The 282,368-nt window shown below is 55.4% G+C and overlaps 1 protein-coding gene across 5 annotated transcripts; it reads left to right on the top strand.

Annotated features, from left to right (window-relative positions):
- Nucleotides 1-52,070: 52,070 nt before the first annotated feature.
- ZMIZ1 (zinc finger MIZ-type containing 1) lies at nt 52,071-272,273 on the top strand. Of its 5 annotated transcripts, none has more exons than XM_052639371.1 (25): nt 52,071-52,210; nt 81,920-82,043; nt 101,520-101,609; nt 122,840-122,920; nt 161,330-161,438; nt 167,815-167,928; nt 175,436-175,541; nt 235,092-235,236; nt 246,426-246,540; nt 247,574-247,791; nt 248,596-248,794; nt 249,759-250,031; nt 252,695-252,877; nt 253,829-253,906; nt 254,601-254,775; nt 255,255-255,396; nt 256,919-257,129; nt 258,490-258,595; nt 259,459-259,619; nt 261,031-261,098; nt 261,402-261,470; nt 261,947-262,191; nt 263,238-263,404; nt 266,685-266,942; nt 268,374-272,273. In XM_052639371.1, the coding sequence occupies exons 5-25, from the start codon at nt 161,379-161,381 to the stop codon at nt 268,479-268,481; spliced, it is 3,201 nt and encodes a 1,066-aa protein (XP_052495331.1). In that variant the 5' UTR covers nt 52,071-52,210; nt 81,920-82,043; nt 101,520-101,609; nt 122,840-122,920; nt 161,330-161,378; the 3' UTR covers nt 268,482-272,273. The 5 variants fall into 5 exon arrangements, with proteins under 5 accessions (XP_052495331.1, XP_052495329.1, XP_052495330.1 ...); XM_052639369.1 differs by having other exon boundaries at nt 249,741-250,031; XM_052639370.1 differs by lacking the exon at nt 101,520-101,609 and having other exon boundaries at nt 249,741-250,031.
- Nucleotides 272,274-282,368: the final 10,095 nt, after the last annotated feature.

Genomic DNA, 282,368 nt, shown 5'->3' with positions numbered 1-282,368 from the left:
GTTGGTTGACAGGCTCAGACTTTGACAAAGTATGAGATGACCCTGCCTTCTTGGAACCCCATTCTAACCCTTCTTCTTTCTAAAGCCAATAGCACTGCATGTGCCCTGGGCTCCAGCTTTGCCATTTTCTTGATGGATCCATCAGTTATTCCCTCAAAGTTTCCCCCTTTCCTGAGTTACATTAAAGATAGCCCAAATGTTTCACAGTTCCTCCCATCAAGAAGAGTCTACCGCCCCCACCCTCTTGAATAGAGGCTGGCCTGCCACTTGCTTAGACCTATAGAATGTGGTGAAAGTGACATGGGGTAACTTCCACAACTGTGTCTTAAGATATCTGCAGCTTCATTGGAGCACTTGGAATACTCCTCTTGAAAGGCAGCTGTTATGCTGTATGAAGCCCAACCAAGACGGAAAGACCACACGGAGAAGAACCATGATGTTCCAGTCAGCAGTCTCAGCCCAAATCCTCAACAAGGACCAGCACCAGCCACCAGCCATGTGATCGGCCACCTTGATGTCCTGGTCAAACCTGCAGGTGACTGCAGCCCCAGGTGAGCCAGCAGAGCCCAGTCATTCCAAGAATTGTGAGAGAAAATAAGTGGTTGTTGTTTTAAGGCATCGCGACTTGGGCGGTTTGTTACACAGCCGTAGATAACCGGAATAGCCTTCTCTACGACCTGCTCTGCATCAGCGCTTAAACAAATCCAGGCTGCTCTCATCTAAAATTCTCCCTGGGTCCCACGTCCCTCACCAGCTCCAGCCTTGCCTCACCAGCCCCTACCCTTTCGCAACCAAACTGCAAGCAAAGACAGAGAGGCCATGCTCCAAGCCACCTCCCTGTCCACCCCTGCCACCTACTCCTCACCACTTCCAGTGCTCCGGCTTTTGCTCCTTCCACTCCTTTAAGTGGGTCATCTCTTAGGTCACCAGGGGCTGGCCACGCTTGAGTCCTGCCCTTTATCTGATGGCCTTGAGCAGCACCAACTCACCTTTCAACACTCACCCTCCAGCTCCTCCAACCCTTCTTGGTCTGCACTCCTATTTCCCACATTTCCTCCGGCCTCGTGTGGACACCGCTTTCCCTTCTCTTTAAATCCTGGTGTTCCTCAGGTTTCTGTCTTGAGCCCTTGGCCCTCCACACTCTTCACCCACTTACAGGCACACTCATCTGCTCCCTGGTCCATGCCAATGCCTTCCAGTTCTGCATGTCCAGCCAGTTCCCTCTCCAGGCCACTGCCTCCTGGACTCTCCACTTGGACTTCTTTAACCTCAACAGTGCCCACGTGCATGCATCATCTCTATACATCCTGCCCCTTCCTTACATGCTCCCCTTCCAGGGACCCAGTTGCCCAAGCCCCAGATCTAGTCTTAATACATTCTGCTTCCTCCCCACATAAAATTAGTGGCTACAGTCTGGAAAATCTACCCCTAGATTGATCTAAAAATCTCTGCTTCCCATTACCCTTGCAGGTCACCACCACCACTTACCAGGAATACTTACAACACCCCGACTGGTTTTCCTCTCTGCACTTATGCACAGTCTTTCTCCACTCTGAAGTAGAGACTCTAATTAACACCACTTTGCAACTTAACGTCTTTCAATGGATCCCCTTTGTCTTTAGAGGAAAAACCAAACTCGCTGATGCAACATATGAGCCCTAGGACCACCTCTCCAGCCCCAAATTTGACTACTCTCCACATTCACACTGGCCTCGGTCCTTTTGCCAGGCACACCCTTTCCTCCTCCACAATCCAGAAAGCACCACCTCCTTCAGACCTTGGCTTCCCCAGGAAGGCTTGTCCACCCCAACCTCCTTGCCCTGCTGTCTGCCTCACAATACCCTTGCTCTGCCCCCTGCCCCCATCTCCCCCTTGCTCTGTCTTCCTTTCTCCCAGCACTGATCTCCCTTGGTATTAACTGCTTGGTGAGTTATTTGTCCTCTCAGCTCAACAGTCAGCTCTGGAGTGGGCAGGGATTGTTCACTACAGCCTAGCACAACAGTTGGCACAGAGTAGATACTCAATAAGCATCTGTGAATTAACGAATGATAAATGAGTCTTGGGAAAGCATCACCACCTTGCCTCCTCCAATCCCCATCAAAGCCTGGCTTTAACAGATTGGCAAAGTCCTTGTCTCTGGCCTCCATTCACCTCCTTGGCTACCCAACATCTATCTATTGGGCAACCGTTGGGTACCCAGCCCTGGGATGGACAAATGAGTATCAGATGTGTGGATTAACAAAACATCGCCAAAATAAAAAGGACCAAACTACCAATATAGACAGCACATGGATGCACCTCAAAAGCAATATACCAACTAAAGGAAGCCAGACAACAGATGACATGCTGGATGATCCCGTTCATATAACATTCTAGAAAAAAAACTTCAGGGACAGAAAATAGATTGGGACTCCCAAGTCATGTGTCATAGAGAACAAGTGAGGAAGACATAGAGCTGTCTTTTTATAACCAACCTCAGAAGTCACTGGGCATCATTTCAGCCACATTCTGTTCATTAGAAGTGAGTCACTTAAGCCAGAAGTGGAGGGAGATTAGAGTCCACCTTCCCATGGAAGGTGCTGAAGGATGTGCAGACGTGATTTGAAGTTATCACAGGTACCACTTGACCACATGGCAATGCCTTGTCCACCAGGCACAGCGGCCACACACCCTAACCTTCAGTCTTTGCAGGGAATGGGGTACCACAGACACCTATGGCCCAAAGGCAGCTTTAAGAACATTATTGGAAATTCCTTTGGTGGTCCAGTTGTTAGGACTCCGTGCTTTCACTGCCAAGGGCATGGATTCAATTCCTGGCTGGGGAACTAAGATCCTACTAACCACAGGTGTAGCCAATAATAATAAACAAAATAGATTTATTTTGAAAAGATTATTATTATAATAATGTTAAGAGAGTACTTTGGCAGAGAAGAAAACCATCTCTAATCGCTACTTATTCTCTTTGTGGCCATCAGTCATTTACCCTTCCTGTGCGTTGGCTTCCTGATCTGTAAAATAGGCACAGTTATAGCCCCTACCACATAGTGTTATTCTGAGGACTAAATAAGGTGACTGTGTAAAGCGCTTAGAAAAACACGGGGCAGTTCCAAGTACCATTGTAGTCTTTCATGAGCTGGCAAAGGGGTAAATGAAATGATCCATGGAAAAAGCTTATAGCAGTGCCTGGCTGGCACACGAAGATAAATCAGTTACATTATTGTTTGTTAAGTTTATAATTATTACTTGCTGTAGCCTCCTGAAGACTTCCTCCAGGATAATGTGCAAACTCCTAGATGTTATTCCAGGTCCTTCACAAATGCATTCCTGCCTATCCCACTGCTCGCCGATAACCATCCCCACAAACATACCACAAATACCATCCCTGAACATGCCGCACACTCACAACTTTCCCCCATGCAGCCACTTCTCCTAGAATGCCCCTCCACATCTCTTCCTGCTGAGTTTCTGTTCATCATGAACGTTGGATGGGAGTCAATGCTCTCCACTCCTAACCATGGCAGAGTAACTGATAATCAGACTAGCACCAGCAACATGAAAAGGAAAAGGAAACTTGAAACTGAAGAAATACAGAAAGCCCTATTTTCACATAGAGGCACAGGTCAGCGATTCCCAAGAGAAGGGTAACAGATGAGGTAAGCTCTATGATCCTCTCAAATTGGACACACATTCCAGGCCACTAAACACAGAGAGAGAATCCAAGTAAAGCACAGCAGTCTCACTGAGCTGATGAGACAAAGGTTGGAGAACAGGGAGGCTGAGGCTGTAGGAAGTCGTGAGCAGAGTACCAGAGAGAAGGCAGATAGGAAGAGAAAACTCTGGAAATCTGCACAGAAGTCTTCCTGAGCCTTAGAATTAATTATAAACTGTGTGTGTTTGGGGTGAGATGTGATGAGGCCAGGCAAGGACCAACAATCAGAGAAATATTACTACCAGGGACTGATGGATTGAACAATTTGCAGAGCTCACACAGAGCTGAAAGACTTTGAGTTCCAACCAGCCAGAGCAGAGCAGAAAGCCCTCACTGATCAGCTTAATAAAGCTTAAAAATAAGCCTTAGAAGGAGCAACTTGATCCATAAGCAAACTAGCTGCCTGCCAAAGCAATATCTTTAATGCTCTGTAAAAGAAGACAATAAATTCCAAACAGCAATAGAATATCAAAATGTCCAGCATCCAAACAAAAAATCATAGACACACAAGAAAGCATAAAAATGCAATTCACAACCAGGAGGAGAAGAATTCAATGGAAACAGATCTATATGCCAGAAATTAGATGACTTGAAATAATTATTATAAAAATATTTAAGGATTTAAGAGAAAATAGCAGACAGATGAGTGAAAATCATAAAATGAACTGCAGCACGTCAGGCTTATCTGTCCATCACTATCTCCCTGAGTTTGCTCAAACTCATATCCATTGAGTCAGTGATGCCATCCAACCATCTCCTGTCGTCCCCTTCTCCTCTTGCCCTCAATTCTTCCAGCATCAGGGTCTTTTCTAATGAGTCAGCTCTTCACATCAGGTGGCCAAAGTACTATAGCTTCAGCATCACCATCAGTTCTTTCAATGAATATTCAGGGTTGATTTCCTCCTTTAGGATTGACTGGTTTGATTTCCTTACAGTCCAAGGGACCCTCAAAAGTCTTCCGCAACACCACAGTTCAAAAGCATCAATTCTTTGGCACTTAGCCTTCTTCATGGTCCAACTCTCACATCCATACATGACTACTGGAAAAACCACAGCTTTGACTATAAAGACATTTGTTGCAAAATAATGTCTCTGTTTTTTAATATACTATCTAGGTTTGTCATAGTTTTTCTTCCAAGGAGCAAGTTTCTTTTAATTTCATGGCTGCAATCACTGTCTGCAATGATTTTGGAACCCAAGAAAATAAAGTCTGTCACTGTTTCCATTGTTTCCCCACCTATTTGCCATGAAGTGACGGAGCCAGATGCCTGGATCTTAGTTTTTTGAATGTTGAGTTTTAAGCCAGCTTTTTTACTCTCCTGTTTCACCTGTATAATGAGCCCCAATAAAAATCCTAGGCACTGGGTCTCCAACGAGCTTCCTCGTAAACCGCATTTCACCTGTGTCATCACAGCTCATTGCTGGGGGAATTAAGAGCATCCTGTGTGGCCACTGTAGATGCTTGGAAGTTTGTGCCTTGTGTCCTTTGAACTTGACACCATGTGCCTTTTCTCTTTGCAATATTGCTTTGTATAATTCGTTGTAATAAGTCTTAGCAGTGATTATGACCGTTTGCTGAATCCTGTGAGCCCTCCAAGAAAATCACTAAACCTGAGGGTGGTCTTGAGGACTGCTAACACACCATTGACTCACCTGAGGAAGTTTGAAAATAGAGGGCTAAACTAAAACCAAAGTGAGTAGAAAAAGGAAATAATAAAGAGCAAAAAAAATCAGTGAACTAGGAAACAGACATATATTAAAGAAACCCAATGAAACCAATAGTATATGCTTTTGAAAAGATAATTACAAATCATAAACTTCTTGCTCAACTGATCAAGAAAAAATAAATAAAGCATAAATTATTAATATTAGTAATCAAAGTGAGTTTATCACTACAGCTCTTACAGATGTTAAAAAGACAGTAAAAAACACTTTAAACAGTTTCAAGAAAATAACTTTGGTCACTTAAGTGAAATGATAAAACTCCTTGAAAAGCAAAATTACCAAAATTGACACAAGAAGAAACAGAAAACATAAATAGTTCCATATCTGTGATAGATATGTTTTATTTCATAAAACCTTCCCACAAAGGAAATTCCAGACCAATATAGCTTCACAGAGAATCTTATCAAACATTTGAGTAAGAAATAATACCAATCAAACATAAAGTCTTTCAAAATACAGAGGAAGATGGAATCCTTCCCAACATTTTCATAAGGTTAGGATTACCCTGATACCAACACAAGACATCCAACCGGTCCATTCTGAAGGAGATCAACCCTGGGATTTCTTTGGAAGGAATGATGCTAAAGCTGAAACCCCAGTCCTTTGCCACCTCATGCGAAGAGTTGACTCATTGGAAAAGACTCTGATGCTGGGAGAGATTGGGGGCAGGAGGAGAAGGGGACAACCCAGGATGAGATGGCTGGATGGCATCACGGACTCGATGGACGTGAGTCTGAGTGAACTCCGGGAGTTGGTGATGGACAGGGAGGCCTGGTGTGCTGTGATTCACGGGGTCGCAAAGAGTCAGACACGACTGAGCGACTGAACTGAACTGAACACGAGACAAGTTCATTACTAAAAGACCAACAAATGAAAAATTAGAGCAGACTTTCTTATAAACAAGAATTAGCAGGCTGATTCTAAAACTAATATGAAAATGGAAAGAACCTCTAATGTCAAAAAACAAATTTGAAAAAGAAGGATAAATTTGGAGGACTTACACTGCTGATTTTATGACTTACTATACAATTACAGTAATCGATAGAGTATGGCATTGGTGTAGGAAAAAACATGTGGATCAACAGAACAGAATAAAGTCTCAAAATAGTCTCATATACTCGTGACCAACTGATTTTTTTTTTTTTTAACAAAAGCGACAAGGTTACTCAGTGGACCAAAGATTATTTGCAAGAAAATGTGTTAGGACAAATAGATATCAGAGTTCCAGGGTCCAGCCTGGCATGGAACGAACTTGGAAGTCCTGATTCCCATCTGCAAATCAAGAAAAAGGCAAAACAGACTGGAAGTCAGCAATCCTTCTTACATCAGTCAGAGAACTGAGGTCATAGGGCAAACCACTGCCTCAAAAACCTGGAGAGACAAACAGGCGGACAAGGCAGATACCGAGCATCACAACTTACTGGAGCAGAAACCTCTGTGGGAACCATGCCATCTTCCTTTTATCTAGTACATCAAGCCAGGCTCTCCGTGAAAAACAGAAAATTCCAAGATTCAATAAAAGGGGGAAAATAGTTCTGAAGAGAGAGCAAGCATTAGAACCTGCTTCAGATATGGCAGAAAGATTGGAATTTCCAGACCAGGAATTTTAAATAGCTATGATTAATATGCTAAGTCCTCTAATGAAAAAAGTAGGCCACATGGAAAAACAGATGGATAATACAAGCAAATGGACAGTCTAAACACAGAATCACAAAGAAATGCTAGAAATCAAAAACATTGACCTTGGATCTGCTGATAAAAAATGTGACCCCACCCACCGAATGTCAGGCTGAGCCGGCGGATGTCACTCCCCAGGCCCAGCGCCCATGGGGAGGGGGAGCCCACGGCAGGCCTGGGCAGGGCCAAGGTTGTGCCTGCTGCCACCTCTGGGATTGAGACATGGCTTCAGTGGGTCCAGGGCAGACTTTGCAGCAAGCAAGGGCAATGGGAAGCAGGTGAGGAGGTCAGAACTTCTTCATGATGGACAGAGGGTCTGGAGGCCTCGTGTGGGTGGCCCTAGGCTGAAGAAGAAGAGATACTGGATGGGCAACTTGGACTCAGAGGCGAGCAGCTTAGTGTCTAAGTACAGACTGGGTAGTCCTCACTCCCTGACTAGCTATGTCACTTGCCCAAGTTGGCCTTATTGTTCCATCTGTCCCTGCGGGGTAGTCTTGCCAGTCAAGGAGGAGAGAAGTCAAAAGCTGCAGAGGCTTTCACATCAACAAACCAAGGTTCTGGGGTCTGATCCACCAGCCCCAAGCAAGATGTCTCTGAACAATCATAAAGTCTCTTGAGCTTCACTTTCCTCATCTCTCCAGTGGGTCTGACAGAACTGTTACTAGGACACGATGCTATACCAAATGTACAGCTGCAAAAAAATAGCACATTCTGGATTTTTCTTTCAAGAAACTAAATTCTGACAACCTCACCTCCATCATCAATGGGCTATTACCCTTGGCCTCAGGAAGTGGGAGGCTCCATGGTGCCCAGGAAGTAAAAAGAGCTGTGGCCACTCTGTCCTGGACACTGAGGAGGCTCTCGTGCCCCCAGACTGTGTGCCTCTGATGTCCTGTGGCGTCTTGCTCTGCTGGATCAGGTTCAGGACTGACCTCCCAGGCAGACTGAGGCTTGGTCACACACTCAGGTCTGTCTCTTTTACCCACCTTCCTTCCCAGTCTGTCCTGCCCTCCTCAGCCTTGAAGACCTTCCAGGTCATCTTACAGCATCTTGTCCGAAATGATAAGAGAGCACTCTGGTCCTGGAGCAGTTTCTGCTTTAGCCCCCAAACCCCCAGGTAAAAGGATACAAAGGCCTGGCCATCATCCTATAAAATATCAGCAAAAATCCTCCTGCACAGTACCCCCTGAGACAACGGATGGACAGTAAGTGGTCCACAAAGCCCACTCTATGTTGGATGTCTAAGGCTGCTGTAAAGGCAAATTAAACATATAGAACGTGGCTTCCCAGTGTTGGCCCACAGAAAGGGCTTCCGATTCCCTGGACCCATATCCTTTCACCTTTTCCAGTCCTGTGGCCACTGCTGAGTTTTCCAAATTTGCTGGCATATTGAGTGCAGCACTTTCAGGATTTGAAATAGCTCAACTGGAATTCCATCACCTCCACTAGCTTTGTTCGTAGTGATGCTTTCTAAGACCCACTTGACTTCACATTCCAAGATGTCTGGCTCTAGGTGAGTGATTCACCATCATGATTATCTGGGTCATGAAGATCTTTTTTGTACAGTTCTTCTGTGTATCCTTACCACCTCTTCTTAATATCTTCTGCTTCTGTTAGGTCCATACCATTTCTGTCCTTTATCGAGCCCATCTTTGCATGAAATGTTCCCTTGCTATCTCTAATTTTCTTGAAGAGATCTCTAGTCTTTCCCACTCTGTTGTTTTCCTCTATTTCTTTGCATTATTCATAGTCAAGGCTATGGTTTTTCCAGTGGTCATGTATGGATGTGAGAGTTGGGCTGTGAAGAAAGCTGAATACCGAAGAATTGATGCTTTTGAACTGTGGTGTTGGAGAAGACTCTTGAGAGTCCCTTGGACTGAAAGGTGATCCAACCAGTCCATTCTAAAGGAGATCAGTCCTGAGAGTTCATTGGAAGGACTGATGCTGAAGCTGAAACTCCAATACTTTGGCCACCTCATGCGAAGAGTTGACTCATTGGAAAAGACCCTGATGCTGGGAGGGACTGGGGGCAGCATGAGAAGGGGACAACAGAAGATGAGATGCCTGGATGGCATCACCGACTCGATGGACATGAGTTTGAGTAAACTCCGGGAGTTGGTGATGGACAGGGAGGCCTGGTGTGCTGCGCTTCATGGGGTTGCAGAGTTGGACTGAGCGACTGAACTGAACTGAACTGAACTGATATCCTTTGATCCCTGCAATCCCACAAAGCAGGCACTGCTGGTGATGTAGGAGAGGCCCAGAGAGGGTAAGAGCCTTGGGGAAGGTCACACAGCAAAGCAGGGTGAACACTCCTTCCCTGCCCTCCATCACTGGGAGAGTGGGTGAGGCAGGTACATTCCTCCGGGTATCTGGTTGCCGATCTTGTAGGCAGTGCAGATCTTGATGAGAGTTAAAATTAGAACTAGCTAGAGAAGTATTTTATTACTGGGAAGAACATGTGGGCAGCAGAAGAGCCCCACATCACAAGAACAGGCACAGGGTCAGCAAGGACAGCATCCCTCCTCTTGTGCAAGAGACTGTGTGCCAGCCAGACGCTGAGGGCAGAGGAAGCAGTAGGGCAGCCCTGCTTTGGAGGCCAGCAGAGAGAGACTCTCCCTCTTGATCAAAAGTCCAAGCACATCTGGGCGCTCCCTTCAGGTCTTAATTTACCTGTCTTGGAAATGGGTACAAAGGCCACAACGAGGCTGTAAGGCTTAAACACTCTGAAGTGAAGTGAAGTGAAGTCGCTCAGTCGTGTCCGACTCTTTGCGACCCCATGGACTGTAGCCCACTAGGCTCCTCGGTCCATGGGATTTTCCAGGCATGAATACTGGAGTGGGTTGCCATTTCCTTCTCCAAGGGATCTTCCCAACCCAGGGACTGAACCTGGGTCTCCCGCATTGTAGGCAGACGCTTTACCATCTAAGCTGCCATGGAAGCCCTTAAACACTCTGCTGCTGCTGCTGCTAAGTTGCTTCAGTCATGTCCGACTCTGTGCAACCCCATAGACGGCAGCCCACCAGGCTCCCCCGTCCCTGGGATTCTCCAGGCAAGAGCACTGGAGTGGGTTGCCATTTCCTTCTCCAATGCATGAAAGTGAAAAGTGAAAGTGAAGTCACTCAGTCGTGTCCAACTCCCAGCGACCCCATGGACTATAGCCTACCAGGCTCCTCCGTCCATGGGATTTTCCAGGCAAGAGTACTGGAGTAGGGTGCCATTGCCTTCTCCTTAAACACTCTACTTTCCTGCCATTAAAGCACCTCTGCCAAAACAAGACTGCTGTGGTCCGAATGCTTCCTCTGGAAATTTATAGGCTGAAGTCCCAACCTCCAAAGTGATGGTATTAGGAGGTGAGACTGTGGGGAGGTGATTGTGTTCTGAGTGTGGAGCCCCCATGAATGGGATTAGTGTCCTTATTAGAGATGACACCACAGAGAGGTCCCTCATCCCTTCCACCATGTAAGGACACAGCCAGAAGATAGCTGTCTATGGACCAGCAAACAGGCTCTCACCAGACACTGAATCTGCCAGCTCCTTGAAGGCTTCCCAGCCTCTGGAACTGTGAAAAGTAAAGTAAATGTCTGGTTTATAAGCTCCCTGTTCCGTGGTATTCTGTTACAGCAGCCTGAATGGACCCAGGGAAACGGGCTCCCCCACTCCAGCTGACAAATTTCAGGAAAGGAGAAACAGTACAGTTTCCTCAAGGGTCCCAGCCTGCTCAGCGCCTCCAAGCGGTGGTTTATCCCCAGGGAAACCTGACACAGGTGGCCCGAGATTGTCCGTCTTTGAGAATGCCCATGTCACTCGTGGAGAGATGCACGCCAGGGGAACAGTTCACAGCACAAAAAAGGCGCTCCATTCACGAGAAGAGAAGCCCCTGCTCCCCCCTTCCCTGCATCATGAGCTTCCCTCCCTGTCCCGGCTGCAGGGGTGTGGTGGGGAAACTGCACACAGATGCACAGCTGCTGCCCTGCTCTGGGGGGATTTCTTCACCCATAAGGTGAGGAGTCGGAGGGAGTTCTCTCCAGGGCTCAGCCAGTGTGGGGAGACTTGGAGCAAGAGAGTTAGGAAGCCAGTGGACAGAGGTCAGTGAGAAATGGAAACCATGGTTCTCAGAAGGGCCTGGACTGAAGAACTAAAGAGCCTCTCATTGAAAGTGAAAGAGGAGAGAGAAAAAGCTGGCTTAAAACCCAACATTCAAAAAACTAAGATAATGGCATCCAGGCCCATCACTCATGGCAAGTAGATGGGGAAAATGTGGAATCAGTGTCAGATTTCATTTTCTTGGGCTCCAAAATCAATGCAGACAGTGATGTGGCAATGAAATTAAAAGACACTTGCTCCTTGGAAGAACAGCTATAACAAACCTAGACAGCGTGTTACAAAGCAGAGACATTACTTTACTGACAAAGGTCCATATAGTCAAAACTATGGTTTTTCCAGTAGTCATGTAAAGATGTGAGAGTTGGACCATAAAGAAGGCTGAGCACTGAAGAACTGATGCTTTTGAACTGTGTGCTAGAGTAGACTTTTGAGACTCCCTTGGATAGAAAAGAGATCAAACCAGTCAATCCCAAAGGAAATCAGTCCTGAACACTCATTGGAAGGACTGATGCTGAAGCTGAAACTCCAATACTTTGGTCACCTGATGCAAAGAGCTGACTCATTGGAAGAGACCCTGATGCTGGGAAAAATTGAGGGCAAGTGGAGAAGGGGATGACAGAAGATGAGATGGTTGTATGGCATCACTGACTCAATGGACTTGAGTTTGAGCAAACTCAGGGACATAGTGATGGACAGAGAAGCCTGGTGTGCTGCAGTTCATGGGGTTGCAAAGAGTGGGGCAACAACCCAAGAGACACTGGGATGGTTAGGGAGACGACATACCATCTCATACTTGGTCACCAGGGTGGGCTAGGGTTCAGGACCTCAAAACCTCAGGACTTGACAGCCGAAGCTGGGAGGATCCCAAGGGTGGGGACTCTGTCCGGGGCAGGAGCCTGGTGTACTATCATGGCCTGGCCTTCCTGATTCTTGCTCCTGGTTGTGGAAGCATGACTGTGGGTGGGGGTGGAGGGTGGGGAGAACATCACCTTTCTTTTTTGAAAAGGAAATCAAAGTCCTTCAACAGCTCCCCAGGCTCCACTTCTCCCCTGCAGTCTTCACCGACACTGAAGCCTACAGGATCCTCCGGGAGCATGGTCTTGACTATGGTGGTTGCTTGCTCACCCACCTTCAGAAGCTCCCCACCACCTCTGCCAGTCCTCCTGACCTGAGGGCCTGCTAGACAGACAGAGGCACCAGTCCCATGTTCAGCAGCCTTCAGGGTCCACCAAGCTCTCTCAGGGATTTCTCTGAATTTCTCAATCGATGGCTAAGCCATCTGATGCTCAGCGAGGTCAAGCAACTTGAAACTCAAATCCAGCTCTGGCGATGCAGTTAGAGTTCATGCTCTACCTACAGAGGGGCCACAATGCCAGAAAGGAAGCTTCAGGAAGCTGTGTCCCTCAGCTGGGGTAGAGCCTGGCCCTGTGTGGTTGGGGAAAGGCAAGGAAGGAAGGAAGAGGTTGAATGGTGAACTCTGAAGGCAGACCAGTGTGGTGGGCGGAGCCTAGACCATGAACCCGGGGATCTGGGGCTCAGCCACCTCCTGTGGGAAGTGGAGAATAAAGCTCCCTACAAGGCACAGGTTCTTGAGGGAGTGTGAACACCAGGTAGGTGCTGCCGAGCCGTCCTGGAGCTAGGTGCGCAGCAGGTGTCTATTCCACACTCGCTGCCTCTGCACTGGATTCAGAGGCTCTGGGCTGGGGGTGCAGCCTTTGGCCCCAAACCCACCCACAGCCACAGCCCACAGGGAGGCTTTGCAGGCCCAGTAAACAACCCCTCACCGCCCTCGCCAAAAGGAAACATTTTTTAAAAAGCAACAGAAACCAACATCTCTGTAGGCTGCGTGTTGGTGACGGGAAAAGGAGCTTCAGAGAGGAAAGAGCTACCGGGGGCGGAGGCCAGACCGAGGCAGCAGAGAGGAGGGAAACAGAGATCTGATAAGGAGCTCTGCTCTTCAGGGCCCGGGGAGCAGGGGAGGAAGGCTCAGCCCCTCCTCAGCCCCTGCAACCGGGGAGCTGGGGGGTGGGCATCTGAGATCCCCCGAGGTAGCACTCAGCCCCAGCTGCACTTGGTCCACAGGATTACAAAGCTCAAGCATCCTCCCCTGCCTTGGGGCAGGCCCTTACCCTGGAGGCAGGAACCAGCCAGATGCTCAAAGGTTGGTGGTCCCTTTGTAGGCAGGCATCCCTGGCCTGGGGCCAGTCTCTTGGAGATCCAAGGGGTTCAGTGTTTTCCCAAAAGAAGGTGCTGACTGTCTATAGGACAGCATTAGGACACGGAGTCAGCCTGGGAATCAGGAGGTTTAGGGCTGTGGGCTTGCCACGGGGCCCTGAGCAAGTAGCCCTAGGTGGCATGATGGAGATGTCCCAGTTTAGCACTGAAAGTCTACATCCCAGGGGACCCTTTGGTCCTGGGGAAAATGTTGGTCCCCTTTGCCCCTCTGGGCTGGGACTTCCTCTGCTGAGACTAGAGGACTCTCCCAGCTCCCTGCATGGCCTTCCTGAAGCCTGAGGATTGGGCCTGTCCTCTTGGACAAACTCACAGACTGCTTGAGAAGACGGGATATGACGCTGTCCCAGGGAACCCAGGTGGCCCCAGGATAGACAGGCGGAGGGAGCAGGTATCAGGAACCGGAGGGCAAGCACATCCGGCAGGCTTGGCATGACCTGGGCTTCGTGGAGAGAACAGCTTCACCCAGGCTGAGAGGCCAGACAGTGGAGTAAGCGGTGTGCCATGCCCTGTATTGGGCGCTGGTCAGATGGTCGGGCCCCAGCTGGCCCTCAAGAGCCCTGCAATTGAATTTCTAAATGTACTGCCTGCACTCTCTGAATCCCCCTACTGCATCCACTGCCAAATGATTTGCATGAAAAAACAAACACTTAAAAAAAAAATAACAGACCATAAAGATTTGTCTTTTTTTTTTTTTAAGTGAAGATGGGCTTTCCACAGAAATTAAAAGCACCCAGCGGGGCTCTAAATGCATACGCCCACACCCCCACGCTTTCCTGACTCCCTGTGCTGCCACCCCAGCAGAGGCAGGTCCCCCAGGAGATGCTGAAGGCTGTGCAGAGACAGTGCCCACTCACACCCCAGAGCACAGGGCAGCTCCACCTGGCCTTGTCCACCTGTCAAACCCAGTCCTTCAGAGCGTCTCACCAACAGTTTCAGGGATGGCATTAGTCCATCCTAGTTTCCTATGCCCAAGAGCCCTCATACTTTCTAGCTAGGCTGCCCTGAACAAGTCACTTGTGGAGCTCTCTCTGAGCTTCAGTTACCTGCTGAAAGAGGGCAACAAGGCAGTGTGCGGGAGGATGGGTGTTTGGCACACGTGCCAAGCTCAGGAGTGAGTGGGCTTCCAAGAAGCCAGTCGATGCATTTCTGACCCTCCTCTGGAAACCACAAACTCTACCCCCAAGAAGGGCAGCGAGAGGCAGGTGGGGGCGGGGGTACGCACTGTTACCTGCTGGGCTGAAAGCTAGGCCCAGTCCTATCCAGAATTCTCCACTGGGAGGAGGGGAAGGGCCGCGCAGAGCATGAGGGCAAGAAAGCTAAAAGTAAATGCTGTCATCGTCCCTCCGGCCGCCTCAGCTGATCTGGGGCCTTGGTGGGGTCCACGGCTGAATTCACCCTCCCTCTCTCCTCAAGCACTTGCTAAGCTCTTCTGACCTCTCACCAGGTCAAGTCACATGATTCCGCACCCCGTCCCGCCCACTATGTGAGTTACATGGCCCCTGGTTCACTCTGTATTCTCAGTGACCCTAGCCCAAAGGTCTCTGTGCTCCCATTTCCTTAATCCATCCACTGAGGCTCAGAGAGACAGGGCCTTGCCCAGTATAAAGCACAGCATCCTCAGAACCAGGGCCAACAGGAGATCCAGGCATCTGACACTGCAGGTGAAGGCCCCAAAGCAAAAGGCCTTGGCAGGAAAGGGGCCTTTGGGAGCCACCAAGAGTCCTGAGCAGAGGAGTGGTGTGATTGTGGGCGGTGGGAAGCTGGCCTGAGGGCCTTGAGCCTGGAGCCAGTGAGACCAGCAAGGAGGCTATGATAATGGTGCAGGCAACTGGGGGAGCCAAGAGGAGTGTGGGGGCAAGGGATGTGGGGAGGGCAGACCCCTGTGGCTCTCAGTCTCTGGGGACTCAGAGTTGGGAGGGGGAGGCACCAACGAAAGGGGGTGGGGTGGGGAGGGGAGGGCCGCTAGAGCGCGCTCATAGCACTCCAGGCACAGCGCTGGCTCCCACGCCTCCAGCTCACCACGCAGCAGGCTCAGCGGGGTCATCACCCCACTTTCCCGGTTGGGAGCAGCCGGGGCTGGGCTCCCTGAGTGCCCCTCGGCCAGTGTGGGCTGGGTCCGCTCCCCACTGCACATCAGGCTCCTATACCTACCTCTTTCTCCAGGCGGCTTCCCCATGCCAGATTGATGAACAACGTAATAAAGGGGGCAATCACATTATTCCTGAATGCATTTTAATAAAAATCAAATAAAAGCAATTATGTGAATTTTCAAGAGGATCACCTCTCCTCCTTTCCCTGAGGTAGGAAACAGAATGAATTCAGGAAATCATTAAAATCAGAAACCCGAGCTGCGCGCCACTGCCACGCTGGCGGCTGTCACACAAAAGCAGCAGGGAAACCCAGTCCCCAGGGGCAGCGCGGATGCCTTTCTTTAGCTCTTTGAGTGGAAATTCCACCTATGGGTGAAGAAGGGTAATTAAGGGCCAGGAGAGATGCTTTGAATCCAGGCTGCCTTTGCAGCTTCAAAAGGGCAGTCTGAGGACTCCCCAAGGGACGGCTCTCCAACCTGGTAGCTCAGGACTCAGAGAGGGTCCCCAGATGAACGCACTCTCACCTCTGTAAGGGATGTGTAGCTCTCAGCCCAGCCAGGCGCCAGAAAGAAGAGGTCTCTCCAAGGGGCAACAAGTACATGTTCCCTTCTCCCCAGCATCCCCAACATGGGCTTCTGCAAGGCCCTTCCCTTCCAATTAGTCTCAAACTGATATGCTCATCTGGGGCTGCGGATGGTGAAACCAGAGGGGACAGGTGACACACGCAAGGTCGCCCAGCTGTGAGGTGGCACCAAGACAGAACTTCGTTCTCCAGAGGCCCAGAGGCAAGTCCAAGTCCTGTGGATTAGGCAGTCTGGACACAGAGAAGCCTGGCCTTGCAGGGCTACTTCCAAGAACAAGCGCTGATCATCTGACTGCTATAACCTGGGCACTGGCCTGGGCCACAATCTCCAAATACCAAGAAATGACTGTGTTCCTCCTCTTGATACAGGTTCAGGACTTAGCTCCTGCCAGGTGAGACGGCCGGCGCACCCTGCAACTAGAACAAGGAATCCTCAGAGTGGACAGAGCCATCAGAATCCAGAGCCAGCTCCTAACTGATTGCCAGGCTATAGGCCATCCTCATCACAGAAAAGAGGCTTTCGTCCATGGCATTTAGGTGCTGGGCAGAAGGAAGACAGGGATGTTTCCTTCCTCCGGCCCCCACATTCATGCTGCGTAACCCATGTCCCCGTTAGCTGACGCACAAGCCAGCAGTGCTCCAGAAGCAGCACCTAACCACCCCTAAGATCCTCTCCCTCAGCCACAGGGCCCTAATTCTCAGATGGAGGCAAACCGGACCCCTGGTAGCCAGAGGTCCCCTTTAGGGCAGCCTGAGGTAAAGGTGAAAACACGGCCGGGAGACAGAGGGCCAGCACTGGCTATGTATGACCTTAGGTAACTCCCATGGCCTCTCTGAGCATGCATGTGTGTGGGTGTGCATCCGTGTATTTGTGTGTGCACATGTATGCACATGCATGTAACTATTGGACTGGGGACAGTGCCCAGTCCCCAGTTCAGACTCCTGGCTCTGCTCCACTTTGTTCTGACTCAGGTCAGAGTTGCCCTCGGTCCTTGCTGCTGCTAACAGTTATGGCGCCCTCCTACAGGGCACTCAGGGAAATATCGCCCAAAAAAGTGTGCTCTCCACCGGTTGGCAGTGGGGAGGAGAAGCCGAGTGATTGGGAAGATTCCGGGCGGCCCCTCCCAATCGAGGTTTCCCTTGGAAATAGGGGTTTCTGGCAAACCAGAACCCCTGTACCATCCAGCTCCCAAGACGGGGAACTGACCACAGAGCTTCCAGTCACATCCCCCCGTTTCCATTGGTGCCTCTTTCTGGTCTCCGATCCCCAGGGTCTGCTTAAAGGAAGTGGAGGCAGTGGCACCTGGCTTTAGGGCCAGTGCATGGGGGACAGCAGGACCAGGAGATGGTGCAACTCCTCTGTCATTCCTGTCCCTCAGGGGCCAGCTGCCCCCTACTCTGCTCTGGCCAACCCCTCAGGTCTTGCACATAGCAGGCACTCCATAAATGTGAGAGTGTGATGCTCAGAGAAAAGATGGGCTTGTCTAGCAGGGGGAGTTGAAAGCAGGAAAAGGAAGTGACCCTGCCCTCTCCACAGACCTGTGGCCTTGAAGCCACGTGCATGCACGTGTGCGCAAGCACGTGTGTGAACTTGTGCGTTCCTGTGACCACACATGTAACTATCGGAGTGGGGACACTCAGTTATGTACCCACTGGTCTGCACATGTGACTTGTACACACAGCAGATGGATAAACAGGTAAACAATATCCCCAAGCCTCTCCTCCCTGCCTTGCCTTCAAATCCCCCATTAAGACGGGTCTTGGAGCAAACAAGCTAAGACTTTGGTGGTCCAGGTCCACGGGGCCCAACGGGGAAATCCATCTGCTGTCATCTTCACCCAGATTCCTTCTTGGTCACTCTGGGAACATCTGCCTGGGTCTGAGACCAGCTGTGCCTGGGGTCTGGGAATGGAGGCTGCTGTTGGGAGCAACTAGAACATCTGCCTTGGGATAAGAGCTGACGGGGAGTGCCCACAGGCTCTGGCAGGGTAGAGGGCACATTCAACTCTGCTGGAGAGGGTGAAGAGATAGGGGTCACAGGGAACATCCCCCAGCAAACAGAACCTTGGAGCACGACCTAGAAGAAGCTGGGCTTCCCCAGCAGAATGGATGGATGGAGGGAACAGCTTAGGCAATGCCCTTATTCAGGCAATGCCCAGCTGCCTGGGTACCCACCTCGCTTCCGCTGGCTGTACCAGCAAGAAATGTCCTTTTCAGAGCACTCCCAGGAGGGAGAGCAAAACAGGGTACCACACTGCAGAGAGACCCTGAGTAGGGGACTAGTGCAGGAGGCAGCTCCTGTCACACCCCTAACATATGGGGTGTGAGTTGGCCCTCAGAACTCCCCCTCTTGCCCATTAAAGAAGTCACTTCCCAGGGAACTGCAGCATATAATTCAATGTCTCAGAAGTACAGTTAGCCCAGGGATCCCTCATGTGTGCTAAAACCTTGCATTAGAGAGAGGAAGGGAACAGTGAACGAATGTCAGGCAGCTTCTCTCTGGAAAACAAGGGACTGGGCAGGGCGGATTTTCACCGGTGTCCCTAATGCTCCAGTTCTTAAGTGCAGGGGTCATGAGCATTCATTTAATCTGCTTCATGGCTTGCAAATAGTCTTTTATATGTACGAAATAAAATGTAATAAAAGGCTTAATTGTGTTTATGCTCACCTTTATGAGGTTGTTCCAAGGCCAGGTTGGCTGAGAGGCCTCTGCATGATTGCCTGAGCTTGGCATCCTCACAGATGCCCTCTCCCCAGCTTAGGGCAGTGTAGGGGCTGGACTCTTGTCCCAGTTCCACTAAGTCCATAGAAGATTCCAGTCGTTCCACGTGCAGCTCGGAAGGAAGGGGACAAATGCCCAGCCAACTACCTCTATGGGCTTCAACCTTCCCCTCTGTGAGCCTCAGGGTCCTCTCTGTACCACGAGGGAACTGCTCAGCTCAGTCCTGGGTTTGAACCCAGATGTTATCATGCAGCACAACGGCAGGCAGCAGTTTCCTTGCCTGGGAAGTGGGCCCATGACAAAGCTGCCGTGAAGAATGGGCAGAATGATGCTTGAAGACACAGTTCCTGGCATGCACTGTGCTGACCTCAGTCTCTCAGTCCTATCTGACTCTTTGCAACCCCGTGGACTGTCGCTCTCCGGGCTCCTCTGTTCAGGGGGATTCTCCAGGCAAGAGTACTGAAGTGGCTTGCCATACTCTCCTCCAAGGGATCTTCCCAATCCAGGAATCAAATCGGGGTCTGCTGCACTGCAGGCGGATTCTTTAGCAGATAGTACTCCATAAAGCAAGGGTTTCTTGCTTTTGTTTTTCAATCACCAGAATAAACGAAGACCCTCTGTGGAACCAGGAGATTGGGAGACCTGCGCTCTGGGTCTGGACCCACCATTCCCTGGCCCAGAAGCCTCAGGAGGCCTTTCACCCCAGGCCTCACTCTGCTCCTGTGTAAAATGGGAACCCCAGGGCCCTCTCAGAGAGGAGAGAAAATGAGAAAGCTCTGGCAAAGGAGAGTGCATTGTGAACACCAGGGTCAGTAACCAGAGCTCTAATCCCCAAGACCCCTCCCCAGAGGAGAAACCCGTCTGCCTCGAGGGGGATATGCCCGGAGCTTCACCCAGGCAGCCCTAATCTCATGCCAGCCCAGCGCCAGCTCCCGCTCAGAGTTAGGGGCCTGGGCTGGATCAAAGGCGGAGGGAATTAGCATCACAGAGAGCCCGGGGGAGGGGAGGCCAGGATTAATTCATTCTCCTCTTCCTACTGTTTCTCCAGCAGCCTGTGGAGTTGGGGGAAGGGTAACCATCCACCCCCAAGCCCCTACCACACCCCCAGGCCAGTTCTCACAGAAGGAGCAGAGCAGGGGCAATGATTTGGGCGGGACCTGCTGCGAGAAAGGAGATGCTCTATGCGCACGTCTGGAGTCAGTGGTTTCAACAGACAAGAATTCAGATGCCTGGGCCAGAGGGACATCTTCAGAGGTTGGATTTGGGGAAAGGGGAGTGCCATGTGAGTTCACAGACCCCACTGTGTCATTTCAGGGACATAAAAGCAAGCGCGCGCGCGCGTGTGTGTATCTACGATGCTGAGATGGTGAGCCTCATGTGTGGATGTCCACGTGAATCTGGGTGACCAAGGCGTCAAAGGTGCGGACACATGGGCATATGCGTGGACAGAGGAGCCTGAAATGAACAGAAAGGGAAAGTGAGGGGACTCGCATTGCAGTATTTCTCGCCGGGAAACAGCTAGATGGTGTCCAGTGACAATCTCACAGGCCCTGCCTCTAAGTTCCATGGGCTGTGTGCATTCCTCAGGCTTTACCTGTCCTACCAGGGAACTGTCGTGGGACCAGCTAGGTTAACCTTTCTGGGCCTCGGTTTCCTTACTTAAAACATGGGTAATCATAGTGTGCGTTTGAGAATTCAAGTAGTTGATAGAAGGGAAGCAGTTAAAATGGCCCTGGGCACACAGTGAATGCCCTCAGGGATGAGTCAGTACAATTAGTGCTACCTGGAGGGGGCATGGTGGGGCCGAACCAGGCTGGCCAGAGGAACAGGGTCAGCCCAGAGCCTGCCAGGAGCTGTCCTCGCTGAAGCCTGGAAGGAAGGTTGCTTCTAAGCCAGCAGAGCTGGGCAGCCTCTGGCAGTGCTGGGAAAATGGAGCATGCGGTGTTGGAGGAATCATGAGGCACAGCCTCGGCCAACTTGGCAGGCTTGGCTCTCACTGGCCATTCGCACAGAGCTCTTCCTGCCCCCTCCCCTTCTAACTTCTCATCTTCCCCACTCTTGCACCTCCCACCCACATTCTGCCCCAGGAGTGTGAAGCACGTCCCTCCCACCAGCCCTGTTTCATCCTTCAACTGGCTCAAAAGGTCCATTCTTCATGCCCATTTTGCAGGTGGTAAAACTGAGCCTCAGAGAAATAGATGGACGGGAGCAGGAAGCAGAGCTGGACTCAGGAGTCTCCGAGTAGATTACAGAGAAATAAAATGCCAGCCTGGCCCCTAGAGCAGCCCAGTCGGCTCTCAGCTCTTCAGGGGCGAAAGTCCGTAAAACAATTCCCTCGACTGTTCCTGAACACAGACTGGGCAAAGACACCCCCTTCCCTGACGTCCACCTTGTCTTCTCCATCCCACCCTCAAGAATGAGGGGAAATGTCTAGCCTGACACCTAAACGAATCCTCCTGCGCCTCTCCCACCTCTGCACTTTTGCTCCTGCTGGTCGGTCTTGTCCATCCTGGCCAAGTCTTCTTCATCCGTCAAGGCCCAAGGCAAATGCCACCTCTTCCATGAAGCCTTTTCTGATTGCCTTGTCCATTAGTGGCCTCTTGGTCCTCTTCCCCCCAGGGACCTAGAGACATTCCTCTCAGCAGCACTAACCACTTACCTGTTGGGAGGTCCTAGAGGGCAGACCAGGAGCATCTCTGTACACACCCACTCCCACCCCACAGGTCAGGACAAAGATGTCCACAGGCTGTGGTGGACTGTGGGTTCACACCCTCCCACATCACTCTAGAAGCCCCTTTGGGCCCTTGGACTGTGAACATGTGATGTAGCATTAACAGCTAAGGCTGTGGGGCAGATTTTCCTGGATTCAAATCTCAACTTTCCCACTTACTAGCTGTGTGACTTTGGGCTTTTATCTGGCCTCTCTGAGCCTCAGATCTATTAACAGGAATAATAATTGTTATAGTTCCTAAGCCACTAAGTTGTTGCCATTGTTGTTATTATACTGTTATTGTTATAACCAGGATAATACAAAGAGACACTGGACACAACCTTTGTCCCAAAGAGGATGACAGTCCAGACAGAAACAGGAAAGGGGTTTACATTTCTAAGCTCATTTAATGGTCAAACCACCTTAGTAGTTATCATTAGCCCCACTTTACAGATAAGGAAACTGAGGCTCCAAGAGGTGGGTATAAGCTCCCAAAGGCTCACAGCCCTAAGCGGCAGGGCTGGGATTCAGGGCCAGGTCGTAAGGCTCCAAAGTCCAAGCTCTTTCAACAAGCCCGCGCTGCCTCTCAGTCTGGCAGTGAGATAAGCCGTGTACACAAATAGCTGTAATCCAAGGTAGAAAGTGATAAGTGCCAAACAGGGACTGATAAAGGCTCTGGGAGGGCGGGGCTCTGGGAGGGAAGGGAAGGGGTGGAGGTCAGGGCAGGCTTCTGAGAGTGGGTGGCATCTGAGTGTAGCCTCCAAGGTGGACAGGCTGAGCAGCAGGACTTTCCAAAGGGGGTGGGCAGTGTGAGCAGACATGGGTCCCTGGGCACCTGGTGCAGGTCCTGTCGTGTCATTGAGGAAGGGAAAGTGGGGAGGAGGAAGGGAAAGGTGGAGGGGAGACAGAAGGGAGGAACAGGGGATGGGAGGAGGGAGGGAGGCTGAGAGGGAGGGTGGATATACCCTGACCCCATTTGGCCCAGGAACTACCCCTCTCACTGGGAGACAGGGTCAATTCCTCCAATTCTCTAAAGAGCTTCAGGGAACCAAAGGACCCCTTGTTCTGTGACACTCCAGAGAAGTAGCTCAGCATTTCCAGGCTGGAGTTCCTGACAATTAGATGTTTTGCTCAATAACAGGAAGAACTTCCAGCAAGTAAAGCTGGACAGGGCTTCTCTGCGGGGCGGGGCAGTGGTGTGTTGGAGCCGGTTCTGACTGGCTCACAGGAGCCGATTGTTAAAATTTTCAGGAACTGCCTGACCTGGTTGATATTAAGGCAGCTTAAAATTGTCCATGGTGGGAGTATTTTATACCCTGAGAAATCGGCAAATACTACAAATCCGGTTTTCCCTACCTTGGAGAGCCAGCTGTTAAACATTTACCAGCGCACCACGGGGCATTGTCTGCTATGTAAGGGAGCAAGCTCCCTGTTTCCAGAAGGATGCAAGCAGAGACAGTTACTGCCTAGGGAGAAATGAGGCCACGGGGTTCATCCTTAGTGAGGAGACTTGGATTGGATGATATCAAAAGACCTTTTTTTTGGCTCCAGAGCCTATGAAAAGTCAGGTTTAAGAAAAAAAAAACTTAATCAGGGTAATTATTCATGCCAGGAAATTATTAACCACTTGACTCAGAGGCTGGGAGTAGGGCATGAGGAGCCACAAGCTTGCAGATTTCGCAGACGGAAAGTCCTGTCCAGCATCACTCGGGGCGTCAGCGGCAACACTGGGGCCAGAAGCCACTCTGCATCCTCCCGGCCAGAGCTCCTTCCAGGGCACATGGGCTGGGCCAGTGGTGGCACATGGGCACATGGGCTGGGCCAGCGGGCAAGGGAGACAGGCACAGCTTCTTGCACAGTTTGTCTGGGGTCTTTCTCCTCCACCAAAATATAAGCTCTGTGATAGCACAGATCACACCTATCTTGCCACTGTTGGATTTCCAGTGCCTAGTTTTGTGCCAGGCACTTAGCAGGTATTCAATAAATATTTGTTAAAAGCATCAGTATGTCTGAGATTCTTTCTCCTGGCAGCATTTAGAGAGCTGGGAATACGATCGTCTGAGGCTATTACCACTCGGGTCCCCACTCGTTTAGTGACATGGAACCAACAGACCAAAGGAAGGGTCTGCCCCTTCCTGCATGACCTTGACCAAACCACCAGGCCTCCTGAAGCCTCGGTTTGTTCCTCTGCTGGGTGGGTTGCACAACCTCTGCTTGCCTCCTGAGGCTGCTGTGGCATTCAGGTAAGAAAGAAAATGCTCTTTACAGACTGTCAAGCCCCGTACCCACTCAAGGCAGTTGGGAGAGCGGGAAGCTAGCTTTGCTAGCCGGGTCAAGCCCAGGGGCACTGGGACAGTGGACACTGGGTAGTGGCCAGGCTGTCACTCTCTCACAGGTGGCATCTGGGGAAACCTGCGCCAGACCAGCTCATGGTAGGGGTGGGGTGTGAGGTTACAAAGCGGAGCTCAAAGTTCTAAAGGGGCAAGTGAGGGTGGATGGAATGAAGATTAAGGGGAAATCTGGAGAAGGCTTTTTCTCCTAAGACCTAACTAGTCTCTTGAGCAGAGGGAACAGGAGGATCAGTGCGTTTAAAGCACGTGCATCTCTGCGGCACCGTTTTGTCGCCCGGACCCCAGGCTTTCCTGACTGCCTCAGTCAGTGGGTGAGCTGAGGGTTGGTACCTGACAAATCAGGTCGAGGGTGGGATGGAAACCCCTGGTATGTTCTGAAATCAAACCAGTGTTCCAAATGATTCCATGGAGGAAAGATTTCTGTGATTCTCCCATACAGGCATCCGCAGGCCCCTCCTGGTAGCGTGGGGGGCTGGGCTGGCAGGGAGGGGGGCCCGGCTCACCCCAAGCTGTGTGGGGCAGGGGGGCGGTTGGCGGGGGTGAGGAAAGCAGGCAGGAGGCGGCAGTGCCCCTACGGCCCTCCCAAGTGGCATCGGATTTTCACAAAGAGCATGAGGGCAGTGGGAGGCTCAGCGCTGGAGCCAGGGAGGCAGGTGGAGAGGGTGCCCGCAGAGCGTGAGCCTGGGCCCCCGGTGGGAAGCCGAAGAGAAAGGCCCTGTGTCAGCAGCCTGGCCCCTGGGCGGCAGGCTCGCTCTCGGCTCCATTCTGTTCGGCGGGATTCTAGTTGGCACCAGCTGCAGTCAGGAACAATGCCTGGATTTCTTTCTTTCTTTCTTCCTTTTTATAAAAAAAATTTAATAGAGGGGAGAGAAGGACCAGAGCCACTCACTGAACAGCTCAGCATCGTGGAGGCGTCTGGGACCATGTGTCCTTGAAAAAGCACAGACACAGGGACCTTACAGCTGGCTGCAAGGTGCAAGAATGCACGTCAGGCTGGCAGCCCTGGGTCTCAACCCGGCTGCTGCCTCAAACTTGCCGTGTGACCTTGGGCAGGTCCACGCTTCACTCTGGTCCATGGTCTCCCCAAGACCTCCAATAAAGCCTGCTTACCAGGCCTCACCTGGTGCCCATTAGTCTCTTTCTCTCAAACTATGAGAGAGGCATTTGGTATAGGCAGTCTCCTTCCTTATAGCCTGTGAGCTCCCAGAGGGCTGGGTCCAGTTCATCCTTGTGTGCCCCCTGCATCTCCTGAGACACTTGATCGCCTATCAGTCTTCAGCAGCGAATTGGGTGCTAGGATAAACCAGTGAGTCATCCCACGGCCTGCAGTCCCCAGGGAGGGGACATGGGTTCCCACCAGATAACCTCCCTGACTAGTGAAGTGTCACACCAGGCAAATGAAACGCTGTGCCTGTCTCCTCGTCTGTAGAATGGAAACATGAGTACTAATAATCAGTTCACGTGAGGACTAGAGAAGTTTATACACAGTGCCTGACACCTAGTAACAACTTACCAAGTCATTTCTATAATGATGACAATGCTATGGGCACAGAAGCATACAGGGGTAAGACCAGCTACATAGCAGATCTGCCAGAGTTATCTGAAGAAGCTTCCCAGCAGGTGGCTATAGATGTAGCCTGAAAGGCTGGGAGGGGTGTGTCCCAGGAGGCAGGCAGAGCAGCAGAAGGAGAGTGTGTACAGACAATTCTGGGAGCCACCCAGCATGGCTATAAGACCGGGTCAGAGCAAGGGGTATGAGAGGCCAGGGAACTTGCTAGCCAGGTGAGCAGGGCAGATGTTGAGGCTCTGAGACCTTTTCCCACCCCCTCCAGTGCCAGAAAGGAGGCCCCCTCAGGGTACTGGAACTGTCAGGAAGGAGGTAGGAGGTTTGACCTTCCTCCGGTCGCTTGTCCCAGAGTTCCCATACAGTGCAGGACGCATGAGCTCCTCCATCACCCACTCTGGGAGCACCAGAACAAGTGAAGAATTAGGAGACCCGGTTCCTGTCCCAGCTCTGACACTTTCCAGCCGTGCGGCTATGGGAAAACCACTGCCTCCATCTGAGGCTCAGTTTAGTCACCCATAGAAGGGCCGCTGCAAGGCTGAGAGGTAACCCGTGAAAAGAGGCGTGAAGGCTGTTACCTATTCACAGTCCTGGACAGCTCCCTCCACATACAGAAATTTTCCTGTCCCCACCGGGCCAAAAGAGGGCTACTGAGCACACTCCCCAAGGCAGCCACCGCCCCCACCCCAAACCCTAAAGTGGAAGGCTCAGACCTACAGAGTTGCAGGACGCTCCAAGGCAAAAGTACCACTGAACGTTCCCCGTGTGCCATGCAGATGGGGAAACAGAGGCACGGAGTCTGTGACGTGCTCAAGCCACCAACTAAGTTGGGCAGCAGGTTGGGTGCGTGGGTTGGGCTGGGCTGGATGTCCCAGCTCCTGAGGGAGGCTCTCAGCTTATTCGCTGAGGCCCCCGATGGGAAGAAGTGGATGGTGGAGGAACTGGAACCACGGGGCAGAACACCGTGACGGCAACTGAGAAGATAACAAGCCTTGCGGAAGGGTCTGGAGGCTGGGAAGGCAGGGCCTCAGAGAATGGAGCGGGCATCTGATTGGAAAACAGAAAGGAGGCAGGCCAGAGGAGCCTTCTGTGCATGTCTGCACTCTGCCAGACCTGACCGCCACCCACCCTTAGAGGCACAGAGCTGGGCAGGGTCCAGATGCCTCCTGGATCCAACCAAGGTGTGAAGACCAAAGGTCCTCCCCAGTACTCCACCACCCCCACGGGCCCCACGACGGCCTGGTAAACAAGTCTTTACCTCGAAGCACCCGGCAGGTCAACCTGTCTGCACCAGAGCCTGGGCCTGGTGAGGAGATGAAGACAAGTCTCCATTCTCAACCCAGAGGCCCAGCCCAGACCTCACCCACTGAGTAGCTGTGAGGTCCTGAGCAGGTCACTTAAATCTGTCTGAGTCTCTTTCTTCAGAGGCAAATTACACCTTCTGGCTTGTGGAGAGGATGTAACGAGAGACTATTTCCCAAGTGTTCCGTGTACAGCAAGCACTCAATAACTGGGACTTTCCTCCAGCGCCTTCAGCCCTCTGGCTCCCTTCTAGATGGGGGTGTGAGGAGTGGAGACAGAGGAGGCAATCCAGGATAGGCAGGAATTCATCCCCACTGGCGCCAGGCCCCTGCCCACCCCCAGCCCAGGGAGGGCCCCCTGTTCGAGGGCACCATAGTCAGGACACCCTACATAAGCCCTAAGCCACTGCCTTCCCCTGGGCCCCGGGCTCCCCTTACCCAGGCCTAAGCAATGACCTTCTTTTCTTGCTGGGGGATCCCTGGAGGGTGGAGGGTGAGGAAATTAATAGCACTGAAGTCTGTTTTGAAGGTGGGTGTGGGCTGGGCCCCACACTGGCGCCCATAGGCCAGCCTCCTGCAGCCTGCGCGGTCCTGCTGGCCACTGAAGCTGCCTGTGAAGCCAGGTGATTTATGGGCCTGCATGGGCTGAGTGGAATCCATCTTCCAGCTCCCAGTGGCTGGGAAGTGAAAGTACCATCTTCTCTGCTCACCCCAGGCCTCCAGGCCCACAGAGGCCAAGGCCATGAAGGTGGGGGTTCAGAACACACAGTCCCCAAAGAGGCCTGATTACCATCATGAAACCCTGCTCTTGGTTTACAGAGGCCCAGAGAGGGCTAGCTACTTGTCCCAGGGTCACACAGAGAGACTAGAGATGAGGATGTAGAGCTGGGACTGAGAGACCAGCAGGAAACTTTGTTAATGAGGACCTGAGTTCAGCTCATGCTGCCTTTGGACAAGTCCCTCACAGTGCAGTTTAATAGCACCTAACTCAAGGCAATGTGAGAATTCAATGAACTCATGCCTCAGAGGCCCTCAGCATGCTACCCAGCACACAGTAGACACATACTAAGTCACAGCATCTTCCAAGGGCCCATATGGATCCAACATGCCTTATTATTTCTCAAAATTGGAATAGGGACAGCAAGTGTCTGAGTCTCAAGAACTGGAGCCCAGGGTCCTCAAGAGGCTAGGGTAGACTCAAGGCTGAGGTGAGATTTCTTAGAGTTGCTGCCATCAAATGCCATGCTTGCCCAGCTGGGAAGAGCTGAGATTACCCCTGGTTCCATGCTATAGAGAGCTGGGCCCGCTTTGTGTGCTGGGCTTGGCTCCTCTGTCCTCTTCAGTCACTCCCTAGTTTCCAGATGCAAAAGGAACTGGCAAGGGAGGTGGAAGGGGGAGTTCTGGATAGGGCTTTTGAACATGAGTGGTCACCCTTCGGGTCACCTGCATCCCCCACTTTTTAGAAGTAGCTATACTTCGCCACTCGCTAAGAGATTTGGACAAAATATTTAGAGAACTGACTGAATAACCTGACCGAGGTGGTCATCAAAGCAATAGGAACTGGCCTAGTTCTTAGCTGGGGCTTGATTCTTGCCCTTCAGGTTCTTACACACCCAGAAACTCTGTCCTAAGGTTTTGGACCTGGGGTAGGGATGGCTTTCTGACTGCTGCAGTGCTATGGATTTTGGGGGGCAGGGCGGAGGGGTGGTGGAAGGAAGGCAGCTGTTGCTCCAGTCACCTTTCATCAAGTGAATCACGTTTGCAGCACCTTTCAGCACCGGGTCAGGCCTTCAAGGGTTTCTCAGCTTACTCCCATTTCCCAACTTAAGGAACCCAGGCCACCTTAATGAGGAGGGGTTGGGGTGCCCTCCCACAGGAATGTGCTGGGACAGTCCTCGCTGGTGTCCCTAGAGGTCTCAAAGGTTTTCAGACCATCCACCATCCCCAGAGCTGCTCAGCTGACACCTGTGTGAGAGCAGAAGCAAAGTAGCTGCCTGATAACAGCCCATGTGACAAGTGGAAAGGCTAAGGCCCAGAAAGGGGTACCTAATGGCTCCTATAGGGAGGCAGAATTTCCCATGGGAAGATCAAGCAGGCTCCTGGCATTCTCCCTTCTCCTCCCACCCCCAGCCCTGTGGACCTGAGCTGCAGTCCTCTGAGCTCTCAGGAATCCAGGCTGAGTTTGCTGGCTGTCAGAATAGCGTAGCCTTGAGAATGAATTCAGGGCTGGCAAATTCATTTTGCCTCTTCTCCCTCCGGTGGTGGAAGGAATGATCTCGCCGGCCCTTAAGGAGTTCAAGCCGAGGTCAGAGAAGCCCTCTGCAGGATGTTCTAAAAAGAGGGTTGAGGGGGATGGTACTCCGGCCTGCTCCCTCGTTGGCCCAGGGTCCGCGCTGATCCCTGCTCAGGAGGCCTGGGGCCATCCTCGAATCTGCTTGGCACGTCCGCTCTCCCAAGCGGGCCTCGTCAATCAGGCAACGGCCCCAGCCGGGCCAGTACGTCTTCCGCTAGTCTCAGGCCCCCGGGGAGACCCCCGCCCCTGCTCTCTCCGGGTGCCCGCCTCCCCCCCCCACCCCGCCCCCAGCGGCGGTGTCATTGTTCTCTGACGTCACGCAGAGGCCCCGCCCCTCGACCCCCATCCCGGCTCCCGGGTTCCGGCTCCTGGCGCCCGAGACCCAGCAGCCTCTAAAGCCCCGGCCGAGCAAGGCTCCCCCCGCGGCCCGGCCGGGGCTGCGCCCCCTTGCGCTCTCCCCAACTTGCCTTTGTTATTCCAGCTCCCTTCCTCGCCTCGCCTCCAACACCGCGGCGGATTGGAAAACGCGGAGCGCGGAACCGCCACTACACCTGGAATCCGAAGCCGGCGCCGGGCCGAAGCCTCCCCAGCTGGCGCGGGGAGGGGAGTGCGCGCGTGCGCGCGTGTTTGTGTCCAACCCGGGCTGCGCGGGCGCTGATTATGATTTGGGACTGAGGGTACCGCAGATCATGAGTAGGGGGGCTGAGGGGAAGGGTTATGGAAGAGGACGTGGAAGGATGTGTCTGCATGTGTACCTGAATGTGAGGGTTCAGTGCACAGGGGATGTTTTGTTTTTCGAATGTATGTGGGTTTGTACAGTGGTGTGTGCGCGCTTGCCATGTACACTGGCATATTTGTGAGCGCAAGTGTACATGTGTGTGGGTGCGTGTGCGTGTGGAAGCGTGTTAGTAATACTCAGTATGGGTGCAAACGTGTGCCGTTTGGGTAGGAGTTCCGTGTGAGGGGCAGCGGATGTGAGCTGAAGTGGGTGCACACTTAGATGCTCTCAAGGGTGGGTCTGCCTGGGGAACCTCGCGAGCGGCTGTATCCAACTACACCTTGTGAGTGCCATCATTCTCCCCGACTCCTGGGACAGTGCACAGCCCTAAGCCGGAATCCTGCGCCACCGCTCCCTTCTCGCCCGCCCACCCCTAGCCCCCGCCGCCCACCGCTCGCGCACTTTGGGCCTGGGATGTTCCCCGCAGGGCCTTGGGGAATCCAAGCGCTTTTGGACCGCAGAGAGTGCGGGGACAGACCTTGCGCACCGCTTCTACCCGGCGCTCCAGCCTCCTCCAACATTGCCTTTGGTGGGAGGGGGCTGGCGTCCTCTGCTCCCCCCACCCGCCAGCCCCCGGGCTTTAGGAGCAACCCCAAAGCCTTCTCCAGCGGAAGGCTTTGGCAATCTCTTTAGCAACTCGCTCAGCCCTAGTACTGGTACCTGACAGCTTTCGCAGCCCCGAGCGCACTCCTGTCGGGGGCGTGAGAGCAGAGCGGGGGACACTCCGCTGAGACTGGTGATTTCAGCCTCCTTCCCAGTATGAACACATCTTAGGTTCAGCATTTCTCTCCTGCTCCAAACTTGCTGGGGCAGCTGGGGGTGAGGTCGCAGTTAGGGAGGGGGTGGGTGGGAGCTTCCAGAGAGCAGTGGAGGGAAGAGAGAGGAGGCGAGTGGGAGTAGGGGAGTGGGTGACGCACGAAGCCTATCGGAGCCCTAGAGGGGAAAAAGCCTGGAGAGCGCCCAGACCGAGACGCTCGGAAAAAAGGGAGAAAAAGAGGGAAAGGAAAGGGAGAGAAAGACAGGCGAAAAGAGACCGCGAGAAAGGCGAAACCGCAGAGAGCGCTAGGGAAGCCGAGCTGAGCGCTGGCGGCGGCGGCGGCGGCGGCGGTGGTGGCGCTGCGCTCCGCTCCTCCCTCCTCCCCCTAGTTCCGCACCGGCTTTTGCGGCCGGCCGGCGGCGCGGGGCCCTTTGGAAATAGAATAGCCAATGTAATCTGACACTTCAACTTGCTCGGCTCCGGGCGAGTTGATTCACTTACTCACCCCCTAACGCCGAGTTCCTTTTCACTGTCTGTGGACATTAAAAAAGCGAGCGGCGGCGGGCGCCCGGGAGAGCGATCGGCCAGGCGGCGGGCAGCGACCGGGCGGCCGAGCAAGCGAGCAGCGCCGGCGCAGCGCGGTGACCCCAGCCCCGGTCGGCGCGGAGCAGAAGCCGGCGCGGAGCCCATCTCGGCGCCCTCGCAGCTCCTCCCGGCCGGAGCCGGCCCTGCCGGGCAGCGGTGGCTGTGGCAGCGGCGCGTCCTCCAGCGGCAGCAGCGGCGCTCGCAGCACCGGGTAAGTTTGGGGCCAGACCCGGGCGTCCGCTGGCCCCAGGCCTTCCTCCTGCTCTCCGTGTACTCCTGGGGTGCGACCGTGGAGCGCCGGGTTGCTGGAGCTTTTTCCCTTTTAGGGTCCGCCGGGACCTGGCGAGCCGGGCGAGTGCCCGGCGGCCGAGCTCCGCTGCGCTCTTCTTGGCGACCCGGGGCCGAGGCCCAGGCGACCGAGGAATGCCCGGCTGCGCGGAGCCGGCTTGGTCTGCGCGCAGCCGGCTTGGTCTGCGCGCGGGGTTCGGGGCTCTTCGGGTGTGCCGGGCGTGAGTGCAGTTGTGCGCGCGCGGACCTGGTGCCCGCCTCCTGCCGGCGCGCCTGCAACCCTGGTTCCGTACACCCGGGGGCCGGGCAGGACCAGGATTCGGGAAGGGAGGGAGAGAAGGACCGGGGTAGGATCATCTCGGTCTCCCTCCTTTCCTTTGGAAAGACGCGAAGTTGTGCGCCTGTGTGTAGGAGAGCCGCCCGGGAAGGCGCCGGATTTCGGGGCGGCAAGGGGTGGTGGTGTTAAGTTGTGCATCTGAATTTCCAGGGGAAACACACTTTTGTAAATGGGAGTGGGGGGCGCGGTTAAGTTGTTTGTGTGCGAATTGCCCGAGGAGACGCGGTGCTCCGTACTAGCGGGGAACGCCAAGGGGTGCGTGAAGGGTCTTCCGGTAGATCTTTAGAAACCCGGGGAGCCTTCAGGCCAAAGCCTGGATGGGGCTGCCCCGACCAGGAGGGGAGCCCAGGGGAAGATGAGCGTGTGTGTGCGCGCGCGCGTTGCAAATACGAAAGTAATTTCCCCGTGTTCTTTCTTCCTCTCTGTCTCCGGCGGCGGCGGCCCCGGGGGAGTGGGAGGCCGGCCGGGGCGGAGGTTGGGGGCCCGGGCCGGGGCTGGGGCTGGGGCTGGAGCTGGGGTGGGGGGCGGGCTCTGGAAGCTTGATTCACATTCCTGGCGTCTAGGCTGGGGGGAAAACAGTGGGGAGCGCGGCCTCGGCGTCTAGGGCGCGGGCAGCGGGCGCGCGTCGCCCCCTCGCCAGGGACATCTGTCCAGGAAGCCAGCCGGGCGAGGAGAGGGCGCGGTGCGGAGGGCAGGCTCCCCGCCCCGGAGCAGCGGGGGCGCGGGCTAGGGGCAGCCGCCTTCCCGGCCATTGTGCGCCAGCAGATTTTCACGGGAGACTGCCCCGGAGCCGCCGGAGAAGGCCGGGAACCGGCCTCAGCCCCGGGTTTAAAAGACACTCCAGGAATGTAAACAACCCGAGCCGGAGGGCGGGCGGGCGGGGGCGCGCCAGGGCTGCCGGCCGGGGCCCCCCCACCCCTCCCCGGGGGACAGCCGGACGGCAGGGCCGCCCAGCCCGACCCCTCTACCTACCACAAACTTTTTCCTCCCCTGCCTTCCCTTCCCACCTCGCTCCTCCGGCAGGGCACTGAGGGAGGGCCTCTCCGCGGGCGAGGACCCAGGGCGCCTGGCACCCGGCGCCTGACCCCGGAGGGCTGGCGGCCGGGCCCCTGCTTGGGTGTCCAGAGCCCCGGCTGGCTGCCTGGGAGCCGCAAGCTTCCTGGGCAGGCAGTGCCGGAGTAACTGGGGCTCTGAAAGCCTGCCCGCCTGCCTCCCTCCCGCTGCTTCTTCCCCCGCTCTCCCCCTTCTCCTCCCCCCTGACTGCTTTTCCAGTGCCCTGACATGAGGGAGGAAGATTTAACTTGGCAGCCCAAACAAATGTTCTCTCAGAGGTCCTCCAAGAAGCTGGCGGCTGGGCTGGCAGGGTGAGGGCACTGCTCGGCCAGCCTTTTTCTTCCTTCCCTGCCATGGCCATTTGGAGCCCCCTGGGTGGACAGCCCAGGGCACGGGAGAGTAGGGCCCAACCTTTACTGATTTAGAAGGGCAGGGGAAAGCTGCTTCTGGAAGCCCCTGGCTTAGCGTTGGGCAGGAGCTGCCTGGAGCTGCTTCCTGGTGCCAAGGGTTTTCTGGAGGATTTTCTTGAGCAACAGTTCGTCTCCTTGCCGCAACCCCGGGAACAGGGCCTGGTAGACCAGAGGGTTAACCAGTGCCGTCTCCTCCTCCCTCGTGGGTGTGAGGACAGGCTGGTTACACAGGGCAGGGCAGGAGGCCAGAGGCTGTTCCCAGAGGTGCCTGGGTTTGCTTATTATTGTTTCTTGAAGGGAGAGATAAAGAGGCAGGCGCTGTAGCTGGAAAATGGGCAGCCTGGCTGGTGATGAATTCTGACCGGCCTTTGCTGCCATTTGTACTATGGTCGCGGGAGTTTAAAAGTTGCTCTCAGGGAAGTTTAGATGAGGGAGTAAGCCAGTAACTTTCTCTGTCCTGGCCGCTTTCTGAGGGAGTCCAGACTGGGGGAAATTCCTGGTTTCTCACTTGCCCGCTGCCTGGCCCTCATGGCCCGGTTCGAGAATGCCCCGAGCCTTGTGCTGACCTTTCTGTCTTCAGGTTGAAGACACTGAAGCAGCGCATCAAACAAAAGACACATTGAAAGCCGCAGAGCACGTGTGACTTTGGGGCCAAGGGAAAGCATTTGGAGGGCGAGGGTGCTTTCTTCTGAGTTTTATGTTGTCGGTTGGGTTTTGCTTTACCCAACAGGACAGAAGCATCTCCTGGTCCCAAGTCACGAGGTTATGAAATGCTGTTTTCACATGTAAATCTTAGAACTTTACACTTCGGGGATGGTGGTAGTGGTGGCCTGGGTGGGATGATGCAGGGGGGCGGGGAGCAGTTGGGAGCTTTCTCAAGAGTTTTAAATGGTTTTGGGGTTGGGATTTCAGTCATTTGGGGTATGGCTCACAGAGAAGAGTTGGGAATAAGTAATTGCTGGACTTACGGGAAACTTTGATAACTAGTCCTCTCTCTGCATAAAAGGATTGCTGGCTTCTTTATGGGGACAAAATGTCCCTTTTTCCTCCTAAGGAAAGGGAGAGGAGGAGGAGCCTCATTCCTTTCTCAGCCAGGAGCAAAGAAAGATCCAGAGACTTGGGCTTTTCCTCTATCTGTCTCTCTCTCTGTTCCCCCCCGTGCAGCCCCCCCCCCCAAACACACTCCCCTAGTGACAGCATTATCTCCATCCCTGGTCCCCAGAGACATGCCCCAGCCTAGGACAGGTGTCTGCCATCGATGGAAAATTGCAGAGACAAGGAGCCCACTAAAAGCAGCAGACTTCACTTTTTTCCTGATTGACGGAGATGGGGGTGGGTAAAGAAGGTGGACACTTGGCAGCCTGCTGTGTCCTGAGAGTTTTGTCACAAGAGTCCCCATGTGTGTGAAGTTCTGAGTTCTCTGGCATGGGCCAGCATCCAACAGGCAGCCGTGACTCTCATCTCACGTGAGATGTTGCTATAAGGCATTCAGGCACCAACAAGTTAATTTCCGGAAGCTTCTCTGGGCACTCTGTCACAGAACCAGGAAGCAGGGCCTGCCAGGTTCTGACGGAGTCCCATACGTTTTCATTCATAACTTTGCTCCCCAGGGCTCTAGCCTGGCTCCTATCACCACCTCATCTTTATGAGGCTCCTTAGGTTTTGTGTGGACAACAAAGGCTGGGCTGCTGTAATTACCCTGAACCCTGCTGCAGCCTTGCCTGGTGACTGTTCTGACCTCTCAGCAGGACAGAGTGGCCTCTGTCCACGCCCTCTGGGAGGAGGTGGGGGGAGGCTCTTTATCCCTAGAGCTCTACCCTGATGACCGGGAGAGGCAAAGCCTGCCTAGGCTAGAAGCTCCAGGGGTGATCCTGAGGTTGGACCCTGTGGCCCTCAGGGAAGATGAGAGGCTGAGAAAACCAGTGCTAAGCACAGGCTCTGAGGAAAGAGTCCAGAAACCTGTCAGGATTATGCAAACATTTCCTATCACCTGAGGAGATAGGGGAAAGGTGTCAGGAGGCTGTAGCTGGCTGGCTGCCTCAGGCTCATTGCTTTACTCAGCTGGGCCTCAGTTTCCACATCTGTAAAATGGGTCCAAAGGTAGGGCCACCCCACCCCCAACTCTGATCCCACATGGTTGCTGTGAGGATGAGGCAGATATGGGTGTGAAATCCCTAGACATGTGTCCCCTGAAGGCCTGGCAGGCTGTGGGTGCAGAATGGATGGAGCACCAAGGGGTTAAATTGGAGGCGCTAGAAGCACTTGCCAGATACCGCTCTCCCATCCATGCCTCCTGGAAGCTTATTGTCCAGCTTTGGCTTGCATGCTCCCCATGACAGGGTGTTCACCACCTCTGGGTAGCTTCTGCCTTTAGTGGATAGCTCTGACTGTTGGCATGCTCGGCTGCATACCTTCTGGAAATCAACCCCTCCTGACCCTCGCTGGGCTTAAGGAACTAGAGGTTCTCCAGACCACAGACTCGCACTTTGCTGAATGATCCCAGATTTAATACCAGTGCCCAGGCAGGCCACACTTCCCTGGGGCAAGAGGACACCTTTCAGTTGGCTGCCTCAGCCCTTATTGGGAGCGACCTGTGGGGAGCAGAGGGGGGTCTGTCTTAGGGGCTCACTGTCACTTGTCTGCATGCCCGCCCTGCCTCCTGGCACTTGCCTTGGATCAGGTAGAAGAAGAAAGGAGATACGTAGCGGGGAATGGGGTCGGGTCAGGACCCTAGCACCGCTGCCGAAGATACTTCCTGAGAGTCCCCAGTGTGAGGACCGTGGCCTGTGAGGGACCCTGAAATGTGTAAGACAGTTCCTGTTCCTTAGGAGCTTCCAGTCCAGCAAGGGCAGGAAGATCAGTCCAAATAAATAATTAACCACCAGCGGCTGGCTGCCTGCCATGGGCGCATGATGACAGTAATAACCACAGCCCCTCGCCTTTGTACGGCGCTTGGTGGATTAAGAAGTGCTGTCCAACTTTGCCTAACTCCAAGAGCTGTGGCGGAAGCTAGCTGCTATTTAGAATCAGCCCCATTAGCAGAGAAGAAAACCGAGGTTCAGGGAGGTGAAATGACCCCTGCTGCAGCCAGGACTCAGTGTCAGGCCTTACAGATGGCGAGTGTTGGTACCTTCCCAGTGTACCAACCAGGCAGGGACAAGGGTGCAGAAAGCCATGTGGACCCCAGAGTGGGGAACTGGGGACTGAGGTTAAGTAGGAGGAGGTGTGCCCAGGAGGGGTTGGGGAGGCTCACTTGCCCCCCACTTTGGCAGCACATGGCCCACGCCCTGAGCAACTGCGCCCTTTCCTTAGGGCACAGTGTCTTACAGCCAGAGCTTGCTCTGAACCCCAGACCCTGCCATGACTGCCCAGGGCACACATGTCTGTGCATGGAGCTTCACCCCCATCCCTGGCCCTGGAGCAGGAAGCAGAGATGTTTCTAGGCCCCAGATCCCCATGCGGACCAAGGCTCTTCCCTGGGCTGTGATGGTTTCTATAGATACAGACATTGACTCAGCCTGCCCCTCCTCTGGCTGAGTCAGTCCCCAAGCTGTGGTGGGTAGCCGCCCTGTGGGGGCCTTGGATTCCTTCTGCCCCTTAGCACTGCCCCCCACTGCTGACCAGACCCCTGCACTGAGTTTTCTGGAGACCATCTGAGTGCCATCCCAGGACCAGGCTGCAGGTGGCGGGGGTCCAGAGCAGGGAGCAATCGGGCAGCTGAACTGGCAGCTCCCCAGGAAGCCTGGCCCAGCCTGGCACACCTGCACAGGTAATGACTGTGGCCCAGGAGGGCCCCAGGCCCCGCCTATCAGGCCCAGCTGCTGGGGTTACTGTGGATCGTGCTGGGGGGAGGCCGGGGTGTCTGAGCTAATTAGATTTCTTAGATTTCAATGCTCCCCTAATCCTGTTAGCCCGGCTGTAATTGTAACCACTCGAAGATTTCAGCCGTGGCAGGCTGTTGAGGACAGACGGTGTCGGGACTCCAGTTAGCCCCAGCCTTAGCCAGCCGGCTGGGGACTGGGGACTCCCTTCCCAGGTCTCCGGGGTGGGGGCCTGAATGATGTAGTGATGTGCTTTTCCATAGAATCTTAGCATCGTGGACTGTCAGAGCAGCTGTGGCCTTAGATACCATCTCGCTAAAAGTCTTCACTATGCCAGTAGGGAAACTGAGGCCTACAGATGGGTAGGGACTGGCCCAGGGCCTGGATGGCTGGTAGTGCCAGAGTGGCAAGGCCTTTTGTTCTGACTCTGTAATCTTTGTACCTGTGGCCTTCAGGACAGGTCTGGAGTTGTCCAAGGGCTAGTAAACCCTCTGGAGAAGTCTACTTTATTTGGCACTTTTTTGTCTCAAAGCTGACTCCCTAGTTGGCATTCTCGATACACAGACACAGTGTCATTGCCTCCGCTGGCCAGGGTTTCTGCTGAGGACTCAGGCCTGCCTTTCCCAGGCTCCCAGACCGCAGGGCCTTTCTCCTTCTTCTCTCATCAGTCTGTTCCAGATTCTTGATCTCTTGGAGGGTCCACCTCAGTGCAGATTAGAGCTTTGCCAGAGAGTGGCAGAGTTAATCTGAATGTCAGGGAGGGGGATTATTTAAAATATGTCTCTTTGTACTTTCAATGGCTCTTCTAAAATTATTTTGGAATTATTTTGATATCTGGCTTAGACGGTCACTGCACCTACTTTCTGTCCTTTCTCCTACCCTGCCCCCATTTTCCTTGCCCGACAGCTCTAGTCATTCACCCACAGAGGTTGGCACTTGCAGAAGAGGGGCCGGTGGATGGCAGCGATGCTTTCAGAACCCCTGCCCAGGAGGGTCCCCCCCAGCAGTTACACCCTGGTGCCTTCTCTCTGGAGCAGTGGGGAGAGGTGTTTGAAACCTCTTGCTACTCTGCAGTCTCCCTGCCTATGCATTGCACCCCTCAGTATGTGTTACAGAATCGGAGGGCAGTAAGGATTACTTGGTCTGTCCTTTTTTCTGGCCCAGGAAACCCAACTATGGAAAGAAACAATTGTCTGTATCCAAAGACAACAGCGAATTAATGGCAGATCCAACCCTGGAACCCTGTCTCTCCAGCTCATTAGATCATTAAACATTTATTGAGCACCTATTGTTGGCCTGGTGCAGTCCGGCTAGCCACTCTTTGGTGCTCAGAAATGAGTGATGTTCCATCTTTGAGTTGGGAAGGGCCAGGTGAACCCAAGGAGGACACTTTCTGTCTTGACCCTCAGATCCTACACAGCTAGGGAAGGATATGGCAGTGAGCCCCAACCCAGCAGCATATTTCTTGAAAGGTAATAATAGGTTGGTTGCATTGGATGTTTGAGGAGAGGAAAACAGAAACTCTTTAGGGAGAGTACAAGATTTCTCGTCTGCCCAGGCCTGTTTAGTCCAAGGAGATGGGTGACTTCTGCCGCCAGTCCCCCAGCCCCACCCGGCCCTCTGCAGGCCGACTTTTGTTCTTTGAAGGACTAGTGGTCTGCTCTACTGTTCCTGCGAACCGTTCTTCTGTGGATGGAGAAGCAGGGAGGGAGCCCGCTCGCTCCGCCCTGGGAGTCACCTGTGTCATCTCGGGACGAGGAAGCAGACCCAGGTGCCTGGACCTCACCCTGTGCACAGGCTCCTGTCCAAACTCCCATCCTGCTCCCTGGTAGACCGTGGCCAAAGCTGGGAAGCAGGGCACCCAGCTGAGCCCAGGCAGCACTCCAACTGAGGGACAGTTAGGGCATAGCAGCCTCTTGGGGAAGGGTCCCGAAACCTTTTGGCATTTGCAGGTGGGGAGGGCCTTCCCAGGGTCCCTGTCCCACCTTCGCGTTTTGCGGTGGGGAAACCCAAAGTCCAGAGAGGTGAGGGGGGCTGGCCGCGTTTCTCACAGAGAGATGGATCTCCTGCACCAGGGTGTCTCACTGAGGGGGCTGAGTGTTCTGAGTCCGGAGGGGTGGAATTTCCTTATTGATGTCATTGTTTTGGTGCTTCTGCTGTTTACATCTTTAAAGCAACTCACCCAAGTCTTGCATAAACATCCTAATACCCAGCATTTCCTGGGCAGCTCATTGGCTTTAGGTTCTTACGCTGCCTGGGATCAACTCTCAACTCCAGCCTCTGTGACATCTGTGACTTTGGGCAGCTCCGTGTCTGCAAAGCAGGTTCACTAATAGTATAAAAAAAGAACATGTGGCCTTCCCCTTAGGCTGAGAAGACGGAGCACAGGCAGGGTCTGGCACATAGTACGTGCCCAGGACGTGGTAGCCTCGGTCATTGTCTCGGCCGTTGCTCCGATGACCCCTGGCCAGCTGTTAGCAGTGCATCACCCCAGAGTGAAGTACGAAGAGACTCAGAGGTGTTGCCCAAGGCCACCTGGCACCTCAGGGCCAACCAAGGCAGGCTTGGGACCCAGGTTTCCTGACACCAGGCCCCTGCTGTGGTCTGCAGTCTCCCCTCTGGAGCAGGCAGGACTGCTGGGGCATCTCAGGGAGGCCCCGGTCCATGGGGCCTCATTCACCCTAGCAGGGAAGCCTGTTCCCCTGGGAGAGGTGTTCCAAAGGTGGAGATTTATATCTGGGTTCCTGCCTCAGAACTTCGTCTTCCTCCCCTATAAATTGAGGTGAGCAATGATCGCGTTTCCCCCGCAGACTCTTCCTGGGCAGGGGTGAGGAGAAAAGGACAGGCAGGAGGGGCTGAGTCTCATCAGCTGTCAACTTCTGTGCAGAATTGTGCGGGATGGTCACTGACTCTGGGACCCTAGGCCAGTCACGGGCTCTGCTGAGCCTCAGTTTCCTCACCTGAAAATCGTGAGCTGAGACCACATCCAGGTTCCCAAAGTGGGTCCTCAAGGACACCAGTCCACAAAAGGAAGGACAGATGGCAGAGCACAGCCTCTCCCAGGAAAACACCAGCCCCTTTGCCTCACCCAGGCTTTACTAAGCCATAGGGCACACCGCTCACTTCCCTTTTTAATGCAGAATAACTCGTGAAGACCCCAGTGGAACCTCCTGGTGAGGCTAGGTAGCCCCAGCTCTGACATCTTACAGCTCGGGCAGTGGATGGTTTCCCTGTTGAAATCCTGCCTTCCCCAGGCGGTGTCGTTGATGGGGAACATGAGGTCAGAAGCCCGCCAGTCTTCTCAGCAGTTCCACCCCCCAAAAACCTGCAGGCCTGTCACTTTTGCTGGCCTCCTTTTCTTTTGTTACCAGACCACAAATCCGTTTGTGGTTGGGCAGGCCCCAAAGCAAGGCCAGCTTGGCAGAGGGGTGGGACCCCTGCCGTGTCCCTAGAGATAAGCCTTGAAGACCTGCTGGCTTTGTGAGAGGAGAGGCCCTTGTACCCAACCTGCAGGGGTGGTGAGCCTGCCTGCACTCCTTGGCAATTAATGTATTTTTCTGCAGAGGTGGTCCCCAGCTTTGTTCCAATCCTTGAATGAGTTTGAACAGCTGAAAGCAGTGTAAGAACCACAGCGTTCATCCGAGGGTCTAAAATTACACTGGCTCTGGACTCTTGAGAGTCCCCTGGACAACAAGGAGATCCAACCAGTCAATCCTAAAGGAAATCAGTCCTGGATATTCCTTGGAAGGACTGATGATGAATCTGAAATTCCATACTTTGGCCACCTGATGCAAAGAGCTGACTCATTTGAAAAGACCCTGATGTTGGGAAAGATTGAAGGTGGGAGAAGGGGACAACAGAGGATGAGATGGTTGGATGGCATCACCAACTCGATGGACATGAGTTTGAGTAAGCTCCAGGAGTTGGTGATGGACAGGGAAGCCTGCTGTGCTGCAGTCCATGGGGTCGCAGAGTCGGACACGGCTGAGCAACTGAACTGAACTGGACTTAGTGGGCTTCCCAGGTGGTACAGTGGTAAAGAATCCACCCACTTGCCAATGCGGGAGATGCAGGTTCGATCCCTGGGTGCGGAAGATCCCCTGGAGAAGGAAATGGCAACCCACTCCAGTATTCTTGCCTGGAAAATCCCATGGACAGAGGAGCCTGGTGGGCTGTAGTCCCTGCGGTCACTGCAGGAGAGTCGGACGCGACCGAGGGAATGAACACACACTGGAGTTAGTGTGACTGATGGTTTGTCTTTCCTTTCCTCTTGTGCAGACCCTCTGATTCCCCCTCATTGGTGTCTCACCTCTCTAGTCACAGAGGCATTGTATTTAAACCCCCGCTCCCAAACCAGCTTGACTGGTGAGGAATCCGAGGCCTAGGGAAGAGAATGGACCTGACCAAGATCCCTAAGAACAGTAAGTCCCCTGGGACACAAGGCCTGGCTTGGAGTGGGGCAGTGGGGTGGCCCCAGGGGGTGGCGTCTTGTGCCAGCTGCCTCTGCCGCTAAAACCATTTTGTCTCATCCTCTGTGAACACCGGGATTCAACGTTGACAGAAAGAGCTAGGATCAGGGTGAAGGGAGGAAGTTCCCGCCCACTCCCTCTTCTAGGAAGGCTGAGCAGGACTGGTTTAGGGCTTACCTGCTGTGGGTCAGGAGGCCAGTTTCAGCCCTGCTGGCTGCACTGCCTGTTTATCCCGCCCTGGTTAATGTCTCCTCTTCCTGGGCTGAGGGGCCTGGCAACATTTACCTGGAGAGGAGTGCCCGGTGTCTTCTGAACGCTGGGCCGGCATCAGTCAGTTGTGAGCTGTTAGCTGGGGTGTCATGCTGCTGTTGGGGACGGGGGCGGGGGCAGCCTGGGGCCCTGGGGAGAGCCCTGGGCCCCAGCTGGTTTTCCACGCCGGCAGGCCCGCTCTGGGACTGCGGACATGTCACTTTCCCTCCCTGGCTCACACCTCTCCTGCCCTTAATTTTGTGGGACTCTGGGGAGTGGGCGTTGTGGCTGGCAGGGGGCAAGTCAGGGGGCTCCTGGGCACTCAGCCCTTCTGCCTGGTTTGCTCAGCGCCCCTGCAACTCCACCTCAAGCTCTCGGACCCCCTTGTGCTTCCAATCCTGGAAAAAGAGAGGAAACCTCAAGTGTGATTTCTTGCCTGGTGTTTGGTGATGGGGCCTGGCTGTGAAAGGAACTTCCCTGAAGCTGTGAGCTCAGCATTGATTTATTTCCTGCAAAAGGATCACTTTGTGATTCCTCCCACCGCAGTCCAGGTTGACACTTCCATTTCTGTGTGTGCTTTGTATATAGGGCTGATTTCTATAGGCAGAGGAGTGGAGCTGCTTTGGGGCTTGGAATCCACATGGGCCCCAGGATTCTCAGAGTTTTCTGCTTTGTGGATGGCTTCCCTCCTAGCCAGCTCCCTAGAGGTGTGGTTGTCCAGCCAGGGGAGATGGTCCTCCAGACCTCCCCCTCTGGGGGCTCCAAACACTACTGTTCTGGGTGTTCATGGGACCTTTGATTCTCAAGACTGCAAGGGAGCTTGGCAGCCACCTCATCTGATGTCTTGTCACACAGATGACTTCCCGTCCTTCCGTCACATCCCCACAGAGCACCGTCTGTTATAGGCTTGCATGCCTCCAGGGACAGGCTGCTCCCTGCCTCCTATCTATGAGCTTCCTCCTAGGAAGTTCCAGTTTGTGCGGCGCCTGGAAGAAGGCCTCTCACTATCTCTCAGGACTGTGCAGATAGGGTAAAGTCAGTTCTTGGGAACTCCCTTCTACATCGTGGGTGTTTCCCCAGAGACGTCTCCTCTCTAGCTGAGTTCAGGCTGGAGTGGGCAGAATGGGCTTCCTGGATGAGGTGGCCTTCCTCAGTTCTCCTGCTGCTGCTGCTAAGTCGCTTCAGTCGTGTCCGACTCTGTGCGACCCCAGAGACGGCAGCCCACCAGGCTCCCCCGTCCCTGGGATTCTCCAGGCAAGAACACTGGAGTGGGTTGCCATTTCCTTCTCCAGTGCATGAAAGTGAAAAGTGAAAGGGAAGTCGCTCAGTCGTGTCTGACTCCCAGCGACCCCATGGACTGCAGCCTACCAGGCTCTTCCATCCATGGGATTTCCCAGGTGAGAGTGCTGCAGTGGGGTCCCATCACCTTTTCTCCCCTCAATTCTCCAGGCCTTCTTATTATCTCTGCTTTCTGGTAAGAGCCTGGGCAGCTTGAAGACCTCAGGCCTGACCTGAAAATGGTCTAGGACATGGAAGCAGGCTAGGGATGTCCCAACAGTGGCTCATTGGGGTCCAAGGGAGAGAAAGTGGCCTGGCACCTGCTCTTTAAGTGTCAGGCATGCCGGTGTTTTGGGAAGGACATCTTTCTATCTTCTCCCAGCTTGCTCACCCGCTGCTGGAACTGGGGTCCCTTTCTAGGAGCACAGCCAAGGGGCTGTGAGTACTGCTCCCTCCCTGTCTGTCTCCATCTGCCTCTTCCCAAGCCTCTCTCTGCTCTGCTCTGTCCCCTGTCTCTCTGTCGGAACCTCCTGCCTAAGTGTCCCGAGGCCCCAGAGACCCGGCGAGTCTACAGAGTGCTGGATTTAGTCAGAACTTCTGGCATCGCCTGCCACCGACAGTGCCCCCCTAGGCTGTCAGAGGGGCGGGCCAGCAGTCCGCATGCTGCCCAGTGTCACAGCACCGGGGAGGGTAATGTTTTATTACCATGTGCTGTGATGACAGTGTCAGCACAGAAAGGTCTTGGAGATTATCCAGGCCAACCCTCTCATTTAGCTGCTGAGTCTGACCTCAGAAGAGACAGAGGCCTCCCCAAGGTCACAGAGCAAGTCCTTGGCTTGGAGAACTGGAGCTAAAACCCAGGCATCCTGACCATCAGCCTGTGCCCATCCTCTGCCTTGTCACTGGGCAGAAACCTTTAGCTGACTGAGCCTCAGAGGGAAACCCCACTGTGGCTGTGGTAGTGACACCTGGTTCACCTGGGACTTACCAGCCTCATCTCACAGAGCTCCTGGGCCTTGGCTCTCTCGCTGTACTCACAAGAACCTCTGGGCCTGGGTGTCTCCGTGACCCAGAGAGCCAGCTGGCTTCCCCAGCCGAGCTGCCCCCCATTCCCCACCCCACCCCCCCTACTGGGGCTGCTGCCCTAGAACAAGGCTCTCGCCTTCACTTCCTGACTCAGACAGGGCTGCCCTGCACTCTGCTAGCGGTCACCTTGGCTAGAAACAGTATCTTCAGGAGCTTACCTGAGACCCCTTGCACAGGTGTCCAGCTTAACTGGCTGCAGAATGTTACCCTGGCCTGGGACCATGGGTTGAATTTGTGACCGTTGTTTCAACCTGGTGCAGTCCCTTCCAGGTCTCTGAAGATGCAAAGATGCCCAGACTGTTGGGGCAGCTGGGACCTGGGCAACCAGCCTGTCTTATCCCTGTCTCATCCCCATTTCCCAGATTTGGAGACTGAGGCCCAGAGAGGGAAGGAAGCTGGCTGCAAAGCCAGCAAGGTACTAAATCCTCCGTGTGAGCCAGCCTGGCCTCCTTCCATAGCCTGCTGCCTGAGGCTAATTCCTTGGACTGCCCAGGTCGAGTGTGTGTGGAACAGGGACACGTAACGATAGCAGCTGCTGCTTTCCCTTCAGGGCTCGTCCAGACCCTGAGGCCAGGCTCTGCTTCCCTTCCAGGCCTGGGAGCCCATGCGCTGGGAGGGCAGCACCTGCTTCCTGCTGCCAGCCTGAGAACAAGGTTTCCTGGCTGGTCTGGAGCCTCCAGTCTTCTGTCCCTGAGGGGACAGGCCCTGGGATCTTTCTGTGCCTCCCCCTGCCCCGCTCTTTAAGAATGATGGATTACTCGATGACCTTGTATGTGAGACAGCAAAAGAGACACATGTAATGAATAGACTTTTGGACTGTGTGGGAGAGGGCGAGGGTGGGATGGTTTGAGAGAATGGCATTGAAACATATAGATTACCATATGTGAAATAGATCACCAATCCAGGTTCGATGCATGAGACAGGGTGCTCAGGGCTGGTGCACTGGGACGACCCTGAAGGATGGGGCGGGGAGGGAAGTGGGAGGGGGGGTTCAGGATGGGGAGGGAACACATGTACACCCATGGCTGATTCATGTCAATGTATGGCAAAACCACTACAATACTGTAAAGTAATTAGCCTCCAATTAAAATAAATTTTTTAAAAAAGAAAGAAAAATGGATTACTTATGCAGTCATCAAGTTTGTTGAGCACCTACTATGTGCTTGGAGGTATAGTGGTGAACTTGACAGAGGCCAGCTACATTCTCGTAGGTGAGACAGTCAATAAGTCTACAGCTTAATGTACAATGTCATGCTGAGTTAGGGTAAGTGTTTTGAAGAAAACAGAGGATAAGGTGATACAAGGAGATGAGAGAATTGGGCTTCTTCAGATAGAGTGATCAGGAAAGACTTCTCTGAAGAGGCCTACCTTTGAGTAGATATCTCAGGGAGATAAGGGAGTGAATCCCATAAACATTTGGGAGAAAAGCAGTCTAGACAGCAGGAACAGAGTGTGCAAAGACCCTCTGGCATGCTCCAAGAAAGGCAGGGAGGCCAGTGTAACTGGACGGAGTAGGATCAGGAGGAAGATAGGAGAGGAAGTGAGCAAGGTGGTCAGGGACCAGGTCACAGAGGGCCTTATGGAGCCCAGGAAGGGCTTCTGAGCTCACACGCCGTAATTTGGAAGTCACTGGAGGATTTTAATTAAAGGACTGAAGCTATCTGGCATATCTTCTGAAAAGATCCCTCTGCCTAGTGAGCTGAGTATAGACTCTAGGAGCCAAGGGTGGAAACGAGGAGAGCAACTGAGCAGCTTTTACAGTGACCCACGTGAGGATGCTGGGGACTTTGGCCAGAGTAGTCAGTGGCCTTAGCGAGGTGGATGTTAGTAAGTGGGTGTTAGTGGATGTATTTGAGTGCCTAGAAGCCCAGGGGGAATGCCTGCCTCTCTCTGCAAAGTGGGCTGAGAGGTTGGGACTGCAAAGCTGGCCCAGATCTCCAAATCCTGTGGGTATGTGCACTTTTTCTTTTGTGCTTGTCTCCTCCCATGTAACTATAAACTGTTTGTCATAAAGCGCCCATTGAGCAGCTGGGAAAATAGAGGCATGGGGAGGTGTTTCTCATACCCTAGTCTACACCTGTCACTTACCCTCTGGTTCCCATCTTGGTTTCCTGCATTCACCTTCTACTTTCATGCCCTCTACTCTGCACTGTCACTTTCTAACACACCATCAGCCTCAAGCCTTGGCACTTCTGCCTATGTCAGTCCTTACCCGATTCTACCTGGTGAACTCCTCTGCGTCCCTAAGAGCCCAGCTCCGGAGCTGCCACCTCTGACCTCCCTCCCCTGACACTTTCCGATCCTAGGATTTCTTCTTCCACTGAAAATTCTCCTGTTCCTCTCTCTTCTGCCCTGTATTGCCTGTGATCCACCAGAATGGGTACTGGGTCTGTGCCTCCCCCTTTAAGCCCCCTCTTTCCACTCCGTGTCCTCACAGCCTGTCCCAAGACTGGCACAGAGGAGGGAACACAAACACTACAGTGTATTCCTGAGCAATAGCTGGTCACTATGGAAACAAGGAAGTGTTGCAACTTCCCTGACTTTGGAGGTTGGGGTCACAGCAGGCAGCTCTGTCCGGGCCCCAAGGGGCAACCCATGATGACCATCCTGGGATTCTTATTGGTTCAAAGTCATCTTCAGCAGGTCCTTTCCCATCCCTGGGTCTCAGTTTACCTGTCAGTGGCACGGGGGCACTGGGACTGCTTGGCTCGCTAAGGTCATTTCCACCCTAATATCCCTTATCCCTGCACCTCCGATTCTGCCTTGTAACCACAGGCAGACCCTTCGCCCTCTTTAGGCCTCCATTTCTCTATTCTGTTCCTCTCTCTCCTCCAAGAGGATAACCTGCCTGAGTCAGGCCACTCCAGAATCCCAGGGTGTACATGGCCAGGAGGCCCTTGATAAGTAAACTGGGATTCGTGTGACTTACAGAGGCAGAGGAGGGACGTCCTGCCTCCCAGATGGCAACAGGGGCAGCGAGGGGTGGGTTTCACTCTGGTCTGAACCTGTACAGGCCCCTGGGTCTCCTTCCCTGGCCTTGAAGGTGGCCTCAGCTGGTGTGTGTCAGGTGGGCCTTGTCTCTGCTGGCTGCCATTCAACATACTGATGCTAAGCAGGGCTGGTCCTGAGCGGCCCCAGAGACTGCCTGCAGCAGGGTGAGTGGGTGGACAGTGCCTTCTCGCTATGACTCTCTTCTCTCCACTTCATTACTTAGAAGCCAAGAGTTAGCCAAACACAAAACCGCAGCCCGGCTGCTGGCACCCTTCATGGCCTTGCAGCGTCTGAGTGGGGTGGTTCCAGGGCTTGGTGACAATAAGGCAGGGCCCAGACCAGTGAGACCAAGGATCTGAGATGCCCAGTAAGGGCCTGACCCAGAGCCAGGTCCCCACCTGCCATTGGTCTCAGTGGGCAGAGGGCTTGGGCTTCCCAGGTGGCTTAGTGGTGAAAGAACCTGCCTGCCGTTGCGGGAGATGTGGGTCCAGTCTCTGGGTTGGGAAGAGCCCCTGGAGGAGGAAATGGCAACACACTGCAGTATTCTTGCAGGGAAATCCCATGGACAGAGGAGCCTGGTGGTTACAGTCTAGAAGGTCTCAAAGAGTCAGACATGAATGAGCAACTGAGCTTGCCTGCAGGCAGAGGACTCAGCCTGCACCAGTCTACCTCAGCTCCCGCCTGGCACTTAGCAGGGGGTTGGTCTTTCCCATCAGGCCCATAAGGAGGAACCTGGGATGAGAGGGCCTCTGGGCTCTCCAGGTCTGCTGGCTCATCTGTGAAATGGGTGGAGAGCACCCGCCTCCCAGGGCCGCCAGGAGGGGAGGCCGAGGAAGGTAGTTTGTACCCAATAAACATCTTTTTCAGGAAATGAAAGCCGGAAATTTTTTAAGGTTGAGAATCTGGTGCTGTGTGGAAATAACCCCCCCCCCCCCCCCCCCCCGCCCCGTGTCTACGTGGTTTCCAGTGGTTGGGAACTCATGTAGCCAACCAGACATGCATTCCCTGCCCAGCACTGCTCTGATGTTGGGCTGACTAGCACCCTCAGGGCAGCAAGGGGTCCGGGAAGTGGCTGTGGTCAGGGTCAGGAGACCCAGGGTCCTGACTCTGCCCTAGGTTTCCCCATGTGTGCATTGAGGCCTTTCCTAGCTGGGACTCTTAAAGAAGCCTGTTTGAGTATTTGTACCTCCTGGGTAGGCAAGGCTGTCTGTACAAGCCCCCCTACCCGCCACCAAAACTGACGGTGATCGTCTCACCTCTGCTCACAGAGTTCTCCCGTTTGCAGGACAGGGATCTGTCCACAGGGCTTTGGACATTGTTGTGAAGAGTGGCATAAGGTCTCTCAGCTTCTCCTTCCAGCACATCTCAGTTTTATCATTGCCTCCTCCCAGGGATCTCTCAGGTTCCCTCCTTTACTCCCCTAGCCCTCTGCATTCTCCCTGACTGGACTGCCACCTTCGTGAGGGTACCAGCTGGGTCTCATTCCTGTATCCCCAGACAGCCTGGAGCAGCCAAGGTGTTCAGTAAAGCTCTGATAGAAGGATAAAGAAATAGAAACCGTCAGTTATCCAGATAGTTCCAGTTTTCTCAGCATATGGGTTTCACTCAGCTATGTTCAATTGCTGGTGTTTTGCTCAGGATATAGGATCCTTTAAAAAAAAAATCTAATTTTTAATAAGCTCCAGAATAAGGCCAGAATTGGGCTTTCCTGGTGGCTCAGACAGTAAAGAAACTGCCTGCCATGCAGGAAACCTGGGTTTGATCCTTGGGCTGGGTTTTGGCGAATCCTGTCTTTCAAAACTGGTGCTTTCTGACTTGTATGCTGCTGCTGCTGCTAAGTTGCTTCAGTTGTGTCCGACTCTGTACAACCCCATAGACGGCAGCCCACCAGGCTCCCCCATCCCTGGGATTCTCCAGGCAAGAACACTGGAGTGGGTTGCCATTTCCTTCTCCAGTGCATGAAAGGAAAAGTGAAAGTGAAGATGCTCAGTCATGTTCAACTCTTCACGACCCCATGGACTGTAGCCCACCAGGCTCCTCCGTCCATGGGATTTTCCAGGCGAGAGTACTAGAGTGGGGTGCCATCACCTTCTCCCTCTGACTTGTATCGTTGCATGTATTTACATTGTTTGAGCAGCTACTCTTTTTTGAGTTACATAGAGTAAATAATCCTATCTCTCATTTCTCATGCCAAAAAAGCAAGGAGGGTTAGTGAACATTCTGCTTTGGTTGTTCTTTGTTATGTTTCTGCCTTCATGGACTAGATTTTATCTGTCTGTTCCTCCCTTCCGAGCTCCAGGTCTCCGACACACCATCTTTCCAGCGCTTGCTCCGTGCACTGTGTCTGTTGGGACCGTCGTGTTTGATCATACATGTTGTGCACTACACAGCTTAGGCGCGCTCACAGTGTCGTCCCCACAGATCACACATTTATTAAGTTCTGGTGGATAGTGGGGAAGTGTTTTGCAGAAGGGGAGCCTTGTTCTAGTTCTTGTAAAGCCACTGTCAGGACTAGGGACTGTCATTGGCCCATCGCCCCAGCTGAAACTCGGGAGTCATCCTTAGCTCCTCCCTAGGCCTGCTACCTACGACACTGGGTTTCCATGTTCCTGCTTCGCTGCCCAGAACTTGGCCTGTGGGAGTATGTAGGGAACTGACACCTCAGACTCCACCTTCCAAATGTTTCCAAAGCCACCTCTCCTTTCCACTCTTATGAAGCAGCCTTTCCCTCCAGTGTCTGCCTCCAGCTTCCCTTCTGCCCTCCCTCTACTTGGCCACCGGCATGACCTTAATGTAAGGCTCCTCTGATGCTTTCACCTCCGCTACTCTACCTAAAACGCCTTTGGAGCTCTCTAGCACCTACAGCCTGGCACTCAGGGCCCTTCTTTGGCCCCAGCTGAACTTCCACTTGTGTGTGCTGTACATATTCTGCCCTCTGCCCTGTCTGCTTGGTGAACTCCTAGGCATCCTGCAAAGCTCTGCCCAAGGTGGCGCTTGCCCTCATGCACCAGCTAGATCCAGGAGGTGGGTCCCCTGCCTTTGCCCCAGTTTCCCTAGCACTGTTGCAGCCCTCATCTGGCAGGATCCCAGCTACCTTCAAGGTGCCCTGTCCACGTACAGGCTCAGACTTCCTGATACCCAGCACCGAGCTTGGCATCTAGCAGACACTCCAAAATGCTTGTTAAAGAGGCAAATAAATAAATGATGGCTATACTTTACAAGGAGTTGGTAGGTTTTGTGGTTTGGAGATAAATATAAATTGTTGCTGCTGTTTTCATCTCTCAGTCATGTCCAACTCTTTTGCGACCGCATGGACTGTAACCCACCAGGCTTCTCTGTCCATGGAATTCTCCAGACAAGAATACTGGAATGGGTTGCCATTTCCTTCTCCAAAGTATCTTCCCGACCCGGGGATTGAACCCGTGTCTCCTGCATTGGCAAGAAGATTCTTTGAGCCACCAGGGAAGTCTAAATATAAATGCATGAATATACAAATATATATACATACATATATTTGCATTTTAGGTGGGTACCTTAGAAGAGACTTGCATGCTTTGCTTGAGAAAGAATTGAGTAACTTCAGTCCCAGAGTCCCAGCTGCCCTGTGTACATGGTCTGACCCCTCAGTCACTTCTTCTGGGCCCCCCACTCAGCAACCCACTCCAGTACTCTTGTCTGGAAAATCCCGTGGATGGAGGAGCCTGGTAGGCTATAGTCCATGGGGTTGCAAAGAGACACAACTGAGCGACTTCACTTCTTCCTTCTTCACTCCCCCAACACTCCACTTAGAGCCAGAGGGGTAGCCGGCCTGAGTGGTTTTGCCCAGGGTTGCCGCCCTCCTCGGCTTGGCTTCCTGGGAGAATTGGCTCAGCAGCTGCCTGGCCAGGCCTCAGGGCCTCTCGAGCAAGACTCCCTGGGCAGGGCCAGGGGCTGGAGCCTCATCCATGCAGCCTACGCACCAGGCCAGTCTGCGGCCGAATGAGCTCCAGCTTGCCACGGAGCTGGGGGCGGGCAGGAGGGAGGGACATCCTCTGTCGGGTAAACACGGGTGTCCGGGCCTGCCGAGGCACATTCCAGTGCTCTATTGGTTAGAGGCACTGAGCTGGGTGTTGCCAGGTGTCAGCCAGAGAGTGACAGGGAGGGAGACTTTGCTGGGACTCGGCCCCTGCCGCAGAGTGGAGGCTGTAGGAGGTTTGGGATCCCCAGACCCGTCTGACTACTGTCTGTCCCTTCCCTGAGGATCTTCTCACTACCTCAACTCGGGCAGCTCCTGGGGTCCCTGGGAGGCTGGGTGGGCCACGGGCAGGTGATTTCGCTAAGCCAAGACTGAGAGCAAAATTTCTTTTTAGCTATCCCCATTGCAAATACTGAGTTGGCCAAAAAAATTATTCAGGAGAAGATATTACAGAAAAACCCGAACAAACTTTTTGGCATACCCAGTACGTATTTTTTATTTATTTATTTTATTTATTATTTTTTTTAATTTTAAAATCTTTAATTCTTACATGTGTACCCAGTACGTTTTAATCCGTACTCAGTTGAGGCAAAGCTCATATCCTTGGAAACACCCACTGCACACCAGGCATGGTTATTTGGGACCTCACAGTTGTTACAACAACCCTCCGGAGTGGGTAGTGTTATCCCCATTTTAACCAGGCAGAAGCTGGAGTTCAAAAGGGTGAAGTTGCTTCAGGCCCCACAGCTATTAATACCAAGGCAATGTTGGTCTCTTTCTCCCTACATGTGAAAGTGAAAGGGTTACTCGCAGTAGTGTCCCACTCTTTGTGACCCCATGGACTTTAGCCCACAAGGCTCTTCTGTCCGTGGAATGATCCAGACAAGAATACTGGAGTTGATTGCCATTTCCTTCTCCAGGGGATCTTCCTGACCCAGGGATCGAACCCAGGTCTCCTGCATTGCAGGTGGATTCTTTACCAGCTGAGCCACAAGGGAAGCCCAAGAATACTGGAGTGGGTAGCCTATCCCTTCTCCAGTGGATCTTCCTGACCCAGGAATCGAACTGGAGTCTCCTGCGTTACAGGTAGATTCTTTGCCATCTGAATCTATTAATGCCAAGGGGATGCTGGTCTCTTTCTCCCTACAGATGGCCACTTCTAGAATTTTCTTGTCAAATCCTTCCCTGCTGGGGTGAGTAACCCTGCTGAATAACCCGATGGGCATGGTCACCAGCCTCTAACTGGGGAGCCTGGGAAGGTTCCTAGGTGGGCAGCTCTCTAGGGGAAGTGGACAGATGGCCAGAGAGCCTGGAGCCACTGGTAGAGTTCACTGCCACCAAAGAGAGAGTCTCTGTGGCCCATGGGTGGAGCACTGGCCTGCTGGATCCTTCCCCACACAGCTGGGTGCCTGTGACCCTGCTGCAGTGGAGGAAAATGGACCCTGTGGTACCCCTGTAAGCACAGACTGAGGGCCATAGCATTGTCAGGGAAACCCAGATGCCATCCGTGAGCCCAGCACTGCAGGCGGGAGCGTCCACTCACTTTCACTCTTGAACTTGTCGAAAGTGTTTCTTGATTTCCTCTTGGCTGGTCTCAGCCCAGTGCTGTTGGAGTCCTGCTTCATGCCAGGGGAAGCAGTGAACTCTTCTCCCTGAGCCCTGAAAACCCAGAGGACTGCAGCGTTGGATCAGACGGGGGTTAGATAGAAATCGGCAGTGCTGGGCCCCATGGGCACTTGAGGTGCCTGCTGCATGCTCCTGAAGGTGGAACCTGCCTCAGGGCATGTCAGTTGGGTGTGTCTGCACCTGTCAGTGGGGACAACCCCCTGCCTTTGGAGACCTGCCGGGAGCATCACCTCTATGGACTGTCCTTGGCACAGGGCACCCTCCAGCCCTTCCCAGCACAGGGGCCAGAGCAGCCACCTTCTTCATCCCTCTCCCAAGTGCTTGTGTCTGTGAGTGCCCACACAGGACTTCCTGGTTTTCGGAAGGGAAGGGGGACAGGTGGCAGAGAGACAGGATGAGCCCGAGTGTAATTTTATTTCTGTGGTTCGCCTTTCAAGCTGTCACGGTAAATCTATTTTACTTGTCACTTTGTAAATCATTATGCAGGATTAAGCCTTTTACCAGCTTTTAGGGCTTCTGCAGCCGTCAACATCCCCCGCCTTCCCCATCCTGCCTTCTGAACACCCCTGGCTGCTCTGGGCACTGGTCCCACCGCTGTTTCTTCAGGCGTGGTTGGTTCGAACGACAGTGGAAGCCTGGGAGACAGCTGGCCCATCGCTGACTTAAGCAGTCCCATTTCACTGACCGGAAAACAAGCTCAGGGGGAAGAGCAGGGACTCCCAGGCCCAGTGTCCAGGGTACTCAAGTGTTTCTGCTGCCCCTGAAGCAGTGGAGAGGGAAGCTGCTTGGGATTACCTGGGACACTGCAAATGGAGGATTTTCCTCATCATCCCACCCTGGCTGTGAGACCCACAGAGAGCACAAGCGCGGAAGAGGTTTTCGAAGGAAGCAGGGTCTGCTTGGAGCCAAAGAAGAAGCTTCTACCCCCTTCTGGGGTGCAGGGACTCAAGCTTGGGTGACAAGGAGCTGGACACGGGGGTATGGTCTGAGGCCCCCACACTGGCATGTAGCACTCCATTTAGTTCTCTAGAAACCCATGCGCTTCTCCAGAGAAAGCTTTAGGGTGGAAGGACAATGCAGCCGTTCGTTCAGAGGCTCAGAGCTGCACAGTGGCCAGGGTCCCCTAGGCCAGGAGCCAGCAGCGTGCAGTGGTGCACTTCCCACCGCCGGCCCATCTGGAGAGGCCTGCTCAGAAAAACAGAACCCAAAAAGGCCCCACCCACAAGGCTGACATGCCTTTCGGGCGCTGAGGTTTCGGGGGCACTGGCTCTGAGGGGTGAGGGATGTGCATGCCCCAGGAGCCCTGCCAGGTCAGGCTCGGCCCTCTCTCTCCCTGCCGTTTCCATCAGGCTGGACTGGCCTCCGCACCACCACCCCCCAGACCCGGGCCGTGGTGCTTCCTTCTTAGCACTTGGCGTCCGGCTCTTCTTCCTGCCTTTGTGCTGGGAGAGGCCCCGGCCTTGTGGGGCAGCATTCACCCACACTTCTTCCCTCACGCCCCCACCCAGACCTCCTTTGTCTTCCTTGTAATCTGACAGGTGAATCACTCACCTGCAGTTTCGTTCCAGCAGGAGGCCCGCTGGAGCATCTCCTTAGGGTAGGGCCCTGTGCTTGGCATAGTGAGGGCTCCTGATGGGGAACAAGAACCTAAACCGGGCAGTGGGCCCATAGCTTTCTGCTTCCCTGTCACAGCGCCCCCCACCCGACCCATGCTAGGTGCCAGCTGCTTGATTATGTTCCCATTTCTAGACATGAACTCCTTCTAGAAAGCCAGAACCCCATTTCCTGTATCCCCTAGCACAGTGGTCGAGGAGATGGCATGGGCAGATGGGCACAGGTGAAGGCAATATTTCTTGAGTGGAAGGATGGCCGAACAAAACTCCTGAGACCCTGACTTCAGTGAGTTTCATGGTCTAATTGTAAACTAAGCCTTGGCTATTTGACAGAATAGGAATGATACCTACTCAAAGTACCAGAGAAATCCAAGAAGTTCCAAAGAGACTTAGGAACAAATGAGCAATGAGAATGGGCTAAAGCAGTCAGGGAGGGGCTCCTGGGGGAGGGGGCATTTAAAGGCATTTAAAGGTGTTGAAAATGCCGAGAGTTTAGCTAGAACAAGGCGAGGAGGACAGGGGAGAAAGGGCACTTCCGGGAGGCAGAAAGGTGTGAAGAGAGGGAGACAGGTGTGCATGCCCCAGGGGTCCGGGGTTCCGGGGAAGCCCAGCCAGTGTCTGTGTCTTCAGGGGAGTTACTGAGGCCAGGTCTCCAGGGATGGCTGGAACCTCAGCGAGAAGGCAGTGTTGGGAGGAGACCTTTACTGTAGAGGCAAGGGAGGTCAGGGAACGGTAGTATTTGAGGAGAGTAATCAGGAGGCAGAGAACTGCTTAGGTTGGAGGGAGAGACTGGAATCTGTTTGTTAACACAGGTGGAGTCCCTCAGCTGCATCTCAGGGCCATTGCCCCTGTGCTGGGTGGGAGGGCTGGTGGGGACGGGGCCCAGGGGACTGGCTCCTCCTTCAGCTGGGCCCTCCTCGCTGAGCAGAAGAGAAGGAGGTGAAAGCAGCCAGTGTTTCTGAAGGTCTGAGTCTAGGCTTGGCCCAGCTCTCCCTTCATGGGGTGACATGGCCCCGAGCCTCTGCCCTCAACCGGCAGAGTGGGGAGATTTAACAACCCCAGCCTGTCTTCCCAGCTGCTATGAGGAGTAAATGAGGTGCAGGGAGGGGAAGGTCTTTGGGAGCTGACATCGTCCATCAGGTTTCATCCCATTCGGGAAAATCGGTGGCTGCAGTGGCACGGCCATTTCACGGCTGCTGGTTTCATTACCAACAAGCTGTGTGACCTTGGGCCGGACACAGCCCTTCTCCAGGCCTCAGCTTTCTCCTCCATAAAAGGGTCCGTCCTGGTAACCCCTGTCTCACCAGGTGCTAAACGTTGCATTGAATGCATGCCACATGCATGGGTGCTGGTGTTCCCTGCTGGGACACTGAGGCTTGGGGGGTCCCTCTGTGGGCAAGGCCCCACGTTGCCTGCCAAACCCAGTTGTCACGACAGCATCATGCCGCCTCCTTATAACCTCCACCAAGAGCTTCCAGTTCACATCTTGATCTCTGGTGACTTGATCTAGGTGACTTGATATAGGTCCATATTGCGGAGAAGGCAGTGGCACCCCACTCCAGTACTCTTGCCTGGAAAATCCCATGGGCAGAGGAGCCTGGTAGGCTGCAGTCCATGGGGTTGCCAAGAGTTGGACACGACTGAGCGATTTCACTTTCACTTTTCACTTTCATGCATTGGAGAAGGAAATGGCAACTCACTCCAGTGTTCTTGCCTGGAGAATCCCAGGGACGGGGGAGCCTGGTGGGCTGCTGTCTCTGGGGTCGCACAGAGTCGGGCATGACTGAAGCGACTCAGCAGCAGCAGCAGCAGGTCCGTAGCGAGTTCATTTGCACTTCCTGTCCGGCCCCTGGAGGCCCCTTATTAGTCTAGCAGGTAACGGGTTCTTATCAGTTCCCTGTTATCCCTCGGCAAGCCTTGAGCAAGGTGTGTGCCTTTAAGTGATGCTCACGACTCTTTGGACGTCCTGACACAAGCTGGTCACGTAGTTCGCTTTTCTATGAAACACGGAGAGGTTATTTTTTAAGAACAGATTGTGTTTTTCTGATAAAAGAGCCCTTGAGAGAGAAGAGATAGGGTACTGGAAAGAGCACCCCCAAAGCTGTTTGACTATGATGCAGGCAGTCGAAGGGCTGAGCGGCCACCCAACAGGAGAAAGGCTCCTGGGGCTCACTTTACAGTGGGGGAAACTGAGGATGAGAGGGCTAAAGGGGCCATCCTGAAGTCACCTAGCAAGTGGAACTAGGTGGCACTCGCAAGCTTCAGATAATAGTAATGGTTGTATTCCTCTTCACCACCACCACCGCCTCGTTCAGAAGATTTACCAGTGTTCAGCACTGTGCCAAGCAGCTTATGTACATTATCTCATTTAATTCTCCAAAGAACCCTATAAGGGAGAGACTATTTTTTATCCCCACTTAACATACACATGCGGAGAAGGCAATGGCACCCCACTCCAGTGCTCTCGCCTGGAAAATTCCATGGATGGAGGAGCCTGGTGGGCTGCAGTCCATGGGGTCGCTAAGAGTCGGACACGACTGAGCGACTTCACTTTCACTTTTCACTTTCATGTATTGGAGAAGGAAATGGCAACCCACTCCCGTGTTCTTGCCTGGAGAATCCCAGGGCTGGCGGAGCCTGATGGGCTGCCGTCCATGGGGTCGCGCAGAGTCGGACACGACTGAAGCGACTTAGCAGCAGCAGCAACATACACGTGGGCTTCCCTGGTGGCTCAGTGGTAAAGCATCTGCCTGCCAATGCAGGAGATGTGGGTTCGATCCCTGGGTCAGGAAGATTCCCCTGGAGAAGAAAAGGGCAACCCACTCCAGTATTCTTGCCTGGGGAATCCTGTGGACAGAGGAGCCTGCTGGGCTACAGTCCGTGGGGTCACAAAAGAGTCAGACACGAGTGAACAGCAACACCACACAGGTGAGCACACAGAGAGAGATGGTCAGAGGGATTAAGGCCGCAGAGCTGGGAACGTGTCAGGGGCAGAGTTTAAACACAAGTCTCAGAGCCTGGAACTTTCTCTCCCACTGCTCTCATTGACCACCCCCCCCCCCCCCACGCCCACCCTGAACGCCTCTGCACGGCCTGTCCCCAGGCCAGTCCCCTTGAAGCTGAGAGAAGACATCTTCCTCTTTCTAGGAGCTGTGGGACTTTCTGTATTGAGCAGATAAAAGAGCCCGTTTGGGATGATTTTTATCAGCTTGAGCAAGCCGGTTTGACTTACAGGAAGAAGCCAATTTGCATTTTGGGAAAGAGCTGAGTGTAAAGGCCGCGGTGAGCGCCGGGTGGATTTATAAATAAACAGTCGACCGAGAGCATGGTGTGTCCCCAGTCGCACAATGCTGGGCTCATGTTGACACCACAGACCATTCCGCACGTCACAGCTGCCCTTTGGACAGAAAGGGCCTAATTGAGTAAGAGCTCACTGCTGGAAACGCCACAGAGTCCGTCCCCCGACCTGGCTTCCCCAAGCACAGGCCAGCCGGAGGAAGCGGGCTGCAGCCGGGCCTGTTTACCGAGGTTGCTGGCATCACGTGCCAGGTGTAGAGCCCGCCGGCGGTGACACTGGGTGGCCCAGAAGGCTGCGAGGGTGCGGCCGGGTGGCCTAGAGGGAGGCGCGAGGGCCAGTTTCCAGGTGTTTGGTGGAGTGGCACAGGGTTACCAGACAGCCTCCCGCCTGGGTCCAGACCCTTGCTCTGCCCAGCGATCCTTTCTCTTTCTGGAGACTTAATTCTTTGGCCGTGAAATTGGTAGTACTCTCCTCCCAGGTTATTTTGAGAATTAAGTGAGGCGAGGTTCGCAGTGGATTTATCTCTTGTCTCTGCCCTACCTGGGATAACTGCATGATCTGGGGCACATCCAAGGCCTTTGGATGGGGCTTGGAGGCTGCTCGGGGGGTGGACCTTTGGTCCAGAGAGGCTGCTCCCTCCACACGGGGCCCAGGAGCTTGACTCTGTGATATACCAGGATTCATACCCATGTCCTTCCACCGGTGGAACCTCAGGTCCAGTCTGAGCACCTCAGTTTTCCTGGATATGAGGTGGGGAGACTGGGACTTATTAGGATGGAACATAATGTCTGGTTAGTGCTTAGTGTAGAGCTGGGCACATGGGAAATGCTCATAAATAAATTATACTGAAATATTTATCTCAGTAGAAAATCTATTTTCAAAACAGAACACTACCTGTCAAGTCAAACATTGTGATTTAATCTCAGAAAATACTAAACAATGCCAATAACCATAATATCAGTAGTTGGAAGGCCACCCCTTCAAGGACCATCCGTTGGCCCTGTCAGTGTCTAGAGCCTTCACGGTAACCCTCATTCATGGCTGAACGTAAACCAGTTCTCATCTGGCCTTCCAGCCTTTGGACGTCCAGCTTGCCTGTCTGCTCAGATAAGGATCTCTGTGTCCTTCTTAGCTGACTGCTCTGAGGGCCGCCCTGCCGCTTGCCCTGTCTTCGTATTTCACCTGTCTGTTGCCTCAGGGCTGGACTGCACCTAATAATCCTGCCACATAAACAAGGGCCCTTGGGACCTGTTCTCCAAGAGACACTGCCCAGGAACCCTGCACCCCATGAAGTACCTACTTCTTCTACAGGGTACAGGGGGTCTCTCTCCCTCAGAGTCCAGTCCTCATTGTTCCAAGCCTTTGGGGGATCCACATCTCATGGCCACCTGGGGTTCTTGCACCTCAGTCCTCGTAGTCACTTGGAACTGCTGTCATCTCCTGAGGTCCCAGGGAGGTGACTGGGCAGAACTTGATTCTGTCAGTTACATGCTCTGATTCGAACCTGGCTCCCGGCCGAACCTCCAGCCCTCAGCTTCCTACTGGCCCTGGGGTGGTGACCAGAATAGATAAGATCCCTGTCTGTGGGGAGCCGGAGGGGAAACAGGTCAAGAGGCCGACAGATGTCCCCTTTACACACGATGATAGGTGCTAAGAAGGAAACAAGTGAAGTGCTGGATGAAGACACCGAGGGCGTGGGGTAAGAGGCCTCCAGATGGGAGGGCCTTTCTGGGGAGGGCCCTGCAATGGTGGGGGTGGGGTGGAGGGAACCTGAGGGTAGAGGAGCAGCTTGTGCTAAGCAGACCCTGACTCCAGAAATGGCATGTTCTAGAACGGAGAGGAGCCTCATGTGGCTGGAGGAATCTCTCGGGTGGCCTGAGATGAGGCAGGGACCACCTCCCACCTTCCATCCTATCTTGGGTCTCCCTCCTGCCCCCAGAAAGCCAGCAGAGCAGCCAGGCCAGATGTGGACATGAGCCCGTATCTGTGTGTGGGTTCCATTCAGGGCAGCTCTCTACTCCAGCCAAGGGGCAGGTGGCCAGTAACATCAATGACTTATTTCTGCCTCCTGCCTGTTGCCTCCATCTTTGAATGGGAGACCTGACTTCAGTTCCTGATCTTGTCCCCCAGCTCTCCTCTCCATGAGGAAGCCACACTTGGCCCTCTCTGTCACCTGTCATTTGAGTGACCCCCTGCTCCCACAGAGGAAGAAGGCAGAGGGGTGGGAGGTCCATCACCAAGCGTCCCAAGATAAGCTGAGTTTTCCCACCTGAGGTCAACCTTGGCCCACAAACCTTTCTTTATTTCCTTTGGTCTTTGCTCCAGAACTCTGGTAGCAAGCTGCCTGGAATGAAATGTGAAGAACTCGAGATAATAATAAAATCAATTGGACTGTTTCCCCAGTAATTCTAGAGGCTGATGCATCATTAATGCTGGTAATACAGTGCCTGTCAGATCACAAACTTCTCAATAAATGTGCAGCTGGCAAGCTCTGATAGAAATTGGAGGCAAGCAGAGAATGAGATTTGGGGCCTTTGATATATGGGGTGTCAGCCGTGTGGTGAAGTTTTTATCAATTTCTGTCACTTTGGGCCTTTGTGCTCACTACATATGTGGTCTTCATGGCACCTCTGTGTGAGCTGCCTGGATGCTAACTGGCCCCCGACCAGGGTGAGGAGGAACAGCTGCTGGAGGGGCCTTGACATCCAGGCCTGGAAATTACTGAGAGCTGCTCAGGTGACAAGCACAGGCTGGATGGGCAAAGCCAGAGCCCTTTGGGCCTGACCCCATGGGTCACTCAGCCACTCCACAAGCATTTATTGCGTCCTGTTGGGTCCATGACACCACTGGGCCCTGCCCTGGGGGGCTGCAGGAGCTGCTATGCAAGTCTCCAGCTTGGGGAACGGGAAACAGTCAAGTGGCCATTTCTTCCTGAGATTGAGGGGCAGAAGGCAAGTGGAGGGAAGGCTTAGGTCAGTGGCAGTGTCTGCTAGAAGACAAGTGGGGCGGGGGCATGCTCAGGACCCTGGGGTTGATGAGGGAGTGAGGAGTTGGATGAGGCTGAGCCCCAGCAGCAAGGGAGAAAAGGTTGGAACCTTCCTGGGGACAGCGTCGCATGGCAATTAGTGTGTGTTCTCCAGAGTCAGCCTTCTGGGGCTGTATCTTAGCTCCCCTTTACCACGGGGAAACTGCAGAGAAGAGACTCCATCAAGGGGTTACAGTGGGCGATATGGTAGCAGAACCATCCAGCTGGAGGGATCTTGGGAGCATAATGAGTTAATCCCAGTATGGAGCCTCGAACAGGGCCTGGTTCCTTGTTTGCACCTGACCAGCACTGGCATTACTTCTGCTCGGTTATCAGTTAACCCTTGGGTGACTGAGAGCCTGACCGCTGAGATTCAGAGGCAGAGCAGGGCATCCCAGCTCACAGAGCTGATGGGAGCAGAGCTGCTGCTGAAGCCGGGAGGTGGTAGCGTGAGGACAGGGCCTGGGAGGTCGCTAGGTAACCACCTGGGGGTCAGCTCGCAGGTGGGCTGTGGGTGGGCTCAGGTCTCGCTTGCTAGTGGCCTCGGGGGCCTGGGGAGATTCTGAGTGGCCTCTGGGACCTGAGGGTGGAGCTTTGGAGTCTGGCTGGGGAAGGGCTGCCGCTTCTGTCAGACGAGCCCCTTTGTTTGCACATCCCAGCAGCGGGTTGGGATCCAGATGCTTCTGGGTGCCCCTTGCCAGGGGTCAGGCCCTGAGAGCCAATGACCTCCCTGACACCCACCCCAGAGCCACGGCCTTGGAAACCGGAGCGAGAGGACCCCTGAGCGGTGGGAAGGCTTCGGGGGGCGTTCTGATGCTGCCACAGGCCTGTTAGGGACCCCCACTGGAGGCCTGGGAGTTGGGTGTGTCTGTGCTCCCTAGAGGCTAGTGCTCTCCGAGGCCCCCTGGGCTCAGGACCCCTCACTCCACTGAACCGGGGCCCCCCAGTCTGCCTTGGCCATGCTCCCCCCTCGCGGCTTCACAGGCACCCCAGGACTTACTCACTGGTTCTGCACTGTTTGCTTTGAGAGGAAGGCAAGGTGGTGAGGTCTCCTGGGGCCTCAGGAAAGAGGAAGCAGTCTTGTTAGATGGGAGCGTGCAGATGGCCCAGGGGCCTGTACCACACTACAGGCAAGGAGAGGTGGCAGCTGGGCCCAGGCCTGCCCCAGACCCCCTGCCCCTGCCGGAGCCTCCATGACCCCTGTGGGTCCTCCTGTTGCTGAGCCTGGGGTACTGGCGCTTGTCTGGTTGGGGAGGAAGGCTGGCTCTGCATTTAGCAGGTGACTAGAAAAATCCTTCTCCATAACTCTCCCCGCCCCCCTGCCTGTGGCTTGGCGTTAGAGGAAGTGTCCCCTTGTGGGAGTGGGAGTGGGAGCTGGGGGTGGGGTGGTTGGGGAAGGCTGAGGGGAAGCTGTAAGATGCAGTAGCTATAAGTGTTTTAGAAGGAGCAGGTGGCCCTCTTTTCACTACCTGGAGGGCCTAGTCCCAGAAGAGCACAGGTGCTGGCTGGTGCCCCCGGTCGAGTCCCACCACTACTGCTTATACGGCCTTTACAGCCCGTCTGAGCACCACTCAGCTCCTCTGAGCATCAGTTTCCTTATCACCAAAATGGGGTCCTCCTGCCCACCTGATTGGAGGTATGGTGGGCATGCATGTGATGCTCAGAACCTCTTCGTTCCTGAGTGCCAACCTTGTCCCAGACTCTGGGTGACCTGTCCTGGCCTGACCCCAGGAGCTCAGAGCCTCACTGGAGAACAAGACAGGCCTGTGTTCCTATAGTAGGAAGGCCCTGTGGCCACCATGAGGGGCCTGCCGTGGGGAGTGGCTCAGGTCAGGCTGCAGGGGAAGGGCATTCAGTAAGGCTTCCCATAGGAGGTGACCTTTGAGCTGCACCCTAAAGAATGAGCCAGGGAATGTTCAGCAGAAAAGGAGCAGCGGAGACATGGGGCCTTGGTGGGTGGGAAGCAAGGCTAGGTTGCTCACCGGGGATCTGATCACACCCTGGAGGGCTTTAAATGCCCTCCATGCCTTAGAGTTTACCCTTGGAGCAGGGTTAGTGAGAAAAGATTTGGGGTGAAGAGTGATGGAGCCAGACCTGACTGATCAAATGATCACCATGGGGGCTGGCTGGAGGGTGTCCTCACAGGGGCCCTAAGGCGGTCTGGCTGCCTAGGGAAGGGGGTGCCTGGTGCTGGCTGGGCCTGGCTACAGCAGTGCTGTATGAAGGCTGGATGGTGGTTGGTGGTGGTATTCAAGGGGAGTGAATTCCAAGCCCCAAGCAATGGGGGAGGGGTACCCTTGGTCCTTGGGGCTTCTGCACACAGAACCCTCAGGCACTTGCTTAACTGTGCAGGTGCCGGGCCTCACCCCAGCATTTGGAAACCGGGTTGAGAACTGCAGGTCTGATGAGGAGCACAGAGGCAGGGTGTCTGAGGGGGTCCCAATAGGACAGGAGCCTCTGAAGGGAAAGAGTGGAGCTGATTGCAGACTCTTGAAAGGATACAGGGAGGAGCTGCATGGGGTGGAGCGGGCTGGGCAGAGGCGAGAAGAAGAGTTAATTCAGCAAACAGGTACAGAGTGCCCTTCCTATGCAAGCCCTGTAGGTGACAGGGGTGGGCAGCCCTCCTGACTTTCCGACCAAGGCAGGCACACAGCGCTGGCTACGTACTGAGCTCACACTACTGGAGAAGCCAACTGACTCAGTCGTCCGGGATGAGTGGGAAATTCCCAGGTCAGGAAGTGATGGAAAAGCATCTAAGGCATAGGGAACAGAACTTGCAAAGACTCAGAGTACCAGAGCAATGCTGTCAGAGGAACACAGCCCTTAAGTTCAGGCTAGTGGGCCTGGACTAAGTTTCCATCTAGGGACAGCAAGTCAGCCAACTCCCTAAGTCAGAGAAGAAAGGCCTGAGTCTGTGAGATCTTGGGAGGCCTGATGTCCTTATCCTGGTGGGTGTTTGAGGGTGAGGGGGAGTCATCAGTGGTTGCTGGGCTCTCCCTGCCTGAGAAGGGTGACAGAACAATGTGCCAGCCCTCTGACAGCCTGTGTGTTTCTTTCTGGCATGACCACATTCATGGGAGCTGGGGAGTCAGAGAAGGGCCTGTTTGTTTAGAGGGAGAGGCTGCCTTTAGGCAGGTGACTGGCACCTGCCCCTCCAATGCCAAAGTCCATCTGAGTGCACCAGGGCAGGGAGGGAGGGTGGCCAGGTGATAGCCTTCTTGGCAGGCGTGCCCTGTCATCCTGCATGAAAACAAACCAGGGGGCCCCAGGGGCCAGCACTGTCCCCACACTGCCCCCTCCTCCCAAAGACACACATACACACACACACACACACACTCTGAAGATGCACCGTCAGCCCTCCCCACTCTGAGGACATGATGTGAGGAACCAGGAAGGGTTCAATTACTGACTGCCAGTTGCCACAACATACAGAGGTCACTGAGGACCAGAGAGGGGAGGTGACCCCCTCCAGGTCACACAGCAAGTTAGACCACCAGTCTAACTTGACACCAGTCTCCCCATGACACCATGGCCCCAAAGCTTTGGGAGGAACTGATTGGACCCCCACATGGCTCAGGATCTGGCCACCTTCTTTTTAGCTCCTGTATTAGCTGTGTCTCCAAGCCCCGGGAAGAGGGATTGTCTGCCAACAGTAAGCACTCTCCTGATGGAATCAGCTTGTGCGGCTTCTTTATTCCGCACAACCTGAAACAACCCAGGGAAATAAACCCAGAAAAGCTCCAATCCTTGTATGTGCTGGGCCAGCGTTCCCCAGCCCGAGTGTAAGACGTACAATGGGAAGCGTGCACCTAGTAGAGTCCTGAACCCCTCCTGACAGGGAGGCAGAAATCCCAGTTCTGGAAGCGTGTAAACAGGGTTATTTTTAGCCTTGGGAGGGCTGTGGGTGCAGCAGCGTGACCTGCATTTGGCTCAGCCCCCTCCTCCTGCCCCACCCAGCAGAAGGGGCCTTCTTTGCCCCTCTGCCCTCCCTCCCACCAGCCTCAGGGCTGGGCCAGTGAATTCTAGGGTCCACCAAGAGACTGAGCTGAATGGGGGAGTCTCAGGGAGGCTGCCCACAGCCAGGAGCTGAGGCCAAGACCAGCTCACAAGGGGGCAGGATGTGGTTTGCAGAGAGGCGACATTTCACGTTACAAGAGAGATACTGGAGCCACACAATTTCATGCTTTTTTCCATGGGTTCTTAGTCCCTAATCCTTGTCCCTTCCCCAGTCTGGGCGTCGGGAGGCTTGGTCCCAAAAGAATGTGCTGCCACTTTGACCATGGTGTGCTCTGATGGGTGTGACAGCTCTCAACGTCTCATCCACGCCCTCATCCTTGAAGTGGGATCGTTCCCTACCTGGAGTTGAGCGTGAGCTTAACAAGGTCGTGGCTGGTCATTCATTCATTCAGCAAACACTCAGCCTTGATTTTGTGCCAGACATTCTTCTGGCCACTGGATATAAAACAAGGAGCCAAGCTGATATGGTACTGACCCTCCTGGAGCTAACATCATCAGGGTCGGGGCCAGAGGCAGATAATAAACAAGCACTTGCATAAACAATAATCTGCTTACAATGTGCAATATAGGAGTAATACAGAGTGATGTGTTAAGGAGTGATTGAGGTGAGGGAGGTGGGCTTCCCAGGTGGCGCTAGTGGTCAAGAGCCTGCCTGCCAGTGCAGGACATGGCTTCAATCCCTGGGTCAGGAAGATCCCCTGGGGGAGGGCATGGCAACCCAATCCAATATTCTTGCCTGGAGAATCCCATGGACAGAGGAGACTGGCAGGCCATGGGGTCACAAAGAGGCAGACATGACTGAAGTGATTTAGCCTGCACGCACACATGGGGTGAGGGAAGGGGGCACATATTTAAACAAAAGCAATTAGAAAGGAACCCCTGAGAAACAAATAAAACAGAGCCAGTCACAGTGGAGAGAGAAGGTGGTTAGAGGGGGAAACAGGTACAAAGGCCCTGGGGCAGGGAAAAGTGGCTGGAGGGCAAGCAGTGTACTTGGTGAAATGGGCAGGGGCCAGATGAACAGGGTGTGTGGTCCATGGGAAAGCCTTGGAGAGGACTAAAAACAGGAAAAGATTTGCTTTACAGCTATAGGGAAAAGCAGGAAGGAAGTGAGAATGGGAAGTCAGCGAGGGGCTGGTGCCCTCGCCCAGGGAAAGGAGCTGGCGAGCGGTGGGCGGATTTGAGCACAGGAAAGGTCAACCGTGGAGGGGGCAGATGGTTCTGAGAGGGAGCCTCAGAATCAAGGATGGCTCCTTGACTTGGGATTTGATGGCTGGACTGTGGGGAGGCGAGGGCAGTTGGTCAGAAGGGGCTGGTGCCTGGAGAATGGAGGGAGAGGAGGACCTGGGGGAGGGGAAAGCTCTGCAGACAGTGCACTGGGGACACCTATTCAAGCTCGAGTGTGGAGAGGGTCACTTGGGCAAGGGGGCGCCCCAGGCCCCAGGCTGGCACAGCTCTCCTCCCCAGGAGCTCTCTGCCAGCCTCCAGCCAGGCTGTGTGGGCGGATGCTCCCTTGGGGCCTGGCCTGGGGTTTCATCTCAGTGCCTCATGGACAAAGCCCTTCCAGCTGACTGGTTTGGGTGGGGGTGGGCAGCTCCTGCACTCGGTGCAGAGAGGCCTGAAGGCTCAGCCCCAAAGCCTCGGCTGGACGGACCAGAAGGCGCCCTTCTGGGGCACGTTGGCATACCTTTGCCTTTGGCTGAGCCCTGGGTGTCACTACCACGCCTCGTGCCCAGCTGGACTGACTTCTTATTGTGAAGTAGCAGTGGTCCCCTATGTATCTGGATCAGGATGTCCCGGACAGTGGAAGTAGCAACATGCTTAGGATTTCTCACAGCAAACTCAGTTCCCCTTCCTTTTGTCACGTCAGCTGTGTGACCCCAAACACGCCCCCTTCCCTCCCCTCTCTGGGCCTCGGAATTCCCATCTGAGACACCAGGATGGAGCAGGAGGTCCTCAGGCTCCTATAGCAACAATGCCTCCAGCTTTGATTGCAGAGGTTTGGTATTGAGGGTCGTAGTGTGAGCAAAGGTCTGGCAGCTGCACTGTGGAAACACTTTACAGGGACCTGGGGAGTAGACAAGTGTGGCATAGAGGTCACCGGAAGCCAGAACCCCCAAGTGCCTGTGGAGGGTCGAAGGGCCCAGCTTACCATACCAGTGGCTGTGCCTGCAGGAAGCTCTCTAGACTTTTTAAAGCCTTGGTTTTGCCATCTGCCAAATGGGAGTGATAAACATCACTGACCTCAGAGGGATGAATAACTGCTGCAGTACCATGAGGAGGCCTCGGCTCAGGCCTTGCTCATGGAAGAGCTTCAGTTTCTGGTGGCTGCCCTCTCCCTGGCCCTCTCCGGTTTGCAGCCAGCATCCACATTTCGGGGGCGGGCACTTTTGCTGTTGGGGCTTCCTGTGAGAGCCACAATCGTGGGCCTGGGAGTCCGGCCAGACCTAACTGTGGAGGCAGGGAAGCTCACTGTGGCCTTGAGGACCAAGCCGCTGGCCGTGGCTTTCTCAGCGCCAGGAGAGGCATGCTGGGGCTTTAACCCGAGGTGGGGAGAAGTTCTGAAATCACTCCAGTTTTGTGTTTATTTCTCAAAGAAGAGATGGGTTTTGATTTCCTATCAGCATTGATGTGGTTGCTGTTGTTGTGTGTGTGTGTGTGGTAACTGCTCCGGGTTTTAGAGCTGTGGTAGAAAGTGAGGAAAATAGCAGATGCTGTATCCATTTGCCACCAAACTGTCTTGAAATGCTATAAATATTTTCTAAAAAGACTAGCTTCCCGAGCCCGATGTGTTAGTTATCTCCTCCCCGAAAAACTGATTCCCCGAAAATTAAGACAAATCACCTCTTAAATCACTGTTGTTAACCTCAGGTGTAAAGACCGTTAACTGAGCCAGCCGTGGGCCAGGCCGACTCCGCGCCGCCTAAGCAACTCCACGTGCACTGAGGCCGCGGTGGCGGCAGAAGGGGAAGACCCTTGTGCTCAGTCGGGAGGCCTGGCTCGACCACTCACTGCCGGGTGACCTCAGGCTGGTGGGCTCACCTCCTGGAGCCTCTTGTGTCCTTATCTGTGTCACAGAGACATATCACCCACCACCTCTGAGAGCTGATGCCGCTGCTCCTCAGACGTACCCACTGGTGACCGTCAGGATTCAGCTGTGGCATCCATCACAGCTTGAGAAAACCCCTCAGCCCCCGGCCCCGTCCAGGCCCCTGGCTGTGTGGAGGGCAGCCTCCAAGTCTCAGGCCCCTTGCTGCTCTCTCTCTCTCCCACAGAGAGAGCTGGTGAGGCTTGCAGCCTCTAGCAGGCAGGCAGCAAAGTAATGCCAGTGTTTCCTCTCTCTGCGTTTGTTTTTCTGTTTAACTTCTGTTTGTGGTGAGTGAGGCTAATTTCATACTTACAGTAATCTTACAAAGTTTTTTTTTTTTTTTAAGAAATGTATTTTTGAAAAAACTGTGAGTGGATTTCAAGAGAAATATTAAGCGAATGGCAGGCCAGACGGCAGAAGGAAATGACAGAAGCCAGAGAGACATTAGGAAGTGTGGTGGGGCAGGGGGGTGGGTCTGCACCCAGAGTGTCCCTTTTCTTTCCTGTTCACCTGTGTGAACTTTTTATCTCCGTTACCTTTATGTCTCCTCGTAGAGGAGTGGCAGGGTGCTGGGAGAACTTTGGATGAGATCTCTTGGCGACGGCACAGTGTTTGGAGGTGACCACTAACTCCACAACGCAGTCCTCCTCTCCTGGGATCCAGGCCTTACCTCCACCAGGTGTGGACAAGCCCCAGCAGGTATCGTGGCCCCTCCCCTCACAGAGATGTCAGTTACTCTAGGTCTTGTGTGACTGTTCATCTGATAGTTCATCTGCTTTAAACTATCTCTGTGAGTGGAAGGCAAAATGGCCAGAAAATACGTGTCATGGGCTCAGACTAGGTATCTGAATTACAGGCAGTGTGGCTGCAAGCGAGTCACTTGCTAACTCTGGGCCTCGATTTCCTCACCTGTAAAGTGGTGGTAATTGGGGCTGCCTCATCTACTGGCCAGCTCTGAAAGCAACGGTAGAGCGAGAGTTCTGAGGCTCATGACAGGACACGACCATGATGTGTGCCTGGGTGCCTCCCACACCTCCCCCTCAATCATGGCCAGCCCAGGGCTGCACACAGGCTAGGTGCCCAGGAAGTGCCTTGACCAGACCCAGAGATCCATGTGCTGCCAAGTTTTCGGATCCCTTGTCCATTGTTCTTGGGGTTCCTAACAGAACATGTATACAGGTTTCTGGTTTGGAATCCTGGCTACTGTGTATTCAGCAGAGAGACAGGCTGGAGGGCTGTTTGGAAAAGTCACTCTGGGGTCACATTTGAGCTCTGAAGGGGAGTGTGGGGCTTCGTTGGAAAGGCCACCCTGGGTGTGAGAATGAGTCTTTGCTGCGCCTGCTTTTCTGTCACTCAGGAGCTCCGACTCCAATCCTGCAACTAGATTCTGCCCGCATCACACCACCAGCACCAGTCATGGACATCAGCCAGGAGCGGGGCCACAGGCTCCTGCTGGAACCAAGCAGCTACTTCTTAGATGACCCATGCCCGTTCTGCAGGGGGCATCTCCCCACCGAGTCCCGGGTCCTGGAGTGTCTTTCCCCGGCCCTGCTCAAGAGGCCCGTGTGCCTCCCGCACTCTCATCCCATCACGGCCAGCATAGGGCTGCGCACAGCGTAGGTGCCCAGGAAGTGCCTTGACCAGACCCAGAGATCCGTGTGGTGCCAAGGTTTCGGATCCCTTTGTTCTTGGGTTTCCTAACAGAACATGTATACAGGTTTCTGGTTTGGAATCCTGGCTGCTGTGTATTCAAACATCACGGTCGTGTCCTGTCATGAGCCTCAGAACTCTCACTCTACCGTTGCCTTCATAACTGGCCAGTAGATGAGGCAGTCCCATTTACCACCACTTTACAGGTGAGGAAATTGAGGCCCAGAGTTAGCAAGTGACTTGCTTGCAGCCACATAGCCTGTAATTCAGAGACCTAGCCTGAACCCATGACACGTATTTTCTGGCCATTTTGCCTTCCACTCACAGAGATCGTTCAAAAATCTTTATGTATCCTGCTGTTTAAATTTTATCCATTCATTCATTCATTTGGAATCTTTGCAGCCTGGTAGATAAGACCTCTGAAGCCAAATGGTCTGCTTTGCATTTCAACTGCTTCCTGGCCATATGCCCTTTGGCAGATTCCTCTCTTTGGCTTCCACTGTGGCTCAGATGGTAAAGAATCTGCCTGCAATGTGGGACACCCGGGTTTGATCCCTGGGTCAGGAAGATACCCTGGAGAAGGAAATGGCAACTCACTTCAGTATTCTTGCCTGGAGAATTCCATGGACAGAGTAGCCTGGCGGGCTCCAATTCACGGGTCACAGAGTCGGACACAAAGTGACTAACACTCATTTTGTTTGTGCCTCAGTTTTGTCCTCTAGGAAATGGGCTTAAATGTCACATGGGGCTGTTGTGATGATTAATGGGTTAGCAGTGCCTGGCTCAGGGTGAGTCTCTCGAGGGTGAGCTGACCATGCTCACCCCTTTGGGCAGTGCACGAGCTCCCCTGCTGCGCTGGGCACTGAGGAATCGTCGAGTCCTCTTGGCTCTGCTGCAGGCTGAGCTTAAGGTTGAGGAGAGATGGAAAGACCAAGTGGTCTGTCCTAGCGGTAGGCAGAGAGAGTTCTGCCCAGAGCCTTGGCGCAAGGTAATTGTCTACTGTTCATCAGCTGGTGAGCCAGCTCCCCACCGTCTGTCTGTCTGCCTGCCTGTATGTCTCTCCTCTTTGTATCCACCTGTGCAGAGCAGTATAAACAGCCCCTCCCCGACATATAGCCACCAAGGCTCTGCTTGCAGGCCTAGGCGGGACACCCTAGCCCACCTGGAAACCCATGTATTCTGCTGCTGGGGCATGGAGCCCAGGTTTAATCATCCGCACTCCACCACTAGATACAGATGGTTGTATTATTAATAGTCATAATTAATCAGCATCCACGGAGGCTCTTTTCCCTGGGCTTCAGATCCTCAGGGCAGGCAGCCCCAGGAGGTCTCTCCCCAGTCAGTCCTCACTTTACAGATTGGAAAGTGGAGCACGTGAGGCCAGGAAGAAGGAGGTAACTCTGGGGAATACAGCTGGGAGTGCCCCTGGGCTCACAGCCCAGGTCTGGTGCCGCACCCCAGTGTTCCTGCCCAGAAGTGGACTTTCCACAGCCCCCAGCCCCAGCCCTCCGAGGTCCTAAAGCATTAGACACTGCGAGAAGACTTTAGTGCTCGGAGTGGGAGGGCAGCACTCAACCCAGGGGGTGAACTCAGGAGTCTGGGGCCAGGAGCAGAGGAAGAAAGGTAGAATGGGAGGAAAGGCCAGGGGGAGGCAGGAATCGAGTGGGAGAGGAGATCTGACTGCGAGAGGAATGAGCCCCTGCCCTTAGGACAAGACGGGCAGACACAGGCCAGGAGAGGGTGGCGGCACAGGGTGGAGGGGGTGCCACATACCATGTCCCCTCCAGCCCCCACCCCAGCGGTGGGCCTGGGCCTGATGCCAGCTGCTTCTCTGTTCTAAGCACCATGTCCTAGAGGTAGTGATTTAGCGCTGGCGGCAGGCTGCTTCCTGATTTATGGGCCTGCTCTGGACAGGCCCAATCCCATGAGCGCAGCGGCCGCCACGGCTTCCTGCGTGGTTCCGCAGATGGCCACCTGCCCACCTGTTCCCCGCCCCCGCTCTCGTGGGCCCCAGAGCTACAGGGGCCCTGCCTGTGCATCAGAGCTGTCCACGCCCCTGCTCGGGCCCCCCAGATGCCCCGAGCGCAGCTGTGTGCTGTCCTGGGTGTGAGTGTGTACACTGATGAACACGTGTGCCCGGGTGCCTGCAGACACTAGCAGGGGAAGTGTACATGCACACGTGTGGCTCGTCTCGGGGTGTGATAGGGCATGCCTATGGACTTGCAGCTACCACCTTATCCTGTTTTCCTCGGATGGATGCCATCCACCCTCAGCACCTGTAGATGCTGACCCGTGTGGCTGGCGGAGATGTCTCAGCCTGATCACTAGACTCATCAGTAAGACTCCACCGTGGTAAACAAGTCCAGAGTGCCTCCGCCCAGGAGTCCTGCGGGGAAATGGAGGTGGGATCTTCCTCAGAGCAGCTCGTCCTTCTGCCATCCCCGCAGTGTGAGGCTGGGACAGAGGGACACGGCCCGCATCCCCAGGCCCCCACGTCCTGCTCCTCCGTCCCCTCTCTCCACCGTGCTCACAAGCCTACCCTTACTCAGGCCCAAGCCCTGGGGACAGCCCTATGTCATGGGTCAGGCAGATCAGGGCACAAGCCCGGGCTCCGACCCCAGCATGTGGGACACGCTCCCTCTGCCTCTCTTATTCTCAGCATTTTCCCATCTGCAAAATGGCTTTAACAACAGCCACCTAGTGGAGTTGTTGTGAGGATTAAAGGGGTGTAAAATCTGATAAAGTCAAGGCCTTGCCCCGTGAAGCCTCAGTTTCCCCATCCGGTGGCTCAGATGGAAAAGAATCTGCCTGCAGTGCCAGAAGCCTGGGCTCAGTCCCTGGGTCGGGAAGATCCCCTGGAGGAGGGAATGGCTACTCACTCCCAAGGACAGAGGAGCCTGGCAGGCTATAGTCCATGGGGTCACACAGAGTTGGACATGACTGAGCGACTATCGCACACACACACACGCACACACACAATGGCAATAATAACCCTCACTGGCCGTCTCATAGGGCTACTTTTAGGAGCAGATGAGAAAAGGACTTTATGAAGAGAGTGGGGTGGTGACCACAGGGCACCATGGCGTCTTCCATCTCTGAGCGCAAGACAAGGGGCCCAGGGTCCTTGGGGTTAGGTGCTGTGTGGGGATCCAGGTCAGATGCTCCATCTGAATCCCCAGCTGCCACACTCCAGCCTTGGGACGTGGGCACATCACCCCATCTTCATCCACATCTCTAGGAGCCGTGATTGCTCCTCTTTCAAGCAGTCATATTAATATTAATAGTGGGTGCCTTGTGGTGGGATGGAAGGACTCACGAGAAATGTGTGTTGAGCTCAGCACAGAGCTTAACACAAAGCAAATGCTCGAGTCAGCAATATTTGTTCCTGTTTTTGCCAGCTTTATGCCACGCAGGTGGACACTACGTTCAGAAACACAGGGGAATGATGTATTGGCATCATATTACAATAGAATCTGTGTTTCGAGACTTTGTCTCCATCAGTCCCTACCCAAGAAGAGTTCGGGCGCCTCTTTAGGGCAGTTTGGAGGGCCTATGATGAAACTGCACCCTAGCCTGCAGGATGGTGCCCTAAGGTGGAAGGTGGTCAGTGCTGACTTCTGCTGCCTCCTGGGAATCAGGGTGCCAGGCCCCCCACAACTCCCTGGCTCTCCAGTGGGAGTCCAGCGGACATGTCTAGACCTGCCTGAACTGCACCCTCACTGGCCAGAAGCCCTGAAAAGAGGCCTGCAGCAGGACTTGATGTTGTCGCTGAGCCGGGTGAGGACTGAAGACCCCACTGCCAGCCAGGTGCTCACCCTGCTGGCTGCAGATTGAGCCCATGGGCAACCCCATCACACATGGGCTCCCTGACCTGTGCTCCGCCTCGTACCGGCTGACGGGGCCCAGGAGAGGGGCCAAGTCCCCATCACACTGAACGAATGAGCCCCTGCACCCGGGCCAGGGTGGGCAGGCACAGCCAAGGCAACAGGCGCTCAGAGGTGGTGGACCAAGGTGGGCCCAGATAGGCAGGGCGGAGAGGAGGCAGGCCAGACTGGAGCCAGACCTTGAAGGACGAGGAGACTTAGCTCAGTGAAGGGACAGCACTCCAGAAGGACAGAAGTGTGTGGCAAAGCTTTGGAGTCATTCCTGGGGAAAGGCGTGCCCTCTCCCATAAGACATCTGGGCCGCTCCGGTCCAGATGGCCTCGCCTGTCAGTGACCAGTGGCCATGGGGTGAAGCAGATGGCCAGCGAGGGGGGGCCACCCTCAGGCCTGAGCCAAGAGAGGCCAAGTGGCCCACACAGGCCAGAGCCCGAGACCTTGGCACCGGCCACTCGGAGCTCTCGACTCGAGAGTTAATGATTCATTTGTGGCCAATTTCTGCTGGCCTTTGCCTGGAAATTCCCAAGCCTGCCCCTTCCCTTGGCTCCGGGAGCTCCAAGAGTACAGTCTCATTTACACTTGGCGGAGGACATCACCCCCACTATCAAGGGAATGGCTTTTACAATTACAGCAGTAGTGATGCTGGCTAGCCCTTAGGAGGAACTGATTCTGACCTACACGCTGGGGGCTGGGGTGCTTGTTGAACTGTAGTGAAGTTAGGGGCCCCTCTCCGACCCCCTGGGCAAGGTGCTGACGGAAGGAGCCCTGTTTGCATTCACGATGCTCCACATTGAGGGCAGAGCCAATGCAAACAGAAGCCAGTCTGGTGTCATGTGAAAAGTGTGACAGCAGCTACAAAGGGAGGCATGGGGCTTGACCTGGAGGAGCACTTGGCTGTAGGAGAGAGAGCAGTGACATGTGCAAAGGCCCAGGGCACGAATGGACAGGGGAGACTGAGTCGCTCTTCTCTGGCTGGAGCAAAGAGGCCGTAAGAAACATCTGGAAGTTCAGACACAACTCCCAGGTGAAGGACTTAGCAGACTTGGGGGTTTGGCAGTGGAGGTGCTGGCAGTGGGGAGTCAGGGCTGCTGCCTGAATAGGGATAGGTGTGTTTGATTGGAATTTGGGGGGTTCACTTGCCCATATGTGTCTTGTTTCTGCTGGTCAGCAAACCTCCCTTGGCAGCCTGCTCTGTGCCCACTCAGACCCAAACCCTACACAGGTGCGGTGGTGGATGAGAGGGAACAGATCACGTGCAGCGCTCCAGGTGGGGCGGCAGGGACCCGGCAGAGCCGCGAGCCGCTGGCAGATGTACGGGTCTGTGCAGAGGCCAGGCGATGACTGCTGTCGTTCTCAGACTCGCTGAGCCCTGTTGTCCCGAGTCTTCAAGTGAGCGTGGTGGCCTGTTCAGGTCGTCTTAAGGAACTGCATGTTCCTGGCAGACTGGAGAGACAGCCTGGAGGTTAACCCTGTCCCCTCAGACCACATGGTCTTCCCGAAGGTCGAATGGGTATCTGTCACTCTGCACATGCACAGACTGAGGCCCAGAGAGGCCAAGGCCGATGACAGCGCTCAGGGCCCCGGTCTCCCAGTCCTTAGCTGGCTGTATGCATGTCACCCCCCACATCCTCTTCCACCCCTGCTGCAAATTTAAGAATATTTCCCCAAACCAGGCCAAATATAGAGCAGCCTGGTCCTCCAGGTTGAAAAGTCCCAGGCTTGGGGAGGGGGCTTCCATTACATGTCTTTGCAACTTTGCACATTTAGTTTCTTCTGATTATTTCTTGACAGTCCCAGGCGTTGGTGGTAAACAGCCACTCTCCCCAGAATGTTTCCCCGTGACAGCAGCTTTCTCTGGAGAGGGTGCTATCAACACTTGGCAGGGCCTCCTCCCAGCTCCCAGCTCGGGCTCCTGAGCAAGGAGAGCTCCTGAAAGCCGTTCAAGAATGCCCTGCTCTCCTGGGGGGCTGGGACTGCAGGGTCCTGGCGGGTGTGGGCCTGGCCTCTTTGTTCCCTGCAGCAGCCAGCAGCCTGGCCTGGCCTCAGAGCCTCAGATGGCCCCTGGTTGTGGACGGTCCCCGAGCGGAGAGGTGGGGAGGTATCGGGTGTCTGCTGGCTCCCACAGCCCTGGTGCCCTGGTCCTTGGCACGGATCAGCGACAGGAGGGAGCCCGAGGACGGCTCTGCCAGGCCTGTCTGTGGCCGGGAGAGCAGTGGTGCCCCGGCCCTGCAGCCTCCGTGGTCTGCGTCACGCGCTGGCTTAGGTGTCCTGAGTCAGAGCCAGGAAATGGATCTGCCGTGCGGGGGTGGAGGTGCCGCTGCCCCGGGCAGCTGGGGTGAACCCCAACCTCCTGCCCGTCAGCGCTCAGTGGGGGCCTGGCCTCATGCATCACTCCCCTGGCCTGGCCTGGATTTGACCAGGGCCTGGAAGAGAGGCTGAGGTGACGGCCGGCTCCCTGCTCCACACACTGTGGCCAAGCCCCTAAGCCCACACGGGCAGTACCTGCAGGGCTGTTGACAGGATGGAATGTTCGACTTAGGCTCAGCGAGGCTGCGGACCTCTGCCGGGGCTGTACAGCTTTCCTGGGATGCCCTTCCCAGGCTTGTGCTCTGGGTGACACTTTACCCAGGAATGACTTCGGTGGCAAAGCCTTCCTTAACAGCTCCGCTGCAGCCAAAGTGGTTCCCTTTTCCTCGGAGCCACCCTCGGAGTTGACCTCCACGGTAGCTCCTATCACAATGTAGTGTAACCACGTTTTGCTTCAAAGGGCTCCCTCCCACCTTTGCCTGCGTGAGTGCTTTGAGGCTGATTTATCTGTGCACCTTGCATGCCTGGTGTATACTAGACGCTCAATAAAAGCAGGCTGGATTTAATAAAGGGGGTTCCTGAAAGCGGTATCAGAGTATCCCTTTGTTAATAACGTGGTGAAAATGGTGGGGGGCGGTCAATTGGGAGGCTGACCGCCCCCCACCCCGCACCAGACCCCCTTCGCAGCCTCTGCCCGCCTGGGTAGTAGCTGGGGGCTGCAGCGGCCACCTCCCCGCTTCCATGAAGCCAGAGCCTTCCTTGCCAGCAGGAGTCGGCTCCCTGGGCTGCCCGTGTGATCACTCTCCAGAAAACACCCCAGTGGAAACTGCATGAATGATTGATAAGAGCTGAGAGCTGTTTAATTTTTCCCCCTGTTTAATGGCTATCAATAATTTAATACGCTCTCTGTATGTTTTTAAGAAATAGCACCCATTTCACCGTCTCCGGTTTAGCGGGCTAAATGATTTAAGTGTTGGAAATGTGCTCTGAGGATGGAGGTTTGAGAGGCAGAGGAATCTGGGGGCTGGTGGGGCTGGGGGGAGGTGGGTTCAGAGCCAGCCAGCAGCATCTCGGCCTGGGGGTGTGTGTGTGTGTGTGTCTGTGTGTGTGTGTGTGTGTCTGTGTCTGTGTGTGTGTGTGTGTATGTATGTGTGTGTGTGAAGGTGGGAGGGAGGGGGCGGGTAAAAGCCAGCGCCTTTCTGCTAAGAGCAAGATAATTGCTTTTCCCGGTCTCGCTGAGCAGCAGCTGAACAGCTGTCAACTCACCCCCTCCCCAGTGCTGAGCTTTTCTGGATAACTCTAGGGGGCCGAGGGGGCGCTAGGAGGGAGCGGCTGCCGGTACCACCATGGGCTAGAACCGCCCTCCCCCTGACATCTCTGCCCCTCCTAAAGCTGTTAAATCATTTTTATTTTAATGGTGCAGTTAGTCTCCTGGCAGCGGCATCTTCCAGATAGGGTAGGGGAGGTGTGGAGTGCGGGGCTCAGAATCACTCATCTCAAGGCCCAAAGGGACCTGGAAGGTCATCTGCCGGTGTTCCCCTCAAACTTTCCAGATGCGCAGGATCACCTGGGAGGACTTGTTAAAAATTTAAATTTCTGGGCTGCGTTCCAGACCCACAGACTTCCATTCTCAGGGGAGAGGCCTGGGAGGCTGTGGGTTTAACGAGCGGCCCCAGTGATTCTTATCATCAGAGGAGTTTGGGAAATACAGAGCTCAACGCCAGTTCCGATGCTTCCTGCGTACCCTCAGCACCACTTGGTCACTGCGTCCACTTGCACGCCTCTGTGGACAAGGCCCTCACCACTCTGAGACGGCACACCCGCTTGGGGAAGATGTGCCCCGGTCCAGAGCTCCTTCTGTCATTAGTCTGGACCTAGCCAGCTGCCCTCACAGGCTCCTCACGCCAAGTTACCTCTGCCATAGGACAGACCAAAGCTGCCCAGCAAATAGCCAGGTCTCCTGGAACCTTGTGTCTTGCCATCTCCCATCCTGAACGCTCTGGCTTCTCTGTGCCTCCTTGTTGGGCAAGGAGCATCCTTTCTTAGTGAAAAATCTGGGTACCAGGGAAAGCATGAGGGTGGAGATGGACTCTCCCCTCCAGGCCTGAGCACCCCCTTCCCAGGGGCAGGTGGGTGGCAAGGTACTGTGGCCTACTATCGATGGCCTGCAGTGGCCATACCAGCCTGCTTGTGGCAGGCACCATCTCTGGCACGGTAGGGACTCTGAGGAGGCAGAAAGATCCCCCGGCCTTTCAGTGGCCAGCCCTCCCACAAGAAAGAAAAATGTGACTCATCAGAGACAGTTGACTCAGCCGATCTCTGGGATAAGAGCGGAGGGGGCTAAGGCCGGAGGGGGCTACCCCAGGGCCACACATCCATTGAGGACAATGCTGGAACTGCAGAGATGGAATAGGAGGCCCAGAGAAGGGCGTCTAGGACCGAGGCCCTGGTGCTCACCTGAGTCACAGTCACGGAGTCAGTGTATGGAAGGATTTTAGCAGAGCTGATGCCCACGTGTCTGACATTACAACTCTTCCATTGTTTGGGCAGAGATGCAGTGCTGACTGCCAGTCGGCCCTGCTGTGTACTTTATTTCACTAGATAATTAAGAGGGAAGGAGTAGTACCCTTTCACAGGTGTCATCATCTGGCTACAAAATGGGTGGCTCCTCAAGTCCTTTCCCTCTTTGTAAACCCTCTTTGTACCCCCAAATTTAGCCATGCCCTTGGTCTACCTGGGAGAAACCAGGTTCCCAGGAGATGGTGACATATGACCCTTCTTATGATTACCAGTTCTCCCTGTTCCCCTTCACCCCCAAAGCCTGGTTGATCATCACAGCTCCACTGCAGAGGTTGTGACCCTAGGGGAATAAATAGGAAAAGGGGTGCCCCCTAACCCTGACAGGGCTCCCACTTGGAGAGTTCCAAGAGCTGGGGAGACTGCAGGGACAGACTTAAATCTGTGCTCAGGAAATTCCAGCTCCAGAGAGATAGTTGTGTGAATACGGATACTTGGGCAAGGCCAAGGGCAGTCAGGGAAGGCTTCCAGGAGGAGGTGCTTCCTGCCTTCAAGCTTGAAGCTGGGCAGGAAGGGAGGGGCCTCCCCAGCACAGAGGTGTAAGGTGGCACTGTGAATGTGCAGAGGAGAGTGAGGTGAGGCCAGCAGGCCAGGGCGGGGCTGGGTCTTGGCTCCCTGGGCAGAAAGCCATGGAAGGTTTGTTTGTTTTTAGCTTCAGCTGAAGTATTACATCCATGCTGAAAAAGTGTGTGTATGCTAAGCATAGCTCAACAAATTCTCACAAAATGAATACCCTCATGTGACCACCATATAGATCAAGAAACAGAACATTCCAGATCCCCTAGAAGCCCCCCGACATACCCCCTTCCAGTCACTGCTCTCCCTCAGGGATAATGACTACATTACCCTTACAATATCAACAGCATGCTATCAGTTATCTATTTCTGCCCCAAAACCACCCCGAAACTTAGTGGCTTAAACAACTGCCATTTATTATGTCTCATAATTCTGTGGTTTGCCTGAGCAGTCCCTCTGCCAGTTGCCCTTGGGCCTATGTGACTCCAGTCACCTGAAAGGCCGGCTGGACAGGATGGTCAAAGGTGGCCTCAGTCACATCTGGCAGGTTGTGCTGGCTGTTGGCTGGGCAGCCTCACTTCTCCTCCATCCTCCAATAAGGTAGACTGGCTTCCTTCCCTGGCCAGGCCACATTCCAAGAGGGCCCCAACCAGAAATAGCAGGATTTCTTGAGACCTAGTCTCTGTAAGTTACAAAATACTACTTTCACCAAGTCGTATGGGTCAAAACAAGTCTCGTGGTCAGCCTGGATTCAGGGATAGAGGCTAGGCTCCACCTCTTTTTAAAAATATTTATTTGTATTTATTTATTTGGCTGCACGAGGTCTTTGTTGTGGGACACAGGATCTTCGATTGCCATTGCGGTACACGGGATCTCTTAGTTGCAGCATGTGGGGTCTAGTTTCCTGACCCAGCATTGAACCCAGGCTCCCTGCATCGGGGTTGCAGAATCTTAGCCACCAGACCACCAGGGAAGTCCCTAGACTTCACCTTTTGATAGGAGGAGCTGCAGAGAGTCTGTGGCCATGCGTCTTCAGTCTACCACAAGCTAGAGTAGTTTTGTCTGTTCTTCTTGTTCAGTCACTAAGTCATGTCTGACTCTGCGACCCCATGGACTGGAGCACGCCAGGCTCCTCTGTCCTACACTATGTCCCGGAGTTTGCTCAGATTCTTGCCCATTGCATCGGTGATGTTATCTAACTATCTCATCCTCTGTCGTCCCCTTCTCCTATTGCCTTCAATTTTTCCCAACATCAGCGTCTTTTCCAATGAGTTGCCTCTTCGCATCAGGCGATCTTTAAATAAATGGACTCCTTAAGTATATTCTCAGTGCTTGCCTGTTAGTGTAGTGGTAAAGAAATCAGGAGACACGGGAGACATAGGTTCGAGCCCTGGGTCGGGAAGATCTCCTGGAGGAGGGCATGGCAACCCACTCTGATGCTCTCGCCAGGAAAATCCCATGGACAGAGGAGCCTGGAGGACTATATAGTCCACAGGGTTGCAGAGAGTCAGACAAGACTGAAGTGACTGAGTACACAATATATTACCCATTGTGTCTGGCCCTTTCGGCCAACACTATGTTCATAATACTCGCCTGTGCTGTTGGATATAGTTGGAGATTATTTGTCCTCATTGCTGTGTTGTATTTCATTGTGTGGAGACACTGATTTATCCATTCTACAGTTGATGACCATTTGGGAAGTTTTCATTCTTGGGCCGTTTTGACTAGCACTGCTGTGAACATTCTAGTATGCATCACTGGGTGACCACATGCACACCTTTCTGTGGAGCTGAAAATGCTGGGTTGATGATAGACCACAGGCTAGGGGATGTGTGCAAACTGTTCAAGGTGGTGACCATTACATGCCCCACCAACCCGTGTTTGGGAGGCCCAAAAGACCTCTGTGGAGGAGAGGGAAGTGGTTAGTGGGGGTTTTAGAGAGGCCCCCCAGCTGAATATGGGCTGGAGAGGTGTCTCTAACCCCAGGGTTCCCTGTAAGGTGCCCTCTCTGGCCTGCCCCTGGCCTCAGGCCTCCTGGCTGGGAAAGGAGGACCATCAGACCAGATGGCTCTTTTCTGAATTTGATCTTCATTGCTGCGCTTTTTCCTGTCCCACAGCCCTCCTACTGCCCTCCCTCTTTTACCCAGAAGCCTCCTTCTACAGCTAGCCTCGTCCCCCAATAATCAGGGAAGCTAGGTGCCTGCATGAACTGACACACGTGGATGCAGGAGGTGGAAGGGACTGCCGTGGCTGCCTCCAGGCGGTGGACAAGACAAAGAGATTGGGCTTAATTTCTGGCCTTGCTCTCTCTTGCAATGGGACCTTGGGAACCCTGCAGTGGGAACCCTTCCCTTATCGGGACCTCAGTTTCCTCGTATGTGAATTGGCAGAGAAAGGAGTCAACCTCCCCAAGTCTCTGCTCTCTCCAACCTGAACTCTGGGTTCTGGAATCTAACAGGGGCAAGGGTATGAGGAGGCCCGTGGAAAGCTCAGCAGGCTCCTGGACTTTAGGGCACATGTCAGTCGGCCCATTTTGTTCAACTTATTCACTGACTATCTTCACTGCCCCACTCATCCATCCATCCATCCATCCCTCCATTTATCCATCCAGCAGTCTCAGTGGCCTTGTGAGCCTCAGAGGACAGACATAAACTAGACCTCATTCCTGATGACCAGGAGTTCTGCTCACGGGGGAACCTGGCCAATAGAAAGCTGGGGCGGGGGCTGCAGGGAACATGGTCAGCTGGACCCAAGCCCCTGCAGGATGGACAAAGAAAGGAGAGCAGGTCAGTGAGGGCTCCCTGGGGACTTCTGAGCAGAGTGGGGCTTTGAAAGACAGAGACATACGGAAAAGGGCTCCAGACAGAGTACCCGGCTTATCCAAAGGATGGGGTTCCTGGGGGGCTAAGCCGACTGCCACACAGTGGTAGGTGTCCCAGCATGGCTACGGCTGCAGTACAGGGTACAGAGGAGCTGACCTTGGTGCTGGGGCCAGTTCTGGACCTCTGACCTTTACTTGGAGTGGAGGAGGAGGACAGCATCCGGTTTCTAGGGCGGCTCCACTTCTGTGGGCCTGCTCAACTCTCCAGGAGATAGCCAGAGGGGCCTGGGCAGGCAGGACCTAGAGGTGGGTGAAGAGGGTCGGGGCCCTCAGGCTCAGGCTTGGAGCTCACTGCACCCTCTGCTCTCTTCCACAGGACCTGCATCAGCTCTGCTCAGCCAGGTTGGACTGCTGGGGCCACAGCCTCCTTCCCCTGCGACTGCCTTTTCCTGACGCCCTTAGCAGCCTGCAGTCCCAGTGGTCAGCAGAGACCTTGGCAGGTAAGCAGAATGAGCTGGGCCCTGACCCTGGGTATCTGCAGGTGTGGGACTCAGCCCAGGCGGCTGGTGCTGTTTCAGGGCCTAGAGAAGCGGGAGCTGGGCTGTCCTCAGTGAGGAAGGGGAAGGGGTTTATTTCTTAATTTTCACTTCTCCTTGGCCTCCTCCTCTCAGAGGGAGCCAGAGAGTGGAGGGTTGCGGGGAGGGATATACCCTAGCCTGGCACTTGAACTTCAGGTTTTATCCAGTTGCCGACTCCCAGTGTAGTGTTGGGTAGCCCTGTCCCTTCGCTCTTGAGAGTCTCAGTTCTCTCATCTAGCTCATAGAAGTAATAACAATATCCTCTAACATTCTGAGCATTTAACTGTATGCCAGGCACTGTGCTAAGTATTGTGCAGTTATTAACTCTTTTCATCTTCATCACAGCCCCGTGAGGTGGGTGCTGTCATCCTCCCCATTGTACAGGTGAGAAAACTGAGGTTTGTGGTCTGAAAGGAGCGTGCCCAAGGCCACCCGCGTGGCTGAGCCCTCATGGGGCTCACTTCCAGGTCTGTGTGGCTCCAATGTGCCAGTTCCTGACCTCTGGTTCATTCTGCCCCTGGCCTTGCGCCCTCTCTGCTGGTCTTTCCTTGTGGGTGGGCATCAAGAGATCGTGGGTGTCCTCAGTTGGCTGGTAGGAAGCATGAGGTTAGGAAGGCTGCCATGCTGTGGGATGGGGATTAACACTGGCGTTTCATGTGAGTATGGGGAGGCTGAAATCTTTTTGGAGGAGGTGGCCCAGGTTATGATCCAGAATGTCTCTGAGAGGACTAAGATTCTCCTGAGGAAGAAGATCCTTTATAGTTACATGTGAACATGAGGTTTTCATTTGGAAGTATAAATACACATAAAAGTCCCAGAGGGTTCTTCTACCCCATAGTCATACTGTGTCCATGAACACATATGTACACGCATACACTACACAGACAACGTGTGCTTGTAAACCTGTCCTTGAGCATGCTAAGGGGCTACAGACGCGTACACACACAGCCGTGAATGGTTGTGTTTGCACAGATACATACAGAAACCTGCAGAGGCATGCTCCCTCTCACGCATATACACACAGACATCACTCGTGCATGCTATAGACATACACGTGCACAATCAGACTTGCTGCACACACACGCTTACACAGATACACAGACACAGGTTCTCACGACACATGGTGCCTCCACGTACACACAGGGGTGCACTCACATGCACACGCAGGGAGGGATGTGTTCCAAGGAGAAGGGACCATGGCTCAGGGGGCATGAGTTCTGACTGGTATGTTCTCTGGTGAGGGAAGAGCTCTGGGAAGAATCCCCAGGAGGCGACAAGTGAGCTGAGCATTGGAAGGCAGGGAGAAGTTTGCTAGGTTGATATAAAGGAGAAAAGAGAAACCCAAGCAGAAGGTCCGGCTCTTGCAAAGTCCCAGAGAAATGAATGTCTGTGGCTGATTCATGTTGACGTATGGCAGAAACCATCACTATTCTGTAATTATCCTCTAATTAAAGAAAAAAAGTTCATTTACTGGCCCTCTGCTTCCTCTCCCAACATGTCCACCAAAAAGAATCTCCTAGAATCAAGTCTGGCTACATAATTTTCAGGGCCTGGTTCAGAACAAAATTGTGGAGCCTGTCACTCAAAAATTATTAAGGATTTCACAATGGTGGTCATAGAACATTAAACCAAGAGTGGGTCCTTCTGAGCCTGGGGCCCTGGGCAACTGCCCGTGAAGCCAGCGCTGCCCAGAACAAGTGAAGCACGGACTTCACATGCAGGCTCCACCAGTCGCTGACAGCCCCAGTGACCTTGGGCAGGTCCCGCATCAGCCTATGAGACTCATCTGTCCAAGGGAGAGATGTTGCCCTCTCCACCAGCTGCAGAAGCCCCGGTGGAGCCAGCATCCAGCTCATCTCAAGCATCTGGGGACGGTGGCTTCAGTGAGGGTGGGATGGCAGCCCCACCCCCCGGCAGGCAGTGGTGTCCAGGGGGTTCCCGGTGTGCACTCTCTGCCTTTGAGCCCTGTCCCTACACACTTTGGAAACCTAGTGTTTGTGTGCCTTACCTAATCCACAGGGGCAGAGGGGGTTGGGGGCTGCTCTGTGTTTTATTTGCAGAATCTTCTGCCTCATTGCCCCTTGCCTGCCCTTCTGTGTTTGGCAAACTCACTTCTGTGGGCCAGATGCTGTGGAGCCTTCTCTGACCCCAGGCCTGCTCTCCTGACCTCTGCCCTGTGACCCCCTCCAGTAGCTACAATGACCTCTTGTTACTGTAGAGTTCTTTACAGTGTGCAAGCTCTTTCACACCCCATCAGGCCATTGAGAAAGCCCTTGAGAGATCCTATGCCCTTTGCTAGACTGGAAAACAGAGGCCCAGAGTTGCAGTCCCTAGCCTAGCTCCCGGGCTGAGGTCAGGCCCGACTCGGGAAGGGGTGTAGACAGTGGCCACAGAGGGTGGCACCTAGGCTCTGCTCCGAGGCAGCTTCCCATTTCAGCATTTTGGAAAACAGGCTCTCCCAGCCCCTTACCTAGGAGAGGCCCCGCAGGTGCTACGGCTGTTGAAGAGGGCCCAGCGGGCTGGAGGTCTGTTCAGCTGAGCACACAAGCCCCCGGCCCTACCCACCCCTGTGAGTGGCTTGGCCCGCTTCCCTCAGCCTGGCAAACTGGAGCCAGGTCTGGGTCATGACAGCCAACCCAGCTGGACACGCAGGATGTCTAGTCGGGGCCATGACAGCTGCCCCCTCTGGCTGGCACTTCATTAAAGGTACTCAGCACACCTTTGGTGGATGACTGCAGAGGGCATGGATGTGGTGAAGGCTATGGCCTCCGAGCCTCGGCGCTGGAGTGTTCCAGACTCTTCACACTCCTCTCTGTAACTTCAGATGAGTGGCTTAATCTCTCTGTGCCTCATTGCTTCATCTGTAAAATAGGGATAATAATAGAACTGACCCCACTGAGTTGTGAGGAATTCAATAAAGTCATCCACATAAGCCCTTGCTGCAGTGCCTGGGATGAGGTTAGTGCTCCACGGCATTGATGGTAGGCAAGCAGGTGGGGCTGAGTGATGGGGCTAATCCCCAGGGCTGTGGGCACACAGGGAGAGACGTGGTTGGATTGTCATTTCAGAGAGGCTGTAGAGGGACAGCGGGGGTTGGGGTTTCATATGAGGCAGTTCCAAACAGCTGTGGATGAGAGCTCTGTAGGCAGGGAGCTCCTCTAGCCCTGAGTTTGTGGCTTCACATTGACAGCATGAACACCGTCAGCTGTCAGTCAACAGGTTTCCAGGGCTACATGGCACAAGGCAAGTTTGGGGCTGGCTTCGACGACGTTGAGTGCCAAGCCCAGCTCATGGCGGGCCTGGCCGTAGCCATGCAGAGCTTGGATTCCGGGGTCCCCATGTGGCGTGCATGTCAGCCTCCAGCGCCAGCTGGGAATGCACAGACTCCTTTCCCTCCTTGGAATTTACTGCCAGCAGTCCAGGCCTGTCCACTCCCAGCCTCTGCAGCCAGCACTGACCCTGCAACGCCTCACCCAACCTGGAGCTGGAAATACAGTCCACAGCCCACTGGTCGTTCCTCCCCGAGGTGGGGGACCCTCTGGGTCAGCAAGGAGGGCCATTGTCCTCACAGGCCCTTCGAGCAAAGTTTTTGTTCAAGCCTCAGTCTTGCTGCAGACCTGCTGCATGACATCAGACAAGTCACCATCCCTCTCTGAGCAGCGGTTCATTGGTCTGTAAAACCAGAGGCTCTGCTGAGACAGGTCAGGGTTCACAACCTGCAATGTTCTCAAACATCTCAACAACCCAGGGACACTCGAATTATCCCACACTAGATGAAGAAGCTCAAAGCTCAGTCGTGTCCGACTCTTTGTGACCCCGTGGACTGTATCGTGCCTGGAATTCTCCAGGCCAGAATACTGGAGTGGGTAGCCTATCCCTTCTCCAGCGGATCTTCCCGATCCAGAAATCGAACCGGGGTCTCCTGCATTGCAGGCGGATACTTTACCAACCGAGCTATGACAGAGGCCCCAAAGCATGGAGAGTTTAGAAATATACACAGGGTCACAGTGCTGTCTGCGGATATTCAGCCCAGTCTTACCTGACACCATAGTATGTGTTTTCCCCACTACATCCGCCTCTGGTAGCCACATGTATGTTTGCTGGTGAACCATTCATTCCATCAGCCATAGTGAACACTTACTAGGCTCCAGCACTGGGCTAGGAGCTGGCCTCCACAGGTGTCTCTTTGAGTGCTGACTTGAGTGGAGGTCAACGGAGTCTACAGAGCAGTGTGTGCTAGGTGGAGGCTCAGCAGGTGAAGGCAGTAGGAAATGGGAGGGACAGCTCTTCCCTGGTGCTGGAGGAGGCAGGCAGGGGAGACTGCCTGGAGGAGGGGTCTAGATCCCTACACAGAGGAGTGAGGGAACAGGGTCTTCCTGGGATCTCTGCACAAGTTGGTGGAATAGGTGAGGAGTCTAGCTGGGGGAGGACACTTCATTCAGCCACACCTGGGAGCAGGTACTGAGGCAGCTCCCCGGGGCCATCGAGTTTGACCTTGATCTTGCAGATTGCAGGGAACCGAAAGGGGCTGTGGAGCAGTGGCAGCTCCTCTGTGAAGGCCAGGAGCGGGGACTGGCCTCGGCCTGGAAGCAGAGGCTCACAGCTCACCCAGAGACAGTGGCAGAGGGGAGGGGCAGAGCTGGGGGATTGTGTACCCCGGTTGGCTGGGCCTCCAGCACACCGAGTTGTTTTCAGCAACCCAGGCACCTTGGGACCTCTCCTGGGCCAGCAGCTGGGCCTCTTTCCCAGAGGGATGCTAGTCTGCCCAAATGCTGAAATGGGAAGCTGTCCCGGAGCAGAGCCCAGGGGCCACCTTCTATAGCCACAGTCTGCACCCCTTCCTGATACAGGCCTGACGTTAGCCCAGAGGTGGGGCTGGAAGGGAGCCATGAACAAACCTGTCCAATGACATGGTAGACACGGAGAGACCCACAGCCCAACCCAGAGTCACACAGCATCATCACGGCGGTTGCAGGAGGCTGACGGCCTAGACAGGAGGTGAAAGGATGGCCCCCTGGTTCTCCCAGAGTCTGGTGGGAGCCTGCTGCTGTCTGTGGTGGGTGGGGCTGCCCTTGTACCCCAGGGACCACTGACCTCGGCCACCAGCAGGGCTCTCTGAGGACAAGCAGGGATTTGGTGAACTACACCAAGAAGGATTCCTTGGGTGTTACTCACAGCGGGTGCTTTTCCCTCCCTGTGGTGTTTGCTCACCACCCCTCTCTGAGCCCTAGAGTTTGTTTTCCTCTGGTCCGGGAGCCACATACTCAGGGTGAGGGCAGCCACACCCATGCCCTGTGTCCCAGGTCCAAGCCTCTGTGACCTTGCGGGCAGGGAGCAGACATTGGGTGGGGCTGTGAGGGAGGCCTCTTTATTTGAATCATAGCATCTCTGCCGCGTGGGGGAGGAATAGCCTTAGGAAATCACCTGGCCCAACCCCTCGTGGTACCGATGGGGAAACTGAGGCTCAGAGAATGGAGGGTACACCCCAAAGTAGCCCAGCATGGCACTGCAGGCTTTCAGCTGAGCTCACTACCACCCTAAACTGTGTGGCGGCTGTGGACGCCAGCAGGGCCCAAGTCCTACAGCTAATGTGACCCATCTGTGGGGCGTGGTGCTTGCAGAAAGGCAGGGCCCACCCCTGAGGGGCTGGGGCTGTGGAGTGGGGGTCCTGGGAAGTTCTGGAGATGTGGAGAGCAGAGCAGGGGGCCCTCAGACCTGGCTCTGTGAAGGCCTTGTTTGTCCTCCGCCTCCTGTCATCACCAGCTCCTGCTAAGGCCTGCGATTCTTAGTTTTCTCCTCCCTTCTGTTTACGCTGAGACCCAGTGGGGTCTGGGGGTTCTAGGCCCGGAGGCCAGGGCAGAGAGAATGCTCCAGAGTCAGGCTCCGATCAGAAAGCTGACAGGATGCAGGGGGGTGAGGAAGGAAAGTGGACTCTGGAAACCTGAGGCCGCCCGTGTCCCCTGTCAGTCCCCTTCGCCGAGCCGCAGCCGGGCGCCCAGAGACCGGTCTGCAGAGGTTGCTGGATCTGCAGTTGTTAGGATGAGTTCTCAGGGTCCCCAAGGAGGGCTCCAAGTCAGGGAGGGCTTCTTGGAGGAGGTGGAGTTCTAGCTGGTTCCTGAAGAATGGACATTATTGTGATCTGAAAGCATTCCAAACACAGGAACCAGCTGGGTCAAGGCTTTGAGGCAGGCACTCTGGGGACAGATGGGTCGTGCCAAGAGTGGGCAGTGAAGGAAATAAGGTTGGAGATGCCCCCTACAGGCCAGATGGCAGAAGAAGGAGGAAGTTTGTACTTGTTTCTAACTTGCTAAACATCCCTGAGAGATTCCCTGCTCCGCTTCTGTGCCTGTTTGCCTCAGATCTCCTATGAGTTCCAGGCAGTCCACACAGCAGGCCAGGGCTGCAGTGGAAGAGCCTACCTTTGGGGAGGTTGTGAGCAAGTGCCAGGGTCCTAGGCTTCCTCTGGGAGCTGGTGGGCAACTGGCCAAGGATTCCAGGGGACCCAGGCTTTGCCAGAAGCCAGGGAGGATGGGGGACTCAGCCCTTAGGGCACTCTTCTGCTTGCTAAGAATCCAACTCCCAGAGTAGACTATGAAGCTGAGAGTCTGATGGGGAGGTGGGCTGAGCAATGGGCTTCCTCTCCTTCCTATGACCAGTTGCCTCTTTACTTCTTCTAGGGAAGGTGTGTGGGGCAAGGTGGGAGTAGATGACCCTGCCCTAGACATTGGGCTGGCTCGGAGCCTGACGGAGAAGGGGCAGCCCTCTGAGCCATATGTGCCTGTGGCCTGCTGCAGGAGCTGTGGGTGCAGGATGCCCCCTTGGGTGCAACCCCTCCCATAGCCAAGGGCTCAGCCCAGGTTGTGTTCACGACCCACAGCAGCCTCCCTCTCACCTTGCCTATCAGCAGAGCAGCACCTAGGGGCCCTTGGCCTCTTGGTACCCAGGATTTCACACATCCCCCCAGTACTCTGCACAGTATCTGCTCAAGCTTCATCAGCTTGGGGCTGGTCGGGGGTCCTGCTCAGGAAGCCTAGAATTCATTTCCCGGAATAATACAACAGCCCTTCTACACCAGGAAGGGCGAGCTGGCCTCATAGCAAAGCTTCCCTATGAGCCCTGGCTCCTGGACCCTCAGAATAGCAGGTGGGATTCTCAGGGGCCCATTTTCCAGGGGAGGATTAGAAGCAGAGAAGAGAAGGCATGAGACTCGGCCAGGGTCATGGGGCCAAGGCAGAACTCACCTTGGATTCCAGGTGGTAGTCGAACTCCTTTTGGGATGGAGCCAGGGTTTTCTGCTCAGGCTTACGGCAGATGGGCCAGGGCTCGGGAAGAGGGGGTGGAGGAGGAGCGCTTCTGGGGGCCGAGGAGCTCAAGGGAGAGGCCCCCAAGTCACTGTCTCTCCTCCTTGGCTCCAGTTACTCTAATTGGTGGATCTGCCAGTGGTGCTGACATTTACCTGGTAGGGAGGCAGGCCTCCTCCCTCTCGCATCAAGATGCTAAAAATAACCGGGTCCAGCTTCCCAGGGCCCCTGCCCAGCTATCGCCTGCTTGCCTGCCTCGGCGACCTTTCTCCTGGGTGCTGGAAGCTAATTGCTTCGCGAGACTACAGTTTCTCGTGCTGAGGACTTCCTAGGGGTCTGAGCAGGGATGGCATTGCTCCTGAAACTGAAGAGGGCTCTCTGCAGGGCCTCCCTACCCCCCAGTATTGGGGTGATGGGCCCCTGCCCAGACCCTAGCACCCACCCCGTTTTCTCCCCGGGTGCAGTATCCTGCCAGACTGGCCACTCCAGCCCTGGAAGCTTAAGCCCCTTCCTTGAGCTGCTGGAGTTTATGCCGGTGCCCCTCCTCCTCCGAGTTATCCAGTGCTCACCTTGAGACCTGTGCCATGTCCAACACAGCTGTCCAAGGTGCGGCTTCCTGCCTTCATGCCGCATGTTCATCCTGCAGGCAAGAGGAGCCCAGACTGGAGGGCTGGACATGTTTAAATCCAGCTGTGAAACCTTAGCTCGTTTCTGAGCCTCTGTGCTCTCATCTCTGAAATGGGTATCATGACTGACTTTATAATGTTGTTGCAAGAATGAAATGAGGTAACATGGAGAAGGTCTCAGGTCAAGAGAGCTGCTCCCTTCTGACCCCCGGCCCCACCCCGCGCTCCTTGCCCCAGGCCAGGAGGAGGCCTGAGCACTTCTGGGGGTTTTCCTTTCTCTTGCTCTGTAAATCAGCCCTGGAAGCCCCCATACATTTGGTTGATGTATATGGACTGGAAGAGGAAGGTCTTAAAAGACCCAGGCTGAAAACTAGGGACTGGTACCCCTCAAAAGCAGGGGTCTCTTGCCCATTCCTGTGCACGTTCCGAGTGCCCTGCCACACCCGTCCCACCTGTGTATTTTTGTCCAGTTCTTGCCCTTGGTCAGTGTGATCAGATGTGTTGACATTGGCCTACGTGTCCCTGGCTGTGGGGTGAGCCCCATGGAAATGGAAGTGGTTTTCTGGGCTCTTTTCTCACCCGCTGTGAGAACCTGGACTGGTGGCTTAGCCCCTCCACGCCTCAGTGTCCTCTGAAAATGGGATAATAATGGCTCCTCTGCCATCAACACTGTGAGATTAAACCAGCAGGGTTGGTATGGTGCTTAGGACAGGGCCCGGCGCGGGGGGAGCCCTTGGTGCTTGCTCTCTTGTCCTCTTAGCGCTCACATTAGTCGTAACCGTCCGTGGTAATAATAGCAGCCCCCACCCGTGGTTGAATGATTCGTATCAGAGGCTGTGTCAGAGGCTAAGCACTTAACAGTCATTATTTAACTCAATCTCCGTGACAGCCCTACACAAGATACTCCTATAATCTCTACATTCCAAAGGCCCAGAGAGGCCGCTCACGGTCTGAAAGCGGTAGCGCTGAAAACCAGAATTCAGGTTCAGCCCTGCTGGGGGAATCAGCCGTTCGACTTTGCCTGGGACTGTCAGGTCTTAGCACTGAAAGTTTCACATCTCGGAAACCCCTTAGTTTTCAACCCACAGGGACAGTGGATGAGCTAGGCCCCGCTAATCCTCTGCTCCACAACTGTACCCGCAGCCTCCCCCGACCCCTGCCTGACTTTGGGGCACAGCCCTGCTCTGCCCCTGCCCCCTTCCCACACCTCACTGGTCCCTCTTCTCACCAGATATCCTTGCCCATCCCCCGTCCCCTGACCCAGCCTCCCCGCCTCTCCACCCTCCCCACTGCCAGCTGGAGGGCTGGGGGTCACCCCGAGGGGCTCTCTGTGCCCAGGGCTGTGCCTGCAGTTGGTTGCTGGGTCCTGAGCCGCCTCTCTCAGGCCTCAGGCTCCCCATCCGCACTGAGGGCTTAGGCTCCTCTGCACCCAGCCTTCCAGAGAGGCTTCAGAAACCTCTTCCTGAAAAGAGGGAAGACGCAGTGGGCCCCCGCCCCCAGCCCTGGCCCCAGGCAGCCGGGAGAGATTGCACTGGTCCTTCCGGTGCATTGATGGAGAGCACTGCTGACAAAGAAGAAAGGTCAGCAGTGGGACAGAGCGGGGTTGGTGTCGGCCTGCCGGCTAGCAGCACCCTCCCCCAAGTCAGGGCTTCCTGGGGGGAGGGGCCCAGGGCTCCTTGGGGTCCTGGTCAATTCATATTGACTCAGGCAGCCGCTGCTTCAGCAAAGCTGGGCATCGAAGCCCCCAGAGGGCTGCGGGAGATGCCTGGGTCATCCTTGGCACCTCCCTCTTCCTCTCCCCTATGGTCGATTAAATCCTCTGAGCCATCTCTGGATTTGGGTCCCCCCTCAGCACCCCTAACCTTCTGCTAGCTCAGATCTTACTGTCTTCTTTGATCTCAATTACTGAGCTCTTCCCAGTTCGCCCCTGCCTGCCCTGGCTTCCCACTGTCACCAGGAATAAAGTCCAAATTCCGAGACTGACATAAAGGTTTTTTTGAGCTCAGTGAGGCTGCCCAGTGCTGCTGGTCCTTCCCTGAGGACTTGAGATTGCCGTCCCCACCCTCAGATGAGCATCTCCCAGCCCTGGGTCGGGTGGAGGAGGCCATCTTCCTCCCAGACATGCCTTTCAGGAACTCAGTCCGTGACTTTCCCTCCCCCAGGACTCCCACCCTCTGGGAGAGGTTGGAAGAGGTGTGCAAGGGATCAGGGCACCTGAGTGCCAGGCCAGCTCTGCACCCAGTGCTCAGCCTTACCCTTCTTGTAGGGTTAAGCCTCAGCAGGGTTTGTGACTAGGGCCCCAGCCCAGTGCATGAGCCCACCCACACCATGCCTCAGACTCCCACCTTGAACTGCTCCGTGCATCGCTTGCCCCAGGTTTTGGAGGCCAGGCGCCATCAGCTCCCCGGCTCATATGAAGGACAAGCCCCTGTGAGGGCAGGAGGGACAGTGGTTAGGGCACAGGCTCTGGGGTCTGACCCCAGCTCCATCACTTACTAGCTGTGTGACCTCAGGCAGTTACTTCCCTCAGAGCCTCAGTGGTGTCATTTGTGAAATGTGGGCAATAATAGTTCCTTCTCCACAGGATGGTGAGATTCATTGAAATGACACATGTTTGCGGGATCAATAAAGTCACCTTTTATCATCATCAACTCCATCGTCATCAGGCCAGCGGGTACCATATCCATGAGATGAGGGCCCGCTCCTCCTGGTTATTTGAATGCACCTTCCACTTCTGCTCCTCACTGTGCCCTTTTGACCTTTTTCCCCCAGCACTTCTTTCCCACATTTCCTAAAATTCCAGGAAGCCCAGCCCTCCCTGGTCTTGAGTTGTCATCTGCATAGCTGCCTTATGAACCTTGTCCTTCAGAGCTGAGCCCAGGATTTAATCTCTTATTTACCCCACAACCCCTTACAGGGTCCTCAAATACAGTAGGTGCCCGATAAAAAAGTTTGTTCAGTTAAACAGACATTCAGGGAGCCTAAGTCACCTCCAGGAGCAACGCAGCAGTGACCAGTCAGGTCCCTGGGCACATCCTCATGCTGATGAAGGGCCCGTCTGAGACCAAGCCTGAGCCACCTCCCACCAGGTCACCGCTTGTGCCCATTCTGGGCTCCTCCGTGCAGGACGTGGGGGAGAGAGGGTGGTGGGTTTGGGCCACTGCATTGGAAGGTTTTTCAGAGCTGGTTCCGCTCTGGTCCTCTGCGCTATCCCTGTGTTTTGTTTGCCTGGGTCCTTTCCCCACCCCCTTGGTTCTCTGTTAAATCGTGTTATTATATTTAAACAAATCAATTCCATTGCAGAGTTTTTCCTGTCCTAATGATGAGTTTGCAGCACAAATGCCATTGATTTCTCACAGCCCTGAAAACCAGTTGATGAATAGCACCGGGCTTGTCTTTGGAGAGGCACTTAGAGCAGCTCTGGGCAGCCCCCCTACTCCTTGCCTGCACTGCCCCCCTTCGCCACCCCACCCCCACACTTCTTCACATTGGGCTGAGGCTGGGTGATAAGCGGGACCCTCAGCATCCTCCGCCAGTGCGGGGGTGGGGATGTCATCACAAGGGGCCTGGCCCCTCACGATGGTGAAGCAATCGTAGTGGAGAACTGTATTGATTTTGGCCAAAGGCAGGAGCGCAACTTACAGAGCAGAGAGGCCGTGCGGTGTGATCTTTGTCTTCCCTTACAAGTTCAGAGCACAGTCCTGAGTGGCAGCAGATAATGGCTTAGGTGAAGCTCAGGTTTCCAGACCTCCATGGGACTGCTGTGTTTTAAAGGGGAGGTTCAGAGGTGAGGGGGAGAAGAAAATGGCAACCCACTCCAGCATTCTTGCCTGGAGAATCCCGTGGACAGTGGAGCCTGGCAGGCTAGTCCATGGGGTCGAAATGAGCAATGAGTCGGCCGCGACTGAGTGCTCACTCACTCACTCAGAGGTGAGGGAGCTGTCCCCACCGGGGAGCTAGAAACCTCTCTTTGTGAAATCCTCCCCAACCTCCAGCGTCAGGGTCAGACTGCCTCTTCAGATCACTGACTTTTTTAAGTTTAGGAGGGCCGCCAGGGCTTGGGTGGACACGAATGATTCTTCCCACCTCTGAGCTGGGCAGCCTGCTTGATGGGCAGTCCCTGGAGAGGGAGGTTCAGCCGCCACAGGAGTCTGAGTTGGGCGGGGGTAAAACGGGAGGGCGCAGAGGAACTGGGGCACACTGCAGTGCGTGCCTCACTGAAACCCCTCACCGACCCCTAGGAGTCATGACTGACTCTTTGCGACCCCCTGGACTGTACAGTCCATGGAACTCTCCAGGCCAGAATACTGGAGTGGGTAGCCTTTTCCTTCTCCAAGGGATCTTCCCAACCCAAGGATCAAACCCAGGTCTCCTGCATTGCAGGCGAAAAACCCTCAAAGTTACCCCTAAAACTATCCTGGATGGGGCTGTGAGCCGGATTGCCCACTGCTTCTCCTGGAGTCTAATTCAAGCCTTTGTTTTAGACAAGAATGCGGCCTGGAGTTGGGAGGGCTGTGTCAAGGTCACAGCACAAGGCAGTGGAGGGGCTGGGGTTTGAGCTCAGGATGGGGGCAAGGCCCCTCTGGCAGTGCTGGTGCACCTCCCCCCAGCTGTCAGGGTTGGGGGCAGGGCAGAGGCTCCGTTGCAGGGAAGACAGACCCCTCACTCAGGAGATCCCCGCCTTCCTTGGCCCTCAGAGCCAGTCACACTCCCCTCCTCCCTCCCTGCAGACAAACCTCCTGTCCCTCCTAATCAGGTTAGCCTCCTGCTCCATGCTCACTCTGCTGAGCTGGGCCAGCTGCCTCTAATGGCCTGTCGACCTGGCCCTCCCCCTGGCTCCAGGGTGGGGGAGGGGAAGCTCAGAAAAGAACTGTGAGTGGGAAGGGGCTGCCCAACTCCCTGGATTCAGACCTTCCCACGGCTTCCAGGCTTAAGTCCAAACCCTTAGCCTGGCATCCAAGACGCGTCAAAATGAGGCCCCACTTCTTTCCCCGTCTCCACAGCCCTGATGGACTCTTCACTACGGTGTGTGCGCACTGAGTCACTCAGTTGTGCCTGACTCTTTGTTAACCCCATGGACTGTAGCCTGCCAGGTTTCTCTGTCCATGGGATTTCCCAGGCAAGAGGACTGGAGTGAGTTGCCATTTTCATCTCCAGGGGGATCTTTCTGACCCCAAGATCGAACCCACGTCTCCAGCTTGGCAAGCCAACAGGGAAACCCCTTTACTGTGACCACAGGAGGCTATTTCTTACCTCCCTGCCTTTGCACATGCAGGTCCTTTTGCTACTTCCAACGTCTCTGGAAACTCCTACGCATCCTTCAAAACCCAATTCTGGTCTCTTCCTCTGGGCTGCCTCCTCTCAAGACTCTCCTGCCTCTGTCTCCCGCTGGATGCTCCATTGGTACGGAATTCAGTACTACTGTGTTTGGTTGCATTATTCTGAGACCCACTTCCCCTTGAGTTTCTGGAGGAAAGGGAGAACATTGTGTTAGAATATGCCTCATGGTGCAGCAATGAAGGAATTGGGCCAGCAAAAAAGAGAGAAGTGGGGGCCAAGGAAAGAGACAGACAGGAGTGCACAGAACAGCTGCTCCCAGCCCCTCCACAACACTCTAGCTTGCTTCCTGCCAGGGAGGCCATTCCCAGTGACACATGTGGGGCCTGAAATAGACGTGTGGGGGCTTTGGTGGTGCACTTGGACAGCCCAGTGCTAAGAACTACCACCACCCATTCCTTGGGCACAGAAGCTCCCCGGTCCTCCCGGGGCCGTGTCCCTGCAGCCAAGACCCCTCCCCCAGCAGTACCCAGGCCTTGCCCCTCTGTTCCTGCTAACTTTGTTTTATAAATAAGCTATATAAATAGGTTCCTCTGATTCCTCGGAGCAGGCAGCGTTTAAGGACTGGGGCACTGCTGCAAGCATAATTGTACTACCGAATCCATCAGCTGCCTAATTACCATTCATTTTGCATTTATTTCTGCTAATTAAAAAGAGAGAAACTCCTAACAACTTTTACGTAAATACTATATTTGTTCTATGTAAAGATGGGATGCTAATTTGCTGGTGATTAGCTGATTATCTAATTTTATAGCTGTCACACAGGCTTGCCCTGTCTCCCCTTTGAACCCCAGATGCCACTCGAGGCCCCTGATCAGGTGTGGGAGGAAAAGGCCCAGGGAGGTCTGCGTGCATGTTTAGAAGGTCTGTCTGAGGCCCAGGGGTCCTCTGGATCACCACATGTCACCAGGGCTCAAGGGGGCTGCAGTCTGACCCAGGGACCTGGGAGGAACCATTGACTCATCCACTGTTTTTGCACAGATGGAGACACTGAGGCCCGGACAGGTCCAGCATCCCTAAGTCACTCCCTAACCCAGGACTCTGTTACTGGGTCCAGTAACAGAGATGAACCCAGGCATTTGGGCTCCCCCTCCCGTGCTCCCTCTGTGTAGAGGTATTATCTGGAGGAATTTGCAGCCTCTGTTTGCAATTGGAACAATATCTGGACCAAACTCCAGCCCAAGTGGAGGAAAGACATAGTCTGGTCTGAGCCCATGGCCCAAACGAGACCCTCCATATGCCCTTCTGTAAACCCCTGCCTGCTTGCACTTTCCCATCCAGCCAGGGCTCGGATCCTCCTGACATCACTTACTGAGGCTCGTCTTGTCTCCCAGTCTGGGCCTTGCACACCGTGGACTGCTAGAATCTGTGTGAGGGTCTGAATCTCAAATCTCAACATGATGCATTTATTTGTGTGAATTCGGAACAAATATAATTAATACATCAAACTTGTGATTTCACACACAGTATTGCTTTAGATGAGTTTAAATAAAAAGAATGCGATTGGTTCAAAGTGATTTAGAGAACAATATGTAAATGATTTAGGTGAAACCTGACATGGTTTAAAACTTCTAGTAACTAGAGTTGGGAACACACTGGCGGAGGGTCTGGGAACACAGATCAGGGGCCAGGTGGCGAGTCCCGGGTCAGCAGCAAGGACGCGAGGGCAGGCTTGGCCAGTCCCTGGCCTGCAGGCCGCCGCTGCCTCATCCCATGGCTGGGCCGACGGCACCCCTGCATCATGCCCTTCTCCCAGCCCGAAGGCCAGTGGAGTTAGCCCCCGGCAGAGGAAACCTCTGCCCTCAGAGGCACTTTATCCGGACTCTGTTTCTGTCTCAGACTGGCCAGGAAGTAGAGCGGGTGACTTCTTGGGCTCCCTGGCCAGCCCGGCTTCCCTGCATTCGTGGGTGAGAGCCTGCCCGACCCTCTACTCTGTCTTCCTCGATCCCGAAAGTCTGAAAATGGCTGGTTCTAGATGGCAAGGGAGAACAGCTTTGACCAGGTCAGGGCCAGGGTCAGCTTGGCCCGTTGGAAATCCCCGAGGTGAGGGTTCCGGTCCTGACCGCTGCTTTCTACAGCCTCATACTCCTCCTCTGTAGATCGTGAGGTCACCGTGCCTTCCTCCCAGGGTTGCCAAAGGGATTCTAAGAGCCACGTGCAAAACTCCTCAGAGGAGCGCTCTGTGCAGCTGGTGGTGAGCCCGAGTCCTGGCCTGGGGGCCAGGGGTGGGGGGCCCCTCTGCCTCCTACCCGCCGCCACCATGTCTGTGCGAGGTGACTCGCTGCGGCCAGGGATCTCCCGCTCATCTGCCCTTTCATCACCCTGTTCACAATCAGGGGAAGCCTGGAAGGCGGCGGGGGCGCAGGCAGATGGAAAACAAAGAGAGAACAAAGGCGCTGCTTCGAAGAGGCCAAAAGGCAGGGGGCCTCCTTCCCCCAGCGGTCCTGGCCAGCCTGTCCCCACCAGCGCCAGGCCTGTGCCACCCCAGGCTGCAGGCCACCTGGCCCGCCCCTCCAGAGACTAGCCCTAGCCTCACAGGGGCTCCCCACTTGCTGGGTGACCCTCAGAAAGTCATTCCGATCCAAGCCACCTTTTTCTTATCTGCAAATGAGGAAGTGGGAGAGCTTGCTGCTCTCCAGCAGACCCCACCCCTCTCACCTCTGCTGGAGTCTCTTTGAGGCCAGTGCATTTCTTCCCACCTTCCGGTCACAGAGGGTCAAGTTGGTGCCCACTTCTACCCATAGAGAGGACCTCAGAGTTCCCTGGGCCAAGCGAGGCAAACAGGAAGCCTGTGTTTACGGCATCTTGGTGCTGAGTGTAAGCATTTGCCTGGAATGAATGAATGACTTAATCAGATGGAGGCTTAACTGTCAGCCCTGTGGTCACTGCTGCTGTTGGAGCCTCCAAGGGAAGGGGAAACCCCTGGACCCTCCAGAGCAGTTGCAAAGAGGAATGGTTGAGAGCTCATAAGAGCCCCAACGCCAGGCTGTCTGGATTCATATCCCAGCTGTGTGCCCTTGGGCTGCTTTCTTAAACCTTTCTGTGACTGTGTCCTCATGTGTTAAAATAGGTATAGTACCTACCTCATAAGCTGTGTTGAACTTACAGGACTTAACTCACATAAAGGACTTAGAAGAATACAGACCGAATAAGATCCATTAATGCTGGGTGTTATTATTATCACCAGTCCTAGCACTGTTGTTGTTTAGAGGAAAGCTCATGCGCCTTCAGCCTCCTGACCCCACCCCTGTACCGCCTGGATGAAGCTGGGGTTTTGCCGGCAGCTGGGGAGGGGCAGCAGGTTGCCATCACGAGCATTTCTGTGTAAGCATTTCTGGTAAATTGTTTAAAGGGGCCTGACTTCCTAAGGTTCTAGGAATTTGTTATTTCTTTTCTCATTCCAAATATGTATGTGTCAGAGATGCCCTGGCAGTCCAGTGGTTGGGACTCGGTGCTTTTACTTCCCTAGGGGCGCAGGTTCAATCCCTGGTCGAGGAACTAACATCCCTTGGCAAAATAAAAAAGGAAAAAAGAAGAAAGTGTAATTGAACTTGTACTTCTAAAGAGGACCTCCAAAATAGTTGAAGCTTCAGGTCCTGCAAACCTGGACTGTCCCCTGCTTATTCCTGTTACCTTGATTGCATTTCTGGGACCTGGCCACCTCAGGAGGATGGCTGAAGCTTTGGAGCCGGCGGAACCTAACCTTTTCCCCTGTGCAGCTGTGTATGCACCCCAGACTGCCGTCTCTACCCTGCACTGCAGGTCAAGGGAGCCTCAGAGAGGGCAGGCAGGGAGAGTGGGACCCTCTCTTGATGGAGACCCTGGATGTGCAGAGTCTAGGGGCCAGTTGGGTCTGAGTGCCCCTGCACTGCAGGCTGATGTCATACCCCCGACCTCTCCCCCCTCCACCCTGGGTGGGCTGGATGGGCAGGCACAAGGGGCGCTCGGGGCCGTGGGAAGCAGGTTGCTGAGCAGGAACAGTTGCCCCAGAGGCTGTCACTGGTGGGGCTGGCTGTGCGCCAGTCCCTGGGTTTTGTGTCAGGTAGGTGGGGACTCAGCATGGCCCTGCCCTGGGAGAGCTCTCAAGGTCGCTGGGGCCACAAGGTTTGCACCTGGAGGGGCAGGGAGTGGGCACAGTTAGGCCCTGCCGCGTGAGGCGTCTCAGGGCAGGAGTTGAGAGAGCCCAGAGGTCAGGAGTGCTGGACACTTGTGGGGAGCGGAGGAGCCTCCTGGGTGATGGGCCCTTGCCTGGGGAGGCCCCCAGAGCAGTGGGTGCCTGGGGCCTTGGCGCCTCTGCCAGCAGCGGGGCCTCTCAGCCCAGGCTCTGACAGGGACATTTATAACTCACAGCTGTGCGGTCCTGGGCCCAACTGACTGTGGTAAACCGATCAGGCTTCAGGAAGTCGAGTCCTGAGGCCACTCCCCACCCCGACCCCACACTCTCCTTCACCTCCTGACACCCACATCCTGTTTTGGGTAGGAGGGGCGGACAGCTGGGGCACTGAGGGGTGGAGGGGGGCAGCCGGGGGTCTCTAACCTGTGGGCAGAGCTGGAGGGGATGGAGAAGTTCAGTGAACCCCCAGAGCTGCACGGCAGGGCCTCCGGCATCACCAGGATCTCCCCCTCAGGACACACACGGGGAAACCCAGGCCCAGGGAGTGCCAGGGGCCGCCCAAGAGCCCATGGGAGCCAAGGAGCAAGAGGTCAGGCAGTGGGGCTTGGGGGTGCACTCTGTGCTCCCATATCTAACTGGAGAGGGGATTAAGCGTCTAGCCCCTACTGACCAACACCAGCCCTGCGGGAGCCCAGTGGAAGAGGGCAGAGGTGAACCAGAGCCTTAGAGGATCCTGGGTAAAGGCACAGAGGATGCTCGGACCCTGGGGCTCTGTGCAGCCTGCAGCCCTCAGTGGGAACATCCTATCCTGAGACCAAGTTCCGCATCAGGCCTTATGTCCACCCAGCTAAATTCTCACAGCAAAATTCACTGGAAGGAACAGTCATGCCTGGTTCTGGGAAGAACAGTACCAAGAGCTTCCAGCATACCATGATTTTGACCCCCTTACCCCCTTTGGCCCTGTTGGCTAGCCAGTTCTTGGGCTTGCTTGACCAACCACCCCTCCCCCCGACCTCTTTCTCCTCCCTTATAAGAAGAGGGATGATACACAATAGAGTTTGCCAAAGCTGGGCCACGTAACTCTGTGACACGATTCCAGAATGAGTACCTGAAAGAACATGTATTTTTGTTCATTACTTATATCCTTATTCAGGTATATAGAAATGTATAACTAGCTTAGCAAACCAATGATGTCATAGATATGATCCCTTTGGACAAGGCCAGATTCATTAGAGCTAAAAATAATAATAATAATGAATGAGTTGAAGTAGAGGCGAATATTAATTAAGTTGTCATACAGATAGCACTCAGCTCAGACTGGGAGAGTCATCAAGTACATAGGAGAAGGCCTAAAGTTTGGGGAACACTGAGGCTCTTCTCTTCTTTAAACTCTGGTTCTTGACCTCCTCCAGAACTGTACCCCCACAGGCAGGAGGGGATGAGGGGGGAGTAGGCTGGTTTTCCAAGGAGGTGGACACACAGAATGACTCCCAAGTGTTGGGATCTGGTGAACAATTCATAATGAGGAAAGAATTCAGGCAGGGGTCAAAGAGTGGCTTTGGAAGTGGCTGCCGGCTGGCTAGCCGTATGAGATAATTCCCCGAAGCCAGGCACAGCTCAAAGAGTACACCACGGGCTTAGAGGCCCAGCTAAAAATACCCCCCGACAGCTTCTCCCTGTCACCCTGCCTGGGGCCGCACAGGAAGGCCCTGGCTCTCTGCCTGTCTCACCAGGAAGAAAAAGACAACAACATAAAGCCACCGAGCCCAGAAAAAACAAAACTTACATAGATTTCACATTTTGTTAAGACTCCCACCAGGAGGAGTTGGCTTGCTGGCTGGAGCGCCACAGGGCAGGGAAGGTAGCCAGCTCTGATAAACCAGGCATCCCGGGGCACGCTTACAGCGCCCAAGAGGCCACCAAGATTAGACCACTGGTGGGGACAGAAGTGGGGAGAGTGGGCTGCCACCTGCGTCCCTGGCTGCTCACACGCATCCTGTCTCTCTCCCCGCGTACTCAGGACGAGAAGGAGGAGGCCTGTTGGACCAATGCTGCGAGGGGTGTGAGGATTAGAGCTGCCGTCCATCATTCCCCCACCAGAGCGAGAAAGGTAACACCAGACCCCCGATGCCCTGATGCCCAGGCTGCACTGCCTCTTTCACCTAAAACCTGGCCTGGGGTGAGGTCGGGCAGTGCGTGGTGATGAGGCAGGAGTTATCAGCCTTTTCACCCAGCTCTTCTTGCCCAGACTTCTGAGCTTCTCTACTAATGCCTTGTGTGTATTCCATACAAAATGCTTCTGGGCTTCAGTTTGTCCGTCTCTAAAATGGGTCCCCTACTGACTCCAGTTCTTAAGGATTCTGTGAATCACTTGCACATCCTTGTTATTTGGAGTTAAGCCATCTTCTCAGCCTAGCTCAGTTTGAACCCTGGGAGCAGAGCCAAGGGTCCCAGCCCTTGCGGGTGTAGTATTAAAATCATAGGGTCTGCAGGGCCAGACAGGGCTTGAGAAGAAAGGATTTTCTAGGGCAGCCCTGACTGGAGATGTGTCTCACTGAAGATGTGGCTGTGGTCTCCTTTGTGGCAGGATTTGAAACTCCAAAGTGATCTCCCTGGCAGCTCTGGGCAAGAATTACCATCTGCATTTTTAGACTGTGGGACCAAGGCACAGGCAAGTAGATGTGCCTGCTGCGTCACACAGCAAGCTCTGGCCACATTGTAGCAACTTTGCTTTACCCTATTTGCTATATCAGTCTCTGTACGTCTGCTGAACTGCAGGTCTGGCCAGAGAAGTCTGGCTGTTGAGCCCAATAAACCCCCAGTCTTTTTTGTGTGCCCACGGTGGGACCCATCCATTCATCCACCCATCATCCATCCACTCACCTGTCCATTTGTACATCCTCCTCCTCAACCTCCCTCCTACCCATCCACCTATCTATCCATCCGTCCGCCCACCATCCTCCCACCCCAGTCATCCTTCCATTCACTCATCCGTTCACTCATCTCTTTATCCACCCGTTCTTCCGACCATGTATTTACTCATGAATTCACACATCAAACACACACTGATTCATATCAGGCCAGCCCTGCGCTAAGGGTTGGGTTTTGAAGATAGATCAGCTCTAGCCCTGCCCTGGAGATGGTGTGCTCTGTGATAGAGGCTGATCCATGATCTCAGAGCCAGGCTCCGTTCCATAAGTTCACTGTTTAAGGCCCCTGTGGTGTCTGAGACTCTATGAGGAAGGGAGGAGCAGCCACTTGCTGGTTCTGCAGGCAGGCATTCAGGGAGTGCTTTCCAGGGGAGGTGGCGTTGCTCATTTATCAATGCTCCAGTTGTTTATTGAGAAAGTCTCTGTGCTGAGAACTGCTTGATATTTTGGAGACCTGGCAGGGAATAAGACTGACAAAACTCCCTTTCCTCGTGGCGTGTACATTCTCATGAGGAGACGTGGACAATAAATACTTAAAATAAGATTATGTCATGTCAGATGATGCTAAGTTTTAGGAAGAGAAATTAGCTGAGTGAAGGAACAGAGCCTACAGGATGGATAAAATGTTCTTAGACAAAGGATGATCAAGGAAGGCCTCTGACAAGGTGACATTTGAACATTGACATGAGTGGGAGGAGGGAGTGAACTGGGGCACACTTGGCATGTTCAAGGAAGTGGCAGGGATACACGTGGAAGAAGGGAAGTGAGAGGTAGGAGGGGCAACCAGAGAGGTCCTGGGGGGCCACTCACCTAGGCACACACAAGTAGGGCAGGGAGATGGCTGAGAAGCTGTTGCCCACATCCAGGTGGAAGGTAGTGGTAGCTTGGGCTAGGGTTGCAGGGGAAACGGTGGGAAGTGTCAAAGTCTGTATTTCAAAGATCTGCAGACTGGCTTGTGGGTGGCTTAGAAGTGGAAGACGGGGGAAGAGGGGACAGTCCAGGAAGGCTCTTGGGTTTGGGAAAGAAGCCACTGGGAGAACAGAGGTGGCTGTTTTCCTCAGCAGGGGATGACGGCAGGGAGGGCCGAGTGTGGCCAAGAAGCTGTGTTTTAGACTCATTAGGTTTGAGATGCCTTTGAGACATCCAAGGGGAAAGGTTGAGAAGGCAGTTGGATATATGAGTCTGGGAGGCAGAGAGAGTCCCGACTAGAGATATGGATGTGGGAGCTGCCATGTATAGATGGTGTTGCAAGCTGATGAGGTCATCTTGGGAGTGAGTGCAGATAGAGCGCATCAGACGCCTGCATCTGAGTCATGGGGCATCCAGTCCTTAGAGGGAGGGAAGGTGGGGTGGACGCCGTGAAGGAGATGGAGAAGGTACAGCCAGGGAGGGAGGAGGGGGCAGGCTCTTCATGGGTCAAGAAGGTTTTGCCGGCAAATCAGGGCAAGGACTCTCCAGATAGAGGGAACTGCATTACAAAGGCTCAGAGACCTCAGTAACAGAGCCGTGTCTGGAGAGGAGCGGCGGAGAGGGACAGGGGACCAAAGCTGCTCCCCATTCCACACCTGGCCACACAGAGGCCAGGGCCCATGGGATGTCTGGCTGAGCTGTGAACAAGTTCATGTTCCAGGGACCCTCCCTCTCAACCTGGTTGGCACTCCCTGGTCTCAGCTGATGTCTTATACTTTGCACTTTCTTTTAAGAACCTTTGCCAACCTCTCCCAACCTCCCACCACCCCTCTGGGTCTCTTGGGCCCCTGAGACCTCCCCCTTGGCTGGAGCACTTGTCTGAAAACACAGGGCTCAAGGCAGCAGCTCAGGAACTGTGTGCAGGGCAAGGACACCCGACAGCTTCCTACTGAATCTCTAAGCACTGCCTGGATCCTGTATCTTAAAGGAAACTGTGGAAACTTCCTGGACTGTGAGCTGCCCGCTCATGCTCAGCCAGCAGAGGTGCTCACTGCCTCTGGTGGGCCAGTTGTATGCGTGTTTGGGTGGGTAAGGGTCAGCCTTGGTGCACCTACAGTATTTCATACCCAGCACTCAGCTCATGGTAGAGAGAGGGACCAGGCTTATTCAGGGAAGGCTGCAGAGAGGAAGGCTAGGCAAGGGTTCCACCGGGCGTGAGATGGGATGGGAGGTGCGGGGAGGGCAAGTGATGGGGCAGCAGCGCAGGCCAGCTCCTCTGGCTCAGCGAACACAGCCTGCTGTGCCTGGGAAGACCCGCTGGAGAAGGGATAGGCTACCCACTCCAGTATTCTTGGGCTCCCTCGTGGCTCAGCTGGTAAAGAATCTGCCTGCAATGCAGGAGACCTGGGTTCAATCCCTGGGTTGGGAAGATCCCCTGGAGAAGAGAATGGCAACCCACTCCAGTATCCTGGCCTGAAGAATTCCATGGACTTTATAATCCCTGGGGTCGCAAAGAGTCGGACACGACTGATGTGCAAAGGCCCAGGAGACTTCTCCATACAGAGGACACGATGGAGCCAGGTGGGGACTTGGTGACCCACCAGGCCCCTAGGGAGGTGTGCCTCTGACTCCAAATGGGGACCAGGGGATCCGTGGGAAGCCGCCTTGATGCTGCGTGGCTCGATGGCAGGCTGGTGGCGGGAGGCTGTGGGTAATCTAATTAGTGTGCCGGGCGGATGGGCCAAGTAATCCTGTGCCTTTAGACTCACTTTTCTTTAAGCCTGCTCCCGCCCAATCTCTTGATAAATCCTTCCACTTCCTGGGTGACATCGAGTGGCAGTGGATTTATCTCCGTTGAACAGATGGGTAAACCAGGGCCCGAGAGGAAGAGGCTTGCATGATGCCACAGCTCACAGCTGGCAGGATGGAGCTCTGAACCGGTCCATCTGAACCCCAAGTCCATGCTCAGCCCTGCCTTCTACCATCTCCTGGGCTCTCCTAAAATATCCAGACTTGTAAGCACCTGCATGAAAACCACCTTTCCAACATTCTCATTTTGTCAATGAGGAAACAAAGGCCCAGAGAAGGCAAGACTCTCACCCAGGACTACACAGCAAGCCCAGGGCAGAACTTGTACCAGAATCTGATCTGGCTCACTGTGCCCACCCGGCTCCACCCCACCATCCGCAGGCCAGGGGGCCCCACCCTGGACCCTGCCCGCTTCCTCTTGGAGCATCCACTGCCTTCCTGCTCTCCAGCAGCCTTTGGCATTCCCTCGGGTTGAAGGCACCAAGTTCCTCATCAGAAGGCTCCATTGTGCCTATTGTTTAAATATAGATTACTAATGAAATGCCTTTTCATTGCCTTCCCAGTGAATAGTTTCCGTGTAAAGTTAATTTGCAGTGTTATGTAAATTCTGTTTAACTTCAATCAAGTTTCTAATTATGTTTTTACCGCAGTAATTCCCATTTGATCTGTCATCTCCTGTTAGGTATTTAATGTTCGGGTGGGCGGGTTTGCTTTCCCCTCTGTCTCTCGGTTTTCCAAGGCCTGCTCCCTCCCTGACCCCGTCTGTCTTTCCTCCTTTGTTCCCGCTCCCTCCATCCCCTGCGCCTTCCCTGTGACTCATTCCACCTCCTCTCCTCCTTCCCTTCTTCCTCTTGTAACTGTTCCTCCTTCCTTCCCTGTTCCTCTCTGCTCTTTCTGGCGTCGAGTCTCCCTCCCTCCACATCCCCTGCTCCCGCCTGTCCTTGCCACCTCCCGCATCTTCCTTCTCTTTCCATTTCTCCATCGTTCTTTCTCGCTCACGCGCTCTTCCTCCCTCTGCGTTGCTTCTGTATCTTCCTCCACCCTCTCCCACCCCCCACTCTAGCCCCCCTCTCCTGCTCTGCACCCCCTGTCTCCCCTTCCCCAACTTTTCCCCTCCCTCACCCCTCCACCCTCTTCTTCTTCTACCCTATAGACGCTCACAGAAGCTGTGTGTAGGGGTGGCTTCCGTGTGTGCCTGGGACAGACGGAGGATGAGAGGCGGGCTGGCTGGCTGTTCCTCCCTGTTAAGCCCAGGGTCTGGACTCAGAAGCCTTGTGAGGGTCACTGTAGAGGAAGGACCTCGCCCGGTGCTGGGGGCCCAGCCCTGGTACGGTCGGAGCTGGCCAAGAGTGTGGAAGCTAAATGTGGACTCTCTGGGTACAGGTTCTGATCCGCCCCTTATTAACAATGTGACCTTCAGGCTGCTGTCTGTAAAGTGGGGTGACAACGTTACCTATCTTGTAAGGTCGTGAGTATTCAGTAAGATAATGTATGAAGAAGGGCTTAGCTCAGCCAGGGAGACTGACCCGAACTGGCTTTCATTTGAGAACTCTCAGCCACACCCCTCATTTCTCTGCAGCCTTCCTGAGGTGCCTCTGCAATGGGCGTCCATGCTGCTGGGGTGGTGGAGGTCAGCCTTGAGGTCAGGGCAGGCGCGTAGCCAGCCACAGACCCCCACAGCTGGCGGCCGTCCCCTGGGAGCCAGGTCTCAACCCTGTCTGTCAAGAGATGTGACTTCCTTCTCCCTTAGACGGCTGGTCTTGAGGCTGTGAACAGGGGCGGGCTTGTTGCTCTGGGAGAGCTGCTGAGAGGCACAGACCCCCAAAGCCAGAGAGCCTGAAGACCCTGAGTCCCAGACCTTTCCCCAGCAACAGACCAGAGGCAGAGCTGCTCCCGCCAGGTTGGATAGATGCCCCCTTTCCCCACTCTCTCATGTCTGTGTGTGACCCTGGATGCCCCTTGGGCTGCACCATGGCCTCGTGGCTGCAGAATCACTGCGGTGGGTACTGGGCCCCGACAGGCCCGTCACTGACTCACGTGGAGACTCCCTTCTGAGCCCCAGTTTCCCTGCTGCCCCACATCCAGCACTGGGCTTTAGGGTTCTCCCCACCATTCACGGCTAGGTGGCCGCAGTTTCCCAGCAGGCATCTGCCCTCTGGGTGGGGAGGGCGGAAGGAAAACACCAGACACAGCCTCTGCTGGGCCCTGCTCCTCCCCCCTCCCCTTTCCCCCTCCTCCCCCCTGCTCTCCTTCCCCCTCCTCCCCACTCCTCCCCCTCCGCTCTCTTCCCATCCAGCACGTTCCTGGTGTGTCCAGGAAGCAGAAAACAAGTATTTGGAGAAGGCATTCTTCTGGGTGAAGAAAGGCAGGCTCGGTCCCTTGTCCTTCAGACACAGAAACCCCAGTTGGCCCTTCCCTGCCTGCTGGGCTCCATGACCACCTGACCCGCTGCAAGTGGCTATGTGTGTGTGTGTGTCTGTGTGTGTCCCTGGTCCAGGAAACCTTAGCTGGTCACGTGGCTGCCTTCCCTGTTTGTCTAAGTAAGCAGTTCAGGCCGGCTGCAGCCAGGAGGCTGAGACAGGCAGCTAGGGGCAGGGGGCCACACTGGGGAGGGTGGGGGAGGTGGTGGTGGATAGAGGGCAGCCCTGAGCCAGGTCCTGGATTTCCTTGGGCTCTCGATTTGGTGTGGGGAGGCCTGGCCTGGGGAATGGCCCTGCTTCTGATCCCCAACCCTTCCTGGACCTCCCCCACCTCCATCTGTTAAGAAAAGATATTGGGCTTGCTCGCTAGAGAGCACACCCAGCCCTGAGCCAGAGAGGGAGGGCACCCTCCTTCCAGGAGCAGCTCAGAAAGGCCAGAAAGGGCACGTGGACGCGGCCATCCCCATGGTGTCCCTGGAGCGTGCTGCTGAATCCTGGACCCTCAGCAGCAGAGCCCATGTCAGCACATGGTCACGCATCCAGCCTGCCATTGATTAATCCAGCTACTGTGTGCCAGGACCTGAACTGAGCCAAGGGTAGGGCTGTCAGCACACAGGACTTCCAGAACCTCTGTAGACCCCCACACCTGTGACATGTTTTCTTTCTGTGGGATGAGTAGGATCACCTTTCGCTGGAAAGACCCTGTGCTTCCATCATGAGGCAGCCACGCCCCACCCCACTGCCACTCTGGAAGGATGAAACCTCAGCATTGGGCAGGGGACTCCAGGAGGGGTTAAGAGACATCACTGAATCCCTCATGGACCAAGCAGTGGGGGCGAGGGTCTCCATCCTCCAGAGAGGTTGACATCAGAGCCCGACTTCCAGAGCAGAAGTGGGCTGAGTGCAGAGGCTGAGCTCAGACACCTGGAGTCCTTCTTCGAGCCCACCCGGACAGCAGAGTCCAGGGGAATCCTCTGAGTAGGGCCTTCCTTGGTCGTCTTCTGTGTTACCTGACCTGCGCACTATGTCTTAGCTGTAGAGGGCACAGTCCCCCCAGGTCCTGGAGGAGGAAGAGAAGCATTGTGGTGGCCTGGGGAGCTTCACTTCTGAGTGCCTGCCTGGGTTCCAGCGTCTGTTTATCCCCCATCCTCCCTGCTCTTCTTTCTCTCCTTCCTTTGACAAACATTTCCTGGTGACCAAGTCTGTGCCAGGTCTGTGCTCAACCCTAACCCTGGAGTTACTCACTGCCAAGTTGATGTCAGCAACATCTCAGGGTGAGCTGAGGGTCCAGGGAGGGCTGAGGCCCAGGGAGAGGCAGTCACTGGTGGGCATCAGGCTGCGGCTGACCCCCCAGGCTACCCTGGGTTCAGGGGAGACTTAGGCATGCTTTCTGGATGGGCCCAGCCCGACTCTACCAGGCTCTCAGGTTGAGGGGCGCAGAGAGCTTGCCTCAGGGTCACACAGAGCATACCTAGGCCTCGTCTCTGTTGTGACATAATTTGGGGGTGTTCAGCCTTAAGGGTCCCACAAGCTCATGAGCTCAAGGCTGTTCTGATACAGCTGGAAAACATCAATCCAGAAAAGGAATGGAGGTGGGGTGGCCAGTAATTGAGTTGGTGACACAAGCCAGTCATCCTTCCACCCATGATTGAATATGGATTCTGGCCAGGGTAATTCTAAAGTCTGTGTATCTCTAGCCTTGACTTGCATGCCCCAGGGTCAGAGGCTCGCTACTGCCCCATGGCTATCTGAGTAACTCTCCATGGTAACTTAGGCCTGGCTGCCCACCAGGCTGAAGTCTGGTTCTGTCTTCTACCCTGCCCACCTCAGGCCCATAGACTTGAGGTTTTAGCCCCCCTAACCTAATCTTCCCCAAACGTCAGTGCTTCCAGGAAGATCATCAGGCTGGGCCCCCAGAGAGCCCCATCTGGGCCTGTTTCTTTGGACTAGCGTGGACATGTCACCAGTGTCCCGCCCTGGGCAGCCGAGGTGAAGCCCAAGTGAGCCCCTGGCCAAGTGAGCAAGCCCGCCTTCCCAGCATGGCCCCTTGATCCTAGCTCCATCCCCGTCATCTTTGCCCCGGGGTGATCTCAGGCAAGGACCAGCCCCATTCAGCCCAGGCCGCCTCCCATTAGCGCTCCTCCCCAACTCTGAGCTATAAGAGGCCTTTGTCCGTGGTGGGCCCCGTGGCAGCCACTGAAAGAGTCCTTTGCTCTCTTTGGGCTGTTTGCTTTCTGAGTCGCCTGTTTGCCCAGCAGCCCTGAGAGAGACCTGGGGTGCTTCTCCCATAGCCTGTGCCCTAGCCTGAGGGCCTGTGTTCAAACCTCTTCCCCCTCACTGGGCCCGTCCACTAACTGCTCCGCTCCCACCACGTTGCCACCTGTGGACAAGGGAACCCCCAGCTCCTGAGGCACATGGAATGGGTTTGGCTCACTGGAGATGATGGGTCTAGCCCCTAGGCCGAGTTCCCATCCCACCCAGACACCTGACACTTTTAGGGATTCAGGCATCCCAAACTTGGGGAGAAGGGGCAGTGGGGATGAAGGCATCTCTCTCTGGGTGCTGTTCCCAGGGATTGGCATCACATTGCCCTTGGTGTGGGGGCTTCCCTGCTCAGTGGGGATGCCACACCCACCTTCTACGGACGTGTCCCTCATCTTTGCCCCCCTGAGAATCTGTCCTTGAGGCCTGAGATCCATCCTTCTTCAGCATCTCTCCTTGTCCCGGTCTCTTCAGCACGGCTCCTTGGAAGTGACGCTGCCCAGAGTGGGGCAGACAGTGACCAATCGCAGGGAGAGGCCGGTCCCTGCAGTCCCTGCTCAGCTGTGCCTGGAGTCCCAGGAATAAAACCCAGTGGATCTTTTGTCAAAGCCTCTTGCTGAAAAACAGAGAGCTGGAGGTCTGGAGGTCAGAGGCCAAAGGCCACCGAGGAGGCCAGTGCAGCTGCCCCTTCCTGCTCTAGAGAAGTTGATGGTCCTCAGGAAGCCTCCACGGGGCCCTGCTCTCTCCTGGGCGGGGGAGGGGCCAGTAGGACAGGAAGCCAGGCCAGGCCTGGAGGATGGGACTCAGGGTGGCCTGGGCCAGAGCCAGGGATGAGGCGAGACCCAGCCCTGGCCTGGCCCCAGGACCACAGGCGCACGGCTCACCCACCCAACAGGAAGCCCTGCCCGGCACCCCCTTCGTCCCACCCCGTGTTTCCCGCGGGTGGCGCTTTTACTGTTTCCCGTGGGAGCTGCTGCCAGGAATCGTGCCCTCTTGAGAAAGGAAGCTGGACCTCAGGCTCGCAGGCTGCCCTCTCTCTGACCTATTCCAGCCCCCTCCCAGGGCTTCCCGTGGGTGGAAGTTCTGGGTCCACACCCGTCCCTCAGCCACACATGCTGGTGACTTATCTTCTCCTAGACGATCAGTCACCTCTAGGAGCCTGGCAAGAGAATCCTCATAGTGGGGCCAGGCCTGGGAGCCCAGAGACAGGGCTTTTTTTCGTCTGGGACCCATCACTAGCTTGCGGGTGCATGTGGGCTAATCACTCGACCACTCTGTAGAAAGAGGAGAGGGAGAAGCTTTGCCAGCTATGAGCATCCCATGAGATAAAGGGTTTGGAGGTAGGATGAATCTCTACGCTGTAAGGACAGCCATGTTTGCGGTTAACTGGCCCAGACCTCGCTGCCCTCACGCCACTGCATCTCAGATATCTCTGTATCCAGCTCAGGTGGGGCACAGTGTCTGTGACGGCCCCTAAGCGGGGAGAGAGATGTGGGTGCTGCCAGTGTCCTCATGGGGAATGGAAGTAGTGACGCTGGCGTTACCCCTCTCTGGGTCATCCCATTGACCACACAGGAGCCAACTGAGCATCACTGCCTGGACAGGAGCCCCCCTCCTCCCTTCTACCTCTCCCCTCCCCCCCTCCTCCTCCCCATCACCTCCTCCCCTCTTCCCCATCCTCCCTTCTCCCTGCTCCCTGCTCCCTCCTCCCTCCTCCCTCCTCTCTCCTCCCAGAAGCTGAGGTGTAACATGCCAAGCTCTCTCTGCTCTGCTCAGCCCTGCTCAGGCAGATGGGCCGGGGTAGCAGCCTATGGGCCAGAAGCCTGGGAGGGGTCAGTGCTGAGAGCGGATTCTCCTGCCCCTCCCCAGTCCTCTTCCTCCCTCCTGGTTGGTGCTCTGAGGCCTTTGGTTTTCCTTTGGTTGTGATGTTGAGCTTAAGGTGCAGGGAGGAACAGGGCGACAATGTTAAGAACTCCAGACCTTTCTAGAGCAGTCTTCAGAGCTGCTGCTCTGATCCTTTATCTATAGAAATTGGTGTTTAGCATCTCTGTGAGCTCACTACTCTTATCGTCCCCATTTCCAGGTGAGGCCCAGCCAGGTGAATTGACCTGCTCAGGTGGTTACGCTGGGGTTGAACTGGGCAGCTGGTCCCAGAGTCTGTGCTCTTGGCCACAATGCCACATAGCTTCTCAGACCTACCTCCCCCAGCCAGCTGCCCCAGTCTAAGCCCAGCTCAGTATCCGAGAGTGCAGCCTGTTCCCCACGGTGGGTGGAGAGAGGGTCAGGATGCCAAGGTGAGCAGACACAAGTCGCCACGGCACTGGGCAAACTAATAGGCTCGGGGCCACCTGAGCTTGTGGATCAGCTGAGAGCTTGTTAGCAACAGGAAAGACCTTAGGTCCAAGCAGCCCAGGCCCCTGCCCTGTGTGGTGACAGCTCAGCCTCCAGCCTTCTTGGACACATGACCACTCTGAGCCTCAGCCTCTACGTCTGTCAAATGGGCCTTTGAGAACCAGAGATATAGGAAGCTGTGAGAAGTCTTTGAGGTTCTGGGAACATAGCTTCTGACCTCCATGGCTCCTTGGGAGCAGAGGGAGGGTTGTGAATTTCCTTCCCGGTGCGTCAGGCCACAGGGACAGGGACATTCCTGGCAGCGGGATTAATGTGGGCAGGGTACAGAGGTGTGAGCCCAGACACTCCAGGTCAGAGTCCATCTGGGGCCTCATGGACAATGGGGAGCCATTGAGGGTTCTTGGCCAGAGGAGCAATGCCTCCTCCGGGGGAGGTCCTGGCAGCAGGAAAACCTAACTTGCTCGTCCAGGTGTGCGGCCCTGATGCAAAGGGAGTCACGCGGCTGCGGAAGCTGGCCCCGGTGGGCGTCAGTGCCAGCACTCCTCCTGGGTGCGTGGTCCACTGGGCGCTGGCCTGCCCCAGTGGGAGTGTGGGGTGGGAGTGTGGGTGCTGCAGGGCAGGACAGGGCAGTCTCAGGCCTCTTCCTCCGTGTGTCCCGAAGTCCCCCCAGCTTGGGTTGTCTGGGCTCCCCACCCAGCCCTGGGTGGGGCCCCCGCCGCTGCTTCCTCCCTCTGTGGCTTTCTGGTCCTAAATGGGAGGGGACTCCAGAGGCTGCAGCAGGCTGTGGAGTGTGAGCCAGGGTGGGGACACCGGTGGTGGGTGGAGTCACGGGATGGGTGGCCATGAGTCAGGAATTGCTGGGCCTGTGTGTCATCCAGCTGCCTGCTGCGCGGCCTCCCTTCGTCTGTCTGCCTCATCTCTCCCGCCCGTGGCTGCGCCTGTGGAGTGCTCTACTGGGGCCACAGTGCTGTTTCTAAGAGCTCCAAGCCCACGACGGAGAAGTCAGAGGAGCTGGACTCCGGGTCCCAGGCTCTCCCAACACCCAGGGTGACCTTGGACACGTCCTCTCCCTCCCTAAGCCACGGTTTCTCTGATTGGAGAGTGAGGATGGAGTTGGGCAGGGGTTCTCAGCTCCTGCTGTCCATGAGATCCCAGGCAGCTTTGCAAGACAGCGTACCCTAGACCACTTAAATCCCTGGGGCAGGGCCTGGAGCCTGGGCAGTAGCCTTTGGTCTGGACAGCCTCGGATGAGCTGCTGTCTCCACCTTCCCCACAGCCCCCAGGCAGCACTGTGGGCCAGCACGTGGATCCTGGAGCCCGGGGCCTACACCAAATGTACTTCTGCCACTTTCTGACACTGTGGGCAAGTGACTTCATTCCCTGAGCCTCAGTTTCCTCATCTGTGAAATGAGGAGGACTCTACCACTTTACAGAATCACTGTGGGGACCAATGGGTTAACCAGCATAGCCAGTGTCTGTTGGAGCCAGACTTAGGATGGATATGGTGAGCACCATGAAAGTGTCAGCTGCTGTGTTCTCTGATCTAAATCTGTTTTCACACCACCCCTCCCATCACTGCTCATTCATCCATCCAGCAAACATTCTGGGGGCAAGCCCTGTGCTGCGTGCTATGAGTGAAGGAAGAAGACACCCACTGTGGGGGATGGCCTTGGCCCATCCAGAGGTCCAGTCCCAGAGGCTGGGTTCTGTCAGTCCAAAGGATTGATGGGCAGGTAGGGGCTGGCTCCCCTTAGAATCCCACCGAGGTGCTGAGCTGAAGGAGCCCTTCTTTCTTAAAGAACGAAAAACGGACTTACCTGGTGGCCAGTGGTTAAGACCCTGTACCTCCATTGAGTGCATACAGGTTTGATCCCTGGTCAGGGAACTAAGTAAGATCCCACATGCCACGTGGCACAGCCAAAAAGAGAATGCAGAGAGACCCTGGACTGAAAAGAGAAGGAGGGGCATCATAGGCTAGTCCTCAGCTAGGAGGCACCCAAGGGGTCCTCAGTGCCTCCTGGCACATGCTCTGGGTGTGTGATGGCGCAAACAGGCCTGGGCCCTGGGGCTGCCCAGCAAGGCAGGAGCAGCCAAGGTGGGCAGGGTGTGGAACAAAATCCTCCATCTCCTAGAGTCCTCTCAGCAACCAAGGGTGTTAGACAAGCCTCATTTCTCCCACTTTCAGGTGGCAGATGGAGACCTACGGGATTGGATTGTCAGGGCTGGAGGCCACCTGTGTGTAAACAAGATCTGATGGGAGGCTTCTCTGGGCTGCTGCATTGGTGGAGCATCTTGGGACAGGCTGGATGACTAACACATCCTACGGTCCTTTGCTTCCCCAGCCTTCCCAGCAGCAAGCTTGCAGACCACCACTGGGCTGCCCTGTCAGGGAAGGCTGTCATCCCTACAAGCAGCCAGAGTTCCCATGGCCGGCCTCCTCTGAGGGCCAGGGGCTGGGCCACACACCTACCCCAGTTCAGCCTTCTCCCTGCCCACTGCACCGTCGAGTAAGCTGAGGTGGGCAGAGGTGCAGGGACTTGGCTGAGGCCACGTGGCTTGCAAGCAGTAGAACCAGGATTTCATCCAGGCCCAGGTGACGTTCGTGCCCGTGCTCTGACCCGCCACCTCCCGCAAGCAAGAACACTGCTCTCCTTTGTCTGGCATCTGTAAACCTGGGCCTCGGCCATCGCTTCAGACCAGCCTGGCCCACGTGTGACCAGAATCCCAGAGGGACGGCTGTTTGGAAAGTGTGGCTGCCGGGGGCTGGCCCCTGGCCCGGGAAGGGGATCGCTGGGAACACTTAGTCCTAGACGTCTCCTGTGTGCCGTCCAGACCATGCCCTTCAGCCTCTCAACCTTCCTGCCTGCCCTGGGCCTGGAGTCCAGGCTGCCAGTCCTGTACCAACCACGGGTGTCGTGTCAGCTCGGCTAATCCTCCAGCCAGGGGCCTCCCATGTGAGCCCTCAGCTCCTCCATCTAACCTCCAACCAGAGCTGGCCTGGCTTCTCACCCTGTCCCTGTCCGGACTTCAGTCCCCTGCTCTGCAAAGTGGGAGGCAGAGACCAAGGGCCTCAACAGCCTCTTTTGAGAGCCTCTGCCAGGCCCCATGTATGCTGTAGGGGACTGGGGGTCAGTGGTATCACTGGGGTGGGGATGAGGCTCCTCCAGGGCTGAGCTCAGATGGGCAGTGCAGAGCCAGACCACCCCAAGCAGAGTGAGCAGGTGCAAGAGACAAGGCCCCTAAGAGGGGCCACTGGCTGAAAATTCATTTCAGTCATCAACATTGGGAGTGGCAAGTACCCAGGTGTGTGGCAGGGGCCCTACTGTGGCCAGCCCCAGTCAGATACCTCTCTGGACAAGACCCTAATCCCTGGGAAGCATAAGGTCATGCCACCCATGGCGTCTGATGACGTGGTGAGTGTGGAAGACAGCCCTTGGCATGGCGTTTGCATCTAGAGAATGCGTGGCACCTTTGGCCATTCTGTGGGGAGTGACTGGAGGCCCCCCTCCTGGGTGCAGGCCATCTCTGGGAAGCAGACCCACTGGACTGACTCTTGAATTGGCCTCAGAGAGGCTCTGAAGCCAGGATTCATCTTCTCAGGATCTTTCTCCATCTTTTTGGTAAGAGACCCAGTGCCTCCATCCCCAGCAAGATCCCAGGTCTGTACTTGACAGCTAACCTGAGCCAGTGAGAACAATGACCGTCCCTATTTACCGAGCCTTTCCTGTGCAAGTGCAGTGTGGGCGTAATCTAGTTAAATCCTCACAGCCCTGTGAGAGGAGCGACTCAGTATCCCCATTTTACAGATGAGGAAACTGAGGCCCGGGGAAGCTAAGTTTCTTGCCCAGCTTCACAGGTCAGTGAAGAGCAAAGCTGTTCTATACGTACATTCTGCTGTGTCAAACCTAGAGCCACATTATGCACTCTTAGTCCATGTGAGGACCCCTTGATTAGAGGAGAAATTGTTCATTTGATGGCTTGGGGAAAAGGGAGCCACTCTCCTCTTCCTCTACTGGGAGCAAGCCACGCATCACAGCCAAGTTCTGTCTGGTCTCAGTTGGCGCCTTCGCACAAGCCTGACACCGAAAGGCTAGGTGGTTTGGCCTTGCACCGCGCATAGTGAGCTACAGTGCCTCTCAGAGTCGGGATGGATGAATGCTGCTCTTTAGGGCCTGCGTGATGCTCAGTGGAGGCAGTGAGGGCTTTCCCTCTGACAGGGCTCTCCCGAGGGGTGCCTCTCTATCCTGGCCTTGAAAACGCAGCAGATCAGGCTTGGGCTCTGGGTGAAGCTTCGGAGGGGCCCTCACGGATGTGTGTGCAAGTGCCCTTGAATGCAGCTGTCCCTGCTCCTGATTTCATCTGTTGTTGTCTCCTCAGTCTGAGGCTTTTCTCCTGACAAGACTATGGGCCTTTGCCTGGAAGTGGTGCCCTCCTGCCTGAGAGACTCTGCCCAAGACCTTGATGCCCCCGACCCCCCATCTTGCTACTGTCCAGCACTCTGTCCTAGAGTTATTCTATGTCTTGCCCACCTTGATTAGACAGTGTGCAAACACCCTTGGGAAGTATCCAGGCTGGCAATGTTGACCCCGTCCTCCTCTGCCCACCGTCCACCCCTACTCTTTCCTCTTCCTCTTCTTCCTCCAGCACATGGTGGGCAGTGTCATTATTGTCAGGAGAAGAAAATGAATAGATGGAATAAACAAACATGAAGGAACATCCCCTAGAAGTCCGTTTATAGCCCCCATTTTCCAAATGTTGGGAAATGTCTCAGAGATGTTAAGTGGGTTGGGAGGTTCTGAGAGCCTCTTACTTTCCCCAGCACCCCCTATTTGGGTCCCCACTGTGCCAAGGTGTGGACCCAGGTTGGCACTGGGCATCTCCAGCTCCTCCCACTTAGAGGCATCCCTGAGGGCCCAGCAACAGACTTGCCAGGCCTGCACTTCCTTCAGCAGAACCTGCCAGTCTGCCCTGCCCCAGTCACTTGCGAAGTTTCCCCGCAGGAACGCGAGGCAGGAAAGCGAGGGGCATGCAGAGAGGGGCGCGCAGTGAGGACCTGCAGGGCAGGGCCAGACCAGACGTGCTGGGTGTGGGCAGGCTGTAAGGACAGCTCGAACTATTCTCAGGGAAAGTGAAGACAGACGGGATCATTGAACCAAGTTTGTGATTCTCAGGCAGACCGGGCCAGGAGTTTGCCCAGATCCCAACCAACCAGCTTCCCAGGTCTGTTTACTTATCTTTTCCTTGAGACCAAATGCAGCTACTGTCCTTTGGGGAAAAGACTCAGGAGTTCAGGCCTCTCCTGAACACTCAGGGCTCGCTGAGTCTCTGAGCTCAACCCCACTGTGCATGGAGTGAGTGCAAGGGTCTCACAACAGGTGATAACCAGACACCCAATTTTAATCATGCCAGGAGAAAGAAAGAAATACTGTCCACATATCTGGAAGTTCAGGGCAGGGAAAGCTCACTTGAGGGGATTTTTAGGGAAGGCAACATGGTGGAGGCGGTCCTTGGGGCATCAGAAGATGGACAGGGTTCCGATGGGCAGAGCTGGGACTGCAGAACTGTTGAAAGTGTGGTTTGAGGTAAGACAGGACATATTCTTCCACTTTTCAGCTGCGTGACCACTGGTGTCTGCTGCGAAGTTTCTTCATCTGTAAAATGGGCTTACGGTTCCCTGGTGACAGGATTGTGCCGAGGATGGGGTGAGGCACTGAGAGCTTCTGGGTTGTTGAGGAAGGGCTCTGGCAGGCAGCAAACGCGCCAGGTTTCTGGCAGCCTGAATCCCTCACATCTTGAGCACGATGGGTGTGCACAGGCACGTATGTTATTGGCAGCAGGTGTGAGGCCCTGAGGCCTAGTGACAGCCCTGAACTGCAGGCCGCGAGCTGGCATTGGTGCAGCCCCCCACCCACCGTGCCAAACGGGGCGGTCCAGCCCCCTCCCCCCAGGGGCTTATGGGAAGCTCTGTGCTCTGGCCAATGCCCCGACCTACAAGGCCAGCAGGGGCCTCCCCTAGTGGGTGAGTAGCTGGAGAGACAACCCGAAGCCGCCTTTTTCCTCCTGATCAGCAGGCCTTGGCTTCCACGAGGCCCCGGACCCTCCGTCTGTCTCGTCCACGTCTGGATTCCTCCCCCTCCCCCAGCTTGGTGAGGTCAGGGAACATGTATTCCAGGAATGCGGGAGGCGGGGCAGCTGGCCCAGTTTGGATAACCATCGGGGTAAATATTTGCCTTGCTCCGGGAGCCAGCACTGGCCGCCAGGGGAGGACGAGGGGGCCTGCTCCCAGGGTCATGTAAGGGGATGTGTCCCTGGGTGGGTCTTTGAGGTGAAGGAACCCATGTCTCTCCGGCGACCCTGGGAGTTGGGTCTGAGGCCACCTTCCCAAACAGGGCCTCTGGCCCTCAGTACCAGAAGCTGCTTGGCCCACCTGTAAAGTGAGGGTGGGAAGAGCTGCCTGGCCTGACTGAGATGAGGAGGGTCAGACCCACATGGGAACCAGTGCTGGTCAGTTCAGCCAGTGGAACAGCAGGCTGGACCCAGTTTGGGTGGGTGCCCACATGAGCGTGTTCTGGCCTGCACCTGGCCACCTGTGACCTTGACAGTCATCATTCGCTGACCTGTTCCTGACCCGTCTGTAGGTGCACTTGCGTCTGTGTTCCCGTGTCTTGTGAGGCTCTCACAGCCACCAGAGCATGAGGGGCATGTGTGTGTGATTAGCAGCAGTTGACAAGAGTCCAGAACTTCAGCTCAGCACTGTCACTGGTGTGGTCCCTTGCCCTAGAGACCACAGCGGGGCAGCCTGAGCCCCTCTCCCAGAAGCCTGTGGGTAGGGCAGTGCTCTGGCCAATGTCAGGCTCTACAAGGTCAATGTGAAGCTTGTCTTGGCGGGTGAGTAGCTGAAGGAGTGATTAGTCCCTTTTTAGAGAGGAGATGGGGGCTCAGAGATGCCAAGTGACTTGCTCAAGGTCACCCAGCATTAAAGGGCAGAATAGGGATTCAAACTCAGCTCCACCCACCCTTGCGTTACCTCTGAGGACAAGGCCAGGCTCCGGTCCAGAATCTGGGCTCCCAACCCTTGGTGGCTTAGAACACACTGGTCACTTAGCCACGGGCCTCTGGCCACTGTCACAGAGCGGTCACAGAGCCCCACATCCCGGATGCACCATGGCGTGGGCACCTCTGTCCTCCCGGAACCCCAGTCGGCCCTGCATGTCTCTGGCCAGCCCCGGCCCCAGTCCACTTGGCCTGGTGCCTGCACTCAAGCCCACACCCAGGTGGGTCCTTCCTCCCAGGGGATCCCTAGAGGAGGAAGGGATGGGAAGGGGGTGGGGCTGGGAGAATCCATCTGGGTCCTGAGACAGTCCCCACCCCCAAGTGACCTCTGCCAAGTCCCAGACCCAACCTCACCACTTCCCAGCCATTACACCCCGGCAACTCTACCCTCCCTCGGAGCTCACTGTCCTGCTCTGCAAAGAGGGAGCTCGTTCCCACCCTGCCCTGCTCTCGGGAGCGCCAGACATGAGATGACAGTGGAAGTACATTTCAACCTGTGGTCTGCACACCTCCCCTTCTATCCCTCCTGCCCTCGCAGCCAGACGCGGCCTTGTAGTCGGGGCGTCCCCCTCATCCAACCCAGAGGGAGAGTCCTGAGCTCAGCAGAGCCCTCTCTCTGGGCAGTGGGGAACCCATCCCTTGCGGAGCCTGGGTGGGCCCCACCACCCCTCTCAGCCCTGAGTCTCAGGCTGCCCTCCACTCCGTGGCACTGAGGGCCTTTTAAGCAGAGCACACTCACCTGGGTGAATCTGTATCCTTCATGGCTGTGGTCTGGCCAGGCTGGGAGCAGACATGGGACGCCTCCCCCAGTCTCCCCAGGTGGCCAGAGCCCTGCAGGCTGTGAGGCTCACCTACGGGCACCCAGGGGCCCAGAGATGAGGGCAGGGGACTTCATCTGTAAGTTCACAGCCCCACCTGGGCCTGAGTTCCCTCACCTCCACCCCTGAGTGGGGCCCAGTGCACAGACAAGGGAGGCTGAGTGTCCAGCTGGACATCTTGAACAAGGTGAGTCCGTGTGGACAGACCACCCACTCATGCCCGGCCCTGTTCTTATTACTTTTCGCTCTGTATTACCAGCATGACCTTAGGAAGCTGTAGAAGCTCTCTAGACCTCATGTGTAAATTGAGGGTGCTATGTAGGTTTTACTTCATAGCATTTCACTGAGGGCTAAAGAAGCATCATAGGAATAGCCCCCAGTGTGGACCCAGTTCAGGCAAGCTTCTGGTCCTTTCTCCTTCCCAGATGAGGGTCCAGTGCAGGCTCATAGGGAAGGGGGTCAGTCCCTAATCAGGGCCTGAGTGCATATCCTGGTGACCCCTCTGTGTGATGCCCTTTCTGTGTGACCTTGGACAGGTCTCTTTCCTTCTCTCGTCTATTTGCCTCTTTGCACAAGTCCAACAGCAAAGAACCAAGGATGGTTGGGGCGGAGAGACACGTATGTGTGCGCCGTGAGCTGGAGCACCTCTGCGAGGCAGGATGGGCGGGCGTCATTCCTCGGGGCCGGGACATTGCTCACCGAGTGAGCGAGGACTTTCCGGCTCTGGCTTCTGTCTCAGCTGCCAAAATAATTATTTTCTCTTTGTCAGCGGGTCTGCGGCCAGCTTGCCTTTGGGAAAGGACTGAGCTGTGGCTCGTGGGGAAGCAGGAGGCTGATTCCTGTTCTGCCCCAGCCTCTGACTTGCTGCATGACCCCGGGACGGAGGCAGGTGCTGCCCTCCCCAGGCCTCTGCTGTCCTCCTCTGTGAAATGGGAGAGTTGGAGTCAAGGGCCATTTGTGTCCCCACAGTGAGCAGAGTTTGGGGACTGCCAGAGTCAGAGAGTCAGGCCCCAGAGATATTCTCTCTCCCATGTGGAGTGGGGGTGCTGAGCCAGGCTGTGGGAGCCTGAGGTTTAGGGGCCCAGTGCTCCACGGAGCCCAGCACCAGCTCCTGGAAGTAATTTCACCTCACCTAACATGGCTGGAAAGCGACCTGTATGTCCGGCACTCAAATGCATTACCTTATACTGTCTGTACCACTTCTTGAGAGTGGACCCCTCCTTATCACATTATCACCTCCTACAGATGAGGAAACTATGGGCCAGAAAAGTTTAAGAAATTACCTAAAGCCACATGGTAAGGGGATGAACCCAGGACTTGAACCAGATCATTTTTATTACAGTACTGAGCCCACTTCTTAAATACCAGGCCCTGGTGCTCCTTACTGAAGCCATAGGCACACACTTGGCTCCCTGGGAACCCTACCCACTGCACAGCAGGTCTGACCCCTCCGCCAGTCCCCAGCACATGTGGGAACCCAGCCTTCAAGTGGCCTGTGCACATCCACTCCCGTGGTAGTCAGGGGCCTCATCCCAAGAGGCACTCAGCCCTGCTAGCAGGTTTCCCATTTCTTAGAGGAGGGCACAAGGTGCCCCGAGCATGGCGACCACCCAGAGCCACCCAGCGGGGTGCTTTGGTAGCTGGGACTCCAACTCGGGGCTCTGTGGCTCCCACCCCAGAGCCAGGACTCCAGAGAAGCTACCCTGCCAGGGTCTGGATCTGGATCTGGCCCCTCTGGATTCCCGAGGGGCCCTGTGGGTGGGGAGGAGAGGGCAGTATGGCTGGCCCACTATGGAGATGGGGCACGTGAACCCACTGCCCTGGGGGGACAGGGTCTGGGGTCCTCATCCGCCCAGTGCCCCGGAGCATCCTTCCACTGCCTTCTGCTCCCTCCACTCTGAACACCACTGTCTCTGGCCCAGACTCTAGGGGCAGCCTCCCCACTGGTTTCCCTGCCTCTTCCTGTCCTTTCTAAGCCCTTCTTCCTGGCATGTTTCGGGGATCTTCTCAAACTAGACCCAGGCTCACGCGGCTCAGCTGCTAAGACCCTCCCATCCACCCTTGCGATGGTCAGCCCTGCCTTCTGGCCCTCTCTTACCTCCCCACCTCCCTCCTCCACCACACCACCTACTCTCAAGTACTCCGCTGAGCCAGGGTTTTCTCCCTGTTTGGAGCCTTCACATATACTGTTCCCCATGCCTGGAACACTGTTCCATGCATCTTGGCCTGCCTCTCTCTGGCTCATCCTTCCACTTTACTTCCCCAAAGAGACAGCCCTGAACCTTGAGTCTCTGCTGTTCATCCTTGTACTTGTTCTTTCTGGCAGATCCCACTTTTAATTATGTGTTGTTTGATTCTTTGCCTATTATGAGTCCCCACAAGGGCTGATCCAGGATCCTGTTTACAGCTCAGGGTGTTCGCCAAATGTTTCTTGAGTGAGTGAATGAATGTCAAGTGCTTTTGTCACCATAGGCCCTTAGATCCTCCCAGAAACCCTCGGAGAGATCATTGTGATTCCATTTAACAGGTGAGGAAACTGAAACCCGGGGCGGCCAGGAGCTTACCCACAGTCACGCGGCCAGTAACTGGCGGGGTGTCGGGGGCCTGTTAGGGCCCCTTGGCATTAGGCCCCTTTTCCTCTCCATCCTTCAGATTCCCCATCTGTCCTGTGGGGATGATTTGATTTAGCCGACAGTGAACTTTCCAGCAGGTGGGTGGGGTCTGTGGCCGCAGGTCTGTTCTGGGGTCCCTGTTGGGAGTGGCCCCTGACCACCCTTCTCATTGCAGGAGAATGGAGCTGGAGTGAGGCGGAGGAACCACCAGCTGCTGACCGGCACGTGGGACGCTGGTGATTCACGGGTCACTGAGGTAGGTGGGCAGCCGGACTGGTGGGGGCGGCTTGGCCTGGATGCTCGGGGAAGGGGCAGGAGGCGTGTCCTGAGTGGAGGAGGTGCTGGCCCCAGCGCCCTGTGCCTTTGACTGCAGCACAGCCCCACTGAGATCTCATTGGTCCTCTAAAGGACTTCTTGGGGCCTCTTAGGCCTGGCCTATGTCTATAGTGGCTGCCCGGCAGGGGTGGGAGATGCACGCAGGAAGAGGGACGGTCTGACGTCCCCAGCCTTGGCTCAGCAGCCCTGTCTGTACCACTCAACCTCGTGGCCAGGGGCCTCATGTGCCAAGCAACATGGCAGCCACATGGGAAGAGGTGGGATGGGCAGAGAAGCCTGTTCACCGAGATGGGGGCCATGGCTGCCCCACCCTCTCTCCCACAGTCCCCTGAGCACCCACAAGTCTGGGGTCTAAGAACCTGCATGCAAATCCTGGCCCTGCCTCTCATCCACCATGACCCTGTGTGGTTCCTTTGTGCCTCAGTTTACCTGTCTGTCAGTTTACCAGAGGGCTGGGCACCACACCCCTGACCCCACACGTGCACCAGCACAGCTGGACACAGCAAACGCTCAGGATCTGGCATTTCCCTTGCTTCTTGCACACCTCCGTTCCCACCATCCCTCCTCCCTGGGGCTCAACCATGCCAGGATGGACACCAAGTGGTCATTCAGCCTGATGAGGCAGCTTGGGCCCCCAGGGAGCTCACAGAAGCAGCTAGAGCCCGAGGGTCCCAAGCTGAGCCTCCCAGACCTACCTCAGGCCCCGACACCAGCATGTCTCATCACAGAGTGGCTTTTCAGGGTTGATGACACTTGGCCCTGTGCCAGAGGGCCACCCGTGTAATCCCTCTTAATTCGGAGATGAGAGGCTGTCCCAGAAATGCTGACTTGGGCCAGGGCCCTTTGTCCCAAGGCTCTGGGACCCAGCCAGGGGAGCCCGAGTCTTCGTCCTGGTGGGGGCCCCCGCCCAATGGTCTCCCCGCTGCTCTCAGCATCTCTCCTGAGACCCCAGTGCTCCCAGGTACCCACACTCAGGGCCAGGCAAGCCCTGGGGATCCTCTGTGCTTTACTCAGGCGCTGGAACCAGGGAGCAGACTCTGATCTCCCTTCCTGCCATAGGAAATCCTGGCTTCCTCCTATCCTCCTCATGACCTTGGGCGAGTCCTTTCACTTCCGTGAGAGTTCTCATCTGAACTAGGATAATTATACCAACATTGCTGAGAGGGCTGTTAGGAGGATGCTTAGAAACCTGGAATATTCCAAGTGTTACAGCTGGGTGAGAGTCAGCTATGTACCAGGCACTGCGCTCCATAAATGCATATTTCCCCACACAGTAATCCCATGTGGAGGTGTGTTTAATGCCTCATTCTCCAGAGGCTCAGAGTGGTTAAGAAACCTATAGAGCTATAAGTGGTGGAGTGGGGATTTGAACCAGGAGAGACACCTTAGAATTAAGCAGCCCACGATGCCTTAGAGATCAGGAGCACAGCCACAGGCAGGCCCAAGGTGGGTGCTCAGAAAACAACCCCCATTTCTGCCGGGTGGCCTTTGTCCAGCCCTCCAAGGCTGGTGGCCCTCAGGAGCCAGTGGGTGGCCCCTGAAGGCTGGTGGCCTGTCCCTCCCCAGAGGACCTCCTGGCAACTTGATCAGGCTATGGGAACCCATTGCTAATTGTGAGGTAACCTTTGAAATTCTCCTTCACGGTGGGTTCTCTTTTCGGATGTTTTTCAAGGTAATTCATTCCCTTTCCAGAAATTGCTGGTGGAGGAGCATTAGGCAGCTGGTAATTAATCATAGGAGCGGCTTGGAGTTTATTCTTTAAAAAAAAAAAAAAAGGAGGATAGAAAGCCTTGGTGGGGAAAAAAAAAAAAAGAAAAGGAAAGAAAACCGCTCCAAGGCGAGGGTGGTAATCAATACCTCGGTGTCCTAGAAACGGCTGGGGATGGGGGTGGCAGACGTGCGGCCTTCTCCCTTCCTTCCTGGGGCTGGCAGATGGTCAGTGCCTGCAGCGTCACCAGTGAGGCTCTGCCTTTGACCATCAGCCCCCAGTGTGACTCTGAGCAAGTCTCTGCTTCTCCTTGGTCTCACCTTTGACCTATAAAATGTGTGAAAGCCAAGTTATCAGACTAGGAAGGCATTTTGAACGATCCGGGGCATATCCACGAGCCCCAGCACATGGTCACTGCCTGGCTGATGGTTTATCAATTGGGTGCGTAAATGAATGAATGGTTTTCTTGGGTCTTTGTTAGCAGTCATCAGGCAAGGAGGGGATCCTGTAGGACACTGATTCTCTGGTTCTGTTATAATGTAGAGTGAAAGCCGCAGCGATTGGCTGGCTGTGTTACTTTCCAAGCCAATGATGAAAGGACAGTCTTGACTGACAGACTCTGGCAACAGAGCTCAGGCCCCTTGGCGGCCACCTCACTGAGGCGTCCTCAAGTTCAACTTTCCAAGAGTGTGAGCTGTCTGGAGACTTTAAAAAAAAAAAAAAAAAAAGCTGCTTTCTGGGGAGGTAGTGAGTTCCTCGTCACTAGAGACTATGCAAGCTGTGGCACTCAGGCAGCAGACTGGGGCTCAGAGCTTTCCTGAGTTTGGGGGAGAGCGTGAGGCTCCCCAGGATGGACACCGAGGAAGCTGTACTGGCAGAGAGGAAAGCCTCTCCCCCTGGAGCTCCTTCCCAGGGCCCCCAGGGGAGACTGAGAAAGGGGCTTGTCCATGCAGGACTCCGATGCTTTGGAGCCTGTTCCCTAGAGGGAAGGAAGGTGTGCAGGGGTGTGTGTGCCAGTGTGTGCCCCTGAACAGGTGTGAGGCGATGTGTGTGTGATTACCTGGGCTATGTATGAGGCTGTGAAGTGTGTGAATTCATGTGAGTGTGTAAGAAAAGGAGAGCGCCCCCCATGTGTGAGTGCCCCCACGCACGTGTGCAGCTCCCAGCAAGACCTTGGCACCCCAGGCCATCCCCATACATGAGGCCTGGCTTCAGCCGTACATTCAGGCTGGCCAGATGGGCCCTGCTGACCACGGCAGTGCCTGAGTCTAGTCCTAAGAGTGGGTGGGTGCAGCCAGGCCCCCGGGGGGAGGCAGGGGTCTGCTTGGGTAGTCCTCTGAACAGCCTGATCAACTTGGCCCAGTGTTTTCACTTCTCTCCTTGGCCTGCAAATCCAGCTTATATATGTGTGTGTCTGTCTCTCTGTTGGCCCGCCCTCCATGTCTCCGTCTCTTTCTGTCTGATTCTCTGTGTGGGCTCCTCTCTCCTGCCCAGCTCCCCTCTCTTCTCAGTTGCAGTCCCACAGCCCCAGTCTGCCTCCTTCCCAGTTCTGCGTCATCACCTCCGTCATCCCAGGACTCCGCAGAACCGAGACCTTCCAGGCTCCGAAGCTCCCACCTTTCCCCCTGTTTGCCCAACGCTGGCAACACACAGCTCCCTCCCACCTTTCTCTTCAGGGTATCCAAGGCAGCAGCCCAGAGTCCCACTGCTTGGAGGCTTTGAGCCGTGTGTGATGAGTCTCCCGTCTCCTACCCTCTGGGGATGACCACCATCCCATCCCCATAGACCCTCACTGTGCCAGCCACTCAGAATGGAGTCTGATCTCCATGCCTGCCCCTCTGTGCCATCCTGGGCATACGTCCTGGCCACAAGCTAGAGCAGGGGGAGAGGGAGGAGGCCTGCGTCCACTAGCAGAGGCAGCTGGAAACCCAGCATTTCCTTCCAGCACTAATGAAATTCTTGCTATAATTAGAAGTGAGGTGTCCAGGAGCTGGCTGCCTGGCGGGAGCGGGTGTATGCTCATGAATAAATAAATTGTCCTTTTCCGAGGAGAGAAGGAGCCAGGTGGGCTCCTGGAGAACTGCAGGAGGGCATCTGTGACCTGTGAGGTGGGCGATGGGCCCTAGTGGTTTCCACTCATCTGGATGCCCTTGGCATCTTTCTGAGTCCCCATCCCTGGCCAGCCAGTCTTCCTGTAAGTGCCAGCTGTGTGCCAGGCCGACTCAGCCTGGCATCAAGGCTGCCACCGTCTGGCCCCAGCCTCTGTCACGGCCGCACCGCACACTAGCTGCCGGCCGTGTCCTGAGCTGCAGCTCCACTGTGCTGCCCCCGCCCCGTCGTTATCACCTGTCGCCAGCCTGCACCGTTCTTCTGCGCTTGCTACCTGACTCCAGAGCCCTTGGCCCTGTTGCTATAGAGCTGGAACCTTTTGGAGCCTTCCTCAAGCTGTGCTTCCCCCCAGGGATGGACGTGGCCTGATCCCCCAGGGACTCCAAGACCTCCAGTCCTCAGAGGCCCTGGTTGTTTCCACCCTAAGCTCTCCACCCTCTCCTTCTGCTCTGATGCCCTGCAAGGTGCTCAGCAGACCACCGGGCATGTCATCTTTTATTTTGTATTCATTACATGTTGGGATAATAACATATCAGATGTTTTATACTCTTTTCTCATACTCAGTCTTCAAAGACTGTTGCGTATTTAATGCGGAGAAGACGTTTCAGACGTCGGTGGTCAGTGGCCATGTGTGGTTCTTGGCTGCCGTAGTTGACCACGTGCCGCCTTAGCGACCCCGGTTTTCTGGTTCACACGGGGGGAAACTGAAGCAGGGGAAGGAAGTTTTGCAGATGAGAGTTTGCAAAGCCAGTGTTCTCTCTGTAAGACAAGGCTGCTGGCGTCCTGCTGTTCAGAATAAAAAGTGGGCACGTCGCACTGGTCAGAAAGGTAAATCGAGCCAGGCAAGACTGTAGCCCATACCCAGGTGACTGAACCTCAACCTCTCCTGATAGAGGAGAAATTATGTGAGGGGTCCATTCCCCCCAAAAGGGGTTCCAGCAATTGTGAGCTTCCCCACCTCATCCCCAAAGAGCCCCAGACTGAGGTGCCTCTCACAGGCTGTGCCACAATAGGGGCCAGTCCCTGCCCCTGTCACCCCCAGCTTCTTTCCAACCCCCCTAGAAAATAGGGTTGGGGGTTGGAGCCCAGGAAGGGAGGACGCCCCTGCCCCCCACCCCCTCTCACATCATCCAGGATGCAGTCTGAATTGCAGAGGTGCCCAGCGGGTGTACCTGTGAACCCAGAGTTTCCCCACAGGGTCAGGAGATGATGGAGCAGGGCCGGCTCCAAACACAGGAGCTGGGAGAAGGGAATTGTCTCCCTGGAGCCTGGCCCTGCCCCTGCCCACCCGGAGGGGCTCCAGCCCCACCATCTGGAGCTGACTTTCCTCTTTGTCACCCACAGCCCCAGCAGCTGCACTTTGCTGCCCGCTCAGTTGACAGTCACACTCTTGTTTGCCTCCACTCTGGCACTGTGGCAAAAAGTCAGGAGTTTCAGGTGCTGGCTCATCCTCCCTCTGTGGGCCCCCTGCCCCCTCCCTGCTGGAGTGAATGCCCCTTAAAGACTCAGGGAAGCTCTGAACCACGTCCACTACAAGGTCCTGGTATGCATGCTAAGTTGCTTCAGTCGAGTCCGACTGTGTGACCCCATGGATTGTAGCCTGCCAGGCTCCTCTGTCCATGGGATTTCCCAGGCAAAATTACTGGAGTGGGTTGCCATGCTCTCCTCCAGGGGATCTTCCCCACCCAGGGATCAAACCCGTGTCCTTTTGTCTCCCATATTAGTGGGCAGGTTCTTTACCACTCTCGCCACCTGGGAAGCTCAAGGTCCTGGTATGCCAGTGCTAAACGGCAGCAGGAAGCCAGCAGACACCTGGGCTGCGTGCCCTCAGCTTCCTTGGGAGGTGGCAGGGGTTTTTTTTTCCGGCATGCCGGTTCTGAATGTGTTGCGCAGGCTGTGTCAAGAAGGACTCTGAGGCTGTGCTCAGGTTGTGAGAGGTAGTATCACACGCTGCTTGGTGCAATGCGCCCTTTCAGCCCCGGCTCCCTGACCATCGCGTCTGTTTGTCAGATGTGCCCATTCTGAGCCATGGCCAGTGGGGGTGTGGGGAGGAGGCGGTCACCTCAGTGTGGTCCCACAGGTGTTGGTCTGCCGTGGCTGCTGTGTGGACTGTGCTCAGGGATGAGGACCACAGAACGCCCCTGGAGAGCTGACTGCCTGCCACACTCCTCTGGTTACTGGAGAGCAGGGGGGCGTGTGGGAGCCCCTCCCTGTCTCCCCTGTCTGTCTCCCCGTCAAATGCTTCTCGCCCTTCCTCAGTTCCAGTTTGGGAAGTGACGCATGTTGCCTGACCGCTGTTTGGGGCTCTTCGTTGCCGTCCTGAGGTGTCCTTGGGGGCCTGTTTCAGTTCGTGTGGGATCATCTCTGCTGCGTAGCCTCCGTGGAATGCTCCCTGGTGCCTCTCCGTCCGGCCCACCCTTCGGCCAGTGGACAGTCTAGCATGGGACAGCCCTCGCCAGGTGGTCCCTGCTGCGCTCCCTTCCCCACCCTAGTCATCCCCCACCCTTGTCACTGTCTGGGTGAGCCAACCCCCTTCACCCCCCTGTTCCCACCCCCAACAAATGCCCTAAGCTGAGGCCCCTAGATGTCCCCTGCCTGGCAGCTCTGATGATTGAGCCCAGAGGACTGTAGTGAACTAGAACCTGGAAATAATCGGGACAATTTTTCTCTGTGTGTGGAAGAAACACAATGAACACTTTTGCACCCTTTATCCAGCTTAGTTTCTCCCCAGTCACAGCTCCAGGAGGGTTGTTCAAGGTCATCCCTGCCTGCCAAGATCCTCTAGCGGCTGCTTGCCCACCTCTGCTGCTGGAGAGCTCGCCACCCGTGGGCCCACTGGTGTCTGTGGGTACCGGACACAGTAGAACGCGCGCTTAAAGCAGGACAGACACGAGGAAAGTCGCTTCAGTCATGTCCGACTGTGCAACCCTATGGCCTGTAGCCCGCCAGGCTTCTCTGTCCATGGGATTCTCCAGGCTGGAATACTGGAGTGGGTTGCCATTTCCTTTTCCAGGGGCTCTTCCCAACCCAGGGGTGAAACCTGAGTCTCTCTCCTGCACTGGCAGACGGGTTCATTACCACTAGCACCACCTGGGACAGACATTTTGGGGCTCAAATGCCTGCTCTACCACCGATCAAGTGGGTGAGTCTGGACAAGTTACTTCGTCACTGGTTCCCTCTGTTTCCTCATCTATAAGTGGGGAGAAACCCACCTGCCTGCAGGGATGCTGCAGGGCTGGAAGGCAGCAATGGCAGGCTTCCCTGTTGACTGTAAATAGATGCCCTGAGAGGGACACCCCCACCCCTCAGCACTGGAGCATCTGCTTGAGGTTGGCGCCTGTTAGATCCAGGACCTAGATACTTCCCTTCCCCAGCAATGCTGGCCTTCTGAGTCCTCTCTGGAGCTCTGGGGTGGGAACTGTCAGGATGACACTTCAATATGTCTCTTCTCCAAAGCGCCAACGCACACAGACCGGGGGGGCACTTGTTTAAATGCCTGTTCTTAGACCTCTCTCTTGGAGTCTGATTCTGTGAGTTAGAGTTGGGTTTTGGACTCTGAATTTCTAACTAATAACCCATATGACACCTGCAGTCAGGCCAGTCTGGAACACACGGATGCCGGTCACAGGGAGCTGGCCAAGAGGTAGGGCCATGGAAAGTATCACAGCCTCGCTGGGTGGACTTGGACAAGCTCTGTCCCTGTCTGTGGCTGTTTTCTCATGAATAAACCTGGGGTTTAGATGATCTGTAAAGGCTCTTCCTGCTCTTAAAACCCCGTGATGATCAGAAGGACATTTCCTGGTGTCCTGTCTGCCAGGCTCCCTGAGTCACATCTGTGAGTTTCAGCCCCATTCCTTCTGGCCACAGAGTGTTCAGATCAGCAGCCACCCGCCAGCCCCAGAGCCCTAGGGACAGAAAAGCTGTTCCCGGGGTGTGATGGGCCATTTAGTGGCAATTCCCCTGGGCCTTGCAGGAGGCCTTAGATCAAGAGGCATCTGCAGATCTGAACTCTCTTCCCTGAACTGAACTAGCCCCTTAGCCTGGTCCTGGCTGAGGGAGGCAGGGGAATGGGGTTGTCTGGCTCCTCTGAGGGACCTTGGCGCTTTATTAGTTAACACACATGGAAACCTGGAGTATCAGTACTAGAAGAAGGGCCCTGTGGAGCCCTTTCTTTTTTATAGCTGGGGAAACTGAGGCCCTGGGTGGAACATGCTTGGCCAGGGAGATGAGGGAAGCAGATGCAGAACCAAGCCTCTTGGCTTGTGGTCTGGTCTCTGGGCCACACCAAGCCACCAACCACCGCTCTCCTTAGGAAGTCCATCTGAGATGGGTAGGCCTGCCAGGCTTGAGCCCTAAATCAGCCTCTTCAGCTTCCGGGAAGAGATGAGGGCTATCTTAGGACAGGGACCAGGGAGCCAGCTGCTCCGGAGCACTGGGCCCTTTTGGAACCACACTGCTATACTAAAACAACCACCCCCGCTCTGCCCCAAGTCTTCCTGCCCCAAGTCTTCCTGCCCCAGCCAAGGACGCCCTGTGGAAGGTTTCCAGGAATATCCACGCAGAGGGCACCGTGCTCCAGAAACGACAAAGCTCTCCCTCCCAGAGTCCCTCCCATTTTCCACTCACTGGCGCTCAGGAGAATTAATAAGGAGAGGTGAAAAACCAGCCCTTGCTCTAATAAGACCTCGTTTGAGTTGGCGGGGCCCTGGCAGGTGGCAGAGGAGGAATTACTCCCCCCCACAAGGCCTTCACTCCCTGTCTGGGATGATGTCAGAACTGGGGCTCAGGGTCTGGGCTACAATCCTTTGACTGCTGGCATCCTTCTCGCATCGCCAGCCCTGGTGTGGGCTGGGGCCGGTGGCTCTTCCCTCCCTGGGCCCAGAGCCCAGCCGGGTCCTTGGTTCACGCCAGTACCTGGCATAGGGCTCTTGCGCAGGCTGGTCCTCCCCGCAACTCTCCATCTGCAGTCAGGAAGGCGGTAGTATTTAGTAAGCAACTACTCCTTGTGTGGGTCTGTGCTTAGCTGCTGGGGTGATAAGGAAGCAGAAGACCCTGCGGCAGCCCTCAGGAGGCCCACAGTCTAGGCCAAGACACATATGCAGAGGACAGATGAGTGATGCCCAGTGCCCCTGGCACCAGGAGGGGTTATTGCCGAGTAAGGGTTCTGGAAGACTTCCTGGAGGAGGCTGAATGGAGCCAATAGACAGTCAAAGGCTTTCAAGGATTTCAGGTAGGGCTGGGGTGAGGCAGGAAAAGCCATAGCCTTAGGTTGTGTGTGGTCCAAAGCAGGACCCTAGATAGATAGATGCCTGTGTGTGGATGTGCTTGTGCCTGGAGTGGAGGCAGGTGACATTTGTACCAGTGCCCAGCAGATAGGCCCACAGACAGTAGACCACACCCAGGCCCTCTCCTGCCTCGGGGGGCAGCAGGGAGGCCCGTTGGATGGATTAGGGCTGAGGCTCTGCTGTACGCTCAGGCCTGGCACACTGTGGGCTGTGCACCTGGTAAGTGGGTGAGCAGCGCAGAGTAGCTGTCCTTTGAGGGTTGTGGAAAGAAACGCATAGTAGGTGCTCAGTAGATGCAGATTGAATGAAGGCTACATGACGCGCACTCGCACATCAGCCTAGTGACTGAGAACCCAGGTCAGGAGGCAGCAGGGACAGAGAGGTGGGGGCACAGCCAGGGGACGGGGAGCAGAGCCTGGAGTGGCCCAGCAGAATTCCTTAGCATCCTGGGTAGCTGGTGCCCACCAAGGGCTCACTCTGGGACCTGCCCAAGTGGAGATGTGGTGGGCAAAGACCCTTGGGGCCTAGCTGCAGGACAGGGGAGCCTCCCTGGGGTGCCCCTGTACACGGTGTTCAGTGCACGCCCCAGACAGATCCCCCCACCCTAGAGCTTCTGAGAGAGGAGGAGAATGCCTGCACATCACACCTCTGTTGCTAAAAAGCAAGGAACAGCCAAGCCGTGGGGCCCTGTGACAATAATAACGACAGTGTCACAGGCGAGGCAGCATCTCCGTTGATCCCAACACCATCTTGTGAAGTGGGGACCAGTATCATCTCCATGTTGGGGATGGGGAAACTGAGGCAGGGGGAGGCCAGGAAAACAGTCAAAGTCGCCAAGTGGCAGAGCCAGGGTGGGGCTCGTGTTGTCTGACCCTCCTGAACTCCACCCTGTCCTGCCTGCCCGGGCTCACCCCTCTCAGCCCTTACTGTCCCTGTGGTTGCCAAAGGCCCTGGAGCATCTTTTTGGACACAAAGAAGAAGGAGGATGCAAACTCTTCGAGAGATCATTTGAAGTCTTTCATTATCGATCTTCACACAGGTCCTTCTGGTGCTTTCCCAGCTCCGTGGGAAGATGAACGCCCAGCGGTTAGAGAATGGGCCCTTCCCCTGAATCAGTCTTTTGTAACGGAAATAATTTATCTGCCAGCATTTGGTGCCCGGCAGTTTGATAATTCAGGTGTTGAAATGGTAATGACCACGGGGCCAGCCCAGGGAAGAGGCCAGTGAGTCAGATGGGAGATTCAATAGGAATTAAAGGCATTTAATCTCAATGCAATATGATTTTCCCAAACATGCCACCTCTGCACCAAAAATGAGCTAACTGGAAACACCACGATGTCTCCAGCGGGGGCTGATGCTGGGCTTTCTGCAGAGCCAGTGACACCGGGCCTGCCTGGCTCCCCCAGAGAGGGCCTGGGCCATGGAGCTTCTGAGAAGTGGCTGGAGCTCGGTGGGCTGTGTGTGTGGAAAAGGACACAAAGTATCAGAGAGTAGTCAGAAAATCCTTCGGGCCCCAAGGACAACTCTGCTGGGTTTTTTAATATTAATATGTATAATTTTATTTATTTATTGTTTGGCTGTGTTGGTTTTCCTTGCTGCACAGGCTTGTCTCAGTTCCGGTGAGGGGGGCTACTCTCTAGTGTGGTACACGGGTTTCTCATTGGGGTGAAAACAGGCTCTGAGCACATTGCTGCTGAGCACAGGCTCTCAGGCATACGGGCTTCAGTACTTGCTCCTCCTGGGCTTGAGAGCACAGGCTCAGTAGCTGTGGCGAACCGGCCTACTTGCTCCGCGGCATGTGGGATCCGCCTGAACCAGGGACAGAACCCATGTCTCCCATATTGCCAGGCAGATTCTTTACCACTAAGCCCCAAGACACTGCTTTTTTTAGGGGCTCAGGAGGGGATCTCTTAGAGAGTAATAAGGAGAAATTTTAAGAATAGACTTTGATCAGCAAAAAGAACTAGTGACTTGCCCAGGGTCACCCAAACAGGATTTAAGTCCTTGTCCTTGCCGATAATCATGATGGTATATTGCTCTGTGTGTGTGTGTGCATACTGGGGGAGTCTTAATGACAGCTGTGGGAACTTTATATGCATTATCTAATTTAATATTTATAGAGCCTGCTTTGCAAATGAGTGAACTGTGGGATAGAGAAGTTAAATAGCTCGTGCAGTCCCTGGGAGATAGGGTCAGAATTTGAACCCGGCTCCACCTGACTTTCAAGCCTGAGTCCTCAGCCAGACACAAGACACGGAACACTCACTCTGGGCCTTGCTGGGGAAGAGCCCCCCACCAACCAAGAAGATCAGAGAGGGCTTCATGGAGGTGTGTCAGTTTCATCTCTGACAGTCAAGTATCTTTAAATCTTCAGGTCCTGAGCTATGTAAGGTCAGGTCACCTGACCCCCAAAAGCTCTTCCTCTTCATCATAAAATGAGGAGAATAGGGCCTCCTCACCAGGGCCTGGAGGATGGGTCACATAGTAGGTGCATTCTCCAGATTCAGCCAGGCTTCTGAAGCTGCCAGCACGGCCATCAGTCAGGCCTATGTGCATTAGGGCCCAGATCCCTTCCCAGCATCTACTCAGAGAGTTCTCACAGCCAGGATGGGCTGAGCTGCAGGCCATGCCCAGACACATGGAGAGGGCAGGAGAAGGCTGAGACAGAATGGATGGAAGTGGCCCTGGGGGAAGACCATGTGCGCAGCCAGTCCTGGCCACCCAGGCGTTGGCTCCAGAGAGCAGCGTAGGAGGAGCAGCGTGATGAGGCCCCCAGGCTGAATCCCACCTCTGATGGGTGTCAAGGAGCTAGTGAAGCTACGGATCTGTAGATGAATACAACTGTGTCGATGAATACAACTGTGTCGTTTCTCACCAAGCTTTCCTCAAATCCATTGTGTCAGGGAGCCCTGTTCCCCTGGGTTCTGGCAGGGAAGGGGGTCATGTCGACAGTCCCTTTGTAGCTCAGATGTCCCACAGAACCTCTGGGCTTTAAAATCCGAATGCACTGGGCACTGAGGTTGGAGAGTTAAGAGTTCATCCAGAAATAGGGGCAGAGGGGGAGGACTACACAGAAACCAGGTAGCGCAAAGATGCCCTAAATGTGGAGTTCTGGAGACCCCAGATGTCACAGGCTAGAGGAGCCAGGCAGATCCCACCTGCCCCAGGGGGAAAGTGAGGCCCGGAGACGGGAAGAGGCTTCTCCCCGAAGAGCTGGGTGTGGCGACTGCTACTCTGGCCCACCCTCCCTGGGGTGGTCCCCACCTCCCTCTCTGTCTAACGTTCCTCCCATTGGCTCTCCCTAAGCCTGAGCAGGAGGTGAGGGATGAGCCGGGTGTGAGAGGGAGGGTCAGTATGTCTCACCTGGGGCACCTCCCTAGGCCTTGGTGGCACAGAACCAGGGGTCCTTGGGAAGGGGTAGAGAAGGCCAAGTTCGCAGTACACTCTGAGACCCCCAGCTCCACGTCATAGCCCCATGACCACAGAGAGGTTTCTAAACTTCTCCAGGACTCAGTCTCCTTATCTGTAAGATAGGAAGGTCAGACAGCTCACGAGCCGGTTCTGTGGCTGAAAAGGGGTCACGATGCCTGGCTCATAGGTGTGCGGCGGGGCTCAGCTGTCGTCACCATCATGGAGGGATGTGGGATCGGGGGCCGCTGCAGGATAGTCCCATTTTGCCAGGGGACTCAGTTGGGAATCTGCCAATCCGATTTGAGGTGTTCTTTCTTCACCAGTAATCTGATGGCATTGGAAAACCTCTTCTCTCTGTGGACCTCAGTTTCCCCATCTGTCAGCAAGACAGTAGGACTAACTGATGTGGGAGCCAGAAGGCCAGGGATTGGTGTTTATGGGGTGGAATCATTGGGTGCATCTGCTGCTAAAGCCATAAAAACTGCCAGGGACCTGCAGCCAGAGCTGTCTCGGAGCAGGGTCCCTCAGGGGTCCAGCGAGGTCCCTCTGTGGTCCTGGAGCCCCGCTGACCGGCTGAGGGCTCCCAGCTGCGGCAGGGTCTGCAACCGCTCTCTCCGTACAGCCGATTGGTGGAGCGTGGGCCTGTTTGCAGCGCCTGGCAGGGACCAGTAAATTGAAAACATGATGTTTCCTGCTGGAGGCCAGTGCGGGGCTGGACTCGGTATGGCCTTGGAAAGCTGGCCTCGCTCTCAGGAAGCCCTGCTCCCCACAGCACCGCCACAAAAACAGTGGAAAAGTGAAGCCTTTTCAAGTCTGTGTTTCCACTGTAAACAGGGGGTGAAAGCTGGCCCCTTGCCTCCTGGCGCTGCTGGGCCCGCCTCCTCCTCCTGGCCGCTGGCCTGCCCAGTCTTTGGAAGCACCTCAGCTGCCCCTCTGCCCCCAACAGTGCCCCTCTGATCAGAGAAGCCCCGTGCCGCTAATTCACGAAGCCTTCTGAGTTTAGTTCAAGCATACCAGGACCTAGCAATCCTCAGCATCCATCCAGTGAGGCCAGTAGGGTAAAGGCAAAACCCCGGTGCACGGAGAGGCACTGCTGCTGCTGAGTCGCTTCAGGCGTGTCCGACTCTGTGGGACCCCATAGACGGCAGCCCACCAGGCTCCCCCGTCCCTGGGATTCTCCAGGCAAGAACACTGGAGTGGGTTGCCATTTCCTTCCCCAATGCATGAAAGTGAAAAGTGAAAGTGAAGTCGCTCAGTCATGTCTGACCCTCAGCGACCCCATGGACTGCAGCCTTCCAGGCTCCTCCGTCCATGGGATTTTCCAGGCAAGAGTACCGGAGTGGGGTGCCATTGCCTTCTCTGACAAAGAGGCATAGGACTCAACCAAAGCTACACAGCGAGTAAAGAGCAGCCCTGGTGCCCTCCTTCTCGCCTGAAGTGACTCCGCGTGGGGGGCTCGCATGGGTGAGGACGTGTGCCTGCACCGAGTGCTAGTGTTAGTTGCTCAATTCTGTCCGACTCTTTCCAACCCCATGGAGGGGCAAGAACACTGGAGTGGGTTGCCATTCCCTTCTCCAGGGCATCTTCCTGACCCAGGGATCAAACCCACCTAAGTCCAGCAAGAGTTTCTTTGACGTCCTTCACACAGAGAATGTAGCACCAGTAGCATTTAGTGGAAGTGGCTTATTGATTCTAAAGTCTATAATAGTGTCCTTTTTTTCCTTACTGTTAAAGTAATGCATGCTTGTTGTAGAAAGTCTGGAAGTCACAGAAAAGTTAGAAGAAGAAAAACAAAAACTGCCATCATCCTTCCAACCAGGAGTTATCCTGGGCAACATCCTGGTATATTACTTTCTGGTAACTGTATAATTTTCTGTCCTTCTCTTTTGGACTTACATCATGAGCAGTTTTCAAGGTCATTCGGTATTCCTAAAAATCATGATTCTTGATGGCCCTGAGGAGGGGCCCAGATGAGGGCCAGGGCTGCAACCCCTTCACAGGTCTGCTCAGCCCCATCCTGGCATACCCCCATCATGGGGACTCTGTGGGGGTCTCCCCCCTTGGTGGGGAGGAGAGGCCCCCCCCAACGCTGCAGTTCATGGTGAAAGGTGGCCTGGCCTGGACATCCCAGGCTGGAGAACCCAAGGGGCTCGAATCTGTGTGTGACTCTGGGCCTGTCTCCCCATCGCTCAAAAGGGCAGACTAGGCTTCATCTAGCCCTCGCGCCAGTCAGCCTGCTCTGAGGCCTGCTCGCCAGCTGCCCGCAGGCACGGGGCTGCGTTCTTCCCGAGGGCCGGCTCGACATCAAGTGCCTACTGTGTGCAGGTGTCAGTCAGCCTGGGCGACAAAAGGCCCCTGTTCCTGCCATGTTCTCCCGACACCTGCGCCTCCCCCACGCCTGCCCGTTTTAACCCGCAAGCCCGTCCAGCCCCCGCCTCCCTGACCCCTCAGCAGTGGGGGGCTGGAACCCAGCTGGGCAGGGGTGGCAGGGATCCCGGAAGGAGCCATCTCCGACCCCCTCCACCCGCCAGCACCCTTGGTGGCCCTAAGACAGCTTTATGGAGGACGGGTCGAGGCTGTCTTCCTCTTGGCAGGTTTATTTCTTCATTTTTCAAGCCCTGCTCTGATTTTTCCATGTCTCCCCCCCCCCCTCTCTAGACATGCTTCCCTCCCCTCCCCCTCTAATCTGTCAGCCCAGCCAGGAGAGAGGGCCACTGGCCTCCAGGTGATTGAATTATTGTGCGGGGTGGGGAGACAGGCCAGGGTTTTCTACGTGAGTGCTTTTGGCTTCCTGCCCTTGGAGAGGGGCTGGGGAGGGGGAGGGGGTGTGGTGGCGGAGACTGTGGGCCATGGGTTTCCCAGACACCCTGCACCCCGCCCCCTCCCCTGTCTGGACCGCAGATGAGCCCTGCCACCGACAGCGCTGGCCCAGGGCCACTGCTCTGCCCCCCTGCTCTCCCCCCACGCCAGCCCTGCTCAGGCCTCGATTTCCCCTCCCGCCAAACGGGCAGGTCTCTGTCCTGATGCCAAGGGGAAGAAGGGGCGTCCAGGCAGCTGTGACTGCTGACTCACATGTGAGAAATTCTTAAACATCTGCTATCTGTGTGTTGTGGGCCAGGGACTCAGGATGGAGAAAAGAAGGGAGGTCAGCGCTTGTAAAACACCTACTCTGTACAGCAGGCATGTTCGCGTGCGTGACTTCATATTTCGTCCCCTTACCCCCGCCCCAGTCGTAACTCAAAGATAATAACGAGTAAGAATTACTGGCCTTATTTTTACAGCTTAGAAATGTTCCCAATACAGACTCCTTCTCCCAGGAACCTTGGGTTCTTGAGGGATGAGGCACTGTCTGGGTCCTCTCTAACTCTCTGGGGGCAGCAGAAGACTCAGAAGGGACCCAGCAAATGCTGCTGGTTCTACTGAAGTGAGACCAGAGAGGTGAGATCACCAGCCCAAGGTCACACAGCTAGAAACGGAGCCCCCCTTTGCCTGGCTCCAAGCCACTGCTCCTGGCCTGGGTGTTGACAGGGAGGTCTGCCGTTCCGGCTGGTATTATCTAGTTGCAAGGCTGCTGCAGCGGGTCGAGAGCTTGGTGGCCCCAGGTCTCACCCACTCCTCCCGCTGGTGTCTGTTCCCTGCTGCGCAGGCCCCCACACACTCTCCAGCCTGCCTTCCCCCGCCCAAGAGGAGGGGCTGGAGGGGGAAGCCCCCGCCCCCGCTCCGCTCCACACTCCAGCTCATGGAAATGGAAACCTCATTGGCTTCATTATCCTGGGCTGAATGAGCAGGGTTGCCATGGTGACAGCCGTCTCAGGCCCATGAGGGGGCAGGGAAGGGGCTGGCGAGGCCGTGGCAAGTGGGACCGGGCAGCGGGTGAGCAGGCGCGCCGGGTGGGCAGCCCTCAGGAGCATCGGCCCCTCGTGCTCCCTGCCCTCCTGTTGGGCCCCCGGCTTCAGATCCCAGTGTTTGGTCAGGGAGAAGCAGGCAGGCCCCATCCTCCAATGACTGGCCCCTCACTCACCTGTCCTGCCGCCTGTCCATCTCTTCCTTTCAGGGGAGGGTTAAAGGTGCCTCACACCATCCTGGAGGTCAAGATGGAGGGCAGACGTGGGAGCTGGGGACCAGGAGAGGGCAGGGCCTGTCCCCCGAGGAGGTCCGCTGTGGTGCTCTGCTGGCCTCTGCAGTGGCATGGCCCGAGGAAGTGGCTGAGGGTTCCAGCCAGCATACACCCCAGCACTCCTGTGTGCCCTGAGTCATCACCTCGGTCCTCAGGCATAACCCTTTTACTGGAGGCTGGGGCTCCAGATGCCCCACAGGACAACAGGTGTGACGGGGGCTGTGGGGACGCCAGCAGGGGATCCGGACCCAGAACAGCCTGTGCCCCGGGAGGCCCCAGGCAGGTGTCCTGACCTCTGGGCCTGAGCTGGGCCTTCCCCATGGCCCTGACCCAGGGACCCTTATGCCCAGATGTGCCTTGTTTCCGCAAGGCCTGGACACCCCCTTGCCCTGTGGCCTGTCACCCCGGGGCTTGATTTCTAAGCACACCACCATAGGGTAGGCCCTGGCCCTGCCATCGCTATGCTCAGGCTGATCCAAGGGAGGCTGGCTGCACCCCCATTTCTCTTCCGGGTTCCCTGGTGGCCCCCTGGGGTGGCCTTAGGTAAAGTCTGCCATTCTCCTCTGGAGCATGCGGCACAGCCAGTCCCATCACATGATCCGGAGCCATCGGGACAGCCACCAAGGGCCCCTGCTGGGGGTTACTGAGTGCCCTCAGGAGACATCCCCTTCAGACAGTGCCAACCCCAACTCCAGTTTCAACCTTGACCCTAACCCTAAGGCCACATCCAGCCTCAACCCGTCTCCTGGCCCAGCCCACATGGGTGTGTTTCCCACGTGCTCCCACCCCTGAGCTGCTGTTCAAGCCATTCCGTCCACCCGGAATGCCCTCCCCTCACAGCCTGCATGCTGCCAAGTCCAGCCTCCTCCCATTTCCTATTTCAGATGAGGAAACCCAGGCCCAGAGAGACATGTGACTTGTCCAAGGCGATTGGAGAATCTGGGCAGCATGGCCTGGGGCAGGGTGTCCCAGGAGGCCTGGCCATTCATTCCCCGCTGAGATGGGGCAAGAGTCCACGTGACGCTGGACGAGAGCCCAGCAGCTCAGGGCTGGTGACAGTTCCCTGTCCAGGCAGGTTTGGAGGGGAGGCAGACAGCGCCAGGGTTTCAGCACTCTGGGAGAGGCCCAGGAGGGGTGCTCAGGGGCTGGCCCCAGCCTTGCTGATCCGTCCGACCATCCTGCAGCCCCGCCCACAAATGGGTCACATGCTAGTGCGCAGACAGGTGGTGAGCAGCAGAGCTCAGCAGACATGGTGTCCATGGCACTGCTGTGGCTGTGCCTCCTGCCAAGTGGTGGGGAAGGAGGCACAGACAGGAGAAACCCCAGCACCTCCCTATGACAGGGGACATCCAGAGGTCCCCACACAGCCACCTGCCACTCTGCTGCAACCAGATCCCAGGGGCTCATTCCAGAGTGCAGAGTCCCCCACCCTCCAGGGGAGGCTGGGGCAGAGCCCAGGAGTCAGTGTGTTTGCTGCTTCCCAACCTGTGGGCAGGGCTTGCCTTGCGGCCTCCAGGGGCCGGGCCAGCCTCAAGGTCTTGGGCCCCAGCCTTCGCGTTTATACAGAGGCCCCTCCTTGTGCTCCTGGCTCCAGGGTCATGACCCCTTGCTGATCTGCCTGGGCCTTGTCCTGCCCAGGGCCAGCCTCAGACCAGTGCTGCAGTCCTGTGCCCTCCTTCCCCTTCTCCCTTCTCATCCATTGTCCAGCCACCCAGAGCCCACAGTCTGCCACCACTGACCTCCCCTGACTCGGCGGCTGTGTGTCCCAGACCCGCCTCCCGGCCACCGCCCGGCTCCCCGCCCGGCTCCCCGCCCGGCGGCCGAGGGCGGCTGCTGGGCAAGGCTGTCATTTTCCCAGCTAGGGATTATAGGTTTGGGGCTGAAGGAGTCTGAGCTGGAGGAGGAGGAGCGGAGACTCTCACCCTGGTGCCAGTCCCCAGAGACACCTCTCGGGTAGGGCAGCCTGGAGTGCTCTGCGGGCTGGGATGGGGATTCCTGTAACCCGACATCCTCCCAGCTCTGCGTGTGCATGTGTGTGTGTGGATGTACACACCTCTCAGAAGGGTCAGGCCCTCGCTCATGCTAATTTTATTTAATCCCCCCAACCATCACGCAGGCACGCCTAACTCATTTCCCAGCTAGAAAAGGAAAAACTCAGAAAGAGCTACACACTGGCCTGCGTCACACAGCAGGTTAGGGCAGAACCGAGATTCGGCCTATCCCTGGCCCTCAACTGCCACGTGCTTGGTAGCCTCTTTGCCCTGCCCTTGCCCATCCTCCCACCTGTGGGGGTGGGGTATCAACAGAATTGGCTGGGAGATCGCAAAGGGGCCAAGGGCTGGGTACCCCATGGGGTGTGCTACAGTTACCCACTGTAGCCACTGCTGGGGAGGGTGTTGCCAAGCCAGGTTTGGGAAAAAAGCGGCATCCCTTTTCTGTTCTGTCCTCACAGTGGCCCCCAGGGCCTGGTTTAGACATCTGGCCCCCTGTGAGCCAGACTCAAAGAGTGTGGCAGCGCTAGTTCTGGGCATGCAGAAGCTGGAAACACCTCGTAGTTTACAGCTGTGGGAACTGGGATGGGGTTTAATACCAGTGGAGTGATCCCAGCCAGACCCAAGCCTGGACCCTGGAGCCCCCCTTCCATTGTCCCCTCTGGGGGAAGCGCATTGAGCATTTGTGTGCCAGGGACACAGGCCTGGGGACCACAAAGGAGTTTGAGGATTTGAGTCAACACAGTGGAGTGGTTCTCTGAACAGGCTCTGGAATCAGACTGCTCCCGTTAGGATCCCACCTCAAGTCACGTCACTTCTCTGAACCTTGTGTGTTGTTGTTCAGTTGCTAAGCCATGCCAACTCTTTGTGACTCCATGAATCACAGCACACTATCTCCAGGAGCTTGGACTCATGTCCATTGAGTCACAGTGATGCCATCCAACCATCTCATCCTCTGTCATCCCTTTCTCCTCCTGCCTTCAATCTTTCCCAGCATCAGGGTCTTTTCTGATGAGTCGGCTCTTTGCATCGGGTGGCTAAAGTATTGGAGCTTCAGCTTCAGCATCAGCCCTTCCAATGAGTGTTCAGGGTTGATTTCCTTTAAGATTGACTGGTATGATCTCCTTGCTGTCCAAGGGACTCTCAAGAGACTTCTCCAGCCTCTGCATGTGACATGTGCTCAAATGAGACAAACCTTAAAAATTTAGTACAGTACAAAAGCACGTGGTATGAGTCAAGAGACATTCGCTAGTGTCTTCGTTTTGTCGGTGCTAAGGGTCCTGATCCCAAACTTCTGAGCAGTGAGGACCAGAGTATAAGGGCTGGCTGTGGGGTGGGACCTGCCAGAGGGTAGAGGATGGGTAACCTGTGTCTGGGGGTGCTTCCTCAGGGGCCGGGTCACTCTGGAGCCAGCATTTCTGATACACAGAAACAGGTCCCCCACCCCAGGTCGGTGACCACTCCCAGGGCTGAGCCGGCTGTCCACTGGCCACCACTGGCCTGGACCTCTGTGGAGCTGACCCACAGGTGGCCAGGTCACCTGGACTCATCTCAGGAGCAGAGGCTGCAGGGAGGCCTGCCTGTTCTTGGGAATTCACTGCATGTCTGCCTGTCACAAGTCCCTCGATAGGGAAGATTTGTGAGTGAGCTTTGCAATTCTGTTTTCTCTGAGGGTTATAAATCAGCTGCATGCACGCCCTGATGCTGCCCAGGCTGAGGTGCACACGTACACACTCACATCCACACTCAGAAACACGGTCCAGGTCCTGCCTGCCATTTCCCTGAGGTGGGAGGCGGCACTCTCTTGGAAAAACCCTGGCTCCCAGTGGCTGCCTGGCCTTCCCGAGTCCCAGAACCATCCAGAATCCAGAGCTCAAGGCTGGGAGGCAGGATGTCCTGGTGGTTGGAGAAACAGGTCCTGGTATGAGTCATCTGCATGAATCACTAGCCTGAATTTCAGGAGTCTGCCTGGCCTTATAGATTACTGTGCGCCCCTGGCCACGTTGCTTACAGAGCTCTGTGCCTTGGTCTATAAAATGGAGCTAATTGTAACATGTACTTCATAGGATGATGAAAAGAATAAAATAAGTAAATATGTGTAGAATGCTTATTGTTGTTCAGCCCCTAAGTCGTGTCCGACTCTTTATGACCCCATGGACTGCAGCACAGCAGGCTTCCCTGTCCTTCACTGTCTCCCAGAATTTGCTCAAACTCACGTCCATTGAATCAAGATGCCATCCAACCATCTCATCCTCTGTCATCTCCTTCTTCTCCTGCCTTCAATCTTTCCCAGCATCAGGGTCTTTTCCAGTGAGTCGGCTCTTCACATCAGGTGGCCAGAGTATTGGATCTTCAGCATCAGACCTTCCAACGAATATTCAGGGTTGTTTTCCTTTAGGATTGACTGGTTTGATCTCTTTGCTGTCCAAGGGACTCTCAGGAGTCTTCACAGAGTGCTTAAAACAGGACAGACACATAATGAGAGCTCAGGGAAGTTTGGCTGTCATTATCATCGTCATTAGTTAAGGATATACCTAAATTTTGGCATCAGACCAGGGCTTGAATTCCAGCTCTGCCTCTTGCTAACTAACTTGGACATGTTACTGAGCTCCCGTTTCTCATCTATGAAATTGACCCTTACTACCTACTTCATAGGACCATTCTGGCCTTAAAGGAGATAGAGCTTGTGAAGGATGCAATGTCAGGCCCTCGGGAAACACCACCCAGTGCTACAATGTGCCTCGAGGTGGAGCGTGGGGACTGGGCCCTCTGGGTCAGAGCCTCCGGATAACTCTGCTCTGGGGCCTATCTTCCTGGGGAATGTTTAGATAACAGCGGGGACTAGGAGGGGAGCACACGGGAGAATTTTAGGAACCTCTGTCTCCCTTTCACCATCAGGGGAGTAAGCCACTAGCCAGAGCGACTCTCCCCTCCCTGCCCCTGTCATCCCATCCACCCGTCTCCTGAGAAGAGGGTCAAGACTGACAGGTGTGACTCATGGCTCTGCCACTCACTTACTGGGTGGCCTTGTGCAGGTCACTTGACCCCTTCATTCCCTCCAGCCAGGAACGATTGTGCCTGCTTCCCCTGGCAACTGGAGAGAGAGTTAGAGACAGAGCGTGCGGAGCACTTGGCGCAGCGCGCCCGGGGACCAGCGCTCTGCAGACCCCGCCACTGGCCCCTTTCTGCCTCCCCTCCTCTCCTCCTCCCACTCACACCCCACCCCTCCCACACCTGCTGCACGAATAGCATCTTCCCCGGCCAGACGTTTACGTGTTTCTCTCTGGGTAACTGGGCTCTAAAAATCCACAAGACGCCTCTGGAGCCACATGAGCGAGCCTGGATAGAGGGAGGTGACTTCAGAAATTCAGACCTTCTGTCTTCCCATGCTGCTCCCCTGTGCCAGCCACACGAGGCTAAAGCATGCTAGACACGAGACCCAGCCTTGCTGGACCATTGGCCGCCCGCCCCAGAGACTTTACTGTTCCCACAAGGTCCCCAGGTGCTGTCAAACACAGGCTTGTTTCCAAGCTGTTGCTAGCATTTTTTTTTTCACCTGCTCAGCCATAAAGCCCTGGAAAGCACTGATCCAGGGATGAGTAGCTGCTTGCATGAGTGCGGTGGGGAGAGGTGGGGACTGGTGCCCACATTTTTGCAGAGCTGACATTTTTGCACCTCTCCCACCCAGCGCCCTGCCTGGGAGAGTGGGATGGTGAGACCTTGGCCGTGGATAATAGTCGGGAGCATCCCAGGCCAAGCCTTGGTCTCTCAGCAGAACTTTGGAGGCCGGACTTCTCGTTGCCAGGGAAACCAGTGTGTTCCCTGGAAAGGAAACCACAGTGCCTTTGGCTGTTAAGATGCACCCCCTCCCTCCCCCACCAAAGAAAAATGAGTTCCCTCCCAAAACTGATTCCCCCAAAACTGTTGAGTCGGCAGCATCTTGCCTCCTCCCTGAGCCTGCTAAAATTATAGAAAATGAAATCTGCCCCGACCTTGTGCTTTTCACCTCTTTTTTAAACATTCCACTGTTGCATGAGGACATGTTTTGTTTTTTCTTATTTATCTTCCTCCCATGCCAGCTGGGGCTCCGAGCCCTTCTCTCCTCTGTTGACTGGAGCCAGAAAGGGAAGGACTTCCACATCTTTCTTTTTTTTTTTCGTTCAGCTGTCAGCAAAAATAAAACAAGCAGGTTTATATTTGGAAAGCAGAGGGTCTCAGCCACCAGATCACTATGTCCAGGGTAGGTCACAGCCTTGTATCCTCTCATGTGACAAAGACTTGAAATTTGACCCACAGATTTGCAGAGAGTGGGGCTTTTGCAGCAGGCCTGTCTTTATTCATATCGACTTTTAAATGCCATTGGAGCATCATGGGGAATTCTCCACTGGCTGGGAAAGGGTAGTTCTAGAAAAGAATCCTCTGGAACATTGCTCAAGTGGTCTCACATGGGCAGATCTCTATGCAAGGATGAAGGGAACTTTCACACCATTTCAGAAACAACGTACCTGGGCCTCAGCAGGGTTTTGAGATTGGCTAAAGAGTGGAGTTGGGTTTCACAGCCAAGGCCACCCTGTGGGTCAGTTCATTAGTAAAGTGAAAGTCATTCAGTTGTGTCTGACTCTTTGTGACCCCATGAACTGTAGCCTGCCAGGCTCCTCTGTCCATGGGGATTCTCCAGGCAAGAATACTGGAGCGGGTTGCCATGCCCTTCTCCAGGGGATCTTCCTGACCCAGGGATCAAACCTGGGTCTTTTGCACTGCAGGTGGGTTCTTTATGGACTGAGGCATCTTAGAAGCCCAATTCATGAGGAAACAAAACAAAACAGGAAAGAAAGGAAAGAGAAAGGTGGCTAGTGTTCCTATCAAGATCCCTGACGCTTCAGGGGAGATGGCAGGGAAGGAAACGGCTGTGAAGAGACCTTGGTCCCAAGCCCAGCATGCCCCGCCCGCTCTCAGGCTAGGGTCTCCCCATCTGTCTTGGACCTGAAGCTTCTAGAGCCCCTCCCAGTTCTGCCGCACAGTCAGTGTTCCCAGGACCATTTTGTCTTGGTAATCTGAGCAGTTAATTTTTCACCCAGAAGTGACTCTCTGTTCCGTAAGTAATTTTAAACAAATTCTGTTCCAGTCCCTGCACTTCCGTGGGGGAAAAAAACAAGACCCAGCTGGGTTTTCCACCATCCTCAGCAGACAAGGGTTTGCAAGCAGTATGTACTCTAGGCTTCGATCCCTCAGAGCCCGGGGCAGCGAGGGTCCTGTACTGTGTTCAGGAGGACAACCACGAGGGGCCCAGTGACCCAGCCTCCAGTCAGCCAGATGTGTCCCAAGAAACCATCCTGAGAGGGCTCAAGTCCTTTTCAGCCCCATCCTAGGTCTTCAACAGATCTTTCTTGGTGATTCCTAAACCCCTCTGTCAGATCTTGCTATTAGCGTGAGGCTCTCAGAGTGTAAACTAATGAATTACAGCATGATTACACAGCACATAATTAACTTTGTAATTAATATGCAACTGCCACTTAAGCTAAAACACTGCTTATAGAGACGTACGGCAATAGTAAATCACAGGTCAGAAATAGCACTTTGGAATTTTCAAAAGAATGAACGTAAGCAGGGAATCACTTAAGGCAGCGGGGCAAGTTAATTAAAAAGCAGATGAATTGTATGCGTCCTGCTTCATTTCAATACCTTCTGCTTTAAGAAAGACCCCGATGCCATCCTGCCAAGCTGACTGGCCAGGCCTGGACAAAAGGACACTGGGCATGGATGGTTTTATTTCCAAAATAAGTCAGGCCTTCATTGCCCCAACCCAGCCACCCCCATGTCTTGGTCCTGGCCCCAGCCACACTGCCCCTCCTAGGGGCCTGGCTCTGCCCCTCCACCTCCAGAAAGCTTAGGGGGTTGCTGCCAGACCAACTCTGGGCCTTCCACAGTCTGGCCCCCATGGTGGGCATGGCCATCTGGTCAGTTAGTACAGCCTGGCTGCCTTCCCCTGGATTCCAGGCTTCTGGAAATCTGGGATTCATCTTCCTTTTTTTTTTTTTTTACTGTTATTTGATTTTTCCTTCCCCCAGCCTCCTGCCAGAGAGCTGAAGCTAGAAAATGCCTTAGGGATGGTCTCACCCAGGCAGAATGTCACCCAGACTAAGAACTGAGGGGCTGAGTTCTACAGTCACCTAGTGAAGTGGGCTCAGGCCTAGGAGGACTCTCTCTCTGCATCTCTCCTAGTCTCACATCAGGCTGGGTGGGCCTTTGAGATGAGTTAAACCCAGGTTCCAATCCCAGCAACCCTTCTGGTCCACTGTGTGACTTTAGGCAAATTGCATAACCTCTATGGACTTCAGTTTCCTCATCTGTGAAGTCTGAGCAAGGATGCCCACCTCCCTGGGTTGGTGTGAGAGTTAGGGGAGTAATGTGTGTGTGGAAGGGCCTGGTGCAGAGGCAGTGGTCACTGGATCTTGAGTGTCCCCTGCTGTCCTCAGAGGTTTAGGGGGTACAAGGAAAAGTATATGACTTCTCAATCAGCCCCATCCTTTAGAGGCTGAGAAAACAGGCCCAGAGAGGCCAACTGTGCATCCACGTACCGTGCATGTAACTGGCATGATTGGAACCCCCCCCCCCCAAGACCAGGAGCCCCGTGAACACAGATAACTCTTATCCATTTTCTCCAACTCTAGCCTGGGCACAGCAGTGCAGAGCTAGCAAAGGGTGGTACCCAGTGGGTGGCTGAACTGAAAGTCCTCTTCCAGAACAGCCTTGAGCTGGGGTGTCTGCAAAGAAGCTTTCTCAGCCCCCAGCCCTTGGATGGTGTGGAGGTGGCTTGGCTTAGGGGAGGGATGCTGGACTTTCAAGTCTGACAGACAGGTTCAAATCCCAGCTGTGCCATTTTCAGATATTGGGCAAGTTCCTTAATCATTTTCATTCTTATTTCTCCCCATCTGTAGATGGCAGTAACCATTCTAACGATATCATTTGTCTTAAAGATAAGTCACATGAAACAGCAAATTGCCACCCAACACACAGTAGGTACTAAATGATATTGCTCCTCTTAATCACAATCACAGAGATTTCTGAGTGGCTGTTGAAGGGCCACACAGGCCGGCGGCCTGGGGCAGGGGTCTCTGGCGGCTGCGGCTACCTTGGCCTGTGCCGTCTCTTTAGGTTTCTTGGCTTAGAGGGGGCAGAGAAGGTGTCAGCCTCCCCAGACAACCCAGCCTCTGCCTCAAGCAGCTCAGTTGACCTTCCAACTCTGGCCTTTGCCCTTCTAGAAAGTGAACCTGGGCCTCTCTTCTCCTGACCTAGGCCAGCATTGCTGGGGGTAGAGAGTTGCCGGGCCCATAGGCAGGTCCTGGCCGGTTGGGTACATCTAAGCTATTAAAAATCAGAGATATCACTTTGCCAACAAAGGTTCGTAGTGTCAAAGCTATGGTTTTTCCAGTAATCATGTACGAATATGAGAGTTGGACCATAAAGAAGGCTGAGTGCCAAAGAATTGATGCTTTCAAAATGTGGTACTGGAGAAGACTCTTGAGAGTCCCTTGGACAGCAAGGAGATCAAACCAGTCAATCCTAAAGGAAATCAACCCTGAATATTCATTGGAAGGACTGATGCTGAAACTCCAATATTTTGGCCACCTGGTGTGAAGAGCCAACTCATCAGAAAAGACCCTGATGCTGGGAAAGATTGAGGACAAGAGGAGAAGGGGACGACAGAGGATGAGATGGTTAGATGACATCACCGACTCAATGGACATGAGTTTGAGCAAACTCTGGGAGTTGGTGATGGACAGGGAAGCCTGGCGTGCTGCAGTCCATGCGGTGGCAAAGAGTCAGACAGGACTGAGCGACTGAACAACAGAAGTGACGGTGGCCCGTGAGGCTGGCCGTAATACTGGATTCAGCATCCGAGGCCCCGGTGACGGTGGCCTCGTGAGGCTGGCCGTAATACTGGATTCAGCATCCGAGGCCCCGGTGACGGTGGCCTCGTGAGGCTGGCCGTAATACTGGATTCAGCATCCGAGGCCCCAGTGACGGTGGCCTCGTGAGGCTGGCCGTAATACTGGATTCAGCATCCGAGGCCCCAGGCCTCCTGGGCAGTGGGTTCCAGATCTTGGTGTGGATGCTCTGTGGCCTCTCTTCCTGCAGACACTTCAGTTTCTGGTCCCCTACCCTGCCAGGCGCCGCTGCCCCAGCCTGCCCACCCTCCTCTGCAGTCTCTCTCTCCCTGCTGTCCAGCCTCTTCACCCCGAAGCCACTCAAATTCCCCGCAGGGAATTTGTCAAAGCCAGTTCCAGGGAAAACTAGTCTATGGGATTTTAAAATGTGTTTAGTGGAAAAAGTTGTTTTGCACTCCAGTCACTTTGGGAGAAGCCAGATGCTCTAAGGCCCTTTATGTGCAAATGTGCTTCCTCCTCACCAGTGGCGGTTGGAATATGCAGCTTCTCCCCAGCCTGTCTTACCAGAGGATCCTTCGTCAGGAAGGACCCTTTTCCGCGAAACTCACCCCAGGCAGCCTGATCTGCAGTGTCCTGGCCGCTACACTCCTTTTCCCAGAAGAGGCAGCGTTTCTCCTCTGGTCCCCCGCCTCCTCCTGTGGCACTGCCCACCTGGACACTGCATGTGTGTCCGGTGCCGCTCTGGAGCGGCAACACTCTGTCCATCTGTCCCGAAGCAGTGACCCTATCCCTCTGTCCTCCTGAGCTTTTCAGGACTGGCCTTTGCCTCAAGGACAAATCCCCCCACCCAGCACTCTGGCCGGTGGGTACAGGCCCCTGCCTCAGCCACCCACGTCCTCAAAGGCACCTGGCTCTGAGACGCAGGGTGGTTCCCAGAGGCGCCTGTGTGAGGGTGCTTGGAGGGAGAAAAGTTGAAGGTCTTTAACGTCTAGAGTGGTGGCTTTTAATTCCCCCCACCCCCCTAGCGGATACCGCCTCCTCTCTCTGGCCCTGCTTTCCTCCTGCTTGTGATGGAGATGATAAGACCCACCTGGTCCTGAGCAGAGCTGGGGCCCACGTGCTTGGGGCTGTGCAGAGTGCTTCCTATTCGCTGACTCATTTAACGAACTCAGCAGCCTATGAAGTTGACACCATTGTTATTGCATCCATTTTACAGATGCCTGAGGCACTCAGAGGAGAGCATTTTGCCCCAGGTCACAGAAGCTAGCACTTGAAAGAGCCAGGATTTGAACCCAAGCAGCCTGGTGACCTGATCCACTAAGCTATATTACCCACATAAATGAGGTGATAACAAGGGTTATGTACTAATGTGAGAGTTGGATCATAATGAAGGCTGAGCACCTGAGAATTGATGCTTCCTAATTGTGGTGCTGGAGAAGACTCTTGAGAGTCCCTTGGAAAGCAAGGAGATCAAATCAGTCAATCCTAAAGGAAATCAACCCTGAATATTCATTGGAAGGACTGATGTTGAAACTTTGGCCACCTGATGCAAAGAGCTGACTCATTGGAAAAGACCAAATGCTGGAAAGATTGAAGGCAGGAAGAGAAGGGGATGACGGAGGATAAGGTGGTCTGGATGGCATCACTGACTCAATGGACATGAATTTGAGCAAACTCCAGGAGTTGGTGATGCACAGGGAAAGCTGGAGTGCTGCAGTCCATGGGTCACAAAGAGTCGGACAGGACTGAGCAACTGAACAAGAAGGGTCAAATGAGGTTATGACACCAGGGTTTTGTAAACTATAGAGTTCTTTGCACAGAGTGTCAAGTCAGCACTTGGTTTTGGAGTGCTTGGTGTAAATCCTTGTCTCTCAGTAGACACTCAGGAAGCGTGTTTTCAGGTTGCTTGTGGGGTACCCAGCTTGTCCCTGAAGGGCCCCAGAGATGAGGCCCCCACTCCCAGCATGAGTTGGGGTGGCTTAGTCCCTGAGTCCCTCACACCCAGAGATTCCCTGAGTGCAGATCTGATGACAAGCAGGGTGATGGACACCAGACCCAGCTGACCCACCCCCTTGCAACCACAGGCTTGGACGTATGGGGTCAGTGTGCCAACATCAGCCCAGCTGGGATGCTAGAAATCCCCAAGGAGCCGTGGGGACTTCACAGGGTTTCTGCAGAAATAAAATCACAGATGCTTCCCACTAGGAGCAGAGCGCTTGCCGCCGTCAGGGTTGGCATGGCTTGCCGCGGTCACCCTGTCCTTCCTTACCCACACCTGGAGACCCCCAAGAGCTCCCTAGGGCAGCTCCCTGTATGAGCTGTCTGGGGCCACAGGTGTGCACTCGGCAGACACCTGCAGGAGGGGCCCGGCTGTGGATGGAGCCGGGAGAGCCGAGACCTCCAGGGCAGCCCAGGCTCCCGAGGGCTGAGTGTGGCCCCAGCCCCACCTCTGACCTGTAGCAGAGGCTCAAGGCTCTGCTGTACCTCCAGCCACACCCCTGCCCGGGGCCTCAGTTTCCTCTTCTGTGAACAATGGGTCTGAGCAGATCCCCAGATCCATTCTAGATCTAAGCCATGAGGACTGGTTTTGTGTTGGTTGGTTGGTTGGTTTTTTACCATCTACCACTTTTAAGTCAAATAAATGCCTGCTTTTTGATTCCTCTGTTCCCCACCTCCCTTTTCTTGAGAAATTTTTAAACAAATCTGACAGCTCATAGCAACTCACTAAAAGAGAAGACATACCCAGTTAGTAATAATAAGAGCCCAGGCTCAGGAGAAACAGCTGCGGCCCTAGACCAGCCCATATTAGTCCTGCATGATAGGGGAGTAACGACCCACCCACGCTGAGCCTTCCTTTTTCTCCTCTGCAAAATAGGCTAATACTGCCCACCAGCTGCTGTGAGGCTGTGACGGATGGAAGGTTGCTTGACATGTGGCTGGTTTGCCTATGTGGTCCAAACGTGGGCTCTCAGCTCGAGAAGAGCCTGGCTCTGACTCCCAGTTTAGGGTAAAGAGGACTAAATCGGGGACTGGGAAATTCACACGCAGATCTCTGCTCATGTCTTGACTGGCTGGTGCCCCTCGGCTAAGCTTTCCCCACTCTGAGCCTCTGTTCACCCTCCTTTTAAAAATGGAGGTGCCCAGGGGTTTTCTTCTCATATGTTGGCACCAAGTGGTTAAGAATGCCTGGGCAGAAGGGTGTGTGGACGATTGGCTGGGTCGTGTGTGGACCCAGTGGAAGAATGCAGTGACTGTTTAGCCAGGCCTGTCAGGGGTGCAGGAGGTAGGGGCAGCATCCTTACGCCACACACCTTCTGCGTGCTGTGTGCTTCTTAAGGGCTCATCTAGTTACACTGACTCTCCCTTGGACCTGCCATTGCCCCACCCCTGTCTGGAGCTCCTGGAGAATGCCAGGCGGGTGGATTTGGAGGCTCGAGGAGCTAGGGTAAGGAAGAGATGGTGGAGAACACCGTTTTGTCCCTAGAACTGGAGCTGTAGGCATCTTCCGGGCATTTACAGCCTTCTATAGGACACCAGCGGGTAGTCAAGGGACCCTGGCTCCACCTCCAGCTTCATCCCACACTATGTCTTCTGAGTTCCCCCAGGGAATTGTTTCTGCCTTCCCCCTTGCCCGCTTCATGGCATCTGAGCCTTGGGAATCACAGGCAAGAGCCTTAAAACAAAGCCAAGTCAGGGCTGCTGCTTGAGCACGGCTGTCCTAGGGAAGGCTTGCGGCCCAAACAGCATCAGGCGGGACCGTGACCCCCTGGCTCTTCAGTGACAGTCACCTTTGTCACAGGCAGAGATGTAGAGAAGCCTGCCACGTTCGCACGGAGAGCATGATGCAGTGAAACCTCATGGGCTGTGTAGCCAGCCTGGGGTTCAAGTCCTGGCACCACCACTGCTTGGTAGTGTGACCCTGGGCAAGTCATTCTACCTCTCTGAGCCTCCGTTTCTTCCTCTATAGTATGGTAATAATAACTGGAACATCACAGCGGAATTCTGGGGCTTAGAGCGAGCTGATGCGCCCAGGGAGCCTAGCGTCCGGCACGGATAAGTCCATTCGTTGCTCAGTTGCCGAGTGGTGTCATTCTCTTGCCACCCCATGGGCTATAGCCCTTGCTCTGCTTCTCTTTGCATTTGGAGGAAACAAAAAGCAGAGGTGGCATAGCCTTGGGGAGGAGAGGAAACCCAGCAACCTGACCCAGGACGAAAGCTGGCCCTCTTTCACCTTTTGCAGAGAAGCTGTCAGTGAAAGCTCACTGAGAGGTCATGGACCTGGAGTGTGGCCAGAGGGTGGTGGGAGGTTTTGACCCCGAGAGTATGACCTGGGCCGGCTAAGGCGTCATGGGCCCCCGGGAGATGAGCACACCTGGGTGCAGCTGGGACTCCCAGGACCGTGCGGGTTGGGACAGTGGGCTGGCACCTTTGTCAGAGCGACACTGACACGTGTTCTCCCAAGTCAGCTATCCTCTCCTCTGGATCAACTCTTATGTCCCGGAACAGGTTGTCAGGTGTACCTACCTGCCCTCCGGAGGGGCCCCTCTGAAACACCCAGGGTGTACATGGTGTTGTCCCACTAACCACCATTGACAGTGGGGGTTCCTGTAGGGGAAGGCGGGTGCTGGGAGACTGGGTCATCAAGAGGAGTGGGTCCACCCTTCCAGCAACCATGCCAAGTCAGAGCATCTGAACTCTGTGGCCAGGAGGTATGCAGCTTTGTCCAGTCCTGGCATAAGGGGCACTCCCCAAATTAAGGAGGGGTCCTGCGTTTGGAAGAGACTGTTGTCCAAATCAGGATTTCCCTTTTCAGAACAATGTGCCCTGCGTGACTTCACTTACTCAGCTCCTCCGCTCAGTGGGAAGGGAGGGGATACATCTTCCTGTTTGAGAGATGAGGGCTTGGGAAGATAAAGGGCCCTCCCACAGCCTCCCTGCCAAGAAGGTCTGGCTCTCAGGCCCACCCCTATCCAGGGACCCCACCAAGAGCAAGGCCACCAGCTGGCCCCAGGGTCTGCTCCAGCGGCCTGGCCACGAATGGGAAGCAGCTGGCCCGGGGCAGCTGCCTGGAGCTGCCTCTTCCCTCTCCCCACTCGTGCCTGCCCCTCCGCCCTCCTCCCTGACTTCCCTGGGCCAGGGCACAAAGTGACCCCGACTAGTTTGCTTCACCATCGCCTTCTTCCTCTGCCTCCAAGCAGCGTGCCTGGAGACCTGCTACACCTCTCTGAGCACCTTTACTTTAAGATGAGGAAGGCATCCAACTATATCAGTGCCTTCTTAACCTCCGTCTCTTTCATACCATTTATATTATGTTTAAAATGGTCCTTTAATCCTTCCAGGTGTGCCATCCCTCCCGTATTTAACCCCATCCCAAATCATAATATCCACAGACTCGCCGATGATCGCTGTTCTAGCCCAGACACTTCACTGTGGAAATGTGAAGTCTTGGTCCACGGACCACCTAAAATCACCCTTGTTCCACTAGCAGTACATGGGTCACTCTCTGGGAGCCCCAGCCTGACTCATCAGAGTCTCCCTGATGAGATCCTCCGATTAGGACCGACTCCTTGCTGAAAACCCATCCATCCATCCATCTGATGAGCATTGCTGGGCACCCACTGAGTACCAGGCCCTAGACTAGGCTAGACTCTGGGAATCCACAATTGGAAGACATCTCAACTGATGGGGAGCCAGATGCAAAGACCTCTCCCTCATCTAGTACCACCAAATCGGGGGTTCGTGAAGGGGCACTGAGGACATAGAAGTGAGTGGCTTTGCTGGGGGAAACCAGCCAAGAGGGTGACCCTCAAACCAGGCCTTGATGGATGGAGGGGGCCAGGCATTGTGGGCTGAGGCACAGAGGTAAAGACCTAGAGGTGTGATCTCCAGAACACGGCCCCAGAGGCGGGCAGCAGCCCCACGTGGAGGATATGGGATCAGCAGGGAGTAGTGGGAGGTGGGGGCCAGACAGGGGCTGACACTGTCACACAGAGGTCACTGCTGAACCCAGGGCCCACAGCATCCACCTCTCTTGGAGTCTGAGAGCTGGTAAACCGGCTGACCAGGATGCATCCCCTGGAACCCCAGGTCTCCCACCACGCTGAGCAGCAGGCGCATCCCAAGCTCCTTGGCCATGACGATGTCTTGGAATGCAGCCTCTGCTCTGCAGACTGTAGGTACAGTCCCCCCTCCCCTGCTGCCGGCCCCGCTCGTCCCAGGGGACCCGAGCTGCAGATGTGCATGGCGATTGAATCGTTTCTGCACACCACTGCTCACACAGCTCCCCTGGGGACCCACCACTTGCTGTGCAAGCTGTCAGGAGATGTGTGTGCTCTGTGCGTCTGGGTCAGCACTCAAGTGTGTGTGTGCACCTATACTTAAGTGTGCAAACGGGGTACATAAGCATGTGTTTGTGCACACAGATGCAGAAGCCTCTCGGCTGAGTTCTTGTTTGTTAAGTGTACCGGTTAACTTGTTGACCTCAAAAGGGGAAAATAAAACAGCCTGATGTTAGTACCCCTGATCCCAGCCCTAGGGAGCTGCCTCCAAGGTTCCAGGGCCGCACTTTCCATGGAGCAGTTTAGAGCAACTCAGTATTTCTAAGGAGGAGCCTAGGAGGGCCATGTGCCTCCTCCAGCATTTTAGACCAGGTGAGAATCTGCCAGGGAGCCAGGAGGTGGCCCAGGTCTCTCCTTAGGCCCAGCAAGGTGGGTTCCAGTCCCACTCATCCTTCTTCCCCTGTGTCCATCCCCTCTCTCCGCCCCTGCCTACGATCCCACCGGGACATGTGGTCCCCAGGCGCCCTTTCCACTCTCCACAGTCTACTCTCCGAGCCGCCCTACTTGCCTGAGGGCAGCAAGCTTTCCTTGAGCTCATCTTCTGTGCTGAGCTCCCCTGAGGCCGGACTCACCTGAACTCCCCTACTAGTGGTGAGTCGTGCGAAATGAAAGCTTGGCCCTTTCAAGCACTCCCCTGTGAGTTGGGAAGCTAACCCAGATGTCACCATTGGAAAACCTACCTACACGCATTTAAGTCAAGTCGAGCATTAGCTTCAAGGAAAAGCATGTCACAGAGAAAGGGGGCGCATCTGAGGTCTGAGGTGACCCTGGAGCAGTGACCAGCCCACCCCTGGAGTTTCCTGGGCCAGCAGGCTCCCCGCAGGCCTGCCTTGAGACAGCCTTTGCAATTCTAGAGTCAAGCCATCTTACACTTGTTGAGATGGCGTTTTCCAAACAGCTGGAGCTCCTGACACCAAAATCCTAAGATGTTGAGTTTGAAGAGCCGCCAGCAGCCAGCTAGGCTTTGTTTTACAGACGGGAAAACCAAGGAGGGTGGCAGAGCTGGGCTGCCTCCAAGCTCCCACACTGACTAGCCTTGCATCCCCCGCAGGCTGGGGGCTGCTCAGACCAGGACAGAGGGCCCGGCACCACAGGGGTGGACCGCCTGAGCCTACTCTCCATTCGGAGGCAAACAGATGGCAGGAAGGGCCAAGGCATGGGTACACCCAGGGCCTGGCCACCAGTGATCTCCAGCTGGGAGGGAGCCTGGCCGCAGTGGGTGCTGGAGTTACAGCCGCCACTGAGGATTTGTAGCGACTGGTAAAGGCTTAGAGGTGTCCAAGCTGGAAGGAGGGAGGCAGCAGCCAAGCCCAGCAGCGCTCCTGTGGTGGAGGGCGACCTCTGCTGGCCGCTGAGCGCTCCCACTTTCCCGCACCGGCCAGCATGCAGGGAGCCCAGCGGCACTGGGATGGCCTTGGAAGCAAGTGGATGGGTGTGAACAGGTTCCAGGGGCACATCTTTCTGGGCTCAGGCACAGTCTTGGGTGGGGACTTTCAGGAGTCTCCGACCTCCAGTCTTGGAGGATTGGAAAGCGGAGGGTTTGAATCAGCCCAACACCATCCCAGCTGTGTGACCCTGGGAAAGTCACTTCATCTCTCTGAACCTTTTAGGATTAAGTGAATTAGCAGTGCACAGGGCCTGGCCTAGTGCCTGAACACAGCAGGTGCAGAACTAATGGGAAATCTCACACTGCCCCTCAGGGAGCCACCGTTTCCATGCCTCCTTCAGCACCCCTCTTCTCCTCGTGTCTGTGATCTCTAGCCTTCTAGGCCTTGGCCCTCTTCCTTCATGGGCCGGCAGCACCAGCCCATCCATTCCGGGTGTTAACAGCCCCAATTTTCCGCCGATCTTGGCGGCTTACAAGTGTCACCTCTCCTGTGAGCGTCTCCTTAATCAACTGGACGTCTTGTTCTTTCATAGATCGAGACATACACGACTTGCAGTTGTCCCTGTGACATGTGGTGTCTCTCCTGTCAACCCTCTGGGTCTCACAGGTGTCCCAGGCCCAGCCATTCATGTCTTGGTTCCTACAACACGGAGCCCTGGCCTGGGAGTAAAGCCCCCTGGGATCTCGCTCTAGCTCAGAGGTGCTGTGTGGCTTTAGACACGCCCCCTGTGGGCCTCAGGCCCCCCAAGAATAATACCAGCTGAACTCGAGGTGGTGGAGGAACTCAAGGCAGCTTTGGTCAGTGACATTCTGAGCATCTTTGAATCCAGGCGCTGTCTCAGATCAGAAAGGCCTCCAGATAGGACAGGGCAAGAGTCAGTGCAGAGACAGACCCAAACTTGGACAGGCTCTCTCCCCTTTATTGTTTGCTTTCCTCAGGGGAAGCCTGTGGCCCCCTGCTTGCGACTCAACAGGGAAGGACAGCCTCTGGCCCCCCAGGTGGCTGTCTTGGTGGGTTTGGTGCCTGCTTGGGGCTTCCCTGGGTGGGCTGGGCCCCCACCCCACGCCCAGGCCCCAGTCATTCTACAGGCACTTATCAAGACCCCGCTAGGTCTCTGACTCTATAAACAAAATGCTGTGCCCATCCTGGGAAAAGTTCCTACCTAGAGACTGTTGCGAGACCACCTAAAGTGAAAGTGAAGTCACTCAGTCGTGTCCGACTTTTTGTGACCCCATGAAGAGCCCCACCAGGCTCTTCTGTCCATGGGATTTTCCAGGCAAGAGTACTGGAGTGGGTTGCCATTTCCTTCTCCAGGAGATCTTCCCGACCCAGGGATTGAACCCGGGTCTCCCGCATTATAGGCAGACACTTTTACCATCTGAGATCCCTCACCAAATTTCCACAGTTCCAATTCCTAACCCCCTGGGCAGTTATCTTCATCAACAGCACCCCCTGCTGGCCACATGGGCCAGCACAGGCCTTTTGTCCTGGTTGGCTGCTGCCTGTGGGCAGGGGGTTGAGGTCTGCACAGGCCTGGGGTTTCCTCTGACTTCCCTTCAGACTCCTCCTTTTTAATGGGGCCCTTTGGCTCAGCACCCCTGCCCTGCTAGCTGTGGAAACAGCAGTCTGTAATTGGGACCCTGGCAACCAGTGTTCGCTCATGCCCTGGGTGGGGGCTGGAAAGGCCCAGCTCTTTGTGTACCATGTGGTGCTTGAGAGACCACCTTCGAGCCTCAGTTTCCTCATCTGTAAAGTGAGGATATAGTAACCATGTCTTTGCCTAGTGCCCAGACCAGCATGTCCTTGACATAAGAAGAGTTCAACAAATAGTCATATAAAAGGTGACGTGGAGTAGATACAGGCTTGGACCAAGAGTTCCATGAGCTCAAGAAAATGATTCCATTTTCACCTCACCATGTTCCATAGAGTTAGCACAGTATAAGATGTTGACAAGTATTTGCTGGGTGAGTTGGAAGCATGCAAGGATGGACAAGTGGAGAATAAAGATGGATGGGGTGGGTGGATGGATGGGTGGACGGATGGGCAGACAAGCATCGAGATGGATAAGTGATGGAGAAGTTGTATATCTGGGTGTGTAAATGTGTGATAGGAAGGACGCTGGCAGAGTGAGGGTAGAGGAGATCAATGTGGGGATGCTACCCCCATTTTTACATTTTTGCTGGAGAGCTACAAGATGAACCCAGCAAACACTGATCAAAGTACAGATGCCCAGATGACCCAGAAACTCCACTTCCAGGAGTGTGTTCTCTAGATTAATTCACACATGATGATGTGGCCGATATAAAACTCTGGCACTGTTTGCAATGAAGAAATCTGGGGATAGTGCAGGCTTCATCTTGGGCTAGAGTGTGAGCCCCTGGAGCAGAAGGGCCTTGTCTAGGGCCTCAGGCCTTAGAACAGCACCTGGCCGGGGTGGATGTTCAGATGGCAGTTGGATAAATGACTCATCAGTGCCTGGGATGCTGTGCAGCCATTAAAAAATGAAAAGGCTCTTTATGTCTTGATGTGGAATACACTTTGAGATATCGTTAAGAGGAAAATAGCAAGGTCCGGAGAGTGTGTGCAGAATGCTATCATTTTATGTGTTTTAAGGGGTGTCAGAGGATAGTACACATAGATATTTGCTTCTCTGAGTCCTTCAGAAGCAGACAGATGACACTGGTTCTCTCCAGAAGGGTCCCTGGGGGCAGGGGACAAGGCCAGCATGACCCTGGACACCTGTGATTTTTGAACCATGCCAATGAGTCGCCTTTTCAAGCACAAATGGAACAATAAGAAGTGCTTGAGAAGAGCTGTGCAGTGAAGAGCTCCTTGGAAGAGGAACAGGGCCTTCTTCCCAAGCCTGCGGTCAGGCAGACCATCAGCTTCCTGAACCAGGGTGGGGGCAGAGAGACAGGACGTGGGAGCAGACAGGCAGACACACAGTCCAGACCACCACTTGCCACGGGAGACCTCAGACCTCAGTTTCCTCATCTGTAAAATGCAGATGATTCTGATCTTACAGAGCGGACATGAGGAGTTGAGGAGAGAATGCAAGGGCCCAGTACACAGCAAGTGCTTGGTGGACGGGACGTTTGGTGACATGGCCAGAGAGGAGAGGCCTTCGGGGGGGCAGGTTTTGGGATAGCAGAGAAGGCCAGGGGTGGGGGAACCTCTGCTGAGTCCCCTGTGTCTGCAGCCAGAAATGCCCCAGGGTTATGAGAGGACAAACAGCCAGTGAGGAGCAGACTTCTGCTGAGGCCTGGGAACCCGGACTCCTGAGCAGGGGGAGGGCCAGAGTTGAACCTCTCTCCATCTGTCTGCCTCTCCTCCATCTCTGCCTTCGCGCTCGTGGCCTCCCTGGAGAAGCCTGGGGGCTCCACGGGCTTTGCGGAACTGGGACCTCGTCACACACATGCTCGCCTGCCCCAGCCCCAGCATCATTCAGGAAGACTGAGCCTGCTGAGTGGGACAGCCCTGTGCCCCGTCCACTCGGCCAGGAGCTGGCAGTCAGAGTCCCGGGCCCGAGTCGGGCGCCCTGTGCCACCCCGGGTAACTCCCTTCCTCTCTCTGAACCTCAGTCTTCTTGTTTGGAAAAGGGAAGTGGTGCTGATGGCTACCTACCCTCTTTCTTTCCTGGGAGAGTAAAGGGGGAACATGAAATGGTGGTTAGTAGACTCCAAGGCATGGGAGACGCGGGGAGGGCACCCACGGCAGGATTGCTGCCTTAAACGACACATGCTCAGTCAGGCTGTCCCACGGGGAGATCTCGGCACACACGTGCACACACAGCCACGGCAAGCGGCCTAAGTCCCGCAGCAAGAACCCAAAGATGGGGCTGCCGTTGCTGCCGTCGCCACCCAACACACGCGTGTGTGTAGACACGCACGGTGGCCATGCCTGCCCAGTGCTCACACGAGCCACCCGTGAGGAACACCCAGGAACACCTCCTGCCCTGAGCCCAGCGCTGAGCCTGGAGAAGGGCTGCGCAGCCACGGGTGTAGCTCTTCCTCCCGGCCCGGGGCTGCCCCGGGGCAGAGGCTGGCGGGCCTGGCACAGCCCTGGTGACACCCACTGTTCTCTGTCTTCACAGGCTGGACGCCGTTCATGGCTCTCGGGTAGAGCCCAGCGAAACGGCCAGAATGAATTCTATGGACAGGCACATCCAACAGACCAACGACCGGCTGCAGTGCATCAAGCAGGTGGGTGTGCAGCCGGGATCCCGCCACCCGCAAGGGCAGGGCACCGAGGCGGGCAGAGCAGAGGGGGCGCTGGTGGGCACTGTGTGGTAAGCGCCTGGGATGCTGGGTGGAGGTGAGGGTCAGCAAGGGCCGACTGCTTGAGGCTCCCCGACCACCCACCTCGTGAGAACTGGCGTGGAACAGTCTCACATTCGAATCACTCCGCTGGGTTCAAATGCCAGCTCCGTCTCATCCCTTCCCTGCCCTTCCCAGCTGTGTGACTTTGAAGCAGTGTCATGCCCTCTCTGGGCTCTGCTGTGCTCTCTGGGTTGTTTTGAGGATGCAATAAAGTGCCTAATGTCTCTCCCAGACCCAAGCTCCCCGCCTGTCTGCTCTAGTGGCTCTTTGTAAAGAAATAGAAAAGGAAAGGTCCTGGAAAATCAATCATCTTACAGAAAAAGAAACCGAGGCACAGAATGGGGAAGAGTTGTCGCCTGAAGTCACAGAATACAGCCCCGCTGGTGCAGGGAGAAGCTCGTCCCCGAGGGTGCAAGTCCCCTCCCCGCCCCCCGCTGCCTGTGCTCACACCAAGCATTAGAGGTGATGTGCCTGCCAGGGCTTCCCAGGTGACTAGTGGTGAGAACCCACCTCCCCATGCAGGAGGCAAAAGAGACGGGTTTGATCCCTGGGTCGGGAAGATCCCCTGGAAGAGGGCATGGCAGCCCACTCTGGTATTCTTGCCTGGAGAATCCCATGGACAGAGGAGCGTGGCGGGATACAACCCATGGGGTCCCACAGAGTCGGACACGACCGAAGCGACTTAGCACGCACACACGCTGTCTGTCTGGATTATTCAGACGTAGGAATCCTTCACAGTGGGCTCAGAAGTCCCCACTTTAAGAAGCCTGGTTGAGCCTGGGCAGGCAGGCGCCCCCCAGTGGTGATCAGGAGTGATGCGCCCTCCCTCTGGGCTCAGCCTCCCTGAAGCCAAAGGCAGCATGTCCGTGCACAGACTCTGGTGATATTTTACTCCAGGAAAGAGGAGATAGAGCGAAGGAGTAGAGGCTTTGACATCAAACAGACCCGAGGCCAAATCCTCACTCCTCCGTGTACCCACAGTGTGATCGCTGAGATCAGGCCTGGCCCTCTGTTTCTCTGAGCCTCAGTTTTCTGTGTCAAGTGGGTCCAGTAAGGCCATCCTCATAGGATGCTCTGAGGACATTACGAGCGGAGCGTGCAGCCTGGCCTGGTGGCAGATGATCTGCTAATTGTGGTGGGGGGCGTTGTCGTTGGTGTCTCAGTGACAGGGATGTCTTAGGGGAGGGGAGTGCTGGGGAGAGGCCCCTGGCTTAGGTGGGCTTAGCTGGCAGTTTAGGGAGCCAGTGTAGGCCTCCAGCCTCAGGACCCCCCAGGGGAGGCAGGGGCAGAGCTCACAGCCCCACCCCCACCCTGCCTGCCCTCCCCGATCCCCAGGGCCCAGTGGAACTGAGGCTAGTCGGCGGGAATGAGGGATATGTGTCCTCTCATTAGCATCAAGCAGAGCAATCTCGGAAGCCTGGGCCCTGGGTCTGCGGAGAGGAAATTGAAGACGACTTGTTACAGATTGAACTCAGCCGAACAGCTCTCCCAAACGCCAATTACGCCTCTGTTCACGGTCACAGAATAGAAACCAGACGATGGGCTCCTCCTCCCCTGCCCGTCCCTCCTCCTCCTTCTCCTCCTCCTCTAGGCTCCATGGGGCTCTCTCCCAGCTCTGCCTTTGACCCAGTTTCTCCCGCCCAGGAGGGATCAGCTGTCAGTGGCTCCACCCCCAGTAATACAGTCAAGCCCCTGTGCCCAAGCCCTCTATGTGCTGCTGGGCAAACAGCTCCCCCTACAACCTACTCACAACTTGACTTTTCTCCCTGCATCTGATTCTCTGCAAGAATCAGGGAGCCCTTTACCCCCTAGGCCACCCAGGGGTCCAGCAGGGGCCAGAGCCCACCCAGGAGCAGCTTCTCCAAGCGTGGCACACAGGCTCAGATTCACCAGTCAGTAAGCCTGAGTCTCCCTTCCACCACTCGCTGGTTTCCTGACCTTGATTAAGTTGCCACTTCATCTCCCATCATCTGTAAATGGGCATCGTGATGCAAGCCCAGCCATTGGGTCCTGGAGCTGCTTAAAAGCCAGGGGTTGCCTCCACTGTCCTCGCCTGACCTACCCCACACACACGTCTGCACGTGCGCACACACACAAACAAACGCACTATATAGCTCTGTGCTTGGGGCAGACTGTGGCTCCTCTGTGAGGGTGAGCAGGCTGTCCAGATGCCTCTGGGCCGTCCAGAGCTCCCTGCGTCCTCCACGCTGCTCCCGCATCTCCAGTCAGACACAGCTCAGCGCTGATGTCTGTCTGCTCCTCAGCTGCCCCAGAGGGCAGCCATGGTGACTGAAGACTGTTGATTCTCAGACATCCCATAGACTGATCAGAAGAGAAAGGTCTGCATGTTCTGAGGATGATGCATGCTTTGGCTGTGCCTCCCTCTGGCTGGTGGAGCTGCGGCTCCCATCGGGGCCTCAGAGCCTCTGACTCTCCACCCTGCCTGACTTACAGCGCAGCCCTCCCTGTCCACCCGCCCTGGTTCTTGCCACTGCTGGCACTTGCCAGCCCCCGAGCACCCAGCCGTCTGTCCGTCTTCTCTCCAGACCTCTGGCTCAGCTGCCTTTCTGCTTTCTCAGCTTCAGGTGCTGGGAGAACGGGTGCCCTCTCTAGGACATGCCCTAAACTGTCCCCACAGGCACATCTGGGCTCCACGTGCAAAGCCATGCCAATCAACTAATTCCTGCACAGCAGGCTCCCCGAACCTCAGGTGCTCTTTTGAGTCTCTGCACTTCCCCTTCCTGAGCCCTGGTGCTCCCTGGGCACCCAGTTACCGCTCCCATCCTGCTCTTTCTCCCTTAAGCTATGAGCCCCGCAGGGTGTGCATCAGGTCTCCCTCCAGCCTGAGTTCCTCAGGGGCAGAGGATGAGCTGTATTCATCATACGGCAGCAGAGTCCAGGCCAGGGTGGGGCCTAAATAGGTTGGGGAAGAATGAGGCTGGGGTGGATACTCACAGATCAGTAGCTAAGGGATGGATGGATGGATAGATGGGTGGACACAGAGATAGGCAGTTAGGTGAGTGGATGGTGGGTGGATATAAATGATGGATGGATAAAGAAATGAGGAACGAATGGATAAGTGGGTGGTTGGATAAACTCTGGATGGAATGAAAGATAAGTAGGCAGATGAATGGATGGACGAGTGATGGATAAAGTAGAGAATGGATGAATGGGTAGGTGAACACGTGGATGGATGCATGGATGAACTGATTCATTTTGGGATGGATGGATGGGTAGATGGATGGATGGGTCATTTGAGTCACAGATGAATTGATAAGATGCATTCATCACTTCATCTGGGCACTGGTATCCCCAGCTCCTGCTCCAAGAGACTCAGTGGCCAGTGGATATAGCCCAGGAAGGTCTTCTGAGGAATTACAGAGATGACCTGGATTCCTGGTGTGTGTCGGGGGTGGGTATTAGTATCCAGTAACAGCCGCAGCCAGGGAGGACTCTGTGTGTGATTCACATCTGTACTCCCTTCCCCAGATCATGAAAGGGTGGCCAAGCTCACCCCACCCAGTCCTGGCCCCTCCAGGTACCACTGGGGACCTAGTCTGAAGCTACCTGATTGCTGGTCTGCTCTGGACACATAGCATGCCTTGGACAGCTAACTGCTCACAAACCATTTCTGCATGGGCCTGGCCTCATGCCAGTTTGGGGGGTTCTGGAGATGAAGGGGGCACTAACTCTTTTCTGGGGGAGCTTGTAGGAGAAACGAGAAGCCATAGAGAGGTCCTAGTGTACCAAGCAATAGCAGTCTTGCCTGACACCTGCTCTGTAATGGGAATGCCGTTACGGATGTTGTTTCTACGCCTTGCAGAGCCCTGCATGCTGTCCCCACCCCATTTTGCAGAAGAGAGATCTGAATCTCAAGAATACATCCAGGGCTATGAGGCTCAGTGGCTGAGATGGGGTCCTCTTCATTTCACTGCATCCCTTGGCCACCTCAGAGTCTCTAAATGGACGACAGAAGCACAGAGGGGGTGGAGGTTTGGCCAAGGCCACCCAGCCACTGGGCAGTAGCTACCAAATGGGATGCCTGAGGTCTTTTGTACCAATGAGTTGCACCCACGAGTCACCTCCCATAGCCCAAACCAAAGACCTCATGAGCTGGCTAGGGTGAGAGTGGAGAAGCTCAGAGGTGGGCTGGCCAGATATGGAAGTCTGGTTGCTTGGGGCCAAAGCAAAACTGGACCCATGAGACTGGTCTTGGAGACCCCTTGCAGGCCTAAAGCCCCAAAAAGGGATGTCAAAGATGGGATGCTGTGGGTGGGCAACTCTGAGAGCACCATGCGGTGGTTGCTGACCCTGTTAATTGGGTGTGACATCACGTAAATAAACGGAATAACTTGGTTAGCAGAGGGAGGCTGCTGGGCAGGGGATTAACCGATTTGCATGGCTTTCCACGCGGAGACCAGATGCTGCCCATGGCCTTGGAGGGGGCAGGTTTTAGAGAGGACACAGGAGTCAGAGGGCCTACTGCTGCCTGCTCAGAGGGTCTGCTTCTAGCCATGGACATCCTCCTATCTTCATATGCAATGAGCCCTGTCTGCAGAAAGAGCCGTGTGTGTGTGTGTGTGTGTGTGTGTGTGTGTGTGTGTGTGCATGCATGTGTGTGTATGTGTAGCCAGGGCAGGAGGTGCCGAGTGCAGCTGCACCTCCAGAGGAGCCTTTGGAAGACAGAGTCAGGGCCAAGGGCAGCCCCACGTGCCAGGCCCTCTGCCAGGGGCCGTGTAAGCCTCCTCTTGTTTAATCTTCACCACGGCCCTGTGACAGAGGGCTTGCACACCTGCCCTCTTTCTCCCCTTCACCTCTCCCTGTCCCTTCGCTCCCACGGAGGGAGAATACTCTGATGCGTTTCTCTTTCCTCCATCCATTTTTAAATCTGGTGTTTGGTAAACCACATTGTAATAATAATCATGGAACTCTAAAGGAAACAAAAATCCCCACCACTAAGCCATGATCTGCCATCCCCATTTTACAGGTAGGGTGACTGAGGCTCAGAGAGGGGAGGGGATGCCCTAGGTCAGTAGGTAGTTGTGGGTGAAGACGGTGTGACTCCAGGGCCCCAGCTCCAGAGGGGCTCCCCCAGCACATCATGCTCGCCATGCAGTTCTGGGACCTGGCAGCTCCTAAGACCCCTCCCGGCCTTGGCTGCAAGGCAGACCTTCCCTGCAGGGTGGGAGCAAGTCACGGGTCCGAGGGCAGCTGCTGCTCCCAGTCTCTCCCAGCACCAAGGACATGGGGATCCCCTTTGCAGCTGGTTTCTACTCCAGCCCCTGTGGACACCTTCTGCCTGTCCTGCTGGAGACCTCACAGGGAGTCACATTCAGCCCTGAAGTCCCAACTCTGCCCCAACATGCTCCATGACCCTGGACTCAAGGCCTAACTCAGCCTGGCCTAGGAAGACTCGGATAAGTGTTAAAGAAGGAAGGAATAGCCGCAGCAGCCCCCTCCCCCGCTTCAGCCCCATGGCCTGGCTCTGAAGCAGAATCTAGAAGCCTTGGCACCAGAATTCAGCCTCTGTTGACTTAGACCCCATAACTGGGTGGGGCCTGAGCTCGGGCAGGGTCCCCTCCCAGTGACGCCAGCATCCCTGAGCCCAGGAATCCTGGGTGTGGGGAACAGGAATGGCCGAGCCACAGGCACCTCATCACGAAGTGACAATCACCTGGGCGCGTTGTGCTTGAGTGTGCCTTCCCAGCTGAGTGTGACCTGGAGGCCTCTTTCTCTGCCCCCTGCTTCTGCTATTTGGCTCCAGCAGGGCTTGCTGGAGCCAGAGCAGGTGGCATGCAGACCTGGGCTGTGGTGATGGTGGTGGTTTGTGAGGCAGGGGGTGGGGCTGGGGGGTGCTCATCAATAAGGAATCTCCAGGGCCAGTCTGTCCTGACTCAGGGAGAACCAGCTCCAAGGATGGGAGCCACACACCACCCTCTTGAACCCTACAGGGCTTCCTAACCCCCGCTGCCAGCATCCAGAAAACATTTTAATATCTAACGTCATTGCCCTTTTCTAGACCTCAGTTTTTCCATCTTTGCAATGGGGCCACAATTCACATCCCATCAGAAAGTAGGCTGGAGTGGAGATTCAGGGGGAAAGTGAATGAGGAGTTTAAGAGAACTCATTAATCCTGGCCTGCCCCATTCTGTGGGTCTCCTCCCCAGGGAAACCTGGGGTCTTTGCTGCCCCGGACTCCCTCCCACTGCACTGGCCTCACTTCTGGAGCCTCACACTGCCTCCTCTCTCTCTCCCACAGCACTTACAGAACCCCGCCAACTTCCACAATGCTGCCACGGAGTTGCTGGACTGGTGTGGAGACCCGCGAGCCTTCCAGCGGCCCTTTGAGCAGAGCCTGATGGGCTGTTTGACGGTGAGTCTGCGTCCTCCGGGCCTGTGCCTGCACCCAGGGAGGATGGCTGGGGACTCAAGTGCTGGGCTGCAGCTGGAGGGGAAGACCCGTCTATATGTACCCCTGACAGGCATACGCCTGCAGGGAATCTAGTCTGATGGAGAGACACATTTCTCAGGGTTACGTGCATTCTTTACACTTGATGAGAAAGACATGATCCTACTTTAAAGAGTTCCAAACTTATGAGAGTAAATGTTCCATCATACATAAAGCAGAGAGACTCTTGAAGGTTTTCAACCCTCTTTTTACCCATTCATTCATTCACTTCGGTAAACATCTGTTGAGCTTTTTTTACAGTCGCCCACTCATCTATTCATTCACATAAGAATTTATTGAGCTTCTATTACATCCATCCATCTATCCAAATAAACACTGATTGATCTCCCACTTATCATGCACAATCCCCTCTGCTAAGTCCTGGGAAACTGAAGATGGGAAACACCTTGCCAAGCCTGATTCCCTCTTCAATGCGGAGATAGCTGTGGGAAGAGACGGCTGAGGAGATCATGATAAGGTGGAGGGAACTCAGAGAAGGGAAGTGTTACCCATCTTGGTGGTGGGGCAGGTTGCAGAAAACAGGAAAAGCGCCACTGATACGTCTGTAGGAGTCTGATAACCTGCACAAGCACCTGAGGATAGCAAGAATGTCCTAAGCACATGGAGCAGAACGTGCCAGTGCCCAGATGTGCGGCAGAATCCAGGAAACTGAAATTAACTCATCCTGGTAAGGGTCTAGGATCCAAGCTGGGCAGAGGCCAGGCCCAGAGCTAGCGGTTTGATTTGCCAAGCTTAGGAGCCCGCTGGCTGACAGCCACGTGGAAGGAGCTCAAAGCTTATGATTGTCCCCAGTCATGTGGCCTGTATCCATATATGTGAGGGCACCTCTGCGGCCAGTGGGGACAGCTGCTCAGACCGTCCAGAGTCAGCTTTGAAGGGAATGTGGGTAAACAGATTGCCTGGGAGCCCGGCTACCCCAGCGCTTGGGGAGGAAGGGCCAAGATGTATGCCTCGTCAGGCAGGAACAGTGGATACAACCCAAGGCCACCACGTTTTCTGAAAAAACCTCCAGACAGGAGAGAGGTGAAAGGCCGTCCCTGCAGAGCCCCTCCTCCGTGCCCGACACTGAGCTTGGCCCCGGGATGTGCCTTCTCCCCGGCTCCTCAGAGCAGACTGGTCCTGCCTTCATCCTCACTGTATAGAGGAGGGAGCTAAGAAGTGGGGGGTACCTTCCCAGGTTCACACAGCCAGTTAGAAGTGGACCTGGGATTCAGGTCAGAACCCGTCCATCTCTAGAGGGGATATTCCTGGCCTTTAGGGATGCCAAGCAGGGATGCAACCGAGACCTTCCCAAGGTTTCTGCATTTGTCCGAAGCTGACACCATCTGGCTCCCTCGGGGCCACGGGGCCAAACCGCCTGTACTTCTCAGCCTTCCTCATCCTCCAGCCCCTGGGCTGCCCCTCCCTCACCCAGCTCCCTTAATCCTCTTTGTGGGATCCTGGCTCAGGCTAAGCCCCAAGGGCAGGGCCAGATGTTACTCCCAGCTGCTGGTAGTCGTGAGGAAGGGAGGGGGTAGGGCTGCCATGCTCCCTGCCCCGAGCTTGACCTTGCGAGAATGCAGGGACCTAAGGCTGAAGCCAGTGATGGCCTCGGTCAGGTGGCTGGACAGGTGGGCATGAAATGACCAGTAACTGGCCCCACCATGGCCCTGTCATTTATCTATTCATTCAGCAAATATTCACCAAGTCCACACTCAGCCCTGGAGGGACGTGCAGTGAGCAGTGTGGGCCTCTCGCAAGCAGCTTAGCTTTCTGTGGGAGAGGCTGACACTAAGGCCCATGAAGGAGTAAGTTAAGGATGTACCCCAGCACCCTGTAAGAGGGAGCAGGATGGTGATCAGAAAGCGCCTTGAGGCAATGCAACCCAAAGAGCAAAAAGGAGTCTGCCTGGGAAGGCTTGTCCAAGCAGAGGGAACGGGAGTGTGAAGGCCCTGAGGCTTGATGACAGTCTCAGGTGACAGGATCACAGGCGTGGGAGAGGGGTACAGGAGAGGTCAGAGGGGGGCGGAAACCAGCTGACCCCGAGGCTGCAGACCGAGAAGAGTCTGGATGTGATGCGAAGGGCAGTGGGGAGCCCTTGCGGGTCTTCAGCAGGTGAGTGGTGGGATATAATTTATGTGAGGACAAGAGCTCTGCAGGGGAGCATGCCTGGAGGGTAGGATGGAGGGATTATGGAGGTCTTCGTGGAGGAGGAAGCCCAGGGAAAACTGTAGGATCTGATTGAAGGGGGATGAGGCCATGGCTTCCCAGGCACAGGAAACTGTGTAGACAAAAGCCCAGGGCCGGCTGTGCCCCCGGATGAAGGCACACGCTTGGGTGAATGGCCAGCTCTGAGCCCCACCCCATTCCCAACCTGCCACTCAGCCAGAAAGGGGACTCAGACCACTGGCCACAGCGGTGGAGACCTGAGTGTGACTGTTGCTTGGAGCACTATAAATCCGGCAGCAGGAAAGGCTGGCAGGGGGCGTGGGGAGTGGTTTATAGAAGACACCCTCAGTGCCCACGTATCTCCCTGTTAGCATCTCCTTGCACCCTTATGAAGACCCTGCAAGAGGGCAGGGAAGGGTTTATCACCCCCTGTTTTACAGACAAGGCAACAGAATTTGGGGGAGCAGCTTGCTACAGTCCCAGGGTGGGACCGCTGCCCCCGCAAGAGCCCCGGGCCCTGCCGCCAGCCCTCCTATCCCTTGAGCATCCTCAACCCAGCTGTGCCCTGGGAGAGAGGTGGGATGGGACAGGTGAGTGATCCCAAGGGGTCTAGGCAGGGTTCCCCCCCACACACACACACAGACACACTCGCGCCCCTTCCCATCCCAAGGGCTAGCTGAGCCCTCCAGGTTGCCCTCACCCTCTCGGTGACCTCTGGAAACAATTTCCTCTGGATTCGGCTTACTTGGAGGATATAAATTAAAAACCACTTAGCCTCAGGCAATAACTGGACACATTTTTGCCATACCAGGGCAGGGCGCTGGGTTGAAGAGCCTTGGGCTGCTGGCAGTCCCCTACCCCACCCTCCCTTTCATGCCCTCTGACCCCAGGATGCAGACCTGCAACCTCTCCCAAGGGACGTCAGCCCAGGTACCACTTCCTCTTCTGGACCAGCTCCTTCCCGGGCCCTCCCCTTAGCGGCAGGGCTGACTGTCCTCTCTGGGAGTCCCTCTCAAAGTCAGACCTCTCTGGACCTGCTTCTCCTTCCTCCCCTGTGGGGCAATGTGCTTGATCTGCTCGAGAACAGACAGAAGGCTGAGGCAGCCAGGACACAGGAGAAGGGAGACAGGCATGAGAGGAGATGGGAAAGAGAAACCGAAAACCCGTGAGCACAGCAGCAGGGCCCTTGCCATCCCTCCAGGGAGGGAGTCCCCGCAGCCTCAAAGCGTTCACAGCTGAGGTCGTGGGTGCACGTTCACAGACAGCCTTCACTGAGCGTGTGCCTGGTCCTGGCTGTCTTCCTTGCAAAGAGGAGATTTTGTACCCATTCCACAGATGAGGAAACTGAGGCCCAGAGAGGTTAAGTCCCGTGCCTTTGGTTGCTCAGTATAGGATGGAGCAGGATCGGAGCACAGGCCAGTTTCCGTGACTGCCTCATAGGATGACAAAACCCAGCCACCAGCTGGGAGCAGGAACCCCTTCTTTAGCATCTCCTAGACAATCTGTCCTGTTTTACAGCCAGGAGACTTGCTGCTTTCAAAGGCAACGCAGTCCTTTATGGCAGGACTAATGTAACTGCCATATGACTTTGATCATGCCTGTTCTCTCGCCTCTGGGCTTCAATTTTCCTGCTCTGTGGCCTGAGGGACTGGACTGCCTGACCTGTAGCACGCCAAGGTCTAGGTCTCAGCCAGCCAGGTCACACCAGTCAGCCTTAGAAGCACCGCATAGGCTGGGCCAAGCTGACCGGACCGAGGCAGCCAGCAGAGGGCAGCGGTGCCGCGGCCGCGCACCACAGGCTCTTCACGGAGGGGTCTTCACACTCGTGCGGTGGGAGCAGGCATCTCTGAAACACCACAGGAGACCACTCAGCTGAGCCCACTCTCCCTACCACTGACAATCAGACCCTCATCACGGGACTTCAGGGGGTCCTTAGGCTGGGCCAGGGAAGACAGGGGCTGCACGAAGTATTCTAGGATCGCAGGGTCCAGCTTAGCCTGCTCTGCCACACTTACGCTGTGTGACCTTCAGCCAGGCCCTGCCCTCTCTGTGTCTTGATTAAAGGAAATTGTTGGAGCCAATAACCCTTCTGAATACTGGACTTGGGGGACTTACTGACAGAGCCTTCCAGGCCTGCAGGGGAGCCCTTAGAACCAATACCAGGCCCCTCTTGCTCAATCTAGCTAGTTTCTCTTTTTGGAACCAGAGCAACAGGATCAGCCAGTATTGGCCAAACAGAGGGACCTTTGCCTTTCTGCCCTCAACCCAGAGCCTGAAGGTTCTCAATGCAGATGGGGAGTTATGGCCTTAACCCTTTGTGGGTTGAAAAAGAAGTCCTCTCGTGGGAAGAACCCAGGCTTTGCAGCCTGACTGCCTGGCATAGCATCCTAGCTGTCTCACCCTCAGACTCCTCATCTGTAAAACAGAGACAGTCATACCACCCCATAGAACTATTGTGAGAATTTGGCACCTCACTGCCTACAAAGCATTTACTTAGCCCTCGTTCATGGAGGCCAGCATTCTCATTGCACCAGGGTGTCAGCATAGCCCGCAAGCAGCAGCCTTCCTGAGGCACTAGTCCAAACAAACTGCCCAGGCTCACTCGCACCCACCCCAAGGCTGGCCCACCAATGAGGGCTCTGTAGTCATCATGAGCTGCAGTGACCCTTCTCCCTACGCTACAGTGTCTGTCTCCAGAACTGGAATACTCAGCAGGCCAGAGAGAATTAGTGGTCTTGGGGCCTTCCCTGGCAGTCCAGTAAGACGTCACCTTCCAGGGACTCCCCTGTGGTCCAGTGGTTAAGAATCTGTCTGCCAGTTGCAGAGGACACAGGTTCGATCCCTGGTCCAGAAGGATCCCGCATGCCAGGGCGCCACAACTACCTGACCCCCGTGCTGCAGTTGTTGAACCCCATGAGCCTAGAGCCCGTGCTCCGCAACAAGAGAAACCACCGCAATGAGAAGCCCACGCACCACAGCCAGAGGGGAGCCCCCCACCCACCACAACTGGAGAAAGCCCATGCAGCATCGAAGACCCAGCACAACCAAGATTTAATTTATTAATTGATTATTTTATAAAAAGGACTTCACCTTCCAGTTCAGGGGTTACAGGATGGTCCATATCAAAAAAAACAAACAATTATATATATATATATATATATATATATATATATATATATATATATTTCAAAAAAAAAGGATTAGGGGCCCTATTTTTTCTGCCTGCACAGTGAGACTAACAGTGAGGAATAGCTGGCCCTGAGGTGGCTCGGAGACTCTGGAACGTGGTGTGTGAGTGGCAGATGGGGGTGGGGGGCTGGGCGGTGTTGCATAAGAACCGCAGTGCAGGGGCAGATAGATCCCGTGGGAAAGAGGCCTGGGGAGGCAGAAGATTCCTGCGCCAGGGGCTCTGTGTGCAGCAGAGAAGCTGAGCAAACATTCGAACCTGAGAAAGTCCTTTTTCCTCCCTGCACAGAGAGCTCCCTGGAGATGGAGGCGGGGAGGCAGGGTCAGGAGATCATGCTGGTCCTGGAAGGAGGGATCCACTGGCTCCTTCCTGGTGCACCAAGGACACTCTCTCTGGGCCTCAAGTGTCCACAGTTTTTAAATGAGAGGGTTGGCAAAGAAAAGTGGTTTTCCCACACTTCGTAGCTCTAGGGTTCTTGCGATGAACCCCTAAAATAGAAAGCCTATGAAATGAAGTGAAAGTCGCTCAGTCGTGTCCGACTCTTTGTGACCCCGTGGACTGTAGCCCACCAGGCTCCTCTGTCTATGGGATTCTCCAGGCAAGAATACTGGAGTGAGTAGCCATCCCCTTCTCCAGGGGACCTTCCTAACCCAGGAATCAAACCCAGATCTCCCATATTATAGGCAGATTCTTAACCGTCTGAGCCACCAGGGAAGCCCAAGAATACTGGAGTGGGTAGCCTATCCCTTCTCCAGGGGACTTCCTGACCCAGGAATCGAACCGGGATCTCCTTCATTGCAGGTAGATTCTTGACCAGCTGAGCTACCGGGAAAGCCCTTAAAGCCTATAATGGGGCACTCTTCTAATGGCTGCCGGGGCAGGGCCAGACTCCATTGCAGCCTAGACCCTCAGAGGGCCTCGAAACGCCTCTGGAGCAGTGGTCTCTAGGGGCTCAGTGATAGAGCCTTCCCTTTCTCGGCAGAGTGAGCCCCCCATCTGGGAGCCCTCCTTTCCCAGTCAGCCATAGCCACCCCAGCTGCTTCCTAAAACGACTCCATTTTCCAAGGTCCTTCCTTCTTAATAAGGAAACCTAATTCGGCTGCTGTTAATGAGGAAGGCGGGCAGGAGGGAGTTGATCTGGCTGGTGGGCACCTGGAAGTGGGCAGGTGTGAGCCTGCGGAGCCATTCGTGAACCATCCCGAGCACCCTGTCCCGCACTGCAGGGACCCCCACCGGGACTGACCGGCCTCCCAGCCCCTTGCCTCTCCCCATTCCAGCACATGCTTCCGAGGTTCATGGGGAGACAGGTGGGACCTCCCTGTCCCACCTGAGATGTGCTTTTGCAGGTGCCTCCCCTGGCGGGGGGCCAGTGCTTGGCACTGGCGATGGACCCCAGGCTGAGCGTGACAGCCCTGCAGTTTGGGGACTAGGGTCCGAGATGCTGCAGGGCGCTTGGCACGGAGCTGGCGATCACCAGGTGTGACTCTGGGGTATTCTTAGTAGTCCATTTGGGCAGCTCCAAGTTGGAGCTCCAGGGAGGTGGTGAGTCCTACTTCTGTGCTTCTCTCCAGATGTAGGCTGACTCAGGAGAGGGTGATGCTGCTGGGTGGGGACTCTTCTTGCAGTAGCGAGAGTGGCGAGTACCCTATGGTGGTCGGCGCTGGGGCTTAGTGAGGAATGGGGGAGGGGTGGCGGGCATGGGAGACATCCTGGGGGTTGGAGATTTGGGGCGATGGAGCCTGGCCATGGGCCATGCCAATCATGGTGGCGCAGCATCGCCTGCCAACTCCCAGAATGAGGCCAAATTTGGGCCCTTGAAAGAGCAGGTCCTGGGCTTCGGGGTCAGGCCCACCTCGAGGGCAAAGCCTGGGATCCCAGGGCCTGGCATGGGAGAGGTGCTTATCAGTGTTTGCTGAGCGACTGAACAAGACACTTTGAGTCCCAGTTCTGCCTAATGTTGAGGACCTGCCTTCGTCTTCCCACCTCACCTGTGAAAGGGTGCATCCATCACTCTGGGTTCAGAGGCCTGGCATGGACAGTGACTCACCCCACCCTTCTTCCCCATCTTGCTGGCAGGTGGTCAGTCGGGTGGCAGCTCAGCAAGGATTCGACCTGGACCTCGGCTACCGACTGCTGGCTGTGTGTGCCGCGAACCGAGACAAGTTCACTCCGAAGTCTGCCGGTAGGTGAAGGCTGGGGGCTCCACAGTGTCATCGGGAGGCAGGCTGGGCAGTGGACTCGAACCCAGGGCTATCACCACCCCTGTCGGCTGGTGCCTCGGTTTGTTCAGGTGTGGTGTAAGCCTCGAAGGAGCAGCAGCTCACCTGGCCCACAGGTAGGGCCTCTCCCTCATCTCAGGGCCAGAAGGGGTCCAGGGCACACCACACCCCCCTACAACAGGCTAAAGGAAGATGCTTATCATCTTATTCCATCACCACAGTGACCCTTTGGTGTTAGTCCTATGATCATCCCCATTTTACAGTCTAGCAAACTGAGGCTCAGAGAAGCTGGAGAGATTTCCCAGATCACACAGCTAGGAAGTGGCAGAGCTGAGATTTAAATCCAGGCCTATACTCCAGAGTCAGCACCCTTGACTCTGAGGCTCTGCTGTGTTCATTCAGAATTTTTTATTGAATCAGTACTTTCAGGGTCCTAAAAGTTTGTTCTGAGTAGTATTCTCCATTACCACTGCATCATCACGTGGGACCTCTGACCCCTTAGTAAACAGAGGCCACAGAAGGTGCCTGGCAGCATTCTCTCTGCAAGGGCTTTAAGCACACCAAGGATGCAGCTTTACCTGCCCCTCCATCTTCATTACCTCACTTAAAAGCAGGGGATGCTGCGTAAGCTTTTATTCGAACAGACCTGGACCTCCCAGCCTTGCCACTTGCTCAGCATGTGACCTCTGAGCCTCAGTTTATCTCCTCGGGAAGGCAGGAGTGACAACACGACCTACCGTGCTGGGGTCAGCGCCGAGCAGTGTCTAGATGTGGTTAACACTCTATAGAGTCTGAACAATTCACTGAAAAAGAACAAAAGTCAGTTATTTCCTCTGTATAACAATAAAACAGACGTTTTCTCTGAATTCATCCAACAGTTCTTTGGAGTATTTGTAGAAACAGCGTAATGCAAATGTTTAAAGGACATTTCATGATAGGTTTTCATCAATCTGCACAGCCCACAGTCACTTGAACAAGGGTTTGTGCTTTACTCTATGTTTATGATGGTCCATGCACGTGGATGGCAGGTCACTTACAAGAGGTGGTGATGGTCTCGTTAGCCAATAGCTGCTCTGCGATCCCTGACGCGCCAGCCTGTGTTGGGAATGTCACTAGTGTATTGAACTGTTTGCCAGACAACAGTCTTGGAATCTCATGAGTGACGTCTGTTCCTGATGAAATCTGCAATTTTAATAATAACTTAAGTCAATATAATTTTGACAGGGGAAAAATTGCTACTTATCCAAGAAGCATATACATCCGTATTGCTCTTGAGCACTGGCTCTTTGCAGGCGCCTGACTGGGGCTGGGTTGTGCCGAGGAGGAAAACAGATGTGGTCTCTGCTAGGGAAACGTACTGTCCAGAGCAGAGATCAGCAAACTTTCTCTGTGAAGGACCAGCTCTTAAATAGTTTAGGCCTTGCAGGCAGAGCACAAAAGCAACTGTAGACAATATGTAAACAAATAAGTGTGGCTAGTTCCAAGAAAGTCTTATTTATAAAAGTAGGTGACAGCAGGGTTTCCTGATGCCTGGTCTAGAGGGAGAGAAAACCATGGGATCAGATAATCACGGCTGTTTGCTGTACACTAGAAATTAACACTGCATTGTAAGTCAGCTGTGTGCTGTGCTTAGTTGCTCAGTCATGTCCTATTCTTTGCGACCCCATGGACTGTAGCCCACCAGGCTTCTCTGTCCATGGGGAGTCTCCAGGCAAGAATACTGGAGTCAGTTGCCATGCCCTCCTCCAGAGGATCTCCCCAACCCAGGGATCGAACCCAGGTCTCCCACATTGCAGGAGGATTCTTTACTGTCTGAGCCACCAGGGAAGCCCAAGAATACTGTAGTGGGTAGTCTATCCCTTCTCCAGGGGATCTTCCCAACCCCCTCTTTACCAACTGAGCTACCAGGGAAGCCCAAAACTTCAATTAAAAAGAAAAAAAGACATGCAAAAAAATCATAGCTCTGTGTGTATGTGCGTGCGTGTAAATTCAAGCTGTGATAAGTGCCATGAAGGAATAGTCTCAGGGATGCTACGAGACAATTTGGAAGTAGGGAAGTCCTCCCGGGACCTGAAGGTCAAGTCAGAGTTGAGCAGGTGAAGAAAAGGAGGAAGAATTACCCAGGCAAAGGGAGCAACCAGGCTTATGCAAAGGCCCCGCAGTAGAAGCCAGCATGGCTTTTCGGCAGAACTGAAAGGAGGCCAGTGGTTCCACAGCCCAGAGGCAGAAGTCAGAGGCAGTTAAACACACAGGGCCTGTCTGGGGGTTGTCCTAAGACTAAAGGGAACATAGCTACATTTTCATTTTGCAAAGATGGCTCCAGCTTTTCAAAGAACAGATTGCACAGGGGAGGCTGGTGTGGATGGAAGGAGCCAGATGGCAGATTGCTGGGGTGTCAGGGTGCAGATGATGGTGGCTGGGCCAGGAAGGTCCCACCTCCTGCGGAGTAGAGTGGAGACAAAGGGATGACTCCAGGGGATGTGCAGAAGCAAAACAGAGACAGGGTTTGGGAAGAAAACTAGGAGGATGGGCTGCTCCAGAAACCCCAGCTGCTCCCGAGGCCACCGTGTTGCCCCTCCCTCAAGGGCCTCTCACCACCCTGCCAGTACATTCTGGGGGCTTTCCCTAATTTTGCTTCAGTGCCCACCTCTGTGAGATACTGGGTATTGTCTACATTTACAGAGGAGGAATCTGAAGCTCAGAGAGGTCTTGTGACTTGCCGGCTGTTACACAGCTCAGAAGTCGTAGGGCTGGGACTTAAAGTCGTGGCCTCCTAACTCAGGCCTAAAGCTCTGCCCCCTGCATCGCAGCTGACTCTGAAGCTGGTTGGGGACGTACATTTAGGAGGCCTCTGTCCCCCTGGACCAGGATCTCAGAAGCTCCTCCATTTGGGATAGCCCTTTGCTTCCCTCAAGTCTCTCTAGCATGGCCCTGCCTGTCTCTCAGTGGTATTTCCAACATTCCTTCTGCTCCTGAGACAAGGGCTTTCTCCCTGTGTTGTGATATGTGTGTGTGTGCACGTATGTGTGTGTGTGGTGGTGGTGAATGTGTGCGCGTGCATGTGTGGTGGTGAACGTGTGTGTGCGCGTCTCCCCCTCCGCCTCCCCCACCCCTCTCTGCCTCCGCCACCCCTCTCCAGCTCCCTCTCCCTATCTGTCTCTCTTGTCAGGAGGCCAGGCTGGGGCCAGAGGGCCAGTGGGATGAGCTCATGCAAAGGAGCAGAGCGGTGCTTTGTCAGGAGAGATGGCGGTGCGCTGGGTGTGTGGGCTCTGGAACAGGAGCTCGGGCCTGGGGGCAGTGCTGTGCGTGCGTGCATGTCTGTGTGAGTGTGTGTGAGAGAGAGAGACAGAGACGGAGCGTGAGCGCAGAGCAGACACTGCAGCAAACCGCCAAGTCAGGCGTCTCCACGTGGGCCCCTCTGATACCCAGCCCCCAGCTCTTTGTTCTGGTGCAGCCTTTAGCCCGTGTGCTCGCACACGGAAGCACGCGCACACGCACACACAGGGCAGCGTCCTCCTCCTTGGGAAGGTCCTTGGGGGCCAAGGGCCCCCCTGCCTCAATCCAGAAGGTCACCTGCCTTGCACCTCCCCTTGTTCCCCCTCCTTGACCACAGCAGGCCCACCCTGCTCCCCAGGTTGCTGCCTGCCAGCTCTCAGCAATTTGGCAGGCAGTGCTGAAATGTCAACCTCCCTGGCTCCGAGAGGCCCACGTCTGCTGGCTATGTAGGCACTGGGCTCCAGGCAGTCGCCATGTCCAAAGTCCCCAAGAGCCCTCCGTGTGCCTCTGCCATTGTCCTTGAATGACTCAGTCCCCTGAGCTGACCCCTTTGAGCAGCCCGGTGGCGTGTTAAAATAATAGAATAGGGAATGTCAGAACCCACGGGATGGGGAGCCCAAGGCCCAGAGAAAGGGGGACGTGCCCCAGGTCACAGCAAGGGGGGGTGGAGCCCAGACAAAAGCCTCAGGTGCCCACTGCCGGTCCTCACACCCCTCCTGCCTCCCTGGGCTCCTGCCTGAGAGGTGAGAGGCACGAGGTTGCTGGCAGAGTGGAAGATGTGAAGAGAGCAGCAGGTCTGGGGGTGCCAGCGTACCCCGGGGGCATCCTGGGAGAGGCGGCCAACAGGCATTTGGAGCAGGGACCAGAGAGCCCTGGAGAGAGGTCAGGGCTGGAGAAGGCAGAAGCGGAGGGAGTTGTCAGTCACCCGCCTATGGGCTGGATGTGACCTGCAGACAGCTGAGATCCGACTGTTTGGAGGTTTTTAAAAATGCGTATTAGTTGCCAGCATTCACTCTTTGCAAGACTGTACGGCCCAGTCAAATGCCTGGCTTCCTTTGAAAGGCAACCTTGTCTCCCAACCTGCCACGGACTGGGTGGAGGCTGACCCCTGGAGATGGTGCTGAGCTTCCTCCCTGTCTCACACCCCAAGCATTTCCTGAATTTGGAAACCTGCTGGGCCCTGTGGACATGTGTGTTTCTTACCTCTGTCCTCTCACACACACCCTCTCATCCTAGCGCTGCGGCCTGAGCCCCGGGCCCAGGGGTGGTGACCCAGGCAGAGTGGATCACTTGCTCTGTGTCGACAAACATCTGCCTGGTCTGGTTTCTCCAGTGCGCTGACAGCCCCCAGAGGGGCGGCCAGCAGACCGCGGGACGGGGCTGAGGCTGGCCCTGGGCCCCCGGCCAGGCTGGGAGGGGAAGAATCAGGAATGCGGTGGGGCCCCGGCCCTGCCCCTCCCGGTCTATGGCCTGTGATCTACTCAGGAGAGGCTCAGGAGAAGCTTGGGCCTCCCTCAAAACCCTCAGTCCCAGGGGGTTTCTGCAGCTCAGAGACAGACCCCAGCCCTGGAGGGGGCCAATGGCAAGTGTCCCACCCCCGTTGGACAGCTGGGATGGGACACAGGCTTCAGAGGCCAGCCAGGTCATTTCACCACGTCCACCCAAGACTCTTTAAGCAGAAAGCTTGTCATAAACCATTTTCCTCTGTCACTGAAGACATTCCTTCTTGCTCCCACCTGACTGAATGGGGTGGGGGTAGGAGGGTGGAACTCTCAGATCCCCACAGTGGTGGTCACATTCCTGGCCTCTCTTGGCATCCCAGCTCCTATCTGTACCTTCACGCCTTCCCCGTGGCCTCTCTCCACCCCCTCTGCCTCTGCCCACCCCCTCTGCCTCTGCCCACCCTAGAGCATGCAGCCGCCTTCCCGTCACCAGCACCAGAGAGGACAAATGGCCCCATTCAGGGACACCCTGCCAGATCTGTCTAAGACAAAGCTGTGCGCAGCTCTGCGTGAAAAACGGCTTGCAGCCGCCCAGCGAGCGGGCGGGATTGGTGGGTGCAAATTGCAGGGGATTTGTGAACGCTTGCTGGCTGCCCCCGGAGACAGCGGGCAGGCGGGCCCTTGCCCTTGAAATGCCAGGCCGCCAGGCTGGGCGCCTCGTCAAGGCCAGGGACAGACTTCCTCCTGGACACCAGCCCCCACCCCCACATCTGAGCTCAGCAGAGCTGGGCTGTGGGGGAGGGACTTGGCTTCCTTCCTCCTGCTCAGCCGCCTCTGCACTCCAGGTCAGGTCCTGCTCAGGAAAGGGCTCTGGATTTCATCACCCAGCCCCTGGGAACTGACTTGCAGTCAGCTCTGTTTAAAGGACAGAACCTGTTTATCACTCGTCTTCTGTTGGGTCACTGCTGTGGGAGAGACCACAGGGCCCTCTTATCAGCACACCCATTTTGTAGAGGAGGAAACTGAGGCTCTAACAGGGAAGAGACAGAGCAATTATCTGAATTCCAGGGCTGGAAGCAGGACCTCCAGATGGAGCAGTGTCCCCCTTCTGAGTAACCCTCCAGGGGAGGGTAGTACCTCCAGGGGATATGTGCCCCTTCTAAGTAACCCAGAATGAGCAGGTGGGATAAGTCGTTCTGGGCTGGTGGCCCTGGGCTCCCTCCCATTCCCCGGCTCCCCAAGGGCTGAGGCCTGGGATCCAGTGGCCTCACTCTGCTCTTGGGGAAAAAGAACCGGGGATGGGGGTGGTGGCGGAGCCCACGTGACCGAGGGTTTGTGGACGCAGCGTTCCCAGGCTGAGGAGTTGGGGGAGGGGTGTGTGATGGTCCCTGGGGTGACCGGAGTGAACGAGGAGGAGGGCAGTGCCACAGAAGAATGAGAGAGGGCAGATTTGGAAATAGCTTCAAGGCCCAGGGAAAAGGGAACCATTTCAGTGGCCACTCTGCAGCCTTGAAAAGTGAGGTCCCTTAAGAATGATTACTGTACGTATGGAAATGCTTATGACATAATATTAATTTTTTTAGAAGGTAACAAAATGTCATGCTCAGTAAGACCTCAACTAGGTGCAGAAACAAAATATACATTTGGTTAGCCACAGGAAACAGGAAACAGAAGGGAATATACCAAAATGTCAACTTAGGAATCTATCTGGATGGGGGAAGGTCCTCAACTTTGTTTCCCATATTTTCTGCAGGGAGCATGGATTCTGCTGTTAGCAGAAGCCTCCGGGGTGGTTGTGGGTTTCTCTGGAGTTTGGCTGGAGTTGGCAGGGGTGGGGGGAGGGGAGAGCACCCTGGTCTCTAGGCTGGCTCAGCAGTTTCCCCAGCACGGCCCACTCTGGTTCCCTGAGGGCCCCGGGGGCAGGCCCCTGCTTGTAGGGGAGGCTACTCTTCCTGCCTCCCTCTTTTCTTAGGATTAGCTCATTGCTGGCTCTCCACAGAGCCGGGGTGTGCTAGGATACAGCTGCTGGAAATCTGTTTTCCAGGCCTGTCCGGAGAGGGTTGGGGGATAAGGGCATCAGCTCACCTCAGGGCTGCCTAGGGGCTGGGACCCCAACAGATCATGCAAAACGCTCTCAAGAGAGGACTGCTTATCTTACCTGGATCCTCACGGCTCCAGTCCAGAACCCCAGCCGGGACTCCACGCTCAGGATTGGACCACGTGTTGGGGACGGGGGTCTGTGACGTGATGGGGGAAGGAAAGGCTGCTGGAGGTGTCTCAGTCATATGATGTGTGTCTGAGTCTGGGTTCCCCCAGGTGCAGACCCCACCATGAAGTTTCCAGTGCAAGCGATTTATTTAGGAAGAGCCCAGAAAACACCAGTAGAGAAGCAGAGAAATGAGATGGGGAAGGGAATGATGTGATTGAAAAAATGTGATGGGAAAAGTGCCATACCTGGTACGGGGAGCTCCTGGAGATGGAGTAGAATGCACCCCTCACTCAGCCTGAGAAGCCAGAACGAGGATGTTTATCCAACATCTGGCACCTGTTACTGGCTGGGGTCTCCTTGGGGTCGGGGCGGATGGATGTACCCTCCAGTACACGCCTTGGCGGAGATGCCCGGCAGAGCCGCAGTGCCCGTGGTCACCCGGGGGTGCGCGGTGAGGCGTCCACACCACCAGCAACAAGCCCCTGGCCCCCTTTCCATCACCTGCATCTCACCCTCATCTTACCCTGCCGTGTTCCAGTCCCACTCACACTCTGATGGTATGCTTCATGCGGTTGCTTACTTATTTTGACTTCAAGATGGGAATTTGAAAAGAAAACATTCTTCTCTCTATTGCCACCTTATCTGGCAAACCAGCCTCCCTGGCCATATTTAGATGCTAAGTGTCCAAGTGAAGACAGTAGAGAGTGGACCCTGCGTCCAGGTATAGCTCCAGGTGCCTACCCCATGGTAGAGTCTGGGCCAGCTCTCTGCCAGTTAAAAATGGAGCCTGGGATTCAGGAAAGTGATGCTCTCCTCCCTGAACTAGCAACATCCCCCAAATGGGAAGAGAGCCGATGTAGCAATGGTTTTCTCATCTGGTCCCGTGATCACCTTAAGCCATCTCGGGGGCTGCCTCCCCAGTCCACACTTCAGGGTCCTCCAGACAAAGAAGACAGCCCCTGAACAAGGCCGTGGGGGTCTGGGGGCCACCTTCCGTCTCCGCCTCCCCTGGGCAGGCCGTGCTCCCCCACCTTCAGCATCCATTTCTTCCACAGTCTTGTGCATCCAGACCATTTCTCTACCTTCACGCTACAGGAACAATGATGAGGTCAAGGGCGTGGGAATGCCTCTCATAATAAAAAATACTCAGCAGAAATGTTCAGGGCAAGGAACGATAAGCCGTCCTGTGCCAGGCCCACTCCGTGCCAAGCACAGGGGCTACGCACACATATAAATGCACCCCACACAGTCCCTGCTCTTGGGGTTTGAAATCAATGCTCCCTTTCTGAGGGTGAGAAATGACAGTTATCCTACACACAGACACAGTCCTTTTCACGGCCTTCCTTGTCCAGCCCTGTGAGGTCCCCGAGACAGGCTCGAAAGTGAAAAGTGAAAGTGTTCATCGCTAAGTCGCGTCCAACTCTTTGCGACCCCATGGACTATAGCCTGCCAGGCTCCTCTGTCCATGGGATTCTCCAGGCAAGAATACTGGAGTGGGTTGCCATTTCCTTCTCCAGGGGATCTCCCTGACTCAGGGCTTGAACCCAGGTCTCCCACATTGCAGGCACAGATTCTTAAGCATCTGAGCCACCAGGGAAGCCCAAGGCAGGCTTATTCCCATTTAAAGAGGAGGAGTCTGAGCCTCTGAGGGGTAGGGAGGTGGTAAGTGGAGCCAGAGCTGTGGCTATCTCTGCTTCTCTGCTGGTGTCCCCAAGGAGGCACATGGTCTCTGGAGAGAGGCAGGACCACAGCATTATCACCCTTCAGGCACCAAGGTATCACCACCTTCCAACCACCGCCCAGCCTTCCACCACCCAGACCAAAGGTGCATCTGGGACAGAGGTCCTGCCAAAACAGTCTCCACCACCCCACCCCAGGGTGCCCTGAAGATGGCATGGCTGCCCTAGAAGTTAATAAAGCCATGGGCAGCAATTAATTCTGCAGAGAAAAGAGCCAGGTAAGAGGATTAAGGAAGCCAGAGCTTTGGTTTTAAGATGGAGCTTAGCTTTCTCACCCCCAGAGGAAGGATTTCAGGGGATTCAAGGGTGTGAGAGTGAAATAGAGCAGGGACTTGGCAGAAAGTGGGCGAGGTGGTTATGGAACTTTTAAGGCATGCATTGCAAGCCATGGCCTTGTAAATACCTTCTGAGTTAGACAGATGGACAGGAATTAGCAGCAGTGCAGGTATCATCAGCCTTGCTTCTTTAGACTCACAGAGTCCAGGGCAGGGCAGCTGGCTCAGGAAAAGCATCTGATTTATAGCCCCTTTCAATCATGATGATAGCAACTATCTTCTCAGCATTTTCCCAGTACCAGGCCCTAAATGCAAAATCTACAATGATCCCAGACCCATCTCTGCCCCCATTTTATAGATGAGCAAGCTGGGGTTTAGGAAGATTGAGCAATTTGACCAAGGTCAGAATTGTAATTCAAACAAGAATACCTAGCCCTGAAGTCATCAGCTGCCCTCTCCTCTCTATGTGCAGGTTGAAATGAAATGCTGGGAAGGACAGGGTAATGACTCAAGAGAGCTTGTCAAGATCACCTGAACTATGTGCAGGTGGAAATATTAAGTATTTGACAATGATTTGTCCTTGTTGGTGCGTTAAACACCTTCGCATCTTTGAGCTCATTCAATACTCACGGTCTCGTGAATGGTAAAGAGCAGACGGCCTCGCACTCAGTAAACATTCAGTACATGTCACATGTTGTCAGCGTGGTTTCCTGGTTGGCCCCAACTCCACATGTCTTTATTTCCAGAAACTATTCAGCTATTACACGAATGGAGTAGTAGTTAGAAGCATGGACTCTGCAATAGCATATCTGGTTGTGAAAACCACCCGGACCTCCACTCACCAGCTGTGTGACCTTGGAAAAGTCACGTAAGCTCTCTGTGCCAAGCTTGCCTCATTTGATAAAAGGGGATACTAATAATGCCTACATCATAGGTGTTACGTGAATACATGTATAGTATATGTATATGTATAGTGCTGAGAAAGAGGCCTGGCATATACTCAGTGTGTGTGCTCAGGCATGTCTGACTCTTTGCAACCCCATGGACTATAGCCCGCCAGGCTCCTGTCCATGGGATTTTTCAGGCAAGAATATTAGAGTGGGTTGCCATTTCCTTCTCCAGGATGACTTTCCCAGCCCATGGATCGAACCCACGTCTCCTGCATTGCAGGAAGATTTTTTACCACTCAGCCATCGGGAAAGTTCCAAATGCTATATACATGTTAGCAATCTTATTCCAACGCGTTGGCATTCAGACTTTCTTAGGATGCCTCACATACCTGGAGGTAGCCTAAAGCCCTGTGCCTGACCATGTGTTGTAGTTTCAGGTCTGGAAAATAGGGAACCTCTACTTAGATAGGGCCAAAGTCAATGCCAACTGCACCCACCTCCAAGTTGGTAGATAGAGGGTGTTGTTTAGTCACTAAGCCATGTCCAACTCTTTTGCGACCCTATAGCCTGTACCCCGCCAGGCTCCTCTGTCCGTGAGATTCCCCAGGCAAGCACTTTGGAGTGGGTTGCCATATCCTTCTCCAGGGAATCTTCTTGACCCAGGTGTAGAGCCTGCATCTCCTCCACTGAAGGCAGATTCTTTATCACTGAGCTACCAGGGAAACCCAGGTAGGTGATTGGGATCCTATTAACTCAGTCCAAGAAATGGCCCCATCCTGAGGCTTCAGGACCAGAAGCCCACAGCTGTCTCCAAGACAACAGAGGATCACATGGGGTTAAGACAGCATCTTCTTTTCCCCCAGAAGAGGAGGCTGGGCTCTAGTCGGGGAGGGAGACAGCCTGCTGAGTGGAGAGTAGAGAGCTGGCTGAGGCGGCCTAGATAGAGCCAGCAGCACCCTGTCTGTGCCTTGGCCTGGGAGGTTTGAGGGCCTCTGTCTCTCCAAGTCTCCCAGCAACCTTTCTCAAAAGTCTTTCAAGAGAGAAAGTGACATTTAAAGGACCATTTAATGGCCCAATGGTTAGGACTTGGCATTTCCACTGCAGGGAATAAGGGTTCGATCCCTGGTCAGGGAACTAAGATCCTATAGGCTGTGCAGCATAGCCCCACAAAAAAATAAAATTAAAATTAAAAAATAAAATACTGTTTCCCTGGTGGCTCAGATGGTAAAAAACCCACCTGCAATACGGGAGACCTAGGTTTAATCCCTGGCTCAGGAAGATACCTTGGACAAGGGAATGGCTGTCTACCCACTGCAGTATTCTTGCCTGGAGAATTCCACGGACAGAGGAGCCTGATGGGCTACAGTCCATGGAGTCGCAAAGAGTCAGACATGATTGAAGGACTAACATTTTCACTACTACTACTTATAGAGCTCTTGTTTCATGCCAGGCTCTATGCTGGGTATTTTATGAACATCAGCACTGATTCTCATGACGAACCAACCCATTTTATAGGTCGGAAAACTAATGAACAAAGAAATTTATTCAGTTGCCCAAATACTTTTGTGTAACAAGGCGAGGAATGAGTGGATAGATGGCACTCACCAGATAGATATTTGGACGGTTGAGACTAAAGAAAAGATGGAAAAAAGCAAGAGAATCAGGGTGATGACGTAGACCAGCCTGCCCCAACTCCAAGCCTCACTCCTTCTGTTCCTCCTTGGTTGTACCTTCTCTCTCATGGATCAGGCTCATTGTGAATGTCATGCTCGGCCTGTCCCCGGGGCCATCTGGCAAGCAGGGACAGATGGAAAGACCCTGGTCAACAGACCCCCATCCTCTTGCCCCTCATAAGCTACCCAAGTCACGTGCACAGCAGAGCAAGGGCTTAGGAGGAACCAGGCCTGGAAACCGTAGTCTTAGCCTGCAGGTTCCCAGCCTGGTCTCCACACTTTTAGTGGCCCTTGAGTCAGGTCCAGCCAGCTGCTGGAACATCACTGTCTCAGGACAAGCAGAGAAAAAGATCTAGAAACCACAGGCAGGGCAGTGTGGGACAGGGGTCCAAGCTCAGGTTTAAGGATCAAGCTGACCTGGGCTCAACTCAGCTCCATCACTTCCATGCCACATGTGACCCCAGCCATATCTCCCAGTCTCTCACAAAGCAAAAAGTACAAAGTACTTAACTCAAGCTGGCGTCTCAGAAGGGCTTCATACATAACCATTTTGATTATTAAGTCCTGCTTTACAGTCCAGTCTCTAAAACCTACTTGCTGTGTGAGTTTATGCAAATCACTTCACTTTTCTAAGCTTGGGGTCCAAAAGATCTAGAATCCGGGTCTCCTGGCCGGAGCGGCAGCAATTCTGTTTCCTTGGCAACCCAGCTGCCTCTCAAGGGACCATCTGGATCACGTCACCCTGGCAAGGTGCTGCCCAGGCAACCAGGTGTTTGTGTTTTGCAGTGGAAGCTCTGCAAGGTGGTAATTCCTCTCACTGGGGACAGGGTGGTGGCCAGGCAGGTGGCTGGAAGGAATCATCGCTGCCTCAGTCCTGGTCCACAGAGAAACAGACTCCAGAGCTTGGGAACTCTAGCCAATGACTTTCCTTGAAGAGCTATTAACAGATGCTTCATTATATTCCTCCACACATTTTTCGGCTTGTTGAGGCTGGCCCCGTGGAAAACGCTGCCTGGGGCTGGACTCCTGTAGGGAATTCCAAAAGACCCAGTCTCACCTGTTTGGGATGAAAAGCCACTATTGTCTCTGGCAGGAAACAGGAATTACTAGTGGGAAAAATTGGGAGCCTGCCTTTGAAACAGGCACATAATTATAATAACAGCAGAAACTTGGGTGCAAAGGATAAACTGATTCACCCCTTCCACAGACGTGCATGGGCAACTATTATAGGCAGACTTCATGACTGGCACTCAGGTAACGTTAGAGATTGTCTATATCCGTGAAAAGCTCACAGACCCAGACAGCTTAAGAAAAAACGCGATGTCAACAGACCCACATCAGCCAAGGGAGAAGCTGAAGGGGAGGAGGGGTGGTATGCAGAATCCCCTGGGGCCAGCCACTTCCAGCAGCAAGCTCTCCCAACCCAGAGCTGCTAGAAAAACCAGGAACAGTTCAGGGACACCCCAGGCTCTGCCAGCACTTCACACAAGTGAGAGCCTTGACTTTTCCAACAGCCCATGAGGGAGAGCCCTGTCCCCTTTTACAGATGGGGAAAACTGAGGCTCAGAAAAGTGCAGTCCACGCCTAGGTTCACACAGCTGGGGAGTAGGGAGCTGAGATCAGAAGTGGATCTGTGTCCACCGTGCATCCTCTCGGGGCGGTGGGGGAGGGGACCCCACTTTCCTGGTGAGCTGTCAGGAGCAGCTCCGTCACCTGGAAGCATGCAACTACTCTCTCTGTGCCGAACGCAATAAAATAATCTTCCATCTCTGTCCTTCTGGCTCTTTCTCTTCTCTCTCCCTCTACCCATGTTTCCCCCCACTTCACGCCCCCTCCCTCTCTCCTTCCCTCTTCCCTCCCTCTCTTTTCTTCTCTCTCCATCACGGTCCTCCCCTCTCCTTTCCTCTCGCCTTCATTTCCTTTGTCTTTCCTTTCCCCTTGGGACCGCAGCTCCATGCACCATTGGTACCGCTGGCTGCAGCTCAGCTCTGCCAGTTGTCACCTGCAGCCTCTTGCTCCATCCTCAGGTTCACTGTCCTCGGGGGCACCACCCAGTCCACCCCCAGACTGCCCAGCCCTGGGACGCACCCCCAGAAATAAATGCCTGCTGCTGCCTGGCGCTGTCCCCCTCCTGAGTACCCTCAGCCGAGGAAGTGACATAATTGAATGGTTTCCCATTTCCTCCAGGCTCCGTGTGGTCCCGAGCCCACTCTCAGATGTGCCGCCCAGATGTTTAGAATCACTGCCGCCCAATTAAGCGTCTGCCGGGAGGCCGGGAGGCAAGGGGCCCGTGTGTGTGTGAAGAGCCCACGTCTGTGCAGACGGGGACGGGAAGAGAGAAAATGGGAGCTCACCCTCCCCAGGCACAGACGGCGGGAAATTGGTTGCCATCGAGCTCCGTGGGGAAGCCAAGTGCTGGCGAGGCGCCCGCCCCGTGTGTGACTGTGAGCCGCGCCTCAGCATCTCTGGGGAGAGACCAGCCTATCCCCTGGGACAGGGCTTCTGCATCTGGTTCTTTCCTCTCACCCCGAATGGAGAGAGAACTGTGAGGGAGAAAAACAGCAGAGGAGAAGGGCACCGCCCCTCTAGAGAGAGAGGACGGAGAGCGGAGAGGTGGCCCCTTCCATGGGGTCTCTTCCCTGCTAAGCGCTGCTGGTGCCCTAGTCTGGCCAAGGCTAGACGTCAGAGTTCAGGTCCCAGGCCTCCTCCTGGTACAGAAGGGGCTTCCTCAGCCTGGAAGATCCACATGTCCACGGAGGCAGGAGGTGATACCAAGAGCAATGGCATCAGGGAATACAGGGTGACTCTGGGGGATCAGAGAGCCCAGCACCACCAGTGGGCAGCCGCGGCACGGGGGGCCACCTGAGGCCGGGTGAGACACATACCCACAACTGCCAGGGGTTCCGATGCCATGACAAACCTCCTGAGGCTTTAATATCATGCATCTCCTATTTAAGACCCAGTGCCGGCCAGTCTAGCTGTGCCTGAGGGCTGGCTCTCGGGTGGCCAGTGGAGGCTTGGCGCTTAGACCATTCAGGACCAACTGGGGATAGATTGATTGATGGCTGCTAGGAGGAGGGGTCTGTCTGTGGAGTCTATGGCACTGTGTCATCGTCATTGAGTACAGAAAGAGACCTCATACTATGTCCGCAGGGGAGGGCCGACAATGAGGAGCACCTGAACGGGGTGGAGTTGGGCAGCAGGACCTCTGAAGGGTAAAAATCACCCATGTGGCATGTCTAGCCGTGGAGGCAGGCCACCCTGGGTTTGCATCTTGTTCCCTGCTTTCAAGCTGTGTGACTTCGGGTAACTGACATAACCTCTCTGAGCCTTAGCAGTAGTATCAGGAAACGGGATGATAGCCATACCTCCCTCCCAGTTGTCTGTGATGTCTGGGGTGTTGAGAATTAGATAGATGATGTGGCGGAAGCTGTGCCTTGTGCATAGTGAAGACTCAGTATCCATTTGCCATACATAGCCCAGTAACTGAGGCAAGACAGGTGGGTGGAGAGTACCGTCTCCCAAAAAATGAGCTGTGGGAGGAAGAAGGCTGCGTCGGGGAGGAGGATACTGTGTCCTGGAGAGGAAAGGGGAAGCAGGAGGTCAGTGCCCTTTTGGAGTACAGTGGGTGTATAATAAGGATAAATAGTAAGTATCTATAGTAGTATCGATTTAATTGCTGCTGATACTGTTGGATGTGATTGTCAGACTGCAGAGGGCCTTCCCGAATCACCTGGCCTATTTTTATCTGAGGGGAGACTGGCACAGAGACGGAGCAATCTCCCCAGCATCCCTGATTGTACCAGGCGCACGACCTGCCTGATAACAGCTGTTGTTTAGTTGGTCAGTTATGTCTGGCTCTTTTGTGACCCCATGGACTGTAGCCCACCAGGCTCCTCTGTCCATGGGACTGCCCAGGCAAGAATACTGGAGTGGGTTGCCATTCCCTTCTCCAGCAGATCTTCCCAGCGTAGGAACTGAACCCACATCTCCTGCATTGTCAGGTGGATTCTTTACCAGTAAGCCGCCAGGGAAGCCCCAGCCCGATACAGTGCTTAACGCTGATCTTCTTCCCATTACTAGCAGCAGCACTGTTACTCCCAGGACAGCTACTCTTGTGGCTCTTGCTATTACTCGCACTAGCCTATTGCTTCTAGTACTACCATTATTTCACTACTACTATGAATCAATTAAGTGAAGTTTTATTGGGTTCTTACCATGTTCCAGACGCTAGGCAAAATACTGCACAGACTTCCTCTCCTTTCATCTTTATAAAAACTTGAGAAGAAACTGAGACTCGGGTTAATTACTTGCTCAAGGCCACACAATTAGCAAGTGGCAGGGCTAGAATTAGACCCAGGCAGTCCCGCTCCTGCACACTTGGGTACCAGGTCAGACCGCCTTATAGAAAAAGGAGGGAGGCTTGACAACCCCGAGCCTGCATGAATGGAAGCCTGGAGGCACCTGGGGGTAGGGCTGCACGTGGGTTAGCCCACTGGGCAGCTGCCTTTGTGGAGGGATCTAATAATCTCTCTCCTGCCTTGTTTCACAAGACCTGAAATTCCACTTTTCACAGGATTTCCTTTGGATTAAATGACAGGTCCCTCTGTCTGAGCCTTGTTCAGTCTGTCATTTGATAAGAGCGTGGTGGGGGGTGGTAAGGCCAGGACCCAGACTCAGGCAGTCCGAGCTTCCTGTCCTAGCTGCTTGCAGGCTGGGCGACCCTGGGCCGGTCCCTTCATCTCCCATCTCCCAGTGGTGGGATGTCATATCTGAAGCTGCACCCGGGGCCTTTGCACATGCTGTATTTTGCCAGCTCAGGGCCCCGCAGAGTGGCTCCTCTGTGCTTCCCTGTGACCCTGCAGGGCCCTGGTCATAGCCCCAGGTGCAGTACTCCTTGCAGATGAGGCCCCCACCCCCAAGGCCCAGGCCGGTGATGGCGAGAAACCAATAGACTGCATATAGAAAAAAACCCAGAATTTAGAGGCCGTCCATCCATTCATTCAGCAAACAGGTGTTGAGCACCCCTGTGTCCTGGACCTATGCCAAATGCCTGGATTGTGTGAGTGAACCTTACCTTCTAGGAGCTCAGGGCTTGATAGAGAGGACAAACTTGGGATAAGCGCCCTCCAATGATGATATAATCGTTATGACCGGCTCTACAGGATCCAGGGGGGCAGGGGGACTGAGGCTCGGAGCTTAGAGAAAGCTTTCTCAAGAAAATGATCCTCACAGAAACGCTCCCAGGAGAAAGTCTGCCCAAAGAGGACAGAGAAAGGCATTTCAGGGAGAGGAAACAGCGTGTGCAAAGGCCCTGGGTGCCGAAGGAATATGGCTTCAACTGTTCTCTCTGCTTCTTCTGACTTTGTGCAAGATGCTTCTCTCTGAGCCTCAGTTTCCTCACCTGTAGAATGAGAACCGTTGCCCCCTGCTTTCCAGGGCTCCAGGCAACTGAGAGCTTAAAGGATATGAAGGCGCAGGTGCTGGCACTGCCCCCCTAAATGCCTAGGGAACCTGCAGGCTGCCTCGTGGCTCCCGGCTTCCAGTCACCCCCGACACTGGAGGCTTCTGTCGGTACTGGTTGTTCCTCCGCACAATTAGGTAATGAGGCCAAATTCAGTTACACACCATGCTCCCAGGTCTGTCTGAAGCCCAAGGGGGGTTTGGGCTCCCTTTGCTGGGGTGGGGGAGTTGTGCTTTCCTACCATGCATCCCAAACCACTGCCTGCACCCCAGATGTGGAAACTGAGGCAGGCAAGAGGCTCAGCTGCTTAGCCCCAAACCTCAGGGCTGATTTTTTTCCTCCTCGACAGCCCCAACCCAAGGTGAGGGCCCATGGCTTGTCCCACACCTCAAGTTCATCACAGGGGTCCTAGCTCCTCTCCCCCTGGACAAGACCCCCCACGTCAAGATTCAGATTCCCTGCCACCCTTGGATTGTGGCAGTTTCTCCTCCCAGCTACATACTGGTACCAGCCACTCTTCAACACTTTGATTGGCGTATGAATTCAGAGGGGGAACACACCTCCAGCAAAGCTGGATGAACCAGGGTTTGTAAATGTCTTTGAGGCACCTGCTGGAGGCATCCAGACAGGAGCAGCCCTGGTTGAGGCTAGCACACGGGTGCTCTCAGAGACCATGCGTAAGGGCCTTGAGTGCCAATTTAAGGCGTTCGAATTTGAACTTGATCCTGACAGCCCTGGGGAGCCAGGGAAGGTTTTAGACAGAGAGTGATGTGGTCACGTTTGCTTTTGAGAAAGCCCAGGGTAGAGAAGGGACCTAGACCAGAGGCAGGAAACCAGGTTGGAGGCTATTCTCCCAGTCAAGAAACTACGGAGGTGAAATTGTGACGTATGCAGAAAGAAAGGGATGGATGGGGACTTTCCAGATATGCCCGCCCTGGCTGCCTACAGGTTGGCCCTGGGAAGCTTATTTGATGATACGGTGGCTCAGTGGTAAAAGAATCCACCTGCCAATGCAGGAGAGACCGGTTGGATTCCTGGGTCAGAAAGATCCCGTGGAGGAGGAAATGACAACCCACTCTGGTATTCTTGCCTGGTGAAGCCCACGGACAGAGATGCCCGGTGGGCTGCAGTCTGTGGTGTCGCAAAAGAGTCAGCCACACCTGAGCGCGCACGCACAGTTGCTCCATGGTTGCCTCGCGAGCTCTTGCTTCTGAAGATGACGCACAGTGCTTTTCAGGGTGGGCAAAGTCTTAACGTTGAATTCATTTAATTCTAAAATGAGAGTGGTTGTATGGGGGTGTTTATCTCTCATAGCAAACTCCTCGCAGAACAGTTATGGCATGCAGAAAATTAAAAAGAAATTAAAGAATAGCTGAAATCTAACTTCCATGGGATAATAACTTGATGAATAACCATTATTCAACAAATACTTGTTAAGCACCTACTATGTGCCAAGTATGAGCCACTAGGAATTCAGCAGTGATCAAAACACAAAATTTCTGTCCTCATGGAACTCACAGTCTACCAAGACTGATGTACTTCTATTTACTTGGAATCATCTCTAGATTACTTATAAAGCCTAGTACAATGCAAAAGCTAAGTAAATCATTATAAATACAGTGTAAATGCTATGTTAATAGTTGCCAACATGTAGTGAGTTCAAGTTTTGCCTTTTGGAACTTTTTACAAAAAAATTTTTTCAAAATATTTTTGATGCACAATTGCTTGAATCCACAGATGCAGGGTCCATGGTTATGGAGGGCAGACTGTATAATCGTAAGCATCTTGCTTGGCCTGCTCCACCCTTTACAGGAAATCAGTGGGAGTCAGATCAATAGTGCCACTGCTTGAGGCTTTCCAGCCAGAACTGGGGAGACAAGTGCCCCCAGCAGAAATGTCCTGCATTTGCACTAGATACCTTCACTGAGTGGAGAAGCTGTGGCCAGAGAGACATACTGACCTGCCCTTGGTCACACAGCACACCCCCAAGCCTCTCTCCCGGGCAGCATCTGTCTCAGTGTGGGACTTGGCTTCTGGGCTGAGGGGTGTGCTATTCCCACCCGCTGAGTTCAGCTCTGCGGATCCTGATTTCAACATCAGGCCTCCCACTCCTTGCCTTGCCCTGGCGGCCACTTTGGATTACCCCCAGACATTCCTGTGTGGCCTGTCTGCTCACGTCCAGAGACCCCGGGCGTGGGGGACACCTGGGACCACACTGCAGGAGTGAGGGAAATCACTGGGTCCCCTGGGCTTCCATGAGCAGGGAGCATGGGGCTGGAGAGGAGCAGGCACCTGGCGGCGGGGCGGGTGGTGGTGGTGTTCTCTCCCACGGGACTGTCAGGAGAGGTGGGTGGGCAGAGCACCAGAGGACGCAGGGTTCCTGGTGAGATTTAATGGGCTTAGGAAGTTCATAAAACTGCTGTACTGCTGCCCAAGATGTACTGAGGTGCTTGGGCATGCTTCTCAAGCACCCTCCTCTCTTCTTACCTATCACAGCACCCCAGAACCAAGAGGGCCTCAGAAACCGTAAGCCTACCATTGCGGGAATCCCCTCTACAACTGTCCATCCTCAGCTTACACACCTTGGATGACAAGGTGCTCACTGCCACCATGGGCAACCCTGTCAGGAGCTCCTTCCTTCTTCTGAGCCCAAGCCTAGCTTCTTTTGATGCCCCCATCTATCTTCCTGGTGCATGTGACCCCCCCCCCCGCCCCCACTGTGGATGAGGAAAGGACAAAGGTCCAGGGTCTGGCCCCCAACCTCCCTGTGAGGAGGGGGAAGAACACAGTGGGGCAGGCCATCCCCATCTGAATCCCAGCTCATAGAAAGAGACAGTGAATGGCCAAGAGCCCTTTAGAATGGTAAGTCCTCATGTGTCTAGGACTTTACAATTTGAGAACACACCCTTGACATTACCGTTGGTGGAAGCAGGACACTGTGTGAGATGGCTTGGGGCTCTGGAATAAGCCAGAAGCCCTGGATTTAGTCTTATCTCTACCACTAACTGGCTGTGTGACTGGAGGAAGCCCTGGTCCCTCTCTGAGCCTCAGTTTCCTCATCTGAAAATTAAGACTAGGCTCTCTTCACTCCAGTGCTAAATGAGTTGGTGGTTCCAAACACCGCAAGCAGAGGCTCTGTAGGGAAAGGCGCTGCATGTAACAGGCTGTGCAGGTTGCCGGGCACCCTGGGGTCAAGTGGTTGCTGGGGCAGCCTGATTCAGCCTTGCCAGCCCCCACCCGCCCCAGCCTTGAGTCAGAGCGTCCGGACTGAAATGCTTCCACGATCTGAGGTCCATTTCTTCCTCCACAGAGTGGAGGATAGCACCCTCCTGGTGCTTGTGCGAGCCTTTGTCTGGGGAGCATCAGAAGTGAAGTTGGCCGCCCCAGCCGAGACAGGGAGGTGTGTCGCCCAGCCGGGCAGGCAGAGAGACCGACAGCTACAGCAGGAAGGGAAATTGCCTTTCTAACTGCAGGGAGCTCATGTCAGTCCAACTGGGGGGCTGTCCGGAAGCCCCCCTGTCAAAGCTGTGTCCTGGGAGAAGCAATAAAACCCCAAGAGTGCTGAGGCACGGACATTCGAGCTGCCTTGGCCCTCCCATCCCTTTAAAGGCGACTCCAAAAATCAATGGGAAGAGATTCATTAGGGGCCTGGGTGGCGAGCTCCTCACCACCTCTGGCAGCCCCTTTGCTGACCTGAGCTTCCTGTCTGCACAGGCAGCTTCCACTGAGAACATCCCACGTTCTTGCAGACAGCACGTTGGAGACCCAGTCTCTGAGCAGCATCAGAGAACAGAAGCAGGGCACCACAGACCCTACTGTTCACTCGTTCATTCCTTCATTCTTTTATTCATTCAGGTAGCTGGTCTGTACTTCATTCACACAGCAGATATCAAGCATCTGCTTGGCACAGTTTAGATCCTATCGATAAAACATGTACAAAACAGACAAAAGTCGCTTTTGACAGGGAGCTTGACTTCTAACAAGGGAGACGGGGTACCAAGAGAAATAATTGGAATAATTGATCATCAGCTAAGGAGGACCCTAAGTCAGGGAGGAGTGGTAGCCACTGAGGAGGGCCTGCAGCTTTGAGCAGAGTGGCTGAGCAAGGCTTCCTGAGACTCAGGTGTCCCCTGGGTGGAGGCCTGCGGGAGGTGGGAAGTGAGTCTGGCCACCTGGAAAAGAGTGCTGGGGGCTCCTGCAGTCTGAAGTCAAGGAGACTGGAAGGAAATGAGGTCGGGGGTGACAGGGACCCGGTCAGTCAGAGTCCTGTGGGGCATCATAAAGACGTGGAATTTTGCAGCTGACTGAGGGGAGCGGTTTAAGAAGAGGGATGACGAGCTGTGAACTCGGGTTTCGGTAGCGTCGCCATGCGCATCAGGCTGTGGAGACGCCCTGAGAAAGTAGCCCAGGTGCAGCCTACACAACAAGGGCTGTCTTGTCTCGCGGCTCTGGAGGCCGGAAGTCTGAGATCCACGTGTTGCAGTGGCAGGGCTGTGTTCCCTCAGAAGGCACGAGGGAAGGACCTCTGCCAGGCTTCTCTCTCGGCCTCTGGTACTTTCCTGGCTCCTGAGATCAGAACTCCAGTCCTCACAGGGCACTTTCCCTGGCTGCATGTCTGTCTCTGTGTCCCAATTTTTACTTTTTATCAAAACACCAGCCATATGGGGTTAGCTGCTGCCAGTCACTAAGGCGTGTCTGACTCCTTGCGACCCCATGGACTGTAGCCCACCAGACTCCTCTGTCCATGGAATTTTCCAGGCAAGCATACTGGAATGGGTTGCCATTTCCTTCTCTAGGGGATCTTCCCAACCCAGGGATCGAACCCACGTCTCCTTCCTTGGCAGATGGACTCTTTACCACTGAGCCACCTGGGAAGCCCTATGACATTAGGGTCCACCCTAATGAACTCATTTTAACTCCATCATCTGTTGTCCTGTTTCCAGAAAAGGTCATATTCACAGGAACTGGGGGTTAGCACTTCAGCGTCTTTTGGGGATGCGGGGACCCACAGGCCTGTGGCCTCTCAGCCTCTTGAGAATGATCGCTGTTATCTCTTTGGCCCTCCCCGGCACCTGGTATTTGCTGGCCTTGCTCCTATTTTACAAGGGAGGAGGCGGAGGTCCAAGGAGGCCAAAGTGACTTGTCCAAGGCCATCAGCTAGTCAGTGCTTGTTTCCTAAGCCTCGGCCTCCAAATCCAGGCACATCTCCTCCCTCCACAACTCCTCAGCTAGCAGAGACATGGTCAGCGCCTTCCGGTCTTTGCTGAAACCCCTCCGAACTCTCTGTGTAGCTGACAGGCTGTGGACATCCCCATGACATGGGCAGACAGCCTGGGTGTGGCTGCCTTCCCAGCTGCGTGGGTGGAGGGGCAGGCAGCAGCTCTTAAAGACAGAAGCCACCTGAGGGCCCCTTTCAGGCCTGGTTTCTGGGTTCCTGCCCCCATCCTCTCTCCTCCTCCAGTCTGGCAGGAGGCTTTCCTGGATCCCCGATAACCTCACGACCATGGGGCTTCTCAGAGGTACCCATCGAGTGTGGGGCAGGGGTTGGTTTTGTTTTCTTAACAAAATGATTGTAAGATTTGGGCTGATGCCAAATACAGACTGCTGGGATGCAGCCTGAGTGGGGGATGAGGGCCCCACTGTGGAACACACCCAGGAAGGGTGGGGAGCAGTGACAAGAGGTTCAGAGCCAGGGAAGCCTCATTCTCCACTGTTACCCCCACCCCCCTTCAGGTGGAGCCCTGGACAAGCCAGAATGCAGGCTGGATGGTTAAATCACACAGAGGCTAAACAGGAAAAAAGAAATACGAAGAAAGTAGACATTTCCATATATGTAATATGGTGTGCTGGAAAGCATATGAGTCAGGGAGACACAACTCATATCACAGTTCCAGCTCACTGTGTGACTTTGATGATCACTCTCTGGAGTCCCATCTTGGGAATACAATCTGAAGGTTACTGGTGCAGACTTTATAGCCAGATGGCTGGTTAGTTTGAATCCTTCTGCCAGTTGTCTAACCCTCTCTGTGCCTCACTATTCTCCTCTGCAGTGCGGAATTAATCGTACTTCATCAGAGAGGCTTTGGGTGAGGATGGCATGTTGGTACTTGGCAAATGCCTAGAACTGTGCCTGGCACTAGCAGATACTGTGTCTCCAGGAGCTCTGTATGACTGTGGACAGAGGAGAGGCCTGGAGCCAGCTTGGGACTCTCAGCTGGGTGTCCCCAGTGGGACTGTGCCCTCCCAGTGTCCCTATGTGTGGGTAGGGGCCCCAGGGCCGGCTGAGACTCCTGCACTGGCTGGCTGGGAGCTGAACCTCAGCTGGGCCTTCCTTCTTTGAGATTGTACGTCCAGAATCAAGGAGGCTGCCCAGAGTGAAGGAGGGAGGGAAAGAGGCAGAGGGAAGAGGTTTAGTGAAGGACACGGGAGTTTGTGTCTTGACCCCTCAGAGGTGGGCAGAAGCCCCAGGAGAAGGTCCCTGAAGGCAGAGTCCCTGAATCAACTCACACCCAGTGCAGCTGCTTGAGTCTTCCTGGGGCAACTGAGCTGGCAGTGAGACAAATGCCCCATGGCCAGCTATCCCCCATATGTGTGTGTGCCTTTTCTGAACCCACTCCATGCCCCACACGCCCCGCCATGCACCCCGAGAAGGCCCAGTTGTGTGGAGACAGATGGCCAAGCAGCTCCCAAGGCCTGGGCTCATGCCGACCACACTCCCATGGACACCACCGTGGGCCTCCTTGTCTATTTCACTCTCCTTGCTGAGTGCTGGCGGAGAAGGCAATGGCAACCCACGCCAGTACTCTTGCCTGGAAAATGCCATGGACCGAGGAGCCTGGAAGGCTGCAGTCCATGGAGTCGCGAATAGTCAGACATGACTGAAGCGACTTAGCAGCAGCAGCAGCAGCAGCAGCTGAGTGCTGGAGCCTGCATGGGTGACATCCTTGAGTCACTGGGATCCTTGTTGAAACCTGCTAAATCAGCAAGCCCTGCTTGAGGTACACCTGGCTTGGGGTTACTCTGGGGTTCACTGTTCTGCTTCTCAGTCTCAGTTGGAGGGAACTGGGGCTTTGTATGCCCCTAGCCACCTCCACCTCCCCCCGCAAAGCCTTGCAGAGGAGGTGACCCTGCCTTGGGCCTGGGAACCACCTTTCCACTCATGGGGGACCTACATCCAGTGGCTTTGCTCTTTCATACTCATTGGCCTGGGCTGGAACAGGATCCAGGAGCCCATCCCTCTGGAGGTGAGCTGGAGAGGCCTGGAGGAAGCTCCTTCCACACCCCAGACTCCACCATAGAGTCACCCTCCCTGGCCTGGGTGGTCCTGTGGAGGTGGGTTCCACAAGACAGGCTCCCCGGCTGGGGGAAACGCCCTCCCTCCCGCGCCCACCAGTGCAAGCCACAGCTGCCTTCCCGGCTGCAGTGCTGTGATTTATTGGCAGCTCCTCCTCGCCAGGGCCCATGGCAGGAGGAGTTCAAACACCCGCAAGAAAAGCCACCAGCTATTGATCCCCGAATCGGGCTTCCCAAGCGCTCCCGGGCATTCATCAAGGAGCCTCGGCGCTGGGGCCGCAGCTCTCCCTTTCTTCTTCTTTTCTTCTGCCTCCCAAGTCATTCCCCCAGGCTGTGCCCCCCTCACCGAGGTTACTCGAAGAGCTCGCGGAGTGACTGCGTGCAGAGGTGGAGAGCGCCTTTGTCTGCTGCCTCTTTCCTGGAGATCCTTATCAAGGCAGGCGCCCAGGGGGTGGAGCGGGCCACTTTGGACCTTGGGCTTTTAAGAAAATCTTTGGAAGTTAGAGAAGTGGAGTTGGAATGCAGAATAAGTAGGGGGATGCCTTTCTGAACCAGGAACTGGTCGGAGTATCCATGTTTCTCTAGGCTCTGGGCTGTGGTATTAAGAGCTTGCTAACCAAGTGTGGCTGGAATGGGACCAAGCAAGTCTTGAAATTAGCATGTGAAAACCCTAGCTTTGGCCTGGAGGCCTTCTGTTGGGGCTGGTGAACGGATTGTTGAAAACAATTTGTTTTCCTAATTACATAAATCTGCTAGCAGAGAGTATTTACCTTTTTTTTTCTCTCTCGCTCACCTGGGGAAAGTCTGTTGGTCCCAGGCCTGTGAAGTTTAAATAAGCATATCAATACCCTTCTCTCACCCTACCCTGGGGCTCCTTCAAGAATAGGTTCTGGGGAGAGCTGAGATGGGGGAGGGGAAGGGGTGGGACTGTTGCCCAGGCTGGGCCTCCAGGTCTGTATTCCTCAGGTACTCCTCTCCTCAGTTCCAGTCCAAATTCTGGTTCAACCTACAGGAGTGGTTTTTCTGAATTCAGTGCCTAGAGCCACATAGGTACCGATGTATACAGAGTATTTCAAGAATGAATCCGGAAGTTCCAAACATTAGGGTCCTTGGTGGCTCTGCAGGCAGTAAGGATCAGGCAAATATTGTGAACTATCATTGCACAGAACTTCTGGGGGGGAAAGAATCCAGAAGACGAGTGTTCCGGGTATTTGAGGTCTTGGTGACTTGGGTTCTGATTCATCGAGGTTTGAGCCCTGGCATCCTATTAAACCCAGATTTGTGTTAGAAAACGGGTCTTAGAGACGTCCATTTCAATGTTTTCTTCTGAAAAAATGGACCAAATTGTCGTGCGTCCTCTGCTTCTGGGTGTCACTGGCTGAGCACTGGGCTCTGGATAGGAGTCTGTGCTCTATGGGATCTGCAAAGTGAACTGCACCAACCAAAGAGAAGAATGGGAAGGTTTTCACTGGTCATAAGGCTCTTCCCTCATGGGCTCTCAAACCCCTTTGTGGCTGCTTGGGAAGGCAGGTCCTCCAACGGATGTCTCAGTGAATGAATGACTGTCCCTAAAGAAGCCATTGTAACTCAGGATGAGGGGAGGCTCCTCCGAGGATGGGAGACTGAGCAAAGCCTGCAATTTGGACAGAGCAGGAAAGTCCTTACGCTGGCTGCCCCCGGGTTGGCCCTGCAGGAAGGTAATGCCAATTAATCTCTCTTGCAGGAAGCTAGTTCTTGTCCAAAGGCAGCAAGTTATGAAGTATGAATTAATCCATTTAACCAGCCCCTCGGAGGGAAAGCCTATGACAACTGCATTTCCAAATGCCATCTCTGAAAGTGATATTTCAAGTGGCAGTGGGTGGGATTAGAGCCTGCTAACGATTTATGTCAAACAGGGAGCAAGAACATAATTTCTAGATAAGTGATTTGTTTCAGGCACTTCCAGGGCTGGCAGTAGGACAGACGGGAAGGTTTCCGGGCCAGCCAGAGCTCAGACTGAAAATCGGGGGCTGGTACTGGGGAATGAAGGAAGGAGAACAGGAGAAGCTAAGTCAACGGGCTAGCAGACTTGGTCAATTTCCCATGATCGCAAGGAGAGCAGTGCAGGGAAGTCTCATATAGAGGGGATTTTTCAAGACAATTCTGGCTGCCTTTCATTAGAGTGAAAGATGGGGCCCCACTTACCTTCCTAATTGTTTGGGCAGTTAGGTCGCCATTCAAGAAACTTTCACTGCGAGAGGGCGGGGCTGGGGGAAAGGGGCTTAAAATAAAGTTTGTCCCAAAGAGGATCGTGATGATGGGAAGTGCCCGCGAAAGAAGAAGGAGCGAAGAATCCTTTGGGGTGGCAGGGCGGCAGCTTGGTTTCCAAGGGTGTCTGCTCAGCTCAGCGCCAGGAGCCTTTGCGACAGACAGGCTGGAAGGAAGAGGCCGCGGCCAGCGCAGGATGCAGTGTCAGAAGGCAGCAGCTCCCGGGGCGGGGCAGGGCCGCGCGCAGCCGCCACCCCCGGCTTCCCTGCCGCTGGTTCCAGGGCACAGGGACTCCCCGAAGTCAGCGAGCCGGAGCGTACGTGCGCCCGCTCACCCTGCTTCGGGGAATCCCAGGGGTGCCAGGGGCCTCTGTGCCAGGGAAGATGCCAGACCGCCTGCCTTCTCCGCCCCTTAGCCCGTTCCGAAAATCCTTTAAACCAGGTCACAATCCGGATGCCCCGGTCCCGCCCCGCCCCCTCTCCTCCCCCGGGGCCGAGGCCGCCTCCAGGCCTGCTCCCTCCTCCGCCCCCACCCGGCCTTGGACCCTTATTAGCAAGACCACTTGGGAGGATTCTCCTGGGGGGCAGCAGACACCCGAAGTCATCCACTGCCTGTGCCTTCCCGGCGGCCCCCTCGGGCGGCAGCGTTCCGGGAGACCCACTCGTGCAAGTGTTGCTTCCAATTAATTGCCTGGGCGGGGGAGGGAAGGGGGCCTGTCGCCGCCCCCGCCCGGAGGCTGGAGCGCCGCTCGTCGGGTCGTGCGTTCGCTCAGCGGCGGCGTGCACCAGCACCACCCCTGCGTGCAAGTTTGAAATGTGAGCTGCCTCGGATTCATACTCGCTCGCGCTCCCTCGCAGCAAAGTGGCTGGGCTGACGGTCTGCGCGCGCGAGTGAGTGCGGGCGGCGGGCTGCGGGGCGGGGGTGCGGACGGCGAGACTAGCGGGGCGGGGAGGGCGCGCGCGAGCCAGGGCTCCCTGGAGACGCCGAGGCAGGTCTGCTAGCCTTTCATCTTCCTCCCGCGCTCCTCCTCCTCCCTCCCCTCCCCCAGCCGCGGCGCGCCCGGCCTCCCCGGAGCCCCCAGCCCCACGCGGACGCAAGCAGGGTGGGTGGTCGCGCCGGCGGGGTGCGGGAGCGCCGCGCAGGGCGCGGGGCCGTGGGAAGTTTCGCCGGCGCGCCCTGTGCGCCCCCGCCCCCGCGCGCCCCCGGCCCATCCCCGTCCCCGGAGGGCTGTCGCTTGCGCCCGGGCGCGCGGCTGGCTGCCTCCTCGGCGGCGGCGGCCCCATTAGCAGAGCCTCCGACTGTGATTGGCTTCGCCCGGGAAGCTGGAGACGGGCGATGAATAATTGATGTGTGCGGTGCGGTAGCCGGACGGCGGCGGCGGTGGCGGGCAGCAGCGAGCGGGAGCGCGGGAGCCGGAGCGCCCTCGGAGCGGGCAGCGCGGAGCGAGCGGGCGCCGGAGCCGCCCGGGCCCCCGCGCCGCCGCCGCCGCCCCGGCGCGGAGCGGGGATGCAGGCGGCGCCCGCTGCCTGCACGCAGCCTTTGTTCCACGCCGGCTGAACCCTGCCCGGAGTCGCTCGCTGCGGCCGCCCCCGGCCGGGGCCCAGCCCGCTGCGGGCGCCAGGGCGGGATCGCGGCCGGTGCAACTTCCAGGTAAGTGCGGGACTGGAGGGTCGGCGCCAGGGCGCCCGCGGGTCGGGCCGGGCTCCCTCCGGGAGCGGGGGTGAGTGTGCGTGCCTGTGTGTGACAGAGAAGGGCCGGTGCATTGTGGGTAGCGCCGTGTGCTGCATGGTGTCAGCCCGAGGCTTGGCGGCGAGAGTGGCACCGGCGTGCACCGGGCCGTTTTGTGCGCTCATACAGGGGGCCCTCGTTCTCTCTGGGGCCTGGGGCCAGGTTGCTTCCCCTCCCACCACCGCCACCACTCCCGAAGGTGAAGTGTTGGCTCTCCAGCAGACATTTTACAAGGCTGCGTCCGCAATTGGCTGCTTCTATTGCAAAAATCTGAATGGGCCAGGAAGCCTTCCGCGGAGGCAGCGGCCGAGGGTCCTTAACTTCAAGCTGCTCCTTTGTCAGGATGCAGCTCTGATGCTGACAGCGCCCAGAGACCCCGATGGGCGCTGGTGGTGCCTCCGTTGCTGCAGGGTGCCCTTCCGAGAGGTGGTGGGTGCAGAACATACTTCTGACAAATGTTTGCTGGGAGGCGGGCTGGAGGACGAGAGATGGGTTTGCACCGGAGAGCAGGAAGGGGCCTTTCTGTGGTGCCTGACACCAGGCTGTGAAGATCTCATTTAAGACCTTGGAGAGAGGGTTTCTCAGAGGACTGCCTGGGCTGAAGGTCTGTCTCTGTGGTCAGGAGCACGTGGTTTTGGTGTTGGGGAAATCTTACAAACCTTGGCGGCTGGTGCACTAGATAAGCCTCTATTCTTGAGTCCAACTGAAAGCTAGCTTGGGTGGTACTAGGAGAGATCAGGCTGACTTTCCCTGTCTTTCCCTCCCTTTGCACCACCGATGGGCTCCAGGAGACCATCACTCTCAGGATGGAGACCTAGGTTCCCTACCCTTGACCATCAGGCTGGACTGGCAGATGGTTGCTAGGCATGGCTGGAAACTGCTTCCGCAGGAAGGTCTTATGAGGCAGCTGGCAAGGAGTTGGCACCAGAGAGCTTCTTAATGGCCCATCCTTGAGAGTGGGCCAGAAATCCAACTGGAGTGGGCAGGGTGATGGCTCCCTGAGATCAGGGTGACCCCAGATGGTGTATAGGGACTCAGCCCCTTCCAGTTCTGAGGCTCTGGGCTGGAAGGTCATCTCCCATCTGCTGCAGAGTAGAAAGCCCTATCCCACGACCGGGGCTGTAGGGAGGTGAGCCTTGAAGTCCACGTGGCTACTAGTAAGCCTGTTCCCCTTTTTTGTGTGTATTAACCAGGCGGTGACTACCCCCACCGCTAGCAGGATTCAAGTCCCCTCCTGAGCTATTTTTACCCTGAACTTCCTTAGTGAGAAACCACGAAACAGTGATGCTTTGGTGAGAATCTGGGTCTTTACCGGAAGCAGCAGCCTGCACAGAGTTTGAGACTTGCTTCACTCTGCCGTCTCCGCTCCCCTGCACAGCCACCTCCTCAGCAAGAGCCCCTTTGCCTCTTGCTCTCTGTCTCACCTCCTGGTTCTTACCACAGCCTGTGTGCTCAGGGACTCGGGAGCCCTGTTTCAGATGGAAAAACTGATGTCCCTGAGACCACCCAGTAGGGGACAGAGGAAGCCAGTCTTAACTGTGACCGGAGGGTGGCCTTGACTGTGAGCTCCTTGAAGGCAGGAGCCATATGTTACTCATCATAGTATAGCCTGGTGCCAGCCACCGGGCCTGGCAGGTGGTGAGCACTCAGTGACTCCCGAGGGAGTGCATGAGCAGAAAGCTGGTCGTGTGCTGCTTTCCTCTGTTGGAGTGGGGAGGTGATGGAGAGATTGAAAGTGTGCTTCTGGTTGTAAGTCAGTGTTGGCTGAGCACTGAATCATCAGGCCAAGCTCAGTCCCCGGAACTCGGAGAGGAGTTCCAGATCTGCTGTTAGCCAGTCAGACTGAAAGCTCCCACAGATGTTCAACCAGAACCCTACCTGGGAGCTTTCTGGGTCACACCCCAGGGAAAGAGGATGGCAGAGCTCTGTTTAGAACCGCACTGTGGAGTATGGTAGCTACTAACCACATGTAGCTGTTTGTACACTTAACTACAAGCTTAGTTTCTCATCTGTACCAGCCACATTTCAAATGGCCAATAGCCACATGTGGCTAGTGGCTACCAGACTGGACAGGTCAGACCATAGAATATTTCCAATGGGGCCGAAAGTTCCACTGGATATCTCTGGCCTGGAAGGATGGAGATTTAGGACAGAAGTGAGGTGAGGATGTTAGACAGTGTGACAGTGCAGGAGGAGGCCACAGGATGCAGGGACCTTCCATTTTCCGACAGCCTCCCAGTAAGGGGAGTATAGACAAGCCAGGTGCTCCCACTTAGCATGGGAGAAGGCCGAGATTCAGTTCTGCCCAAGGTCACCTAGTGAGTGGCATGAGCCCCAGGTCTCCAACTCCTCCACCAGAGCACTCCCACCCAGCAGAGGTCAGCCAGGGGTCACGGGTGGGCAACGGTCCCCGGAGCAGCCTCAGACCTCCCCAAGGACTGTCTTGGTGCCCGGTAGGCGTCAGTCTTTGTGAAGTCATCCATCGATCGGGCGGGAGAGCCAGCTCAGCCTCACGTCCCCAGGAACAGAGAGTTCTCTTCTGGCAGAGCTGGAAGGAAAGGGAGACAGGCTCTCCAGGCAAGGGAGGTGTTTACCTTGATGGATGCGGCTTTGGTCCCAAGGGAGAGGCGGCTCTTCTCCACAGGGGAGGACCCCATCAGCGGGCCTGTGGCCAGGTTCATTAGCTCCACCCCAGACGGAGATGTGCAGGCCCCAGCCAGGGCTGGAAAGGAGGATTGGGGGCCATCTGGCTGGCACAGGACGCCCTTTGCTCCTATCCTGCCAGGGCCTGCTGCCCTCATGTCATGGGGCATTTGAGGTGCCACCCTTTCCTTCGCTTTCTCTGAAGCCTCAGCTGCAGGAGGAAACTCTCCCAGGGCCCAGCAGAGTGGCAGCAGCCTCACAAGGGAGCCTGCTCTGGGAAAAACAAGGCCCCTACCCTCCAAGCATTTGCAGCCTCTCCAGGATCTCCTGGGCCAGAGGGGTAAAGGGACTTCCTGCCCCCAGGTCACATGGCAGGGCAGGCTAGTGACGGTGCTAATGTCCATTCATGGTCACTGCAAATCCCTGTCTGCCATTTTGAACTTGAAGTTTATCTGAGATTTCATTGTGCCTTGCTTCACTTTCCTCCTCCAGCCCTGTTAGATCTCTGGCCTTGTCCTGAGGTGTCCACCTCCTGTGAACAGCAGGCCTCACTGTAGCCTCCAGCTCCCCTGGGGCCTGAGCTGACTGAAGGAGGAAGTTTCAGTAGGGGCTGGCCCTCTGCCAGGGACCCCAGCACACCCAAAAGAGGCTCCTCAAGGCCCATCCAGAGGAGCTTGAGAGATGAGAGGAGGGCTGAGGAAAATCCCAGGTTCCCAGTCCCCTTGAGTGAGGTAGGGGTGGTGTTCAAGGCCTCTGCTTACTGTGCCTTTCCCTGGAGCCGAGGTGGGCCACCTGGGGATGCTCACACGCTCTTGGTCCCCAGTATCTGATGTGCTGTGTGCCCTTCACAACTGACTGACAGCCAGGCTCTGCCTTGGGCACCCAGAGCATCAGGCTGGGCTAGCCAGTAGCCCCAGACATGGCACAAATTCCTGCTTGGAGCCTCGAGATCCTTTTGGGTTTTCCGACTACCCCTTGGGGCAAAGGCAGGCCCTCCGAATTCCTGGACTGGGGCTGTAGTCGGTTCTTCGTGCATATTTGGTGAATGAAGGTCAGGACTTTGGCCAGGACACCCACATTCCCTGAAGTTGCGACTCCCCAGTCGCCCTGAAGATTCGGTAGCTCTAGGGTACACCCCAGCCTCTGTGATCTGGCTTTGGTTCAGATAATTCCCATACCATTGGTGGCAGCATGGCTCCAGGGCCTAGCATTCAAGTGATAACATCTAGAATCTGGTGCCAAATTAGTGTGACCTTTGGCAAGTCACTTCCCCTCTGGGGGCCTGTGTTCTCCTCTTTGTACTGAGAACATTGCCCTGTGTCTCAGCTCTAAATGGTAGACTCCAATCCAAGAGTTAAACTACTGGAGTCTTGAGCTAGAACGGACAGGAGAGTGATGAAGGCTTGGTCCTGCCTCTGGGCGCTACCTACCCCCAGCATCTGATGGTGCAGCGGGTGATAGTAAGGGATGCAGGATGAGGAAAACTGAATGAATAGAGTCTTATGTTCCACGCTCTCGGAGCTGGAGAAGGAGGAAGGGAAAGTGGTGGCTTCGGGACTGGGATAGCCTGAAACTTCCCAGGTGGTCCTTAAATTTGGAAATGGGTAGAATTTGGTGTCTTGGGTGAGAAAGGGAATCAACATCAGCTGGGACACCTCGGGAGGTGGTTCCTCCAGGTGAAGCAACAGAGACCAGCACAGGAAATGGAGCCATTGCTGAAACAGGTCTTATCCCAGGAGCACAGGTCTGATCCCTGGGGGAGGGGAGAGCCAGGGAGGATCCAGGGAGACCTGTGGGACTCCAAGGGCTTCTGGGAGCAGGGATGCTGCTGGCTTGAGGCAGGAATCCGTGCAGGGAAGTGGGAGAGCCCTGCGAGGTCGGAGCTCTGCTGCGGGAATGTCCCTGCCTCTGCTGACGCAATGGAAAGCCTGTCGTGTTGCAGGGTTCCTGTTCTGCGGTCACCCGTTGTGAGGGGCCAGGGCAGCCAGCTCTTCTGAGGATCTCCGGGAACTTGGTGGAACTTGTCCAGGCCTCCCCTCTGCTCTCTCGTGGAAAAAAAAAGGAGAACCTTGTTTGTGGAATCTGCCCCTAGTCCCTGGGGGGTTACAGCCACGCCCTGGGAGGGTTTAAATCTCTCTGGGCGGTTTCAGGCTGGGACTGGAGGGGAGAGGTGACAGGGGACAGCCTCTAAACTGGCCTCACACCCTCTCAGTGCCCCCTCTGGGCAGAGCCTGAGGCAGCTGGTGATTGATGGGCACCCTGCCCACCTCCCAGGAGTGTGATCTGTTGAGCAGATTCATGGCCGTGCACGGAAGCTTTAGCAGCATCTGGTTCAGACCCTATGTGTGGGAGGAAGGCTGTGGAAAATGGGGGGCCACATTTCAGAGGGGAGGGCAGAAAAGCCCAGGGGAGAGCCCTTCTTTCTACCTCTCCACCATGTCGCTTCCAGGCCCACCTGGACAGGACAGGACAGAGCCTGTCTGCTGTTGGTTTATTTCGTGTCTTTGTTCATCTTGGACCCTTGTCCACCAGGTGTCATCCCCCCTGGAAAGCGTGTTTGCTGCTTGGGCATGTCTGACTTTGTGACCCCACGGACTGTAGCCCGCCAGGCTCCTCTGTCCATAGAATTTTCCAGGCAAGAGCACTGGAGCAGGTTGCCATTTCCTTCTCCAGGGGATCTTCCCAGTCCAGGGATCAAACCCAGGTCTGCTGCACTGCAGGTGGATTCTTTACCCATGGAGCCACCCCATCCCCACTAGCTTGTACGTTGTAGACAGGCCATCCATGACTTGTATCAGTGCTGGGTACTCAATATATGTCTCCTAAATGACCAGCCCAGGCTTAGGTGGGTCGCAGCGAAGGCAGTCACCCAGGAAGGAAAGGAGAGTTCCAAGCTCTCAAGCCAGCTCTGGCCTCCCAAGGTGACCCTGTGAGGTGCGGGAGCCATCCTCTTTCTCGGGGATCCTGCCTGTAGGAATAATCACTGGGTTTACTGTGCTGTCTGATAGAAAGGCCAGTAGCCACAGGTGGCTATTTAAGTGTATGTTGGATAAAATTAAATGAAATTCAGTGTTCAGGCCCTCAATCACACAAGTCGTATTCAAGTTATCAGTAGCCCCATGGGGCTGGTGGCTAACATGTTGGGCAGCAGTGGCTGGACATTTCCATCCTCACAGAAGATTCTGTTGGACAGGCTGGAGGGTGTCTAAGGGGCCTTGTAGCTCTCATTGTGGATCTATAGGGAGGCTGGGTCCCAGGGCCTCGGCCTGCCTCCTGCTAGGAGCTGCCAGGCCTCCCTCCGTGCACAGGGCCCTGGACTTTCCCCGCTGTTCTTTCTGTGAATCACCAGGCCCTGCAGGACTTCCCTGTTTCACCCCACCCCCACCCTGGGCTCTTCAGTGAGGCCTCCCAGCATCCTTCCCAAGACAGCGTCAGGGGAGTAATTATGAAACCCACATCTGTCATTTACTGGGTGACTTTGGGCAAGTCACTTAACTTCTCCAAGTCTCTGTCTCCTAAATTAATAAAATAGAGCTGCCTGTGCCCGCAGGGTTGCGGCAGGGAGTAGATGAGAAGGGGCTTCGGGCGGTTAGTGTCTGGCACATAATAATTGCTCAGTGAGTGGCAACTCTCATTACTATCACATTTTGACTTAATGCCCTCGAGGCGTATGATCAGCTTCCAGAGGAACTGGGCTTAGGGTTTCTCTTGAGTTCTCCAGCCCAAGAGCCTGGGTCACACCACACCTCAGGTCTTGCTCCCTTGTCTGAGAGGTGCTCCCTGAACTGTGTGTTGAGACCAGAGACCCAGCCATGCAGGGCGGAGGGCGGGCTGTCCACGGGCTCCTGCCCCCCTCCCGTGTGGCCGCTGTAACAGGGGAGCCCCAGGGGTGCCCGTGTGCCTGCCACTCGTTCTGTCCTGAGAAGTGCCTGGGCTCCTCTGTAGGCAGCTGTCTGTGTCCTAGCCCTGGAAGAAGGGCAGGGTGGGCGGGGGGAGCCCAACATAGGTGCCCACTTTCATTCTCTCTTGGGAAAGGAGCTATACGCTACATTTTGGACTCCTGAAGCCCTCTAGGCGGCTTGTCCAAGAATGTCTCCCTTCCGAGGTCCATGGATAGATTGTTGGGGTCCGTGAGCCCCCAGCCTGTGTGGAGTGCATTTGCTAGGCAGAGGGTCTGTGAGCTGCATTGTGTGGAGGTGGCTTCAGGGGCCAGCAGCCCGGCAGGAGGTGGACTAGCAGGATAAGGCCCGCGGGTCCAGGCCCAGCTTCCAGCTGTCTGGAGGGCTCCCGGAAGGACACTCAGTGAAAAGAAATCCTCGGAGTTGGGGGAGGTCCCAGGAGCCAGTGAGCTGATTTGTCTCATACCTTAGGGCTTGGCAACATCTGGGTGTTGGGTGCTAGACTCTGGAAGGCTGGACAGCATCAGGCCCAGCCTCGGAGTCTGAGGCAGCCACAGTCTCAGGGATCAGGCTTCATGCACCCGGGGCTGCAGGGCCAGGTCGTGTGGCTTCCTAGGGATGTGTCTCCTTGGGGAGAGTTTTTAGAGGAGGTGAGGGCTGGGTATTCCCAGAGAAGTAGGTGTGGAGAGGCGTTCCGGGTGGGGAGGGTATGGTCCTCCCATGGCTCCCCGCTATTAGGGACTGGAGGCCCTCACGCCTCAGAGGCCACCCCCCGCCCCCCCCCCCCGCCCTGACATCCTTGTTCACCTGCATCTCTCCCCCTTCTCTCCTGTTTGTTTCACACAAGGTCCTCTAACCCTCTCTAAGCCTCAGTTTCCTCATCTGTAAAATGGGGGAATAGCACCCATCTCATCAGGTCTTGGGAAGATTAAAGAGTATATTCTAGCTGCAGCTTGGAACACAGCACTGGGACCTGCGCAGCCCTGAGCAGGCATCAGCTGTTCTTGCTGCTCCGTCGTGGGTTTCCTTGTGCTTTGCTGGGCCCGTTCCTCTGGGGACGCATCCTCCTGCTCCCCTGCCTCATAATCCTCCATCATAGCCCAAGTGTGTCCACGTGTTTCCCCATCTCACCTGCACCTGCACAGGGGTGCCTCTCCTCCCACACCAGCCCTGAATTGGCATACATGCAGAATGCCCACCTCCCTACCCCCAGCCTGAGAAATCCTGGCGCCAGCAGCCACCCACCCTTCCCTGCACCCTCTCCTTTGTCCCCGGCATAGGGCTCCCTCACTGCTAAGAGAAGCTTGCAGCTTCAACCCTCATGTGTGTCCACTTTTCATTTGCCAACATCAGGTCCCCAAAGTTCCTGGGCAGTTCTGGAAGGCCCTGGGTCGGGGGAGGACAGATACCACCGTCCTGAGGGGGCTCAGGGCAGTAGCACCCAAAGCAGAGAAAACCCCCCACCCCCACCTTATTGGAGCCAGGGCAGCCTTGCCACTGAGTCTCTAATGACTTCTGCCCCAGGGAGGCAGCCCAGCCCGTGGAGCGGGGTGCTCAGAGGTCAGCAACAGGACAGGAAGGCGAGCAAGGGCCAAGCAGTGGCTTCATGTTCTGAGCACAGGCCCTGGCTCCTGCTGTCCAGGCCACTATGAGCGTTGAAACAGAAATGGGTCCTCCGCTCTCCGCATGCCCCTGCCCCAAGGCGCCACTGAGCAGAGAGGGATCATCACTACCCATCCTCCCTCCTGACCCCACCCTGCACCCTGGGAGCAGTCCCCACAGCCCACCCACCTCCCTGGAATTAAGCCTCCAAGCATCAGTCCTGTCAGGGGCCGATAATCCTCTCAAAGCTTTGTGTGGTGTTATACCTTCTCTGAGAAAAAGGTTCAATGGCCTGGATGAGATCTTTGTCCTCAGGTTACACCCCCACCATGGAGGTTTCCTCCCAGGCTGTGGCTTCCTGATGAATGTCGGGGGGCTTCCCGGGATGGGTCTGGCCACCCAGAGGCCGGATTCCCCAGATGCCTCCCTGACCTTAGACACCTGTTGCCTGAAGCCTTGCTGGCACCCTACCCCGGGGGTCAGGAGCCTGTGACTCCCCTCTGCCGCTGAGTCGCCTCTTCTGTAAAATGGGGGCCCCCTGACGGTATAGGCGTCCTGCCACGGCACTGCACTCACGCCCTCCGCACATGTGCACTCACTCATGCACGCGCCCGTGCCCTCTCTGGGTTCTCTGTGAGGTTTGCACGGGAATGTTTTCTGTCTTCAAGTTCATGAAGTGCACATGCGCTCAGCCGTGTCTGACTCTGTGTGACCCCATGGACTGTAACCTGCCAGGCTTCTCTGTCCAGGGAATTCTCCAGGCAAGAATATTAGAGTGGGTTGCAGTGTCCTACTCCAGGGGATCTTCCCTAAACTCAAGGATCGAACCCACCTCCCCTGCGTTGGCAGGCAGATTCTTTGCCACTGAGCCTCGGGGGAAGCCTATCCAGCTCATTCAGGTTCGTATGTTGTGCATCCAAGTAGGCAAAAAGTACACATTAGTATGTTTTGAATGAATGAACGAACAAATCAAGAGCTGGCTCTCGGTTGGGCACTGTGGGGCATGTGAAGAGAGACAGGGGCTTCCTGCCCTCTGGGAGCTTAAAGTCCTCAAATGACGATGGCAGTGCTGGAAGGCACCAGGTGTGCAGGGCCGTATGTGAAGTGGGAGTGTGCCAGTTGCAGAAGAGTGTAAGATGGGATGCTGGAGAATGTTACACGGGTTTCACATCTGCATACATACGTCATGTACCCATGAGGCTGGACAGGCATGTGTCGTGTGGACACACGCGGGACACAAGTTTAATGACTATTGGATGAGTGTATATGATGTGGGTTTGTGTAGATTCGTGAACTTGGGGGATGTTGAGAGTGTCCATGATGTGGGAGGGGCACCTTGGGAGCTGCATGACATATGCGTGTAAGAATTAGCAAGTCCTGTTCCCTTTGGGGCAGGCAGGTGCCCACCATGGTGGGCAGTGGCAGGGAGAGGCTGTGCGGCCAGCCCCTCCACTTAGCAGTTGTGTGAACTCAGGCGAGTTCCTGAAGCTTTGAGATACCTCAGCCTCCACGGAAACATGGTGGTCACAGCAATGACCTCCAGGTGGCTGTGAGCACCACCCCCACATCCGTGCGCCTGGCACAGGGGATGCGTTTCATGAGTATTAGTTGTTATCATTATGCTGGGGTAGGAGGGCCGGTCCCCGATCAGCCTGGGGGCCAGGACAAAGGCAGGCACTGTGTCTGGGCCTGTCCTGCCCCTTCTCCCGTGCAGGCATGCCCTCAGCCCACTCAAACCAGAGGGAAGACACAGTGTTCTGAGAGGGGGCCCGATCCAAGGCTCTAGGGATGTTCTTCCTCCCCAGACGCGGCTGAGGGCCTCGGGCTCCGCAGCCCTCTCCCTGCTCCACTCGGGGACTGGAGGAGGGGCCTGGGAAGGCCTGGAGCCGACCCCAGAAGTCACTTCCCATCCTCCGGTAGCTGACTGGACCCTCCCAGACCTTCAGGAAAGGTGTCTCATGGTTTCCTGGTGAAATCAGCCCTGGCTACCTACAGCTTCCTTCTGCCTGTCTCAGGGATGGCAGAAGAATTCTCTGTTGTCAGAGGTGCCTGCAGAGAGAGACTTTCAGATGGTCATTGTTTCAGAGCACAGTAGAGTCTGGAGACCATCGGGAAGTCACTCGCCTCTCGGGGGCTCTACTTTCCCATTCTGAAAAATGGGTGTTTGATTCCTGTCCTGCTTAGCACCGGGATGAGAGTCCAGGCTGAGTCTCCAAACCCTCTCTGCCCCATCTCTCGGTTGGCCTGGCTCCTTCTCAAGCAGCCCTGGCTTCTGCTCGTCAGCCTCGGCCTCCTGTCAGCGGCTCTGCGAGTTCACCTCAACCACTCTGGCCCTCTGGGGGGTTGTGCCAGGAGGGGGGACACTCCGGCCAGGAGGTCTTACCTTACACTTCCCACCCAGAGTCCTGACTCCAGGGTGCTAAGTAAACAGAGGTCAGACGTTGGCTCTGAGATTACAAGTGGGAGCAGGGAATAAAAACATCTGATGTTTCTAGAGTGCTTCAGGGTCCAGAAGGATGCTTCCACTTGTGTGGTGCCATCTCTCCCCTGGGACGGGGGATACAATTGCTGCCAACATTGGGCAGACACGGGGGCTGAGGGTGGGCGGGGGTTGTCGCGTGGTACTGAGGCTCCAGCTCTGGCCTCCCACCTTCAGAGTGCGAGTCTTTGGCCCGCCAAAGACCTTCCTGTCCCTTTCCCTGACAGTGCCTGAAGGGTGGAGGGTCCAGACCATAGGATCCCAGGCTTGGTTAGGGGCTGAGAGGAGACCATGACCCTAAAAGGTAATCCGCCTGCTAATCACCCAGCCTGCCCTGTGTGGACGTGCGGGTCTGCACATGTGTGCGTGCACGCACATTAACTCATGGCCCTTGGGGGTCCCTCTCCACTTAGACAACTTCATTGTAGCTTAAATTCTCATTTTAGCCAACTTTGTTTTTAATGTTGAACAACTATCACTTGTTTGTATATACTTCAGAAGCGAGGTCCCAGGGGAGAAGCAGTCTGTTTTTTTAAGCTGAATCCTGGAAGTCCAATTAGGAATGATTGTTCCACTTCTAAGGTTTTTCCAGCGGCTGCCTGGTATGCCCTGCCGAGCCCCTAATTAGGCAGCCAGGGCACCCCAGTTCATGGCCCAGCCCGACTGGGAGGTGGCCTGTTTGAGGGCTGGGCCAGGGCAAGTTCAGGGCCTGAACCCGGCTCAGGAGGTCTTACAAGGGACAGGAAGGGTCTTGAACATTCAGGACGGGGAAAGCTTACTACCCTCCATCCCAGGCCTCTCACCCCCTTTGAGGACAATACGCAAGGCTCAACAACAGAGTCGAGGCACCCTGGGTTGGAGAAAGCCACCTCGTCGGGTCAGGGTGGCCTTCTTACCCACACCGTCGAGTGGTATTCTTGCTCTAGGCATCACGAGGTCAGCTGTGATAGGGGCCCAGCCTGCCTGCCACCCTTTCACTGTTGATTCACTGAGCTGGTTCAAGCCAGCTGTGGGCTGCCACAATGCTGTGTCACAGTCTGTATGACACTCAGTACCGTGGGGCCCAGGAGAGGAGGGTCCAGCTGCGTGAACCCCAGACAGGCTTTCCTGGAGGGGGGCGGGGGCAGAACCATGAAATACAGACAGTGGTTCAGACAGGTGTAGAGAACCAGGCACCGCAAGGAGAGCTGGCAGAGGCAAGGGGCGTGGAGCCTGGAGGCTTTAGAAACCAAACACCTAATGCTTTTGGCCAGAGTCGTGATTTTCCACACATTGCCTGATGGTCTCTTTTGCTGGGGAAGAGGAGCATGTAGTAGAAAATAAACATGCCCTCAGCCAAGCTCAGCCTGCAGCCTAGGGGTTTGTCGAGCTGCGCACGCGGCTGGTGCCTGCTCGCTCCCTGTGGGGCGTTGGCCTCCAGCCTGGGCTGGCTGGGCCCTGTGGTGCCATGGAGTGCCCACAGCCGCCTGGGAGGCACTGCTACTTGCCCATCTCATGCCCGCTCCCTGCAGCCTCTGGGAGGTTCGGGTTTCTGCCCACCAGGTGGGTGGCGTCCCCCAACCCTACCCCGTTCTTCACAGCACACAACTCACAACACTGCCCTGGTCCTGCCACCTGAGCCCCCCAGGTGCCATCTGCCACCCTATTTCCAGGTGGCAGGTAGGCGGCCCTGGGGCAGGCGTGAGGAGAACGCAGGCAGATCCCAGATGGGGCAGGTGGTGCCTGGCCTGCTACTTGGCACCTGGGTTGTCCCCACCTCCCTAGGAATGGATGAGAGCAGGGCTGGTGAAGTGTGGGTGTGTGGAAAGGGGTGCCCTCTCTCTTGGCATCTCTGCATACGTGAGCAGTAGGACCTGTCTGGCACCTCTGGAGCACCCGAATATCTGACCATCTCTGTCTCGAGCTTGGCCGTTCCCTCGGCGTCCCTGCCTGCCTCCCTGTGTCTCTACTCACTCGTGTCTCTCCATCCACACCTTCCATATGTCTCTCACTTGTCCCTGCATCTCTGTGTCCCTCTGTGTCTCTTAGTTCTGAGCTGGTGAGGGTGTCTTTGCCGTCAGAGCCGCCTCCCCCTGACAATGAGTTGCTCTGCTTAATTTCATTTTCCCGGGGCTCCAGCTCACAGAAATAAACCCTCCCTCCCAACCCCTGCACTTTTTTGATTTAACAAGCCTGCTGGAAAACAATAGTGATTTCCGCATCGATCATAAACAGAAGTGATTACCATACAATTACAGCCTGAACCGGCAGCCTCCATGCAATCACTGAGCCGCATTGTAAATAGGAAGACAATTGCCTGCAGAATTACCCCCAAATTGGTTTAAGTGGCAACAAAAGAGTGTTGGCATTTTGGCATTTGGGGGAGGGGTGGGGGTGGGGGGAAATGCAAGTGGTCCTGGTGGCAGAGGGTCTCCACTGGTGTCCTCCTTGCCTTTGTGGAGGTTGCCTGGTAGGCAAGTTGCGCCCCCCCCCCCGACCTTCCCCCACCTCGTTATTTTTCCTTTAATTATTGCTCTTTGCTCATCTTGGCACCGTTTGTTACAAACTCATTTATACTAGTGTGTGAGTGGCTAAGTATTCAACTGGGCCAGCAGAGATAGGTGAGTCTGGTGGGAGAGGGTATTCAGGGGAGGCTTCCTCAAGCCCCCTGATTTTCCCTCTCCCGAGCCCCAGCTGTCTCTGCCTCTTCCAGGTCACTGCATCCCTCCAGGCTCTTCTCCTGGCCTGGCTCCCACCTGGAGCCACATGGGCTTCGTCTCCCAGCCCAGTGGTGCTCTCCTGCCAGGAGCCTCCTGCCTTCCATCCAGAGCAGCCTACTCCCTCCTACAGCTGTAGCATGTCCCCTGTATCTTCCCCAGACACCCAGGCCAGCTGGGAGCCCCTGTGCCTGGCCCAGTGAGCCAGGGCAGCCCATTCCTGGGAGCCTGCCAACCGCCCCCGTGGCAGGTTCCGGGAGGAGCTCACAAAGCAGGCCTCCGTTGACCTGGGCCTGCCCCTTTCCAGCCTCTGGTTTTATGACGAGTTCTCTGCCAGCAGGCCATCTCTTGAATGTCTGGAGACTGGACTTCTGAGCTTGAGCTGTTTCTGCGGGGCGGAGGGGGGCGGGGGGCTTGTCTTCCCTTAGGGAGGTGATTTCTCTCCAGGGTCAGGCTGCTCTGAAGTTACCGAGAAAGCCTGCCTACTGGCATGCTTAGATTCTATCCTGGATTCTATCTGCAAAAATCCAGGTTAGAAGTGTTTTTGCATGTTCTATCTGATCCTTACAAAAGGATTAGGGCGTGCTGGTGATTTTATTCTCATTTTTGATGGAGGTGTGATGTGGCCGGCGCCAGGTAACACAGACTACAGGGCGGGGTGTTCAGGTCCCTACTGGAGTGCTTGTTTCTGAAGGCTATCTCTCCAGCCTTCCCAGACCTATAGGATGCAGGCTAGGGGGCGACTCACCCAGTCTCTGACCCGCTCTGAGAGCTCGGGCAGTACCAGTGATTCGAACAGGTCCCAGTGTGCCTACGCTTGTAGGTGCTGAGTTCTGCTCGCACACCCATGAGGGCCCCTCATCCCCACTTCAGCCCTGTCAGGGATGGCCAGGCCCCCACTGAGGATGCATGACTCTCAGAGCTGGTGAAGCTGCTTGAGCCCATGTGTGCCAGCTTTCCAGTCTGTGCAAACTGACATCCTACAAAGCAGAAGGCAGCCCAGGGTCCCCAGGCTCCCCCTGGTCCACGTGTCATGGAGGCCCCCTGCGTGGTTGTCCTCTTTCAGAGTCTCAGGAGGGGGCCCCATCTACAGTTGGTATATTTAAAAACATTTTTTTTTTTTTTTGGTCATGCCTCACAACATGCCGGATCTTAGTTCCCCAACCAGGAATCGAACCTGTGCCCCCTGCTTTTAGGCACAGAGTCTTAACCACTGGACCTCCAGGGAAGTCCCTAGGGTTGGTGTATTTAGAACCCAAAGTTCTGTCAGCTGTCCTGGTGCTGCCCTGCACTGGGAGGGGCTGGGGCGACTCTGGGGTGCCCCTGTGTGCCTGGCACCCACCTTGGCACTGCCATTGAAGGGTCCAGTCCAGAGGGCAAGCTGGTCAGCATGGCGCCTGCCCACTGTGGTCTCTGCCTTCCCAGCTGATGTGCTCTCACATGCCCCATCCCCGGGCCTTTGCTCCTGCTGCACGGCTGCTGGTTACCCACGTGTTCAGTGGGGAGACAGGGAGTTCAAAACCACAACCACCTGGACTCGAGCTGTGTCTGCCACATCACGCTTTGCGTCATCCTAACCTCTGAGTTTTGCTTCTTTTTCTTTAAAACGAGAGCGCCCGCCCTGCTGGACAACTCGCCGGTAGAGGTGACCATGTTATCAGATAACCACTGCTGTTATCCTTGGCCTCAGAGAAGGAGCGGTCCAGCCTTCAGTGAGCATTTGTCATATGCAGAGCTTAGGGCCGGGCATTTGAAGGCTGCCTGGTTTGACCCTTCACCACAACCCTGAAAAAGCAGCTATTGGCTGTATCTGCGATGTCCTACACAGGAGCCAGAGCCCCATGTGGCCGGTCACACTCAAATTCAATGAAGTAACATTAAATAGAGTATAAAACTCCACTCCTCAGGACAGCAGCCTTGTTCCAAACGCTTAATAGCCGTGTGTGGCCCGTGGCCCCTCTTCTGAGATGGAACATTTCCATCACTGCAGGAGTTCTGTTGGATAGGCTGCCCTGTGTTGCCATTCCCTTTCGTGGGTGTGAAGTTGAGGACTAGATCAGTGGCAGGTCATACTCAGGGTCCCAGCTGGTGGGGTGGGAGCTGGGCTGCAAACCTGGGCCCCAGGTGTAGGACGCGTTGGGCTCTCCTCGGTTGCCAGCTCGCATACCTCCTCATGCACCCTCCATGGGCCTCTCCAGGCCAAGGAATGTGTCTCCTCTGCGCCCCAGTGCCCATCCCACGACCCAGCCTAGACTGGGCATCTGGGGCGGTGCTTGCCGAGAGGATGATGGAATGAATGACCGAGTGGGCACTGCCTGCTGAAACTTGGGGCATGCTTCACTCCCCTCCTGCAGAAGGACGTGCAGAGCCAGCTGCTGAGGAGTGATGGATGGCCCCTCTCCCGAGATAAATGTGGCAGTCAAGGTAATCGGATTGTGTGTGACGGTCTCATTTGTAGGCGAGGGTAGGAAGCGCCCAGCCATGCCTCGCCCCAGCCGCCCATATTAGTTTAATCAAATGCCCAGTATCTCAATGACTGGGCCCCAGTGATGGATGATGTGAGCTTTGCTAAATGCTGTTGCCCTGTCAAGCCCAGCTTCTCAAGGCCCTGCCAGGCTCCAAGGCTCTCTCGTTTGTTTTTTCTTGCTTGGTTATCTCCTAGTGGGGCAAGGAGGAGGGGGCTAGGGCTCTTCCGTCTGTCTTAATTCTCTGGCTTTTCATGGAGGAGGAGGAAGTGGCTGGAGCTGGGTGATGAGTGAGATGGAGTCTCCTTCTGCCTCTTCTGAGAAGCCTTCCTGGGTGGCTTCAGGCAGTCTTGGGGAGCCTGACTCCCCAGAGCCCTTTAATCTAGGACTCACCGTGCACTCTGCCTTCTGTCTTGTGCAGACACTCCCCTCCCCTGTGATAGCCTTTTCGCTCGTCTCGAGGGGTATACCAGAAGTTCTTCACTTTAATGTTTAAAAATTCTCAACTTTCCCTTATAGTTAGTGATTGTTGTATCCTCTTTGAGAGTCTTCCTTAGTCCTAGGATCATGAAGATATTTCATCTTCATGAAAGGAGTTTCTTCCATATACCATCTTTCAGACAATGTATTATTTTACTAATTTTTTTTTTTGGTTTGTGGTGTGAGGTAGGGGTCAAGTTTCCAGTCTAGCCATTCTGGGCTCTATGTGCCCCAGACCAGGCTGAGTCCTCGGTTGAAACAAGGGATAGAGAAAGCACATTCCTGTCTCCTAGGAACAACGATCAGTTTGAGCTGAAACTTGTATTCTGAAAAAGGAGGCTGAGCTCAGCATGTATGACATGCCACCCTCTGGGTCGAGGTGGGGTCTGCCGCTGCAGACCCATGCCCGTGTCCGTGCAGGCGCTCCTGGTGACATTGTCACCCGTGTGTCAGGTATTGTTCTAGGCACCGGGGGTGTGGCAGTGAATACAGCAACAGAAAAAAGGAAGACCTTTTGCTCCGGTGCAGGGAGTGGGGTATCAGATGAGACGTGAAATTTTAAAAGTAGAAGGCAGTAGGTGCCACGGAGAAGAATTGAGCAGGGGAGGCTAATAGAGTCAGGTGGTGGCGTAGGTATTGCCACCTACAAGCTGGAAAGGTCAGGGAAGCCGGTAAGGGCTGAACCATGTGAATATCCAGGGCAGGAAACTTCCAGGCAGATGGTGTAAAGACCACGATACGTGTCAATGATGGAACAATTCTGGAAGGAAAACCAAAGCCACGAGCACGATTTCCGTGGTGGGAGGAACTGAGCTACAAGACTGGGGAGTTGGGACTGCGTTTTTTAGAACATATCTTGTTTCTACTTCTGTATATTTTTAATCACATGCACACACTACTTCTTCAAAAACTGCCATTGAAAAGTAAAGAAGGGAGGGAGTGTAAGTGTTAACAGCGAGGTGGAACCATCAGATGTAATAGCAAAACTGTGGAGTTGAAGGCCGACAGGTGTGGGTCCTAATCCCTCTATCTGAAATGTCAGCTTTCTAAGGGGACTGTGTGTGCATTATTTAGGTAAATAAAAGGCATTTTATTAATTAGAAATAAGTAGATCTCACTTGATTGTTCTGGCCGGTTACTGTTGGGCAGGTTCAACCTCTCTGAGTGCCAGTTTCCTCCTGGAAAATAGGGGTAGTGATACTGCCATCACAGAATTGTTGGGAAAATGGATGGAGAAAAAGAGTGTGTCAAGTTTCTGCCTGGCCTGGAGTTGACCTTCCCGAAGGCATGTCCCTGCATGACCTGGCCCTCTGCAGGGCAGACGCAGAGACTCCTGTCCTCAGATTCTCCGAAAGCTGCAGGAAGACCCGGGCTCTGCATTCCGGCTCGCTCAGAGGCAGATGAATGTGCTCTGAACCCCGAGACCAAGGGCCATCCAAGACCCCGTGGAGGGCCCGTCAGAGCCCCCTCAGCTCGCTCAGCAAGAGCCTGCTCTGCTGGGACCAGCTCGTCCTCTCCAGCTGGCCGTCTGGCTCCGACACCCCTCCCTGCTGCCTGTCTCCTCTCTGGGTGCTGTGTTCGTTTTCTCATGGCTTCCCTCAGAGGCAGAAGGCGGAGTGCCGTTTCCTGCAGGGAGAGAGCAGGCGCTGGAGCAGGGAGGAGGGAGGGAGGCAGGACTGCTGGTGATTAAACACTGCAGAGGCCTAAACAAATGATGACGCCCTCCCCCAGCTGCTCTGGGAGAGAAGCAGGGAGCCGGCCTGAACTGCAGATGGCCCAGGCTGCCGTCAGCCCCCGCCTGCCTACTTGGAGCTGCCCTGAGGGCTGTTTCCTGGGAGCTGAGCCCCGCAGGAGTCAGCTCAGTCCTGATGGCCCCCAGGAGGCAAGCCCCCAGGCAGGGAGGTCTCAGGGCTGCACAGATAACACGCCAATGAGTGGTGGAGGGGAGGCAGCTGTTTCAGTAGTTACCTCTTAAATCGTCGCCCTGAGTGAGATGGTGCGTGCAAAGTGGCCAGGACAGCGCCCGGTCTGAATCAAGTTCTCGGTCCACAGAAGCCACTGTCAAGGTTGCCCTGTTGGGCTTCCCTGGCAGTCTGATGTTCAAGACTCCGAGCTCCCACTGCAGGGCATGCAGGTTTAATCCCTTGTCAAGGAACTAAGATCCTGCATGCCTTGTGGCCAAGTAGATATGACCTAGCTTGGCCGGTTACACCTTCCGAAGGGCTGGGTGAGACAGGTTGGCATACAGGTGAGGAGACTGAGGTATGTGCACATCTGCTAGGGTGTTGCCCAGGAGCACACCACTCACAGAAAACCCAGGCCCACCCACTTCTGACTGCCCAGTTTTCTTTCTCCTGGCCTGATGCCTAGAAGAGAGTCCAGGGTCAAACCTCCAGAGCCTTGAACAAAACGATCAGGGGGAATCAGCAGCGCAGTCAGAGGCCATCTGTCAGTCATTAAGTCCTCCCGGTCAGAGAGCGTGTGTGAAGGGGAGCAGGAGGAATGCCCTCCCCTTACCCAGCCCCTGCTCATGCAGAAAATGGCAACTGAGCTTAACCATCAGTCTAGAGCAGTGGTTCTCAAACTGGGGTCCCCAGCCCAGCAGCCTCAGTATCACCTGAGAACTGGTTTGAGATGCAGATTCTTGAATTCCACCCCGGACCCACTGAATGAGAAACCCCACTGAGAGTGAGACCCAACACTCTGGGTTTGAACAAGCCTTCCAGATGCTTCTGATGCACAGGCAGGACCAAGAACCGCTGGCCTGGAAACCCCGGAGCTCCAGTCCTGCCAGGGGACCTCACCATCCAGGCCACACTTACCTAGACATCACCAGGTGGGCTACACCCCGAGTGACAGGTGCAGCCAGGAAGTGCTCGATGTAAATGGAATTCTTATAAATGAATCTTATTTTCATTGCGACGAGGCAGCTGGATATTTAAAGAAACCTCACAGAGAATCATTTCATCACATAAAGGAGCTTCTGCAAGGAGAAAACTCCTCTCTCGTTTCCTGCCCCGCTTCCCCCAAAGTGTTCTATGAATTCTGTCTCTATGTCAGGTTTTCTTTGAATGGTGTGTACCTACACATAAATAAAACAAGCAGACAGCATGCTATAATGGCATGATAGTCTCCAAAATACATCAGGAACCCCTGCCTTTTCGAAGGAGGGCCCCGTGGAATAAATGGAAGCCAGTTCGGTGTTTGGGGGCAGTTGGGTCATCCACTGCCAACCTCTGCTGAGCACCTGGAGGGGGTCGTGATAGCCAGGCATGGGTGGTTTCCAGGGTTCCAGCAAATACCCACACTCAGGGGTTCTCAGAAAAAGAGTGGAGTGGCCAATTAGGAAGCTAAGACATAGACACTTTGAAATGTGCAGGCAGTTGGCTGCCCTTGCTGGATAAGGGGTTAAGAGAAAACCCTGCTACACAGTTCTGGATAGGGAACCCACTGGAAGGTTGTCATCTCCCATAGTGCGGGGTCAGGAAGTAGCATCTGACTGTGCCACCGAATGCCACCTATGGGGCCAGGTCAGGTAGCCTTGAGCTGATTTCCAGAGTAACTACAGCTGGAGCAGCCTGTCCCCCCTCTAAGCCATCTGCCCAGTGCTTGGGCCTCCCCCTCACAAGCCTGGAGCTGGGAGCTTCTTGCACCAGGAACTTGACATCCTTTGAGCTTAACCAGGTAACTCATTCAGGGGAACAAGGGAGTGGGGTGGGGTCCAAATAGTTGGAGGCAGGAGAGCTGGAGGTCTGGTGAGCAGCTTTTTCCAGAATCTGCTCTTTTTGAAAGAGCAGTGAGTGACCTGAACCCAACTCCCAGTGATCAAGGATCACCAGCAAAGTGCCGCCTGCCCCCACATCTCTGCCCTGCCCCTGCCACCACACCATAGGTCCCCTTGGCCACTCCTCAGGGCTGGAGGTTTTCCAGGTGGTTTCTTTATAGAAACCCTGAGTCTCTGAAACAAGGCGGTCGACCCTGGCTTTATGAGCCCAGACTGGGTGCAAGGAAACTGCCATTTGAGGGTCCTTGGGTCTGTCGCTGGCTCCTGGCTCCCACAGGAAGAGCCAAGGGCCCGAGATTAGACAAGGGGGCCAGAGCAGATGGAGAGAGCACTCAGACTCACAGCCTTCTGGCCCTCTGCAAAGGTGGGCCAGACGCACGGCCTTCTGGCCCTCTGCAAAGGTGGGCTGTGTGTTTGGTCTCAGGGGTCTGATTGGCCAAGACTTGGCCCCGCATCAACCTCTCCGTCTTACGCTGGGAGCAGGAAGATGCAGCCAAATGGAGTACAGAGCTGGGAGGCCTCAGGAAAGTGAAGTGCCCAGGGAAGGAGTTGATTCCTGTGTCCTCTCCATGCCCTCGGGCTCCTTGAGGGGGGAGCAGCAGGCAGCAGTGTTTAACCCCCAGGAGAAACTGCCCATGGAGGAGAGGACAGCTGCCCAGGTGGCCAGCAGGAGTGAGGGGCGTGGTCTCTGCCAGTAGGCGGGTGGGCGTGGCTCCCGTCTTCTCTCGCAGATGCCCTGGGAGTGTCACCCTGGGGCTGGGGGCTTGGGCAGGCCATCCTCGCCACCCTGGGCCTCTGGATCTCCTCCGTCCTGCTCTCGGCTACTTCAGAATGAGATGGAGGTGGGGAGACTCTTGGCTCTCAGCTCACACCACTCCCCAGCCCCCATGGATATTCTGGCCCATGCTTGGGGAGCCAGAGAGGTCTGTCCCGGTGGAACTTAGGTTCTCCTGGAATCTGGGGTCACGTACACAGAGGCCTCCTGGCCTCGGTCCCTTGTGGAGGTGGCTCAGGGCACCTCCCCTCCTCAGAACGCTTCCTTCGCTACTAACGCTGCATAATTTTCAGCTGAGATGGCCTAGATCTCCACACTCAGCCCACCAGCAGCAAATATCCCAGGTAAGATGAGGGAATCCTGCCTGGCCTGCCCCAAGCGCAGGTGTGTCCAAGCCAGGTTAGCTAGCTGCTCTGTGACCCCTTCTCTCTAAGATGGGAGCTGTGACTGCCCCACCATCAGGTGGCTTATAAAAGTCCAAGGGGGGCAAAGGTGTGTGGGCAGTGCCCCTGCGGGGTTCTGTACATGGCAGCGCCCTAGCAGCTGTTCTCGGCAAACAGCAATGCTTCTTCGGCTGTTGCCCTGTCCAGGCCCATCCCTCAGCCTGGTAGGTCTGCAGGGCACCCCCGAGAAGAAAGGTGCGTTGTCTTTCTGATGAAACCCTCTACCCCACCTTGAGCTTGTTTCAGGTGTCTTTCCAGTTGAATCTGAGTTATTCACAAGGCCCAGAGGATAGTGTGAGGTGGACAAGGAATTTTCCGGGATGGGATTTTCCTAAAGTTCACGGACAGGCTCGACCTGTCTGACTTCTCTTGGGTCCCAGAACCTCCTCCTCCACTGGGCTGAGGGCCAGCAGAACTGGTTTGGAAATCAGCTGTCTGCAGCTCCAGATCCCCGAGAGTTCCGTTCCCAGGGTGAGTTCACAGGCTTGGAGACTCCCTGCTCCTGCCAGCCCAGGCAGCCCATGGGGAGAGGGGGTGGGAACATTGGTGGAGCCTTCCCGAGGGAGGGACAGCCCAGAGGCCCTCTCCTGCCTGCCTGGACCACAAGGACTGCAGGTGGCAGGATCTGCCCGGGGAAGCAGGCTGGGCTGGGTGGGCCGGGCCACAGGCCTCTCTGCAAATCCTGGGACCGGGCACCACCCCCCTGGTTGATCTCCCTGCATGTGGGGCCCGAGTGTGGGTGGGTGAGAGGCAGCCAGGAAGAGCTGGAGAGGAACGGGGTCACTCACAGCCAAAGGGCCAGTCGTCGAACCTTTCTTGTTTTGACTTTCTTTCCCACAGTGATGGGAGATGACAGAGCTGGCCGCAAAGTGTGGGAATGATCTAGAAATGCCAGAAGCAGTTGAAACTCAGGACAGTGCGGTGCTGCTGGTGCCAGCGTGATGATACAGCCACTCTGCAGGAGAGCAGGGCTTTCCCTCAAGGAAAACATCTCTGGTTTTATGTTCTAGGGGTCAGCTGTCGGGGTCACCCAAGTTCAACCTGCAAGCTCCCAGGGAATGACATTTCCTGTAACCACGGGGAGGTTCTCACCTGTCAGAAGTCCCAGTTGCTGAGGCTGTCTAGTCCTTCCCGCCCACCTGCCCACCCACCCACATCCCCGGGCCCTGTCACACCTGGATCCTGATGCACACTGGCGTTTGCAGGGCCAAGAGGAGGGGATCAGGAGGGGTCCTCTGGGGACAGGGCTGATTCGTGGGGTACAGATTTCAGAAAGCACAGGCTCTTACCTTTCTTTTACATAAGGCCCAGAGAGGGAAGGAAGTTACCCGAGGTCACACTGGAAGCTGGTAGCAGACCAGGGACAGTGCACTGGGGTGGTGCCGAATCTTGGGAGTGGGAGATGGGTGGGAGGCCTCTCCCGGGGATGTACCTTCTCTCAGATAGGTGACATCACTGACTTGTGGGGGTGAAAGGGAAAGCATCCAACACCAGCCGTGGAGGTGCTGCTTGGATCACCTCTCGGGCCTCAATTTCTGCTCCATAAAACACGGACAGTCTCATCCTTGGCTAGTCCCCTCACTGGGCATCGTGAGGCTGCAGTGAGGCAGAGGGCGCCAGTCGGTTGGGAAAGCAAAAGGCCTGTTCGTGTGCCGTTCCGTGATCCCATTACGTCCTCCCCATCCATGGTGCGGTGTTCTCACCCCATTTCACAGATACACACGTGGTCCCCGGCTGCCCACTGGGTCAGTGGCCACACAGAACAGACGCCTGAGTTCCTGAGGTCAGACAACCAAAGCCCCCAGCCCTGAGTCACGGCCCCTGGCCCTGAGGTTCCGTGGTCACATGTATTTTGTGCCGTTTCCTGGGAGGAGATTGTCCAAGAGAACTGGCAGGGAGGGGGCCTCTTCTCTGTTTCTGGGGCACCCAGCAATGGTGGGCCCACAGAGGAGGACAGGCAGATAATTCTGGGGACAGCTTTCTTCTCAGGGGTCATGGATCAGAGCAGGAGTCCTGAACTTGGCTCCCGTCCCGCCTCTTGCTGGACACACAGGGACCTAGGGACTGAGGAGGGGCCGAGGGTCTGCCCGCCGCCCAGGCACTTTGCAGGCAGGAGCCCACCCAGATTAGCCCCCTGCGCTGCATAGCCTCAGCTGAGTCAGAGTGAGTGGCTGCTGGGACTTAATTCCATGGGGGCCCTGGTCTGCCGAATTCAGAGTGTCTGGCAGAGAAAAACACTGGATGTGGTTCCCACTGGGTGCTAGGGAACGCACCACCCAGAGCACACCCAGTGTGAAGAAAGTAATGTAAGACTGGGTCCAGGGCACATAAGCCCTCTTTGTGATCCTCCTGGAGATGGGTGACAGAAATTGTATTTTATTTGAGCTACAGTATGTGGATGGGGAGACAGAGAAACCTCTTAATAACAACAGAAACAGTAACAGTTTATTCTTACCGTCCTTCCTATATGCTCAGCATCACGCGCGTATGTGTGTCATAAGTCGCTTCAGCCATGTCCAAATCTTTGTAGCCCGCCAGGCTCCTCTGTCCATGGGATTCTCCAGGCAAGAGGACTGGGATGGGTTGCCACAGCCTCCTCCAGGGGATCTTCCCAACCTAGGGATTGAACCCTCGTCCCCTGTGGCTCCTGTACCGCAGGTGGATTCTTTACCACTGAGTCGCTGGGGAAGCGCGCTCAGCATCACGCTAGCATTTTGTGTGTATCAGCTTGTTTAATCCTCATGATGGCTTCGGAGGTAGGTGATATTTATTATCCCCACTTTACCAAAAGGGGAACAAGAGCGCAGAGAGGTTAAGTAACTTGCCCATGGTCGCACAACTGCTAAGTGGCTGAGCTGGCCTGGCTGGAGTCTGTGCTCTTAGCCACTCTGCCATCTAAAAGCAAGAGAGAGCACTTCACAGCTTCCAGTTTCCAGCTGAGACTTTAGGTTAAGAGTTGCCATCTTGCACATGTGGTTTAAATCTCAGGCCCTTCCTTCATCTTAGGGCCCCTCACACCAGGCCTGTGAGGAAAGCTTCCTCTTATTGACACCCCAGTTTACAGATGAGATGGAGAGCCCAGCCCAGGCCGCCATCATCATCTCAGCAGCCCCCTTCACCCATCCCTCTTGGGGTCTCACTGCCCTTCCTTTTCTCTGCCCGGATCTGCAGAGTAGAAGAACCCTGGTCCCCAGGCACAGGCAGGAGTCCTCACTGGTTTTCACCTTCCCAAGCTTCCTTGGGCAGTGGCTCCCGGCAGGACCCCATGTTTTGGGAGGTAAAAGAAGGTCAGAGGGTAGGAGGGTGTGGCCTGGGTCTAGGAGGCAGAAGGAGGAGCAGCAGCAGCATCTCCAGGGAGCCTGGGGTGAGATGCTCTAGGAAGTCCCTTTGTCATCCTGGGTGTGACGGACGCATCAGCGTGAACACCAGTGCCCACAGCTGGCTCTTCTGCGTTAACGAGAGGCTGTTGTTTCTGTCATCCGCTTACCTTTCACTCCCTAATTTGGAGTGGTCTGCTGATGGGGTGTGCATGTCACAATCAGGTGTCACTTGACTTGGTGGTCCAGCAGCAACCTGGACACATGATGAATCAGATTGCCTTCAGGCCTGGTGCTCCTGGAGCTGGGTCCCTGACCCTGAGGAGTGGGGAGCTGCTGGCAGGCTGAAAAGCTGTAGGATGCCAGGTCACGTGTATGCCCCTGATCGACTGGGTCTCAGATGCAGTAAGTCCAGTGTGTGTCTGTCTCGCCTGTCTTCTGCCCACTGGGTAATTAGATGCAATACATTTTAATCTGTTAGTTGTGTGTTGGCTTTATAGCCTGTGCTGGGTGCCAGGGTTGCAGAAGCAAAGCCCTGGAATCCCATCCTGGCCCTCGGGGTTCACGCTCTCACTGTAGAACACCCCACCCCCCAACTTTCCCCGGGGTAGCCTGACTCTCAGTGAAATCAGCATGTCTTCTGGGCCTCTGCCGTCTCCCAGGCCCTGTGCAGCTTCTGGGGACACGGACTGGAAAGAGGTGAACAGCATACATTTGTGGAAAAATTCCTCTGGCCGCCTTGTAGCGTGTGGGTTGGCAGCAGGTGGGACTGGAGACTGAGATAAATGATAGAACGCACTTGTCATCATTCAGGAGAGAAAGGACGGCGCTGCAGAAGGTGATTGGAACAGGCAAGAAGCAGAGGCGACAGACTGCAAAGATAATCAGGCTGCCGTGACCCAAGGGTGGGGCGGGGTGGGGTGCCCGTCTTCCCGGGGTGGCTTGAGGTGATCCTGGGGAATTCGAGTGGATCCGGGAACAGGAACTCAGTTGTGGCAGGGAGGAGAGGCGGGGAGGAGCGCAGCATGGAGAACTGGTTCTTCTGCCCTGGCTCACCAGGCATGGCCCGTGGCCAGGCTTCCCTGCTGGGAGAGGGACCACTGAGCTCCTGCTGCTACTTCAGAGGGTCTTGTGTGCATGTAGTAAGCTAATGTATGGAAGCGTTTTGAAAATGTATCATTAGTATATTTCATTGAACAGTGAACTCCGTTTGCATGTTCCCAGGGGCCCTTTCTGCCACACTCTGACTCTTCCTCTCTAGCCCCCCCAAAAGCACGATTTGAGGGGCTGCTGCCTGGCAGATATGCCTCCTGGGCACCCCGAGCCCTGCCTCATCCTTGAGTCTCAGAAGCCCTCCTTCTCACACACTCAAACACTCAGAGTTCCTCTGTTCTCCAGCAGCCTTTTAGCCGCTAAGATGCTCTTTGATACTTAATACGCCTTTGTTTCATTTTGCGTGTAGCTTCCTTAGGCTGCAGCACATTTGATAATTCTCCTGCACACCCAGGTCTCTGCACCCTCCTCCTCAGATGGCCTTTCATCCTCCTGCACCCCCCACAGCTGCTCCCATCCCTTCCCCATTCCCAGACCTCACCAGGACTGAACATCCCGGCCTCTCACTGTCTGAATATCCCTCTGCTTGCCTTCATAGGGAACAAACACCTTGTGTGTGTGTGTGTGTGTGTGTGTGTGTGTGTGTGTGTGTGTGTGTGCCCACATGAGTGCCTATGGTTTCTGGCTCCTTTTAAGCCCAAGCCCTGCCTGGCAAGGGGCAGTTTTTTGGCATGTGCCCAGGCGAGCTCATCTGCCCCTTTGATGCTCTGACTCCCAGACCCCAGCCTCTGCCTCCCTTCCACCCACAAGTGACTCATTGTCTGCCAGTCACTCTGCTGGTCTGGAGATTACAGCTCCACCCTCCCTACCTGGAGCCCCGACGGTTCCCAGACCCAGCCATGCAGCCCCTTCCTTCTGCCGCCTCTCCCAGGTAAGACTGGCGGCCCCACGCTAGTTCATCGGATCAGCCCAGCCTGGGCATCTCTTCTGCTGGGAGCTGCAGGCAGAGGCAAACACAGGGCCTGTCACTGTTTCCAGGCAGGCCACATCTCAGACAGGCCTGGACTAAGATGCCCCAGAACTTCGCTCCAGACCTCCCCTCATGTCTACATCTGGTTTCCTTTTACTTGTCTCTAAGGGACACCGTGGGGGCTGCCAGCTGCAGGGGCAGAAGCCAGGGAGCTCTTGGGGAGCAGATATCAGGAACTGGGCTCTCCCCCAGTCCCCATCCTCAGATCTGCAACTTGTGTCCTTTGTGGTTCTCAGACCCCATATTCATGCCCACTTCTCTTCCATAGATGTCTGTGCCACCGCACCACAGCACCCTCTGGTGCAGGGGCCCCTAGACACATCTACTGGGTCCCAGGAATGGAAGACAGCCCCCTTTGTCACACACACCACTGTTTGATGTACCACTGGGAAAGGGAAACACACCACCAGTCACACCGTGCTGCGGCCTCGACTCTAAGACACGTGCTGCCGGCAGGTGACTTAGCTGTTTAAGCCCATGGGACCCTGGTGCCCCTTGTGGCTTCCTGGATGAGCTGTAGAGGCACATGCAGGCACTGGGAGTGTGAAAGGGCAACCTGTCTGTCTTCGCCCTGGCTGGAATCCCCTTTCTCTTCCACTGACCCCCTGGGGCTGCTGCTGTATGGTCAGAGGTGGACAGAGACACCAACACCCGTCCTGTTGGTTGCTTGTCTACCTACCAAGGTCAATAATACTGATCATCTTTGTAGCAAACATACATAGAGCACCTACTCGGTGCCTGATGCTGTTCCTTCACTGCATGGTGGTAGAACTCAGCACCTGACCAGCATCCTGACAGCTGGTTTGTGAGACAGGGAGTAGAATTACCACTACCGCCGTTTAGAAATGAGAGAGCTGAGGCACAGGAACATAGGTGACTTGCTCAAGGTCTCACATGGGTGGTAGAGACCGAGCTGGGATGATTGTGGAGTCCATACCTCACCAGCTATCCAGGTGCCGTGTGAAGGCAGAGGTGGGGGCGCAATCGAGCAGTTATTTTTTGGGGACTGTTGTGAGTTACAGGGTCACTTGGGCCTCTACCAACCCTCCTTCTCTTTTGGCTTCCGCTTGGATGTTCCTCCGACCCTCTCTCTCTTTTGGTTGACTAACAGCACTGATTTACAGCTTACGTCCACTCTCTGAGGTGGGCAGCTCCTATAAAAACCCATTTCACAGATGGGGAAACTGAGTTCCAAGCAGTGAAGCAGCCAGTGTGAAATCTCCCAGCTAGAGAGCGATCAGGGCACAGTTCAAGCCGGGTCTGTGGAACCCCAGAGCCAGGACACTTAGTCGTCACGTCCACGGCCTGCTCACCATTGTCCCCTCTCCCCCCTCTCCTGGGACTGTTGTAGACACTGGTGTCACCTCATCAGAGAGGCATGCTCCACTCAGCCGTGTACAGACAGCCCAGATCCAGGCATACCCACAGACACACACCCAGACATTCACCCTGCCAGGCTGTCTTTCTGTCCTTGTATAATCCCCTGCCTGCCTCTGTCTGTCCTCCTGAGTCTCTGGTTTTGTGGCTGCAAATCCCCATGTGTTATCACTAACCAGCATTTGCCTCGGAATGGCTTGTGTTGGCTTGCACCATGATGAGAGCCTGCCCTGTGTCTCTCCAGACCGCGTCTGCCCGCGTGGCCTCTGCCAGCTGGCCACTGAGGCCAAGGGGGTGCCGGGTGGTGCCTCCCTCGCTCCCAGTCCTTTCCCTCTTGGTTGTAGGAATGCGGCTGTCCTGGCATCTGTGTTGAGTCGGGGCCGCCTAATACCCACATCACATCTGCTCACAGCATCCCAGGCCCCTCCACACCACTCCCTTTATTCTCTCTACGGAAAACCACTCGGCTAGCAATAGGAAGACGAGGGCCGTCCTTGACCACATGGGAGAGTGGCTTGTGACATTGGAGGAAAGCTCCGAATGCCCCCCGAGGTGCCCCCAGCCCCTCCCATGGCTCGGTGGCCCCCCAGGAGGAGCGCGGGCCAGGAGGGGCAGCCATGGGCAGGGCAGGCAGCAGGCGGCACCATCTGCAGCCATCCTTTGTGCTGGCAGCCGAGCGGCCCCTCCATTGCTGTGATCCGCTGGGCCTCGTGCTTGGCGTGCAAATGAGGTTCCAGATGCCCAGTGCCCCCCCGCACAAGAAGTGGTAACTAGGGGCCTGGGAGAAGAATGGAGCAATCTGGAAATTCATTTCTGTTTGTTCCAGCCTCGATGAATAGGCCGCTTCCCGCTCCAGCTGTGGCAGATGTTTGCCGGGCACCCGCGTCAGGGGCGTTTTGCCGTGGTTTCTGGGCAGACAAAAGCCAGGGTGGGGGCCTCTCCTCTCTGGCACCCTCCTCCCTGAGCAGGTGGTGGCCTGGTGAGGCCCCCAGAGGGGGCAGGATGCAGCTCTTAGACACAGCTCGGCCACTGATCCCCTCTCCTGGAGGCAGAAACAGGTGCCCAGTTGGGAAGGGCACAGATTGTATGTCAACCTTGCCTGCCTCTTTGAGCATCTTTGCCCACCACACAGGCCAGGCAAAAATACTTAGTGATGCTGGTGGGACCCCTCACCATCCCACCCCCATCCCCACAAGAACCACCACCCTTCCTTCGCCCTTCGGTCCCCAGCAGGCCCCTGGGAGCGTGAGCACCTCCCTCCAAGCCAGCACTCAGCATGGCTGGATGGACAGTGTTCTGCTGGTCCTAAAAGCTGCCTCCTGGCCCCTGCCCACCCGGTGAGGGGCAGGAAAGAGCCTGCTGCCCCTCGAGATGCCGGGCCCCACTCTCTACACTGCTGATAGAGCCTCCCTGGGCCAGGGGCCCAGCCTGCCTCTCCGGGCCTTGGGCTACCAGGGGAGCCCATCCGAGGTCTGGGTGGTTTGAACTGGCAGCCCTGTGCCATCTCTCCTGGGCCTTGTGTATCTGTGCTTCTTCCCCCATTGCACGCTGAACACGGTAAAGGGTGTGACTCAGAAGAAGCAGGAGGAGTTTCTCATTGAGTCAGGGCGCTGGAGACCGTGGCCGCCTGGTTTGGGCCCCCCCCCCTTTTTTTTTTTTAATTTATTTGGCTGTGTTGGGTCTTAGTTGCCCTGTGACATGTGGGATCTTAGTTCCCTGACCAGGGATCAAACCCACATCCTCTGCAGTGGCAGGCGGAGCTTTTAACCATTGGACCACCAGGGAAGTCCCAGTTTGGGCCTTTTGAAGAGTTTCATCTTCTCCTCCACACTCTGGTTCAGCCTTGGGCTGCACCCACCAGGATAGACGGCAGGGGCACCATCTGTGTGTCTGCCCCTCCCCGCAGTGGTTGCTATAAGCGGGTGACTTCCTCTGCCTGAGCCTCAGTCCGCTTATCTGTAGAATGGGGAGAACAGCTGATACCGTGGATCACGGGGGATGGATTAAAAAAGACACACAAGCGTGTTGCACAGTGCTCAGACAGCAGACCCTGGAGATGAGCTAGTGGTCTCTGCGCCCTGTGCTGCTTCAGAAGGCTCCTGACCCCCTGACAGAGCCGACTCCTCAGAGCAGTAATTAGTCTGACGGCAGGAGTGGGGCATTGTCTGGGCTGTGATCAACCCATTTTGCTGCCGCAGTCTCCACAATTTCCCCTTCTGCCCCTGACCACAGCCCTGGAGGAAAGACAGGGCGTGAGTCATGACCCCTCTTTCCCTGCCAGCAAACCGAGGCCCAGAGAGGGTCTGTGAGTTCCTTGAGATCACACAGCGAGGTGGTGACAACCCAGCCTTCCTGACTTCTGACTCCTTCCTCAAACCTCAGCTTTTGGACTGGCCAGAAACACTGACCTTGAGGGTGCTTCTGGCCTCTAGTGGCCTCACTGGCACAGTTCAGGATGGAGAGTTCTCTCATCCCCCAACACCTAGCTTATTCTGGTAGCGTTTCCTAGTTTCTGAGGCCTCCCCAAGCCTGGATGTGAAGGGTTCTCCTGTGCTTCTGCCTTTGGTGCCCCTGGCAGACTCTGGCTCGGCCCCTGCCCCACCCCTGGGCCATCCTGTGCCCTGGAAATCCTTTGTCCTTTCAAGCGTCTGTGCCCAGTAGCACAGGGACCCATCACAGGTTTGCCCGGAAGGTGGGTGTGCCTGTGTTCTTCCGGGCACTTTGTGGGGAAGGAGAACTCTGCAAACACTCCTGGGAACAGCAACAGGTTCTAGGAACGATCCAGATTTTGTTTAAACCTTGTGATTTTGGGGTCCCACTCATGGGGAGGAAGCCGTGTTGAGCTGACTGTCCAGAGTCCGAGGGTGTGGGCCTCACTGAGATGTGTGGCGGCAGCCAGCAGTTCCTAACCTGGGCACGCATCTGTCTGTGCCTGGCCTCCGGCCTCTCCTTGACCCTGCCTCTGCGGTCCTCTCCGTCTTGACTCTCCCCTCTTTGCCGTTACACTCTGCCCTCCTCTGATCTCCTTCAGCAACAGCAGCTTTTCGGTCCTCTTTCCTTCAGATGTTTATCCCACTATACAGGCAAGAATACTGAGAAGGCTAAAACACCGGTGTTGAGGTGGGGGCAAAGCCTGCGTGGGGAGCGCCCAGCCTGGGTGGGCGAGATGGGCCAGGCGCGGCAAGGCGCAGTGGCCAGTCACGAGCTTGCTGACCATCCTGTCCTTCCTTGCAGCCCTGCTGTCCTCCTGGTGCGAGGAGCTCGGCCGCCTGCTGCTGCTCCGACATCAGAAGAGCCGACAGAGCGACCCCCCCGGGAAACTCCCCATGCAGCCCCCCCTCAACTCCATGAGCTCCATGAAACCCACTCTGTCGCACAGGTGAGTGGGCATGCGCCACCTGGGGTGGGGCCAGGTGCCACTTGGGTGGGTGCTGGACAGCCACCCCTCGGGCCCCCAGGTCTTGGACATGTCCCCAGGTGAGAGAACTGGGGTGGGACCCCTGAATAGTCAGGAGGGCAGTACATTTTCTAAAATCCAGGTGTCGTATTTTAAATCCTCATGGGTGAGTGCTATTTGTCCCCCATCAAAACAGAAGTTGAAAGTGCCATCTTATCCAGCCTGACTCCTTGATCTCTTCAGTGGAGAGCTGTCTCTCCTTTAGGTTCTAGACTTTCGGTAGAAAGTTAGCATCCCTAAACCCAGAGCCTTCCCTGTTTCCTGAGCAGAATCATAGGCAGGGCTGGAAGGCATTCAGGAAGGTCACTGGGCTGAAGGTCAAGGCCCAGGCCACCCAGGCAGGAGTCAAGGGAGGCTGGGCCTTCCACACAGGGCCAGGGCCACGGAAACCCAGCATCACAGGTGATACGGGGCCTGCCAGAGGCGCCAGGCACTGAGGAACTGGCCAGTCTGCCCTGCACCAACCCCAGAGGGAGCACGTGGTCAGGACCGGCCAGCATCCTAGTTAATTAGCTCGCAGGCCCCTCACTGGACAGGGCTGATCTCTCGGAGCGCTCCGCAGGCTGACCCTGGAACAGCAGGGCCTGCTGCGCTGTCTGCTCTCCCAAGTGCGAGTCCCTGCTGACCACAGGGAGGGGCGTTCGCAGTCGGCGCTCCACACGCATTACCCGGCCTGACCACGGCACTTGCAGCCCAGAGTGCGCTGCAGGAGACCTGGGTCACACCACCAGGGCGCTGCCGGGAAGTTGGGTACTGGCCATGCTCATAAATCGAATTAGAGGCAATTGATTCTTGGAGCCAAAAGGGGCGCTTAGAGCTCCTCGGGTCCAGCACCTGCTCGGGCAGGATGGGGGCTGGGTCCCTGCCTCCCTCCGAAGCGCTTTTCCCCACATAGCCCCCCCCACCCCTTCTCAGGGTCGCTGCCTCATTGCACCCTCCGTCTGACAGCTCAGACGCTTAGAGCAGCCCCCTTCTGTGGCTGTTTCTGGGGGTGGGAACTATTGGCCTTTTGGGCCAGGGTAGTTTTTTATGTGCAGGACTTTGTGGGGCATGTCATGTCTTGGCTCCTGCCTACTCACTTCCTATAGTGACCCCCCCAGGCATTGCTCGCAGAGGGCAATGGCACCCCACTCCAGTACTCTTGCCTGGAAAATCTCATGGACGGAGGAGCCTGGTGGGCTGCAGTCCGTGGGGTCCCTAAGAGTCAGGCACCACTGAGCAACTTCACTTTCACTTTTCACTTTCATGCATTGGAGAAGGAAATGGCAGCCCACTCCAGTGTTCTTGCCTGGAGAATCCCAGGGACAGCGGAGCCTGGTGGGCTGCCATCTATGGGGTCGCACAGAGTTGGACACGACTGAAGCGACTTAGCAGCAGCAGCAGGCATTGCTAAAGGACTCTCACACATCTAAAGGACAGAGATGTCACCTGTGGTTGAGAATCACCACTCTTGAGGCCAAACCCTCCTTCATCTACCTTCCCCCGCTTGACCCCGGCCTGGCTAGAAGCCACAGGTCTTCTCCGGCTGAATGCTGCCAGCCACTGAGCACAGGCGGTGCAATCCAAGCCACACACTTTGCATTTACCCTTGTTACCTTTTAGCTCCTTAACTCTCTGTCCTGCCAGAATCATCCTGTGTCTCATCATCCCACATCTCACATCCTTCTCAGCCACCCCTCCTCTGAGCCGTTTCAGTAAAGCTGCTGCTGCTGATGGCAGGCCAGCTCCCCTGGAGACCTGCCACAGACCTGCCTGGCCATGACCACAGCCAGCCCTTGGCCAGGTCTTTGCTGAGTTGAGCTGAAACCATGAGATTGCCTGGTCCTGGGATTAAACAGATGAAGGGGGTCTCTCCTCCAGAAGCTGACTCTCGCTGGTTGGGGAAGAAAGACTCGGTGAGGCAAAATTGCGAGCTGGCAGATCAAGGCAAAGCTAGGGTTTGGTGACAGACAGGTTGGCTTTGGGGTTGTCTAGGAGGAAGGTGGCCAGGCTGAGACAGTCAAGAGGCTGCCCAGAGGAGGTGGACCTTGACCCTGAAGGACTTGGACCTTGACCTTGAAGGACTTGGATGGCATGCCAGAATTTGATGGCTTTTTAAAGAAATGCTGTGACTGAAGAGCCACTGTCTGGCACCCAGTGCACCCGCTTCAGCCTCCTGTGCATGCCCATGGGGTGCTAGAGAGGCCAAAGCGATGCCCTCTGAGAGAAGGGAGAGCTCTGCCTGCGGGTAGACTTGCTAAGTGTTGATGAATAGCAACATAGCAAGGCAATGGGCGTCTGGGCAATATCCTTCACTCCATTGGCAGAACTGGGAGGGAAACCCCAGTGGGACAGCGACTTCCCCAAGAACACACAGCCAGGAAGGGGCAGGGCAGTGAACCACACACAGCACTCTGCCCTTCACCCTCCTCCCCACTGGCCATTCAAGACTGGTGACATGGTTTCTAGTCATTAACCCGATCCTGATCCACACCTCGCCCCATTTCCCAATTGGTAGTGGGGCAGTTGAGACCAGAAAGAAGTGTCATCTGTTGAACAAGGTCCAACCCATGTCCCATCAGGCCAGAGCTGTTCCGAGGGCACGTTGTGGCCTGTGATTGGAGAGTGGCTGCTCTCTGCCTATAACGTCGTGAATTTCCTCCAGGTGGTGAGTCTCTCATTTTTAGAGAAACTCCACTGGGGTGCCTCACCTTCTAAGTCCCTCCTGTAATTTCCCAAACGAGAAGTAAAGGAAGTGGAAGAGAAAGTCAGGTGCTGTCACAGTAGGAAACTCTGTGCCCGCCCTCCTCCACAGCTGTGTCTGGTGACTTAGAGGGAGGAAGCTCCTCTCTGCCTTTCATTAAGGAAACTTGGGTGGGGGTGAGCTTAGGGACCCTGCGTGTTCATGATTCGGTACTTGGAGGTGTGTGGCTGTTCCAAGATGCAGGGTTCCTTGTCTGAATTCTCTGAAGACAAGCAAACAGGAAAGGGTGAGGGAGCCAAGATGCTCGAAGTCCCAGGCTGTAGGGTAGGGAGGCTGTGACTGTTGTGTTTCCGTAGTTCAGGCATCACGGTCACATCCATTACAGGCCATGGAGGTCGGCAATGCAGCATCACTCTGTGAGTCGGAGCCTGTGCCTCTGACCTCTGGAACCAGCTTCTGAGCATGTCGGCAGTTGGGAGGAACCCTGGGTACCCACATGTCTGGCTGGAGCTCAGTGGTTTGTGGAGCACTGTGGATTCGTCCCTGTCTGGTCCTGACCACTGAGCTGTCAACGGGCCTTCCTTCCACTTTCCAGACGCCCACAGAGTGCTGCATAGAAGGGACCCGGGAAAGGTCAGTCCAGGGCAGCTGGGGCCAGGCAGCAGGATCCCTTAATAGTCCCTGCGGTGACCCAGACGTGATGCCTACAAAGATTTCTGCCTTCTCCCAGATTTTTAATGAGTGACTCAAAAAGCCATTGTGATTAACACATTGTCCTTATGCAAATCAGTGCCACGAAGGTAATTGAAAGCCTAATAAATCTTGTTTACACCCTTAATTTGATAACAATCAAAGTCCACCAGAGCTGGGGAAGCCTCCAAGACCAAGGGGTGCCACCCTTCCTCTTCCAGGTGAGGGGTTTGCAGCTCCCGGAGGGGAGTTTCCTGGGAGGGGCCTTGGGGCTCCCCTTGGGCCCTGGGCAGCCCCAGGGCTGCGGTTTGTGCAGCAGGTGGCGTCCACGCCCTGAAGCCAAGCTGCTGGGCATCTAGTTTCAGCTCTGCTGTCTCCTAGGTGGGTCACTTTGGGCTGTTCTGTAACCTCTCTCTCTGCCTCAGTTTCTTCATATGTAAAGATGGAACAACCGCAGCACTGGACTTAACGACACACTTGTCACCATGCCTGGGCACAGGTCGCTCCACGGACTAGTTGTTATTCCCCGAACCCTCAGCCGGGTGCCACCAGACTCAAATGTCCTCATTCACAGCCAGCTCACAAAGAAGGAATCTAGTAAAGCTGACCCCTGGTGCTTGTCTTTCCTTGGCACCATCACACCGCCTTCACAGCTTTCATTTTTAGCTCTTTTTTTGCACAGCCACACCGAAAGCTGTTTGTTATAGATCCCCCTCTTACCCCCAGGAAAAAAGAAGCAATGAAAGGGACGTTGGAGGATCTATAAATCCTGCTCCATCAGTTCCAGATTGCCAAGATGCAAGGATCTTTTCCTTTCCTCCTTCCTCTGGAAAAAATTTAAAACCCTCTAATATGCAGTTAGCTGCACAAGTTCCTCTCCGAGTTTCACCGCAGGGAGGGAAGGAAGCGGTCCCCAGTAATTGTGATGATGGAGAGCGCTGGTAATGGTCCCCCTAAATTAAAGAGGGTGGGAGCTTCAGCTCCTCACCGGCTTGGTGTTTCATTAGTGGTAACGCTACAGCCTTGTGCAGAGATGGGACCAATATAGCCAGATCAGGGAAATTAATTAGGGTCTGACAATACCCTTAATAGGAATTTGTTATTTCCCCCAAATAAAGTGGCTGTTAGAAGTGCAAGGGAAGAAATAACTCAGCCCTCCCTTCTTCTTCGCTCCTTGAATGTCTGTGTAGATACTTTCACAGGAGGTGCCCAAGAACTGACAGTCATAGCTCCCTCTTTACTCATTTTCTCAAATTTAGCAAACATCAGTCAGTGCCCATGGGGCTGGCAAACAGACAGATAAACTGTTTGCTGTAACTGCAGTGTGAAGAGCTCTTTGTAAAATATATGAAAAAAAAAAAGTGCTTAAGGAATAGAGGAAAATGCCATTGGTGTTCTGCATTGGAGAGTCACAGAAGGGAACATCCAGGCTGGGCTTCAAAGTATAGATAGGAGTTTGCTAGATAGAGAAACAAGGCAGAGGCCCACTGAGGAAAGCCTCGGAGGCTTGGAACACAAGTTCAACAGGCAGGAATGATAAAACACCCCCTCCCATTGATAGCCTATTTGCAAAACTTCTAAGCGCCATCATTGTATCATCAAATAAATATGAGTACTTTCATCCCATTTGAGCTGGAGAAATGGAGGGAAAGGCATAGGCACAGCTGAGCAGCACCTGACTGCGAGGCACTGGGCTAAACTTTACCTGTATTTGTATGTTTCATCCTAAGAGAGTATTAGTCCCACTTTACAGATGAGAACGTTGAGGCTGACTTAAGTAACATTTCTCAGGTCATAGGAATCATCAGTGGCCAGCCATAATCAAGGTTTGACCTCAAAGAATCTTAAGCTCAGAGCCTAGATAGTTAACCACTGGGCTGAGAGGCCTCCCTCTGCCATTTGAACATTAGCTAAAAAAAGTTTAGTCAGAGCCCTTGAATATCTGCCAATACACTCAGTCCAGGCCAAAGCTAGTGATGTGATGTATTAAAGTGTTTTTTCCTGGGACACTGTTTGGGTTTCGTCTGCAGCCAGTCTTTGAAGCATAACTTTATGTCCCCTGTATGCCCTCACTGGGTGGCTTCTGAAAGACAACTTCCCCAAGAATTTTTGGGAAGCTCTGCCCCTTCTTGGAGTTCTCATGGACTTCTGGATCGCCTTTGTAATGTGCACTTGCTTGCATCATTGCCATCTTTGTAAAGGGAAGTGCCACCTTACCGGACTCTAAGCTCCCTGTTCTTGTTCACTTGTTAAGTCGGATCTGACTCTTTGCCACCCGATGGACTGTAGCACCCCAGGCTTCCCTGTCCTTCGCTATCTCCCGGAGTTTGCTCAATCTCACATCCATTGAGTCAGTGATGCCATCCAACCATCTCATCCTCTGTCGTCCCCTTCTCCTCCTGCCTTCAATCTTTCCCAGCATCAGGGTCTTTTCCAGTGAATCAGTTCATTGCATCAGGTAGCCAAAGTATTGAAGCTTCAGCATCAGTCTTTCCAATGAATATTCAGGGTTGATTTCCTTTAGCATTGGCCAGACCTACTGTCAGCCTTGCCCTCAATTAGCCCTGTGAGACTGGGAGCCTCAGATGCTATGAGAGGCATCTGTTGAGCCCACTTCAAGGGATCACATGAGTTCTTGGGTGAAAGTCCCTTCACACAGTTCCTTGCATGTAAAAGCCTCTCAGTGAATCATAATAACGATACTAGCAGCCAGTAGTTTCAGGCTGCGGGAGGTGTGCTGGGCCTTGCCTTACCCATGTGAGCTCACTAAATCCTCATGACTGCCTCTGAGAGAGAGGCTATTCTTATCCCTGGGCGTGGTGAGGGGTGGCCTCAGTGGACACGGAGGCATCGTGAGCGTGTAGCCACTTCATTAGCTTTCCTCTCTCCCCCTCCCTGGAGGGTAGGGCCTCTCCCTTCCTGAGTGGCAGTGCCCATGGAGTCACAAGCACACTGTAGGTGGTCAGCAGTCAGGCTGAATGAGTGAATGCATTCATTCATCCTCAGACATCGCTCTGGGGGCTGGCACAGAGGAGTGGTGTTTCTCTTTGGCACTTTGAAGACACCATGCCAGGCACAGGTAGCCGGAGAACTCAGGGCTCCTGGGGCAGAAGGAAAAGGGCAGGGAGGTACTCGGGCCCCAAGCATATGAGGAGCAAGTGGAGCTCAGGTCAGTGGGTGTGGTGAGGGCTTCCTGCTAGAGGCGGCATTTGGGGGAGGAGACTAAAGATGAGTAACATGTTTCAAGGTAAGGATGGAGCATCCCAGGCCTACATCTGGAGGCCCAGGGGTAGGGGAGTGGCTGCCCTGGATTGGGAGTTGCTCGCCAGGTAGAATGCTGCTGAGGTTGCTAGTGGTTCTGGCATTGGTGCCTCTGCAGGTGGGGCAGGTTTGGCTGGACAGAACTGTGGCTTGTGGCCTGAGACCAGGCCATGCTGGATTGGAGGTGTGCAGAGCTGGGCAGGACTACTCAGAGTAGGTTCTCAGATCCCAGGGGGCCTCCCTCTGAACTGAGATCAGCTATGGACAGGAGGAGAGCAGTGGTTCCCGTGGGCGGCCCTGAAGTGCCAGGGACCTCTGACCCGGGCTGAGCATGTATGCTGGTGAAATGGTGCTTGCGGAGGAGGGACACAGCCTCAGGGTACCCCCAGACCCCTTGACCTCCTCTTCATTAGCCTGAGCCCCTCCCACCCTGGTTGGACCCAGGAGCCTGGCTTGCCCTTGATGCTGGGGCTCCGGGAGCCAAGCGGGCCTCCTCCCCTCCCCCGACGGCAGTGTCTGAGTCTGGGCAGAGGCGTCGGCAGGGCTGACTGCCACCATGGGCCTGTGGGGGCGAGCAGCTCCCCCGCGCCAGCGGGCGCCGTCTCCCCAGGAGATGAGTCACAGCCGTGTCGGTGCGCCTGCCACTTCTGCTTCTGCAGCAGGTGCGAGTGGGGGTGAGCAAGTCCCCGAGACCACCCCTGCACGTGGGTGCCCGTCTCCTCCTCCACGCACACACATGCCAGTGGGGCCCCTCTGTGTGACACACATACATGGCCCCCACACACACACGGAGTCTGCATCTGAGCTCTGGGGTGAACCTTCCAGCCAGACGGCGGGATGCCCAGTTTGGGAACCCGGGTTAAGTTTGCTTCTCACTAAGCCTGGGGTGGAGGGGACAAAACAGGAAGGAGCCGGTTTCCGCCCACAAGGCCCACCCACAAGCTACCGGGCAGTTGGGAGCTTATTCACAGGCCTGTATCCCGGTGAGCCGGGGCCTCCCCGCCTGAGGTGGTGAGGCAGCAGCTGGTGGCTCGTGGGGAGCTCCCAGGGGCCCTGCTTCCTGAGTCTGCCGGGTAAGAACCTCAGCCACAAGCAGATTCAGCCTGGAGGGCTGGTGGGAGTTTGTGGGGCAGGAATTCTGGGGAGAGAGGACAGACTTCGGCCTGGGCTCTGCTCAGTTTAGTCTAGTCCTGGGTTTCGTCCAGGAGCACATAGGGCAAGGGCTCCACGGGAGGGAGGGTGTCCAGGGGTCTCCTCTTTGTTATTTAAAACTGTAGCCTGTGCGGCCTCCCTGTGAGGCAGGAATGGCAACCCTGGGACTGGGTGCTACGCTGGGGTCCCCAGCGACCTCCTGGGAAGGCAGGGCTGCTTCCAGCCCAGCTGCGCTGAGGAGCAGGCTCTGCCTGTTTCCTGCGCTTCTCCATCCTGCCCAGGCTCTCTGGGCTCCCAGGCCCCCCAGCGGCACCCCCAGGTGTAGAGAGTGTGAGCTGTCGGTCACCTTTGGCCTGTGCATCTGGGCCTCACTTCCTTCCTGCTGACCCACATCACATCTGGGCCGCAGAGGGAGAGGGCAGGCAGACGGACGGGTTCCCTGAGGAGGACTCCTCCCCATCCAGTCTAGGCCCGCTGTTTTCCTCCCAGAAATCATGAGCAATGCTGAAGTCGCTCCGTGTCACTTTTTAAGAAAGACTTTTTGTTTGCAGTCTTCTCTTAGAGCCACATCATCAGACTCAGGCCACGGAGGCCTGTGTTCAGACTCCTCTGCCTGAGATCAGCAGGCTTCCCAAATGGTGCTAGTGGTAAAGAACCCACCTACTAATGCAGGAGACATAGGACGCTGAGTTCGATCCCTGGGTCAGAAAGATTCCCTGGAGGAGGGCATGGCAGCCCCCTCTAGTAATCTTGTCTGGAGAATCCCATGGACAGAGGAGCCTGGAGGGCTATGGCCCATAGGGTCGCAAAGAGTCAGACATGACTGAAGCAACTTGCCACACACACCTTAGACTCTCAGCAATGCGCAGATTACCCCATGACCCAGGGTGCGTGTGTGCTCATGTGTAACATCAGGAAGTCAGTTCAAAGGATGATATTCCTCCTTACTCTGTGCTCACAGTTGATAGCTTCCTATTTTATTCCCTCCATTTTCCCCCTCGTGTTGGTTCAATGTCACAACACACTTCATGCGTCATGACCTGCAGTTGAAGACTGAATAGAATGGGAGTAGGGATCGGAGAAGGCGATGGCACCCCACTCCGGTACTCTTGCCTGGAAAAGCCCATGATGGAGGAGCCTGGTGGGCTGCAGTCCATGGGGTTGTTAAGAGTCGGATACGACTGAGCGACTTCACTTTCACTTTTCACTTTCACGCATTGGAGAAGGAAATGGCAACCCACTCCAGTGTTCTTGCCTGGAGAATCCCAGGGACGGGGGAGCCTGGTGGGCTGCCGTCTATGGGGTCGCACAGAGTCGGACACGACTGAAGCGACTTAGCAGCAGCAGCAGCAGGGGTAGGTGTTGTTCTTATGCCCATTTCACAGATGAGGAGACTGAGTTCAGACAGGCTCAGAAGTTGGCACTGGGGCCCCGAGCCAGGGAGGGGCAGGACTTGTACCCAGGGTACCAAAAAAAACAACAGGCGAGAGTGAGAGGAAAAGGGAACAGGGGTGGAGTTGCTGTTCCCCAGGAGGTCAGGGCAGCAGCTCCAGGGCGGTGACTTCTGAACAGAGACAGGAAAGAAGCCAGGGGCTGTCCAGGCAGAGAGGGTGTCCGGGCAAGGGAGGAGCAAGCATGGGCAGTCAGTGACACCGTCCTCCCTTCAGTCTGACCTGACTTGACCAACGTGACCGAGGGCCCTGCCCGGCAAGGAGCAGTACATGAGGCTCAGACCCCCACTCCCTCAAATCTGGGGCCCCCTGCCCCTCTGTCCTGCAGGCCTGCGCCTTTTCCTGGAAGTCTGACCTCCAGGGCCTAAGCTCGCTTCTCTGCTGGGGTTCAAGTGTCTCCAGGCGTGAGTGAGCGCCTTGGTCTTCTGCTGACTTCCTGTGATGAGGGTGCAAGTCGGAGGCGTGAGGTGCTTTCCTAGCAAGCCGTGCTCCTCCAGAGCCCGCTTCCCCCTCCTGCCCCTGCTGCCTTGCTGACCTCAGCCCGGTCGGAATGCCGTGGGCAGAGGTGGTAGCCCAGACGTGGGTGCTCGGTGCTTCTTCTCTTTCTGGGGCCACTTCTGGGATTTTCTCCCTGTGAGAGGTGCTAGAAAAGTCAGCGTGGGACAGGCTGCCCCAGCCCGGCACTCCCGGGGACTGGGACCCTAGCGGGTCCTCTATGCTGTTACCTTGCCAGCTCCTTCTCGAGCTCGTGCCCCGGCTGCCCTCCCTGGGGTCTGCTGGACCTCACTCTCCATCTGTGCCGTGGCAACTAGTAGAAAGCTATTACTGAGCACTTCTGATGTGAAGGGCCGGGCATGGGGTCTTGCTTCTGATGACTGGGGGCTCCTGGGGAGATGTCATCGAACAAGGTGGGTACTGCAGGGACTAGAGAGGAGACTGGGGAGGTGGGGGAATGGCTGGGGTGGGGGTCGGCTCCTGGAGAAGTGAGAGCCAAGGGGGTAAGCATGGTAGGGTGGGATTAGTCAGTGGGGTAAGCTGTTCTGCAGCGTGAGTTGGGACTTTGTGAACACTGGAAGCCACTGAAGGTCTTTGTGTCTCAGGAGTCTGAGGGAGATGAGTTTGGTGGGATGTGCATGAGAGTTTGAGTGGGAGCAAGGGAGGAAGCACAGCAGGGAGGCCAGTGCCTGTCATCTGGGAAGAAAGAGAGACTTGTGGACCCTCCTTCCAAAGGCCAAGTCAGCTGAGCAGGGCGGCCAACTCACCATGAGGGCTTAGGAGCAGGGAAGAGCCGAGACTCAGACGGGGGCCCTGCTGACCTTTTCTGAGAAGTGCAAGTTAGTTGCTCAGTCGTGTCCGACTCTTTGCGACCCCATGGATTGTAGCCCGCCAGGCTCCTCTGTCCATGGGATTTCCCAGGCAAAAATACTGGAGTGGGTTCCCATTTCCTCCCCTAGAGAATCTTCCCGACCCAGTGATCAAACCTGGGTCTCCTGCGTTGCAGGCAGATTCTTTATCATCTGAGCCACCAGGGAAGCCCTTTCTGAGAAGGGATGGGTGGTTTTGAGGGGAAGTTGGAGCCAAGGAACCAGGGCTCTCTCTGGAGAACTTCTTAGAGCAGCTTGTGGTCGAAGGCAGAGCTTAGCATGACCCGTGGCCTTGGTCTCACAGCAGACAGACAACCATGGGGGCGGCACCTCCGCAGTGATGATGGGAGAGCTGGTCACTGTCACACAACAGGACACCATGCCAGGCTCAGGGGATCCAGAATGGAGAATGGCCAGGAGCCGCAGAGCATGGTGGGGTGATGGGGCATGCCTCCCTCTGAGCCTGCGTCTGCAACACCCCTGAGGACCCTCCTCTGTCTCTCTCTGCAGTGATGGGTCATTCCCCTATGACTCTGTCCCTTGGCAGCAGAACACCAACCAGCCTCCCGGCTCCCTCTCCGTGGTCACCACGGTTTGGGGAGTGACCAACACATCCCAGAGCCAGGTAAGAGCCTGTCATCCCGCCCAGCCACAGCCCCTTCCGGGTGGGGCCATCCATCACGGTCACCTTGCCGTGCTAGCCCTGCTGGCTCTCCCAGGCTCTTTGCCTGCTGGAAAGAGCAGCTGTCAGGGCGCCCCCAGCTGTGGACACGCCTCTACCCAGGATGGGCCCACACCTGCCCCAGGAGGATGGCACCTGGCCCTGTGCGCTGCCCCAGCTCTAGGGCCTTGCTGGGGCAATGGCTTTCACCTGACAGAGAGCAAGGGGTTCTTTCCTGGCTCACGTTTATTTAGGCTGGATTAACAGAACTTCCTGGAGGTTATTGAGCTTAGGGTCCCAACACCTGGAGTCTTTGACCCTGGATGGCCTGGGTTAGATTTCAGTGAAAAAATTGAGCCTAAAATTTGTGACAGACTCCACCCCACATCCCTCGTCTACCGTGCCTCCCGCTCTTGGTCCTTCCTCTTTCCTCCATGCCTTCCTTCCTGCCGCCTGGCCACGTGAATGGCTCAGGGCCATTTGCCACCCTGGAGGGAACCAGCGCACTTTATCTGCAGTCTTGGGCCACAGGGAGCCCCTCACGCTCCACAGAGAGCCACAGGGCCCTGCCACCCTCCAGAGCTAGAGGGCTGGGCTTCCCTTGGCCCTCACAGAGCAGCAGCGCAGGGCCTCCATGTGGCACGATCCTTGGCATCCAGGCTGCTTTGTAGGACGGGAAGACTGAGACGTCCAGGCCTTTCCCACCAGCAGCCATGTGCAGGACCAGTGTCACCTTGTTCTGCCCTGGGCTGATGTTCTCATCTACAAAGCCCACTTCCGGGCTGGGTTACCCGCTTCTAATACTGTGTGCTGTGCCAGCAGTTCATGCCCAGAGGACACTGAAAAGCCCCCGGCCCTTTTCCTCCTCCTCCTCTTTCTCTGTTGTCCTGCCTGTGTTTTGATGCTTCCTCCACCCCAACCCCCTGGCATTTCTCCTTTTCCCTCCCTACACCACTTGGGTACCCGCGTGGGTGACAGCCGCTGTCTCTGCCCACAGGTCCTTGGGAACCCTATGGCCAATGCCAACAACCCCATGAATCCAGGCGGCAACCCCATGGCGTCGGGCATGACCACCAGCAACCCCGGCCTCAACTCCCCACAGTTTGCTGGGCAGCAGCAGCAGTTCTCAGCCAAGGCCGGCCCCACTCAGCCCTACATCCAGCAGAGCATGTACGGCCGGCCCAACTACCCCGGCAGCGCAGGCTTCGGGGCCAGGTGAGCAGGGCCGGCCTGCAGGTCACATGCGGCTCAGCTGGGTGGCGTTCTGCAGGCCGTCAGCCCGTCAAATTGAAGGACAACCTTCTCATTCCTCTGAATGACGCTGCTCTACGTCACACCTTTACTAGCTGGGAGATGCTGAGAGAGCGGGGGTGCAGGAGGGTCCACTCTGCCGTGTTGCTCGTGGAGGCGGAAGTGTGCAGGGACTGGAGTCCCGTGGTTCAGGAGTAAGGGAGGGAGACGGCAGGGAACCCCAGGAAGGCACTCCGGGGACGTGGGGTGGGGCAGAGGCGCCCCATCCCTCCCCTCGCTGTCCATCCTGCCCTGTCCAGGACTGCCCTGTGGCCTCACCCCTCCCAGGTCCCCAGGGCTGACTGCAGCCCTGCCAGGTGCAGTGGGGCCTCCTGGTGAAATGTAGCTGCATCCCCATCCTGCCATCCCTACTGGGGGCCGTGGACCAGTGACTCAGGTTCTCTGACAACTCGGTGTCCTCCTCCAGGAAGGGGGCTCACTGTGGTGGCCGAGAGTGCCATGACCTAGGGTGTAGGAGCAAGCACCCACTAGGACCTAGATGGGGCTCCAGGCACACAGCAACTTGGTGGCTGCCAAGTGGCTGAGGGACTGACAACCCACAGGAGGCCCCTGTCCCCACTGGGCTGTGAGTCCAAACCTCCCTGCTCGATGAGCTGTGGGCAGGAGGGCCTGGAACGGCCCGACCTCTCTCTCCCCACCCAAGGCTGGTCGTGGGTTCATCTTTAGGTTCAGGCGGCATCTAACTCACCCTTCTTTCCTCCCTCACAGTTACCCTGGGGGTCCGAATGCCCCTGCAGGCATGGGTGTCCCTCCACACACCAGGCCGCCTGCTGACTTCACTCAGCCAGCAGCTGCGGCTGCAGCAGCTGCAGTGGCGGCAGCAGCCGCCACGGCCACAGCCACAGCTACGGCCACCGTGGCAGCCTTGCAAGAAACACAGAATAAGGATATAAACCAGTATGGACCGGTAAGGGCCACACTAGTCCTGGTTCACTCAGTAGACAGCCCCGGGGATTGGAGTCGGGCTGTCCGTGTCTGTGTGCTGGGAGGAGCGGATGGTGTCAGGGTGCATCTAGGCTTTCCTAGAAGCACAGGGAGGGGGTTATGTGTTGAGGTGTGGGTGTGTCAGTGTGAGTGAGTGTGGTGGGGGGTGTTTGGGAGCTTGTGTTGGTTTTGCGTGTTACCTGTATGTCTCTATATGGGGAAGGATGTTCCATATTGCAGTCTGGCCCCCACTTAACCGAAGAGCAGGCTGTGTCTAAGCAGCCTCGACGCCAGTCTGTCCCCTGGTGTCCTCTGAAGACCGGGGCTCCGCTAGTTGTCTCATCTGTGGATTTTGCCCAGGTCCCAGCTCTGACCGTCAGAAGGATGGGATGGGGTGTGAGGAGAGGGGGAGCCCTCGCAGAAATGCAGGATGGGTGTGGAGGTTGGGGATTTAAGTTTGGGAACAACAGGGCAGGTGGGCAGAGATAGGCAGAGCTGAGTCCACCTCAGACTTGATGGATAGAGGGTGTGTATCTATTGGCTGAGAAACAAGGGCGGGGCCAGGGCTTCCAGGAAAGGGGCTCTTGCCTCCATCCTCATACACCTCCATTCTCCCATGCCCCTCCCCACCCCCGCACCCCCTTTCCCGTTCCCTGCCTGCCTCCCTGGAAATGCCGCCTGTGCATTGGAGTGACTGCGCCCCACCCTTTAACACCCCTCGGGCTGCATCTTTCCTGTGCGGCCTGCAGAGGGCAGCCGTGAGCCCAGGCGGCCGGTGGTCCTTTGGAGCCTGGTCACCAGCTGCAGCCACACAGGAAAGTGCCCCAACTCCCAGTCCTGAACCCCCCACTTCCCCCACCCTTCCTTCCCTGCACTTTCAATGCATGTGGCATTTTATTCTTTTTTTTTTTCTTCTTCTCCCGTTGAAGGTCTGTTCCTCTTTCCAGATGGGTCCCACCCAGGCGTATAACAGCCAATTCATGAACCAGCCCGGGCCTCGGGGGCCTGCCTCCATGGGGGGCAGCATGAACCCCGCAAACATGGCGGCTGGCATGACACCCTCGGGGATGAGCGGCCCTCCCATGGGCATGAACCAACCCCGGCCGCCCGGCATCAGCCCCTTTGGCACACACGGGCAGCGGATGCCCCAGCAGACGTACCCGGGCCCCCGGCCCCAGTCCCTTCCCATTCAGAGCATAAAGAGGCCATACCCTGGAGAGGTGAGTGTGGTAGCAGGCAGACGGCGGGCAGGATGGGTAGCAGGGAGGACCTGGGACTTGAAGACACGGGTGCTGTGGGCAATACCTTGAAAAGGGTGTGGATTGACCCTCAGGAAGCCTGAACCAAGAGGCAGAGTCTTAGGAGTCAGGTGCTTCTGAGTTTAAGGTCAGCGCTGGCATGTCCCATCGAGAAGACCTTGAGCAAGTCACGTCTTCTCCTGGAATCTCCATTTATTTCTTTCATGACCATCCAGCCCACGTCATGGGGCTGCCTGGAGTCTTGAATGAGGGGATGTACCTGGAGCTCCTGGCCCTGGGGCTGGCATGAGCAGGCAGTTAGCAGGCAGTGACCGCCCCTAGGACTCTCTCCTGTCTTAGCACAGACAGTAGCTGGGTGACTCAGGCTAAGGAACTAAGATCTCCTTGGGTCCACATTCCTCACACCCACATGAGGGCGTCTCACCCAAGAGAGAGGAGACAAAGCCCTGTGACGATCTGAAGGCCCTGCACCTCGGAGAAGTGATTGGAAGGCAGGCAGCATGTTCCTGGGGCCTTGCCAGGGGCAAGGCTGCCTATCAGGCTATCCGGCCGGCTCAGCCACAGGATTGGGGAAGACCAAGGGAACCAAACCCACACCTCCTGTCCTCCAGGAGCCAGGACTTCAACCAGAAGGATGAGGTCTAAGCTGGAAGCCACAAAGGAATGATGCACGATGGGGTGTTTGGAACTCAGCGTGAGGTCTGAAGAACTTCCTGGAGGGGGCGTCAGGGCCTTCAGAGAGCACTCAGAAAATAGGTTGGCAGTGAATGGCCTATGTGGGTACCTAGGTAAAGGTTTAGTTCACCTGCAGAAGACACCGAGATGCTTCTTGGGAGGCCCACCTTGATTGCTCACCTGGAGAGAGCCCATCCCAAGCATCTCCCAGTGTCTGCATGCACACCTCCTCAGGTCGGCTCCTCCCCTTCTCAGAACTGTGCCTTCTGCTTGGGCTTACCGTGCGGTTAGAGCCCAAAGACCTCGGGTTCATCGAAGGTCTGTGTGCTTCCCCTCGGCATCCACCGCTCCCTTGGGCTAGAAGACAGCTTGGCCGCTGATGGAGGTGCCCTGGATCCAAGACAGGAGAGGTCAGGGTCAAACAAGGTCAAGCCCAGACCTCTTCCAGGTTGGCACCAGCTCAGGGAGAAGCTGGAGAAGGACAGCACCTCCCGAGGCCCTGGCTATCCTTGGGGATGGGAGGGGCCCTTGACCTGTGCGCCTCACTCCCGTGCAGTCCCCACACGAGTTTAGGGCCTTCTCAGCCCCCTCTGTGCTCAGAATCCCAGCGTCCCCACTGGCGGGGCTGGGAGTGCATCTGTAGGCCCAGCCTCGGGACTGCTGGCACCCAAGGAGGTGACTGCAGAAGCGGCAGCAGAATTCCCAGCATCAGCCTGGTGTCAGCCCTGCCCCTGTACATTGTTGGCTCCCCTGTACTCTTGCCTGCCACAGCAGGGCACACCAAAGGCTCTCGGTTATCTTTACTAAGTCATCTCCTGTAAGCTGCTGATGCTACCCAGCTACACAGTACCTGACACTGGGCTGTGACACCGGGGGCCACAGCCTGCACAGCTCGAGCCTGTCTGGGAATCTCTAAGTACATACATGCTTGTAGAACGTCTCAGGTTGTTGGAACCCTGGGGCAGGGGCTGGGGTCAGTCACCTGGTCCCGCACAGGACTCTGCTGGTGGACAGTCGCAGCTTCCAGTTCCTGTCCTGCAGTGATGTGACAGAAATCCCGCCGTCACACAGAACAGCTGCCGTACGGCAGTAATGTGAACGGCACCAAGTTCTTCACTGCTGATGCAAACCTGGCTCTCCGCCGCCGCTTACTCTCTGCCCTTCTTTCTTGTATTGAGCAAGTATTAATTGCTGGCCTATTCTCTGCCAGACACTGGGACTTAGCCATCTCCTGCACCTCAGAGCCGAGAGGGCAAGAGAGGCAGCGAATAGACAAGGAGTTTCAACAGACAGGGGAGCAGCGCCAACTCTGCAGGATGTAATGACGTGGGGTGCCCCAGGGTCACCTGATCTTATGAATAAGGAGGCAACTAGAGGGTGTAGGGTGGCTCTCCCAGGACAGTGATCCTGCCCCTCCCAGAAACGGTTGCCTTCCCCAAGCGGGGTCGTCTTGTCCCTTCACCTGCCTGGTTCTCCCACCTTCTGCGTGGACGACGCAGAACTCAACATCAGTGTGTTCTGCTCAGTGTGGGGTGGGGGACAGAGCCTCCCAGATTCAGGGGCTCACCTGTACAGATGTGCCTTCTGTTGTCTGTCACAAACCAAGCACCAGGAGAAACCCAAAGGGGGCTTCGGAATCAAGTGCCCTCCTGATGGTGTGAACAAGAGGCTCTGAAAGTGCCCAGGGGCGTGGGGCTTCCAAAAAGACAGCTTCCAGGGGAGGTGGCCCTTGAGAAGACAGGCCAGCTGTTACATCTCTGCATGTCAGGACAGGAAGGGGCCCCAGGCATCATCTGGTTGAGCTGTTCCTCTTGGCAGGCGGGGTGGACGTTTTGTGGGTGGTAGCCATCAGGGGCAGAGGAGAGGAGAGGAGGCGGCCCCAGCATCGGTGGGCAGCTTGGCTTCCAGACACTGATGACCTTTCCCTGCTCCTTTCTCTGCCACCACAGCCTAACTATGGAAACCAGCAATACGGACCAAACAGCCAGTTCCCCACCCAGCCAGGCCAGTACCCTACCCCCAACCCCCCGCGGCCGCTCACGTCTCCCAACTACCCCGGGCAGCGGATGCCCAGCCAGCCGAGCACTGGGCAGTACCCGCCCCCCACGGTCAACATGGGGCAGTATTATAAGGTGAGTGCCGCTGCCCCACGGGCCCCTTCCCTCCTTACCAGCTCAGCTCCCTTCCTTTGCCTGCGTCATCCTGGCCCTGGGCCCCCCCTGAGGTCACCAGGGGGCAGGCGGAGATTGCTGGATGTGGCCTTGTATGCTCCGAGCTATGCATGTGATGACCGAAACGACTGGCTTTTCTTGGTTCCTGTTCTCACAGGGCTCAGACGATGGTTTTCTTTCTCCCTTCACTATTTATAGCGCATGTAAGATAATAACAATGGAGGAAATATATTTTTTAAGAAAAAGTACCCGCTCGAATATATTTACGCTTGATTATTCTATGCACATGGGCACCAACAACGTTATATGGTTCTTATTACCTTGTAATTTTGAACCTGTTTCTTTCACTCGACACAGCGTGTTACCTATTGCTACAGTCCCAGTGGTTGTCACTTTTAATGGCTGCCTAACATTCTACTGAGAACCGTACGGCGTTTTATCCTTTCTGTTGGACATGTGGGATTTTTCCTGCGGTTTCACTTTTGAAATAGTACTATAATATTTTCATGCACGTAACTCTTTCCTTCTTTGGGATTACTATAAAGTACATTCTCAGGAGCGAGGAAGACTCTGGAAATAATTTACACCTATTTGCTCATGAATCATGCCAACTTACATGACCACCCACCACTTGGCTTACGTGGGCTTACTATTTTTACCCCAACTTCAGCACATTAGGTGTTGCTATTTCTATAAACTCATTAAATTAGTAGCGATGGGTAGGTAGAGAAAGGCAAAACGCTGACCGCAGCGGTGACCTGCTCTGCCCCTACCCTGCCCTCTACCCCAGCACTGGGTGGGCCTCTCCACCATCCCCCGTCCTTCTGGAAGACTTTCATTTCAGGAGTGGGAGAGGGTTTCTGGTAGACTTTCTGCCTTCCATCCATGGCTTTGTTTATCTTGCTTTACCAGCCAGAGCAGTTTAATGGACAAAATAACACCTTCTCTGGAAGCAGCTACAGCAACTACAGCCAAGGGAACGTCAATAGGGTATGTTCCAGTCTCCGTCTTAGGAATTATAACCCACGTGCGCTGTGTTGGAGGGGGCCTCACTGTTTCTGCCCCAGTCTTTCTGGACGTTAGTAGGCCCATCTGCTCCAAGCCACAGAGATGCTTGGAGAATCCACAGTTCAGATGGGTGGGATGGGAATGAGTGTGGACCTGGCCAGCCCTGGAAAAAAACCATGTGGGGACTAAGACTAAGGGAAGGGGCTCCTGGAGACCCTTCGCGCCTAACTCCATCTGGGGACCCCAGTGTGGTGGGATGGGGATGAAGGACATGGCCTACAGTCATGCTGTGGGCCACGGGAGACCTGGAATTGCTTCTAGCTTTCTTCTTCTCCCCAGACTATGTTAGGCAAGTCCTCCATCGCCCTGAGCCTGTGTCCTCGCTGGCCAAATGGGCTGGGGACCCTACAATCTTTCGATGTCGTGACCCAAGTGAAGGGTGGTGATGCCCTTCCCAGACCCACCTGTCTTCCTATGGGAACAGAGGCCTGAGTGCACCCAGAGTGGAGGAAGGGGTTTCCCTGCGGGGGCGGGGGCGAGGGTGTCTCTTCCCTTGGGGGAGCAAGGGTCGCAGTCCTGGGATGCTAGGGTGGGCAGGGTCTATGTCCAGAGCCATGGCCCCTCCTTCCTTATTTCTTAAACCAGTAACCTATATGTGGTCTCTGTTTCCTTCCAGCCTCCCAGGCCGGTTCCTGTGGCAAACTACCCCCACTCACCTGTTCCAGGGAACCCCACGCCCCCCATGACCCCCGGAAGCAGCATCCCCCCATACCTGTCCCCCAGCCAAGACGTGAAGCCGCCCTTCCCGCCTGACATCAAGCCAAATATGAGCGCTCTGCCGCCGCCCCCAGGTGAGCACCCCGCGCTCTCCTTCACGTCCTCCCTTCCTCTGTCCAGACACCTCCATATGCCCCCACCTCCCCTTCCCTCAGAGCACACCAGGAGTCAGGGGACTTGGAAGTCTGACTGCTGGCCTGTGCGGGCTGGGCATGTGAAAAGAGTGGAGGGTGTGAGAGCTGCCTGAGCAGCGGGAGGCTGGGAGGCAGAGTGACTCTCAGCTGTGGAAAAGGACTGGGGGCAGTCTTCAGGGCTTCCAGGGCAGACAGCAGGTGGGGGCAAGAACAGGATGCATGGGGCTTGGGATGCAGGGATGCTCAGGATGGGGTCCAGTGGACCAGAAGGTGCCAGGAGCTGTCTGGTGTGCCCTTAACCACACAGCCCGGCTGCTGTGGCCCTGTTCACACACACACGCAGGGCATGCAGCCAAGGGCGCGTGTCATGTGCCACGGCGGCCAGGGCGATGCGGCTCACCGGCTCCTCCCCTGTGCAGCCAACCACAATGACGAGCTGCGGCTCACGTTCCCCGTGCGGGACGGCGTGGTGCTGGAGCCCTTCCGCCTGGAGCACAACCTGGCCGTCAGCAACCACGTCTTTCACCTGCGGCCCACGGTCCACCAGACGCTGATGTGGAGGTGAGTGTAAGCGTGCGGCACAGCCCACGCCAGGTGGAGGCGGCCTTGAGGCCCTGGCCTTGCCTGGGAGAGGTGGTAACAGCATCTGTTTGACACCGTCACCTGTTCAGCATCACTGACTGGGCCCTGCCGTGTGCAAGGCCTGGGAATGTCATGGAAAACCTGCAGTGCCTGGGAGACAGACAAAGCTGCCTTGGCGTAGGGGCCCGAGGGTAGGGATCAGCTGTCACTCACCCTGGTCCAAAGCGAGTGCTCAAGGACAAATTCCCAGAGGAAACGGTAGCTAGCTGAGACCTAAAGGCTGAGAAGGAGGATATTCCAGCGGGGACTCTAAGCTGGCCCCTGACTGTGGCTCATGTGGCCAGAGCCAGGAATAGAGAGAGGTGCAGGAACAGGGTTGGGTCCTTCCTGAACCAGGCAAGCAGCTGGCCACTGGGCAGGGCTGCTGCTCAAACATCCGGCGCTGGAGTGTGGGGTCTGGAGGCCCCCTGCTAGCCCAGGCTCTGTGTTCTGAGCCTGCTATACCTGATCTCCTTTGATCTTATGAGTGGGCATTGCTTGCCCCATTGACAGTGAGGAAACTGAGGCCAGAGAAGTGGTTAGCTTGGGTGAGTCCTCACAGGTAGCAAGAAGCAGAACTGGGAGTTGGGCTTGGACCTCTTAGACACCAGAACCCATTGGTGTCTCCACCCTCGGTCCCTTCTCAGCCAGGACTCAGTTGCCCGCTGAGCACCTTGAGGGCATGAGATGTGTCTGAGCTGAGCGCCTGCCTGTGCACACACACCTGTACACACACACCTGTGCACACACAACTGGCCCATTGGCTTGATCAGGCTGATCAGGCTGCAGAGCAGGCCTGAGACAGCCAGGGTGAGCATAAGGGCATGGGAACACAGACACTCAGCAGAAGAGACGCCCGTGCAGGGGCCTTGCTCACCCACCCCTCCTTACTTGTGCGTACCCTCACCCGCGAGACCTCCTGTGCCCTGGCTACTGGCCCTGCTCGCCTTTCACACATGTGTGGTCCCTGCTGGGTTTGTGGGGATTCTTTCAGGGCCGTGTCCTTGGGGCCCACCATGGAGGGGAACGGGGGCACTGAACCAGACAAGGCCCTGGCCTGGGACGCTTCTTCCTCAGGAGCCTAGGATATAATCAGTCTTCCAGCTGGTCTCATTGAGTTAGTGTCTGTCCTTTCTGTCTCTCTGTCTCTGTCCTTACGTGCAGGGGGCTGGGAGATAGTGGCCAGAGTTGTGGGGCTATGGTTAAACAGTGTGTGGGAGTCCTGGGGGAACTGGGGTTGTTGGAATGGGTTTTGATGGGGTTGGGGAGCCTGGGCAGTGGGAATGTCCAGGGTGAGAGAGGAGAGAGGAGGCGGTCGGGGGAGACTTTATGGCTGAAGACGGAGTCCTGGGCGACTTGACGGGGGCCGTGATGAGGCCGAGGTGTGTGGCCCCGCCAGGCAACCTGGAGGCCCGGGGCAGCCCCCTGGCAGTGCCGCCCTGAGCCTCAGCCCCACCCCCAGGTCTGACCTGGAGCTGCAGTTCAAGTGCTACCACCACGAGGACCGGCAGATGAACACCAACTGGCCGGCCTCGGTGCAGGTCAGCGTGAACGCCACGCCCCTCACCATCGAGCGCGGGGACAACAAGACATCCCACAAGCCGTTGCACCTCAAGCACGTGTGCCAGCCAGGCCGCAACACCATCCAGATCACCGTCACCGCCTGCTGCTGCGTGAGTGTGCCGGGGGTGGGGAGTGGGAGACCCTCAGCGCCCCGTGGGGTCAGCCATGGCCCGGGGTCCCCTCCCCACAGCCCTCGGAGTGATCTTTTAGAAGCAGCCCAGAAATGTGCCACTGTCCTCATCCCCCCCGCCCGCCCCCCACCCCCCTCCTGGGACTGTGGGATGAAACTCAGCCCATTGTGCTCTGGCCTCCCCTCTTGCATTACAGCCTTACACCACTTCCTCCCGGAGCTCTTGGACACCACCTGCCCCCATGCCCACCACCTTCTTCCACTGGGGAAGTTCTGTGTCTCTCTCAAAGCTAGGCTCCATTCATGCCTCATTTGCAAGAAATTTTTATATTCTAATCATCTTTTTCCCCCCAGACCCAACTCCACCAAGTCTGGAGTTAACGCCCTCCCTTGGTCACCCAGCAGTGCTAGCTCAGAACTGTGTGTGTGTGTGTGTGTGTCTGTGTGTCTGTGTGTGTGTGTGTGTCTGTGTGTGTGTGTGTCTGTGTGTGTGTGTCTGTGTATGTGTCTGTGTGTGTGTCTGTGTGTGTCTGTGTGTGTGTCTGCCTGTGTGTGTCTGCCTGTGTGTGTCTGTGTGTCTGTGTGTGTCTGTGTGTGTGTGTCTCCTGACCTGTGACTCACTGATCCGGGGGCACATCTGAGCCATGCTTCTCTCCCCCAGGATCAGGGTCTGGCACTCAGGGCTTGCTTGGGAATTTGCAGTTTACCTGCCCCCGCCTGCTGGCCTCCCTGGAGGAGAGAGAAGAGCTCTGATCCAGCCCTCATGAGGGTTGGGGCTTCAAGACCACCCAGAGATAGGGGTCACAGGACTAGGGATGCTGTCAGAATGAGGAGCTTGTGGGGGCTTGTTGGAGAGGGCAGTCCTGGAAGGCCTCCTGGAGGAGTGAAGACAAGACAACATCCTCCGGCAGGAAGGGTGGAGTAGGCATGATGGGGAAACAGCAGGGTGCAAGGGTAGGAAGTGTTTGGCTCCCATCCTGATGCCTTGTGTCCTGTTACCTCCTTCGGGGAGGGGGGAGCAGGGGCTGTTGCTATTTGAGCATCAGACTCAGCTTTGGTGGAGACCCACTGTCCCTGGGGAGTGACCCCTCTCTGGGTCCCCAGCTCACAGGTCTCAAGACACATCCTGGTCCTTTTAGGGCTCTCCCAGGTCCCAGGACCCTCTGCTAGCAGGGCTCCAGGACCCTCTCCCAGGTCCCAGGACCCTCTCCTAGCAGGGCCCCAGGACCCTCTTCTAACAGGGCATCACTGTGGATGTGGGGCCCTTTGCTGTGTTTAGCCTCTGGGGCACGGTGTGGGGGCCACATGGCAGGGTCCAAGTCTCCACTTTTTCTTGGCAGTCCCACCTCTTTGTGCTGCAGCTGGTCCACCGGCCCTCTGTGCGCTCCGTGCTGCAAGGCCTCCTCAAGAAGCGACTCCTGCCCGCGGAGCACTGTATCACAAAAAGTGAGTGGGGCTTCAGGGCTGGAACCAGACCCCAGTCTCTCCACAGGCACTGTCCCTCGAGCCTGACAGCACTGGGCCCTGAGGAGGGGCCCTGGCACCAGTCCCTTCCCCTTCCCCTCCAGAGCCGCTCCTCTGGGGCTGTGGGACAGTCGGAGGAGTACACAGTTCTGTTATCACAGGATATGAGGCAGGTTAAACCAAGATACCATGGTGTAGGTGGTCCGGACGGGCTCCCTGAAGGTGATCACCTGGAAGGATGGGAGGGACTGGAGAAGAGGGTTCTTGGTTGCGGGGGAAGCACAGAGGTCAATTGCAGACTGGACTCCTTACCTCAAGAGCCCAGGCCTAACTTGAGAGGGAGGGACTTGGCTCCGAGTCCCAGGTGCAGACACTTGGGCTGGGGGCACCATGCAGGAAGTAGGAAGTGTGCTCCTACACTCCCTTCAAATGTGCCTCTTTGTATGCTGAGCCCTAGAATCCTGCCAGGCCATTTCCACCCTTGCAGAACTAAGTGCAAAAGTGCCTGTGGGGCTCTCCTACTGACCCAGAAAATCAGTGAGGTGCCAGACTGTTTTTGCAGGCTTTGCAGAAAGTCCTGCCTTCCTAGTGAAGACACAGGGCATGAACTGCAGAGGCTGGGGGGCTGACGACATGGCCACCTCCAGGGACACTTCACACTTTTTGCCTGAAGAGTGTCATCCCAGGGCCCCCAGCATGCCGATCTCACTTTCACCCAGGCCTAGGTGCCCTGCACCTATTTATGAGACTTCCCAGTGTTATGGGTGTGCATCAGCCACTTGAGGGAGTAGGGGAAGTGCAGGACAGCCTTGCCCTTCTTATCCACTTCTGCCTCCACCCTGCAGTCAAGCGGAATTTCAGCAGTGTGGCGGCCTCATCGGGCAACACGACCCTCAATGGGGAGGATGGCGTGGAGCAGACAGCCATCAAGGTATCTCTGAAGTGCCCCATCACATTCCGGCGTATCCAGCTGCCTGCTCGAGGCCACGATTGCAAGCATGTCCAGGTGAGCAGTCCTGGGAGGAGCCTTCTGGAATCTGGCTGGGATGGCGACGGGGTAGGCACAGGGCAGCAGGGCTGTCTCCAACCCTGGAAGGATGCCGTGGCCATCAGCAGCTGATTTCACTCACTCATTCCTGACATCATTTATCCTTCAAGCAACTTCTCTGTGTACTCAGAGCTAGGTCCATCTGGTTTAGGTATCGTCAATGAGCTGTTGAAGTGTCAGGATTTAACTTCTCTGGATTTGAGGAAGTCTCATGAGATTTTATTGAGCAGTTAGGATGGATGTAAACCTCACTGGTGGGACCTGCTTCTTCCCTATGAACCAAGAGACATGAACATTTCAGAGGATGGAGTAGTAACAAGGTTAGAAATAAAGAGGATGGAGCCCCCACCCCCAAAATGAGAGTGCTGGGGATTTGGAATTCAGGCTTCATTGGTTATGCACCATTGTAGCAATTCATTCTTCCCCTCTAAGCCTCAGTACCTCCTCTGGGCCGTGGGGACAGTTTCCTTGCCCAACTTATAGAACTCTTTGGATATGACAGATAATGACAGTCATCATGATGTCTACAAATGGGTGAGCTAGCCTCTCACTTCTTTTTGTTTCCTCTCTCAGAAGGAGCCAGCAAGAATTATAGAGACCTCTTCTCTGGGGCTCCAGAACTGGATTTAGACAGTCCTAGCCCTGGCAGATGTCATAAGCCAGCTGGAAATACTGCCCTTTTGGCCACCATGGCTGATATGAGCCTGAGAGCAGGGGCATCTCTGCCCGGCTCGTCTTGAGGCCTTGCCCTGAGCACGCGCTCAGGAAGTGGCTGTGGGTTGAGTGCCTGGTCACAGGTTGAGTGGCTAAACACAGGCAGCCCTAGTGGGTGAGATGCATTGGGTGGGGGCTACTCTGGGACCAGGCCAGCCACACCCTCAGCCCCCACCCTCTCACAACAGGCCCCAAGGGCTTCAGAGTGGGTCAGGAGCCCCCTCCATCAAAAGCTCCTTCCCTGGGAAAACGGGGGCAGGGGATGTCTGGTTGCCTAATTTGTCTCATACATGCTGATGAACCAGATGGAGCGTGTCCTCCACGTGTGGGCTCGGCCAGTGAGAGTGTCAGGATTGGTGAGGGGCGGCTGCAGGGGAACTGGAAGGCTGCTCGGAGGCCATGGGTCATCTGGTGCACAGGGCTAGTATGAGGAGGGCTGGGCACAGCGTTGGAGGGCGTGGCCCATAGGCTGTATGCACAGCAGAAAATAGGCAAGATTATCACTCCACCCAGCACCCCAGCCCTGGGTCTCTCCATCACCTGTCTCCTTCCCTGGTGGGACATCTTTATGAGGGTCCCAGAGGCAGTTCGGGTTGCCTGTAAGTGGTTTCTGAGGGCCCTGGGCTCATCTGTCTTTGTCTCTCGGCCTCTACAGTGCTTTGACTTAGAGTCATACCTGCAGCTGAACTGCGAGAGAGGGACCTGGAGGTGTCCTGTGTGCAAGTAAGTGACACCTGCCTCAGCATAAGCACACTCACCTGGCTGTGGGAGGAGCTTGGGGCCTGTTCTATGGGGTCCAGCCACCTCCCACCTGCCCTAAATGCATAGCAGAGGGGCTCAGATCACAGGGGCAGCGCATAGTCCTCTTGTACCAAGCTGTTGCAAGGCTGCCCCCTCCTGTTGGTGCCCCAGTAGTAACCAGTGGCAGGGGCTGAGTCTCTTGGACACAGTGAGGAGGAGGGAGCTGTGTCTCCACCCCTTAGGGTCCAGGAGCCAAGGCCAAGCCCTGCCTGTCTTCTTTTCCAGTAAAACCGCTCTGCTGGAGGGCCTGGAGGTGGATCAGTATATGTGGGGCATCCTGAATGCCATCCAACAGTAAGTAGGCCTCTCCATGCGGGGAAGGGGTAGGGGGGCAGCAAGAATGCGGGCCCTGATGGCATGAGGTGAGCATACATGGTTGCCCCTGATAATTTATACCCCACTGGGCTGGCAGACCATTTTCCCACATCCCTCACCTCTCTGCAAATTTAAGGACTTGTCTACCTGGGGGCAGATGAACTTTCCAGAAAGGACCATGCTCAGAGCAGGAAGCTGACGGGGCCTGCGGTGGCGGCCGTGCCGTGAGTGCAGGCTTTGGGGCCAGCCGCATAGCCACTTGCTTTTCCTAGCCTCAGTCTCCCCTTCTCTCCAAAGATGTAAAAGTCTCCCATACCTCTGATGTAGGCCGAGTGTGATGGGAATGGGGGCAAGGTGAGCCTGGATGAGAGCATCACAATGTCTCTTCAAGCCGAAGGCTCTTGTGTCTACATCCTGGTACCCAGGACCCCAGCTCTGCCCCTTTGTTCCCCCAGCTCCGAGTTTGAAGAGGTCACCATTGACCCCACATGCAGCTGGCGGCCAGTGCCCATCAAGTCGGACCTACACATTAAAGATGACCCTGATGGCATCCCCTCCAAGAGGTTCAAGACCATGAGCCCCAGCCAGATGATCATGCCCAATGTCATGGAGATGATTGCTGCCCTGGGCCCTGGCCCGTCCCCCTATCCACTCCCGCCTCCGCCTGGGAGCGCCAACTCCAATGACTACAGCAGCCAAGGTGGGCGACGGCTGATGAAAAGGGAGGGAGAAGCTGTGGCGGGGGCCCAGGGTTTCTGGGGTGATGGTGGCAGGTGCAGGGAAGCTATGGTGTGAAGAGGCAGAGATAACTCACCCCTCAAAAAACAACACCCCACTGCTGGCCTTGGGGTGCAGTGCCATCCCTCCTTCTCCATCCCGCTGCTTGGTTCCGTCCAGCCCTGCGGGTTGGTACCCAGTTGGGAAGGCATGCGTGAGACACTGAGCCGTGAGCCAGCCTCCTGCCCCTTGCACCCCACCCTGCCCAGCCTCCTCTCCTGACTCCTGGAGCTCCCGGGCCAGCAGCTGCCGATCTCAGGGGCTTCCGAGCCCCTTTGCTTGAGACGCTGCCACCACCTGCCCCTGGAGTTCTGGCCCTTCCCCAGGCCCCCTGTGTTTCCTTCCGATGGTCTGCGCATTGGCCCTGTCCCTGCAACTCTCCCACCCTCTGAGAGACAAGAGTCCAGGGGCCAGGAGCACCAGCCTTCAGCCGCCTGTCCCTCACTCTCTGCCACCCAGACCCAGCTGCACTGCACTGCTCTCGGTTCCCAGAGAACACCATCCCTGCCCCCCAGAAGTCTAGGGATGGCAACACCCCACAGAATCCCTGCCCTTAGGTCCCCGGGGCTCCAGAATGATCAGATTTCCAGAGAGGTTAGCCTACCTAGCCAGAGTCCCACAGCGTACTGAGGGGCCCAGCTTTCCAGCATGCTGATCCTCTGAGCTCTCACCACCACCACATGGTGAACAGAGCAGCGGCTTGGGGGCCAGACGGCTGACTTCTCAGGGTGGACTCCCAAATCTAAAACAGCTTCCTTTGTTTACGGGGCAGATTCTGGCCACCTGCTCTGGGCCTGGGTTGTCCCAGTGATGAAGGGCAGGCATGGAGGTCTGAGCTGCCGGAGCTGACCCTGGCCTTGCAGGGGGTTAGGCCTGAGTTCTTCATTTCCACACTCTGATTCCCTGGGCAGGGGGTGGGGGGGCATTTTCCTTCTGATGACACCCCTCCCCATCTGGTTCCATCCCCAGGAAACAACTATCAAGGCCATGGCAACTTTGACTTCCCCCACGGGAACCCCGGTGGGACGTCCATGAATGACTTCATGCACGGGCCCCCCCAGCTCTCCCACCCCCCGGACATGCCCAACAACATGGCCACCCTCGAGAAGCCCCTCAGTCACCCCATGCAGGAGACTGTGAGTACCTGTTCCTCGCCCATGACCCTCCACCTCCCCGGTGCCCCCAGCCCCAGTGTGGGGCTGTTTGGGACAGAGGGCTCCCCTGGACCTTTCTGATGTTTGCCTGGTTCCCTCCCAGGCAAAGAGGAGGGCGGAGAGTTAAGTCTGGGGACTCAGGAGGGAGTGGGGGGCCTAACCGAGGCTGGGTCATAGCTCAACAGCACCCCTGGATTTGGCTGTTTCACCCAGGACATCAGGTTCTCAGGTGGGGGAAGCTTCAGTCTCTTACCCACACATACATACTGCATACATGTGCACATGTGCGGAGGCCTGCACACACCCCGCACGCAGGCCCACACACTGCCACACACATGGCACACATCCTACACACGCGTGCGCACACACGCCGTCCCCTCTTACACACACTCTTACACTGACTTATCATAGCTCCATCCAGCCATCTAGAATTTTGTCCCAAATCCAAGCACTTTACCCCCTGAGAGTCTGATCACCTCCTTCTGCAAAAAGAAACGTGAGGACATCTACTTATCCCAAGAGGATTTACTTCTCATCCTGTTTCACATATTAACACACACTCTGTTGCTGAGAAAGCCCCTTTGGGTGAGGTGCCCTGTGCCGTCCCTTCTCTTCCTGTGGCCCCAACAGCAATGGTGGTAGGTCTGACCACCCCCCAGGTCCTCATCTAGGCAGCGCTGGATGATCCCACTTGGTCTAGCGGGCATTTTCTGAGTTTGACCTCCCGGCTGTGCCTTGTATCAATTGCAAGCAAGACAGACGCAGGCCTCATGCTGAAGGAGCAGAAGTTCTGGTGGTGCCTGGATGGAAGAAACACAGTTGGTGTTTTGGGAAAGCCGAGGCCCAGGGGCTGAAGACTGAGGCCTCGATTATTCTTTGTGTCTCTCATCTTAGCCAAGGGGCAGTCACAGAGGGCCTGGCAGTAGGTCCTGGGTCACAGCTGCCAGAGAGAAGGGGCCAGGGGGCTCGTCAACGCCCAGCGGTGGGGTTGGGCCTGCACCCGAAGGCACCTCTCCAAGCTCTCCATTCTCACGGTGTGGCCTCGAAGGAAGGGGCCTCTGGATTGCACTGTGCTCCCCACACTCGACATGGAATTGGCTCTGCCACTGGGCCAGGAGATTGTCCTGTACACCAGAGCCACTAATTCTCAGCAGGATCGACTATTAACCAGAAGGACTCTGAGTAAGGGGCACTGTAGCAACTTGCCCACAGGAACCCAGAATGCCACATCAGAAATAACTGCTTTCACAGGCCTTTGGCTGTGTTTTTGTAAGTTACTTTTTGCCCTGTGGGGCTTCTGATTTCTGGGAGCCTTTCTCCTGGCCCCCTTCCCTGGCCCTGCTCCCCAGGATCTCAGCATTCCATTACCAGGAGTCGCCCAGATCATCCCCTGACCCTGTATTCACATGGCACCTTCTGAGTCCTCACAGTTCCCAACACTCGAACATGGCAGTAGGGCAGTGTTTCCTACCCCTGTCCAACAAGTCTCTCTACCACCTTGTCAGTTCTGCTGCCTGGGGTCTTTGCAGAGGGACCTAAGCCTGTGAGTTGACTTCACAGCCCCCCAGGATGCTTCTCAAATATGCACCGTCCTCGCCCATTTCTGGGCTTATGTTAGATGGTGACTAGACCCAGAAGTACAGATGTACAAGGTAGTGGGGTGCAATTGCGACCAACCCCCGACATCTGCCCAACCAGAGCAGCCTCACCCTGCTGAGCGCAAGGCCAGAAGGATTCACAGTGCACAGTGGGAGGGCCCCAAGCAGGCGCTCGTTCACCCAAGGGCTCTCCTGTGCCAAGTGGGATGTTGATGGGTGTGTCAGCAGCCCCAGAGAGCACCCGCCCCTCTAGGCTCCGAGATAATTCCAGCAAGATGTCAGGGCCAAGGAGGGCAGCTGTGTCAGCAGACCCGGGGGGCTGTCTGTCTGGGGCTGGGCTCCAGGTGTGTGGAGCCTCCTCCTGCCCCCTGCTTCCCAGAGCAGTCATCACGGAGCACTGCAGGCGTGGGGAGGAGTCACAGGCTGGCCTCACACTGACAGCCGTGGTGGCCGTCCCTCCAGCCCCTCCTGGTCCTTCTTACTTCATTTGCGTCCCACACATGTTCCCCCAGGGTCACCATCCTTAAGGTCATGTGGACGTCTCCTGTTCTCAGGGCTCCAGGCTGTAGGGGCGGTGCTTGCAGGGGGCCACCTGAACTGTGGGCAGAGGCTGGCCACAGCAAGGCCCGGGAAACCACTTTTAGGAGAAACAGGAAGAGGAACTGGGTTCTCTGGAGATCTGGACGGTGTGGCTGCTGTTTGCAAACCGACGAAGGAAGTGTCAGTGTTTCTGTGTGGCCCAGAAAACAGGGCGGGGAGGAGGGTAACGAAAGACCACAGAGACAAGTGGCCGCCTGGCTGCCCATTCCGAGTGAGCAGCCTGGCCCGTCAGGGAGCTCCCTGCATTAGCAGAGTGTGAGGGGCGTGGCCGGGGCCGGGGCTGGGGTGGGGGTCGCTTGGGGAATGCTGGAAATGGGGCCAGGACCTGGACCTTTCACTCTGAGATCTGAGCTCTGAAGGTAGGACTGCTTGAGGCAGCAAACAGACCAACAGGGGAAGGGTAACTCTCACTCACTCACTCCTGTGTCCCCTGCCCACCCACAGCCCCTGTGCACATGGGGCGGGGTGTGGGCCCTTAGGTTGTCTATGAGAGAAGCATGCCGTGGAGGCCCAGGTGCTCCTTTTCCTGGCTGCCAGCCCCGGCCCAGGGCCCATGTGGGGCGCAGAGACCCTCCCCGAGCTGCACACCCGCCCATGCTGTCGTCCATGTCCGCTCTCCGCCAGCCCAGCTCGGGCCTGCAGCACGCCGCCAGCAGCACTCCTGCCCGCCTCCCTGTCCCCTGGAAACATGCCCATTTCGCTTCTCCATCCTGCCCTTGCTGTTGTTCATTGTGCTGGTGTCCGGGCCAGGGAGGCAGAGGGGCTCCCAGGGACCTGCCTGGACCCTGAGATCTCAGTGTCTCCGCTCATCTCAGAGCCCTTGGCCGCCTCCCTCCCGGCCCCACGTGGCCTCAGCCTCCCTGATGGGCGGTTTCGGGGGGGAGGATTTTTGTTTGTTTGTTTCTCTGCAGAGGAAAAAAAAAGCATTCAGCTTTGTAGAAGGGTGGCTTTGTTTTGGGGGTTTGTTATTTTCCTGGTTTGGTTTGGTTTTCATTTCTCCAGGCGTCTCGTCGCCGTACCTCGTCACCTCACCTCTCTTTTTCCTGCTCTCTCCTCCTCCACAGATGCCACACGCTGGCAGTTCTGACCAGCCCCATCCCTCCATACAACAAGGTTTGCACGTCCCACACCCCAGCAGCCAGTCAGGGCCTCCATTACATCACAGTGGGGCTCCTCCTCCTCCTTCCCAGCCTCCCCGGCAACCGCCACAGGCCGCTCCCGGCAACCATCCACACAGCGACCTGACCTTTAATCCCTCCTCAGCCTTAGAGGGTCAGGCCGGAGCGCAGGGAGCATCTGACATGCCGGAGCCTTCGCTGGATGTAAGTTGGGGTCACCACATGCCTTGGCCTGGGGCTAGGCCTGGCGCTGGGACCTGTCCGAGAGCAGGGGCGGGTGTTGAGGGCCTGAGGCCCAGGGTGGAGGCATAGCTGTGAGGAGGGGTGGGTGGCCGGAGGGTGGGCCCCGCCAACCCGCCTCCCCTGGCTCCAGGACCAGGGAACCCCACAGCGGGCCAGCCCCCTCCGAGGGTCTCACGTCCCCTCCCCCTCGCTGCTGGCCCCGCCCCCCATCCCCTTGGCCACAGTCCCGCAGGCCAGCCCTGCCCCACCTCGCCCAGGCCCCCGTAGTAGAGTCCCTCTGGGCTGGTCCTGGAGGCAGCCCAGGAGGGTCCCCACCCATCCCCGCCCTTCCCTGCCCTTCCCCTTCCCCCACATCGGCTTGCCATCTCCGCGTCCGCCACACTTTCTGGCCCCGCGGCAGGGGAGGGGCTGGAGGGACAGGGTCCGTCCATCTGCGTCGCTGGTATATGTCTGTCTCCAGTTTCTAGTCTGTGTGTCGTCCATGCCCTGTGCTTCTGCTCGCTCCATCGCTCACTGTGAGAGGCCCCGGGTCGCACTGGGGGTGGTGGTGACTGAGGTGGAAGTGGGATGCTGAGACTTAGGGATCACCACCCCCCCACCCCCCCACGTTGAGAACTGAATGACCTGGAAGGTGGGGCAGGGGACACTGGTGATGGGTGCTGGGTAGCTGGGCAGGGCTGCTAGGGAGAGAGACACAGCACTTGCCCTTCCCATCCCTCATCCCTAGACTCTAGATTCCCAGGCAGGAGGCCCGCCCTCTCCTCCATCACTCCTTTCCCTCACGCCCCAGCCCCAGCAGGAGTCACCCTTGATCTCTGTAGTGAATGGGGCTCACTCGGCTTTTTGGCCATCTTGAGTTCTTGTCTGACTCTCCTCCCCAGACCAGGCCAGGGCAGGTGCTTGTAGATTGATGAGGGTTCCCCCGTGAGATCAGAAGATTCCAAGGACTTCACAGGAGATGGTAGGGTTGGTCTGCCAGCCAGCCACGGGCTCAGCAAGGAGCCAGGAGTTCTTGGGTGAGGTGTGGGGTGGTGGTATACAAAGAGATCACCCAGCCTTACGTGCAAAGCCACTTGGTTTTGCTGGAAGGCCGAAGTGGCCCCCAGTTGCTTGTGGCAAGTGTAAGGATCACTCTGTTCATTGAGGAGCCTTCCCAGCTGATGGGCTGAGGGCCCCACTGTCCAGACTTGAAGTGAGCACGGTGTGCCCCAGACCAGCACGGTGGCCTGGGTGTATCTGGGGACCACGAGCACTTAGTTTCCCCTGTTTGGGCCAGGACCCCAGGAGGCAGGTTGAGGGCAAGTGAACAGGCCTGGGGGTGCCCTGCCTTCCTTGCCTTGGGCTGGCGCCCTCAGCTGACACCTCAACTGGGCTTTTGTACTTCTCTTCCAGCTCCTTCCAGAACTCACAAACCCCGACGAGCTCCTCTCATACCTGGATCCCCCCGACCTGCCGAGCAATAGTAATGATGACCTCCTGTCTCTCTTTGAGAACAACTGAAGCCCACCCCTGCATCGGGGCCACCCCTCCCCACTCAGCCTCCTTCCCCGTCTGCCCCCCACACTTCCCCGCTGGGAGCCCGAGCCCTCGGACCGCCCCTTCTGCAGCCTTCAGAGCCAAGGGGCAGGAAGGTGCACTGTGAAGGCAGTGCGGGTCTGGAGCCCACGCCCAGAGCAGGCCCTGAAGATGACCCTCGAGACGGGGCAACAGCCCAGGGAGGGGGCACACGCTGATGGCGGCTTCCAGACGACCCTCCAGTGCCCCCCAGATTCTTCCAGTTTCCCAGCTTCCCTGCTTCCTGGCCCAGAGCCATCTCCAGGTGACTGTGACCCTGAGAGAAAGCCCCCCAGACCCCGGCGGCCCCAAGCCTTGGAGGAGCAGCGGCAGCTGGCAGCATTGAGAACAGCCTGCCCACCACCACCACCACCGCCCACCACAGAAAAGCACAAACCTCTGGGCAAGAGAACTCTCAGGGGCCAAGGCTATCGCTTTGACCCCAGACCTCTTAAGCCAGGATACCCTATGAACAGTCTCAGAAAGCAGAGAAAAAAGACAAGATTCTGTGTTTGGGAGAGGGAGAGCCACTCACCCTCTTGCTCGGGGACAGGTGGAAAAAGGGAGTCAGGGCCTCTCAAAGCCAGGATGGCCCTAGAACCACTGACTCAGGCCAGGGCCCAGCCTTGGGGGGATGGGGGTGCAGAGAAAGACCCCAGCTGAAATTATTGTGCCCTTAGTTGGAGCGAGGAGGGCCACCAGTCAAAGTTGGAGTCCAATAGAATCAGCAACTTACAGTTTTGCTCCAAGCCTCTCCTGGTTTTTAAACGACTGCAACAAAGCTACGAAGTTACTTGGAGAAGAGGAATGTTGGACTTGGACAGCAAGCGAACCATTTCTCCCCGTGTGTTCTGCTTCCTTCCTCTGCTCCCCTCCCCCACCCCTCTGAGACTGTAACGCCCACGTCCCTCTGCCCCAGTGCCCGTGTCCGCCCGGACGGCAGGGTGAGCGGTGGAAAGGCAGGGGATGCAAGGGCTCAGCAGCAGGAACCCCGGGCATCGCTCGCTCTCCGGCTCCTCTGTCTGTCTGATCTGTGCTCCAGGCTGCCCCGGGCTCCAGCGCAGCCCATCGCCGTGTGTGCATCTGGTCTGTGCTCCAGGCTGCCCCGGGCTCCAGCGCAGCCCATCACCGTGTGTGAGTCTGGTCTGGGCTCCAGGCTGCCCGGGCTCCAGCACAGCCCATTGCCATGTGTGCCAGAATCAAGCATCGCATGGTGTTTCTGTGGCTGTCTCAGCCCCAGCTCTTGGCCGCCAGCCTCTCCCTCGCTTCGTGTCCTTCTGCTCTTGCAAGCTCACCCCACACTCCTGCTCCAGCAGAAGCAGCCTCTGGTTTACCCTCCGTGCTTTGCTCCATCCTGCCAACCGCTCGCTCACTCTCAGAGTGCCCCGGGTAGCTTTCTGTGCGTCCGTTTTGTTCCAGGCTCCCCTGTGCTCCCCAAGCCACGTGGCCTGTGATGCTGGGCGGTTGGGTCGCTAGGATCTCCTCTGTAAATTTGTCGTGCCCCTACCCTGCTGCTGCCCGGGACCTTCGCTCGCTCCCCTGTTCACTGTCTATGTTTTCAGTCTCTGTCTCCCCCTCTGTTGGCCGGGGGACACCCAGCACTCCTCTGGATCTGACCGGAACGCTGGCCCCAGCAGTTGACTTCCGGTCACGGAACCAGCCGGCCCGGCACAGAGTTTTCTGTAGGAAAGCTGCCATAGTCCCTCCCCCACCCCTTTCCTTTGTCCCGTTGTTGAGGTTTTTTCAAACAGCGTGGTGTTCCGTATGCAAATCAATTATTTTAAGAATTGCTTTTGTAAATATCTTTGTGAATATTTTAGTATTGTCTTTGATAATATTCAACATTTTCATGACCTGGTTATAGCCTTTGCTGGTGTTTTTAAAATACCTTGACTCAACGACAAAGACCGAGTCCCTTTTTTTAAAAAAAAAAAACAACAAACAAAAACAAAAAAGCAACCAGGGCCATTTGTACAGATGAAGGGACGAAAAGCATGGGTGGCTGTACCGTGAGTTAGACGAAGACCAGGCTACCCGCTGTTGGGAGCCATCCCCAGTTGGCTGGTGGGGACACATGTGGCCGTCTCCGACCAGTGACCCTTAGCCCCAGCTGTGTCAGGCCATCTGGGGATGCCCCGCCCCAGACAGACCTATAGATGCCTTCCTTAGAATTTCCCGCTTCCTGCCTTGCAAGACTGTCTCAAAAAGGCCTGGGTGTGTTCTTGTTGTTATCAGGGTGTCCCCACTCTGCTCACCAACTTACCCACAGCTTTCTAGCACAGAGGGTCTATCTACTGCCCACAACCCAGGCTCCGGGCACCTCCCTCATCCGTCTCTGAGTAAGCCGTGGGCTCAGCACCCTGAGGTGGATTTCCTGGGTCCCCTCTCAAGCAAGCCTCCACCAGCAAGTTCAGCAAAGAGCTTTCCAGACCTGTGGTGCCTGCATCCTACACTCTGGGCACATACTCTTCCAGAGCGATTTTGGAGCCGGGTTGGTGGGGTGGGGGTAGGGGGGTGGGCATCAAGGTGTCTGGGGCTGGAACAAGCCCTAGTTGGTGACACAGTCAGGTGACGACGGCTTCCCCAAGCAAGGGCGGTTCTGAACTCTGGGGAGATGCTTCCCTGACCCTTTCAGATGACTACTTGGAGCCATACGTAACCTCAGCAAAAACGATGCCTCAGCAAGCCACTTCTCCATGACAAGCATCCACCCAGGCCATAGGCACACTGCTGCCTCCACTCCACGGAATGGACAGGGCGCCAGCAGGCAGGCGGGAAGGCCCAAGTACAAGCAATCACCCCATCTTCTTGGTTTGAAGCTTTACCCATGGATCATATTCCTGTAGCCATTTTTATTTTTTAAGGAGCTAATACTTTCTCCCTAATGGAAGCCCTGAACCCCCAGAGAGCTCCATGTCTGCTCCCTCGGCCTCACCCGACCAGACAGGGCGACGCGGGCAGCAGCCACTCAAGGGACATGTGTACATATGTAAATGCGAAATAGAGACATGTTAACAGATCCATTCATTTCCCTCGGAATGTGTATTGTCTTTATTTTACGGAACAAAACAAAAAGGCTTGGAACTCCATCTTAATGTGGAAAAAAACTAGATCCTGTCTGTTAGCGTCTGTGAGGTCCCTCTCCGCATCTGTCTCACCATGTAATATACTCTGACTCTGTGTGGAAAGGAATTTTTTGTTCCGTTCTTGTTTTTATTTTACCTACATGTACTATTTAGCTTCAGTGTACTCGTCCTGCCACCTGTGTATTTTTAGGGTGCTATGGAAATAATGAAAAGAAACGGGGATTTCAGAAGAAAATTGTAACCAAATTCATACTTTGTATAATTTTTGATATCATGATCGCAGGTGATTGACACAGACACGCGTGAACACACACCCACCGTGCAGCCTGAAGTAACCCCCACAGCCACCGTCATTGTCTTTGTACATCTCTGTACAATGCAATCATTTCATACTTTAAACTGGTCAGAAAACTAATTGTGATTTCTAGTCTTGCAAACCTGTATGTAGTTAGATGATGTGACAGCCTCTAATATTTATCTAATAAATATGTATTCAGATGAAACCTGTATATTAGGTGTTCATGTGGTTATTTTGTATTTAAAGATCAAATTATTTGACTATTGCTAGACATTTCTATGCTCTGTTGTCACGCTGAGGTATCTCATTTGCCCATGTTAATTTCTTTTTTCTAAATAAATGGACAAAAACGAAGGTTTGGCGAACTAGCGATTTTGTGAATGGTAAGGAGTGGTTTGGGTGTTTGCTGGTTTTGCTTTATCAACCGCCACCCCTGCCCGATCACCCTGCAAAACAAACAGAAACTGTGCAGCCAGGTACTAAGTTGGAGGAGCCCCTGATGCAGGGGTCCCTGCAGAGAACCTGGAACCTAGCCCATATGAATGTGCAGTGCCGAGCGGTCTCACCTCCGGGTCTCCAGCGGTCCCTGGTCCTAGTGAAGGGATGGCCTGGCTGGCAGGAAAGGGACCCTGAATGGTGCCAGGCCCTGTACGGGGTTCTGGGACTCAGACCCAGTGTGACTCAAAGGCTATGCAGTGCTGTCTGGGCTCTGATAGCAAGCCCCTGGTGGATTCTCTGGTCTTAGGAACAGGAATCTCATCATGTTAAGACAGCTGCTGTCCCTCTGACCACCTCTCTCTGACCACCCCACTTCTCAGCACCCTCGCCCCCTTCCCCTTTAAGGGGGACCTTGAGTCTTCTCTTGCCCATGATTGCAACTTACATAAGCTTCTTTGCTACAGACACTGCCCAGGTCCTGTTTCTATTAACTGTCCTTACAGCCTCAGACACACAACTGGCTTCCCTTCCTGTGTCTCCTGAACTTCGGGGAAGTGAATCTGATTCTCAGAGCCCAGCATCAAAAGAGCTCCCCTCTTCTCTCAGCTCTGGCCTCAGAAAATAGGACAGACTAGAATTTGGCTGTTGTGGCTTTCCCTCCGCAGAGACAGTGTGAGGCCGAGTCCAAAGAAGGAAGGCACCCCAGAGTATATCCCCTGGAGTGTATGTGTCCACGTGGGGGGATGGTGGGGAGGGGGGGGGAATGTGTGTCAGGAGAGAGCACAGATCTGCATGTGAGCAGGTGTGTGTGTGCCAGAGTGAGCCAGGAGGACGTGTGCAGGGTGTCATCAGGCACAGAACTGCCCGTGGAGAACTGGGGGCCAGGAAGTCGCCTGCCTCCAGGACTTCTCCAGGGTGGCCAGCTTCTCTTCTTGGAGGGAGATGGAAGGGGAGGGGAGGAGGAGAGCTTACATTAAACCTGGAATCCTGCAGCCACTGCCTTCTGCTGGCAAGAGGCGTTTTCTCTGAGAACCGACACTCCTGGAAGAGGGATGAGTAGCATCGACGACAGCTTCCCAAAGGGCCCCCCAGTTCCCTATTGCCCTGGAGCAGAGCTTTCCCACGGCCCTGTCAGTGGCTCATGAAATCATTTTGGTGGGTTGTGACAAGCACTTTTTAAAGAAATAGATGAGAATGAAATAGAAAATACAAAGAGCACCCTTACAAAGTAAGGGTGCCGATTGTATCATGAAACTTTTGTTGCAATTGTGTGTCTGTGTCTGCTGAATCATGCTGTAAAATTAATTCGTACTTGTGGGTTGTGGTTAAAAACAAAAAGTTTAAATGCCATTGCCTTAAAGGCAGGAAGTGGGCAGGGGGTGGGGAGGGAGAGGCAGGGAAGTATGCTCCCCTAACTTTAAGATAAAAAGCAAACCTTCCTGCTGTTCTAGCTTCAGAGCCTGAAGCCAGGGATACAGCTTAATATAGTCAGGTGACTGCCTAGCAAGGCTGCATGGAGACCCACCCACCCCACCCCTCTAACTCCTCCTGAGACGACTGCTTCCTTCCGTGGGCCTAGAGTGAGAGAAGCCAATGGGAAAATCCCAGGAAGGGCCTCACTTAGAGCAGCTTGGGACTCAGCCTCCTGCCATACTGCTCTCTACCCTCTGCTCCCTCTGTGCCCTCACACATCTTCAGCATATCCTGCAGCCCATGGGTCATCTTGGGTTTCCATTCTTCCCAACCCACCCCGCAGAGCCCCCACCTTCTGCTAAATGACTGTCCCTCCACATAAGGCCATAGCGTGCTGGTAGGGAAAGTTATTCAGCCCCACATGCAGCTTCAAGGACAAATTAGGATCTCCTGCTTCACTGAGACCTCAGGGCAGGAGCTCCTACCTGCCCACCAATGTCTCTCTCCTTCAGCTCCAGCCTCCTGCTACACCATGCCCACCTTGCTTAGCAGGCTACCCCACTCTCACATAGACCCCCACTAACTTTCCCCCACCCACTAACCTGTGTTCCTCCTCCCCCAGACTTATCTTTTTCCGCCCAGGCCCAGAGGATGTGGTGTTCCTTCCCCAGTCAGGACCAGTCCCTCCTCAGCCTCTGAAACTGTCACCTCCATCTCTTCTGGGAAGGACTTCAGCCCCTTCCCGGACCCTCCCCCACTCCCTTCCGCAGGCCTGGAGCTTAAGCCTCTGGGTCTAACAGCCTCACCCCCAGCCTTGGCTGTCCCGCCTCTCTGCTCATTCTCATGCAGACTTCTCAGTCTTTCCTTGATCGCTCATCATCCTTGACACCATGCAGCCAACGTCTCTGACATTCTCCGAAACTTCTCTCACAAGCTCACCTATGACCCCTTGTTTTCTCAAATCTGCTCCCCTTTTGGAGACTGGACCTCAGGGCTGCCTTTGACAGTTGTCACTTCTGCCGTGCAACTCCTTTCCCTTGGATTCCACGACAATCCCCTCTTCTGGGTCTTCGGTACTCCTTAAGTCCCCTGACTCGGCGGTCTTCATTGTCTTCACAGGTTCCATCGTCACTAAGAGCAGCGGAGGTCTGTCAAGTTCCTCTTCTCTGGCTGGTGGCACCAATCCCTAAGGGTCTGGAGGATGTTGGCTACCAGCAACTCACTTCTCTTCACACGACAGTTGTCCTCAGCAGACAGGGACCTCCTTGCCTGGGAGGTCACCCCCCCCCCCCCACACACACACCCACATGTGCACCCCTGCCAAGGATTCCACGCTCAAAGATAATTACTAAAAGCCACCAAATGACAGCCTTTACTGCAGTGTGGTTAGCATCCTCTGTGGATCCAGTCGGGGCTGGACTTCACCTGAGGCCAGATAATTTTTTTGCTCTTTCCCCTGCTTTTCACCCTCACTCTCTCCTTTGTAGGTTTCTCCCGAGAACACTCCCTCAGTTAACCACGGGAATCTGAAGGCCTGTCTCAGGCTCTGCTCCTAGGGAACCAGACTAAGACAGTGGGTGCAGGATGGGGCCTGGGAGGCGGCCTTCGGGAATAGGATGCTGGAGGCGGTCACTGACTAGATGTGAATGAGGTCCCATCACTGGTGCCAGTTGTGGGCATGGGGCAGCTGTGTATCTGCTACTCCCATCATCTTCACCTGTGGCGCACTGGGATGGCACACAGGTGGGGGGTTGTGCCAGCTGTTGCAATGTCTCTCGCATTTGAAGGGTAGGTGGAAGGAATAACTATTAAGACTATGGAATTGTGTGGCTATTGCAAAGTGTCACTGATTCATTGAAAAAAGGAAAGAGTAGTCTCAGATCTCTCCATCAGCCATTCAAAACAAAGTGAAAGAGTCCACAGAAACTGTTGGCAAGAAGCACCAAAATTATTCTCTGCAGCTGGGAGCCAGACAGAGTGAGATGAGGCAAGGACTTCATCGTTAGAGCAGCAGAACCTCAAGAAGGCCATCTAGGCCATTCTTCTACACCAAAGTCAGGTCCCTGATAGGGGAGAAGTGAGACCCCTCAAGACACGAAATCAGGATGGTGTGCCAATGCTTCCCCCTCAGCAGTTACTTATTGCTACCTGGAGGGTGTATTATAACCAGCTGGCAGACGAGGAAGATTCCTAAGCATGGTTCACAGATGAGGCCACTTGATATGCGGGTGCAAATCCCGTGTGCCTGCCTTGCAGCCCCTCTTAAGGGACCGAAAGACTGACAGTGAGAGAGTGTTCTTCTAATGGGCAGAGGTTCAGGCTGTACGCCTGGTCCTCTATTCTGCTTGGAGAGGTCACTAAGCAAAAGATGTACAGGTGCTCACAGGCAGGGGCAAATGGCTTGGCTCACTGGTCTGGAGACTGGACCTCACGGCTACCTTTGATAATTGCTGCTTCTGCTTTGAAGCTCCCTTGTCTTGGATTCCATGACAATCCCCTCTTCTGGGTCTTCAGTGCTCCTGAAGTGTCCTGACCATGCACTGGAAAGAGCAAGAGTGGCCTACTGGAGATGGGAGGACCGGTAAAGAGGTATGTGGTTAGACCTATGAGCCTGGGGCAAATGTGAGGACCCACAGAGCACATTTTATCAGATGCCAGGGAGTGTCCAGTACAGAAGAGGAACGAAGCAACCAAGGAGGCAGGGCGGCTCGACCAGCTGATCGGCCAGAATCTGTCCCCGTCCCTTGCTCTCTGTCTAGTGTTTTGCATAACATGGGCTTCCAGCAAGTGTCATGGAGAACGGAGTGACAGCGAGATAGAGATCAAGTTGCATGAGCCCAGCAGCAGAGGCTCCCTGTCATCAGGGCTGATCTAGCTACTGCCACTGCTGAAAGTCCAACCTGTCAGCCATGAAGACCAAAGCTGAGCCCCTGATACAATAACATTCCACAAGCAGATCAACAAGCCACTCGGTGCAAGTTTACTACATAGGGCCCCTTCTGTCAGGGAAACGGGGGTGATTCACCTTGACTCAAACTGATACACCTTCTGGGTAAGGGGTTGCCTCTCTGTCCTGTAGGGCCTGAGGCCAGCACGCTTATCTGAGGACTCGTGCTTAATCGCTCAGCCGTGTCCCACTCTTTGTGACCCCGTGGATTGTAGCCCGCCAGGCTCCTCTGTCCATTGGATTCTCCAGGCAGAACACTGGAGTGGGCCGCTATTCCCTTCTCTAGGGGAATCTTCCCAATCCAGGGATCGAACCCAGGTCTTCTGCACTGCGAGCAGATTCTTTAATGTCTGAACCACCAGGGAAGCCCTATCTGAGAGTGTCTAATTCACTGATGTGCGTTCTCATACAAGATCATTGCAGACTAGAGGTCTGAGTTACAGAAAAGATGGTGTGGCCATGACTCCATGATCCTAGGTTCTACACCACACAGAGGCTGCGGACCTGAGAGATGGTAGAACGGCCTCGCCAAGATGCAGCTGAGGTATCAGATTGGAGATGACACCCGGTGAGGGTGGATGCTATCCTTTGGTTACAACCCAAACCAATGACGACTCTGGTCTGTCAATAGGCAGACAAGGTCAGCTTAATGTGAGAAGCAGGTGGATCTGAGCAGTGCAAGGACTATAGGAAACACTTCTGTTTTCTGCCCACGTCCCTCTGCAGGGCCAAAGCCCAGAGCTACCGTGAGTGTGGGCTCTTAGCCCACAGCAACCTTTTCTCTAGAGAATGGCCCTGAGGTGTCAAGAACTGTCTTATCTGGGAACTTATACCCCATAGGGCCAGCCCACAAGCAATGGCTAGTACAGAGTCTAAAATTCTGGCCCTCTGCCTTAAGGAAGATGTCATGTAGTATAGTTTATGCTCCAAAGCCCTTGCTCTGTGATCAGGCCAACGCTAGCCTCTCCCTGCTCCACCCCTCCCAGTTGTACAGGTTGCTCTGAATAGCAGTCCCTCAATAAATCGCTATCACATGGATCTCGATCTCAGGCTCTGCTTCTGGAGAACTCCACCTAACGCAGCACGCCTCGGTCCTCTGGGTGTTGCTCCTGTGCCCTTTGGCCTAGTCTGCAATTTCCCCATCCCTCTCACGACCTTAACAACCAAGTTTTGATGACTTGACTTCCTAAATCTCTCTCTCTAAAGTTTTGGCTGCACTCTCTTTGCTGCTGCGTGTGGGCTTTCCCTAGTTGCAGCAAGTAGGGGCTGCTCTCTAGTTGCCTTGCAGGACTCCTCACTGCAGCAGTTCCTCTTGCCGAGCACGGCCTCTAGGGCACTCGGGCTTCAGTAGCTGAGGCACACAGGTAATCACAGTGTGCAAGTAATCGTGACATGTGGGATCCCTGTTCCCTGACCAGGGCTCGAAGCCATGTCCTCTGCACCAGCAGGCAGCTTCCCAGCCTCTGGACCACCAGGGAAGCCCCTTAAATAGCTATTTAATCTGATGTCTTCTCTGCATCCTTGATGCTTTACCATAATTCAAGTCACATATAAGTACCTATATCATAGTCTCAATTGTGCCTCTTGGCCCACAAAACATAAAGAATATATTATCTGTCCCTTTAGGAAAAAGTTTGCAGACTTCTGATTTACACTGTAGGACTCAGGCACCTGGATAGGTTGATTTATAAACTCAGAAGATGTAGAGGGAAAAAAGATTCCTTCCAAAGGATGTGAAAGTGTTGTTCAGAAGGGGAAAAACCTTGGGACAAAGGGGCGTGTGTGTATGTCTGTCTTCAAACAGAGATGTCTCCCCATCAGTTCTGTGATCTAGGAGGAAACCCAGGAGTTAAAGTGAAGGGATTTGGACCGGATGCCCTTCATTGCCAAGTTAACAGAAGACGTGTTGCTATGCAGTTCATAGCAGGACAGAGTGGGAACTCTCTAAACATTCAAGAACATTAAGGTTACTGTCAGGAAAAAAAGGTCAAGTTATATAAGATGGAGAAACATGGATATTTCTTATAGATCTGGGGGTCCTCAGCCACCTTAAAGAAGTCCACCTCTCTGAAGCCACAGTCTGGAAGGACCACAGGGAGGGACCACACAGAAAGTGAGGGATGCCCCTGGAGCCCCAGCTGTGTCCAGTCCTGCCTGTCTGAGTGTTTCAGCCTGAGCACCAGACATGAGAGTGAGGAAGACTTCAAGATAACCCCAGGCTAGCCAGTATCTGGCCCAGAACACCCCAAGGGAGGACTGTCAGCAACAGCTGGGTCCAGTCAGCTTCCAGGTCCGTGAGCCGAATCAACGTTTGTCATTGACTGAAGCTGCTGCTTCAGGCTAGTTTGTCATGCAACCATAGGTCACCAAACCATCAGCGTGAAGCAAATTCCCATATGCCATGCAGGATGCCCTGGATTGGTGGTTATATTAGAAGAGCCCAAGCTCAAGGCGTGGAGGGATGGAGAGAAACCCTTGCCATCCTCCCCTTGTGTCACTCCCAAGGCCAGTCCTCCCAGGACTGCTGGGCTCTATCGTATCCTGAGGACTAGGGCCCAGGTGTTGTTATGGCTTTGGGGAAAGATGGGCTGTCACAAGAGAGAGGGAAAGAGAGAGAGAGAGGATATGGAGAAAGACGCAGGGTGCATATGGGCAGCTTTTCAGAGGCCTGCGGGGTGGCCGCTCTGCTACATGAGGACACCGCTAATGGCAGGAGGGGCGCAGAGCCTGATCCCTACCCTCAACATCCTGAGACTTTGAAACGGTCACTCAACCCCTTTAGCACCTTCACAGCTGCTCCACACTAGGGGAAAGGTGAGGGGCTGCAGCTAGGGGCCAAGGGTGCGGAGGAGGCAGCTTCACCCTCATTGAGGCCTCTGAGCTGCCCCCTAGTGGTGGGCGGTGGAGAAACAGGAGCATGTCCTGTGAGCCTCTTGCTTCCAGGTGCCAGAGGCTGCTGGAAAGAGACCTCCAGTCCCACAGCTTGGTGCCCAAAGAGGGACGAGTCCCAGGAAGCACTGGGTGATGGATGTAATGGGAGTTCCCCCGCCTCGTGGTGCAGCAGGAGAAAGAGGAACAGGGACACAACTCCAGGCAGGTGATCCCCCAGCCCTCCGGGCCCTGACCCCGGCGAGCAAAGAGAAATGAGCTAAAAAGACCCAAGGATGAGGATTCCGGGGAGGCCTCAGATACCCTGAACTGCCTGCTGAAGACCCAGCTCCGCCCCTGCTGCCACGAGAGCAGACCTAAAGGAACAAGGAGGAACCACGTGTCTCTGAGGCCTCAGAAGCAATGTCATCATGAAAAGGACACCTGAGTATTAACCAGTCATTGAGGAGGTGTGCCCGCAGCCCTGCTCTCGTGGCTGCCCTTGTAAACTGTACTCCCCGGGGAGAGGCTGACCAGAGGACAGCTGCATGCTCAGGGGTGTGTGACTCACCTGAGCCAGGCCGAGGGCAAAGAAGGCTCAGGAGACACATGGCTGCCTTATGGTAGTCCTGTCACATGCTGCTCCAGCCTGAGACATGCCCACCACACCAGCCTCGGGGGCAATGGTCCTGGCTGGGCCTGGAATCACTTCCTGGTTTGGGGGACATCCATCCTCAGCCTTTAGAGCTGGCCAGGACACAAGGAACCTGCCCAGAGCAGAGCAGAGAGAGAGAACCCAGCTTCCTATCAGTCCCACAGCTGTGTGACCTCAAACGTTCACTCATTCTCCTCTCAGGGCCTCAGTGACCCATCTGGGCAGTGGGCATCCTACCCTCTCATCTCATCACAAATCCTGCCTTGCTCAAGAAGGGTAGTGATCAGGTAGGTGGGAGCAGGGCTAAGCAAGGGCTCTATAAGATGTGGAGGGAGGCGCCCGTGGAAGCAGCAGCCTTGCTCTGATGCCCAGGATTGCCAGTCCCGTGTCTTGACCCCACAGAGTCCTCAGTTTTGTGGGGGTGGCAGTCTTACCATCAACTTGTGAAAGTCCAGAGGGGTTAGTGTCCCAGTAGAAACCAGCAGAGGCTGGAAAGGTGGGGGCTGGGGTTTGAGGCTTCACATTTACTAAGGGCTCAGTCGATACTGTTCGTGAGACAGTCACGCAGTCTCTGTGAGGGATGTTGTCTGATTTGTTTGCTGGTGTATCCACAGTGCCTAGACTACAGCCTGGTATACAGCGGGAGCCTAATAATTACTTGATGAATAAACGAATGAATGAACGAACAAATGAGCAATCGGAAGAAAGGTGAGAGAAGGCTGTCAGGTGAGCTGGACCATAAAGAATGAGTCAGAATGAGGTGGAACAAGGATTAGGAAGAAGACAAGTATGTCCACAGGCTCAGAGGCATGACAGCAGACGGGGCATCTGGAAATGGCAGAATTTCCACTGCGCCTGGGGAAGAGCCAGAGGATGTGGGTGAATCTGGGCCTGAGAATCTGGGTCTTTACCTTGAGGACACTGGGGCGCTGTAGGGGGTAGCCAGCTAATTAAATGCGGTGGGTTTTGTAAACAGCTTTATGGAGATACAATTCACAGACCACACAATTCACCCATTTAAAGTGTGCAATTCAGTGGCTTTTAGTGTATCCACAGAGTTGTGAATCACCATAATCGATTTTAGAACATTTTCATTACCCCCGAAAGATAACCCATGCCCATCAGTTATCATCCCTCCGCCCTCCCAGCCCCTCAGCCCTAGGTAAGCTTTAATTCACTTTCTGTCTCCATAGATCTGCCAGTTCTGGACATTTCATATAACTGGAATACAATCTGTGGTCATTTGTGACTGGCCCCTTTCAGTTAATATAATGTTTCCAAGGCTCATTTGTGTTGCAGCATGTATTTCTGCTTGATTTTTGTTGTTGTTGACAAGTAATATTCCATTGTATGGATTTACCACTTTTTTATCCATTCATTAGTTGATGTATATTCGGGTTGTTAAGATGTGGCTTTTAAAAAGATCTTCTGATGGCTAAAATTAACAAGACTAACCACATCAAATGCTGGAATGGTTATAACTTGACCAGAATACTCATATATTACTGGTGGGAGCTTGTAATGATAAAACCACTTTGGAAAAGCAATTTCTCACAAAGATATGTGTGTGTGTGTGTGTGTGTGTGTGTGTCTGTGTATGTGTGTATATATATATATATACACATACACTTTGTATATCCCAGCAATTCAACTTGTAGCTAGGCTATTTCCAGTTTTGTTTTTGTTTTTTTTTTTCCTATTATGAAGAATTCTACAAGTTTTGGTGTGGACAAAAACTGGAAACAGCCTAGCCTATATCAACAGGAGAATGGATAACCAAATAGAGTTATGTTCAAAAATGGAAACGTTTCCAACTAGTCCAAAAGATGGATGAGGGTAGGGACTCTGCTGGTGGTCCAGTGGTTAAGAATCTGCCTTCCAATGCAGGGATGCAGGTTCAGTCCCTGGTCAGGGAACTGAGATCCCCCAAGACACAGGGCAACTAGGCCCCAGGCAGCACAATGTAGGATCCACAGACCACAACAAAGACCCCCACATGCTGCAACTAAGACCAGATGCAGTCAAATAAATAGATGAATAAGATGGATGTGGGGAAAGCGTTATGTTGTATAAAAGAAGCCAGATGTAAAGGAATATGTTGTGTATAATTAATTTCTATGAAATTCCA

This window comes from Budorcas taxicolor, chromosome 5 (assembly GCF_023091745.1).
Source record: "Budorcas taxicolor isolate Tak-1 chromosome 5, Takin1.1, whole genome shotgun sequence".
NCBI lineage: Eukaryota > Metazoa > Chordata > Mammalia > Artiodactyla > Bovidae > Budorcas > Budorcas taxicolor.
Note: the sequence above shows the minus strand (reverse complement) of the source record. Positions and strands in the feature narration are given on the sequence as shown.

Excerpts from the sequence above, each read along its gene's own strand:
- ZMIZ1 (XM_052639370.1), top strand. The coding sequence starts at position 161,379 with ATGAATTCTATGGACAGGCACATCCAACAGACCAACGACCGGCTGCAG. Across the intron at positions 235,237-246,425 it reads AAACCCACTCTGTCGCACAG|TGATGGGTCATTCCCCTATG; the intron begins GTGAGTGGGCAT and ends CTCTCTCTGCAG. Across the intron at positions 247,792-248,595 it reads AGCGCAGGCTTCGGGGCCAG|TTACCCTGGGGGTCCGAATG; the intron begins GTGAGCAGGGCC and ends CCTCCCTCACAG.